The sequence below is a fragment of the Mesoplodon bidens genome, assembly GCF_964165515.1.
Source record: "Mesoplodon bidens genome assembly, chromosome: 1".
Lineage (NCBI taxonomy): Eukaryota > Metazoa > Chordata > Mammalia > Artiodactyla > Ziphiidae > Mesoplodon > Mesoplodon bidens.
This window is the reverse complement of record NC_138176.1, coordinates 208,698,069-208,986,426: the sequence shown is the minus strand read 5'-3', so window position 1 is coordinate 208,986,426 and position 288,358 is coordinate 208,698,069. Positions and strand designations below refer to the sequence as shown.

Genomic DNA, 288,358 nt, shown 5'->3' with positions numbered 1-288,358 from the left:
CTGGGTCTGTGAGCCATGGCCGCTGGGCCTGCGCGTCCGGAGCCTGTGCTCCGCAATGGGAGAGGCCACAACAGTGAGAGGCCCACATACAGAAAAAAAAAAAAAAAAAAAAAAAATATGGGAGCACCAACAAACCAGGAATTCAGTACACCATGATAAATTTTTTGCCCTCAATTTTAAGAAAGTTATAACTCTACAGTTTTTTGAAAGACCCAATACAGCATTTTATCTTATTAGCATGAGAAGAAATATCAGAAGGAATTAATACTCTAGAAAAGCAAGTAGCTCTTGCAAATAAAAACTGTCAAGATTTATTCCTGTATCTGATTATTTTAACAACATATCTTTTTGTATTTACAATGACGTGATTATAAGCGATATATTTTGTAGCCATACATTTTTAAGGTTTGACAACTTAAGATAATGACATATAAACACGCTTACTGAAATCATTTCACCCCAACCCTCAGAAAATTAAAAATAGCATCTGAAGGCATCTTCTTACTCCAGACTTCATATCCTTAACGTGGCATTTCTGTCCATGTTAACCTGGCTGATTGAGGTTTCTATATGTGACTATTTGGGACTGTAAAACAATATGCTTTTTCCTGTCCATTGTGCCTTATGGATATGGTCAATATGACGGTGCCATTGAGGTCCTATTTCCTAGAAAATTTAGTAAGTCATGTTTAAAATTAAAACTTGCTTGAAGTATTCTCAGAATAAAAGGAGCAGCAGAGAGGAAAGAGTAAATCAATTAAAGAAATGTTGAGCCAAGTTGTTACATTATCTTGGTTGAACTAGAAACTTAATCTTTCTGCAATGGATGACCTAATTGTACTAGATTCCCTTTCTAGTGATAGAAAAGTCTTCTCAGTATCCCATAGTGATTAAATGTATTACTGGGAGCTTCTTTCTCATTTTTACTAAGAATCGAAACTATTTTTCAATCTGCTTTATTGAAGCATAACTTACATATAATACAATTTACCCATTTAAGTGTATAATGCAATAAGTTTTGACAAATGTATATAGTAGTAGAACCACCACCAGTTATGTTACAGTATTTCTAGAGACTATCTTTTAAAATATCCAGCACCGTTTATTCTTTCATTTATTTAACAAATGTTTTTGAGCATCTATTTTGCAATAACCCATGCAGTATATGAACACACTGAATGAATAAAACACACAGTGTTATCATGAGCACTTGAGACCAGAGCCTATCACATAAGGCCTGAGAGAACAGGGCCAGAATAGCAATCTAGACAAGAGAATTCCAGAAACCCATCCAAGAGGAAACTGGAAGGAAATTAACATTTATTGAGTGCTTACATTGTGACAGGCACTCTACACCCATGGGTTCTTTTAATAAAATATTTTACTTAAAGAAAGCAAGGCAGTACAGGATGATAGTTAAAAGTCACACCTACAAAGTTGACGATGGGCATTCAAATCTCCCACTCTGTCACTTACTGGTTTTGAAATCTTGGGCAAGGTACTGAACATCTTTGTGCTTCAGTTTATTCATCTGTGAAATGACAAGTAACCATCCCTCCCTGGCTGGGTTAGTACATGCAAGTGAATATACTAAGAACTCAATAAATGTTAATTATTAATTAATCTTTATGATAGCCCCATGTGAAAGTATTCTTAGCCTCGTTTTACAGATGAGAAAACGGAAGTATAAGTTTAAGTACCCTGTCTAGGGTCACACAGCTAGCAAGGGTCAGACTGTAATCTGAAAACTGGTCTGACTCCAAAGCTAATGCTCTTTCCACTACATCTTGGTTGAATTAGAAAATGGCAATGAAAAGGGGGACAGGGAGGGACATGCATCTGTTCGTCTTTCCCTCCTTGAAATCCTTTTGTTCCTTCCCCCTCCTAGTACGTCTGAAATCATGATTCTGAACTGTAGTGATACTGTGGTGCGCCATCCAGATCACCCCCTTAGGACCAAGGCACCTATCCCTTCCCTCCTCCAATTCAGCAGTTAATAAGTTAATCAAAATTTGGTTTATGAGTCACAACTGCATCCCTCTCTGGGAATTACTTTTGGCCAGAGGTGGCTGCCTCTACCCAAGGTCATGTCCCATCCTCAGGGATTGCTTGCACTTAATCACTGGTTAATGTGGTATTTCAAAGTCCCCCAGGGCCCCTGGCTTCAATTTGGGACCATTCTGAAGGACCATTCCACTTGCAGAGCTCCCTGTGGGATCAGCTAGGGCCTCTGTTGCAACTGATTTCTCACTCTAATCATGCTTTCTTCATGATTAGACAGTGGCTACTCCAGAAACACTCCTCATCAAACCTGCTACTTGCAAACCTCTATCTCAGAATCTGTTTCCAGGAAATCCAACCTAGGGCTTAAAACTGGAAGTGTCCTAGGAACAATTCTATAATGGAGCTGTGGAGGGATATCAGAGGTGAAATACGAAAGCCCCTGGCCTACTGGAGCAATGCAATCGTTCACCAGCAGTGAAGGAATCTAGGAGGCCAGTGGAAAGGAAGGCACTGAAGGATGCTGTGATCTCAGGCATTTGAGAAGTATGGGGGAAATAGTGGTTTAATGACCACGGAATTAGATGGCCGTTGCTGGGTGTGATCGATGCATTACAAAAAGACAAGGAAGACAATGGTGATTAATCACCAACTTTAAAAGTGTGAGTAGGAGACCTTCCTTGGCAGCATACGAAGCAGTTCATCTCCTGCAGCTGAAGGACAGAAGAAGCTGAGGTCCAGGCTTTAAACTTAATTAGAAAGAGTGAAATCCAGAAGTTTGCATTCTCAGATCTCACAAGTGAGCTTGATTACAGTGCCCTGATTGGGAAGCTTGAGACTTGGGATAGGAATGTCTCAGCCAGTGACTCAAGACCTTTGAAATTTCAGATTCTGCTGAACGCTTTGGGCCTGTAAAAGCGGCCCACTCCTCTCCTTTGAAGGCTAATGTTCCTCACCTTTCTTAAAGAGGATGCAGAAGTCTCCGTCTTACAAGATACGTATACCTGAGAGGGTGGGAGATAGTTCCTATGAAGGTTCAGGAGTCTGCCTCATCAGTGACATTTTTTAAGGGCGTGCAAGGAAATCCCCTCAAAAATAAATGAAAAACTATTTCATCTTGCATCTGCCACCACTGAGAAAGAAGCACAGTGCTTTGTAGGCTTTTTCGGGTTTTGGAAATAGCTCACCAACTCCCTCAGCCCCCTTGCCCCTTCTTTAGATAATACACATCATGTAATGCCCCATTTAGGACCCTGAAATTAAATAGATAGTATATCTTCACAACACACATGTTTAAAAACATTCAGTAAAATCTGCTAATATAAATGAAAAGAGAATTTATAATAAATTACTACATATTCCAATATGAAAATACTTTGATTCAACAGCATTAAAAGCCATAATTAAGTAATCAGATTCCTAAACCTGTACCTTTCATTACCCATTGTGACAATTACAGTGTAGATCGGTACAGTTGTGTAACTCAAATACTGTGATTGATGTCCTCAACTGTATGATTTTCTAAAATGGTAAGCAACCCGTGGTAAAATTCCAAACATAAAGTATAATTATTTATCGGGTGCTTACATTTCTGGGGATTAAAAAAAACAATGTAGGGTTTCCCTGGTGGCGCAGTGGTTGAGAGTCCGCCTGCCGATGCAGGGGACACGGGTTCGTGCCCCGGTCCGGGAAGATCCCACGTGCTGCGGAGCGGCTGGGCCCGTGAGCCATGGCTGCTGAGCCTGCGCGTCCGGAGCCTGTGCTCCACAATGGGAGAGGCCACGACAGAGAGAGGCCCGCGTACCGCAAAAAAAAAAAAAAAAAAAAACCCAATGTATATTGAAACCATGAACAAAAAAACCCTCTGTTTACATATAAAATGGGGTCAGGTTCTAGACTCAGAACAAGTTTTTACCTGCATCAGTGTCCAGCAGGACATTGAAAAGTACAATAATTCCTTATTGTGTAGAACTGTCCTTTCATTGTAGGACACTAAATGCCAAGAGCACTACCGGTCATTGTGATAACCAAAATCGTCCACCTTGTAGGCATCAGCTCCCTTCTCCTTGAGGAGAACCATGGCTCTACCCTACACCTCAATTCTCTGAATGATTCCTTGGCCACTCCTTACATGCTGACTCCTCAGGGGACCTGTTGAATGCTGGCAACTCCAAATCCACATCTCCAGCCTAGATCTCCCTCAAGCTCGGACTTGTATCATTACCTTTCTGCAAGATATAGGGCCCGGGTATCACACCCATACCTCAAACTCAATATGTCCAAATGGGTTTAACTTTTAGCTAAATGTGCTTCTACTCCTGTGGTCTTAATCTGGGGCACTATCATATCCCCAATCACACAAGCTGGCCCTTGGCTGTCTCCTCCAACTTCTCCCTTCCCTTACTCCTGCCTCAACCGAAGCACTAAGACTATCCAGTTTTACCTCTTCTCCATTCTACAGGCACTGCAGAAGGTCAGGTCCTCATACAACAACAGCACCATCTTGCAACCAGAGTGAAACAGCAGGATTGTGAATGTGATCTCCTCACTCTCCTACTGGAGACTCATCAGGCTGTACTAATGCTTCTGTTGATCTAATGCTTGTGTTGATCAATAATGCCCTGTGTGTGTCTGTTATGGTCTGTACTACATTGTATTATAGTTACGTTTTCTATCTCTGTCCCACTAAGCTATCAGCTCCCTGGGGTTCGGGATTGTGTTCTATTCAATCACTGTATCCCTAGTGCCTAGCACTGTGAGGGACACAGCATAGACAATCAATAAATATTTACTGAATGAAACATAAGCAAGCATGATACTGATGATTAACTTAATGTGAGTAAAGTCAGAAATGCCTTGATTATACGAGACACAGATTTTTATGCTGATTGTAAACACTGCCAATAAAATGATCGACTGTCCTCCTTTGGAATTATTTTAGGACAATATAGGCATTTAAATAAACAATATATTCTTGGCTTTAAATGAACAAAAAAAAAGTTTGGCCCAATAACTTGATGAGCTTATTTTCCCTGTTTGAACAAAGGAGCTGTTAAAAAACCCTCTTCGAATCATAAGAGGAAAGCAGGTATTCTGCTGTCATTTTTCTCATATATTGAAAAATGGTCATTAAACATCAACCATGTGCCAAGCAGTGTGCCGGAAAATGAGAAAGGTTAGAAGGCCGGGGGGATAACAATGGTGACTAAAATGGTCTTTTCCTCGGGGTGTTCAAAGGAGGACAAGGGAAAGCGTCAGGTAAACAAGACTCACCATGTACTGGGGCAAGAGCAATGATGACGTTATGTACAAAGCATTATGAAAGCACTGAGAGGGTCATGAGTAATGTGCTTCCCAGGAGAGGTGCGTGGCAGGCTTCTTAGATAAATCAAGATTTGAACTGGATTTAGTTATGATTATCAGCCAGGGTAGGCAAGGTTAAGCCACGGTAACAAACACCACCAAAATTCCTGTTGATTTAACACAGACACAGACGTTTATACCTCACTCACATTCCACATCCAGTTCTAGGTAGCAGGGAGCTGCTGCTCAACACGGTCACTAGGTGACCAGGGGACAGAGACTTCATTCTCAGCACGTGCCGTCTTGAGAGCTGCAGTAGGGGGTCAAGGTGGCAAGGGATTCAGGACCTCTCATTCTCTTAATTTCTACCAGGAAATGTCTGCCTGACACACAGCACATCTGCTCACAACATACTGGAAAGAGCAAGTCACATGACCATGCCTGAATTAAAATGGGAGAGGGAAAGAGAAATCCTACCAAATGCCTAAAAGCAGGAGAAACTGATGATCTGTGAACAGCCCTAGAAACTGCCAGTAATTAAGGATGAATGAGACTATAAAAGGGCAGAATACTCTAGACAGAAGGAAGAGCAGGCACACTATCACAGAAGTGTGCTGGGTGCTGCATATGGGCAACGGTATTACGTTTGCTGTTGGCTGGGGTATAGTCTACACAGCTAGAAATATTAGAAAAGAGTGCAAAAAGTAGGTTGGGGTCATGCTGTTAAGGGGCCATGTTAGCAGGTTGAGGAGTTTAGACTTTTATCCATCAGTAATGGAGAGTACTTTTCAAAAGGTTTCAATTAATCCAATCACTGTATCCTATGGTCACTGGGAAACATTAAAGAAGTAGTAGAGACTAGTTAGAACTGCTATGCTTAAAAAACAGACCACACAGGAGAGCAAAAAACCTTTGCATCCTCCATAACCTGCATCCATACACTCTGGATGCAGGACCTTGGGCTGAAGAGGTGCGTGACGTAGATCACTGCATTTTGGATAGAGGCTCTGACACTTCCCATTAGGGAATTATAGGCCCTGAAAACAACAGGGTGCTTTGAATGGTTAATTCAACCTGGAACAGAAAAAACACAATTTGCCCTGTGGCTTAAGGGTAACTAAGGTTTTCTTTTAAAATTAAAAGTACTTTACTTTTAAAATTAAAAGTAAAAAGTACTTTTACTTTTAAAATTAAACAGTAAAGTACTTTTACAATTAAAAGCAAAGTACTTTTACTTTTAAAATTAAAAGTAAAGTACTTTTACTTTTAAAATTAAAAGTAAAGTATTTTTACCTTTAAAATTAAAAGTAAAGTATTTTTACTTTTAAAATTAAAAACAAAGTACTTTTACTTTTAAAATTAAAAGTAAAAGTACTTTTACTTTTAAAATTAAAAGCAAAGTACTTTTACTTTTAAAATTAAAAGCAAAGTACTTTTACTTTTAAAATTAAAAGTACTTTTACTTTTAAAACTAAAAGTAAAAAGTACTTTTACTTTTAAAACTAAAAGTAAAAAGTACTTTTACTTTTTAAGTAAAAAGTACTTTTACTTTTAAAATTAAAAGGAAAGTACTTTTACTTTTTAAATTAAAAGTAAATTACTTTTACTTCTAAAATTAAAAATAAATTACTTATGTTAAAGATGCCCTAGGGACTGACTAGTAGGTACCCATCTTTTAAAATCCTGATATTATTAGAGTTCCTCTAGAGGATGTGTTGGGCTGTCCCCTACTGTCCATTTAATGGCCTGTTTATTAGGAACTTTTGTGAGGATTCTATATCAAATTCAAAGCTTTTCCCACTCAATCATACAGAGAGGGTCTAAATAAATAAAAAACACAGGAATAACTAACTTATCTTTCCAACAGACATTGATGAGAGATCTGAGATTCAAACTCCACTATGGCAACTAATACCACATACAGGCTTTTGCTTTTTCCCCCATCTCAAAGCAAGTTTAATACATCAATTGAGACATATATATGGATATTAAAATCCAGTCACTCATGCATTTATTCACTTACTCAAACTCTAGCAAGGGTCTATACTCGATTCCAAGCACGAAATCAAACATGACAAGCATCCTTAATAAATAGATGCTGTAGGGTCCCTAAGAGTTGAGTGAAAGTTTCTTATGGGCACAGAGTGTCAGGGCTAGGAGAAGGGGTCAGCAATTCTTTCTTCTCAAATCTTAGTCCCACTGCACTTGACTGGGCCTTGGGTAGAATGAGGCTATACCCAGAAGCTGAAGCTGCTGTTTACAGAAGGGACAGGACACAAGCAGTGCTACTTCGGTACTCAGGTGTCCAAGTGTGTCAGAGCACAGAAGGAAAGAGCACATTCTGCATTTCTGCACTAACACATGCCATTGGCACGTTGCGAACTCCAGGAAATACAGCACCATGTTTTTAAACTTTTTATTTTATATTGGAGTACAGTTGATTAACAATGTTGTTAGTTTCAGGTGTACAACAAAGTGATTCAGTTACATATATACATGTACCTATTCTTACAGAATGCTATATCTAAAATAGATAACCAGAGCTTCCCTGGTGGTGTAGTGGTTAAGAATCTGCCTGCTAATGCAGGGGACACGGGTTCGAGCCCTGGTCCGGGAAGATCCCATATGCCGCAGCTCAACTAAGCCCGTGCGCCGCAACTGCTGAGCCTACGCTCTAGAGCCTGCGAGCCACAACTACGGAAGCCCGCGCGCCTAGAGCCCGTGCTCCGCAACAAGTGAAGCCACCTCAGTGAGAAGCCTGTGCACCTCAACGAAGAGTAGCCCCCGCTCGCCGCAACTAGAGAAAGCCCGCGCGCAGCAACGAAGACCCAACGCAGCCAAAAATAAAAATAAATAAATAAATTTGTAAAATGGATAACCAACAAGGACTTACTGTATAGCACAGGGAACTCTGCTCAAATATTCTTTAACAACCTAATTGGGAAAAGAATTTTTTTTTTTGATACCTAGAGGTAATGCAAGCGAAGCCTTGGAGCACAATTCCAGGCAGTGCCATTCACACTGAGTATATGGAAATGGTGCTTTCTGAGGTTGTGCAGGGCATAACCTTTATGGTCCTACATAGACCTTCCAGTGGCCTTGTGCAGAAGATCAGAAGGCTGCCACTTAGCAAAGATATTAGCACGGCCATGTTGAGCCTCTCAAGCAGTTTCCAATCAGCAGAAATCAAGAAGGGAGCTGGAGTAGAGGTCATGACATACCTCCTTTTCAACTCAAAAATACGTTCCTTTCAAACTCCCAGTAAGCACTGCATGAGACATTCAGGGAGCTTGAAAGTCCTGTAACTAGCATACAGAACAAGTTATTGCTGTTAGTTTAACAATTTGGGGCCTAGAGGATCTTGGGTTATAATTTATTAAAAACAAATTTCTTGAGCACCTAATGTGCTAGAGTACTGTGCTATATATTCCTCAGAGAACCTTTTCAAGAAACATAATAAAAAACCCATGCATTCACCCTGGAAGTTTTGTCTATAATCACCGATTTCCCTCTACGCAGCATCCTATTCTATGCTTCCCTCATTCGGAACAGCAGCCATGTCTGAGGGGGTCGAGGGGGAGCGCATACGCACACATTCAGGTTTTTCTTACTCTATTCATATTTTCATTTAAACAGAAATAAACCCTAACATCCCCATGGATACTCTTTTTCTCCTGACTAGCACATACACACACATTCAGGATTTTCTTACTCTATTCATATTTTCCTTTAAACGGAAATAAACCCTAACATCCCCATGCTCTTTTTTCCTGACGACATCCAGCATAAGTGATAAAACAGAAAAGATTTTCTCTCTTTCCTTCCAAATTCCAAGTGGTATTAAAAAAGAACAAGTTCCAATAAACATTGGTGGTGTGGCCAGGTTTGGTGGAGGCGTAATCATTGCTTTTGTGTTGCAATTTATTGCCTACCTTTAATTTGATCTATCCACAGAATGTCACTGACAGAAATGTGATGCTGAGAAGGGAGGGACTAATTCAGATACATTTTACCCTCAAAACAACTTTACTGTAGGTATTAAGATTATTTAACACAGGTGTCATCTTCCCTTAAATATTTGTTTTGTCCTTGGACTTTGATTACTTACATGAATATAACTCAACCTATGAAAATGCCTCATAGAATTGATTTGTTCTCCACATATGTAAAATCTCTATTTTACTTTGAAGTCTAGTTTCAGTGCTACAAACCAATACAACATAAAAACAAGAAGAAAAAAAAAATCAGGACACTCTGTCAGCAAAGTCAACTTCCCCCGCCCCCGGCAAGATCCAAATATTCCAGGTTCACAGTACACATAAAACCTTTTATACTGTTGCATTGAAAAGGATATTTCCAGTGATCCACCCATCTATTTTTTTTTTTAAACTTTAAATACCATAATCCCCTGGATCATGCTTCACACTGGAGTTCCCACCCTGGACATGAAACTGTTAAGCTCCAAGTGACAGATTTTTGTTTTAGAACAAGCAGCTCACCACTCAACAAAATAAATTCCTTTCCTCATATAGATTGAAGTTTGAAGACTGCTCCTCCCTCCCCAAGACTCAGTCTCTAGATCAAGCTAATGCTGAAGCAGCAGTTTACCTGGTACTCTGACAAAAGTTACATCAGAGGGCCTTTGTTTAAGGTCCTTTCGGAGGTGATAAATGAGAATGCACTTTAACAGAAATTGATTTAAGCAAACCCTTGGTTCACTGAAAGCTTTTTCTCACAGTATTCTCTCTACTGATGTAAAGTCCAGGTCGACAACTAAGAAAGGACAGGGACACTTCAGAGGCAAAAATGTTTCTGACAATATGATAAAGAGGATATTGAGAATTGAGATTTCCATAAAAATTAAAATAGTTTTGCTTGATCTAATGATCAAATGGGACTATTTCAGAATGAATTCTAAGCCATTGGTAGGCTTTCTGTTTTAGTCATATTAGAATTTGTTCACCTTCATGAACATTACTTAAGTCACATATCTATGTAGAGGTAACCATTCATATATTTATGTGTGAGGTTGTTCGCATTTTTCTTTGTTTGATATAAAGAATATATTTTACTAAGTGTTAGTGCCTGTCACTTAAAAAAAAAAGAAAATCAGTGCTTATTTCACACCTGGAAAAGTGATCTCTTAGTTTTAAATTGTTTCATGGAAAAACAATTACATTTTAAGTAATATTTCAATTATCCTTCCCATGAGGCTTGTGGAAGTAAATTCAAGCTCTAGTTGCTTCCTAACACCTACTGCCAAGCATAGGTTTAATGAGGAACCGAATATGATAATATCGTACCCAAATATTTAAGGTGAAAAACAGCAGCTGTGTTTCTGGCTTCAGCTGTGCTAACAACATAAACTGCTTTACTGTTTATGATAAAGCAGAAGAGTCCATTTTTTTCACACACACACGCTGTATTTTATTTTTACAAGAGATAAATAAACTGACACCAAGCATTGTAAATGGACAACAAAAGCAACAATGATTGCAATTACCAAACACAAAAGAATAGTCAATTTAATATAAAAAATAACCACTCTGGTCAGATCAGTTAAAATAGTCAAATTGTTTAACAGTATCATCCACATTTATATTAGCCAAGGTTCCCAAACCTTTAATTATCAAATGTTTCTTTTACCAGTTAATGAAGAAAAATTTCAACATTAAAAGGACATGCGATGAGTGATAATTGAACAGTAGAAAAAAACTACTGAGAAACTGATGCCTGATGTATAAGAACGGAAAGAGTTACATTACAATGGATGGTAATTATAGCCTGGTTTAGGCAGCATAAAAATCATAATTTAAATGTTTTCTTCTAATAGAAAACATGTGAATAGGCTGCCGTATTCTTAAGTAAACTAGCATAAATATGTTTGTATATTCTTACGAAAAGTAAGTGCTAGTTGTAGCAGGTGAAGGATTCACAGCCAATTTTGCGTTTATCACATCTCCCCTTACAGGAAATGAAAATAAATAAATGAATGAATGAATAAATAAATAAATAAATAAATAAAGCAGAAGCTGCAAATATGGTCAAAGGCAATTGATGTTTATGAGTACATACTTAACTTTCCTGGCTAGCATTTTACAAGCTTGCCTGTATCATGACAAACTGAAATCACATCTACAGACAATTTTGTCCTAGTACAGTGACAGTCTGATCCTTATTTTGGAGGGTGGCTAGAGACAGGGCAAGCAGGGATAAGAAACCCAGCCCAATTTAATAAGATGTGTATATCCGAGTTTGTTAAGGAAGTAAATTTTTATTATTCTCAGATATATAATAGTAAATTTAAACTGAAAGTTAGTGCAATTCTTTGATTAGAATGAGAAGAAAAATTAAATTGGCTTTAATAAGTAGAAAAAGACAAATTTGTAGTTTAGGGGAGGGAAAAAAAAAACTTTCAACAGGGCCACCGAGTATGATGGTGCAGATTGTGGCCTACACAAGGGTGCCCAGCCCAAGAGGCCAGGGGAGTTGAAATCCAGCAGGCACTCCTCTTGCCAAGCCATATACCCCAGTGGGGCCCTGTGTCTGCCCAGAAAAGGGGCAGCTTTTTCTGATGCTTACAAAGGCACCCTTTGGACAAGCATAGGCCCTACTTTAAAGAGAATGCTCAGTTTTGCTAGGGTTCAGGAAAATAGAAACTCACATATACTGCTATAGGAATAAAATTAGTAGAAATTGTCTGGAAGGCAACTCAGAAATATGTATAAGCCTTAACATGTCCCATATCCTTTGATCCTTCAAGTCCCATCTTTAGGAATTTAAGGTTAGTAAGGTTAAGGACATATTTTAAGTTTTTGAAAGTATGTCCATAAAATGTTTTAAACACTCCTCCCTTCAAATGATGGAACCTAATTCCTCTCCTCTTGAAGGTGGACCAGATTTAGTCAAGACTCACTTCTAAGAGAGACAATGTGAGAGAAGGGCTGCTATACGAATCTCAAGGCTACATCGCAAGAAAAACAGCTTCTGTCTGGCTTTCTATCAGATAAATTGCTTTGGGCCAGGAAGTCAGCTGCCATGTTGTAAGAACTCTCAAGCAGCATGTGGAAGGGCCCACATGGGGGAGGAACTGAGGCCTACTGCCAAAACCCAACACTAACTTGCTGGCCCTGAGAGTGAGCCATGAAAGTCAAGCCTTCAGCCTCTGGCAAGACTTCAGATGATTCTTCAATAAGTGGTGTTGGGAAAGCTGCACAGCCACATGCAAAGAATGAAACTGGACCCCAATCTGACAACACACAACAAAAGTCAACTCAGGAATTCCCTGGCAGTCCAGTGGTTAGAACTCAGCACTTTCACTGACATGGCCCTGGTACAATCCCTGGTCGGGAAACTAAGATCCCACAAGCCACATGGTGCAGCCAAAATAAATAAATTAATTAATTAAAAAAACAAAAAACAAAATCAACTCAAAATGGGTTAAAGATCTGAACGTAAGTCCTGAAACCATAAAAATCCTAGAAGAAAAGGTAGGGGGTAAGCTCCTTGACATTAGTCTTGGAAGTGATTTTTTGGATTTGACACCAAAAGCAAAGGGAACAAAAGCAAAAACAAACAAACAGGATTACATCAAACTAAAAAAAGCTTCTGAACAGCAAAGGAAACTATCAACGAAAAGGAAACCTATGAAATGAGAATAAATATTGCAAATCATATCTAACAAAGGGTTAATATCCAGAATATATAAAGAACTCATATAACCCAATAGCAAAGAAACCATTCAATTTAAAAATGGGCAGATAAAGTGACTGGACATTTTTCTAAAAAAGAATACAAATGGCCAACAGGTACATAAAAAGGTATTCAACATCACTAGTCATCAGGGAAAGGCAAATCAAGACCACAATGAGATATTACCTCACACCTGTTAGAATGGCTGTCAACAAAAAGACAGGAGATAACAAGTCTTAGTAAAGATGTGCAGAAGAGGAAACCCTTGTGCACTGTTGGTAGGAATGTAAATTGGTGCAACCACTATGGAAAATAGTGTGGAGGATTCTCAAAAAATTGAGACTAGAACTACCATATGATCTAACAATCCCACTTCCAGGTATATATCAAAAGGACATGAAAACAAGATAGCAAAGAGATATCTGCCCTCCCACGTTCACTGTAGTATTATTCATAATAGCCAAGATATGAAACAACCTAAGCATCTTTCAGTGGATGGATGAATGGATAAAGATGTGGTACATATATACAATGGAGTATTACTCAGCCATAAAAAGGAATCAAATTGGTTCATTTGTAGAGATGTGGATGGACCTAGAGACTGTCATACAGAGTGAAGTAAATTAGAAAGAGAAAAACAAATATCATATATTAACACATGTATGGAATCTGAAAAAATTGGTATAGACGATCTTATTTACAAAGCAGAAATAGAGACACAGATGTAGAGAACAAACGTATGGATACCAAGGGGGAAAGAGAGGGTGGGATGAATTGGGAGATTGGGATTGACATACACACACTATTGATACTATGTATAAAACAGATAACTAATGAGAACCTACTGTAGAGCACAGGGAACTCTACTCAATGTTCTGTGGTGACCTAAATGGGAAGGAAATCCTAAAAAGAGGGGATATATGTATACGTATAGCTGATTCACTTTGCTGTACAGTAGAAACTAACACAACATTGTAAAGCAACTATACTCAAAAAAAAAAAGATGCAGTGTATTTTCAATGGAATATTACTCAATCACGAAAAAGAAGGACATCCTGCCATTTGTGACAACATGGATGGATCTTGAGGACATTATGGTGAGTGAAATAAGTCAGACAGAGAAAGACAAATACCATTCTATCTCACATATGGAATCTAAAAAAGCCAAGCTCACAGAAACAGAGACCAGAAAGGTAGTTACTAGGGGCCTGGGGTGGGGGCACTGGGGTCAGGAGAGGAAGGAGTGATGTTGGTCAAAGAGTACAAACTTCCAGTTATAAGATGCATAAGTTCTGGGGATCTAATGTACAGCACAGTGATTACAGTTAATAATACCGTATTGTGTACTTAAAAAAAAGAAAGCCTTCAGATGACTACAACCTCGGCTGACATCTTGACAACAGCCTATGAGAGACCCTGAACTAGACCACCCAGTATGCCTCTAATTCCCGACTCACAGAAAATATGAGGATAATAAACGTTTGTTGTTTTAAACTATTAAGTGTGGGATAATTTATTAATGCAGAAGTAGATAATACAGATATATACAAAGCTTTGACTACACGGATATATACTGTAATGTTATCTTACAAAAAGTAAGAAAAAACTTAAGTGTTCAACATCAAAAAGTGAATAGATTATATGACTACACATAAAATGAAATAGGTACGTAGCAAAAATTATATTCTAAATAAGATTTACTAAGGGAATATTTTAATATTAAATGAAAAAGCAATTTATAAACCATTAGGCCCAATAGAATTCTATTTTGTAAAAAAATATTTCCATATATTTATGTCTCTAAAAAAGACTAAAATAAAATGTTAGCCACAATTATTTATGAATGGCATCAAATTAAAGTTTTTTCTTTTTTCCCTGCTGGTCTCTATTTTTCAAATTTTCTGCAATAAGCATATGTTACTTTTGTCAAAAACATTTTTAAAACTCGCGGTGGCAGGGCAAGTTAAATGATTAGAACAGTGGCATCCAGATACTCCTGATGTTTAAATTCCCTCTACAGTACTCCTTACGTTCAGTCCCTCTACAGTGAGGTGGAAACTTACTGTTCCACCAGATGGCCCATTCCATCATTAAGCAGCTTTGACTAAGAGAAAGTTATTTTTATATGATCTGAAATTAGTTCTCCTATAACTTTCATTCAAAGTTTGAGAGATTGTACAATAAATACTGTATGATCTCATTTACATGTGGAATCTAAAAAAACTGAATTCATATTTACAGAGAACAGATTGATGATTGCCAGAGAAGGGCGTGGGGATGTGGGGCGGGCAAAATGGGTGAAGGTGGTCGAAAGGTACAAACTTCCAGTTATACGATAGACAAGTCATGGGGATGGAATGTAGAGCCTGGTGACCACGGCTAACAACACTGTACTGTATATTTGAAAGCTGCTAAGAAAATAGGCCTCAAAAGTTCTCATCACACACAAAAAAATCTGTAACTATGTGTAGGGTGATGATGTTAACTAAACTTATTCTGATAATCATTTTGCAATATATACATATATCAAACCATTATGTTGTACCCCTGAAACAAATACCACATTATGTCAATTATATATCAATTTTTAAAAGATAGTTACTTAAAATTACAAAGCTAAAAACTAGAATAAAAACGTTTAATTTCCAAATTATTAGAAAAAACACACTTAAAACAAAGCAAACAACTGAGGAAATCTGAATAAGATCGGCGGTTGCATCAATGACAATATCCTGGTTGTGATATTGTACTAGTGTTTTGCAGAACATTACCATTGAGGGAAACTGGGTAAGGGGTACATGAGATTTCTCTGTATTATTTCCTATAAATACATGTGAATCTACAATTATCTCAATTAAATTTTCAATTAAAAAAAGTTTCTGAGAGAGAACACACCCTCTGTGTGATAATAATTTGTGAAGAATTAAAGGACATTTTTGTCTCTTCTTCTACATATAAACTCTTATCAGTGAAGTAGATCTTATTAACTTTTGGTCACCTCTTCATATTATCAGTAAATCCGGAGCTTTCTGTCAAATACAAATCATAAATTTTTTCCCAGTTTTGTCACAAGCACTATACCCAGCCTCAACTTAATAAAAATAATTGACATCTGTACAGAAAAGATTTTTCAAATATTTTGGACAAGTAAAGGATTTTACTTTAGTCATTTAAAAGGATTTAATATTCAGTAAGATGGGTCCTGGGAATCCATACCTTTAATAACACTATTTTCAGATGATTCTGAACCTCAAATTACACTGAAAAACACTGAGATTTTTGTAAGAGTTATATAGCCTTGCCTCGGAAAAACACTCAAAAACTTTGCACTCAATTTTAGGGGTTTTGTGGACTTGCTCAAACCCATCATTTGTCCTCTAAATTGATGGTACACGGGTCCATTTTAGGGGTCTTACTTTTCAGCATAATTTACCTCAACTGCAGATTTTTTTCATTCCTTCCAACATACTCCAACATACCCCATATTGTGGCACACACAGAAAATGATCATTGTTGTAGTGCTAAGCAGATAAGGCTGAGGGCAGTTTGTTCTAGTTTTTCAGACTCCACCCGGCCACCAAGAGGAGCCAATGTTACCACCTACATGTAACCTGTTTGTGGCACACTTGTATGACCCACTATTTGGTAATCATTGGCAGAAATCAGGTATTTTGAAGTATAAAACCAAAATAACTGTTTAAAAATATACCATGTTAACTTATGCAAGAATAAAAGGTAATGTCTAGATAGGAAGTTAAATTGTTTTTTTTGTTTTTTGGTGGAGGGGGATGCCCAATATATGAAAGAATGGCATGGACTCCTAAATGACCCTTAGATGGGGCATAAAAACCCAAGTGTGAAGCAGTTCTTAGGTATCTTTATTTAGTAAACATTGATCAGTGCCTAATATGCACTAGATATTAAGTGCTTAATAAGCTCCTAAAAGTCAAAGATTTGAGAAAAGGACAAGATGAAGGAGAAAAATTGGCACGTTTATATGATTTGCGTTTGTAAATGGAGTTTGGACTAAAGGAAACAACTGGAGTAACCTCATTAGGCAATTTAGACAGGCGACAGGTATATCATAGACTCAAAATTTTAGGAAATGTTGACCTAAATAATAGAATCAGAGACTTCTGGTTTAAGGTGGTAGATTGGAAAGAACCCTCCACTACCGAATATTTACCAAAGTTAGCCATAATAAATATAAAAAGGTTACCTGACATTAAGTGCTCTCTATACGCCAGAGACTGTTTTTAAAAGTTTACTTGTATTAATTGATTTAATCTTAACAATCTTTTGAGGAAGGTATTTGGCAGACTGGGAAACTAACACCATGGAAGCTACTTTTCTGATTCCAAGTCTCAGGATAAGCAAGTGGCTGAGACTTAAAGCCAGGCAGTATGGCTCCAGGGTTCATGCCATTATGCGCTCTACTAAAGTTGCCTTTTATGGTTAAAAAAAAAAAAAAAAAGTAAAATGCAACAAAAAGAAAAATTCACCAAACCGCCAAATAAGGAAAGAGGTATAATCTATTGCAGTAAGAAACAACTGATTTTGGAATGAAACAAGGATGAAAGACATAGCTTGGCTCAGAGTCCAGCCCTCAGCTTTCCAGAAACTATGATGGTGGGTTCACAAAAATCTGAGAATTCCCATAAAAACTTCCAAATATGGAGAAAAGGAAACTGAGTTGGTTTTATTATCCAATTCCTCTTCTGACTGAGGAACAGTGGAAAAGGAACTAAAGGGGAGAAATGGGTGAAACAGAAAGCAATCCAAAGCCCAAGAGAACACCCCAGTGTGAATGGTATTGAGTCCTAATTAACTGAAGTGAATTCTTGTACAGGATATGTAATAAAATCTCAGAAAAAAAAGCACAAGACCCCACATCATCTGACAGCCTGCATGCTACCCTCCCGTTCCTCACCACTCCTTTAGGGTACAGGGAAAAAAAAAAAGTGTAAGAACATGTAGAATCTCAAGCTGTAGGTAGGAACTGGAAAAAAACAACAAACCCTCAGATACTGTAGAAACAGTTAAGAAATCACTCCCACCTTAGCAGAGCAAATAGAGTGGAGAGTCACTCAGGCATTAACAATGCAAAAAGAAACAGCACAGCAACTTGCAAACATTAAAATGGCAAGAAACAATGAAAACCCACCAGTAAAACGACCATTCAAAAGACTGTGTGTGTGTGTGTGTGTGTGTGTGTGTGTGTGTGTGTGTGGAATCAAGCCAGAAAAAAATAAAAATTCCAAACACAGGAGATAACTCCTAAGTGCCTTGCATTGTTCACCCTAATAAAAATATCAAAACAATAACAATAAAGAGCTTAAAGATGTGATTATACAACAAAGTGAGATGAAAAGAAGCATGGCAGTTGAAATGATACAAAGTTAATAGCTTGAGAAGATAAAGTCAATTCCAAAGTAAGAATAATTGAGAGCTCAGAAGCAAAGAGCCCAGGGAAAGAATAGAGCATATATTCCAAGATAATATAAGAAAATTTCTCTAAAATGAAGGGAAAAACAATATTTGCAGGATACAGACTCAGGAAAGTTTGATACAGAAATCTTAAGCTTCACACACAACAGTTAAGTTATGGAGCTTCAGGTCACAGATCAAAAAATATTTATTTACAAATCTTCTAGTCAGAGAGAAAATTAGTCTAGACTCAATCTAACTTATAGCAAAGTTTAATGCTAGAAAGTCAATGAAGCAATGTTTGCCAAGTTCTAAGGAAAAGAAAAGCATGACCCATAATTATTATAGCCAGCACAAATGTTTAAATATAAATGCAACAGGCAGAATTCTCAGAGATAAAGGAACTTAAGAATACAGCCCTATGAGCCCTTCTGAAAAAAATTACTTGACAATGAAATCCAGCTTCTAAGAACTGAATCAAAATACAGAATATAGAAATAAGAAAGCTGTGACAAGAGCTGATGGCAGCACTAAGTAAATTTAAACAGAGTATTATTAAGAATGGCCATGTGTTCTATAGAACAGAATGGTAACATTATAAACCTGGGCAATATAAAACTAACAAATGACAAAAGTCAGGATGTGAACGAGGGAAAAGGTATTACGAGGGTGTTCATGTTCAAACTTTCATAACCAAGGATCAATTTCTACTATATAAAAGAATTTAAAAAATATCATGACCCTGTCAACTTTTAAAAATTATTTGTAAGTTATTTTTTAGACTTAGCACAGTTTTTTTAGGAAATACTGTCTCCTGAGGTGTGTATGTACACCATATGTGTGCATATGTGTATGTATGTACTTAACAATTCATTCTCTTCCATTCTCTTAGCATTCAAGTAAAATTAAATGCTTTTATATTAAAAGTAGCTTCTACGGTATGATCCCAATTTTATAAAAGAATTTCTACATATCTACATGCATAGAAATATTTTGCAACTGACGTTCACCTAATGTTAATGATGAGTATTTCTGGTGTGGGATTTGGGGTATTTTTTCTTTCATTTTGTACTTTTCTGCATTGTTCAAATTCTTTATAATCAACATGTATTATTTAAAGAAACAGAAGAGTGATGAAAATGAAGGAAGGGAAATAGGAATTAAAGAAAAGAAATATGTAAAGACTGGTTAATCCTGGATGGTAAAAATGTGAAACAACATTCTTTGTGAATTTTCCTTTCTTAAATTTCCAATACAAAGTAAAAAAGGGAAGTAGAACTATAGGTAGGATGGAGGTTCTTTGACGTACACACAAAAATCAAAGGATTACATGTAAATTTTATTCGGTTGGAATTAACTGATTTTAGAATGTCGGGAACTGAAGACCTAATTCAATCCCCATGTTTTATGTTTTGTTGCTAACCACCTCCCACCTCTCCATGGTTCCCAGAAATACCCCTACAGATTTCCGAAACTTTGACCCTAGGCAATTCTTACTTTTAAGGTAGTCGGAATGAAACAAGACAATGTTTTAATTCCTTTGCTGTTGGCTCTGAGTCACCAGACCAATGCAAACTAGCAAGAATATGTTTCTTCTATTATATTAAAATCAAACATAAACAAAACAAAAAACAAAAACAAACACAAGGTTCATCAGCGTTTCTCCTTCCTCAGTCTTGCCTGGGTTGAAAGTCACAAGTGGTGTTTGAGAAGACAATTTTTTCCTCCATTCTCCCTTCCTGGTGATTTGTAAGAAGAACCTCACTGCCCCCTCATGTCAGGGGCGGCTATGCAAATGGTTATTTTAATATCCTTTGGAAAACCCTTGACAAAACTCAGCTGACAGAACAATTACCCTGAAGCTAATGGTTAAAATGGAGAGTCACAGAGTCAGGATATAGATTGAGTGAACCACTTCTGGCTTTCTAACGTTGCTTTGGACTCTTCATGTGTCCTCCGATATCCTACAGCACCTGCTGAGGTTGTAACTTGCTGCTATGCTAATGCGTAAAGGGACTACAAAGACAAACTAACAAGCCACAACAGCCCCGACTAGATTTTTTGTTTGTAAACAAACTGTCAGTAATAAAGTCATGCTTTGATTTAGTTGAACAACTATTTTCAGGTGAAAATACTTAATTTTAGAAAGTACTAAAAATTGATAATCAGGTACAATGTTATTCTCTGATACTATACATTAGACAATTAAAGATACACAATTGGCACTGTCATGACCAGAGGGGTGAACTTGGGCAAAAATACTCAATGTTATTTCCTACTAAATGTGTGTATTTTCTACATACACCTCTCCTCATTTTCCTTTTAGTGGAAGTTAGTTCACAGCCTGAGACTATAAATAATCCTAAATACATGAAGAGAAATTAAACTGTATTTCAAAGATCCATATCTTGAGAATCAATGGAGCTCCTCTGAAGAATGGAACTCATGCAATGAGAGTGAAGTGTGCTAATTTTTCCCTTTGAGCATCATTCTTGCACTCATTCATTCAATAAATATAGTATATTGAACACTAGTGAACCTCTGGTTCCTTCTCTCTCCTCTTTTTTCAGTTACAGCTCCTATATGTTCCTTTGGGGAATAACTTCTTCCCCTTTCCCACTCAATCTACTTGGTTCTGTTGGTGTGATTTCCATTCCTGTCACATGACCCACAATTGGTCTATAGCATTTCCTGTCCCTTTGGCCATAAGGATTGGTTCAAGGATGGCACAGACCTAAAGACAGGCCCATGGGACTCAACTCTGGACTTTTATTGGAAATACTGGCAAAGAAAGAGAACTTTTCCCATTGGGTTGGCTGGATTGAAAAAATGTGAATATGAGGCCACCAGCCGCCATTTTTCTACCTCAATTTCATTCAGTTAGCTGCTGAGGGCCCTTGAACTTGTAAAGTTAGGCCCCTCCTCCAGTCCTAAGGGATCATGATTGGTGTTTTAAGTAGTAGTCAACCTTGGCTGCACTTTAGAATCACTTGGGAAACTGAAACAAATAAACCTGATGCCTGGGTCACACCCAGAACAGTTGCATCAGAATCCCTGGAGGTAAGACTCACACCAGCATTTTTTAAGTCTCCCAAGGTGATTTCAATGTGCAGTGAAATCTGAGACATACTGGCCTATGTCAATCATGGTAATCCCTTTCCTTTCGCTAGTGATTGATCTGCATAGGCATGTGATCCAGTTTTGCCCAATGTGTACAGACTGCAGTTCTAGCCAAAGGGATGTTTGCCACAGCTCACTGCTTCTGAAAAACAAATTTTCTACCCAGGTGAATAGACTGAGCCTCACGAAGCAAAAGCCTTCTAATAGGACCTTCTCTTCCTGCCTTGAACCAGTTGAGTGAGGAACAGTGACAGCCAAATTATTATCATGATAGAAGATGGTAGACTAGAAAAGAAAAAGAACCAGGGTCCTTGGTGATAGAGCCATTTCCTTCTGAAACCCGCAACTGCCTACCTTCATTTTTCCTATTGTGTGAAAAAATCAGATGTCTTTATTGCTCAAGCCACAGCTAGTTGGGTACTCTTATTACTGCTCGTTGAAAGTATTCCTAACAAAATTAACGGATAACTTATTTAAGAAACAGGTTTTATAAGGGAAGTATGTCAGCAACAGTCAAATATGGCTCAGGTCATAGTCTTTTTATATATCAAGTGTTTACAACATGTGTAAGGTGGAAACGAGAAGCAAATTTGGAAGATTTGTAGAATGCAGTGCTAAGAAATATGAAGGCATTTATGCAAGAGGATGGAATCAAAGAGGACTTTTCTGACGCTTGCTTTGCCCTCCAATACCTCTGGCTTTCTGAGTCCCCAACAAAGGATCTGCCTATTTCACCCTTACTTTTAAGATCAATCCAGATTTGAAGCAGATAGTAAGTACTTACACAACCTTAGCCATAATCTGCCTCCCCCTCTGGTGAAGCAAAATATCAACGCTTTCCTTTTTCATCTGCCGCAGGGTCAATGCCCCTAGGTCAAAGCTCTATCCCCACATTTTTCCTATGTGTACCAGTTGTATGCTTCTGACTCTCCACTTTCATTACTCTTTGCCAAATAAAATTACAAAAAATGTTAACCTCTTTGTCTAATATTTTACCTCATTGTTCAACCTCTTATATGTCTACATTTATTTCTACATTTATTTTGAGTTTCCTTGTCTGAGTTTTCCTGCCTCTGCATGCCTTAGTCACGTAACTGGGGTTTTCTCATGCTCCCTCTTTTTGAGTAATCTGAAACCTAATGTAGTATCCCAGCACACTTCTAGTAAAGAAGTCCTATCTTGATCTTATTAATCATCTTCCCTAGGATAAAATTCTGTCCTTATATCCCTGACCAGGGTCTGATTTTTCCTTCTTATGGTTGGTTCTCTCTTACATAAACTTCCAAGGATCCCCTATCTTGGGTTTTCTGTTACTGGGAATTCACTTCTTACAGTATCTCGTTTCTTATTGGGTCTCTATGCATTATACACTGCATCGGTAAGTGTAAACCTCTTGCCAAGAACTGTGAAGGGTCTGATATTTTGCTCTACTTGCAAGCTATCAAGTTAGCCTGCCTCAGTTTTATGGATGCTTGCAGAAGATGTGAGTTTTGAGTTAGAGGCAAAGGAATTTATTAATCAATAGCTATAGCCAGAATATTAGCATTTTCTTACATCAGTTCCTCAAGCTCCAGTTCCCACAGGGCAATGCAACGAGGGCCAGGTAGCACTTGCACCAGTGGTTTGCTTTCCAGGAGAGGAAACTTGAACTTGGAGAACTCAAATCTTTTGTGATGGCCAATAAGCATGCCTGCCCTTTGTTCCACAGAAAGACACTATCTGTTCTCCAAGGTTGTTCCCTACAGAGACGGATATAGTCAAGAAAAGATAGTCCAGAGAAAAAACCATCAGTGATTCTTCTTGTAAGACATGTAGAAATATGAGAGACACAGAGAGAATTGTTTCCCAGTCCTCCGTCATACATCACATATTCAAGTATTTCTCTTTTCTTCTCCCTTAATCAGTATAACCATCATCTGAGACTACTGCAATAGGACTCTAAATAGTCCTCCTGTTTCCACTTTCATTCTCTCACAATCCATTCTACTCACAATATAGTCAGAATGCTATCCTTAAAATGTAATTCAGACTTTGCCTTGAAATCTCTTTTCCAGTGGAAAAGCTTTTTATAATATCCAACTCCATATGGTTGGCACATGTGTTTGGGCCTCCACCTCCTTCTTTGCCTCAACTTCTACCACTTTCTCTCTCCTTCACTATGCTCCAGATCCCTGGCCTTCTCTGTTTTCTGACATGTAAGCTTATTCTCTCTGCCTGAATACTCTTGCCCTAGAGTTTTGCAAACTCTGGTTCTTAATAAGGCCTACCCTGACCCCTATCTAACTTCACTGATTCTGTCTTCAACTGTGGCTGCAGTTAAAGTTATCTACTGAGTGCTTAATTCAGTTATCATTTGTCTCCTTTTATTTGGTTAATTTTAAAATCTGCTAAGACTTAAAAAAAAAAGTTTTCTGTTCAGGTATTTTTAGGTTTGTCTTTTCTTTCCTTAAACATGATTTGTTTTAAAACATAAATTTATACTTAGATTTTAGTGTAAATATGTCTCATATTAACCCTTAAAATTTATATAGGTCTGCTTTTGTTGCCTGTTGTTTCTGCTAGTTCTTGCAGATGGTATCTTACTTCTTTGTGTGCTTGATTATCTTTGGCTCTGAACTACTTTTTTTGCCTTGAAAAATTCTATGTGGGAAATCTTTGAGGCCTGGGATGTAGGTGGGTTTCTCAATAGGGGATTTGCATTTACTTCTGCCAAGTATACAGGGTACTACCAGTTCTGGAACACTTTCAGTTAAATTCAAGGCTTGCACTTTTGGGGGTTTCCCAGAAGATGTGAATTTTATCTATAAAATTCTTTTAGGACAGGCTTGTGATTTCAGCTTCTCAGGGATTGCTTTATTATTTTCCCCCCAACACCCTTTGTCTAGTAACATTCATAGCAATTCTTACAATCCCCTGATGTTGAGGGAATAGAAGAAACAGAGTTTATCATTAGTTCAGTCTTACATCTTTACACATGTATCATAACACTTTGAGGTCCCAGGGCTATTAGGAATTTACTTTTTAGACTGCCTGGCTTTACATTAGAAGGGTTTTGTCTTCTACCCTTTACACTCCACAAGACCTTGATAAATTAAGCTAGGTTCAGCGTAACAGTTCTGCTTAACTTTCTGGTTACTGCCTTTTACGTGGATTTTGGCTTGATGTTTTTTGTTTGTTTGTTTTTACTATTTTTTCCAGCATTTCTCACATATTTTCAGCAAGAAGGTTAGTATAAATACTTTGATGGCCATATTATAGATGTGGAGCTCAGAGGCTACCATTAGTTCCAAAACATTTATGGAATCCCTTCCCCTTCTCTCTATTCCTATGATTCTGCCCTTGTTTAAGTCATTGCTTCTTACCTGAATTGTTGAAAGTCTTTTAAACTGTTTTCTCAGCCTCCAGTCATTCCCATTAATCTCATTTTCTACCCTGCTGACAAATACACTGTAAAACAATGAACTGTCATGTGACTCTTTAAAATATCAATGGCTCCCTGTGTCCTATAGAAACCAAACTCTACTCTTGTCCCAGCTTGACTTGCTTCATGTTCAAACGCTTTCTTCTCCACACACCAAAGTATGACACTCATCCTTAAACGACCATTTACTTCCATACTTCCATGCCTTTGTTCAAACAACCTATTCAACCTTATGTACTGTTCTCTGCTTGGTAAATTTCTTCTCCCTCTACATAAACCAGGTCTCATATCTTCACTTCTAAGGGCAGCCTCTACTCCTACAGGAAGAACTACCCCTTTTCTTCTACTACTCTACCATATTACATATTAATGGTTTGCATGGTCATTTGTCAGAATAGATTGTGAGGCTGAAATAAGTCAGGGAATGAATGCTATTTATTTAAAGATTTCTAGCCTTTAATATAGTGCCTGCTACATAGCCAGTGTTTAACAAATAAATAAATGAAGACAGCTGGTTTGGACTTTCTAGAAGTACAATGTGCACTTTTTTGTTTTAAATTCCCCACCTTCGGCAGTGTAGTCATAGCACTGCAGAGTTAAAAAGCACTTTAAACGTCATTAGTATGATCACTTTTATGACCATAAAAAACTGAGGTCCAAAATAGTTAAGTGCAAAACTACATGGAAATTCAATGGATGTTTGTTGTGAAAATGAATACTATTTATTCACTGTTTACTGTATATCATACACAGTGCCATCATTAAGTATTTTTCTCATTTTCCCCATGACCCTATAAATTAGGAATATTTACTTCATTTTGTGCACAGTGTTAATCAGTTGTACCAACTAAACTTTGATCTGAAATAATGCCACAGGTTCAAATTATTGTACCTTTTCACGCCCCCTGGCACCTTCTCCTTCAGCCAGTTCCTGGCTGCCATGTAGAGGAAAAGGTTTTATTGCTTCCTTAACACCTTCTAGTTACTCTAGGCTCTTGATTTTTCTCCCGCAGGGCTGTTCCTGATTTAGAGGCTAGGGCTCGGAGTCTCTGTGCACTTTCTGCTGCTATCAAAATGATGGCAAATAATGTCCAGAAGCTCTCCCCACACTGAGAGCTGCTTCTTCTTGGAACAATTCCTTTTTATATCTATTTTATATGTATTTTAAATATATTTCCTCCCATACCATGTCAACCAAATCTGAACAATTAACTCATTTAAACAAGCATCATCTGATTCAATCCGGATTCCTTCAGTCATAAGTTTTCTAATTCTGTGGGTTTTATCTCATTATACCAAATTCCCCTAACTATAAGTCTTTTGTCACAAAACAGTTTTCAAGTTTTCTCAGATTCTATATGATTTTTAAAATGGAATCTCATAAGGCTAAATTAGTTGGAGGCATTCAGTAAACTCGTTGATTAGGCACTGGGAGCAATTAACTGCAGGAAGCCTTGGTAATTCAACCCGGATTTTGATAACCACATCCTGGTGTTAGTAAAAATATTGTTTTCCTAAATATGGGTATCATGATCATGCTCCAATCAAGTACTGACTAAGAAATCATGGAATTTTTAATAAATGGAGAAGGAATGAGAACATCTTAATAAACAGAGAAGGACTGAGAACAGAAAAACACCACTAGGCAAACATTGTTTTAAGGCAAGAATCATCAATAGATGTCACCTTTAGTGAGCAAAAGTACAATGAGCAACAGCATATTTGCATCCTATGAAAGTTATCTCCTCATAAGATATTTCTTAAAAACAAAGAAAAAATAATTACTTCATAGTAGAGAAGCCTGGCAGACACCACATTAACCAAAGGTGCAAAGATCACCATTAAGAAGATAAACTGATGTTAAATAAACACTGATATGATGCACCTAGAAGGGCACAACAAAGATACATAGCCTGAAGCTAATCATAGGAAATGCCAGACAAACCCAATTTGGGAGACATTCTACTAAATAATTGACCAGAACTCTTCAATAATGTCAAGGTCATGAAATACAAGGACTGAGGAACTGTCACAGACTGGAGGAGAATAAGGAGACATGATAGTTACCATAATGTAGAATCCTGGATTGGATTCTGTACAGGTAAAACACTTTCCTGAGAAAACTGGTGAAACCCGAATAAGGTCTGCAGTTTAGTTAATAATATTGTATCAATGTCAATTTCCTGGTTTTGATCACTGCACTACAGTTATACAAGATGCTAACATTAGGGGAAGCTGGGTGAAGGGTATACAGGAACTCTCTGTATTATTAGTGCAACTTTTCCCTAAGTCTCAACTATTCCTAAATGAGAAGTAAAAAGAAATCATGCAATTTCAACAAATAAGATCTCTGGGCTATTTCTCCTTTTCAGTGTATCCCAGGATGGAGGAAAAGAAGCTTGGACTGGGCCAGTTTCCTGCACTTCGACTGCCACTAATGGTGCCCTGAGGAGACTCTCCAATCATTCCTACAACCAGATCTGATCCTTCAGTTTTTCCTGAGATCTCTGTGAGCTGTTTAGTATCTTTCCAACAAATGACTTCTTTTTTCTTAAGACTGTCAGGGGTGTTTTTTACTTTGTAAAATCTAAAACTTTACTTAAATAGTTACAAAGCATTATTATACCTAATGAAGTACCTGTCTGTACAAGGTGAATAGATAAAATTGACTCTTGTTTTAGGAGTTTGCAATATGCTTATCACTGATAAATACTTGTATCTTAAGACCGCCTGTCCTCATACTCCCAGCCTCCACTGCTGTCTACTTTCTTCACTCCTGTAGAGCCATACAGAGGTTGGTTGTGTTGTTCATAAATAGACAACCTGTACATATACGAGGTTAGAGCTCACTTCACACTTATGACTCCTTATCCATCCTCCACATAATTTTCTCTTATTTTATTTTGGTTTTAACTCGTACAGCACTTTTATCTTAACTAATACCTTTTTTGTGCTCACGAGCTAACTCTCCCTCAAATTTCTAAGCACATCTTACTGTATCAACTGGCAGTTCACAGTGCAAATTAATACCCACTTTCGCATCTTAGATTTCTGATTTTTTTAAAATATCTTTATTGGAGTATAATTGCTTTACAATGCTGTGTTAGTTTCTGCTGTATAATAAACTGAATCAGTATACATATACATATATCCCCATATCCCCTCCCTCTGCATCTCCCCACCACCCTCCCTATCCCACCCCTCTAGGTGGTCACAAAGCACAGAGCTGATCTCCCTGTGCTATGCAGCTGCTTCCCATTACCTATTTTACATTTGGTAGTATATGTAAGTCCATGCCACTCTCTCACTTCGTCCCAGCTTACCCTTCCCCGCTCCCCGTGTCCTCAAGTCCATTCTCTACATCTGCATCTTTATTCCTGTCCTGTCCCTAGGTACATCAGAACCTTTTTTTTTTTTTTTAGGTTCCATTATATGTGTTAGCATATGGTATTTGTTTTTCTCTTTCTGACTTACTGCACTCTGTATGACAGTGTCTAGGTCCATCCACCTCACTACAAATAACTCAATTTCATTTCTTTTTATGGCTGAGTAATATTCCATTGTATGTATGTGTCACATCTTCTTTATCCATTCATCTGTCAATGGACATTTGACAGCTACTGTAAATAATGCTGCAATGAACATCGTTGTACATGACTTTTTGTATTATGGTTTTCTCAGGCTATATGCCCAGTAGTGGGATTGCTGGGTCAAATGGTAGTTCTATTTTTAGTTTTTAAGGAACTTCCATACTGTTCTCCATAGTGGCTATATCAACGTACATTCGCACCAACAGTGCAAGAGAGTTCCCTTTTCTCCACACCCTCTCCAGCATTTATTGTTTGTAGATTTTTTTTTTTTTTTTTTTTGCAGTACGCTGGCTTCTCACTGCTGTGGCCTCTCCCGTTGCGGAGCACAGGCCCTGGACGCGCAGGCTCAGCGGCCATAGCTCAGGGGCCCAGCCGCTCTGCGACATGTGGGATCCTCTCAGACCGGGGCACAAACCCATGTCCCCTGCATCGGCAGGCAGACTCTCAACCACTGCGCCACCAGGGAAACCCTGTATTTAATTTTTGATAGTTTGATTAATATGTGTCTTGGCTTGTTTCTCCTTGGATTTATCCTGTATGGGACTCTGTGTTTCCTGGACTTGACTATTTCCTTTTCCACGTTAGGGAAGTTTTCAACATAATCTCTTCAAATATTTTCCCAGACCCTTTCTTTTTCTCTTCTTCTGGGACAGCTATAATTCAAATGTTGTGTTTAATGTTGTCCCAGAGGGCTCTGAGACTGTCCTCAATTCTTTACATTCTTTATTCTGCTCTACAGTAGTTATTTCCACTATTTTATCTTCTAGGTCACTTATCTGTTCTTCTTCCTCAGTTATTCTGCTATTGATTCCTTCTAGAGAATTTTTAATTTCATTTATTGTGTTGTTCATCATTGTTTGCTCTTTAGTTCTTCTAGGTCTTGTATTTTCTCCATTCTATTTCCAAGATTTTTGATCATCTTTACTATCATTACTCTGAATTCTTTCTCAGGTACACTGCCTATTTCCTTTTCATTTGTTTGGTCTGGTGGGTTTTTACCTTGCTCCTTCATCTGCTGCATATTACTCTATTCTCATTTTGTTTAACTTACTGTGTTTGGGGTCTCCTTTTCGCAGGCTTCAGGTTCGTAGTTCCCTTTGTTTTTGGTGTGTGGTTGGTTCAGTGGCTTGTGTAGGTGTCCTGGTGGAGGGGATTGGTGCCTGTGTTCCGGTGGATGAGGCTGGATCTTGTCTTTCTGGTGGGCAGGGCTGTGTCCAGTGGTGTGTTTGGGGGTGTCTGTGAACTTAGTATGGTTTTAGGCAGCCTCTCTGCTAATGGGTGGGGTTGTGTTCCTGTCTTGCATAATTGTTTGGCATGCGGCGTCCAGCACTGGAGTTTGCTGGCCGTTGAGTGGAGCTGGGTCTTAGAGTTGAGATGGAGATCTCTGGGAGAGCTCACGCTGACTGATATTACATGGACCCAGGATGTCTCTGGTGGTCGAATGTCCTGAACTCGTCTCTCCCACCTTAGAGACTCAGTCCTGACACCAGGCCAGAGCACTAAGACCCTGTCAGCCACATAGCTCAGAAGAAAAGGGAGAAAGAAATTTAAAAAATGAAAAAAAATTAAAATACAAAAATAAAAGAGAGCAACCAAACCAATAAAGAAATCCAATGATAACAAGCACTAAACACTACACTAAGATAAACGTAACAATAACACATCAGTCGCAGACAGCAAACCCCACGTCTACAGTAGATCCCAAAGTTCACCACCACAGTTTTGAGATGATTCATTGTCTATTCAGGTATCCCACAGATGCAGCGTACATCAAGTTGACTGTGGGGATTTAACCTGCTGCTCCTGAGGCTGCTGGGAGAGATTTCCCTTTCTCTTCTTTGTTCGCACAGCTCCCGGAGTTCAGCTTTAGTTTTGGCCCCACCTCTGCGCGTAGGTCACCATGAGGTATCTGTTCCTGCCCAGACAGGAGGAGGTTAAATCAGCGGCCGATTAGGGGGCTCTTGCTCATTCAGGCTGGGGGAAGGGAGGGGCACGGTAGTTATAACTGGAATAAAGGGCGAGCCTGCGGTGCCAGAGGCCAAAATGAGATCGCAACAGCCTGAGGTGCGCAGTGTGTTCTTCCAGAGAAGTTGTCCCTGGATCACGGGACCCTGGCAGTGGCGGGCTGCACAGGCTCCCAGGAGGGGAGGTGTGGATTGTGACCCTGTGCTTGCACACAGGCTTCTTGGTGGCTGCAGCAGCAGCCTTAGCGTTTCATGCCCGTCTCTGGGGTCCGCGCTGATAGCTGTGGCCTGCGCCTGTCTCTGGAGCTCATTTAGGCGGTGCTCTGAATCCCCTCTCCTCTTGCACTCCAAAACAATCGTCTCTTGCCTCTATAGGCAGGTGCAGACTTTCTTCCGGACTCCCTCCCGGCCAGCCGTGGTGCACTAGCCCCTTCAGGCCATGTTCACCCAGCCAACCCCAGTCCTCTCCCTGCGCTCCGACCAAAAAGCCCGAGCCTCAGCTCCCAGCCCCACCCCCACCCACCCCAGCGGCCAAGCAGACAAGCCTCTTGGGCTGGTGAGTGCTGGTCAGCACCGATCCTCTGTGCGGGAATCTCTCCGCTTTGCCCTCCGCATCCCTGTGGCTGCGCTCTCCTCCGCGGCTCAGAAGCTCCCCCCTCCGCCACCCGCAGTCTCCACCCGCGAAGGGGCTTCTAGCGTGTGGAGACCTTTCCTCCTTCACGGCTCCCTCCCACTAGTGCAGGTCCCGTCCCTATCCTCTTGTCTCTGTTTATTCTTTTTTCTTTTGCCCTACGTGGGGAGTTTCTTTCCTTTTGGGGGGTCTGAGGTCTTCTGTCAGCGTTTGGTAGGTGTTTGGTAGGAGTTATTCCACATGTAGATGTATTTTTGATGTAGTTTTGGTGAGGAAGCTGATCTCCATGCCTTACTCCTCCGCCATCTTGAAAGTCCTCCTCGATTTCTGCTTTTTTTTTTTAAGATGTCACTTTTTGTTGTTGTTGGGGGTAGGAGTTTATTAATTAATTAATTAAGTTTTGCTGTGTTGGGTCTTCGTTTCTGTGCAAGGGCTTTCTCTAGTTGTGGCAAGCGGGGGCCACTCTTCATCCCAGTGCGCGGGCCTCCCACTATTGCGGCCTCTCTTGTTGCGGAGCACAGGCTCCAGATGCGCAGGCTCAGTAGTTGTGGCTCACGGGCCCAGTTGCTTCGTGGCATGTGGGATCTTCCCAGACCAGGGCTCGAACCCGTGTCCCCTGCATTAGCAGGCAGATTCTCAACCACTGCGCCACCAGGGAAGCCCGATTTCTGCTTCTTAAAGTGCATTTGTATGCATTCCTATATTGGACCTTGCGAAGTAGATGTGCCTGTTATTCATCTGGGTTCAGACAAGGAAATTGAGTCCCAGAGATGCTACTCCACCAATTAAAGGAGCAAAAAAAGACTGATAGATCCTGAGCAATGAGCCTGCAGCTTTGAGACCCAGAGGGCTCCAGTAGCACGGGGCGGTGGGGGGCAGTACCGAGAGGGCTGTAGCACCAGAGGGGGGCAGCAGTCCCCAGTGTGTGGTGGCAGACGCGGGGAGCACATCCAGATGCCCCTTCCCGAGTCCTCCCAGATGTACGCTTTGCTGGGAAGGACTCCCAGGAAGCAGAGTACTGGGAGACTCAGTACTTCCAGCAGTGGGGACCTGTGCCTTTCGTTTGCTTTCTTAGTGGAAAAAATCGCCGCTTCGGAGTCCTCCCCGTAATTTCTCTTTCCAACACAGAAAATTCTCGCAACTGTCCTAGTTCGTGTTTTCCAAAATATAAAAATAAAGGAAAAAAGTTTCGTTATTCCAGTGCATTTGCTCTCAAAATATACAGTGATTAGAGAGAGCTATGTCGTTTGGCAGTGACTGCTGGACCACCCTTTGGTTTTGTCAGTTCCATTCCTGAAGGCCATGGGAATTCTTGGAGCTCAGCTTTCTGTTTTCACAGCTTTGCCCCAGCACCTGTTCCAAAATCAATTGGAAGGGCTCGACTGGATCCTGATTCTTAATTTTCAGCTCACAAGCAAGAATGTTTAGGATTTAAGGTATAATACTATGTTTTACAGTGTAAGAACTGAAGCTTTTATGTGTAATTATACCATAAAACACTTCACAATTTAGTGAAAACAGTATATTTAAACCGGTTTTTGTCCTTACTGCAAGAGGAAAAATAAACATATATAATAACCATGTAGGGAGGGAAAAATACATATTTGTATGAGCTTTTATTATTTTGATCTGTTCATTAGATTGTAAACATTTCCCTATGGAATCCTGCAGAGTGCAAATGCCTTATAAATGTTTTTAATCAAACAATGAAAGAACAGTACTCCAATATTTTTAGATGTTTGCCCACCTACATAAACCATGATACTTTCAATATTATAACTGTAGAAATTATTCATTACTTCATCAAGAATAAAAATATTAAAGTTCTAATTCAGTATACACATAAAATAGTGCTCAAAATTGTTATCTGAGTATCAGTCAAGTTCATCTAAAGAGGACTTGTATCAGATGGTCTTGGAAAAGCAAGCTTTTAAAGTACTTTAGGTGATTTGGAGACCAGAAGGGGAAAAAAGAAAATAATTGTGGAGGGTGTCTTCTGTCCTTTGGACTAAAAGAACTAAACCACTACAAATGACTTTAAAATACAAGCTCACTTGTCATCTAGAATTCACTCAACTTAAAAGTGATGTCATGATTATAAGGAATGCCGATTTAGTGGGACACTGGACTTAAGTGGGGACTCTCTTACTGGGTAGGGAGTGACCAGGCAAGTCATGGGGCTGTTTGGCTTAAGTCAAGGACGAGGACAAGGGTTAAGTCAAAGGACAATTACCTGGTGGGGAGTCCCGGCTGAGAGGGAGGCTCAACCAAAGCTTGGAGCATCAACTCAAAACAATGCAGAGAACAAGGATAGGCCTGAAACAACCAGTATGAAGGAGTGCGCACCAGAAACCTACAAGGTTTGCTATGAAATTAAGGACAGGAGAGGGGAGTAAAGAGGTTTGTGAGTGAGAACCTGGGGAGAGTCCCCTGGCGACCTGCAGGGGGTGCAGGGAGCTGGGAGCAGCAGCCCCAGGTCCTCCTGCTGGGAATGACCATGGGGGCAAGTGGAGGCTGGGGCTAGGTGGCCAAGAGCGGGGTGCCAATGCTATGTGGGGTGCTGGTCACAACTAGACTTTAGAGAGTGTGAGCAAGAGACAAAGTGGACGTTCACATTCAGCTTTTCTGTAAAAGAACAGAATGTCATTCTGTCTCAACACTGGGCTCTGAATTGTGCATGAAATGGCCTGTCTGAAATCAACCGTGAGATACAGTCACCTTTGCAGCATTTCCCAAAAGACAGAAGAAATGATAAATTCCATACATGAGAAAGCTCATTAAGAATAAAAATATTTATGTTTGTTCACTTTATACAAAGTCTAAGTAACAGATTAAGAACTCCTTTACAGTATTATCATTCTGTATTTTTCCCATTTAAAGTGTGGACTTTTGAGAACTGCCTCTTTAAAATTTTTACTAAATTGTTAATATAAATATCAGTAGAAATGACAGTGGAACACAAACTGTTAGAAAGTTTTTATAAATCGATCTGTGAAAGCTGAAGTTACATCCTAAACTTCTAACTTCTGTGCTTGTAAATTAAATAGCCATGAAGAGCAAACTAGTCATTTCAAACAACTTAAAATCTCTCTTTAGTCGCTTGCAGGGTTTGCTTCATCAAGTAAACTGTACATTCTAGAATTGCAAAGTAACAACAAAAAGAATATGTTATGCTCTTTTTCAGATGCTGTGTTCTGATTTCAATATTGTAAGATTTTGTTTAAACATAGAGTGTTAGCCTTAAGAAATTTGGAAGTCTCTGACATTGTCCAAACTGAGGCTCAGGATCACAGAGCATCTAAACGAATGGTGGTGTTATGACTAGAACCTGAATTTCCTGACTTTCACCCTGGTGTCATTTCCATTAGAACATACTTAGGCAAGTAAAACAAAGCTGATTCAACTTATGCTGAACTTTAAAAAATTATAATAAAATGTAGTTCCAGATTTTGCTAGTAAAATAAATGTAGTTTCCTTTTCTTTTAATTCTCAATCTTACTAGTTTAAAAAAGAAAGTTTTCAATTTGTAATAGTGATCTAAATATAAACTTTATGGATCAAGGCCATGTTGTACTGTTAAGTTCATATTTTAGACCCTAGAAATAAGAGTATAGTGGAATTAAGTATGTACTAGAAATATGAAGGAGGAATTCTGCCAATGTCATAAAATTCAATACTGTAAGTTTTCAGTTTTTACCAGAAATGTTAAAAAGTAAACAAATAAGAACACATTGAGAAATTATGCAGAAAACATACTAAATGTTTAAGGGGCAATAATACTGCCATCATCCAACAAATATTCTCTTAGGAACATTATATCAAGAGCCAATAGTACCAAGTTCCCACAATTAAAGAAAAAAAATTCTACAGGACAGACTTATGGAATAAAAATGGCTTAGTCATGGGTGAGAAAATAAATGTATTTGATATTCTAAACATTATATCTATCTGCACTATTGTGTACCATAAGCAAAATAATTGTTGCAAGAAGACAAGTGTTGAAGACAGGATGTTTTAATTCAGGATAAAATTAAGAACTAGGAAAAATCTTCAAATTCCTTAACAAAAACCTAAGAATATGATGCACAGTTTGTTTGCTTTAAACAAAGTTGGAAAGGGAACACATGTTGTGTTCTTAATGAGGTAAAGAAAATGAGAACAGGGAACCCTCCTGCACTGTTGGTGGGAATGTAAATTGATAACAGATGCTATGGAGGATAGTATGGAGGTTCCTTAAAAAACTACAAATAGAACTACCATATGACCCAGCAATCCCACTACTGGGCATATACCCTGAGAAAACCATGATTCAAAAAGATACATGTACCACAATGATCACTGCAGCAATATTTACAATAGCCAGGTCATGGAAGCAACCTAATTGTCCATTGACAGATGATTGGATAAAGAAGATGTGGTACATACATACAATGTATGTATATTACAATGTATGGAATATTACTCAGCCATAAAAGGAAATGAAACTGAGTTATTTGTAGTGAGGTGGGTGGACCTAGAGTCTTTCATACAGAGTGAAGTCAGAAAGAGAAAAACAAATACCGTATGCTAACACATATATATGGAATCTAGAAAAATGGTACTGATGAACCTAGTGGTAGAGCAAGAATAAAGATGCAGATGTTGAGAATGGACTTGAGGACACAGTGGGGAAGGGGAGGCTGGGACGTAGTGAGAGTAGCACTGACATACATACACTACCAAATACATAATGGATGGCTGGTGGGAAGCTGCTGCATAGCACGGGGAGATCAGCTTGGCACTTTGTGACCACCTAGAGGCGTGGGAAAGGAAGGGTGGGAGGGAGGCTCAAGAGGGAGGGGATATATGAATATATGTGTGCATATAGCTGATTCACTTTGTTGTACAGCAAAAACACAATATTGTGAAGCAATTATACTCCAATAAAGATGTATGAAAAAAAATGAAGTCATGTTGTGGAGAATGTAAGTGTAATTTGTGAATCAAAAATGATATTAATTTATGTGATACATTTGTGTAATATTAAAGAGAACATTCATTTTATTCAGATATTTCCTGATAATATGAAAGATTACTCTAACAAAATTAGTGAGTTGTTTCTATCAGAGTTTTTGAATTTCAAAGAAAAGAACTCAGTTAAGGAAGCCATAAATATGCTGTCTACAAGAGACCCACTTCAGACCTAGGGACACATACAGACTGAAAGGGAGGGGATGGAAAAAGATATTCCATGCAAATGGAAATCAAAAGAAAGCTGGAGTAGCAATACTCATATCAGATAAAAGAGACTTTAAAACAAAGAATGTTACAAGAGACAAGGAAGGACACTACATAATGATCAAGGGATCAATCCAAGAAGAAGACATAACAATTATAAATATATATGCACCCAACATAGGAGCACCTCAATACAGAAGGCAACTGCTAACAGCTATAAAAGAGGAAATTGGCAGTAACACAATAACAGTGGGGGACTTTAACACCTCACTTACACCAATGGACAGATCATCCAAACAGAAAATTAATAAGGAAACACAAGCTTTAAATAACACAATAGACCAGATAGATTTAATTGATATTTATAGGACATTCCATCCAAAAACAGCAGATTACACTTTCTTCTCAAGTGCACATGGAACATTCTCCAGGACAGATCACATCTTGAGTCACAAATCAAGCCTCAGTAAATTTAAGAAAATTGAAATCATATATCTTTTCTGACCACAATGCTATGAGATTAGAAATCAATTATAGGGGGAAAAAGTATAAAACACAAACACATGGAGGCTAAACAATACGTTACTAAGTAACCAAGAAATCACTGAAGAAATCAAACAGGAAATCAAAAAATACCTAGAGACAAATGACAATGAAAACACGATGATTGGGCTTCCCTGGTGGCGCAGTGGTTGAGAGTCCGCCTGCCAATGCAGGGGACACGGGTTCGTGCCCCGGTCCGGGAAGATCTCACATGCCGCGGAGCGGCTGGGCCCGTGAGCCATGGCCACTGAGCCTGCGCGTCCGGAGCCTGTGCTCCACAACGGAAGAGGCCACAACAGTGAGAAGCCTGTGTACCGCAAAAAAACAAAAACAAAAACAAACAGGATGATCCAAAACCTATGGGGTGTAGCAAAAGCAGTTCTAAAAGAGAAGGTTATAGCAATACAATCCTACCTCAAGAAACAACAAACATCTCAAATAAACAATCCAACCTTACACCTAAAAGAACTAGAGAAAGAATATCAAACAAAGCCCAAAGTTAGAAGGAAAGAAATCATAAAGATCAGAGCAGAAATAAATGAAACTGAAACAACATGTCTTCACAGGTGAATTCTATCAAACATTTAGAGAAAAGCTAACACCCATCCTTCTTAAACTCTTCCAAAAAATTGCAGAGGAAGGAACACTCCCAAACTCACTCTATGAGGCCACCATCACCCTGATATCAAAACCAAACAAAGATACTACAAAAAAAGAAAATTACAGACCAATATCACTGATGAACACAGATGCAAAAACCCTCAACAAAATACTAGCAAACAGAATCCAACAACACATTAAAAGGATCATACACCATGATCAAGTGGGATTTATCCCAGGGATGCAATGATTCTTCAATATACGCAAATCAATGTGATACACCATATTAACAAATTAAGGAATAAAAACCATATGATCATCTCAATAGATGCAGAGAAAGCATTTGACAAAATTCAGCACCCATTTATGATAAAAACTCTCCAGAAAGTGGGCATAGAGGGAACCTACCTCAACATAATAAAGGCCACATACGACAAACCCACAGCAAACATCATTCTCAATGGTGAAAAACTGAAAGCATTTCCTCTAAGGTCAGGAACAAGACAAGGATGTCCACTCTCTCCACTATTATTCAACATACTTTTGCAAGTCCTAGCCATGGCAAACAGAGAAAAAAAATAAAAGGAATACAAATTGGAAAAGAAGTAAAACTGTCACTGTTTGCAGATGACATGATACTATATATAGAGAATCCTAAAGATGCTACCAGAAAACTACTAGAGCTAATCAATGAATTTGGTAAAGTTGCAGGATACAAAATTAATGCACAGAAATCTCTTGCATTCCTATACACTAATGATGAAAAATCTGAAAGAGAAATTAAGGTAACACTCTCATTTATTATTGCAACTAAAAGAATAAAATACCTAGGAATAAACCTACCTAGGGAAACAAAAGACTTGTATTCAGAAAACTATAAGACGGTGATGAAAGAAATTAAAGATGATACAAACAGATGGAGAGATATACCATGTTCCTGGATTGGAAAAATCAATATAATGAAAATGACTACACTAACCAAAGCAATCTACAGATACCAGTGGCATTTTTTTTTTTTTTTTACATAACTAGAACAAAAAATCTTAAAATTTGTGTGGAGACACAAAAGACCCTGAATAGCCAAAGTGGTCTTGAGGGAAAAAAGTGGAGCTGGAGGAATCAGACTCCCTGACTTCAGACTACACTACAAAGCTACCGTAATCAAGACAATATGATACTGGCACAAAAACAGAAATATAGATCAATGGAACAGGATAGAAAGCCAGAGATAAACCCATGTACCTATGGTTAACTAACCTATGACAAAGGAGGCAAGGATATACAATGGCGAAAAGACAGTCTCTTCAATAAGTGGTGCTGGGAAAACTTGGACAGCTACATGTAAAAGAATGAAATTAGAACACTCCCTAACACAATACACAAAAATAAACTCAAAATGGATTAGAGACCTAAATGTAAGACTGGACACTATAAAACTCTTAGAGGAAAACATAGGAAGAACACTGACATAAATCGCAGCAGTATCTTTTTTGATCCGCTTCCTACAGTAATGGAAATAAAAACAAAAATAAACAAATGGGACCTAATGAAACTTAAAAGCTTTTGCATAGCAAAGGAAACCACAAACAAGACGGAAAAACAACCCTCAGAAAATATTTGGGAGAAAATATTTGTAAACGAATCAATGGACAAAGGATTAATCTACAAAATATATAAACAGTTCATGCAGTTCAATATTAAAAGAAAACCTGATCCAAAAATGGGCAGAAGAGCTAGCACTATTTACAATAGTCAGGTTACGGAAGCAACCTAAATGCCCATCGACAGACGAATGGATAAAGAAGATGTGGTACATATATACAATGGAATATTACTCAGCCATAAAAAGGAACGAAATTGGGTCATTTGTTGAGATGTGGATGTATCTAGAGACTGTCATACAGAGTGACGTAAGTCAGAAAGAGAAAAACAAATATTGTATATTAACACATATATGTGGAACATAGAAAAATGGTACAGATGAACTGGTCTGCAAGGCAGAAATAGAGACACAGATGTAGAGAACAAACGTATGGACACCAAGGGGGGAAAGCCACGGGGTGGTGGTGGTGGGATCAACTGAGAGATTGGGATTGACATGTATACACTGATGGGGATAAAATGGATAACTAATAAGAACCTGCTGTATAAATAAAATAAAATTCAAAAAAAAAGTGAGAGAAAACACAATTTACATACTACTGGAAATTAAAATGGAATATTACCACATATGCTGCAAACATAAGGAAACTAAAGGGTATTAAAAACTTTATGCCAATTATCTAAAAATATAGATGAAATGAATGCATTTATGGAATAATGTAACCTACCAACATCTCCTCAGGAAGTAAATTACTTGAAACATCCTATAATGCGAAGAAATCAAAATCAAAAATTGAGTTTCAAAAAAGAAAAAAGAAAACACCTAGGCCCAGATGGCTTCACCAGAAACATCTACCAAACATATAATAAAGAAATCATCCTATCTTACAGAAAGCAGTCCAAGAAAAGAAAAACACTCTAAGTCATCTTAACATTTTTCACTAGTAAAAAAACAGTAAGAAAATGTAATTTTAAAGACATCATATAAAATAATGATAAAATTATTAGGTCCTAAGTATGTATGTATGTATGTGTATATATATATATATATATATATATATAAAACACAAGCTATACAGGAACTATACAGAAATCTATAGAATTTTACTGAAAAACTTTCAAAGGTTCCTAAATAAATGGAGGGGTATACTATGTTCATAGACTGGGTTGTATTGACTTGGGTATTGACCAAACAGTAAAACGAGCATGGGAAGGTAAGTGATGAGTAATCCACTGCAGTGTAGTAGTGGTTGGCCCCCATATACCAGCCCTAGATCCATCAGTGAAAGAAAGAAGCTTAATCCTTGGAGCTTAAGCAGAATGCTTTACCAGTGCCCCTAGGACTCTTTTTGGGGACTGAAAAAGAGGAAGTCTGGAGAGACTCCCATATCCTTAGGTGATTGGTATCTGGGAGCCAGTGTAGGAGAGGATGGGTCCACACGGTGGCTACCAGGACCATATATGGCAAATTTTCTTGATGATTGCAGAGTTCTTGGAGCCCAGTGGTGGTAGGCTGTCCCCAAAGCTTATGCTTTTTTGTGCTGCTAAATAGGTTTAGCAGGTTTAGCCCTGCCCCTTAGTGACAGGGAAAAGTCCTCTTATATCATAAACTAAAATCTACTTATTGATATTCTCAAAATTATGTTCTTCACACTTCATACTTAAAAAATAATCAAAATTTTTTGAAAGTAATCATCTTTTTCTAATAAACAATTTCTCTGTGGATAAATATTAGTCAAGGTTCTCCAGAGAAATATTTAGAACCAATAGGACATATTGGAGAGAGAAAAGGTTTATTTTAAGGAATTGGCCCACACGATTATGGGGGCTGTCAAGTCTCAAATCTGTAGGGCAAGCCAGTAGGCTGGAAATTACAGTCATTTGGTTTCAGTTTTTTCATCTGTAAAATTGCGTTGTTAAAAATAGTACCTATCTCATAGGTTTGTAGGAAATAAAAGGGATAATCCATACAAAGTTCTCTGCACAATGCTAAGTACATAGGAAGTGATTAAAAATCGTTGTTATAATTATTCATGATAAAATTGTGGTTTTGCAATTCTTGAATCAGTTTTGTTCAACCTTGTATTTAGAAGGAATCACTGGGAAGGAAAGGATGAGGAAGCCCTGTGTCCATAGAAATAATTTGAGCTTACACAGATCAAATGAGTAGGAGGTTGGTAGCAACTATTAAAATTAATTTGTGATTTTTCTATGTAGTAAATTTGAAAAACAACCTTATTATAAAACCCATCTCAGGGCTTCCCTGGTGGCGCAGTGGTTGAGAGTCCGCCTGCCGAGGCAGGGGACACGGGTTCGTGCCCCGGTCTGGGAAGATCCCACATGCCGCAGAGCGGCTAGGCCCGTGAGCCATGGCTGCGGAGCCTGCGCATCCGGAGCCTGTGCTCTGCAAGGGGAGAGGCCACAACAGTGAGAGGCCCGCCTACCGCAAAAAAAAAAAAAAAAAAAAAACCATCTCATAACCACAGCTCAACAATATTCATGTTTCATGTGCAATGCAACATATCAGACTTTAATTTTCACTTAGTTCATATATAAATAAATGAATTTATAGAGAACTTTAACATTTATAACCTCCTTTAAAAATATTTAGCCCCTAAATTTATATTTTTATAGTATTATATGTATTTCTTTTCTATTACATACCTACTGTATATAAAAATACACTGTTTCTATTTGTTGATTTATGCTTTGCAAATATTTCCTCCAAGACTGGCTTACCTTCTCATTTTTAAAAAATGGTCTTCGACAAATCTAGGTTTTGTACTTTAATGAAAATGAATTTATCAATATTTTCCTTTGTGTGTATTTATGTGTGGTATTTTAAAACTCTTATGCTACCTACAAGTAAAAAATTTTTGTCTATATTTTATTCTAGCACTTTTTAAAGTCCACTTTTCACATTTAGATCTTTACACACTTGAAATAAATTTCTGTGTTATATATAAAGTATAAATCCAATTTTTCCTGTACATGGCCAACTAATAATAGCAGCATCATTTATTGAAAAGATGATTTTCTCTGGCTGATCTGCAAAGCTGCCTCTGATACGGATCCAATTATCATGTTCATGGATTTGAATCTGGACCTTCTGTTTGTTTCTATTGATCTGTTTGTCTATCCTTGTGTCAATACTATTCCAATTACTGTTTTAAAACATATTGGTTATACAAAAAGATTTATTACAAGGAGGCTTAAAATAATCAGATCCTTTAGGGCATTAACAACAAATTAATTGTAAAAAATCTAACTCACATAATATTTCAGGAATGATCTATTTTGTAAAAGCAATAATCTACATTTACTGTGTGATCATGGGGTTTAACATTCACTTCTCACGGGTGGAAACTCTGGTCATTTAACAATATCTATTGCACTCAATACCTTTAATTGCAATGAATGAATGGATGACTGACAACCTTTGGATGTAGAATTTCTGGCATGTTTTTTAGAAACAACATTATTACTCCATAATTGTACTTTTGATTACTAACTCTAAGGTGTGAGAGCCAAGAACTGTCCTTGTCCAAAGCTCAGAGCTTCAAGGAATGGCCTCAAAAGCATCATTTCTTTTATTCTGGCAATTCACTTCTGCACTGGGGTTCAAGGGATTCTTCTTCATCAATTCCTGAGCATATGTGTATGTGTGTGTTGTGTATGGTTATGTATGTATGAACATGTGCGCTGGAGGGGGGGTGCATTTATCGTTCTCAAATTGTTTTTCTATTCAAGTTTTCAAAACATGCTCATAGACCTCAGCTTTTTGTGCAGAGACCGTGCCAGCTGTCAGCAGAGAACAGAGCCCTCACTGCAGCAGGCAGACCTGTTCTTCAATGAGGAGGAGAAAGGAAATGAAAGGATGTAATAGAACCCTGCCTCAAGGCAAGTGCAGGTGGCTGTTCAGGATCTTTAAAAAATTTTTATGGCAAATTGGCATCTCATTTTGAATTTATAGGAAATTGATTATCCAAAAGTCAGTTGGGAAAGAAGCAGCAGGAAATGAGTCTTATTCTATGGGAATTTAGAGATAGAAGTGAGTAGGGTGTGCACAGTCTAATTTACAAGGCTAGCCCTAAATATGTCATGATGATTTCTAGTAAGAGTCCAGAAGCAATTTCTGTCAAGGCTCACAGAGAGAGGAAAGCAGATTCTGATAAAGACCACAAGCATCCAAGTCTGATGGGATACTTGAACCCATTGAAATTGGAATGATGTACTTTTAAAATATTTCTGAGGGCATACCCAGCCCTTAAATTCTTGTTGGAATTGAAAGCTGTTTTTCAGAATTTGTATTGCTCTCAGTGACTATTTCTGAACTTACTACTGAGTATTTTATAACTTCCGTTTATGAAAACTGTAACATTTCAAGTTAACAAAAATCTTTAAGAAAATAGTGACATACGATGGTAAACCTCTGAAAATCTCCCCAAGTCAAAGACTCATGTGGTATCAGGGGTGCCTGCTCAAGGAAAACAAGTTAACAAGGACTATATCTAACACTTTAAAGTGTTTACAAGGTACGGGCAGTGACCTGTACTATTGTCAATAAACTACATGACTCTGAGGTGAGATAATATCTTTCTTACTTGACAGATGAGGAAACTGAGGCTTAGACAAATTAAGTAACTTTCCTAAGATTGTATTTCTAGTAAGTGGTAGAAGTGAATTGGAATTAGGTCTAGTTTGACTCACACCATTTTTTTCCTAATACCAGTTGAGCTGTATGCACCATACAGCAGCTGAGGTAGGCAGATAATAGTCATCCAAAGATGTCCTCATCCTCAGAACATAGGATCTACATGGCAAAAGGGAAGCTGAAAATGTAATTAAATTAAGGATTTTGAAATGGAGAGAGTAGCCTGGATTATGAAGGTGGGCTTGATGTAATCACAAGGACTCTTATGCATGAGAGAGGGAGGCTGAAGTGTGAGAGTCAGAAGGTGTGTCCTGAAAGCAGAGATCACAATGAGGTGATTGTTGGAAGGGGCTGAGAGCCAAGGAATACAGGCAGCCTCCAGAAGCTGCAAAACACAAGAAATGAATTCCTCCCTAGACCCTCCAGAAGTGTAACACAGCCCTGCCAAACCCTTGCTTTTAGCCTTCTAAGATCCATTCTGGACTTCAACTGTCATACCAATATCAATTATGATGCCTGTGTATTTTTTCCCCCATGGCATCAAGCAATTCTCCAACACCAGCTGGGTATCCTACAATTCAACTCGACTCCAACACTACCTAAAGATAGCATTGGATTCTAGAGGTTAAGCACTCAGTTCTAAAAGACTGCGCCCCTGCCCCTACTTTAGATGTTGAACAAGTCTAGGTTGTCATCTGTGCTTCTGACGGACCAGCTACAGATCAGAGGTTCCAACGATCCCCTCCTTGTGTTCAATTAACGTGCTAGAGTGGCTCACAGAACTAAGAGAAACAGTTTACTTACTAGGTTACAGGTTTATTAAAGAAGGATATACCTCAGGAATAGCCAGATAGAAGAGATGTGTAGCAAAAGTATGGAGGGAAGGGTGTGGAGCTTCCATGCCTTCTCTGGGCACAACACTCTCCCCAAATCTTTACGTGTTCACCAAACCAGAAGCTCCCAGAGCCCTATCCTTTGGGGGTTTTATGGAGATTCCATGACAGAGGCATGATTGATTAAATCATTGGCCATTGGTGATTGAATTCAATCTCCAGCTTGTCTCCCCGCCTCGGAGGTCAGGGTGAAGGGGGGTGGAACTGAAAGTTTCTACCCTCCAATCACGTGGTTGGTTCCCCTGTCAACCAGCCCCTACCCCTTAAGTGCTTTCTAAAAGTCACCTCATTAACATAACAGAAGCCATCCTTACAGCTCTCCTCACTTAGGAAATTAAGGGTTTTAGGAGGTATGTGCCAGGAATGGGGACAAAGAACAAATATATATTTCTTATGATATATCATAATATAACAACTTATGACCTTCAGAAATGTAAGGTAATAAAGTTGTGCTGTTTTAAACCACTAATTTTGTGATAATTTATTATAGCAGAAAAAGGAAACTAATACATTGGCTAAAGAGAATGACTATCTGCTCTTGATTAATTCAGAACCTGAGTCAACGTCTAGAAACACACATACTTAACCAACGTTTGTTGGATTGGTAACATTCAATGTGTAATCTGGTTTGAAACCCAAAATGTGAGATGTAAAAAGACATTAAGATATTATCGGTTGGGCTTCCCTGGTGGCGCAGTGGTTGAGAATCTGCCTGCTAATGCGGGGGACACGGGTTCGAGCCCTGGGCTGGGAGGATCCCACATGCCGCGGAGCAGCTAGGCCCGTGAGCCACAACTGCTGAGCTTGCGCGTCTGGAGCCTGTGCTCCGCAACGAGAGGCCGCGATAGTGAGAGGCCCGCGCACTGCGATGAAGAGTGGCCCCTGCTTGCCACAGCTAGAGAAAGCCCTCGCACAGAAAGAAGACCTAACACAGCAAAAATGAATAAATTAATAAAACTCCTACCCCCAACATCTTAAAAAAAAAAAAAGATATTATGGGTTGTGAGGACCTCGGTTCTAGGGTCCTCCCAAACTTAGGATGATGCTGGGCATCTCTCTGCCAAAGCAGCCAAAGCCTTAGTTTTCAGTGGCTGGTGAGTAGCTCCAGTAACTTCTACTTTATTCTTTTTTTTTTTTTTTTTTTTAGCGGTACACGGGCCTCTCACTGTTGTGGCCTCTCCTGTTGCAGAGCACAGGCTCCAGACGCGCAGGCTCAGTGGCCATGGCTCACGGGCCCAGCTGCTCCATGGCATGTGGGATCTTCCCGGACCGGGGCACGAACCCGTGTCCCCTGCATCGGCAGGCGGACTCTCAACCACTGCGCCACCAGGGAAGCCCTAACTTCTACTTTACTCTTAATGAGGCCGTGAATGGACATAGACTTCCTAAAAGGAACTACAATGACAATGTAACGTCAACAGTTAAAAGTGTTTAATACAGTTTGAACTGCTCAGCCAGAGAGCCTGTTCTAAACTCTCAATGACGGAGTTCACAATTCATGCTCAGGCACCTGCTCCCAAGGGCTGAAGATGCTGGGGAGCCACTGGATATCAGGAAGCAGCATGACCACTTGCCATGGGATATTAATTCATTAAGTATTTGTTGAATATATTATGTGAGTGAACAAGATAGATAAGGTGCCTGTCCACAGAGACCTTATATTCAGATTGGGGAGGCAAATAAAGCATTGCAGAAATAAGTATGTCAATGGAATCATGCTAAATGCTGTGATGGAGAAGGACAGTGATGGGCCAACTCGAGTCTGGAGACCCAGAGTAAGTCAGTTAACCTTTGGGGGAAGATTAGAAAGTGGTTCTGAAAATGGTTTGAAATCATTAACAACTAGATGAGATCTTATCATATAATGTGATTATAAAGTAAAAGCAAAGTTGTAAAATCATTTGAAAACATGACTACATAAACACACAGGATTATTATTTTAGAAGACATGTTTCTGCTTGAAAGAATTCAAAGGTTTCCCTTAGCCCTGGAATATGGTGCACACTCCTCGACATGGCCCACGAAGTCCTCTGGGAGCTGTGCCTTGCTTCCTTTCATAGCCCATCCCGTGTGCCTCTATCACACACCGCTGCCCATACCCTTTCTTTTGGTTGATTCCTGTTCTTCTTCCCAAGTTACCAGCTTAGCCACGGCTGCCCCCAGAAGTCTTCTCTGATGCTGAGTCAGGGTCAGATGCCCTGCCCTGTGTGCTTATGGCTCCTTTTATGTTCCCTCTACCTGCACCTACCACCAGGTGCATCAACTTCTTATTTAATTACTTGTGAGATTGTGATGCCTCTTGAACATGAATTCTTTGAGGGCTGTGTTCATGTCTCATTCACTGTGGATGTACATGTATGCATGGCTTAGGTAAATGGAATGGTGATGGGAAGAAAGGAGAACAATGCTGGGAACCTCTGCATGGATGATAAAGGTATCTGCCCATGGGGCTGAACTTGGTATTAAAGATGAGAAAGGGAAAAGTACACCTAAGCATGTACCTCTAGAGTCATGCTGCCTAGGTCTGAGTCCCAGGCCCTCTACTTGCCACGTGGTCTGCCTAGGACAACCGATGTAAGGCGTCAAAGCTGCAGGGGAAGCTAGGCCACAACTGGAGTTAAAACTCTGCGTACTGCTCCCCAAGGCTTATGCCCTGGTGGTGCAGGGCTGTGTCTGCTTTGAGGAAGTAGTATCTCTGTTACAAAAATGATGCCCACACTCTAAGATGTCTTAGCTGAATCCCTGTTGGGGGGCTATACCGACATAGGACAGGCACCTTTTCATAACTCCACTGCTCAGTGGAGTACCTTTCTACAATTCATCTACCCTTAGATGCTGCCTTTTGATTTGATACAATGGCCAGATACAGGCTAGCTTATCAGGCTGAGAACTTGTGCAAGTTACCAATCTCAGTAAACCTCAGCTTCTTCAGTATCTACAGCTCATGGGGCCCTTCCAAAGCTTATGTTAGATGATCCACATGAGATACTTAGAACATAGAAGTGTTCAAAACTGGTAGCAATTTTAAGTGTTTAAAGCAGGCAGGAACCCACGCCACCATTCTGTGTTTAAAAAAAGCCTTAGGGGGCTTCCCTGGTGGCGCAGTGGTTGAGTCCGCCTGCCGATGCAGGGGATGCAGGTTCGTGCCCCGGTCCGGGAGGATCACACATGCCACGGAGCGGCTGGGCCCGTGAGCCATGGCCGCTGAGCCTGCGCGTCCGGAGCCTGTGCTCCGCAATGGGAGAGGCCACAGCAGTGAGACGCCCGCGTACCGCAAAAAATAGAAGTAAAAAAAGCCTTAGGAAAAGTGCCCTTTCCCAAAAGCCTTGTAGGAGGTGTCAGAAGTTTCAGAGATGCCTTATTTGCCTGTTCTGCTTACATTTCTTGTGCATTATGCCCTTCTAGGCGTACCTGTAAAACTGCAGGATGCCGATTTCCTTACACATAATATAATTCTCACAATGGATATTTAAAATTTATGGCCAAATCTCCCACATGAAGGTGGTCTGGCAGCCATAATTTTTTCCTTCTGTACATAAATGACTATTAACTTGGCGTTTTGCAGACAGGTTTTGATGAACTATGATATTTTGCTTAAAATCATTCCAAGAATAATGTCAGACTTCATAATTGCCTTACCCATGACCACCAGCAAGCAAAATTCACCTCAACAGCACAGCTTATATTAAAAGGAATCAAACTACAACCAGACAGAACTGTGAATTTGAGAACACAGGGCAGACGGCTCCTTTTCTGCAAGGTTTTGGAGTATACTCAGAAGTGGCACAGAGCTCAGACTATAAATATATGTGTCAATTTCTACAAGCAGAGAAATATGCTATGAACATGGCTTCTGTAGGCTCTTTCAGATTAAAAAAAAACTTGGCAGATGGCTTAACATGAAAACAAGGCAATAATCAAAATTCAGTCACAGTGGCATTAAAATATTTCAGTTTGTATTTGGGTGCTGTTTAGAACAAATGTTCCCAAATACCAGACTATGTTAAAATGTTCACTCATTCAGATCAAGATCAGACAAATTTATATACATAACACTTACAAATATGCATTTGTTTTTACATGTATATGTCAGGACTAGGGACTTCCCTGGTGGCACAGTGGTTAAGAATCCGCCTGCCAATGCAGAGGACACAGGTTCGATCCCTGGTCTGGGAAGATCTCACATGCCGCAGAGCAACTAAGCCCGTGTGCCAAAACTGCTGAGCCTGTGCTCTAGAGCCTGCGTGCTACAACTACTGAGCCCATGCGCTGCAACTACTACTGAAGCCCGCGCACCTAGAGCTCGCGCTCCGCGAGAGAAGCCACCGCAATGAAGAGTATCCCCCGCTCGCCGCAGCTGGAGAAAGCCCGCGTGCAGCAACGAAGACCCAACGCAGCCAAAAGTAAATAAATAAATTTATATATGTCAGGGCTAGATTGTCAACAAGCTTTACTTAGGAAAAGTTGTTGGTTATTCTGAGATTGTGTCCTTTCAACTTCTTTGATGTTAAAATGTTCTTTTATGTAATGATTTCCATAAGCAAATGATAGCTGTCAATCTGTGACAAGTATAAAAATCGGCAGCCTCTGACTTTTGGTTTTTTGGAAAAGTGAATGCTACAGAAAATCTAAAGGCGTCAGAGCCAAAGACTGACTGTATTTTCTATTTTCCCGGCCACTGGTTTGCTCTGACATAGACAAGGCCGACTTATTCTCTGTCAAAGAATTGGGGTTGGGGGAAGGGTGCCTAGACCTCCTCCATGTTCTCACAGCCTCAGGGCAAACAGGTTTGCATAGAGAGCCACAGCCCACCATGAAATCCACTGAGAAGAGTTCTAGAGAAACATATGCATTCATATATGGGTTATAAAGAAACATATGCAAAGATCAAGAAAAAATATCTGGCTCCTTATGAAATGTATAGTTCCAATAAGACCTTTGCTCAAAACCTGGTACTTTGCATCATTTTCTATCATTTCGAATAAATGGACTTTCTCACACATATTCAACAGAGAACAGCTCTCATGCCAGGCAACCTTGGGTAAAATCGCTTTTCCTAGACAGACCTTTCTGTCCTCAACTGTAAAACAAGGGTTGGACTCAGTTGCTAACGTACCTCCCAACACTAACAAGTAATTCTCTGCTCCCCAGAATAGCTTGTTTAGTGGGGAGATTTGAATGGAGGTTGGTGATTATTAAGGATTAACAGCAGTTGCATAAAGTGCCATATGCACCAAATTTAAAGATCTACTTTCATGTATCCCTTTGTCCTTTTTCTTGCTTCTTAAAACTCTTCCATCATGTTCCTCTCCCACTGAGGGGAGAGCCCTCCGCAGCACTTCATTAGTCAATCAGAGGCCTGGCACTCGAGTGTTTGCCGGACCAGGCAGAGGACGAAGATGAGTGAATAGCCAGCCTGCAGGACCACAGGAGCAAACTGAGAAAGGAGTGACAGCAACCACTTGGTTCCAGCACCTTCCCACCAGGAAGGCTGAAGCTGCCACAGCTTCATGGCACCAAGACAGAATTCTGACTTTTGGGTATATCGCCTTTAGAGTTTTAACAGCTGCCAACTATGTTAAAAAAATTTTTTTTAACCTAATGGCCATATAGAGATTGCAACTGGCGGGCAGGCTGCTTGTTTCCAATTTCTGACCTAAAGGATAAAAATTCTCATTGTCAAGAGTCTGTCATGTAGCCCTGACTTCTACTGGTGCCCCAAACATTCTCTTCATTATGTCTTGAAATCAGCAAGTGAGTCCAACACTTCTGACTTAACAGCCGAGGGCTTAGAACAATACGAGGTCTGATTCTGTCCTTTGCTACCTTGTGAAAAACACTTAACTATTTTGAACCTCAGTTTCCCTAGCTTTAAAATAAAGTCACTAATTCTTCCCTTCTGGATTGTTAAATGCCCCACCCCCCCGCCCCACTTTCCCTATTTCTTCCAGACTGGAAGTATCTTTGGACACATCTTGGGTCTCTACTTGGGCCTATTCTCCGCGTGCCAATCTCCTAGATTCTGTACAAACGTTGAGGTCTGACCATCTATACCACTCCCCTATGCCGCCCTTGCAGACCAGCTAAATCTGGAGTGACTTATCGGCCTCATCCTCTCCATAAACATTTGTTTTTTGCTATCAAATATTTTCTTTTGGTCTGTCGTTCCTCTGTCTCATTCTGGATTTAAGAGAAGGTGTTGAAAATAATTCCCACTTTCAAATTATAACCTCAGAAAGATTTAAATTATTTGCAAAGAGAACATGCTCAGAAATTGCAGTTTTCAAATTTTGATTAGTCCTAAGCATCATCCTGTACATAAAGCCATTCACTCCCTGTGCAGTGGTACAAAACTTCCACTCTGGATAACTCAGATTTGGAAGAGAGGTATCTTTTTTTTTTTTTTTTTTTGCGGTACACAGGCCTCTCACTGTTGTGGCCTCTCCCACTGCGGAGCACAGGCTCCGGACACACAGGCTCAGTGGCCATGGCTCACAGGCCCAGCCGCTCCGCGGCACGTGGGATCTTCCCGGACCGGGGCACGAACCTGTGTCCCCTGCAGTGGCAGGCGGACTCTCAACCACTGCGCTACCAGGGAAGCCCTGAGAGGTATCTTTTTAACAGGTGTTTTTTGATACCGACGAGAACCAAATTTCAATAGCCACACCTGGGAACCTGTTCTACTCTGCTGGTTAAACACCAATAATAATTAAAATGTATTGTCACAGCTGCTTCCTCTTGTCCCTGAAAACATGGTCCTAGTTCTGAACTGCTAATAAGATTCTGCTCTAATTTTGCTCTGGGCTATGTCCAGACTTGATGGTGAAATGCTCTGGCTACACCAACGTACGGTGGAAGCCCCAGGAGTGTTTTTTGTCAAAGCCTTGCTTTAGTGATAAACCCTGCTCTCTAAGGAGATAAGTAATGCTCTCCTACGGCAATCCATTTCAATATCTGTCCAGCACAGGTTTCTCCGGAGATTTATTTGCACTAAGTTCCCATGATGTCACACAGAGGTGGTGATCTGGAAACAGAATTAGAGAATAGTGTTTGCGGGAATCATTCTGAGGACTGATTGGTCAAGGAGGGTGGTAATGGAGAACGCAACACCAATGAGCCTTTTTTACTTGGGCTAAGCGATCAACTCTCAATGGTTCATAACCTTCTGAAGCTCGTAAAATGAGCCATACAAATTGGCACACACACACACGATGTACCTGGATTCCAGAAGGAACAAATACTGTCCTGAGTATAAAACATTGTTCTATGTGTTTAGAGGGAACCATCTGTAAAGATTTGAAAACTTTATTGCCTGGCCAGAAAGCAGTTTGAAGAACAAGGTAAATGCTGTCCAGCTGGACAGTAACTCGAGGTGACGGAGCCAAGGGCAGGGAGGAGGAGGGTGGCCAAGGAAGCATTTTTCTTGATACTGCTAAACGAGCCACAGCACCAGTTCATAGCCTCCACCACCGACCAAGTCCCACACCAAGACCGAGTTTAAATCCTCATACTCTTAACATGCACACATTCATGATTTGTTTTACCTTTAAGCTGCTGATGATAGTTATGTTTGGGGTGGAGATTACAGTGTGATTTCCCCAAAGCTTTGCAGGTTTCTAGAACAGTGATTAGCAACACTTTGAGATAATCAATGAAAAACAAAATACAAGTCTCCTACTTTTAATTGCAAGTGAATTTCCCCAGCACCTCTTTTGAGGGGTTATGGGAAGAAGGCAGAGGTTATTTCCTTCACCTGTGGATGCAGGTACATCCACTTAACCTCTTGGGCCTTCAGCAACATAACAGCTGGTCATTTCATCTACTTCCCACTCATCCTGGCCCTGAGGAATTCTAGGGGAAGCCCCTCCTCTGTGCCTAAGAGCCTATCTGAGCAGGGAGTTATGGAAGGCTCATGTCATAGTGTGGCAGCCCTGCGAGAACGAGCTTCCTCCAGGCCTAGAAACAGCAAGAAAGAAGGAAAATTGGAGGGTACTAAATTTTCTTATTACGGAAATTAGAGGAAGTCCAGACTTGTGAAATTTCATCAAGATGAGAACTACATAATTTCTCTTACAAGCCAAAAATAGGGTGTTCAGGAAGCCCTGCCCTGTGAGCAAATCACAGGAAAAGTCAAAGGTGGTTAGTGACACTACAGACACACTCAGGCCTTCATTCACTTAGACATTGGAATGTGGCCCTCCAGTTGGCAAAGATCCACCTCACAAGTGGGGATGTGCAGAGAGAGAGAGAGAGAGGAGGAGAGAAACATGCCATCCTAAAGGACTTAACTATTTTCCATTAAAGTAAAAGCCCAAGTCCCCCCTTCTGGAGTCTTCCCAATCCCCTTCTCTCCCTCCCCAGACCCCTCTCTTTCTTTCCCACTCGCTCCAGCCACATTGGCTCCTTGCTGTTCTCTGAATGTGCCAAGATTTTTCCTTTGCCTGGAACAACCTTCTTCCAAATATCCATGTGGCTCCCTCCCTCCCTCCCTGTCTGGTTCACCAACACCTACCCTGCATTTCCCTCACCCTTCTTTATTTTGCTTCATTTACTAGCTGATATTCTATAGATTCAATTGCTACCTTGTTCACTGTGCCTCTCCTGACTGAATGTAAGCTTTTGGAGGGAAGACACTTGTGCCAAATCTCAAGTGACTAAGATGGTGCAATGGTCAGTGCTAGGTGCTCCAACACGTTTGTTCCATAAATGAATGTGTGAAAGGATGGATGAGGCACCAACGTATGTGGACCATATTTTTCAACTCCCATGCAGAAGTATTTTCTGGGATGAGATTTAATATTTTCCTCTTAGAGCTGATATAAACATGACTTTATACAAATGATGGTTTTTCCTACCCATTCCGAGATTGAAAACACATGCAAGAGACCTTGGGTAACAAAATGGCCCAAGGATCAAACAAATTCTTTTAAGAATCCAGGGCCAAGAGGCTTCCTCATGACACTTATTTGCATCTTTTAAATCTGAATATACGGGCCACATAGCACCTTTCTCTTAATTGCCAGGAAAACAATAATGTAATACCACCGTTGTTACCAATACAGGGAAATTGTGCACACATGTAAGGGGCTATTCTAATTAAAGTGATCTGTGCTTTTTGTAAGTTTTATGATTTTCCCTTGCTATTACGCTCTATATTGATAGGTGTACTTGCTCCCTACTATGTCGCATAGCGTTAGAAGTAATGTTATTTTGCTGTTTCCTAGGAGACCATGTTCTTAAAATTGCTTCCAAGTCCCTCTGAGATAGAGGGAAATCAAAAAATCAGGCCAAATATCATTGTACTGGAATAAACCAAGAGGCGAGTCATTTCCCAGGTGGGCAGAGAGAGAAAGACACAGAGACAGAGAAGAGAAACGGGAAATTAAAAGAGGATGACCCTGACGGAACAGTGGAGAAATATCGTACTGTCTTGCCTCCAGGCTAACCTAAAGTATCCTGGAATCTCCATTGCTCCGTTGAAAACAGCATTCACCTTGGCCTCTGGCCAAGAGGGTTTAGTGGGAAAAGTATTAACACCTGCAAGGTGGTCTCACAGCAAGGTCCCTGAGGACAGAGGTTCCAGGATAGCTGGGGAAAAGCTGGAGGAACAGGCCAATTCCAACATGGTGGCGTCTGCTGCTAAGTGACAAGGCACTATATCGTATAACAAACCGCAGCTTTAGAATGGGAGAGGGTGGAGGGATGATTGAAACCCCTATGACCCACAGATGGATGCGAAGCGAGCGAGCAGCGCCGTTCTCGAACATAATCTACACCTGAACAGGCAGGGGTTTGTTTAGGTTTAAGCCACGGCAACAAATTGTAGCTTTGCAGCTCCCAGAGCCGCTGTACCGAGGGACCTTGGTGGGCAAGGCCGGCAATGGCGGCCCGGACTCCCTCCTCTGGGCTCTGTTGTATTATATCTTCAAACGGCATTTAAGTGTTAAACCTTCAGTTCATTTGCACAGCGCAGCTAAGAAAACAGAGCAACTCCCAGACCTCCCTGAGTGGCTGCAGACAACCTTTCCTCTTCCCTCTCCCTCCCAGACCAAGTAGTTTTCAATAGTTTGAAAAGAAAACAACCAATAACCCTGCTTGTTAGTTTCCAGGGTGGGGTGGGTGGGGAAGCATTGAAGACATGGATTATGATTAAAAACAAAACCAAAGGACTATTCTTAAGAAGTCAAAGTCATTGCCGAGAATGTGAATGCATGTGTATCAAGCAGAACAAATCCACCATCCCCAAAGGTGGTCGCAGGCCCACACGGGAAGCAGTTTAGGCCGCCTTTCCGTTAGGCGACTTCCAAACCTTGCTCCTAAAAACCTGAGAAGCCCAGAGTTTCTTTGGTGGTTTTGCAAATCAGAAGTATCTTTTGCTTAAACAAAAAACATCTAGGAAATTAACGCGCCAAATGCTTACCTCTGGGATGTTCTATGTGTTAGCTTCTGAAGATGTTTTGAAAGTTACTAAAACAATCAAAATGTAGACTCCACTGATCTAGTTAATTTTTATAGAGAAGGACGGTCTGGTCAGGATTCGACCCCGGCCATTTCCGAGATCAAAGAAGTAATTCGCAATCAACCGGACCAAACACCCAAATCCATTACTCCCGGCTCCGTGCAGGCTCTGTTATAATTTACTGCCGCACCCCCTCCCCACCTCCCGTGAACTTTATCTTTAAAGGTTAGGGAAATTAACACTCCTAATATGGAATGAGGAGGAAAACCCCTACCACTTGAGATTTAATTTAACTCCTCACTTACCGGCAGCGCTGCATGTTCACTGGGGCATTCAGTGCTCCAGATCAGCCAACGGGCACGTCTGTATGGGATCTGTTGTTATCTGCTCTGCTTTCCACGAGTGCCATAGAAATCCTGGAAAGAAAAAAGGGTGAAAGAAACTTGCAGAATTCCCAGAGTACGTCGTGTTTTCCTAGGTATCTAAATTTTCAGAAATCAAAGCATGAGTCCGATTTTAGACACAAGAGGAAGAGAGAAAGCGTTGGTTTCTCTGAAAGCCGCTCACCATTTTGTTTCAGGACGTCTGGGCGAGAGAATCCCTCCTCCGTGTGTGATCGGTGGACCAGCAGCATCAGGAAGGGCTTGTCAGAAATACAAATTTATTGACCCCCATCCCAGTCCTACCCAATCAGTGTCTCTGAGGGTGGGCCCAGGAACGCCTTTTAACAAGATCCTCAGGTCATTTGCATATTAAAGTGAGAAGCAAGGGTCTAGATCTATAACAGGTGCTTCCCAAAGAGTGGTCTTCAGATCATCAGTATCAGCCTCACCTGGGAACTTGGTAGAAATGCAGATTTTCACCTGCTCCAGGCCTACTAAATTAGAAACTGGGGGTGAGCCTCAAAAAATCTAGTTTTGTCAAGCCCTCCAGAAGATTCTGACACACACCAAAGTTTGAGAACCACTGGTTTAAAACGTGAAGGCAGGCACGACTAAGGGTATTCACGCTAAAAGAAAAAAGATGAGCTAGTATTTCCCAAATTGTATTGTGTAGAATACATAGATGTTTTTAAAATATATTTAAGAAATGCATAGTTAAAACTTATTTTTCTTTTTCATGGTAAGATTACTCAGTTTAAATGTGCACTGTGAATCTCTGAGATAGTTGATGGCAATTCCCAAATTTATTTGGGAACATTTAAGATTTAAGCTATAGCAGTCCATTCAGATATTACATGATATGTCTCATTTTCTGAACAAAGGATTAACAATTTGAACCTGTTTTTTGAGTAATGTCTCTTATTGCCTCCTAGAAAAAAGGCTGAATAGATTATAGCTCTGGTATGTTCACATGTACTGTCTTATTTGTGTCTCGACAACTCGCTAAGATATTGGAGAATTATCCTCCAAGATGGTGAAGGGACACACTAGTAAAAAAAAAAAAAAAAAAAAAAAACACAGACTCAACCAAATTCTGTAGCTTTTCCAAGGTCAGAAGGATCCTCAGGGAGGGAACACCAAAGAAGCTGGTCTGCTGGTTAATTGCCCAGGGTGCCCATGCCTGAGAAGCTCTAAACATCACTGGAAACACTAAACATCTCATGGAGAAAATTGTAATCCATTAGGGTGATTCTTGGGGAGAGAACTTCATGGGGTTTAATTGGACTACTTTAATAAGCAGCACAGAGTCAGGGATTGAGAGTCCTAAGGGAGACTTTGGAGCAACACCAGCTGATCCTGGCCAAGGGCTTCTTTGCTGAGGGGGCTGGGCAAGTATAGGGCAGAGCCAAGTGGACCTGAGCATGTCAGGAAGTTGATCTCTGCTTCCAGGGATCCTCCACCTACCCCTTTCTCTGCAACAAAGTGCTCAGCCTTCCCTTTACATAAATGTTGAATAAAAATATCAAAAAAGCAACACCGTTGATTTGGGAGTGATCCAAATTATTAGCCTGCCTGTGGCAACCCTATAAATAAGTTCAACCTGGGTGTAATCAAGATTCAACTCAGAGAGGCTTATCAAATGCCAGTGCCTGTATTCCTCCTAAACAAAGTTCCCTCTCTTTAAACGCTTGACTCAAATATTTACATACAACTACTGCATTCAGTATAACCGCTCTACTTCGACAACAGCTAAAGTTGGTCTTGAGATAAACTGAACTGTGTTCTTGAACCTATTCCATTGGTTCCCCATCAGATTAGTGGGAGAGTGAAATTTATTAGCGTAGGCGTGAACTTCATTACAATCATTTCAAGAGATTCTACAGTCATTTTTTCCCTTTATTTATTTTTTTTGCGGTACGCGGGCCTCTCACTGTTGTGGCCTCTCCCGTTGCGGAGCACAGGCTCCGGACGCGCAGGCTCAGCGGCCATGGCTCACGGGCCCAGCCGCTCCGCGGCATGTGGGATCTTCCCAGACCGGGGCACGAACCCGTGTCCCCTGCATCGGCAGGTGGACTCTCAACCATGTGCCATCAGGGAAGCCCCCCCGCCTTTTTTATTTTCACAACATTTTGCTACAACCTGGAACTCAAGCAAGCACTGTAACCAAGTCAGGGCTCTCAAAGAAGCTGAGAATAAAGTCAAATCACACAGAATTCTGCATATAATAAATGTAGTCATTAGAAGTCTAAAAGACACTATTTCATCAACGTTATTTTAGTTTGAACCAGTTTAAGAGCCTAAACACTTAAGACTTAAGCCAGAGAAGTCTGTTCACATATTTCATAATATGTCTCATTTTGTGAACAAAGGATTAACAACTTGAATGTAAGAAGCAGGTGTGAGCACTCTTGATAGGTCAAAACCTTAACACCACCAAGACAAGTCTCTAATTTCTGGGCACAGTACATGGCATGCGTGAATTTTGTTTCAATATGTTTTCCATAGTGATAGCTTAGCAAGTCACATGACCATATTCTACCCAGACTTCCATTCCTAGTGGCAGAATTATTTGCTGATGATTGAAAGGTCATGTAAAACAGATGTGAGGGCAGCTGGATTTTCCAGCTGTGCTTCAGTGGACTTAGCAGTGGTGCCTGCTATTACCAAACAGCAGAGAGATTTTATTTCAATTGAGCAAAAAAAGAATCTTAGGCAACCTTGTCAGCATAATTGGATGTATATGCAGTTTCTCACCTTTTCCACCTTCCACTGTTCACTCAAGGCCTGGAACTAACTTCATCACACTGCAAAGGTAACAATGAACTGGGTGTCAACCACCCTGACCTGTTTTCCAACGTGTTATAAATAGGTTATTATGGACCTCTGAGTGTGGAAGTAATGGAAATTGCATTTCCTACACCTTTCTCATTTGTTTGGTATCACATTGGGTATCATCTCCACTTCAAACTAACGTAACTTACTCTCATTATTCCTATGCTTCTTTGAAATGAAGCAACACAAAGACAGCAAATGGTGTGCATTGCAGAGGAGGCTACTGCGTCACAAATACCCTTGAAGAACAGATGGTCCATTTGCAAACCTCCCAAATATTGACATCTGTGTGGCAGGCAACTGTACAAGTCAGATAGATACAGCTTTAAGTTTTACACATTCTATCAAAATTAAGTAATTCCTAAAACTGTCCTTTACTAACTGAATATACGGGAATTCTCCCTTATGAATAAGAGGAACTCTAAGGGAATGTGAATGAAATTCTACATTTTCTCTCTAATCTTTTAAAAAGTCTAAGTCTCAGATTTGCCAGTTAATAACTCTGTTGCTAGAGAATCATTTCTCTTGAGTCTTCATTTTCTCATCTCTAATACATGGGTTAAAAATACTTGACTCTCCACTTATTAGAACCTTACAGCGTATTAGTGTACCCTAGTGTGAGAGATGAGATAATATGCCACACAAGTTACAATGACTATACAACAAATTTAAGTTATTATTATAGATCCACTGGACTTGATCTTTCATGGTTTATTGTGAAGGGGAAATTATTCATCTCTTTGCTTTCTATTACTAATATGAAAATAATCGATGTCTTCTATTTGATAGGGGTTTAGGTTTATACAGAAAAACTTCTATTAACTGAAATTCCAATTAACTAACCACGAACTTTCATTTAAGAATGTTTTACTCATTTTAACCATAGGAAAGCATTAGTACAATAAAATAAACTCATTAAAGAACCTTTGCGTTATATCTTAGGATATATCCAACTCAATCTCTAAAATACTCAGAACTGTTCAATTATATGGTATGTTTAGATGGTAGCTCTTGAAAAAAAAACAATCAGTGCTACATTATGTTTACTTTGCATATTGAAGGTATACTAATTATCAGAGAATTCTGACAATAAAGAGAGAAGTTAGAAGAATTTCTTGTTCTACTTTCCACTTCATCAAGAATAGGCATTGGGCTTCCCTGGTGGCGCAGTGGTTGAGAGTCCGCCTGCCGATGCAGGGAACACGGGTTCGTGCCCCGGTGCGGGAGGATCCCACATGCTGCGGAGCGGCTGGGCCCGTGAGCCATGGCCGCTGAGCCTGCGCGTCCGGAGCCTGTGCTCCGCAACGGGAGAGGCCACAACAGTGAGAGGCCCACGTACCGCAAAAAAAAAAAAAAAAGAATAGGCATTGATGTTCTGGATAACGGAGGTTTCAATTTAGTTGAGAATCTAAAGTTTTATTTGGTACCCAGACATGCCAATTAACAACGAACTGATTTTCAGTTCCAAATTCACCCTTCAGTACCTGCTCCGTGATACTGCACCGGACTCTTCAACCATTTCTCCTTTACAGTGAGCACAGGGTTAGGCTTTGTCAGCTGTCAGCCAAGGAAGCTGAAGGAGCAGTGCAGAAGTCAGGGGCTTCTCTTCCCAGCCCCAGGTACTGCATTTGGCTTTGTCTTGCTCCAGCTGCATGGTTCAATCTCGGTGCAGGTGTGTGGGAACGTCTGGGGGAGCTCTGCCTCAGCTGTGTGTCCAGCGTGCACGGGCCCTCAATGACCTCATGTCCCTGGCCTGGGCCTGGTGACCGCCTTGCCAAAGCCCCCCTCGACGTGGATACTGCCGGTTCCAGGCCTCGTGCCCCCAGCAGTACCCCAATGCCCTTTGCACACCTACCTACCGGTCTTAGCTTACCTGTATTCGGAGGGTTGTTTCCTAGCTCTGGGCAACTGAGGACCAGCTCTGGTCCAGAGAACTTCTGTGTCATTGTGAGCTGCAACCACACTTTCTTCAACAAGGTCTGACCTCCAGCCATGGGAAGGGGGCCTCCTTCTAAAGTTGGTCTTCCTTGGGTCCTCTCTCTCAGCCCAAGGTTACCCTTTAGAGTTCTCTTTACATTTTCATACTTATTTTCCTACCATAGCTTAGTTAATGCTTTGCATTAAACTTCTCCTGTTAAGTTATTGTGTAATATCTGACTCTTGATGGGATTTAGGCTGATCCACCAGGACTAATCAAACACATTTCCCTTGCAAGCTCTAATTCATACTCTGAACATCTATATTATGTTGATATATTGTTAAAGATCATCTACAACTCCCTGATTCAGGCATAAGAAAACTATAATAGATTCACATCGTTGATTTGTATCTTTTCAGGCATTAGTACTGGGTTCACTTCAGTGTCTCTCATCTCGCTTATTAAGTTCATTTTTATTTGAAGTATTTATAATAGTACCAGAAAAATTAGTAAGCAGTAGCATAATAGAGCAGAATAAATGGTAAGTTTCAGTTGATAAAGCCATAATTACTTTAACTTATATTTCAAATTTCATACTTGAAAAGCACCATGGATTCTTCTGCTCTTCATTTCATTCAACTAAGGAGGCTTGGGATTGCCAATGTTCTCAAACAGGGTAGAGAAAACTTCCAGGTTCAGATGATACCAATAGCAGGTTACCTAAGCAAAAACTATTATTTATGCAAAAATTAATATTGGTAGAAGTCACTGGAGTTCAGTTTACTTTCCTACTTGCCAAGGGAACAGTTTGGCATATCAGTGATACACTAGGGGGAAAAAAAAATCAGAAGACACCTCTAAAGACTACTACAGACTACTAAACTACCTTAAACAAACAAACAATATTATTTTTGAGTAAGTGCATAGAATAGCACCAGCTGTGTGTGCTTTACAAGCAAAAGAAAAAAGGGGAAAAGGAAAGAAAAAAATTAAAAAAAACAAGTATATTTGAACTTAGCAAATGTGACAATTTAGAACATGAAGCTGAAAAACTAATTTAGAACCCAATTATTAAACAGAAACTTTGTCCCTTGGAACATGGATGCATTAGAGACCATGTCAGTCAATTCATGGAGCTAGCACAGAAGTCATGTTCCTTGGGAGCGCAAGAGACATGGACAAATTATATTCTCTGTGAATTCTCAATTGTTTTATTTTTTCTCCCTGAGGTCAGTGATCGGTGCTTTTCTCACATGGAAATGTTTTCTTCTTTTACACTAAGCAACGGTTCCAAGCTTTCTTGTATATGAGTAACAGTTACAGATACAGGAAAAAAAATTCCTTCTTGGCAAAGTTTCATTTAATAGGGCTCCTCCAGTGTTTTGCCACTAAACACACCTTACTTTTCCCCAGCTCTGTGTTTAAGGTGTGGAAGCCACACCCTTCCTATTAATCATGGATGCAATCTTGCTACCTACTCAGTCAGCTTCTACATCATGGACTAAAGAGTAAAAGTTCAGTAATATAATACCACAGACAATCCATTCTTCATAACATGAACAGTTGAGAGGATCAGACACTTGTCACCAAATACTATCCATATCTGCTTAGTATGATAAACATACAGGCTACTTTGACTTTCGGAGGGAAAGGGATTCTTTCACAGACTTCTGGACTTGGTGTTTCCTGAGTTAAATGCTCTCATTCATAAATACAGCACAAAACTGTATCCGTCTGAGATTTCTGTTGGGTAGCCACGTGTCTAGCCCCTTTCCTCTTTAAAATTTTAAATACTGCAAAGGAACCACTTTTCCCTGGGTGGCTCCCACACTGGGGATGAAGCCTCCTCTGTGGAATTCTGGCACCTTATTAATTAGCGGTTATGAGTAGGAGCTGCTCGCTCTCAGCAACTCCTATTCTGCCACCAGTCAAGTGTGATTCTGTAATAAATTCCCACGAAGCAAACGATTTCTGGTAATTCTCCCTAATTAACACCAGGCCTGCTAATAATACATCAGGTCCTATGTGTTTCTGATATAACCAAGATCTTGTCTGAGAGGACTCAGAAACGGAAACCGCCAACCTAAATTAAGCTTTTGCTGGCAGAAAAGATTTTATATGTAGTTCTGTAAGAAAACCTTTGATAATCTTACATGGGGGACATTTTGACCAGAAAACATTGAATGACAGGGAGGCTTGTTCTGGTTTGAGCACTGAATGGGGACTTATTGTGAACATACACTGTTGAGTCTTAAGCCTATAAATCTTGTACTGGATTACTGTTTCTTAATGAAGGAATGACAGATCTCTTATTTTGTCGGTGCGTTTTAATGTGCAATGACGTGATTGATAGAAACCAAACAGCAGCTATTAAAATGTCAGATGCAGACTCGATGTTCTTATAAGTTTGGCTTCTGGAGTTTCATATACTGTGAGCAAATACACTTGAATTTGTCTTTTATTCCAATATACAGCCTGCAACAGAAACATTCCTCTCAAATTTACACAGTTGGAAAAAAATCTGAAAGCAATGATCAAACAAGGAATAGGTGAGCCTACCTAGTTACAGAAAAGTTAGCTGATGAGATCAGAATGAGTTAAAAATGAAGTAACGTACCCTGGTCAATGAAAGACATGAAAATGTAGATGACAACTGATGTTGTTTGAATATGATATATGATACAGTATAATGCTTGATAGAACAGGTTACTCCAATAAATTTCAGCAATAAATATTTTTAAAAGAAAGACAATTAGAGCTTACTTATCTATTCACAACCATTTATTGTGCACATGCAGAGCATAAATATGGATTAAAATAGAATAAAAGTGACAGTATTTTCAAACATATTGTTTCTGGGACATTCTGATAGGCAAATACCATAAAATAGGAATTCTCCTAAGAATTATCACATCTCAGCCAATCCTGTGAACATGATTTTTTTCCCATGACTTAATGGAAACCACTTGCCACCCAAAAAGAAAAACCAGGAAAGACTGTCTACATCACTGCAGCCATTTATTTACTGAGTGTGTGCACATTAAGGTATTACTATACTGATTATATTTCTCATGTGGTTTTTAATTAGAAAATGTATCCAAAAGCAAAATAGCACAGACATATACAAATTGAAAAATGTAAAGAAACAGAAGATAGAGATTAACACATAAGGCAAATGACACATTGAAAATCCAAACCCAAAACCTTAAAACATTTGGGGGGTGATGGGGGACAAAATGAAGCCACATTAAATTTGTGTAAAATTATTCAGTGTGTTTTCCCTTCCCTTATGTCTGAAAAGCTTCCTTCAATAGGAATGACTAAACTCCAAATATCACAAAAATGTTAATATAACTCTAGATTCACACTTGAACAGGCAAGAGGAATTATTTTCTATAAAAGTGGTCCTTGAAAATGGTACCATGAATGCCTTTTTTGTTATAGATCATTTTTAAACATAATGCTGAACTAATATTTTGAAGATTAAACTCTTATTTCTACTTGTCTTCATACAGTGACCAAATGATCAGGTTTTAGTTTTAGACTCTAACTGTAATCTGAATCAATAGGAAATACACATGCTACAAGCATATGCAGAGGGCATTATTTTTAGGCTGCTACTTCAGTGAGCAACATTCCGTCCCTGTAAAATGCTGTACTTTTGAACCGATCACTAACATCTGGAAACTGGGGAATTCGAGCAGGGGATGCTTTAGAGTCATGTACTGTGATCTTAATCTGTATTATCCTAAGCACAACATTCCAAAATATACATCTAGAGAGACTAAAAGTAATGCTCTACAATAAAGAGGTAATAATTAAAAAAAATGCTTCTGACATGGAATATTTATAATCAGAAAAATAAATATTCAGGGAGCTCACCAGGAGATTAAAGTGCTCTCTGCCAGTTATTAAAAGATTAATGCTGGTGTATTAAATATGGCATTCCCCACTGCAAAATACAGAGATTCTTCTGGGTTATAATCAATATTTATTTCACAGGATTAACTGTTTTAGGAACAGACAGAAGAAGCCTTTGCCACAGAAGAGAAGGACAAAGCACAAAGACAAAATGTTAAATTAAGAGGCGACGTTATCCTTTTAGGGATAAAAGTTAGAGAAATGCAACATTATACTCCATGAATAATATGCAGAAAGAAAAGTGTAATAAAAACGAAGTGCTTAATGTAAGATAACTTTATGAGAAATCCAGGTCAAATAAAATTCTTTGAAGGAAATACCCAAATGCCATTCCAATGCCACTGACTTATCAAATACTATCTTGGCATATAATCTGTAAAGGCAAAACTAAATAACAACAACAACAACAAATCTCTACCACACCAAAACAAAACCACCAACTTACTTTATGTTGTGTAAAGCAAAGGACTGACACTAAGATAATGTGACAATGCACATAGCCGGCACGTCTTCTACAGGTGGTTTCAGCAGCAATGGGAAATAATGCACAATTCAGTTCCAGCTTTTAGAAAACAAACAACAAGAAACTTCCTGCCTCCCTACAGATGCAGGGTGAGGAGGTAGTTTGGGGCTGCTATTGGTGAACCATTTAGTTTGCTACTTCGTGTCACCCTTCTCATTCTTTTATCCCAGTTAATTATTATCTGCATGTTAAGTCTGCTAGACGATAAATTAGCAGCTTTCAGGACAGATACCTTGAAAAGTTCTTAGGGAGGTTAAACAAATATTATAGCCTACCGCCCCCCCGCCCCCAACAAACATGCACACAATGGAAGTGAAGTCGCAAGTGACTGATGAGACAGGCAGGGCTTGGGGCTCAGTCTCAACTATAAAAGCACCCTTCCCCAAACAAACTTAAATGAGAACTCAATGTGATCACGGGCTTTTGTCCATTTTGGTAACAAAGGAAAAAAAAAAACTATCAAATGCCATAATCTCTTTTCTCAAATATCAATAGGATCCACAATTTTACCACAATTGCTTCTCTGTCTTCCTGTGGTATCTACGTAATTTTTTCCCTAAAATGAAAAAAACAAAGAAAGGCTGGTCTGAATAATTAATCACGTTCCTCTCTATACTATCAAACCTCTGTGAATTCCAAACTTCATGATTACATTTGGAAGTGGTTCATTTATTATTGAGAAAGAACTACCAAAAGAAAAAAAATCTAAATTTTTGTCACATCCCCAAGCCAATCTTTTATTTTTCCAATGTAGAACTAAAGAAAAAAAATTATTCTGCAAAGAGAAATTTCAAACCTTCATCAGTCAGTAGTATAACTCTGAAACTGATCTAATTGATTCATTGTCCAAAAAGGGGGAATTTAAAAACTTTTCTGATCTAATCCTCTGATTTACCATAATTCCCAACCGCATTCTTTTCTATTTATTCTCTTTAAAGACAGAAAACTTTCAGAGTCCAAAGTTATTCAACAAGCTCTTTACCTCAGCATGGGGAAGGGAAAAAAAATAATTTGACTAATATAGGTGGTGAAACATACACAATGAATAGAAATGGTCATATTTTAATAAAAGGCAAAAATTTAAAGTTTATAAGCTATATGGTAGCTTTTTTGGGGTGGAGGGGATCAGAGAAAAATATAACATCTCTTTTGGGCATGACACATTTTGATCAAAATCTCATTGGCCTTTCCTACTGGAATGATCAACTGTAAAGACAAAAAAAAAAAAAAGTATACAGTTTAAAAAACCCTGACACCTACTACTGATAAAATTCTGTTTAAACTCCTATTTATTGTTTTAAAGATAAACACTATTTTTTAAAAAAAACACAATGTTTCACTTATTAAGTGTAAGGCATTTTTACTGCCTTTTATAGATTTACTCACAACTACCTAGTAAGGAAAGAAGGTATAATTATTTCAGCATAGAGGTTGAAGGTTTTTATTCTAAAATTTAATTCTTCACTGATTTATTCTAAGATGAATTTAATAGTCAACCAGGAAACTGGCTTTTATAAAAGTTATTTTATGGGCAGAAAATGCAGGAAAAAAAGTAATAATAAACACCAAACTGTCTCTTTACTTTATGAAGCCAGATATTTCCTCATAGACTTGGTTTTCAAAGCTTGGAATTTATCCCTTCAGGGCCACTATTATTTTTCAAAACTCCATATAAATATTAAATCTAAAAATTAATCGGTGATTTAAATTCTCCTCTTTCTCTTCAAATTTCTTCTTTTCCCCTGGACTGTTGACTTTCAAAAATTCACAGAGTGAGCATGTTTCTTGCAAAGTGGCTTGTCCTTCTTGGAGAAAAAGGTCTGACCTTCCAAACTTTCACAACATACCTGAAAAAGAAGCATTATTTGAGAGAATATCATTATTTTATCAAGTACGCCTAACAAGGGGAAAATGATATTTTTACCCAATGGATAACATGACAAAGCACTTTAGTTGGTTGTGTTAGACCCCCTAACATTTCACGATTACTATTATATTCCATGGAATCTTTCAAAAGCAATGAAGAATGACTTTTTCCTGGAATGCATTCTAATTTATTTAAACTCACTGATCATTATTTTTCTCTATTGGGAATGACTACTTGGCCCTAGTGAAAAAATTAACACATAAATAGGTCACATTAAATATAATTTCTCTTCTCAGATTCTAGCCAATGTTTTAAATCTGCCTCCTGTTGTAGAGAAACAAAGCATTCAGAGAAACAAACGAAAAAACCCAGCACACTTGCTTTGTCACCCATTCCCAAGCCCCTAAATACACAGTCACAGAATACCTGACAGTTCTTTTTAATTCACTTCTTTGCTTCTTTAAATGAAAACCCTAGTCAACATCTGGCTGCTGGAAGTTATGTCGTCGGTTAACTATTCACACTTATGTCTTCTTATTTTTCCTACTGTCTTTGTTAATTTTAATGCTCCTGAGCAGATCTACCAGAGAATAGGGGGCGGCAAATCTGCTAACAGTTGTTGCTTTTTATAGATTTTATGAAGTCTAAGAGATGGATGAGGTAAACAAGACAGGGTTCAATGGTAATGTTTGAGGAAATTATTTGACTTCAATTAACAAGCCTTTTCCCCCTTCCTACAATGGGTATTAAAAACTATTAGAAATATTAAATATAATTTAAAAAAACAAACATCTGAACAGAATACTTCATTAGATATTTACTTCTAAATTTAAAAAATATATATCTTAGGTTCACATTAATCTCTGAATCTATACTCATCATTTAAAATAAAACCAAAAATATTAAAATATCAAATGAAAGAGGTAAATATATTACTACAAGTTGATTATAGTCTCAAAAAGAAAAGAACATTCATAGGCTATTACGAAGGAAGGAAATGGATCAACATACAGTTTAATTCCAGTGTTAAGTCAGTAATAGATTTTTATAACAGTTTACTTCTATTTTAAGAAGTACCTATGTTTTCATAAATTACTAAAAACACTCCAATAAAACATAGTTTAAAAAAAGTAAAAGGCTCTTATTGTTTTAAGAAATATACAGCTTCTCCTTATGAACAAAAATGTATCAAAAATAGGATTTTCTCTAAAGGGGTAAACATCATATTCTGTGCCAAACAATTTCAAAAAGAACCGAAAATTTTAATAAACAATGTTCAAAATCACTGTAAAAATATTTCTAGGTGTGAAGTACTGAAAGGTATAAAAACTGTTATTTCCATTTAGTGCTTAGGCTAGAACCGGCCGTACCGTGCTCCTTCAATTCAGAAACAAGAGTTTACTTACTGAGCATACAAAGCAAGTGTCGTGCCAGGTGTAGGCCAGAGCTTCCAGGAACATGTCACCAGCTTCTATGGGAAACTCACATCCATGGCATATAGTGCCAAAGAGGGCATAATAATCTGTATTGGGGCAGGGGTAGGGGTAGACACAATTGAAACACGACAAAGCTTTAGAATGATAGGTTTTAGAAAAGAGCAACAAAATGGGAATTAAATGAGATGATGAAGACAAAGTTACTAGTAACTGGAAAATTTTCAGATGGCATAAAATTTGGCTTGAGATACACGCATCGTATATTTCAGGTTATCCCTGGTAAACGTTATATACGCAACTTAACATCCTCTATTGTATTTTTCCATATAATACTCCTCAGTTCTGTCCAACTTCTTAAATGCCCAAATATGCACGAAGAACACTGTTCTCTGATAAGTTATCAATAGCCACGACTGTTTCAATAAAATATAAGAGAACTTCCAGTAACTAGTAACAATAAGACTAATGAACATAAATGAAGAAGAAATACCTGATATTAGCAAATTTCATAGCACATCTGATTTGGTAAGGAAGAAAAACAAGTCACAGGAAACCTCCATGAATAAATGCTGTGACTGAGTTTCTGGCTGGACTGTATCACAACAATATTAGCCACCATTTCTTTTGCTGTATTTTCTTTTCCATTTTATGACTTCACGCTGAAAATCCTTAGCCAGAGAACACCTCTTACTTGACACAGATTAGAGTCATAAAATATTAATATCTTCCTTCTGAAGAGAGCAGTTTTGACAAAATGTCTCTGTATTATCACTAAATTAGAACTTACTGGCAATTTTCTTTTCTTTTCTGCAGCTGCTCTTACTATGTGTGTTCACCCATGGTTCACTCTGTGACTTTGGACACTTCCAATCCCACCTGGGCTGGAGGAGAAAGTAGGCTACCACCCGCGGCGCGAGTCACCTTTCCAGCAATCCTCAATACTCCTCAGTGCCAGCTGTTCAACACACACCCACAGAGCCCCACTGTGCACCAGGCGCTGTTCTAGGCACTGGTTGGGGGCACAGGGGAGAAGACAGACGGGGCTGTTCACCTCGTGGGACTTACAGTCTCATTGGGAGCAGGATGTCGTCATTTATTATATTTTAAAAATAAATGATAATAAACAACTTCAGACTGTGATAAAGACCATAAAGGAAAGAAAAGAGTGATGCGATAAAGAATAACTGGGGGAGGTGTATAACACTACACTCTAGACGGGGGTTAGGAAAGGCTTCCCCGAGGAGAAAACAGTTGTGCTGTGACTTGAAAAAAAGGGGGGCAGAAATCACCTCTGAAAAGCTGGGGAAGGACATTCCAGTCAGAAGAAATAGCAAGTACAAAAGCCCTGACGCCGGAAGTATCCAGCAGGTTCAGAAACAACCAAGGGGCCGGGTACGGCTGGAATCCAGTGACAGAAAATCAGGTGGAGGAGGTGAGGTTGGCAAAGCTGGCCCTGGGGAGGAGTATAGTTTTTACTCTAGTGGAAGCCATAAGGGTGTCAAGCACAAGCTGATTCACATTCACACAAGTATTACTGTAGCTATCTGAGGGTAGGGGGGAAGAAGATAAACCATTTTGGCTGGCCATTATAACGCCCAGGCAAAGAGTGAGGGTGAACTGGATTTAGTGGGGACAGTGGAGGTGAGAGAAATGAATGAATTCCATATCCACTGGGGGTAGAACTGTTAGAATTTACTAATTAGATTGGGCAAAGGAGGGTCAAGTCATGTTGACCTGCCTCCAATTAGAAGCTGACTGCTTCTTTAACTTGACTACTATGGACTATTCCCTTTGTCCAGCACCACCCTTTGAACTGCAAGGTAGAACAACAATAAAACCCCATAGTGGTAATGCAGAGGTACTGAGTGGAGGTATAATAAAGGAAAAATATGTTATTTTTTGAAACATGTATGTGGAGTAGTAATATCTAAGTAAGGATAATATTAATAAATAAGTGCTAAGAAAGCTCACTTATAGTCTTTGGGAAGGAAAAGGAAGTGTTCACAGTTTAGGTAATAGGGCAAATGTCATAGACTGTTCTTTAGAGCCTGTTTTTTAAAAAATAATCTTAACCAAGGGAGCAGTCCAAACCACAATTACCCTCCCATTCAGTAAAAGTAACAAAGGATTTCCAACTTGTTGTTAAAGCAGTGGTCTTCAAGAGCATATCACTACTATATTCAAAAGTTGAGTATTTCTCGTTTTTGTTTTTTTTGTGTGTTACGCGGGCCCCTCCCGTTGCGGAGCACAGGCTCCGGACGCGCAGGCTCAGTGGCCATGGCTCACGGGCCCAGCCGCTCTGCTGCATGTGGGATCTTCCTGGACCAGGGCACGAACCCGTGTCCCCTGCATCGGCAGGCGGACTCTCAACCACTGCGCCATCAGGGAAGCCCGAATATTTCTCATTTTTAAAACCACTAAAAGTTCACTAGTGGAGTGTAAGGGGTGGCTTTAAGCTACATGATTTGGTACGATTTATATCCAGAAGCTATTCAGGATTCAAGAAGAATAGTTTTCTAAATTGCTTACATGGTCATTTCTCTTAATGAAGCTGGGAAAATGTTTTGACCAAGTCACATGAAAATCTTACATAGTTTTTTTGCTATATATTTAAAGTAACATTAAGCGCCCCTAGAACATCCAGCAAAACTATTTTGCCCAATATTTTCTTTCAGCTTTGTAGCACTATAAGGGATAATGTTTTGTCTTCATTCAAAACTTAAGAAGCTCCTGGCTTTAGGATCTTACCAGTCTCACAGTAGGGCTCACCATCCTCCAAGTGAAAGACATTATTACGAATAGGTTTTCCACAGGCCACACACACAAAACAGGAAACATGCCAAGTCTGTTTCAAAGCATTGATGACTTCCTGTTATAGAAAGGAAATGGATGTAAAGAAAGGTGATGATTATTCTACTAGCTGTACCAATACAGTCCTTTTATTTTTATTTTATTTTATTTTTTTTTCTTTTTGCAGTATGCGGGCCTCTCACTGTTGTGGCCTCTCCCGTTGCGGAGCACAGGCTCCAGACGCGCAGGCCCAGAGGCCATGGCTCACGGGCCCAGCCGCTCCGCGGCATATGGGATCCTCCCAGACCGGGGCACGAACCCGTATCCCCTGCATCGGCAGGCGGACTCTCAACCACTGCGCCACCAGGGAGGCCCTACAGTCCTTTTAAACTGACCCAAAGTAGACATACATGCTTTGTCTTTGCCTAAGCTTTTCATCTAATGAACTAGAGATATTTAAGGACAGACTCACGAATCATTTAAACTGATGCATCATATAAAATATGCATTTTCACAAATACACATCAATAAACTTACTTAAAGAATGAGTAGTGTTATTTAAACATTATAAATGTGGTGAATCCAAGTAAGCATTTCATAAGTGTTTGCTACCCTACATTCTGCTTTCCCTGAAAGGGTGTCAGGAAACATTAACTTGTAAAGATTTCACAGTATTATCTTGAAAATGTCATGGAGGAATGGCAAAACACTTAAAAACTAAAACAAGCCTATACTGTGTCGCAGGATGGAAGCAACAACTTAATCAGTGTAACCCAATCATGTTTAACACATGGTTAGGATCTTGGAAATCAGCTATGGCTGTACTAAGCACACATTCATATGACTGTCTAAAATTTGAACCATAAAGCATGGATTCTAGTCAACAATAGTCCTATGGTTACATATACCAAATATCAAAGACTTGGGCCAGATTTTAATTAGTAAAAGAAGTTCTAGGGAGTTGGGTTTGCAAGGAATTGTTTCTTTGAATTGACAGAACGAGATGGAGTCATTAAAAATCATTTTTGAAGAATAGTTAACATTATAGGAATTTACTCTTTCCACAACATTTATCACAAAAAGGAGGATGCTATACATAAAGTATGGCTACAATTTTATAAATGAATGACTCATAAGGAGCAAACTGGAAGAAAACACATCCTAAGGTTAACAGGAACTCTCTGGGACTGGTAAATATATAGATCATTTTAATTTTATTCTTTACATGTTTTGTATTTTCTAATTGTTGTAGAGAGAAACATTTTCTTTTCTAATAAAAATATTGTCCAAATAAAAGACAAAAAAAAAGAAAATGATATAGATAAGTTATTGGCCATAGAAAATGCCATATTTCACTACTGAAGGGCTATGGGAAGAAATGGCAGTTATTTATATCCAAAGAGATCACCATGAACATGTACAAGTGGACATTCAACCAAATCATTTCCCAAGGCTTCTGGTATCTATTCAACTCTCTATCCTTGAGACAGATTGCTATCCCTTCTTTAATAGGTTATCAAACAACTAAAACACAATCCAGAAAATCTGTCCCTTTAGTGAAGTTCTGGCCCATGTCTGAAGCAATGAGTTTAAGACTTCCATTTCCTAGAACCTCATTTGGTGCTAAGACTCTTACTTGACTTTATTAATCATTCTAGAACTCATGGAATACATTTATATACTAAAACAGTATTAATGTATTCTACTTATTATTTGTCATTTGAAAAGGTACAGCCTGAATCATTCTCCTCTTTTCCTCTTCACATATTGTACAAATTAATAATATAGGAATATTCCAGTAGTTTATTTATAATTTTAAAGTGTCTTCAAAGTTTTAGACCCATTTAAAGATGTATTCTAAAATTAAGGCTACTCAGTAATTCCTACTAGCTTTTATCTTAATTGGTATGAATTACAGTTTCATTATTGTATTTTCATACTGAGAATATTAGAACTCAGCAATGTAATTTCCAAATTTTGCATGAGTTGTATGAGTTTCATATGAGTCCAGGCACCTTGGCTGCTTCTAAAGTAAAATTTCAGCTCCTGGTCACCCACAGGAAGTGCCTTACCCTTACTTCACAACTGCAAATTGGGTATTCCAGAGTAGGAAATTCATTAATTCATCATTATTTATTATGTATCTGCATCTTAAATTACTCCCTTTTTGTTAAAAAAAAAGGTGTGGCTTGATTATTTTTCTATCACATGTATACTCTCATAAAACTGAGGTTATATTTTTAAACATTATATGCATTCAAGAAAAATATATCATTTATAAGCCTCATGTTTTATATATTTCATGAGATCTGTGCCCTGAGCTTGAACCCTGACAGATGGGGAAGTGCTACTCTTATAAAAGCGATGGAATTTAATTTCAAACAGTGAAGGTGTCAATTCTGAGAACTCAGATGTGTGTGGTCCTGAGTGACCTCTTCATTCCTGAGCAAACAGGGTCCTGTGGAGGTAGCACACCCACAGTAAATTATTTTTTCCCCACAGTGGCTAGACTTTCACTAGACAAGCCAGCACTCAGTAAGACAAAACCAAAGACAACTTAACCCCATGAGTCTGATAGACTTCTACAGAGGTCTATTTAGTTTTGTTTTGCAAAAATAAATAGTGGTGAAAGCAGAGAGGGGATCAAGCAAGAAGAAAATAGAGAGTAAAAATGACAGAAGGGTTTCATACCAAAAAATTGTTCTGCTTGAAAACTCACTGGGAGTGAAAAGGTTTCCTATACTTACTCCGAGGATCTTCCTCTGGCATCGACCACATACAGGGGCAAAGAATCTCTCATAGCAGAGCTCACAATACAGGGCTCCCTGCTCCTCCACGAATCCAATGTAGGCCATCGTATTTTTGCAGTGAGCACAGTTAAATTCTTCTGGGTGCCAAGATTTCCCCAGAGCCACTAGGAATGGTCCCCTGCCAAAAGAAAAGAGATCAAGTTGGCTTAGGAATAAAGGTTTCTAGGTAGCCTGAAGAGGACCTCTTGTACGCAATGTCCAAACAATTAATACTTGCTCAATTCTCCTTCTCAAGGGTGCTGGAAATTTACATAGGAACTCTGCACATCGAAGTGAAAAGGACAGGAGAGAGGAATAAGCACTGAAGGGGTTCCTTCAAGAAAGGCCATCTCTGCCCCCCTGGTTTTCTGTATTCAAGGGATTTGGTAGTTAGGGTTTTTGAGCTGCAATGAGTGAGTGCCTCATGATTACAACTGAGAATGAGAATATTAATTGTGACAGAAAATGAAGTAACCAGGAAAAAAATACATGGGCTAGGCAGAAATGAGAGTTCGAAATTTCCATAAAATAAACAAAAGGAAAAAAATCTCTATTTGGTAATGTCAGCATCTTAAAAACAGTAACAATTATTACTGGAAAAAACATTCTAGTCAATTTCTCTTCCCCATACATGGTTTCTTATACTTATTTCTCAACTTTGTTAAACACACCAAATCCTCCCCCTCCAAAATGACTACAGAAATTATAAACTAGGTATTAGAGATGGTTTGCAGCTACTTAGAAAGGTTTTATTTAATTCAAACATGACTGATTTTTAATGTACATTTGTATCAAGGTAAGAAATGTTTGTAAAGTGATTTTTTTCCATTAAATACTATACAGCCATGAACTGATAAGATGGGTTTGGTTTGCTCGACAGGAATCCATTATGAAGCTTTATCTAGTCATGAAGCCTGCGGAGATTAACCTTTCTAGCCTCTGCAACATACTTTTCAGTAGCTACCTCACACTAATTTTTATTCATAGAGTGGCTTTACCTCCAAGGCACTTTTACACTTATCTAATTTGTCCATGCAACATTCCTGTGAGACAGACCAGGGCAGTTATTATGAACCCAGTTTAACAGATGGAGAAGCTGGGATACAGAATGTTCACAAGGTATGACATATATCATAAAATCACTGATTGAATGAAGGCCAGAAGCTGAATTTCCTGATTTCTATTACACTGCTCTAGTCATGTCTCTGATCACACTACCATCAATTATCATCACTGAGAAACCACAGGGTAACTAATTCTTAGTAAGCATAGGATATCTGACTTTTAGATAGATTATTAGTGGGAAAAGTCACAGTAACGAGCATCACAAAGTCGAAACATTTTTTACTTTGACAATAACAGAAACCTTGGTATTCAGTAACTATTGGGAAATTCTTTGCAAATACACTGTCATTTTCTCAGAACCAGCACCTAATTCTGCCAGAGTCAGGTAAATAGAAAGACCCTTGATGAATGATTAAAATGTGTTCTGTGGGGATAAGCGGGTATTTTTTGCCTACTTTTTGTTAACTTGTTTCTTATTACTAATATGACGCCATTTTGTATAAGCTAGTGCATGCAACTCTCTTAACATTTGAGAAAAGTAGTTTATTATTATTATTTTTTTTAAACTTTAGGGTACCATTTTTGTTACCACTAACAAGGAATGCCTTTGTTAACTAATTCCTGCCAGGAAAAAAAAAGGGCTACAGATCACTTATTCTGTAACCAAATATGTTGCTTTTGGTAGGCTGTCCCTCAACTTGTAACTGGTTTATAAACTACAGTCCTACTCAAGTCTTCATTTCATTTTCTCAGGATATACCTGGCAAGTAGTTTACCTTCAAAGATAAGCCAAAGAGTCACAATGCTCAAAGCCAGACAAAGTTTTAGGAGAGCACTTAGCTTTTCCACCAGGTAGGTATCTCGTTATGTATGCCTGAAAAATCTGCCAGGCTAAATTTACTGTGTAAATTTAGAGTATGGTAGAACTTTAGGGTTTTATGCTATGATTTGCCTGGACATTAAAGCAGATTCTAAACTATTTACTAGGGTGAATTTATCAGGGCACATCTTTAGCCCCGAGGCCAGTATCCTTAATGACTCTTCAGTTTGCAAAAGAAGTCGATTCAACCTCAATTTCCACTTTCTGTTAAAGCATAAGTGTTAGTATGCACTTGGAAGAAAGAGTTTTCCTCTTGAAACATGCCCATCAGTGCTACCAAATATTTAACAAACTTCATCTGAGGAAAAAAAAAGACATTTAAGAACAGCTGATTGCATTTTCTAGACTTTCTAAAATATGTGTTGAGATCAACTCAGAGAACCCTGTTCTGTGACTCGGAGCAGACTGGGCCTGACCCATCCCACAGGGTAATTCCTTTAATGATGGGTGCTAAGTGTGACACCATCAGTTTGCACTGACACTTATGAAAGGAAACAGCCCCACGAAATCCACCCCTGCTCTTCCTGGAAGTTCCTGTTGAGAGTGCTGTTTGTTAGATCACACATGGCCATTTTTTTTTTTTTTTTTTTTGCGGTACGCGGGCCTCTCACTGTTGTGGCCTCTCCCGTTGCGGAGCACAGGCTCTGGACGCTCAGGCTCAGCGGCCATGGCTCACGGGCCCAGCCGCTCCGCGGCCCGTGGGATCCTCCCGGACCAGGGCACGAACCCGCGTCCCCTGCATCAGCAGGCGGACTCTCAACCACTGCGCCACCAGGGAGGCCCCTAATCTCTTCTTAAAAGGACACCAGTCATACTGGATTAGAGCCCATCCTAATGACCTCACTTTACCTCTTAAGGATCCTATCTCCAGATACAGTCACAGTGAGATATTGGGGGTTAGGATTTCAACATATGAATTTTGGGGGGACACAATTCAGTCTATAACAGTAACTTCCTTAAGGGAACGGAGTAAGTATGTCTTTGAGTTCTGTATCACTGTTATTTAAAGGAGGTGGCACATAAAATACTCAATGAGCACTGCTTATAGGATGGCTATATTTCTACGAGAAATAGAAATATAGTCATCCTATAGTCTCATCTATAGTTAGACGAGAAACTGGAAAAGTAAACCTCTCATCCCCTCAGTCATCTCTATGAGTCTAGGAATGCATGTATGGGGTACAAAGTCATTTGGTGGGGAGGAAAGAACCTGTAACTGTTCGGCCTATCTATTACTTTCTCCTTTCTCACTTACCCACTCTAACGTTATGAAGAAGAGTACCTTGCCACACTCCAGTTATGACACGTCTGCTTAAGCTGTTTTTTCCCCTGATTTAATATAGTAGTATATATGATTACATGTATATAGAGTCACAATATTTATATATATTTATATATCTTGGTATGTATTTTCTTTACACAAAGTTCGAATCATATTTTATTTAGAGTTCTACAGTTCTTTTCTAATCTTAATACTATAACTTTTTCCTAAGCAGTGGAAGTTAAAAGCATGACTATAATTTAAAGTTAGATCTGAGCTCAAATGCAGGTTTTACCATTTACTATCTACGTAACTTCAGCAAATCTGTAACTTTTCTGTGCCTCAGTTTTCTCATCTGTGAAATTAGGCAATTATAATAACTGTTTTACAACGTTATAAGAATTTAATGAGAATTCAGTTAAAATTCTTAACACAGTATTTGGCATATGCTACGAATACATTAAACAATTATTATCCAAAAACAGTATCTTAACAGCACTATAATATTACATCATATAGATGCTGAACATTTTGTCCTTTCCAATTTTTCACTACAGTAGATCTGAAATCTTGGTCTATGCCTTGCTCATAAATCTTGGTCTATGTCTTTGGTTGTTTCTTTAAATGGAAGGACTAACACATTAAGCCAAGAAGCCTTTTATTTTCAAGTAAAATCTTAACCAGAAAGGAAAATAAATAAAACCTATTAATAATGGAGTGCTCAGAGATAGAACTGGATGGTGAGACAGGCAAAAAACTCTGTTGGCTTCTTCCTGGGGTAACTGAGATGGCCCTCCTTATGAGAAAAGTTTGAAAATAAGTGAGCAGGAAATAAATCAATAATGTTAAAATTTTCTCTGTCACTGGAATAAACAATGAGTTGTCTGAATGTGATTGTTCTGGTGCTGGACTGTAGGCAAAGACAGGATAATAGCATTGTGGCTGTTTGTTTTTTTTTAAGCATTTCATATCAAAGAAGAAATCAAGCACCATGAATCCCTTACTTCTTTCACCAAAATGCTAAGAAGCTAAATGTGAATGGTCCATTTAACTTCATGTAATACAAGTGGATTTTAATGCCACTAGATGTAACAGTTCAGAAATAAGCTAGTGTTTTCATAAGCCCGTTCTACCAGAGAAACTAAATATGGCTTTGGCTATATTAGTAGCCTGATTTTCTGTTTCCCTATTATATCAGCATTCCAAACAGTCAATCTGTTCATGAGTATGAATTGAAGAGATGGTACTTCTATCATAAATGGATTGGAAATGTTCTAGAGCAATTTAATCAGAGCTTCAGTAGAATTTCCTAAAATGTAACGTTCTATCCATCTGTAAAAGGCAACTAACTAATCTAAGTATTGCCTAAATAATACAATTTAGGCAAAACATCCATAATCTTTTCAAGATTCAAATAAACCAAAGAATTATAAACATAAGCTGAAAATAAAATGATCTATGGAGTTTTAAGCTAAAAATATGTTCAATAAGAGATAATCAGTTCAGTACTAACATTCAGTGAACCAGGTTTCTGAGATTTTCCAAAAACAATGAACTTTTCTAAAAATAAAACATAAAATTTGCCTTTACTTAAAAATATTTTTGAAAATTTGAAACACTTAGAAAATAAATATAAAACAATATAAATTTTAAACAAATAATGTAAATTACACTGTGGAAAACAAAACAACAATATAAACTATAAAATAATCTTAAACTTCTCAGGTTCTGCCAGGTTACAATATTCTATCCTGAAAGTATCAAGCCTACAACTGCAGCTTGTTTTTAAAACAGGTGTCCAAGAGAATGTCACTTGACCTAATGCCTCCTTGCTTTGGTAAGTGATACTGACCCTGAGGCCAAGAACTAGAATTATGCTTTGACTAGCTCTCTGAACTGACCACAATCTATTCAAGCTGCTTTAGCATTTGAGCACCAAGCAAATGTGCTATGTTAATTACTGTTATAGGATCTTGACATGAGCTAATACCTGTTCCTGTTAACTTCCCCAGTAAATGAAGCTCTAATGCTTAACTGATAACAAGTGCTGAGATAATCCAGAGTAGTATAAAATTTAACAGATGAGGGGGCAATAAGTGGTGGCCATTCATGTTTTTAATGTAATATTTATTTTACTTGGCAGAAGACTGTGCATTAAAATTATATCCTAGGCTAGCATTAAAAACTGAAACCATGGCAGTTAGGGGTGGGGAATGTAATTTCTATTTTGATCTTCATATATTCTCCATACTAAGTTTTTCAGATGTGCTGGCAGTGGTGATAGTAGGATATCACAGAATTTTATAATCAGATAACAAGAGTCAGAAAATGATATGGTTTGACATTTTGTTAATCCATCCAGTAATCACTTGCTTATTACAACAGGACACAAACAGCAGCAACTCCTGTCTCCATAAAGGGTGTTTTTCTCCAGACTGTAGTATCCCCACATACCAGTCTACATAACCAAAGTACCATAACTTACAGAAACAATGTTACAAGTCAAAACTTATTTTTATTAATATTAACCTTAAAAACATAACCCTATATAGAGTTAGTAATTAAAAACACTGCTTCATTTATTGAGACAAAGCAGTATCACACTAGATTCTATAATAGTTTAAATATTTCTGTTAAGACCCTATAGTAGTACTTTTAAAAAAATGTCTCTAACCCAATTGATACTATGACCTGAAGGATGAGTGCGTCTAGAGTCATGTATGATCTCTTCAGGTCAAACGTTCACCGAATGCCTTCTGTGTGTCGGATACTGTGCTAGACTCTGGAAACCTCTACTGATTTTCTGCTTCTCCCCATAAACCATTATTACCCCTCCCACTGCAGCTGGCTAATTCTCATACAGCAGGTGCTCACTGTGGAAAATACAAACTAAGGGAAAAATAACAGCTTGCAAAATATCATGATTTCACTTCTGTAAAACAACATCTGTCCTTATGTGTGTGTGTTTTAAAAGTGTGAACTAAAATACTAATAGTGGTTACCTTGGGATGTGGAATTATGTATGAACTCTTATTTTCGCTTTCTGTTTTTCTATATTTTGGAAATGTCACAATGAACACAGACTACCTTTAAAAGGCAAAAGCTATTTTTCAAAAAATCATGTACTCTGTGCTGTGCTCTTGACACATTTATTATTTAATAGTGAATTAAGGAGAAGAATATTTATATTTGGTTCTTAAATAAGATATTGAGACTCCCTGTGCTCCATTTTAAGTAGTAACTAGAAACATTATCCTAAGCAATAATTATGTAAGAGAGGAGGGGAAAATGCAAGTAAGTCTTAAACGTTTTCAGCTTTAGAGGAGCTGTTGTTTCAACTATTACAAAACAGTGTAAAGTAAAAATGAGGAGAGAGCTTGAGCAGTCATTTCAAGTAGTCATCTGTTACTGCCAACAAGACAACTCACAGAGGCAACAGGGTCCTCTGGTGGGATCCCTGCATTAACATTCACACCTAAACCTCATAACATTTTAAAAGTCACTTGTTCAGAAACGCTGAGGTTTATAAGTGCCAGTGTAATACACTCACTTAAGAGCTTACTTTTAGTCTTTTCTGCTTATCGGAATTAAAGAAACAATAAAATACATTGGGATAAAAAATATTTTAAAGAAGCAGATTATGACCTAATCTAAAATGTAAAGCATTTATGAATAGATCTGAAGGTAATTATATCTTTTAGAGCTTAGGTATTCGAAAATCCAATCGTCTTTTCTCAAGGACTCAAAGTTCTTTATTTTACATCATTAGTTATTTTTCATCTAAATGAAACTCCTCACTTTTATAATTTGTGAAATAATGAAGTCCTTTGGGGTCCCTTTGAGTCTTAATATTTTATTATTCTATGAAAAGCCACATTAATCATTATTTTCCCTTAGTTCTGATAGGAATTAATAACTGACTAAATTGGTATTTTTAGTTTTATTATCACACAGCCCAGAATTACTTTTTATTAAAATAGATTCTAACAAATGTATATATATTCATATGTGTCTACTTTAATACTATTATATAGAAATACAGCAAGAATATTTTCACTACTAAATTTCTAATCTTTCAGAATATTAAAAAAAATCCATATTGGTATTAAGTCCTTTCAAGAAAAATTTAAAATCAAATAACCAACCTGATGACCTGGTTGCAGTGGGCACACATCGGAGTTCGTTTCCCTGCGGGAATGTGCTCGGCCCTTTGCACCAAAGTGTCCTCATTACTGGGCTGGGGCTGCCTTTCAGCTGAGTTGGCTGATGCCACTGCTCCTGTGGATGTCCCACTGCTTGCGACTCTTCCGGTAGAAGGTGCTAGGAGTTAAAACAGAAGAATCAGAATGACAACAAGCCAAATATAAACTTTTCCTAATAATCAAATAATAACATTACTTTAAAAAATAATCTATCCACTCACTTCTTTACTCATTTACTCACACTTACGGAGAGGTTACGGACCAAACAGTGGTCTGAGACTACAGAGTTAAAAAAGAAAAATTCAAGGATTACAACCCAGTGAAAGACTTATGACAGATGACTGCAGAGGGTTTTGTAGGAAAAGCAGAATCACCTCTGCTTCCAAGAGGAGATATGGTTAATGTTGAATATTGATGTTGAAATATTTCTAGTCATCCAGACATCTCTGCCAACCATTAATTAGATTTAACTCAAAATATGTCATAGCACATTAGAGATTTCAATGTGTTGAAGATAAAAGCAAAAATGAACTCCCTATATTCTGTCTCTTCCTGTACTGCCTAAGTAGACTGTGAAATCGGTCACCCGGTCATATAAGGCAGATACATAAGCATCATCCTAGGGCCTTCCTCTCCCTCCTTTGAGGTTATAATGGGTCCTGCTGACTTTACATCACAAATGGTTCTTGATTTTGCCCCCTCGTCTCCATTCCTACAATACTGTCCTGGTTCATGTCCTCAAAGTCTCCCACCTGGACTAACCACCAAATGCCTTGTCCTCCTTAAATTCATACTCCCACTGCCACCGCGGACTGAAATCTTATCTGATCACAGCTCTGCATAAACCATTTCAAGGACCTCATTCTTCTCTGACCACTGAGTGTAGTCCAATCTTCTAAGCACCACATACAGGTCCCTCCAGCGGTCTCTGCCTTCTGCACAGCCTCATCTGTCACCATCCTCTGCCTTTCTCTTCATGCTACAGTGAATACAAAACTACCTCATTTCCCCTGTGAATGGGGCTATCTATTCACAGCCTGTCCTCACCTCACTTCTCTACCATTCTTCCTATTCACCTAGTAACCACCACTCATTAAGATGCAGCCCAGTCTGACTGGTGTGAGGTAATACCTCATTGTAGTTTTGATTTGCATTTCTCTACAATAAATGCTGGAGAAGGTTTGCGGAAAAGGGAACCCTCATACACTGTTGGTGGGAATGTAAATTGATACAGCCACTATGGAGAACAGTATGGAGGTTCCTTAAAAAACTAAAAATAGAACTACCATATGACCCAGCAATCCTACTACTGGGCATATACCCTGAGAAAACCATAATTCAAAAAGAGTCATGTACCACAATGTTCATTGCAGCTCTATTTACAACAGCCAGGACATGGAAGCAACCTAAGTGTCCATCAACAGATGAATGGATACAGAAGATGTGCACATATATACAATGTAATATTACTCAGCCATAAAAAGAAACGAAATTGAGTTATTTGTAGTGAGGTGGATGGACCTGGAGTCTGTCATACAGAGTGAAGTAAGTCAGAAAAAGAAAAACAAATACTGTATGCTAACACATATATATGGAATCTAAGAAAAAAAAAAAGGTTATGAAGAACCTAGGGGCAGGACAGGAATAAAGACGCAGACGTAGAGAATGGACTTGAGGACACGGGGAGGGGGTAGGGTAAGCTGGGACGAAGTGAGAGAGTGGCATGGACATATATACACTACCAAATGTAAAACAGATAGCTAGTGGGAAGCAGCTGCATAGCACAGGGAGACCAGCTAAGCGCTTTGTGACCACCTGGAGGGGTGGGAATAGGAAGGGTGGGAGGGAGGGAGTCACAAGAGGGAAGAGACATGGGGATATATGTATATGCATAGCTGATTGACTTTGTTATAAAGCAGCAACTAACACACCATTGTAAAGCAATTATACTCCAATAAAGATGTAAAAAAAAAAAAGACGCAGCCCAGGAGTCAGCTGCTCCACAGCTCCTCCCTGAACTATCTCTCTCCACTTCCCCTTCCACATAATCCAGATTAAAGTCTTTTTCCCATGTTCCCGTAATTTTCCGAACGACTAGATTATTGCCTCTACTACATATATTTGTGTCTTTTCTTCCCCAACTAGAGAGTAAGCTCCCTGAGGGCAGGAACTATGTCTTATTCTTCACCATAGCAACTAATACAGTGTCTGGAATGAATAAATGAATGAATGAATGAGTCAAGCGGAATCAATACATAAATGAACAACAGCAAAAACTGCGAAGGATTAAAATCAACAGGTCTGCTACTCACCCACAGGTAATTAAAGTGTAGTGGAAGAGAAAAGGCATATATTCTAATGGTTGAAAAGGAACAACTTTTAAGAAAAGCATATAAATAATGTAAATTGTGTGTGTATGTATGTGTGTGTGGTTGTGTACGTGTGCATGTGTGCTGACAGGATTCACATTAAAGGCGTGGTTAGAACTGGATAAGGTTAATTAGCATACTTGAAAGGCTATTTCTCCCTCAGGAGAATAAAGCCTGTTTGCAATGATGTGCAACTGCAGATCCAGAAACCCTGCATTTATAAACACCTAGCACATCTCCTCCAGCACTCTGCTTGGCACTTGAGCTGTGAAATGGCACTTTACAGGCCAGGGTGTTCGCCTAGTGCCCATGTTTCAAGTGAGTCAACTGGATTAGGAACACGTTTTCACTCTCTTAGACTCACACTTTCTCTTACAGAAATGCAAAAGAAAGTTACTGTAATGTTTGCTTTGTCTACTCTCTTCCTAATTCCCTCATTGGCTTGCATAGCACAATGCTCCTTCAATTTCTAGATCCAGGCCTGACTGCTCTTGGAGAGATGCAGATATGCATTTTCACTGCCACAAATCTTGTTCTTATCTTTAAATTCAAGACAGGCAACATGGATTTCATCTGCTCACGCACATTAGCAGCTCATCCTCTCTATTCCTGTATGTCTACGTTCTCCCACTTACTCAGGCATGGTCCTCTGGCTCCTCGGTCCCCGTCAGCCCCCAGACCCTAAGAACTGTTCCCTTGGAAATGTTTCCAAGGTCTGTCCCTTAATCCAAACCCATGCTCTAGCATTTGAGTCCTGGTCTTGAATCCCTGAAGTCTGGACAATTACAAGTCTCCTAAGCAGTCTCTCTGTCTTCAGTCTCTTTTTCAGCCTATTCTGCTGGATTATTTTTCCAAATACACTACTCTGATCATATTTTCTTGCTTATAAAGCTTCCCTAACTCTTTCCTGAAAACTCTATGCATTCCTGACAGTCCAGTCCCTGCATTAGCTCACTCCAATCTTCTTTACAACCTTGTTTTTTATGTTCACCCACATCCCCGCCATTATCATCTAACTCGGTGATCTTCATTTACCATTTAACTTGTGCCATCCCTATTTGAAGGCACTATTCTCAAATCCTTACAACAGCCATATGATTTAGGCACGATTAGTACCACATTTTTACTCTAGCTGAGGCAAAGAGAGGTTAAGAAAGCGGCCCAAGGTCACACAGCAAATGAAGGGCTACCCTCAAGCCAGGCAGTCTGGCTCCAGAGTCTGTGCTCTTAAACACCGTGCTATCGTCTACTCACTGTCCCCTGGACATGCCGTGACAGGTCCTGCTTCTGTGAGGCACGATCGATGAAATGTCCCTTTCTCCATGGCTACTCATGGATTTCCCATTCTGTAAGGCTCATGGAATCCCATCTTCTTCCCCAGTATTCCCTGATTATCCCAGTCAGAGTGTTTTCTTGTCCCTCCTAACACCTTTAACACCTCCACCTATGTAATATATTTGCTATTTATCAATATCCTGTAATATTTTTCCTTCCTAAGTCAATGATAAACTCTGTAAAATGACAGCTTCCTTCTATTAACTGCTTTCTACCCATTACCAGAAAACTGCCTTAAAAATAGAAGGCAGGGCTACCCTGGTGGCGCAGTGGTTGAGAGTCCGCCTGCCGATGCAGGGGACACGGGTTCGTGCCCCGGTCTGGGAAGATCCCACATGCCGCGGAGCGGCTGGGCCCGTGAGCCATGGCTGCTGAGCCTGCGCGTCCAGAGCCTGTGCTCCTCAGCGGGAGAGGCCACAACAGTGAGAGGCCCGCATACCGCAAAAAAAAGAAAAGAAAAAAAAGAAGGCAAAAAATTAATATTTAATCAAGTAAATGAAAAAGGAAAGGTTCCGAATCACTTTCATTTTGTCTTTTTAAAGAACACAACTGAGATAGCTATTTTTAAAATATGGATTAGGTTCAGGATTTCAAACAGTGGGAAAGTTACCAATTGAAAAATCTGAAAATCAGACCTCAAAGAGAGTCAAACCCTTTCATCTACCATATGCCTTTATTTCATCACATCTATGCATAAGCCCTAAAGTACTGAGTCACTGAGACATTTTTAGCAATAAAAGAGTGTAGTAATTCTCCATCAGTCATTGTAAAATGGGACAGAATCCATCTGGCCCATGCCTCAAGGAGAAGGTACATGGGAACTAACTTATTTAACAGGAGAAGCCATTCTTAAACATGAAACATGTGACTGTGTCTTAAACACATATAAAGAGGCTCTGAGCTCACTGCTGTTCCTTCCTTGGGAAGAAAAGCCTTGCTGTTTTTTTGTGGTACGTGGGCCTCTCACTGCTGTGGCCTCTCCCGTTGCGGAGCACAGGCTCCGGATGCGCAGGCTCAGCGGCCATGGCTCACGGGCCCAGCCGCTCCAGGGCATGTGGGATCTTCCCAGACCGGGGCACGAACCCGTGTCGCCTGCATCAGCAGGCAGACTCTCAACCACTGTACCACCAGGGAAGCCCAAGCCTTGCTTTTTGTTACTGCCCCATTTTAACCACTTTGGATAAGACAGAAATTCTCACACCTCCGTTTTGTTGCTGTGTTGCTGGTACATTGGCCCTCACACAAAGCGACACAAGCCTTGTTAATTTTTACCAAGCCCTGAACATTTCCAAGGAACAGTTATTTCCCTTATGAATAAGGTGCTGTTTCATTTCTTCAGATTGAATTTCTCACTACTCTAGCACAGGAGTAGGCAACTTTTGAGCTGTCAAGTGCCCACTCCCTGGCCTCTGCTCCCTTGGCTTATTGGGGAGAGGGAGGTGTAAGAAGGTGAAATTTTGGAAAAGGGGAAGCACCACAAAATGAGCCCAGCTTCCTTTATAATTCTGTATAAAACTGCACTACCACACAGACAAAAACAGGCTTCCGTGGGGAGTACAGAGACCAAAATATTTCAAATTTATTGAACCTGCCATAAAAATAAATTTTACGTAGAAAAAAATATACATCTCTTTAGAGACAGCAGTTTAAAGACCTCAATCTACTTATCTGTAATAAAACCAGATTTTTCTTTTAAGTTCTAATAGAGGTATTAAATGGGAGCATTGAATTAGCCCTATTTCATAATCTAGGAACCTAAGTCACAAAAATTGAAGTGACTTATTCAAACTGAATAATGAGTAAGTCAGTAAAGTGTCACAATGAGAACATGAAGGGGAGGTTAGTTCTTGGCTCAGGTTTTCCTTTTTAACCTTAATCTTGAACATCTTCCATTAAATTAGGCTTCTTTCGTGGCTGATCTCTATTCCAATGGGACCATGTTTAAAAGTTAATTTTTGGGGGCTTCCCTGGTGGAGCAGTGGTTGCGAGTCCGCCTGCCGATGCAGGGGACACGGATTCGTGCCCCGGTCCACGAAGATCCCACATGTCACGGAGTGGCTGGGCCCGTGAGCCATGGCCGCTGAGCCTGCGCTCCACAACGGGAGAGGCCACAACAGTGAGAAGCCCGAGTATTGCAAAAAAAAAAAAAAAAAAGTTAATTTTTTTTCTTTTGTATTAAATATATTTCAGCATCATAAAACTCATAGAGAAATTTAAAGCCAGTAGCTACTCTCCAAACTAACAGTGTTAGTGAGATATCTTTTATTAACTTTAGAATGATTATTTATGAGTCTTAAAGGTTTGGAATGACATACATTCATACTTATTCTAAGCTTTTGTTTTTAGCACTATGATAGTGACACCTAAGATTACAAAGATTATCATTAAATAAGTTAATATAAATTAGTGGGAACCCTAGCAGCACACTAGAATACTTTCTCAGTATATAATATGTAAAGTTGTCAAATTAATCAAGTAAAATTTAACCAATGCACAATATGTTGAGTTGCTAGTTTTTAAAATATTTGTCATAGTGATATATCTGAGAATTCTAAGGGGCAATACTTTTTAAAAAAGCAAACAGACAGGGCAGAAAGTCTCGCGAGACACGTGAGTTCTCGCGGGAACTACATTCAAAAAGCCCTGGCGCTTAACCGAGAGCTTGCTGAGTGAATGGACCAGTGTCTCTGCGGTGCGGTGGAGTTAATGTCGAGAATCTGAGCGCGGCGAGCTGCAGCAGCAGGGGAAGGGGTGAGGAGAGAGTAGACAGGAAAAAAATCATGGAGGCAGATATAATAGCAGATCTTCGATGCAAGCTCCAAGAAGTTGAAGAAGAGCGACTAAAAGCTGCACAGTATGGTTTACAACTAGTGGAGAGCCAGAACGAATTGCAGAATCAATTGGATAAATGTCGTAATGAAATGATGACCATGACTGAGAATTATGAACAAGAAAAATATACTCTTCAGAGAGAAGTTGAGCTCAAGAGTCGAATGTTAGAAAGTTTGAGCTCTGAATGTGAAGCTATTCAACAACAACAAAAAATGCACCTGGAGAAATTAGAACAGCTGAGCAGAAGCCATGGGCAGGAAGTGAATGAACTAAAAAAAAAGTTAGAAAAACTGAAAGCCGAATTAGATGAAGCTAGGCTTAGTGAAAAGCAGCTGAAGCACAAAGTGGATCATCAGAAGGAACTCCTTTCTTGTAAATCAGAGGAAATGCGAATAATGTGTGAACGTGTACACGAAAGCATCTCTTCAGAGACGCTGGCTCTTCAAATTGAGCTCACTGAAATGCAAAGTATGAAGACCACCCTCAAAGAAGAAGTGAACGAACTACAGTGCAGACAAGAACAACTAGAACTTGTTAATACGAATTTAATGCGCCAGGTAGACCGGCTTAAAGAAGAAAAAGAAGAGCGAGAGAAAGAAGCAGTTTCTTACTATAATGCCTTAGAGAAAGCTCGTGTAGCAAATCTTCAGGTGCAGCTAGACCAGGCACTCCAGCAAGCCTTGGACCCTAACAGTAAAGGCAACTCTTCGTTTGCAGAGGTGGGAGATCGAAGGGGAGCCATGGAACGTCAGCTTATCAGCATCAAAGTCAAGTATCAGTCACTAAAGAAGCAAAATGCATTGAATAGAGAACAGATGCAAAGAATGAAGTTACGAATCGCCACATTGCTACAAACGAAAGGGTCTCAAGCTGAATATGAACAGCAGGAACGGTTACTTGCCATGCTGGAGCAGAAGAATGGTGAAATTAAACATCTCTTAGGTGAAATTAGGAATCTGGAGAAATTTAAGAGTTTATATGAAAGTATGGAATCTAAGCCTTCAGCCAACTCTGTTGCTCTGGAAGATGACACCTATTACACAGATTTACTTCAAATAAAGCTTGAAAACTTAAACAAAGAAAATGAAAGCACTAAAGGTGAATTGTCCATCCAGCGAATGAAAGCATTATTTGAGAGCCAGCGCGCTCTGGATATTGAGCGAAAACTTTTTTTGAATGAAAGGTGCCTACAGCTTTCCCAAAGTGAAAATATGAAACTGAGAGCTAAACTAGATGAGTTAAAACTGAAGTATGAACCTGAAGAGAAAATTGAAGTGCCTGTACTCAAAAAGAGGTGTGAGGTACTTCCTGTGGATATAACCACCCCTAACGATGTATGTACCACCAGTGCTGTTGAGGAAGAAGTTTATAGCTTACCACCTCAGAAAGAGGAGGTACAGTCCTGTCCTAACAATTTAGAAGATAACTTGCAGTTGGAAAAGACAGTTTCTGTAAGCACATCAGGAGTCATTCTGTCTCCTTACAAAAATCTGTCCGTGGGTATTCAGCCAAGGAAGGAAAAGAAATGTGTGAAGCTTATAGGAGTTCCAGCTGAGTCGGAAGCCTTAAGTGAAAGAAGTGGAAACACCCCTAACTCTCCCAGGTTAGCTGCTGAATCAAGGCTTCAAACAGAAGTTAAAGAAGGGAAAGAAACTGCAAGCAAATTGGAAAAGGCAACCTGTAAGAAATCACACCCTATTGTATACGTGTCCTCCAAATCAACTCCAGAGACCCAGTGCCCTCAGCAGTAAAGACTTAATAAGAGTAAGGTACCACTTGCCCAAAAGATTGCTCTGGAGGTTAGTTAAGATTGTCTTCATCTGAAGTACACCATCTTGTAGGTTATTTCCTTCTACTCATTGTGCTAGGAACTGGCATTTTCATGCTCCTTTGACCAAGCATTCAAAATGTTGTGATTCTAACCAGGAGAGTTCCCTAAGTGATGAACTATGAATCACAGTGAATAAGCCATTAGCTGAAGGAAAGTGTTATTACAAATTTATTGGTTATATTGTATATAGATTTTTAAAGTACCTTCAGAGCCATATATATTTGAAAAGAGAACACATTAACTATTATATTTTCCTATGTACATTTTTATGAATGTAGTTTTTCACTGTGTTGTGAAAATAGAAAACTTGGTTTAAAAATATATATTATATTGTAACTAGATTTTGTCAGTGTGTAAAGCACATGTTCATCTTTGTATTCATATACATGATTTAAATTTTGTCTCAATTACATGAAAAAATAATTTTGAAATTTAAAATAAAACTGCTATAATTAAAAAAAAGCAAACAGACCACTGACTTATTAACCATGAAATTTAATTTACTACAAAGAAATAAGGTCATTTCTTTTGGACTATAGACTATAAATTGGTGATAAAGAATTTTAAAAAATTGAACCACGTAATATTCATTAATTTAGTAGAACACGTACCTCCTGTTATTGGGGAAATTTTTGTGGTATATCACTTGGAAAGATAAAGTGAAAACTCTTTACTCTAGAAAGACCTTAACTGCATTTTTCCCCAAGCAGATGATTCAAGTTTGCATCACTTAGCAAATTAGTTAACAAGTTTTAAGCAATCTTATCCTGAGGTTTAATTTTCTTTTCTAACCATTTTAAGGCCCTAACTACGTGATTTTCAAGTTTATCCAAGTAAATTCTCAGTAATGGGCCACATAAATATATTACTGAGGATTTGTAGAGTATTATGTTATAAAAGACTATGTAACATATAAGGAATTAGAAATTATCTAATTATTTACTATGTGCTTCAAATATAGCTGAGCTCACTAAAAGGCTCTTGTTTATATACATAAAGTTTCCAGAGAGAAAACAAAGATTAAGACCATTAGAATTCCAGGTATTACAATGTGTGAATTCTCTGAAAACAGATGTTTTCCAACTATATTAAGAATAGGTGGGTTAGGGACTGCCCTGGCAGTCCAGTGGTTAAGACTCCGCGCTTCCACTGCAGGGAGCATGGGTTCACTCTCTGGTCAGGGAACTAAGATCCCCGTATGCTGCAAAATAAATAAATAAATAAATAAATAAATAGGTGTTAAGAATAAGGTGGGTTACATGATATTTTTTCAAAAACAGCTGTTGACTCTAAACGAATATTGTTAAAAAAAAAAAGAGCAGTGAAGATTATAATGTGTATGTTGAATATCTGGCCAGGCTGTACCTGAAATAGGCATGAAATTCATCAGTTAACTCTCTGGTTCAAGTCAAATTATTCAACTACCAGTAAAATATTCTTATTACTGGCATATATTAGGTGAAAAAACACTACGTTATGTCAAACCTTACTTGGAAACTTAACATAAGTCAAATGGGGCTGGGGGATGATATCCCCCTAAACAAACAGATGTCGCTAGCGTCTTCCAAGGTAGGTGACTCTTACTAGATGTAGTGCTTTTGAATTGCTGAACATATCATTCAATAGGAGAGCAAGTTGGTGTTGAACGATGAACTGCCCACGACAATATGAGAAATATATAACCTGATGACTTCTTACAACGTCCAGAGTACGTCCCAGTTCGAGCCATCATTATCTCTTGCTTGGATAACTATTGCAGTGACTGCCTAAAGATCCTGCTCTACCTTTCCAACGACATAGAGGCCAGGAAAAACTAAACCAGATCATGCTGCTCCTCTGCTAAAAACCCTCCAACAACTCCCTTCTAACTCAGAACTAAAACCAGAGGTCCTATAGAATCTGACTCCTGTGACCTCTCTGGCCTGATCTGCCACTTTTCCTTTGCTCACGAGCTACAGGGCACACTGTCTTTCTTACTATTTCTCTAAATGGCCAGTATGCTTCTAATTCAGGGCCTTTGTAGTTTCTAGTCCCTCTGCCTGGAAATCTTTTCCCCAGCTGCTTGCATGGCTTGCTCCCTCCCTTCCTGTTCTCTGCTCAGAGGCCATTTTACCAATGTGGCTTTCTCTCATCACCCTACATAAAACAGCAACCCTCTCCCTCCAAACCAGCATTCTCTATACTCCTTAACTGGTTTATCATCCCCATCTAACACATTTTATATTCTTCTTATTGCTTTTGATCTCTCTCTCCACACCTTGAGGCCAGGGACACTGTCTATTTTGTTCATTGCTGTATCTCTAGCACCTAGAACAGTCCCCGGCATATTGCTTAACAAATCTTTGTTTAGAGAATGAATGACTCTGGCACCAAAATTATTGTCTTCCCGCTGAAAGGAACCAGACTCCTTAGAGAAACTGCTGATTCTAGGATTGGGACAAACAATGAACATGGAAAGTCCAGAATATCTTGTCAAATTAGAAAGCAAGAATGCTATCAAAGAACTAGAGTTCTATCAAATGGACTTAAAGAAGATGATGAGACAGCCTGAGCATTAATAATAATAATAACTACAAAGGACTGAAATACTTCAAATAAGTTAACATGAACTCACAGTGATCCTGGAATTTAAAAAAACCACATTGATCATCTTTAGAGGATGCTACGGAAACAATTCATTATTTTAAAAACCTGTAAAATTTAATAAAGAGGAAAAAATCAAGCTTTACAATGTATCACCTGATAACCAATCATGTTTCTACTATATTCGCTCACTCCCCTGCCGTCTCTGAACTATCCTGAAGCAAATTCAAGATTTATCATTTAATCCATAATATTTCAACATCATTTCTGAGAGTACTCTTTTTAAAAATCGACCCATAATACCATTATCACACCTAAAATAAAACAAAAATCTCCTTATCATCATCAAATAAGCAATTTTCCAATTTACTTCTGATTAACCTCTGTATTAGTTTTCTCTCGCTGCTGTAACAAATTACTAAAACCTCATTGACTTAAAAACAGCACAAGTGTATCATTTTCCAGTTCTCCTACACTGATATTACCAGGCCAAAGTCAAGGCGTTGGCAGGGCTGAGTTTCTTCCTGAAAGCTCTAGGGAAAATCCATTTCCTTGCTTTTTTCCAGCTTCTAGAGCTGCCCAAATTCCATGGTTCATCCACCATCTCAAAGCCAGCAGGTTGAGTCCTTCTCACACTACAGCACTCTAACCCTCTCTTTGCTTCCCTCTTCCACTTTTAAAGGCCCTCGTGATTACAATGGGCCCACCAGGATAATATCCCTATTTTAAGGTCAGGTGATAAACAATCGTAATTCCATCTGCATCCCTAATTCCCCTTTGACATGCAATATAACATATTCACAGGTTCTGGATATTAGAACATGGACATCTTTGCAGGGGCATTATTCGGCTTACCACACATACCCAACACAATATTAATCAGGATCCAAATAAGGAAGGTCCATATACTACATTTGGTGTATGTCTCCTAAATCTTTTAGTCTGTAATCCTTTCCATCTCCCCACTCCTTGCAATATACATGTAGAAGAAACTAAGTCTCTAGTTACATGTTTATGTGTGTATTTGAACTTTTTTTATAGTAAAAAGTTAAAGAAAAATTTTATACATATTAAACTGAATTGTTTCATCTTTACAACAACAATATAAGGTAATATTATTACTATTTGATGGGTCAGGAATACAAAGCTCAGAAAGGATAAGTGATTTGCCCAAAGACACGTACAGCAATAAAATGAAGCAAACATTTTTTGAATAACTACTATATACCAAGTAATGCGCTAGGCTTAACTGCTGCAAATAAGACAGATAGGATTTCTGCCCTCATGGAGTTTAAAGAAGGTTACAGACCAGTAATTGGTCAATTATGTTATAGTGGGGTTAGTGCTAGAATGATGGAAAGATAATCAGTTTAATTACAGATATCCATTCAGTCAAGTGTATACTTGCAGCCTATGGTGTGGCAGGTACTATGTCATACGCAGGTACCCAGTAGAGTAGGTGTACATGTTTTGCCCTTTCCCCCATAGAGCTCAAGCCTTTTTTTTTTTTTTTTTTTGAGTTGGAGGTGCTCGTGGTTCATCTAAGTATAGACAGTCTACTGAATATATGAACTCAGGAAAAAGATCTGAGCTAGAAGAATGATTCAAGAGTTATCAGCATATTGATAACAACTGAGGCTGTGGGAATAAATGAAATTGTTCAGGGAAAGAGTGGCATGAAATAGAAAAGCTCCTAAGGTACAAAACAAATGACAGAAATACTTTGGGAACAGAGAGAGAGGTAGGAGAAAAACCAGGAGAGTGCATCATGGAAGCCAAAGAAGCAGAGTAGAGAACATGGGATCCAAAACCAATTCTATCTGACTCCAAAGCCTATGTCCCTAAGCATTCGTTCACCATATATTTATTATGTGCTTACTATGTGCCAAGCTCTTTGCCAGGCACTACCTTGACCCAAGAAAATATGAAGGCAGATCTTCTTGACTGTGATCTAAACGTGGAAGTACTAACTTCTAGACCAGTTTAGAAGGAGGGGATAATGATAATGATGATTATCTTCTGCTATTTTAATTTTCTTAATAAGGCTGCTACAGTAAACTTAGGAATACTGTATGAAAGTATTAGTTTTCTTATTTGCCCTGGTATGCCTAACATCTTAGATTATCACTTTTAAGTCCTTCATGTACCTGTAAAAGATAAGTTTATGGGCTTCCCTGGTGGCGCAGTGGTTGAGAGTCCGCCTGCCGATGCAGGGGACACGGGTTCGTGCCCGGGTCCGGGAAGATCCCACATGCCGTGGAGCAGCTGGGCCTGTGAGCCATGGCCACTGGGCCTGCGCGTCCGGAGCCTGTGCTCCGCAACGGGAGAGGCCACAACAGTGAGAGGCCCGCGTACCGCAAAAAAAAAAAAAAAAAAAAAAGATAAGTTTATTACAGAGATCTAACTTTCTTTTCCTCGACCTGGCTGCCCATCCTTTTCAGCCATTATAATTAATGGCTTCAAAGTTCTTAAAATATAACATATGGCTATAAAGCTAATTCTTTATGTTTTGAGAAACATTTCAGAGAAATTATATAAACTGCTTCAGAAAGGGAAATATAATTATAGATCTAACGCTTTTGCTAAAGACAAAGAGGCCTGAAGCATTAAATGTTGAATCCATTTTTGTTATACAAACTATATGGATGTAAATATTTCAACTACTATATTTGAATTAAGAGAAAGCAACAGAGAAAGTTATAACAGTAAATCTATGGATAACCATAAAATATGTTTTAAGAATCCTGTAATATTTCATTCTCATTAAGTCAGAAATAAGGCTGAAATTAAGAATCTTAACATTCTCCCTCAAAAGAAAAAGGACAGATGTTTACAGCCTGGACCGAGAAGTCATACGTGAGGTTTTATGGTGTGAAAAACAACTGGCTCTACCACAAGGGATATTCCTGTTATAAACACTGAGGCTAATGGTGTCCTCATATATATAACTGGGCTACATCAAAGTGAACTCTGACACTCTTGGGGAGATACAGCATTATAATTCAACATCTCAGAGAATATGTTCACGAAGGTATGGTAGAAATTTTACACATACTAAATTGAGTAGCAGTGATGGCAACACACTTGCATATAATCACGGGCAGCAAGCGCGTTCTTCTCTGTCCTGTCCCCAGCCGCCTCAAATAGATGGTGGCCATGAGAAGCATAGAATCTGTGCGTCTTGTCTGTCAAGCCCCTTATGTTGAAAGCATAAACAACAGTCTACTCTTCATAATCCAGGCATGAAATCATAACCAGTAGAAATAGAAAAGGTTTAATGTTGAGCCAAGATCTAGGATCAGAGGAAAATGCATTCTAGAGAGGTTTGTACAACCTTTGTTAAGTGGAATCAAAAATTTTTTAAATTCAGTGATTAAAAGCAAAATTGGACAGATTAAACTATTATCATTTCCCTAAGCAGTGGAGAATGCTGGTATGTACACCATAAAGAATTGGAACAGGTGCGCCCAAGCCTCAAAGTATCGAATATTTCCGCAACTTCAGGAGGTTTGTTTCTTCCATTAGCAACCAGCCTTTCAACTCTTAAGAACGCAGATTAAACTGGATCTCGGGTGTCTTAATTAAAGTGAGTGTGGGGACTTGGATTAGGTTTTCTCTTCTTTTTCAATTTTTTGCTTCACACGTCATTAAAATTCGGGATACACAGACTTGCCTTTATCACCCTACTAACTAACCTTACATAGAAAACTTTCATTTGGTCAGAGTTACAACTAAAAGAAACACAGTCTGTGCCTTGTAAATAAAGATAACAGATCTTAAAAAAATCTGTTTTTGTCAACATTCTATTAAAAACCAACAAATTATTTATCACTTACAGAGTTTTCTAAATCATCTCAATACCACTGTTCCAATTTCTAATTTTATAATGGGAAGACAAGACCATGCTCTAATCATGGGCACTCAATGTGCTTCATGCTGAGAGAGAGGCATGGGGGAGGGAGGGAGGGAGAGAGAGGGAGGGGAGGGGGGAAATAAAGTAAACGAAACAAAATCAGATAAAATAGTTTAAAAACCCCACAAATCTGAGGAGTGATTCATGACCTCAGGCATGCTAAAGAGGATCGCTGGTAAACTCATACTGACTGTGTAAGCTAAGAATTTATTTAAAATATTAAAGTTGTAGAATTTTACTCATATTTGAATGAGAAAACCATAAGGACATATATTAAAATTATTTATACTCACATTATGTCTAGAGTTCTCACATATTTTATTGCCAAAGTAACATGAAATCCAAATGGGCTTGGCTTTTTACCATTTTCCCACCAAGTTTCACCTATTTATTTAAGTGAGAAAGCAACCTAGTCTTAGAAATAAAGGAGAAAGTGACCTCAGACTTGAGGGCTCATATAAATAGGGTTCTTTTAAGGTAGGCAAAACAACTGAAGCAGAAAGGGAAAGAAAATTTAAGAAGACCTCCCCATGTCAAACAATACCAAACATGTCTCTAAATGATGAATACAAGTTACTGGAAAATGTAAATCCTCGGATACGCCTTACGTTTCTATTACTACTATTAATTCTCTAAGGTATCTTTCTCAATTAAAGTCATTAGATCTCTAAAATAAACAAAATTATATTATCATTATCCAAAGTTATGCTTGAATTTCATATCTTTTAAAAGCAGAGAACATTGCTCAGCTGTTTTATGCTGGAGGGAGCAGTATCTCTAGCATAATGACTGATGTTAAGAGACACTTGGGCTCCTCGTTCTTTTAATTTCTAGTTGTGTGAACTTCGAAATTCCATCATTTGGGGACTTAGTCTCCTCATCTGTAAAACAGCAAAAATAATAACTACCTCAAAGTGTGAGAGGGTTAAATAAGGTACTATAAGTGTTTACTTATAGTTCCTTGAATGTGTAAGAAATGCTTCATAAATGTCAATTATTTTATACTCTGACATAAGATCTTAACATGGTTAAAAGAAATAAAGTATCCACTCATTTAAGAGCTACCTAGTGGGCACATTCAATGTTTTAGATCTAGGAACTCTTCTGGTATGAAAGATACACCCAAGAATAAGATACCTGCCCCTGAAGAATTTATCTTCTTATGGGTGATGTTCACAATCAAAGTGAACACAGTGCTTTAGGATTAGTGCCTGTCAAGAGTTCTCATGACCCCCAATAAAGTGTGCATCTACTATGCAGAATTATCAAGCATAGTTTTACTTATTCCTGTGGTTTAAACCTAGTGTTGGTAATTCTTTTTCTGTAAATGGCTAGAGAGTAAATATATTAGGTTTTGTGGGCCATATGGTTTATGTTGCAACTACTCAACTCTGCCACTGGAGCACCAAAGGAGCCACAGACAACATGTAAATGAATGAGCATGTCTGTGCTCTAATAAAACTTTATTTACAAAGACAGGTGGCGGGCCAGATGTGGCCAATGGCCATAGTTTGCCACTGCCTGGTTTAAATCATATGCATTAATAATAAGAAGTAATAATTCTCTCTTTAAAAATTTTATCAAAGTAGAGTTGATTTACAATGTTGTGTTAATTTCTGCTGTATAGCAAACTGTCTCAGTTATGCATATATATTCTTTTTCATATTATTTTCCATTATGGTTTATTACAAGGTAATGAATATAGTTCCTTGTGCTATACAGTAGGACCTTGCTGTTTATCCATCCTATATGTAATAGTTTGCATCTGCTAATCCCAAACTCCCAGTCCTTTCCTCCCCCCACACCCCCTCCCCCTTGGCAACCACAAGCCTGTTCTCTATGTCTGTGAGACTATTTCTGTTCCATAGGTATGTTCATTTGTGTCATATTTTAGATTCCACATATAAGTGATATCATATGGCATTTGTCTTTCTCTTTTCTGACTTAAGGGAGTAATAATTCTTTATGAAAAGCATATGTGAATAAATCCAGGTATCTTCCCTTACAAAAGATTTAATATTTTAATCTCAGGATGAGATGAAAATGGGGAGAAAGAAGAGCTTTCAACACAGAGCACTTGCATCAGAGCTGGGAAGGTTCCAACATGGGAAAAAATTCCAGTAAGAGGATATTTAAAAGAAAAAAAAAAAAAAAGAGGGCAGTTCATGGCTGCTACTTTTATTTTTTCCTATATCAGAGCCATAATTCTAAACAAAAATATATTTGTTACATAAAGAGATAGAGCATATTTATATGCTTCACACCATGGTTTTGACAATGGACAGCTCCAGTCAGGCCTTTACGGCAAGTGGACTGTTTAGTTTAATGATGTCAAAATGCAGGGGAGCAGATGGCAATAAAACATTATTAGAAGAGATGAAACATACGCAACTGGTAGCAGTTTACTTATTCATATCAAAATTTAAAAATGGAACCAATAAATCTATCCATCTTAGCTAAGCAAATCTAGTTATCTTGATTTATTACTGCAGCCTAAAGCCTACAATGAAATTTGGGATGGTTGTAGAAACAGTAATTTCCTTTCTCACCCCTATCTTCTTTAGACTTCAAATAAAATATAGAATTTATATCCACTTATAACTGAGATGCACATCACTCAGTCTTTGATCTAATCAGATCTCACAGATACATTCGAGTCTTCCTTGAAAAAAACAAAGAATACATCAGATCTCCCCAAAGCTCTGTCCATAGTGAATAAAGACGCTTTTTCTTATTGCTAAAACGTAGCATACACCAGAGGCAGGGTATGATAAAGGTCATATTAACTAGAATCTTAGCTAAATTTTTAAAATGTAGTTGAGATGCAATGAAAATGTTACTTGAAACAGATCTCAGTAATTGCTAGTTACCTAGTTTATCCGCACTATGCAATCCTTTCTAGACTATCCCAAAGAGAGTTAGTTCTCCCTAAATATATTCACTGATTTTATCCTGTAATACAGAAAATTGCACTATTTAGTCAAAATACCTGGGTTCAAATCACTATAGGCCTCTGAACAATTCTTTTGACATTTCTCAGACTCTGCCACCTCATTGGGAAAATGATGTCCATTTAAAATTTTAATGACACTCTCTTACTGTACACTCTGAATAAAAAGATACTTTTAAAAGCTGAAAGTATTACAAAAACATAATTTTTTTTTACTAGTGATCAATGATACCCACCATTTTACTGTTAAAAGAGGATATCTGTTCCCTTCGAGTCTACCAACTACAGCCTTGAGTTCCAAATGGCCAAATGATGAGTACTCCACAAAGACAGGATGCAACAGAAACTAAAACTAACTAAATATTCATTTTGAAAGCAAGTTTGTGCCTTTTTCCCTTTTTCATTTGACCAAAATAAATTTACTATGTTACTAAAAGATCTTCCAATGATCCCAACTTTTCTATTTATAGCTTACTTGCATTGTGCTTCTTCAAAACACAATTCATATTTTAAAAAAGAATCACCAACTTTTACAAGTCTCACTGTCAATTATGAGTTGTTGTCTTCACTACGCATATTAAAATTGCTCCATAAAGAAAAAAGCAATTTACTAATAAAAAGCCTATATACATATTACAGGTATCCCCGGCACTGTTCTAAAATGCTATAAGAACTGCTAATGAAAACAGAAAAAGGAAAAATTTCAGCACAGCTAGATAACACTAACTACTGTGAAAGAAAACATAACAAAGCTTTTTATTTGCAATGGCCCTATGAAATAAGGTCACACTGCTTTCTACAGAAAATGGTGATTAAAGTATTAGCCAAGACTATATAGCTCCATGATTTTCTGAGTAAGAAATTACAAGTTATTTATTAAAAACTTATCATAGGGGCTTCCCTGGTGGCACAGTGGTTGAGAGTCCGCCTGCCGAGGCAGGGGACACGGGTTCGTGCCCCGGTCTGGGAAGATCCCACATGCCGCGGAGCGGCTGGGCCCGTGAGCCATGGCCACTGGGCCTGCGCACCCGGAGCCTGTGCTCCGCAATGGGAGAGACCACAACAGTGAGAGGCCCGCATAACGCAAAAAACAAAACAAAAACAAAACAAAAAAACCCCAACTTATCATAATGTTAACACATTGAAGTATTATTACAAATGCTCTCAAAATCAACATATTTTGAAAGTGGGAAAGAAGGAAAAAGCCTGTAATTAATGAAAAAAAACCCTGAAAGCCTATTTACGGACTTAAAGCTTTCAGAACTACATACAAATAACAACATGAGTATTTAATTTTTTTTTTTTTTTTTTTTTTTTTTTGCAGTACGCAGGCCTCTGTTGTGGCCTCTCTCGTTGTGGAACACAGGCTCCGCCACCAGGGAAGCCCCATCATAATCTTTTAAACACATTAACACTATCATGATCTCTTAATCATGCAAATCTGACTGTGTCACTTTCCAACTTAGGAATCTTGTAATGGCTTCCTTTCAGCATCAATCCACACTCTTTTACTTTCAAAGCCCCTTCTGACCAGCCCCACTAACCCATCCAGCTTTCTTTCCAGCCACTATACCATCCTGGATATACTGAACTATTTGCCCTTCCACCAAGAAGGCAAGTTCTCTGACAGCTTTTCGGTATGTTGTTCTCTCTCCGTCTTGGCCTCTTCCTAAAAATATTCAAGGAACACTGACTTCATACAATTTTACTTTAGGCACAAACATGAACACTGTGTTCTTGCATAAAATACGACTCCACTATAAACAAATACTTACTACACCTCAAGACTGTATCACTGGAACATTATTGGCCTCTTTCTCCCCTTTCCATTGATCCAGACCTCCACGCCTTCTGGATCTTGTTTTCGGATTTAACTCTTTGTATTTACCTTGAGGTTTTTTTTTTTTTTGATTGGTTTCTGTTACTGGCGTTTTGCATCCAAGTTAATTTGTCCATAGTGACAAGGTGGGTGAATATCCCTAATATTTCCTCTGCATTCCACTGCTTGGTTACTTATATGCCATTAAGTTTCCAAATTTTTTGAGAAAAAAATTCTTGTGATACAGCTTCGGATCTATTACTAATTTTTTTTAATTACTGGAAAATACAAATAAGAGTACTAGTTACAGTATTGCTAATGTTCCCAACTTTTAAGGTTTCTGGGTGTTTAATGCTTCAAGGACAGTGGAGTCCCCTTCTCCTTTACCAATGTGTATAGTTCTTAATGGCAGCCATTGGCAGATAGCACGTCCACCTTTGTTCAAGGACTGGTGCGGGACTTTCAAGTCTGATAGGAGGAAAGAACAAAGCCTGGAGAATTCCTCAAATCATGTGAAGATGTCCAAAATAAGACAGACTAACCTATCCACCCACTCACTCACTCACTCAGTCACTCATTGACATTTACTGAGGGCCTATAAAGTGCCAACTATTGGGTAAGTGCCATAAAACAAAGATTAGTAAGACTTGGTCCCTGTCCTTAAGGGGATCTGAAAACAGTGGTAAAATACACATATGTAAACGACCAGAATGAACATGATGAATGTTATAACAAAGCAATCATCAAAATTTTGTAGGAACACAGAGGAAGAATAGGCAACTATTTAGAAGGCTCAAGAAAGGTTCACAAAGGATATGACACCTGGTCTTAAAGAGTGAAGAGAAAATTTCAGGGGTGGAAGGTGGGAAAGCATTTCAAATAAAAGGAGCCTCTTGTACAAAGCTCAGACGTGTGTGCCTGAGGAATGGTATGAACTCATGAGCTTGAGTGTGGCTGGGCTGGAGGGACCATGAGGAACGACATTACAACATGTAGCTGGAGGAGAGGCTGGCACGAGGATGTGAGAGGCCGGTAAGCCCTGTTAAGAAGCCAAACATTTAATATGTGGGCGGCAGAGCGCCCAAAACATTTTCAAGCAGGGAAGTCACATGAGGAGAACTGTTTTATTGGATGCTAACAGTGCAAGTTATTAATACTATCATTAAAAGGAATAAAGGGCTATAAACTTAACCTCTCTTGAGTTCCCTCTATGGACCAAGCACTTCAATATATTTATATAATTTGAGCTTCCCAACAATGCTCTAGTGGACTTCCTGGACACTTATTTTAATAGATCAAGAAATCGAAGGCTCAGAATCCTCCATCTGGGGAACATTCCTGGCTTTCTGAAATTCCTACCCCAGAGGGCAGGGGTACCTATACTTTAGGCCCCTCCAGTCAACAAACTGTGATGAACAATAGGCCTGGAGGAGCTTCAAGATGGCGGAAGAGTAAGACGCGAAGATCACCTTCCTCCCCACAGATACACCAGAAATACATCTACACGTGGAACAACTCCTACAGAACACCTACTGAACACTGGCAGAAGACCTCAGACCTCCCAAAAGGCAAGAAACTCCCCACGTACCTGGGTAGGGCAAAAGAAAAAAGAATAAACAGAGACAAAAGAATAGGGACGGGACCTGCGCCAGTGGGAGGGAGCCGTGAAGGAGGAAAGGTTTCCACTCACTAGAAGCCCCTTCGTGGGCGGAGACTGCGGGTGGCGGAAGGGGGAGCTTCTGAGCCGCGGAGGAGAGCACAGCAACAGGGGTGCGGAGGGCAAAGCGGAGAGATTCCCGCACAGAGGATCGGTGCCGACCGGCACTCACCAGCCCGAGAGGCTTGTCTGCTCGCCCGCCGGGGCGGGCGGGGGCTGGGAGCTGAGGCTTGGGTTTTGGTCAGAGCACAGGGAGAGGACTGGGGTTGGCAGCGTGAACAGAGCCTGCAGGGGGTTAGTGCACCACGGCTAGCCGGGAGGGAGTCCGGGGAAAAAGTCTGGAGCTGCCGAAGAGGTAAGAGACTTTTTCTTGCCTCTTTGTTTCAGGGTGCGCGAGGAGAGGGATTCAGAGCGCTGCTTAAAGGAGCTCCAGAGACGGGTGCGAGCCGCAGCTAAAAGCGCGGACCCCAGAGACGGGCGTGGGACGCTGGGGCTGCTTCTGCCGCCACCAAGAGGCCTGTGTGCGAGCAAAGGTCACTGTCCACACCTCCCCTCCCGGGAGACTGTGCAGCCCGCCACTGCCAGGGTCTAATGACCCAGGGACAACTTCCAGGGGAGAACGCACAGCGCGCCTCAGGCTGGTGCAACATCACTCTGGCCTCTGCTGCCGGAGGCTTGCCCCGCCTCCGTGCCCCTCCCTCCCCCCCCCCGGCCTGAGTGAGCCAGAGCCCGCGAATCAGCTGCTCCTTTAACCCCGTCCTGTCTGAGCAAAGAACAGACACCCTCAGCCGACCTACATGCAGCGGGTCCAAATCCAAAGCTGAACCCCGGGAGCTGTGCGAACAAAGAAGAGAAAGGGAAATCTCTCCCAGCAGCCTCAGAAGCAGCGGATTAAATCTCCACAATCAACATGATGTACCCTGCATCTGTGGAATACCTGAATAGACAAGGAATCATCCCAAATTGAGGAGGTGGACTTTGAGAGCAATGATATGTATATATATTTTCCCCTTTTTCTCTTTCTGTGAGTGTGTATGTGTATGCTTCTGTGTGTGATTTTATCTGTATAGCTTTGCTTTTACCATTTGTCCTATAGTTGTTTTTTTTTGTTTGTTTCTTGTTTTTTTTTTAGCATAGTTTTTAGCATTTGTTATCATTGGTGGATCTGATTTTTGGTTTGGTTGCTCTGTTCTTTCTTTTTTTTAATTACTTCAAAAATTTTTTTTTACTTTTTTTTTTTTTTTTTTGCTGTACGTGGGCCTCTCACTGTTGTGGCCTCTCCTGTTGTGGAGCACAGGCTCCGGACGCGCAGGCCCAGCGGCCATGGCTCATGGGCCCAGCGGCTCCGCGGCATGTGGGATCTTCCCGGACCGGGGCACGAACCCGTGTCCCCTGCATCAGCAGGCGGACCCTCAATCACTGTGCCACCAGGGAAGCCCTTTTTCACTTTTAATAATTATTTTTTATTTTAATAACTTTATTTTATTTACTTTTGTTTTCTTTCCTTTTCTTTCTCCCTTTTATTCTGAGCCATGTGGATGACAGGGTCTTGGTGCTCTGGCTGGGCGTCAGGGCTGTGCCTCTGAGATGGGAGAGCCAAGTTCAGGACATTGGTCCACCAGAGACCTCCTAGCTCCATGTAATATCAAACGGCAAAAATCACCCAGAGATCTCCACCTCAATGCCAAGACCCAGCTCCACTCAACGACCAGCAAGTTACAGTGCTGGATACCCTATGCCAAACAACTAGCAAGACAGGAACAAAACCCCACCCTTTAGCAGAGAGGATGCTTAAAATCATAAGGTCACAGACACTCCAAAACACACCACCAGATGTGTACCTGCCCCCCAGAAAGACAAGATCCATCACATCCACCGGAACATAGGCACCATTCCTCTCCACCAGGAAGCCTACACAACCCACTGAACCAACCTTAGCCACCGGGGGCACACACCAAAAACAACGGGAACTACGAACCTGCAGCCTGCGAAAAGGAGACCCCAAACATGGTAAGTTAAGCAAAATGAGAAGACAGAGAAACACACAACAGATGAAGGAGCAAGGTAAAAAGCCAGCAGATGAAACAAATGAAGAGGAAATAGGCAGTCTACCTGAAAAAGAATTCAGAGTAATGATAGTAGAGATGATCCAAAATCTTGAAAATAGAATGGAGAAAATACGAGAAACGTTTAACAAGGACCTAGAGGAACTAAAGAGCAAACAAACAATGACAAACAACACAATAAATGAAAATTTAAAACTCCAGAAGGAATCAATAGCAGAATAACTGAGGCAGAAGAACGGATAAGTGACCTAGAAGATAAAATAGTGGAAATAACGACTGCAGAGCAGAATAAAGAAAAAAGAATGAAAAGAATTGAGGACAGTCTCAGAGCCCTCTGGGACAACATTAAACACACCAACATTCGAATTACAGGGGTCCCAGAAGAAGAAGAGAAAAAGAAAGGGACTGAGAAAATATTTGAAGAGATTATAGTTGAAAACTTCCCTAATATGGAAAAGGAAATAGGTAGTCAAGTCAAGGAAGCGCAGAGAGTCCCATACAGGATAAATCGAAGGAGAAATATGCCAAGACGCATATTAATCAAACTATCAAAAATTAAATACAAAGAAAAAATATTAAAAGCAGAAAGGGAAAAACAACAAATAACATACAAGGGAATCCCCATAAGGTTAACAACTGATCTTTCAGCAGAAATTCTTCAAGCCAGAAGGGAGTTGCAGGACATATTTAAAGTGATGAAAGGGAAAAACCTACAACCAAGATTACTCTACCCAGCAAGGATTTCATTCAGATTTGAGGGAGAAATTAAAACCTTTACAGACAAGCAAAAGCTAGGAGAATTCAGCACCACCAAACCAGCTTTACACCAAATGCTAAAGGAACTTCTCTAGGTAAGAAACACAAGAGAAGGAAAAGATCTACAATAACAAACCCAAAACAATTAAGAAAATGGTAATAGGAACATACATATCCATAATTACCTTAAATGTAAATGGATTAAATGCTTCAATCAAAAGACACAGACTGGCTGAATGGATACAAAAACAAGACCCATATATATGCTGTCTACAAGAGACCCACTTCAGACCTAGGGACACATACAGACTGAAAGTGAGGGGATGGAAAAAGATATTCCATGCAAATGGAAATCAAAAGAAAGCTGGAGTGGCAATTCTCATATCAGACAAAATAGACTTTAAAACAAAGACTATTACAAGAGACAAAGAAGGATACCACATAATGATCAAGGGATCAATCCAAGAAGAAGATATAACAATTGTAATTATTTATACACCCAACATATGAGTGCCTAAATACACAAGGCAAACGCTAACAGCCATAAAAGCGGAAATCAACAGTAACACAATCATAGTAGGGGACTTTAACACCCCACTTTCACCAGTGGACAATCATCCAAAATGAAAATAAATGGAAACACAAGCTTTAAATGATACATTAAACAAGATGGACTTAATTGATATTTATAGGACATTCCATCCAAAAACAACAGAATACACTTTCTTCTCAAGTGCTCATGGAACATTCTCCAGGATAGATCATATCTTGGGTCACAAATCAAGCCTTGGTAAATTGAAGAAAATTGTAATCGTATCAAGTATCTTTTCCGACCACAACGTTATGAGACTAGATATCAATTACAGGGAAAAAAATCTGTAAAAAATGCAAACATATGGAGGCTAAACAATACACTACTTAATAACCAAGAGATCACTGAGGAAATCAAAAAATACCTAGAAACAAATGACAATGAAAACACAATGACCCAAAACCTATGGGATGCAGCAAAAGCAGTTCTAAGATGGAAGTTTATAGCAATACAACCATACCTTAAGAAACAAGAAACATCTCAAATAAACAACCTAACCTTACACCTAAAGCAATTAGAGACAGAAGAACAAAATAACCCCAAAGTTAGCAGAAGGAAAGAAATCATAAAGATCAGATCAGAAATAAATGAAGAAGAAATGAAGGAAACAATAGCAAAGATCTATAAAACTAAAAGCTGGTTCTTTGAGAAGATAAACCAGAAGATAAACCAAAATGGATAAACCATTAGCCAGACTCATCAAGAAAAAAAGGGAGAAGACTCAATAGAATTAGAAATGAAAAAGGAGAAGTAACAACTGACACTGCAGAAATACAAAGGATCATGAGAGATTACTACAAGCAACTATATGCCAATAAAATATACAAGCTGGAAGAAATGGACAATTTTTAGAAAATCACAACCTCCGAGATGGATCCAGGAAGAAATACAAAATATAAACAGACTAATCACAAGCACTGAAATTGAAACTGTGATTAAAAATAATCCAAAAAACAAAAGCCCAGGACCAGATGGCTTCACAGGCGAATTCTATCAAACATTTAGAGAAGAGCTAACACCTATCCTTCTCAAACTCTTCCAAAATATAGCAGAGGAAGGAACACTCCCAAACTCATTCTACATGGCCACCATCACCCTGATACCAAAACCAGACAAAGATGTCACAAAGAGAACTACAGGCCAATATCGCTGATGAACATAGATGCAAAATCCTCAACAAAATACTAGCAAACAGAATCCAACAGCACATTAAAGTATCATACACCATGATCAACTGGGGTTTATCCCAGGAATGCAAGGATTCTTCAATATACACAAATCAATCAATGTGATACACCATATTAACAAACTGAAGGAGAAAAGCCATATGATCAACTCAATAGATGCAGAAAGAGCTCCTGACAAAATTCAACACCCATTTATGATAAAAACCCTCCAGAAAGTAGGCACAGAGGGAACTTACCTCAACATAATAAAGGCCATATATGACAAACCCACAGCCAACATCGTCCTCAATGGTGAAAAACTGAAACCATTTCCACTAAGATCAGGAACAAGACAAGGTTTCCCACTCTCATCACTATTATTCAACATTGTTTTGGAAGTTTTAGCCACAGCAATCAGAGAAGAAAAAGAAATAAAAGGAATCCAAATCAGAAAAGAAGAAGTGAAGCTGTCACTGTTTGCAGGTGACATGATATTATACATACAGAATCCTAAAGATGCTACTAGAAAACTACTAGAACTAATCAATATGTTTGGTAAAGTAGCAGGATATAAAATTAACGCACAGAAATCTCTTGCATTCCTATACACTAATGATGAAAAATCTGAAAGTGAAATTAGGGAAACACTTCCATTTACCATTGCAACAAAAAGAAGGAAGTACCTAGGAATAAACCTCCCTAAGGAGACAAAAGACCTGTATGCAGAAAATTATAAGACACTGATGAAAGAAATTAAAGATGATACAAACAGAGCTTCCCTGGTGGCACAGTGGTTCAGAGTCTGCCTGCCGATGCAGGGGACATGGGTTCATGCCCCAGTCCAGGAAGATCCCACATGCCGCGGAGCGGCTAGGCCCATGAGCCATGGCTGCTGAGCCTGTGCATCCGGAGTCTGTGCTCCACAACGGGAGAGGCCACAATGGTGAGAGGCCCATGTACCACACACACACACACACAAAATATAAAGATGATACAAACAGATGGAGAGATATACCATGTTCTTAGATTGGAAGAATCAACATTGTGAAAATGACTATACTACCCAAAGCAATCTACAGATTCAGTGCAATCCCTATCAAACTACCACTGGCATTTTTCACAGAACTAGAACAAAAAATTTCACAATTTTTATGGAAACACAAAAGACCCCAAATAGCCAAAGCAAACTTGAGAAAGAAAAATAGAGCTCGAGGAATCAGGCTCCCTGACTTCAGACTATACTACAAAGCTACAGTAATCATGACAGTATGATACTGGCACAAAAACAGAAATACAGATCAATGGAACAGGATAGAAAGCCCAGAGATAAACCCATGCACATATGGTCACCCTATCTTTGATAAAGGAGGCAAGAATATACAATGGAGAAAAGATAGTCTCTTCAATAAGTGGTGCTGGGAAAACTGGACAGCTACATGTAAAAGAATGACATTAGAACACTCCCTAACACCATACACAAAAATAAACTCAAAATGGATTAAAGACCTCAATGTAAGGCCAGACACTATCAAACTCTTAGAGGAAAACATAGGCAGAACACTCTATGAAATAAATCACAGCAAGATCCTTCTTGACCCACTTCCTAGAGAAATGGAAATAAAGACAAAAATAAACACATGGGACCTAATGAAACTTAAAAGCTTTTGCACAGCAAAGGAAACCATAAACAAGACCAAAAGACAACCCTCAGAATGGGAGAAAATATTTGCAAATGAAGCAACTGACAAAGGATTAATCTCCAAAACATACAAGCAACTCATGCAGCTCAATATCAAAAAAACAAACAACCCAATCAAAAAATGGGCAGAAGACCTAAACAGACATTTCTCCAAAGAAGATATACAGATTGCCAACAAACACATGAAAGAATGCTCAACATCATTAATCATTAGAGAAATGCAAATCAAAACTACAATGAGATATCATCTCACACCAGTCAGAATGGCCATCATCAAAAAATGTAGAAACAATAAATCTTGGAGAGGGTGTGGAGAAAAGGGAACCCTCATACACTGTTGGTGGGAATGTAAATTGATACAGCCACTATGGAGAACAGTATGGAAGTTCCTTTAAAAACTAAAAATAGAACTAACATATGACCCAGCAATCCCACTACTGGGCATATACACTGAGAAAACCATAATTCAAAAAGAGTCTTGTACCACAATGTTCACTGCAGCTCTATTTACAATAGCCAGGACATGAAAGCAACCTAAGTGTCCATCAACAGATGAATGGATAAAGAAGACGTGGCACATATGTACAATGGAATATTACTCAGCCATAAAAAGAAATGAAACTGAGTTATTTGTAGTGAAGTCAATGGACCTAGAGTCTGTCATACAGAGTGAAGTAAGTCAGAAAGAGAAAGACAAATACAGTATGCTAACACATATATATGGAATCTAAGAAAAAAAAAAGGTTATGAAGAACCTAGGGGCAGGACAGGAATAAAGACGCAGACGTAGAGAATGGACTTGAAGACATGGGGAGGGGGTAGGGTAAGCTGGGACGAAGTGAGAGAATGGCATGGACATATATACACTACCAAATGTAAAACAGATAGCTAGTGGGAAGCAGCTGCATAGCACAGGGAGATCAGCTTGGTGCTTTGTGACCACCTAGAGGGAAGGGATAGGGAGGGTGGGAGGGAGGGAGACGCAAGAGGGAAGAGATGTGGGGATATATGTATATGTATAGCTGATTCACTTTGTTATAAAGCAGAAACTAACACACCATTGTAAAGCAATTATACTCCAATAAAGATGTTAAAGAAAATAAAAAGTAAAAATAAATAAAAATAAATACAAGGTTAAAAAAAATAAAAATGAAAAAAAAAAACCCAGTAGGCCTGATCTAGCAAAGCACTGCTTATATTCTAATGAATTGGTCATTCTCATTTAGTTTATATAATTAAACTAAAGTTAGAAAACTGATGTGCATCAAACATATAGTCCTTTATAACTTTAAGACTGGATTTGTGAAAAAACATCTGACTATATTTGGTAAGATAGTAATATTTTATATATATACTTGTATCAAATGAATTAAGTTTACCTAAGCTGGTATCTATAACCTAAACAGAATCTAGAAAAAATATTACATAGCAAATTAGGGCACCTTCATAAACACAGGAACGTATTTTTAAACTTATATGATTAAATTTATGAACTTTTAAAGAATATCTAACTACTTATTGTATATAATATGAAGGTTTTGAGCAGTAAAAAACCTATTAGACATACAAATATAGTGAATTAAAATATTAGTATAAAAAAGTACAAATCCTCAATTCTGAAAAATATCAAGAAGAATCTCACCTTTTATGTATTTTTCTAGATCAAGTAAACAAGTAAACATTTGTAAAGGGACTACTGCATCTGAATTATGGAAGTATTACCAAAACACAGGGCAAGTAGGCAGAAGTATTGCTAGCTGACTTAAAAACTCAAGCATAGATTCTCACTTCTTTTGTATCTTGATACTTTCATGTAGACTATGAACTTTTTAACACTTTGCATCTTAAAATATTTCTCTCTTTGTCAGTCACCGGCAAGCTTGTGCATGTGTGGTGGTGTACATTAAAACCATATGCCCAAGAAAAAGAAGAGGATCCAGTCTAAACCATAACACTGTTACATACACACCTAGTTCCTATTTACCAACTGGTATTACGTTACTGTCTTCTTGAAAGACTTCTGGATACACAGGTTATACTACACCACAAGTGAAATGATCTAAGATTTAAAGTCAGAATTTCAATGGAGGTAATAGAAACCCCGACAGGTTCAGAATACACTTGTAGGTCTTAAAATTTCAATTAGCCCCTTCAATGCAGTCTTTTTTTTTTTTTTCGGTTATCATTTCAAAACTAAATTAGTCATCCCAAATAGACAAAAGTATGACTAAAAATATCCAAAATATATGTTAGTACGTGTGTATAGATATATACTTACATACATATATATAATCTAAAGCCACATTTTCATAACATGATACCTACCTTTAATATGTTAAGATACTTCATATAGTAGAATATTCTGATATTTTCTATTCAATTTCATTTTTTAATGAAAATGCTGGCTATGATCCATTAAACTGTTTCATAATCAACTAAACAGGCCACAGACTGCATTTTAGTGATTCTAATCCCATCCTTCCCGCTCAACTGTAGAAATTACTTTAAAATGACATTATTAGTGGGGCTTCCCTGGTGGCGCAGTGGTTGAGAATCTGCCTGCCAATGCAGGGGACACGGGTTCGATCCCTGGATCTGGGAAGATCCCACATGCTGTGGAGCAACTAAGCCTTGCACCACAACTACTGAGCCCACGTGCTGCAACTACTGAAGCCCGCGCGTCTAGAGCCCGCGCTCCGCAACAAGAGAAGCCCCCGCTCGCCGCAACTAGAGAAAGCCCGCACGCGGCAACGAAGACACAACACAGCCAAAAATAAATAAATTAAATAAATAAAATTTAAGAAAGAAATGCCTTAAAAATAAATAAATAAAATAAAATGACATCATTAGTGATAGGCATGTTTGGGTGATGGTAGGAAGGTGGGAGAATAAAAAACCGTTTTTTTTCTCCCACTTTACCCACACTAGAGCACAGTTGTGAATTATCAAGAGAAAGACACCGGAAGTTCTCAATGTGAGAGAAGCACTGCCACCTGCTTAGCACTTCATCTGAGTCCACACTAGTGCAGTGACGTGCCTTTGTAGCTTTTGCACCCTTTGGTCGGAACTGTCCTTTTCATGGGTGAGTTGTGAAGAACATAAGAACCCATCATGTGACAGTTACCACCTTCTTAATCAAAAGAACTTTTCCCATTTGCATTAGGAAGCCCTTGAAACTATTTATCAAAGACTAAGAGTAGATTGTGGGGTGTTGTTTTGTTTTGGGTTTTTTTTGAAATATGGTATACTGTTAGGTAGAGTAGAATAAAAGAAACTGAGTGACTGGGAATTCTGTATTTATTTTACTATTTTTACAAAATAGCATAAAATAAGTAACTTTTACATAACATAAACTAAGTGCCAGTTTGTGGCACCCAGAGCAAGATAAACAGCAGGAGATCTGCAAATATTTTCTGATTTGAGCTAAGCATCATGATGTAATTCAACTAAGACTTCACAATGGCAAAACATTTTCTTTCAACAATAATTAATGCTTTACGTTATATAATGTATAATTTTCTATCCTGTTCTAGTTTTGCTCAAATTAGATTCAGCTATACCTTCTGTAAAAAGATTAATATTTTAAATACTAACCATGTGAATCATAATTATAGTTATTTACCTGCTTTGATTATTAAATTAGACTGAGAGAAAGAAGGATTTGATCGCCCTCTTGTGGTAATTTTGCTGTAGTGTATCCTCCAGGAGTTCCACGTCAACTGGAATTTTTTCTTTTTACTCTAGTAACAGGCAGAGTGGTCTTCTGTCCATAGTTTCTGAATTTCCAAAGGCACTACATATACTTTCTGTCCTTCACAGTACATATACTTTGTAGCCTCCCTTCAGTTTCTACCTCTGAAATTGAGCCTTTTCCTTGCTCTTAAAACATTCTCCTGTTCCCTTCCAATTACCATACCAAAAATTTTTTTTACGAAAGTTGCTTCCAGTATTCTAATCACATACAAAATAATTACAGCAACTCTCCATCGACATAGATGAGCTTTAAGTAAATGGAGATAATTAAAAATGTGTGGGGCTAAGGTGTCAGCATTTTTTCCAAGAGGACAGGTCTTGCTAAGTCAATTAATAGTCCAGAAATTTCAGAGGCTAATGATATTAGTCTAAATAGTTTAAGTTTTCAAAAGTAATAAAATAGCCTTTTCTTTAAAATAGTCTAGATCATATGCAGTAGCCTTTCCTCTTTCTCCCACAGCACAAAGCTTTGAGCTTCTTTGCAAAATTAGTAATGGTAATTCAAGAATATACAAAATGACACTACGAAATAAATTTTAACTATATAAAAATTCATGATTTCTTAAAGATAATTTACAATAAGTGAAGTTAGTGTTAATGTATCTAAAAGCTATAGAAAATACAAAGATGGATTCCTAATTAATTACAAGTTCACTTTTTCCACTCTTGCGAACTGTAAAAAAAAATGTTCTTAAATAATAAATGACCAGGCTTCCCTGGTGGCACAGTGGTTAAGAATCCACCTGCCAATGCAGGGGACACAGGTTTGATCCCTGGTCCGGGAAGATCCCACATGCCGCAGAGCAAGTAAGCCCATGAGCCACAACTACTGAGCCCGCGTGCTGCAACTACTGAAACCTGCACACCTAGAGCCCATGCTCTGCAACAAGAGAAGCCACTGCAATGAGAAGCCCGCACACTGCAACGAAGAGTAGCCCCGCTCGCTGCCTGGGCACAACAACAGAGACCCAATGCAGCCAAAAATAAGCAAAATAAAAAAATTTTTTAAAAATAATAAATGACCTATTTTTAAAGCTATCGTATTTTTCAAAGCAGCCCCTTGTGTATTCAATCAATACTCATCCCAAAACTGATGAGGGAAGACTAGAAATACATAGGGGATTAGGTTAAAAATGTTCCTTCTTTGCAGAGGAACCAGAACTTTCAAAAGCAGGGTAGCATGGCATGTTTTAGTAACTGAAGATACTTTACTAAAACCCAGCACAGATTATAAATTGGGAGCAGCAGGAAATGAGCTTGAAAAGTTAGCAGGGGTCAGAGTGGCAAAGGTCTTAATGATTAGTGAAGGAGGGGGAAACAGTCCAGCACCCGAAGCAGGAGAGTGACCTGAGCAAGTGAGAGCTTTAGAAGATCACTTGCAGGAAGGACAGACTGACAGGGTGAGAAGGAGACGGGGAAATTAGTTAGGAGCTGTTTGTAAAGACCAGGGCCCGAACCAAGCCAATGGCTGTGACCACAAAGAGGAGAAAAGAAATTTGAGAAACGCTAAGATGTGGAATCATTAGGTATTAGTTACTGTGGGAATATGGGGGCTTCCATTCTAGCTTTGGCGCCTGAGTGACTGTGACGTCTCCAGAGACAGGTACGATATTTTCAGACACACTGCACTTGAGGTGCCACCTGGAAACAGTAAGGAGGTCGACAACTTTGAGGGTACGGAGATCAGGAGAGAGAGGACTGTAAATTATCAGTGGCTGGGCAGTAAAAGGAGCCTGGATGAGAGATCATTCAGGGAGAGTGTAAAGAGTGTAAAGAGGTAAGACTGAGGGTGGGATAAGCAACATTTAAGTATAGTCCCATCTTCCTCTTAAGAGAGGTACTTTCGTCCTATAACCATAACCTTCATTCACGTTGGGAGAAGCATTTAGTCTCCTTCCATTTTGCAGATCAGAAAACTGAGGGTCAAGGTTAAGTGACTTTATTTAAAGCTATTTATCTGTAGAAGTGAATGAAAACTCAGGTTTCCAGATGGAGCCCAAGGACAGGAAGCAAAAGACCTTTCTTCAATAATTGTTTGACGGCAGCAAGTGCTTCTGTTGTTATTTTGTATACATGATCAAAACTAAAATGTTGTATTTCCAAGGCTAACCTTCCAACAACATAGTTTGTTAATAAGACCCCAAATTTACAATTGAACCCATGCCTCCTGGGTAATCTAGGAAACCAGGCAACACTCTCAAATCTATAATTATAAATAGTAAGTGGCAACACACACAGAGAATGTTTATGAGACACTTCAGAGAGGAAAATAGCTGTACCTACTTTTCCCAGTCCTTTGTAAATCTTAGATCGTTGAGAATGGGTTTCATCAGTGAATTCTATCACATATCCCAGAAAACATTTTCATAATTATACTTAAATGCAAAAAGCAAGAAATTTCTTGGGCGTAGTACCTGCTTGGTTGGGCCGTTGCCAGCTCGGTGACTTGATGCCACCGGTGGACCCTAGAGGCTTGAAGGCGGCAGCAGCGGTGAGCCCGGCCACCCCTGGTCTGGCCGAGCCTGGGCTTCCGGGCCCCTCAGGCGTGCTCCCAGCTGCAGCTGCTGCGGCGGCCAGCGGCTGAGAGGGCTCCTGGGCGCTGCCGGAGAGAAAAGAAGGAAACGTTTCTGGTGATGCGCTAGCGATCCAACTTAGCAACGATTCGTTCTTTCCTCAATTTATTAAATCTCTAAGGAAAACGAAAGTACATATATACACTACCAAACGTAAAGCAGATAGCTAGTGGGAAGCAGCCGCATAGCACAGGGAGATCAGCTCCGTGCTTTGTGACCACCTAGAGGGGTGGGATAGGGAGGGTGGGCGGGAGGGAGACGCAAGAGGGAGGGGATATGGGGATATAGGTATAAGTATAGCTCATTCACTTCATTATACAGCAGAAACTAACACACCATTGTAAAGCAATTATACTCCAATAAAGATGTTAAAAAAAACCCAACTAATTAATTAACTGATATTTTAAAAAGAAAAACTCTAATACTATGACTGAGGGGCTGTGTTTTTTTAAAACAGAAAAAAAGAAAAAGGGAAGGAAAGGAGTCAGACTGCAGTTCTTTCAATGCTTTGGAAATTCTCTTTAAAAAGTTCTACCATGAGAAATGAGGCACTGAAAAACGTATACAGCCAATCCTTTTAAATAAGAAGCTAATTTCCTCTACCTCAACGTTTCAGAAGGGTCATCTAGATTAAAACAATTAATTATTGGAGACTCCCTGATCATTTCTATGAAATGGCACAGATGCTCTTTTCCTCTTCTCCACATTCTTCTAGTATTTTATGAACCAAGCTTCCCTGACATCTTACCAGTCACTCACACACTCAGTCACTCATTCATGCAATAAATACTTAAGCACCTACTATATTCCAGACATTGTGTTACACAGTGGTAAACAAAAGACAACATCCACCGCCTAACGCAACATCCAGTGTTCTGTGTTCAGGATTACAGGAAAACAAGAAACAAGTCTGCCATTGTCTTCTTTCAATCAGAGCTATTTGCTTAACAGGTGGAACAGGTGGTTCCAGTTTGATTTAGAAGATCATACGGCTTTTATTATCCCAGTCATTTGTTATTTATACTTATATATCATCATTTCAAAAAGAAAATTTTAGGTAGTTCAAATGATAAAATATGCTCTTTGGAATGATGCAATACTGTAAGTTTCTCTCAAGTGAAGTATAATAATAGTAACAACAATGACAACAACAATAATACATATACATCCTACTAACTTTTCAATAGAAATTTAGCTACCGCTTGCTAAAAATTCCATGCACAGAAACTCAATTCCTTCAATACCTGAAACCAACAGCTAGAGGAATAGATCAATAAAGATAGGAGATTATATAAATGACTTTAGTCAAATAAATACCCTTAATTATACTGTTAGGCTGAAATTTCAGTGCAATTTCAAATGCAATCGTGCCCACTATACTACCAAATTACCAAGATTACCTAATTTTCCCAATGCCTCTTGAACCCTGGGTAACACCTAACAGAGCAGGCCTGAGGCTGCCTATTCTTAGGAAGGCCCACTGCAAGGTTGCCCTTTGACCGGCTTTTGGCAGCTTGGCTGGTAAACAGTTCCCTATGGTCATATGAAAGTTTCTCCAGGGCTTCCCTGGTGGCGCAGTGGTTGAGAGTCCGCCTGCCGATGCAGGGGACACGGGTTCGTGCCCCGGTCCGGGAGGATCCCACATGCCGCGGAGTGGCTGGGCCCGTGAGCCATGGCCGCTGGGCCTGTGCGTCCGGAGCCTGTGCTCCACAGCGGGACAGGCCACAACAGTGAGAGGTCCGCGTACCGCAAAAAAAAAAAAAAAAAAAGTTTCTCCAAAAGATAAACAGTGGCTCATTGTGCCTAAACTATATCACCAAGGTGGTTTATGATAAATACTTGCTTTCCTTCTGAGAGTCTGGAGTTTGGGCATGAACAAGGCACAGCGTGCCTACATGACAAGCCCCAGTTAAATATGTCTTAGGCACTTAGTTTCTAAAGAGCCTCTCTGGTAGAGAACACTGCACGTCTTCTCTTAACTCACTGCTCTAGGAATCCACACATCCTGTATGACCTCACTGGGAGAGGACTTGTGGAAACTTGAGCCTCCTTTCTTCTGGACTTGGTCCTGTGCACCTTTCTCCTTGCTGATTCTGCTTTGTATTCTTGCACTGTAATAACTCTCAGCCAGGAGCACTACGATGCACTAAGTTCTGTCAAGTCCTCTAGTGAGTCATCACACCTTGGGGTGGGTTCTGGGCACCTCTGACACTAAATAGATTTGAAAAATTATATTAGAGCTATTTTAACTTTCTTGAAATACTGTTCCCTATTACTGTCCTCTCAAATTCAAGTGTAGTAGAGCCATCACCTTCTTCCAACATTTCTCATCAGTTTAATGAAAAACTCACATCTGCTTGATGTTAAAACATACTATACTATGAAAAAAATAAGCACTTTAATAAATTTTTTTTTTTTTTTTTTTGCAGTAGGCGGGCCTCTCACTGTTGTGGCCTCTCCCGTTGCGGAGCACAGGCTCCGGACGCGCAGGCTCAGCGGCCATGGCTCGTGGGCCCAGCCGCTTTGTGGCATGTGGGATCTTCCCGGACCGGGGCACGAACCCGTGTCCCCTGCATCGGCAGGCGGACTCTCAACCACTGCGCCACCAGGGAAGCCCAGCACTTTAATAATTTTTATCATAAATAAAAAGTGAAAGACGGCTTACTTAATGGTAGTGCTGAACACAATTATCAGTAAAGATGACACACTAAATAATACTAATAGAAACAGGGTTTAAATGTTATAGGAAAAGATTTGTGAGGGACAGATTATTTTACTTCTCTAAGCCTCAGTTACCTAAACTTTAAATGTGGATAATGCTTTGCTCATAAGAATTCCAGGGACTTAATTAAGATGTTTATGTACAAAGTACTTAACCATACTCTAGGACACAGAATATGAGCTTAACATATAAAAAAGATAATTAATGTATTCAAATAATAAAGACTTATTTTCAATATTTTTACACATTACAAACAAATTATTTTTGAAAGTAATAGAGAATTACAGACCATTTTAATTCTAGGGTTAATTACTCATGAGGATTTGAAAAATAACAACTAATAATCCATATAGCCACAATTCTGAAAAGAGAATTTATGACCAAGCAATACTAGAATTTACAGATGAAACACATAATCTGAAAATAATAATAAAACCCAAATCATCATTTAATGTGTAATAACCTGAAATAGTTAAAATTGAATTACAGGAGAGTTGCCAACTTACTTAGAAGAAAGTGACCAGGACGACAGGAAATCAATGCCAAGCCTAGTGAAGTTAGGTTGAGGGAACTGGTTAACTGGCCCATGGTATGAAAGAAACTCAGAAGAAGCATAAGACTAATGCTCAAATATCTGACATGTGGATTCACTCTATATGGCTATGCTCTGTTTGCTGAATGTTGAGTCGAATCTATGGTGAGATAGACTAGGTTCAATAAAAGGAAGTATTTCCTAATATGAAAAATCATCCAAAGGAAATGACACTTCCCACGAGAGGTTTGTTTCCATGAGGCACTTAACAAAAGATGGAGATGCTTTAGACCAGATCTAACCATTTAGAGAGTAGAGGACCAAGTTACACGTCAGTCTGACATTTGAAGCCTTCTAAGATAGAGCTACAATCTATCTGTTCAGTCGTATCTCCTACCACTTTGCTACACAAACTATATTCTTGCCATGGCTCCTTTCTGTCCACAACTCTACATCTTTGCCAGGCTCTACATGGAAGGTGCTCCCCCACTCTCCCTCTGCACCTGCCCAAACCTTACCCATAATTAGCAATAGGAGTAGTAGCACAATAATACCCATCATGCATTGTGTACTATGCTAAGCAATTAACATATTTTATTTAATCACTCAATCTTCTAGAAGTAAAGACACCCCTTGCTTCAATGCATGGCAGATATTAACTGCATGGCATAAAGCTACATGTCAATTTGTAATAGCTACGGTTTTTCTTAATTAATAGTAACTTCTTTATGTATCTTGTCTCCTCTACTACATTATAAACTATTTGAGGTTGGTGCATTTATTGTGACCTTGATATGTTACTTAAACTTGGTAAATTTCCTCAGTTGTAAAATGAGATTAAAATACTACTTTTAGGAACACTCCTACACTGTTGGTAGGAAAGTAAATTGGAGCAGCCACTACGGAGAACAGTATGGAGGCTCCTACAAACAGTTACCATATGATCTAGCAATCCCACTCCTGGGCATGTATCTGGAAAAGATGAAAACTCTAAAGATACGTGCACCCCAATGTTCATAGCAGCACTATTTACAATAGCCAAGACATAGAAGAAACCTATGTGTCCATCGACAGATGAATAGATAAAATATGTGGTGTATACATACATACATACACACACACACACATTGGAATGTTACTCAGCCATAAAAAGAATGAAATACTGTCATTTGCAGCAACATGATACACCTGGAGATTACCATGCTAAGTGAAGTAAGTCAGACAAAGAAATACAAATATATGATATCACTTATATGTGGAATCTAAAAAAAAATGATGCAAATGAACTTATTTTACAAAACAGAAACAGACTCACTGACTTAGAGAATGAACTTATAGTTACGATGGGTGATGTGTGTGGGGGGAGGGATAGACTGGGAGTTTGGGACTGACATATACACACTGTTATATTTAAAAACAGATAACCAACAGGGACCAACTGCATAGCACAGGGAATGGTGCTCAATACTCTGTAATAACCTAAATGGGAAAAGAATTTGAAAAAGAATAGATACATGTATATGTATAACTGAATCACTTTGCTGTACACCTGAAACTACCACATTGTTAATCAACTGTACTCCAATATAAAATAAAAATTTTTTTAAAGAATGAAAAAATGCCATTTGCAGCAACACAAATGGACCTAGAGATTATCATACTAAGTGAAGTAAGTCAGACAGAGAGGGGCAAATATGATATGCTATCACTCATGTGTGGAATCTAAAGAAAAGATGCAAATGAATTTATTTACAAAACAGAAATAGACTACACAGACATAGAAAACAAACATATGGTTAACAAAGGGGAAAAGGGCAGGGGGGATAAATTAGGAGTTTGGGATTAACAGATACACACTACTACATATAAAATAAACAACTAGGACCTACTGTATGGCAGTAGAGATAATACATGTAACGCATGTAAAGTATTGAGCACAGTGCTGAGCAGAGTATATGCTCAAGAAACACTGTATCTTGTAATATCTAGCTAGGGTATCCAGGAATAAATACATTCACCAAATAAACATCCTCCATCTGTACTAATAATTCTGCTTCTAAATGTAGTTTGTAGATAGTTCTGGTCCAGGATTTTGAGACCAGGTACAGTCCTGCTTCCTCAATTTTATAGAACACAATATTTCTTAAAATTCCCATGGACTATAATTCATAAGAAAAAAAAGTTTTCATTTTTTTTATTGTATCCTTTGTACATAGTCTTGTATATATTCTCTCCCAAAAGGCCTAAGATGTTTACATCTTAAACAATACTCTTTAGATACAAAGAGTGTGCAGATTATAAAGAATTTATAAAAATCTAAGTTACAAGCAAGAAAGTTCTTCCATTTACATTTATATTCAGGATTGGTCAGTAAAGTTAATCTCTGGGGAAACAGAGCTCTATCAACTTAAAATATTTAATGTAGTAATGGGAAAATATTAGGTTTTATCTAGACAATCACATATTGGAATATATGATGTATAGGTCTCTAAAAATCCCATGTCTTTTTTTCTAATTTTTAACTGTTAGCTACTATTTAAAGAAAATACATAAACATTAGGTAACGTGTACTAAAGATTAAAAAATTAATAAAGCCACTGGCTATGTAATTTTATATTTGGGGAAAAAATGTTATCAGTAATCACTAACAGCAAAATATTTCAAATTGATGACCAATATATTAATATAATATGTCATGAATACTTAGATTGGTATCTTACTTCTGAAGTAATGACTAATATATATTTTTTCTAAATTTAAATTGTTTAAGGTATACCTAAATTCTAAACAAAATTAAAATGCTTTCTGAAAGATTCTAGTGAGGAAATCAGAGCAAATCCATAAATAATGTTGGCTAATACCACAGAAGCTAACAATCATATATGGTTATTTTCACTAGTCTGCCAAATAAACAAGCACTGAAATAAAATGTTAAATTAATATGACTTCCATCTCAAGAATACCAAAGATTCTGTTTCATATTTAAAAAACTGAAAATGGAGAAAAACATACTGACAGAGCAAAGGTTTCTTCTCAAAACTGAGCTAATGAGGACAAAAGAAAAATGAACAGAAGTTAACTTTCAGTGTCAGCAACCTGACTTATATTGAGTTTACATTCTTTTCCCACATTTGTTTAACTATTACAACAAATCAATTTCAGCTGCAGATCGGGAACAGTTGGAAATTTCAAGTCTATTTTCAAAGTGAAATCTCTGCTTAAAGAATAATCTCGAGGTTTTATTCTAATTACACATTAAAAAATTTTTTTAAAAAGCCAGCTGTACATTGCAGGTTTAATTATCAGTGTTTAAACTACACAGTTGTTAGCTAAAGTTTTACAAAAATTGATATACTTATACATAGATTCTGAAATAGTAGGAAAGGAGTATTTCTGGAAGGTCATAATTATAAACAACTTTTAATTTCAATAGAATTCTCCTGTCAGAACTCTATGAAAGGACCTAGATGTATAGAGCAGTCATGAGTCTCCTTTGCTCCAGAATCCTATTTACAAGAAAATTTTTTGTATTTTCCTAAGCAAAATTCTTTAACTTAGACATTTTGCATCAAAATTCAACATGTTAAATATACTATAATGGAAAGACACAATTTTGGTATTATACTACACTTTATTATAATTTTAAAGACTACTGTTATACAAAAGCAAGCATCAGAGATAAAATACCTCTGACATTAACCCAACTGCTCTTTTGGTACTCCTCTCACTGAAGTGGCAAGGTCTCCTCAGGAAACCCTGCACTCCAGCTTTGCAGAATGCCAACTAGCTTACCTTGCTGAGAACCATTTTCCTTTCCCAAATATCAAAACATATTTAGTTTGTGCCTATTGCTGTTAATAAAAAGTAATGTAAATGACTACTAACACTTCCTCTAGAAGTGGGTGCACGGATAAATATTCAGTTAGTCCATAAGTACAGGCATACCTTTTTTTCAAAAACAAAAAGTTTATTTAAACAATAAGACACCTGACATGAAGGAAAAACTATCTAGGATTCATTTCTTTTAGAGTAAATTTTCCTGCTTACAGATTGCCTTACATGTAACAACTACATACAAAAACGTTATAAAACTGTCCTCAGTTTTACAATGATAAATGAAAACCATTAAAATTCTCCAATCAAACAAGGTATGCCAGGATTTTTATGTTGTTCTTTTTCTGTTAAAACAGGGAGAACAAAATAACTTACTGGAATATAAAGCTAAAAGCTGAATGAGCATGGTACTAATGGAGAAAGGGAGTATTTTCTCATAATCAGCATTTTTCCCCATCCCATCTCCATTTGATGTCAGTCAATGCTTAGAGCATTCCATTAGGTTCTCAAAGGAACCTTTTATTCCAAGGGTAGTTAGTAACCTATCTTTGTACAGACTTAGCCCTGACAATGTAATATTTCTGCTCATTTAACAATCACAATTCCACAAATATAAAATAATTTCGGGTATATTTTTTCTTAGAGCAAAATGTACAGTGACCTCTTGTACATTTTGCTGTTTGTCCCCCTGTTTAAACATCCCCCTTAAAAGTAATCCAGAATTATACAGGGACACCTCATTTTATTGCACTTTACTGTGCTTTGCACACATTGCTTTTTTTTTTTTTTTTTTACAACTTGAAGGTTTGTGGCAACCCTGCATCAAGCAAGTCTATTGGCATCATTTTTCCAAAAGCATTTCCTGCTAACTTAGTGTCTCTGTGCCATATTTTGGTAATCCTCACAATATTTCAAACTTTTTCATTATTATTACATTTGTTATGGTGATCGGTGATCAGTGATCTTTCATGTTACTACTGCAAAAAGATTATGACTCACTGAAGGCTCAGATGATGGTTAGCATTTTTAAGCAATAAAGTGTTTTTAAATTAAGGTATATACATTAACTTTAGACATAATGCTATTGCACACTTAACAGAATACAATATAGTGTGAACATAACTTTTATATAAATGTACTGGGAAACCAAAAAATTTGTGACTCACTTTATTGCATTATTTACCTTATTGCAATGGTTTGGAACCAAACCCATAATATCTCTGAGATATGCTTGTAATTAAGTATATTGAGAATATCCATAACAGTGGGTAGGACACAAACACATGATCCACAGGCAGCCTGTGTCATATCATGATTTTACGAATTATAGTCATAGTTGTACCCTCTGTCATTAATTTTATGTTCTGTCAGAAAAAATATAGTCATTTCATTAAGATTATACCTTTAGTAAACACTTAAGATGTTTTTATTTTTATGTTATACCTAATAATTTTAGCATAATTGTTAAGTTTAGGAGAAAAATTCACTTTTGTGTTTCAGTATTTCCCAGAAATGGAGAAAATTAAGTTGTTTGCCCACATAAAACCTTCATATCTATGAGCTATAAGACAGTAGCCAATCAAAACCAATTATTTTATTATTCTTTTTCATTTTTTCAAAAGGTATAAAGGTATGTTTTATTAAACATTTAACTCTTCTCATATAGCAACATCCATGCAATAAAAAACAGGGTTCTACTCTAAGTTAAATACTTGTACTATTACTCGTAATTTCATACCAAATATCAAATGTGCTAATAAAAGATGTCACAAAGGATTAAAAGGCAAGTTAATAATCATACAAAATAACATGCTTGTGCATTATCACTGCATTGAAATTACGGTTAATTTAAAACTGGACGCAAATCAGCTCTAGGATTTTCTCATCTGGGCTGTTAATATGACACTTCAGTGTTAGAGAAAGCAGCACCTTCCACAGCAAACCACCCCTTGTGACATCCGCTCTCCCAGTACCTGGTTTTCTTAACATGGACAGAGCCAGTTGATTTCCTCGAGGGCTGGAGATACGAAAAAGCTAAAGGCTTGGAAACAAGGCTGATGCAAAGTGCATCCAGGAGTGAGTGATATTTTTCAGGACTGGAGAGCCTGGTGAGCATTCAGAAAGAGTTTTAAGTTGAAAAATCACACTACCAAGTGCAGAAAGTATGTAGTTTTTACAGTTTATGATTTGAAACATTTCCAGAGAAAGAGAGAGATAGGGACAGAGACAGAGAGAACAAAGAAGTGGAAAGAGGATGAAGAGAAAAGTCTATTATGTTATTCTACTCATTAATACAGAATTGATTAAATTTTCACCAAAACTGATCAAGGCAATCTTTTGGAAAGCATTTAAAGCTATGAAGACTACTATAACTTATGTAAAAACAAAACCCCACAACAATAAAAAGGTTTTACTATTTTTATAGGAGAAAGGGATATTAGAATAGTTAGGCTTTAGATCAACCTCAAACATAACCGGTTAGTGGGAGAAGGTAAAACCAACAGAAACTTAAAATACCTATTTATACTTGATTCTGTTTTAGATATAAAGATTAAAAATGATAAAAAGTCATAAGGCACACAAAATGCAACAATCCACACAACTGAGAAATACAGATAAATGGTGGTAATGAAAAGAGATAAAGGGAGAATTTAAAGAAAAATCAGTAATAAACACTGTGGGATATATCCACAACCTAGAAAAAATGTCCCCAATACAATTAAGATCTCATAATAGGGCTGTGACTATTTCAAATGGGTAAGTTTTCTCGGAGGTGAGTTGTAAGGCAGTGAAAAGCGTTGGGTTCACATGAGACGCACATTGTACATGTAGTTCTACCTGGTTTTTGCAGTAAGAGCAGCGGACACAGTAGCGGCTGCACTGCTCAGAACGGCAGCACTATATCTAGCAGGAGAAGACAAGGTAGACAAGTTTCGAGACCCTTCCAAAGAACTTGTCGCCACATTTCTTGTGGAGCTGCTTAAATTGATCAGTAGAGAAAGAAAAACAGAGGAGAAGAACAAAAAGGTAAGTGAGAAGAGGTAGCATAATAAAGATAAGATAGCAGCCATGCTACATTAATATTTAGATTTTATAAAGGTGTGACAAGTGTAAAAGGAGCTTGGGTCCTTTATTTACTGTTGCTAGGATTTCTCTCAGAAATTAAAATCTGATACATAATCCTCCATAAAACTCATGTTCTGAACATACAAACTTTCTTTGAATGTTTTTTTTTTTTATTTTTGCGGTACGCGGGCCTCTCACTGTTGTGGCCTCTCCCGTTGCGGAGCACAGGCTCCGGACGCGCAGGCTCAGCGGTCATGGCTCACAGGCCCAGCCGCTCCGCGGCATGTGGGATCTTCCCGGACCGGGGCACGAACCCGTGTCCCCTGCATCGGCAGGCGGACTCTCAACCACGGTGCCACCAGGGAAGCCCTTTGAATGTTTCTAAGTTCACTGTCTCAAATCCTATTTAAAATGAAATCAGTGTAACAACACACATTTGAAGGCTGATTTGTCAACAACTAAGTAGAAACTAAATCCAAACATGAAGTGTGAATTTCCATAAGCAGAGAAAGAAGGAAGGTTATGTTAATTTTTTTCAAAAAAGTCTCTACATAAAGAGTTTTACCTTAGAGATGATATACACCCAGAGCCTCACATTTTAATGAGACCTATGTTTTCAAGAGAAGCAGGTACAACCAGCTGCCTATTCAAAAGCAGCAATATGTATTAATATGGACAAGAAATAACTTTAAAATACTGAGAGTAAAACTATTTGGGGAGGGCAAGCACCTTTGTAAAATAAACAGTAGTTACAGTGAATATGACTAAAAGATCACCTTCTCTGCTGACACTCTGCATTTCTATTTTCAGTTAGCCCTGTAAAGTTTCAAAAATGCTGGTTTGAAATTTTATCTTCAGAATTCTTATCACTTAAAATAATAATTAGTTTCCTTTGGTCTTTTTGAAAAGGTCGTACACCTAGACAGGACTTAACATTCCATCATTAGGACTGTAATGATTTTCAAGTCTGGTTATCAAATTGGAATTTGAGAATTTCTTTTTTATTAAGTAAAAAGAAAGTCTAAAATGCATAGGGTGAAACCTGTGTCTCCTTCACTTATGAGTGCAACTTCTTAATGAACATCCTCACTACACTACCATCACCTTTTCCAAAATTTGGTGACAATGGCCACCTCCAAAACAAAGTAATTATGTACCAAACTCAACCCAGGCTAATGAGAGCTCAGATGTCTAAAACTGTGAGGGTTGACATAAGTCTCTTCTCCCTGTCAGAAGAATCTGATAATCCATTATTTCTAGTTCCACTGGCTACAATTTTACAAACCATTAGAAGACAAATTTAAAAAACAGTGGCAAGCCATTAAATATATATATATATTATATATATATATATAATATATATATATAATATACACACACACAGAATTGTTTAAGTATAATTTTTTGGTAAGTCTATAATTTAACTGAACTCTATGGCTATGTTTTAACTGTTGTGAATGGCTAGAAGATAAAGAATGGGGGCTGAGAAAGAGAAAAGAAAGATGTTATCAGTGGCAGAGCAGGGGAATATGAGTGTCATGCCAAGTGGAAGAATAAAGTTATCAATGACACAACTTTGAGTTTCTCAATTACTCTGCATCTTTGAGGCAATGGCTACTATTTGAGGGAAGTAATGGTGAATAATAATGAGAAACTGAAGTCTATAAAAAAGTCAGCTAAAAAAATAAATCAGCTAAATTATCCTTCTTCTGTAAAAAGAAAAGGAAACTAATGAATTTCTTTTAGCATAGTGTATCACAAATAATAATATAAAAAGACTCAGTATCAGCAGAGTCCAGCAAAATCTCATAAGAAGAATTAACCAGAATACCTTTAGAATATCTGGGCAACTGGAACACATAATCTCTATCACTCTTTTTTTAGAGGGGAATGCTCTAATTCAGTAAAGCAGACTTACGTCAAACTTAAGGAAGCTGACTTTCCAAATCACAGTGAATAAACAAAAGGCACAGATTTCCTGACTCTAAAACTTAGAATCTAAACAAAAAATTAAAAATATAGGGGCCTTCCCTGGTGGTGCAGTGGTTGGGAGTCTGCCTGCCGATGAGGGGGACACGGGTTCGTGCCCCGGTCCAGGAGGATCCCACATGCCGCAGAGCGGCTGGCATGAGCCATGGCCGCTGGGCCTGCGCGTCCGGAGCCTGTGCTCCACAACGGGAGAGGCCACAACAGTGAGAGGCCCGCGTACTGCAAAAAAAAAAAAAACAACAAAAAACAAAGAATAAAAAAATATAAAAGTGGTATAAAGCAGTGTTCCAAGCCTGCTGCCAAGCTTTGTCTATATATTAGTGATGTCAGTTCTGTAATCTATGATCACTTTTTCCTTTTTAGTTAAACAGTTTTAGTATTTTAATTTCACCACCAGCATTAAAATTTAGACATACCAAGAGGAAAAAACTCTACCTAGAATACGTAGTTACTTTAGAAAGTGTGGCTACTTGGCTACCAATATGTAAAACCTGAGGAGTTGCAGGTGGGTGAGGTCCACTCTTAGGTAGATCTTCCAGAGAACTGTCAAACCTGAGTTTTCAGAAGTAAAATAAAGGCAGAGGAAAATATTAATGAAAAGTATAGACATTTATCATGTATACTACCTTAAGAATACATTGGTTCACTGTACAACGTACAAAAACCTAGTACATTGCTAGATTTTTTTTAACTTCATATCTGCATAAGATTAAAACTAATACCAAACACCCTCACCATCACCAAATATGGGCTGTTTTTTCCCCTAATTTTTTAACATGGCTACTTTCATGTGATGAAAGATCATGCTTACAGGGGAAGAAAGGTGGATGGGAACTTCCATCACTGACTATGTATTTTGCATGCTTCAGGGAAACTCAGGCTCCAAGAAATTAATTAAATTGCCCAATATCATATACCTAGTAAGACTCAGATGGAATTTAAAGCAAGTCTATCTGTACTATTTCCACCACGTTATGCTTTCCAGCATCTACTGGGGCTGAATAGTGCAAAACACAGAAGCAACTAGGAATTCCCCTCAAGTCAGAATGATGTATTTGCAGATCTGATATTATATGGATATTGTTTATCTTGATGTAAAGAAAGTATTTTATCTAGTCACACAACAAATGTTTACATGCAAGTGTGTTGTTTGAATATTATTCACTTTGTTCTTCTGATGTCTCTACCATTTTTTGTTTTGAATGCCAGAATTAAATTTTAGAACTATTACCAGGTAAAGAAAAGATGAAAAATTCAGTGTTAGGTCTGAAAGAAGAAAGCACCAAGTATAACACTTTTGGAAGAAAAAAATAAACAGGAAAAACACAAAATTACCCATTATTTTTTTAAAAGCCTGTGGATAAAAAATAGAATGGGTCAGTCATGTCATTTTCAAATGGAAAATGCAGCATTAAGATAAAGAAATAGAAAAGAAGAGGTTATATTCCCATTTTTTATTTAGCGCTGGTCATACCTTTACCAGAGTGTTGAAAAAAAATGTAGACAACTTAAGAAAAATGTCAAGGTAGAAGTAAAACATCATTTAAGAGGCAGAGTAAAAAAAGTTAAACAAATAAGAAATATAAGTACACAGTCAGCAAACTGTGGCTCTCAGGTCAGTCAGCCTGCTTCCTATCTTTGTACGGCCTGAAAACTAAGAATGGCTTTCATATTTTTAAGTGTTTTTAAAAAAATTTTATTTATTTAATTTATTTTTTATTTTTGGCTGCGTTGGGTCTTTGTTGCTGCGCGTGGGCTTTCTCTAGTTGCGGTGAGCAGGAGATACTCTTTGTTACGCTGCGCGGGCTTCTCACCGCAGTGGCTTCTCTTGTTGCGGAGCACGGGCTCTAGGCACGTGGGCTTCAGTAGTTGTGGCTCGTGGGCTTCAGCAGTTGTGGCACGTGGGCTCTAGAGCGCAGGCTCAGTAGTTGTGGCACACGGGCTTAGTTGCTCCGCGGCACGTGGGATCTCCCCAGACCAGAGATCTAACCCGTGTCCCCTGCATTGGCAGGCAGATTCTTAACCACTGTGCCACCAGGGAAGTCCCTTAAGTGGTTTTAAAAAAATAAAAAGGAGAATATTTCACAACACATAAAAATCTGTATTAAATTGCAATTTCAGCATCCATAAATAAATTTTATAGAACAGAGCCAGGTTTGTTCACTTACATATGTCTTGGCTACTTTCATAAAACATGGAGAGTTGGGTAGTTGCAACAGACCACATGACCCACAAAATTTATTATATTTACTATCTGGCTTTTTTACAGAAAAAGTTTGCTGACTCCTGTCATAGAGAATAATGTTTCCATACAGCTACCAGAGTGAACTTTTAACACACAAATCTGATCCTGTCTGGTTCTTAGATACTTCCAGCACTGCTCTAAGGACAGCTGTGATCCTGGGCTCCCTACTCGCCAGCCTTTCTTATGGAGCTTTCTCTTTGGCTTGCTCCAGTCCAACTGGTCTTCCATCTCTTCTTAAACAGGCCAAACTTCTTCTCACCTCAAGGCCTCTGCGGAGTCTATTCTCACTTTCTATACCCACCTCTCTGCCACACCTTTACTATGCTAATTCTTAAGTATCCTTCTGGCCTCAGTTTAAATATCACCTCCTCTGGGAGGCTTCTCTGATTCCCCACCTTAAGGTTGCCCACGTCATATACTTTCATACTACCCTGTACTTTTTCTTCAAAGAATTTGTTATTATTATAATTATACAATTTGTGTGTTTATTTGTTTGAATCTGGACTCCCTCACTAGAGTAGAAGCTGCCTGAGGTCAGGGACAGTTATGTTTACTGGTATAACAAAGTGCTTACCACACAGTAAACAACAAGTATTTGTTGAATAAATGCATGAAAGAAATTTATTGTTTTCAAATACAGACTCACTCACAATACACACGTATTTCTCAGAACATATTTGTACCTTCTAGAGACTGCTTCCCAATTCAGGTGAAACAGGTATTACTGCTTAAGAATTGATATGAGATCAACCTCAAAGAAGTAACCAGAACTCCAAAAATACCTTTTAAAATGTCCTTTAAAATATAAAGAAGTATCAGTATCTTGGAAAAAAGAAAATACAGTTATAAAGAATATCAATACCTGTATATTAATATATAATGAGGACAGGTAAGAAAAAAGAGTGAATTGGAGAAGTTGAGTTTTCCAACACCTCCACAAACTAGGTTGATTGGAAAAGTGAATGCCACTTGAGAATAAAGTTCATATAATTCATGAGATACCTTTGAAAGCCCGATCTCCAAGTTTCCAAACAAATGCACTTGGGAGGTTTCCCATGTGTTACACACACACTGATTACCTATTCCTTTGCTTAGCCAATACTAGACTTCAGAAAATCTAAAATTACCTCATTTAATATGGAACAGACATCAATATCTATTCTCATTGTCATTCCCTAATATTTATTCTTTTTAGGGTTGGAAGAAGCTCAGATTAATAGCACCTCTGCAGCAGCCAGACTTTCTGCTTTGTCTGTTACTTGAGTTTCCATTTCTCACCAGAGAGAGGTAGGAAGACTTCCCAGATATATCTGGAGAGTTGGGCTTGCAGCCTTTTGGCCTGCTTTTCTTAGGAAAAATGAACAGAAAGCTATTTGTGCATTATCTCTCTCTGCAGTTGTGTCTTTCTTGGCATAATCTCCGCACTGAGTCTTTGTATGCTTTTCCGTGGGGAAATCGGGGACCCATGTTAGCTATCTGCCCAGGCAAAGCAGGCGTGAGGCTGCCCACCTTATTAACTTACCAACCTGACCATCCTGCAGGACCAGCGTGAGGAAGGCTCTTTCTATCCACCAGTCCTGACAACTGTCGAAGAGCAACACCCTTATGCTGTGGACTCTAGCTCCTCCCTTTTTCTCAGGGGCCTCAATTAATCAATCTCTGTTTCTCTCACTTTTTCCAGTTCCCCACTGCAGGCTTTATGGAAAGCATCCCCATTCAAAAATGCTATAGTTTCTCTTAAAACAACAACAAAAGTACCTTCACCTTCTATTTTCCCACTCACCTTAACATTCAAACTCTGTGAAATAACCATTTACTCATGTAGTCTCCATTTCCTCACCTGCCTGCCCCTCTTCCACTGCCTCACTGGGGCTCACTCCCCAACCCCTAGAAAGCCATATCCTTGCTGAGGTCACAAATGACCTCTCTGGGGCTAAGTTCAATTGACCATTTGCATTCCTCATTTTCTTTTTATTGTGGTAAAAAAACACAACATAAAATTTATCATCTTAGCTACAACGAAAAACAATCTGAAAAAGAATAGGTACAATGGAATCACTTCGTTGTACACCTGAAACTTGAACACAACATTGTAAATCAACTATAATTCAATTTTAAAAAACTTACCATCTTCACCATTTTTAAATGTACAGTTCAGTAGTGTTAAGTATAGTCACTGTTGTGAAACAGATCTCCAGAACTTTTTCATCTTGCAAATCTGAAACTCTATACCCATTAAATAACAATCCCCCTGCTCCTTCCCCCAGCTCCTGGTAACCACCATTCTATGAATCTGACCACTGTAGATACCTCACACAGGTGGAAACATACTGTTTCGTCTTTTGGGGTTCATTCCTCATTTCACTTAAGTCTCAGCATAGGACCCAATTGACAACGCCTTCTCTTCTTCCGTCTTCTGTGCTCTGACCCTATCTCTACACTTGCCTATTTCTAGTACTATTTCACTGGCTATTCCTGGTGGCAGGATGTTAAAACGCAGCATCAGTAATAGAATTTCAAAATGTTAATTTGGCTCATCCATATTTTGATGGAATGACATCCAAACTATGTAAGGATAAATTCTTCACAAGGGCTAAGCTTGAGAAGGAACGCAGAAACTTTCCTTTGCAGTACGAAAACTTCAAGTCTCCCACTACAAATTTCAGTGCTTTCTCACTTTCCAAATCAATGTCACAAAATAATCAAAGAAAGGGACTTAATGCATCCCTACACGGCAGGTTTTCAATAAGAGAAATTCAGATATCTTAAAATACGTATTTTATAGCAGGTAAAGGAGGAAAATGACAACAGATTGTTGTTGGTATTTTCACTCTTCCACAAAGCAAACATTCACGGAATAATACTGCTAAGCAGAAAGTGGAATATACCAGGATCGTGGCTGCATTTTGTGCTTTTGGGGTTCACTGGTATAGCAAAGCTATTTATTTTAGCCAAGGAAACTGCTTGCCGTCAGGGAAAATGGGTATCTTCCACTGGCTTCCTGACAATAAATATGGTGAGTGTGTTCACTTGTAACTACGATCTCCCCTTTGGAAAATTAAAAAAACTAAACCTCAGTGGGAAATTTCTGATGCTCTTAATCACAAGCTAAATTTACTAATTCACTCCAACAGCCTTTGTTTCTTTAGCAGCCTAAAAACATTATATGAGGCTGCTAATTCTACAGGTGTTATAAATGGCATCTTGAAGAGAATATAAAAATCAGCAAGTAGGCACCTCCTTGATTTGCACATGGAGGGGACGAGGGGACTAAGTGTCAGAGGTTAAAAGAAGATTATGAAGTAAATAATAATATCACCTCAATAAATAAAGTGAGGTTTATTTTTTGTGAGAGCAAAAGAAAAGGACTGGCTCAGAGAAACTTCTCTTGGAGCTTTCTAATTTACCGATGCAAAGAGGGAAACCTAAAGGGAGATCCTGAAGAAACTGGAACTTATTTGTTATGGGGAAAGAATTTGCTCTTTGTCGTTACATCCCATTTTCTTCAGCGCCTTTCAGACTCCGCCTTAGCTTTCACGCATTTCTCTGCTCTCACCTTCCCGTAATGGATCTTACGTTATTAAATGTCCAGTCTTAATATGATGTGAACTCTTTAGTTATCTATACCATTCCTTGATCTCTTCAGAGAAAATGTAGTATGGGGTCTAAAGATAAGATAGGTAAAGAATGAGCATATATTTATACTATGTCTATAAAAAATACCAATATACTATAAAGGTTTTAAGGTGTAACAACTTAAAAATCACTTGTAACAATCCCCTGATAAAAGTACGAGTCCCTCAGTAACAGCAGCGTCCTTACCACTAACCTTAGCTCCTCTCACTGTGCATCATCAATTTCATCACTGGATCAGTCCTATTAGTGATTTCAGTGATTTCTACTAGGTAGGAATAGCCTCTTCTATGGGGCAAAAATCTGCCATTTTCTAGTAGTAATGTAATCTTAACATTACAAAAAGAATATATGATAAAAGTGTTTTTCCAAATTCAGATTAAAAGGATGTATTATTCAACAGTGTTGAGTCAATCTGTTACCCATTTGAAAATATAAATAAATCTGTCTGAATGCCTAGTGCTCAAAAGCCACCACTGTGAGACGTTGGAGAAGCCACGTGTCTTGAGAAAGCTGCCACAGCACCCCATGCCCAGCGACAATGTCCTTCCAACATTAAAGAACAAAAGCCAAGGGCCACATGCTCTCTGGCTAAATATTCTGGATCACACGTCCTGAGCGCTCCCATTCAATCACTCATTGCATCCACTCATTCGTTCAACAACAGAATATTTGAAGTCCCACTTTACGCCAGGCATGTTGCCCACCTGAAGCTCCTCTCATGAAGCTTACAGTCTAGTCTCCACTTCCCTCTAGCAGACCATGAGGCTCAGTCCCATCATACTTTCCATCCCTGTCTACCTGCCACAACCAGAAGTACAGACCCCTTGAGTCGTCCATCACCTCCTGAACTCTTATTTCTTTACTGTTTTGTGTATCTCCTAATCTGATCCATTTTCCATCCCCCTCAGCCCTCACAAACCCTCTACACCACTCTATACCTTCCTTGTAGGCCCTTCAAACAGAAGTCCCTTTTCTCTCACACTGCATATGTTTATAAACCTGGAGATAGACGTCCTTCTCATTACTGTTTCTGACACCCTCAATCATCTTTGATCCTGCAAAATGCCAAGTCCTTGGAGGCCTGTGTCACCAGACGACACCATTGACTCTGCACCCAGTCACTGTCTGGCCTCGACCTCGCCCACCGTTTGCTTGACCCCCGGCTCACTGTCTTCCTCTTTGCCCCAGTCCAACAATCTTTCCTGATGACTTCAATGTTCTCATGCTGAATCACTGAATGACCAGACTGCTAAATTCTTTGACTTCTTCACTTCAAGGATAATCCCTCTACAGTTAAGTCTTAGGCCTGGAACACCCTAGCCATGCACTCCAACATTCATAACCTTTGCTTTTTCATCAAGTATAACATGTCTAAAATCTGGATTTGAATCCCCTTTTTTCCTAACTCACTCACTCCTCTACCTCTTGATGCCCTTAGCTTTTTTACTGTACTGAAGTGACTCATCAATTTCACTGACTCTTACCAACTGAATTAATTCTTACCAAACTCACTGACTCAGCAATTTTCCATTATCCATCACCAATCTCCCCCACCCATGATTCCTTCACCCCTGTTAGTTCTCCCTCTAAAATATAAACCCGCCCAATTCCCTGCATCTCTGTTAGGAACTTCATGGCCTAAGCCACTACCAACTCTTGCCTGAAATAAGAAAATACACAGAACTAGTCTCCTGCTTTCATGATTTCTCCCTTAAAATCAGGTTTCCATAGTATTCAGAGTGATCTTTTAAAAACATACATCAGATGTTACTTCCATGATTAACATCCTATATCTGGCTTCCTATTTAACTGAGGTAAGAATCTAAACCCCTTACCACGACCTACAAGGCAACAAGTGATCTGCCTCGTGACGACTTCTTCACTCAATTGCCTATCACTCTCCACTGCCATCTATGAGGCCTGAGACTGAGGGAGAATGTTTGTGGAAGAAGACATAGCTGTGGATTCAGGTCAAGGAACTAGCTCATATTACCAGCGAAAAACAAGCACTCATATAACTGCCTCTGACCCAAAGACAGCTAAAGTGTCCCATGATGTTTCAGTTGATTTTCTTGGGATTATCTATATAATTGTCAGAGATTAATGCCAAAGATTAAACACAGTATGCCACATGAGCGTTTACTAGCACAGAACTATGACTTGCCTTATAATTTTAGAGGCCATATACATGACAAACTCATAATGGGTTCATTTTCTTCTAAAACCCCTAGTTTTTCAAGTATTTGTTTTTGTTAACCTTGTCCCAACTCCACCCCTGCATATGTCCCAGAAGAGCAAATGATGTGATCCAAACTGCACATAACCATAAAAATTTCTTTCATTTTTTTAAAAGTAGATTTGGTCCATTTTCCTACATGCCCTATATATATATATATATATATATATATATATATATATATATATATATATATATATATATATATATATACATTTTTTTTTTTTTTTTTGCGGTACGCAGGTCTCTCACTGTTGTGGCCTCTCCCGTTGCAGAGCACAGGCTCCGGACGTGCAGGCTCAGCAGCCATGGCTCACGGGCCCAGCCGCTCCACGGCATGTGGGATCTTCCCGGACCGGGGCACGAACCCATGTCCCCTGCATCGGCAGGCGGACTCTCAACCGCTGTGCCACCAGGGAAGCCCCCCAATATATTTTTGAAGGAGGATCTGGTTATGAAACATGAATGCTATACCTCCCTGATTCATGTCACCCTCCAAATTTAGGCAGCAAGCTGTAGAGGTTCTCATCCAAGGCGCTTGATTCATCTTTAAACAACAGCCTTTGGTTAAACTCCTTCAATCTGTTATGAATCTAAAAACTTGATAATCATTAGCCTCATTTTATTATTAAATTAAATGGGATCTGAAAAGTTTTTCTTTGATAATCTGTTAAAATTAACATTTCCTCCAATCTATCCAAAATGTGTTAGTTGGGTGATTTGTTTCTTGAGAACTTAATTATCTGTCGTGGCAATCCTGCCCTCCTTTTCTCAGTGCTCACTAGCTGGCTTTTAAGAACGCCTTCTAGACTTTTTTTCAGGCTTCTGAAACTTTCAACATGACTGAAATACGTAAAACTGAATAGTGGGAAAAGATAGAAAATTAAGCCTTCCACCATGGGGAAGACTGTCTATTATCATTACCCCTAATTAATCCTATTAAGCTGTAATTTCTTTTGAATTAAAAAAGTAAACTGCAGGAGGTATCTTCAATATTGAGTATTAGTTAAGAAAATAAGTTCCTTTTTTTTCTGGTTTAATTCAATAAAGTAATTTTGTTGTTAAATGTACCTCTCTAAAGGTGAAGAGAAAAGAATTTATTCAAACAGCATCATAAGAGAAGCACTGCTGGCCTGATAAAACTTCTAAAGAACTTAGTGCATATTCTGGACTATGAAAGTCAATTTTTGCTTATTATGAATATTGATTTTTATGAAAAAAACTTCATAAATGCTAGTCTTCCCAGTTTAATTTGGGAAAAGTACCCAAGTAATTCCATAATTAAACAGAGAATTAAACAATTTGTGTGTGAAAATACAGAGTAGATAGGAACTATGTTTCTCGCTTCAATCATTTTATAAGTACTTTTCCCGCAAGAAACTCAAGTGTAGTAATTACTTATGTTCAATAGATGGCGACCTTTACATTATAGTCACCAAACCAGTATTAGCCTAGGACAGTGTAATACAACAGTAGAAAATGAAAGGAGATAAATTACAAATACCATATTTTGCAACAGACAATAATTATTGTTTGGTTATATATCCATTTTTTTGAACCTGTGGTCTTTTTTCTAGGTTGGTGAAATACTTTGCAGGAATGCATATGATAATATAGGCTAAGTGATTCTATCTAGCTGTAAATGTTTTATTTTTACTTTTTAAAATTAGACTATGCTGTGAAAGCCTTGGTATTCTGTGTTTGGGGGCAAATCTGATTGTTAATTCCTACCTCATGAAGATATGTGAGAATATGAGCCTAGGGAATGATTCCTGATTTCTCTGCATAGCTTACAGAGGAGAGCTTTAGGTAATTTACTCAAATGACATGTGTCCTAATAAGGATAGGCAACACAAGTCCAGTATATTTGTGAAACAGCAATAATGAAGACACGGCAGGTCAGTAAACTGTGTTTCTTCATTCATCTATTTTATGTGGATCCTGTGAATATCTGTGAACAAGCTAAAATGTTTAAAACCTTGCTGTAAAAAGAGTGTTTGGAAGCACTTACGTAGGTTCTGCTTTCTAAACTTTCAACGAATGTACAAAGGTGATAAGTTTCTGTTCAAGAAGCAATTTAACATCTGTACCGATGGCCTTCAGCTGCAAATTGCGTAGACATTAGTTAGTGCCAGTGGACAGCCTAGAAGAGGATAGTTTTTTCCCATAACTGCTTCAGTTTTGGGTAATGCAACTTGTGACTGGAGTTTGTACTGTTTTCCAACTAAAGGGAGAGGCAGTCACTCCTCCCTTGAGGAGTATATTTTAAGTCTTTGAAAACTGGGAAAGCACATCATACATTATAATTCTTAATCATAATATGTGAAAAATCAGAACCCACCATTCCTTGAATGAGAGAAAAGAAAGAGTAACGAAAGTATGTTTTGATCATGATACTTTTAGGCATCTTTTTGCTAAACTAAAATGTTGCTTTGTACTTATTTATATAAACCTATACAAGCATAAGTAATTTGAAACTGCCTATTAGATAAATATTGTACTACAGAAAATACAAACTGAGAAAATAGTGAGCTCAGGAAAATCCCACTTTAACTTAAAATAAATTGTATGGTGCTTGGCACAATGATATATTTTAGGTATATATGCTTTTAAAAGACTTATCTTTAAATGAAATTTTCTATGGCATCACATAATTCTCTATACTGGTAGGCCACATATTACTATTAGCTTTCAATATTAATATCTAACTAATAATATAGCAGCTGTTTCTTTTTTTTAAGATTTTTAGAAATTTCGTGTAATGTCTGAAACATTTATATGAACATATTTCCATACAAATAACCCAAAGAAAGTTTAGTATTAGTTGTTTTGTTTGTTTGTTTGTTTGTTTTATACTGCAGGTTCTTATTACTCATCAGGGTTTTTTTTGTTTTTTTTTTTCTTTTGCGGTACGCGGGCCTCTCACTGTTGTGGCCTCTCCCATTGCGGAGCACAGGCTACAGATGCGCAGGCTCAGCAGCCATGGCTCATGAGCCCAGCCGCACCGCGGCGTGTGGGATCTTCCTGGACCAGGGCACGAACCCGTGTCCCCTGCATTGGCAGGCGGACTCTCAACCACTGCGCTACTAGGGAAGCCCTAGTCATCAGTTTATACACATCAGTGTATACATGTCAATACCAATCGCCCAATACAGCACACCACCATCCCCACCCCACCGTGGTTTTCCCCCCTTGGTGTCCATACGTTTGCTCTCTACATCTGTGTCTCAACTTCTGCCCTGCAAGCTGGTTCATCTGCACCATTTTTCTAGGTTCCACATACATGCATTAATATACGATATTTGTTTTTCTCTTTCTGACTTACTTCACTCTGTATGAGTCTCTAGATCCATCCACGTCTCAACAAATGACTCAATTTCGTTCCTTTTTATGGCTGAGTAATATTCCATTGTATATATGTACCACATCTTCTTTAACCATTCACCTGTCGATGGGCATTTAGGTTGCTTCCATGACCTGGCTATTGTAAATAGTGCTGCAATGAACACTGGGGTGCATGTGTCTTTTTGAATTATGGTTTTCTTAGGGTATATGCCCAGTAGTGGGATTACTGGATCATATGGTAATTCTATTTTTAGTTTTTGAAGGAACCTCCATACTGTTCTCCATAGTGGCTGTATCAATTTACATTCCCACCAACAGTGCAAGAGGGTTCCCTTTTCTGCACACCCTCTCCAGCATTTGTTGTTTGTAGATTTTCTGATGATGCCCATTCTAACTGGTGTGAGGTGATACCTCATTGTAGTTTTGATTTGCATTTCTCTAAGAATTAGTGATGCTGAATGGCTTTTAATGTGCTCCTTGGCCATCTGTATGTCTTCTTTGGAGAAATGTCTATTTAGGTCTTCTGCCCACTTTTGCATTGGGTTCTTTGTTTTTTTAATATTGAGCTGCATGAGCTGTTTATATATTTTGGAGATTAATCCTTTGTCCATTGATTCATTTGCAAATATTTTCTCCCATTCTGAGGGTTGTCTTTTCGTCTTGTTTGTTGTTTCCTTTGCTGTGCAAAAGCTTTGAAGTTTCATTAGGTCCCATTTGTTTATTTTTGGTTTTATTTCCATTACTCTAGGAGGTGGATCAAAAAAGATCTTGCTGTGATTTATGTCAAAGAGTGTTCTTTTTACATTTTCCTCGAAGAGTTTTATAGTGTCCGGTCTTACATTTAGGTCTTGAATCCATTTGGAGTTTATTTTTGTATATGGTGTTAGGGAGTGTTCTAATTTCATTCTTTTACATGTAGCTGTCCAGTTTTCCCAGCACCACTTATTGAAGAGACTGCCTTTTCTCCATTGTATATCCCTGCCTCCTTTGTCATAGATTAGTTGACCACAGGTGCGTGGGTTTATCTCTGTGCTTTCTATCTTGTTCCATTGATCTCTGTTTCTGTTTTTGTGCCAATACCATATTGTCTTGATTACTGTAGCTTTATAGTATAGCCTGAAGTCAGGGAGTCTGATTCCTCCAGCTCCGTTTCTTTCCCTCAAGACTGCTTTGGCTATTCGGGGTCTTTTGTGTCTCCATACTAATTTTAAGATGATTTGTTCTAGTTCTGTAAAAAAGGCCATTGGTAGTTTGATAGGGATTGCATTGAATCTGTAGATTGCTTTGGGTAGTATAGTCATTTTCACAATATTGATTCTTCCAATCCAAGAACATGGTACATCTCTCCATCTGTTTGTATCACCTTTAATTTCTTTCATCAGTGTCTTATAGTTTTCTGCATACAGGTCTTTTGTCTCCCTAGGCAGGTTTATTCCTAGGTATTTTATTCTTTTTGTTGCAATAGTAAATGGGAGTGTTTCCTTAATTTCTCTTTCAGATTTTTCATCATTAGTGTATAGGAATGCAAGAGATTTCTGTGGCATTAATTTTTTTTCCTGCAACATTACCAAGTTCATTGATTTGCTCCAGTAGTTTTCTGGTGGCATTTTTAGGATTCTCTATGTATAGTATCATGTCATCGGCAAACAGTGACAGTTTTACTTCTTCTTTTCCAATTTGTATTCCTTTTATTTCTTTTTCTTCTCTGATTGCCATGGCTAGGACTTCCAAAACTATGTTGAATAGTGGTGAGAGTGGACATCCTTGTCTCATTCTTGATCTTAGAGGAAATGCTTTCAGTTTTTCCCCATTGAGAATGATGTTTGCTGGGTTTGTCGTATATGGCCTTTACTATGCCCACTTTCTGGAGAGTTTTTATCATAAATGGGTGTTGAATTTTGTCAAAAGCTTTTTCTGCATCTATTGAGATGATCATATGGTTTTCATTCTTCAATTTGTTATTATGGTGTATCACATTGAATGATTTGTGTATATTGAAGAATCCTTGCATCCCTGGGATAAATCGCACTTGATCATGGTGTATGATCCTTTTAATGTGTTGTTGGATTCTGTTTGCTAGTATTTTGTTGAGGATTTTTGCATCTATATTCGTAAGTGATATTGGTCTGTAATTTTCTTTTTTTGCAGTACCTTTGTCTGGTTTTGGTTTCAGGGTGATGGTGGCCTCATAGAATGAGTTTGGGAGTGTTCCTTTCTCTGCAATTTTCTGGAAGAGATTTTTTTTTTTCTTTTTTTTTTTTTTTGCGGTACACGGGCCTCTCACTGTTGTGGCCTCTCCCATTGCAGAGCACAGGCTCCGGACGCACAGGCTCAGCGGCCATGGCTCACGGGCCCAGCCGCTCCGCAGCATGTGGGATCTTCCCAGACCGGGCCATGAACCCGTGTCCCCTGCATCGGCAGGTGGACTCCCAACCACTGTACCACCAGTGAAGCCCTGGAAGAGTTTGAGAATGATGGGTGTTAGCTCTTCTCTAAATGTTTGATAGAAATCACCTGTGACGCCATCTGGTCCTGGACTTTTCTTTGTTGGAAGATGTTTAATCACAGTTTCAATTTCATTACTTGTGATTTGTCTGTTCATATTTTCTGTTTCTTCCTGGTTCAGTCTTGGAAGGTTATACCTTTCTAAGAATTTGTCCATTTCTTCCAGGTTGTCCATTTTATTGGCATAGAGTTGCCTGTAGTAGTCTCTTAGGATGCTTTGTATTTCTGCGGTGTCTGTTCTAACTTCTCCTTTTTCATTTCTAATTTTATTGATTTGAGTCCTCTCTTTCTTTTTCTTGATGTGTCTGGCTAATGGTTTATCAATTTTGTTTATCTTCTCAAAGAACTAGCTTTTAGTTTTCTTGATCTTTGCTATTGTTTTCTTTGTTTCTATTTCATTTATTTCTGACTTGATCTTTATGATTTCTTTACTTCTGCTAACTTTGGGGTTTTTTTGTTCTTCTTTGTCTAGTTCCTTTAGCTGTAAGGTTAGATTGTTTGAGATTTTTCTTGTTTATTGAGGTAGGCTTGTATAGCAATAAACTTCCCTCTTAGAACTGCTTTTGCTGCATCCCATAGGTTTTGGATTGTCATGTTTTCATTGTCATTTATCTCTAGGTATTTTTTGATTTCCTCTTTGATTTCTTCAGTGATCGCTGGTTATTTAGTAACGTATTGTTTAGCCTCCATGTGTTTGTGTTTTTTACGTTTTTTTCCCTGTAATTCATTTCTAATCTCATGGCGTTGTGGTCAGAAAAGATGCTTGATATGGCTTCAATTTTCTTAAATTTACTGAGGCTTTATTTGTGACCCAAGATGTGATCTATCCTGGATAGATGTTCCGTGCGCACTTGAGAAGAAAGTGTAAACTGCTGTTTTTGGATGGAATGTCCTATAAATATCAATTAAATCTATCTAGTCTATTGTATCATTTAAAGTTTCTGTTTCCTTATTTATTTTCATTCTGGATGATCTGTCCATTGGTGTCAGTGAGGTGTTATATTCCCCCACTATTACTGTGTTACTGTCGACTTCCTCTTTTATAGCTGTTAGCAGTTGCCTTATGTATTGAGGTGCTCCTATGTTGGGTGCATATATATTTATAATTGTTATATCTTCTTCTTGGATTGATCCCTTGATCATTATGTAGTGTCCTTCCTTGTCTCTTGTAACATTCTTTATCTTAAAGTCTATTTTATCTGATACGAGTAGAGCTACTCCAGCTTTCTTTTGATTTCCATTTGCATGGAATATCTTTTTCCATCCCCTCACTTTCAGTCTGTATGTGTCCCTAGGTCTGAAGTGGGTCTCTTGTAGACAGCATATATATGGATCTTGTTTTTGTATCCATTCAGCAAGCCTGTGTCTTTTGGTTGGAGTATTTAATCCATTTACGTTTAAGCTAATTATCAATATGTTCCTATGACCATTTTCTTAATTGTTTTGGGTTTGTTTTTGTAGGTCGTTTTCTTCTCTTGTGTTTCCCACTTAGAGAAGTTCCTTTAGCATTTGTTGTAGAGCTGGTTTGGTGGTGCTGAATTCTCTTAGCCTTTTCTTGTCTGTAAAGCTTTTGATTTCTCCATCGAATCTGAATGAGATCCTTGCCGGGTAGAGTAATCTTGGTTGTAGGTTATTCCCTTTCATCACTTTAAGTATATCATGCCACTCCCTTCTGGCTTGTAGAGTTTCTGCTGAGAACTCAGCTGTTAACCTTATGGGAGTTCCCTTGTATGTTATTTGTCATTTTTCCCTTGCTGCTTTCAATAATTTTTCTTTGTCTTTAACTTTTGCCAATTTGATTACTATGTGTCTTGGCGTGTTTCTCCTTGGGTTTATCCTGTATGGGACTCTCTGTGCTTCCTGGACTTGGGTGGCTATTTCCTTTCCCATGTTAGGGAAGTTTTCGACTATAATCTCTTCAAATACTTTCTCTGGTCCTTTCTCTCTCTCTTCTCCTTCTGGGACCCCTATAATGCGAATGTTGTTGCGTTTAATGTTGTCCCAGAGGTCTCTTAGCCTGTTTTCAATTCTTTTCATTCTTTTTTCTTTATTCTGTTCCACAGTAGTGAATTCCACCATTCTGTCCTCCAGGTCACTTATCCGTTCTTCTGCCTCAGTTATTCTGCTATTGATTCCTTCTAGTGTAGTTTTCATTTCAGTTACTGTGTTGTTCATCTGTTTGTTTGTTCTTTAATTCCTCTAGGTCTTTGTTAAACATTTCTTGCATCTTTTCGATCTATGCCTCCATTCTTTTTCCGAGGTCCTGGATCATCTTCACTATCATTATTCTGAATTCTTTTTCTGGAAGGTTGCCTATCTCCACTTCATTTAGTTGTTTTTCTGGGGTTTTATCTTGTTCCTTCATCTGGTACATAGCCCTCTGCCTTTTCATCTTGTCTACCTTTCTGTGTATGTGGTTTTTGTTCCACAGGCTGCAGGACTGTAGTTCTTCTTGCTTCTGCTCTCTGCTCTCTGGTGGATGACTCACCAGTTAATAAGATTGTAGAATGGGTCTCATCAATGCTGGTAGGAAAATCCATCCAATCAGGTCAGGGGTTCTATGTTCACTTGGATGGGTCAGCAGCTGTGACTTTCAGAGTTTTTCATAGTCTAGCCAACTCCAAATGACTCTACGCCTGAGGGTCTACAAGCTGCAGGAAAAGCTGTTTCTTTTTAATCAATGTTTTAGATTAGACCCTTAACTTTAAATGTTTCCTTAGTAATGATAAAAATTTCTGTTGGTTGTTCCAATCAAAGAACTAAGCATTTCATTTGCCTGTTTCTGAAATTAGTCAGGTATTGTCACCTCACAGGAGTCACTGAGCTATTCATGTTAAAACAGACCAAAAACACAAATGAAGATGGATTAAGGAACAAACGTTCATTTAATTAAAAAAAAAAAAATCTTGCATGACTATTCAACAGATAATACCAAGGGGAAAGCATCAACTTTTGCCAGTTAGATTGTCCAGAGCACAGTTCTCCTTTCTAGCAGCTTAGGTATGATTCTACTTTACCTTCAATATAGATATTAATGCCTTGATATTTTTATGAAATTTTGACCTTATGTTGAATTTTTATTAGATTAAAAGTTACATAGACCGTATTGTAAACAATCTCCCTAAAATTTAACAATTAGGGAATTGGAGAAATATGCAGTTATATACAATTGATACCATCAGTAAGTGCTAATTAGAACCAAATATGGGGGTGGGGGGTGGTGAAGACTACAACAACTTGTGTTAAAAGAACTTATACTCTAGTTAAGTATACAGGACATGGAGACAAATACCTGTCACCAAATTAGAAAAGGACGCACCACAACAGAGGTAACAATGCTACTTTCAACTGGGTCTAAGTCAGTGACTCTACTGCAGAATAACTTTTTCTTAAATGCTTGTCTGCCAAAATGAATATTAATACAGAAAGGTAGCTGGTGTGTATTATGGACTGAATTGTGCCCCTCCCCCAGATGCATGTTGAAGCCCTAACCCTTAATGCAACAGTATTTTTGAGACAGGGCTTATAAGGAGGTAATTAAGGTTAAATGAGGTCATAACGGTTGAGGCCCTAATCCAAAATGACTGGTGTCCTTGAAGGAGGGGAACAGATAGACACCAGAGCTCTTGGAGGAAAGGCCATGTGAGGACACAGTGAGAACGTGGCCATCTGCAAGCCAGACGGGCCTCACCAGAAACCTACCCCTGCGAGCACCTCGGTCTTAGACGTCTAGCTTCTAGGGCTGGGAGAAAATAAATTTCTGTTGTTTATGTCATCAAGTTTGGATATCTTGTTACGGCAGACTCAGCTGATTAATACAGAATATTTGTAATTTAAGAAGTAGTTCACTAGACATGAAGCTTACACTCCTAACACCCACCTTCAAACTGAATTTGTATATTTATATACAGCTGACCCTTGAAGAACACGGGTTTGAACTGCACTGGTCCACTTATATGTGGATTTTTTTCACTAAATGTGTACTATAGTATTACACGATCCATGCTTGGTTGAATCCACATGTGTGGAACCACAGAGAGGGAGGGTCGACTGTAAAGTTACATGTGGATTTTTAACTGTACAGGGGGTTGGTGCCCCTAACCCCCCTGTGTTCAGGGGGCAACTGTATTTACATACATAAATATTTATATTTTTATGGTATATTTACATATCTATTTGTGTATAAACGTCTAGAAAGAAGTAGCATGCCTGTTAGAATGCCTTTTCCTCCCAATTTATATTACACCAAGACTCTGGTATTCAAGGAGCTCGTACTCTAGTTGGGAGATTTAGGACATGCAGACAAGTATCCACAGTACAAATTAGAAACGGAGGTGCCTGAGAGTGGTAAAAACAGCACAACTGCTACTTCAGAAGTGAGGCTCTTTCCGCTGTGGGGGTGGGGCTGGGGGCGGGGTTGGGGCTGGTGTGGGGTTGGGGTAGGTGTTGGGGTGGGGCTGGGGGTGGGGTGGGGTTGGGGCTGGGGGTGGGGCTAGGGGCTGGGGGTGGGGTTGGGGTAGGTGTTGGGGTGGGGCTGGGGGTGGGGTGCTGTGGGAAAGGATGTGCAGGTGACGGGCTCAGGAGGCAGCAGAGGAGCAGTGATGAGGGAGCATCTGCGCTCGGCCCGCATTCTCTGGGGCGCAGCCCTGGCCGTTCGGGCAGATGATGCTCGATCCCGTGGGATTACTCAGAGCACTGCAAGACGGCTGGTCCCCCTGGTCCCCCCGGAGCGCCCTCCTGACCCTGTAAGATCTGTAATATCCCCTTACACATTTCCAAAGGCCGCTCAGCAGCAGCGTCCCCCCAAGGAGAGAAGAACTAGAGGTAAACTTTTAAAGATGTGAAGGAAATGGCAGAGGTGCTCAAATAAAACGTTGTACGTGACCCATTAAATGACTAACACATGTCATTCTAAAAATGGCATATGGCAAATTACTGCTACAAAACTTATCCTGCCACTCACCAGTTACAATATCTTATCACATTTGTTCAGAGTTAATCTTAATTTTCTGTGTTGAAGTTTCTTCTTCCATTCATTCATTCATAAGAGCCCTGATTATATTTGATTTCTTTCTTTTTTCTTTCTTTTTTTTGCCAGTAAACTTGCATTATTGCAAGGATAAAGAACAAAACCCTACAAACACCAAGGTAGGAAACAAAAGTTATTTATAACAGAAATACCTTTACCTACTCATTACTCCCAGGGTGCTTCTAATGGAATCGACAAACATCCTTTACTCAAGGGAAAGAAAAGTGTCTTTCTTTTGACTTCCATATACGTTTCAGGCTATCCTAAACTGATCTTTCACTTTAATGATCTCCCTAAACGGTGTCCCTGATCTGATTTCAAAATGTAGGAGAAGGGATGAGAAGTGTCCCATACAGAGAGAACAATGAGAAGGTGAAGACAAGGCCCACGCTGAAGAGAATGGATGCAACCGAGGTCCAAACCAGGACCTAACAGAGCCAGCAAGTTCCTCCCCAGTTAGCCAGCCTGACAGTGGCCAGGCTTCCTCCCCGCCCTCCCCCCCCGACCCTCAGTTCACTGCATGTGGGCAGCTACTCACGGAGACTGCGGCCTTGGAGGAGCGGGTGGGTGGCTGGAGCTGAGGTGACATGTGAAAACCAAGGCAGGTTTTTATAGAGAAGACTAAATTGTCAAATTCATCACTAAATTATGAAGAGAGCATTGTATGTCACATTTCTACACGTGAAAGTTTTGTTTTTGAGTGACTTCATGTGTGTTTATGGGCATTCTGTTCCCTAGAAATATGTTACCAACATCTACTACATTTCTAGGACTTCCGTGGGTCTCAATGGGAAAAGCATTAAATTGATCATTATGCCCAGGGCTGGTACTAACTAGGTGGGTATACTTTATTTAGCAAGTTGATAACCTCCCCGATTCTTCATTTTCTAATTTTACTTGAAGGTGGTTAGATATGATAATCAGACAACTTCCCATTTAAAATGCTGTGGACAGTACTGGGAACGTATATTCTTTGCCTCTATGTGTTAAGCGTTATGTTTTTGGATCATGCTTCCCTTCACATGCCACATTTTGGCCACACTGTCCTTTTGGTTCTGTGAACTCGCCATGCTCCTTTCCACTTCTGGATTCCCACATTTGTTTCCTCTGCCTTGAGCACTCACCCCAAGCGGTCACATGGTTGACCCCTTTTCCTCCCTCAGGTGATGGCATTAAGGTCATCTCCTCAGAAATCCACACAATCTAAGTAATCCCACCCTACCTAAGCCAAACTTCCTTTATATTAACTTATTTTATTATCTTGATAACACAATTATCTTAGATTATCTTGTTTATATATTGATATGCTATTCTGAGTCCCTAGCACACCCTGGAATTTAAGCATGCAGTAATCATTCATGTGAAAGAATGAATGCAGGCAACAAATGAATATTTACAATTTATAAGATTTTAAATACACATCAGCAACACAACTACTGCAAAATTATTTGTCTTGGGAAATCGATTCATCCTATAGTTCAGAAAAAAAAAAAGGGCCTCCCTGGTGGCGCAGTGGTTGAGAGTCCGCCTGCCGATGCAGGGGACACGGGTTCGTGCCCGGGTCTGGGTGGATCCCACATGCTGCGGAGCAGCTGGGCCCGTGAGCCATGGCCGCTGAGCCTGTGCGTCCGGAGCCTGTGCTCCGCAACGGGAGAGGCCACGACAGTGAGAGGCCTGCGTTCCGCAAAAAAAAAAAAAAAAAAAAAAAAAGAATAAAAGAAGGGACTGCTACTCTCTTTCTTAACACCACAGTTTTTATTCAACAAGCTCTCTAGGACGTTTTTTACCTGAGTCTTCCTAAAGGGCATAATGACGTACAAAAGGAGTAGGTTTCTGTTTCCACAGGTAATTGTTTTTCAAGTAGCAAAAAGACTGACTGTGTGGGAGACATTCTATCTGCTGGCTGGTAAAATATTATACGAGAAAAACTGTTGAAAGTTCTGAAGAGTAACTTTCTAATTTTACATGAAAAACAAGCCTGTGATAAAGAAAGTCTGTATAAGAGAGACAAACAAAAACAAGCTATAAATTAGGTCACTAGACTTACAACAATATTTTTACAAGAAGTTTTTATAATTTTTGGCTAGCTTTTAAGCTTGGACTATAAGATGTCCCAGGAGGTTAAGTGAGCACAGGAATTTATCCTCTGACAGGGTCAAATGGAATGTCCTTTGCGATCCTGGCTGAACATTTACCCTCATGCTCAAATGTGGATCATTCCATTTATCTAAATCTGTGCTTTCAGTAAGACATCAAGTATTTTATCTTTAATTAGGCAAGGTATTAAACTCCTATTTTCAACTGCACCTATGTCAAGTTATAAAGCTCTACATACATGCATACATACGTTCTCTTGTCTTTATTAAGGAAAAATTCTTTTATTTACCTAAAACGCTCTTTCTTTCTCTCAACTCTGAAGTTATTCTAGAAATTTGGTTCTTGGTGTAAAATACCATGTTTACTCTACCCAGACCATTTATTTTCATGAGAATTTGATTCTTCTTTCAAGCATCATCTTTTGAGATCAATGAAGAATTAAAGGGTATAGGAAAAGCTGGTGTAAGTAAATAGATTTTCTTACAGAGGCCAGAGACACAGTGGTAACTGGGATTGATGTCAGAAACATAAAATCATAAGGAGCATCTGAAAAAGTACTGATAAAATTAAAAGAAAAACATCGTAATATATTATATAGTAAAAACGAACATAGATAAATCCTAGAATTATTTTAAAAAATGCATTTGGCATGCCAAATTTTAAATAGTAATCACTAACTAAAATTAATGTTAGTTTCTCAAAATTATCAGGCAGTTTTCCTACTCTACAGTGACATTAAAATCAAGAAAACCTGGAAAAATAAGAACGGAACCTTGAATGCAAGCAAAGATGCTTCAGTAATAATTTTCACACAAAGCCTCATCCTATGTTGTGCCCCAGTCTAACTGATCTTACCTGTTCCTCACATAAGACGTTATGTAAAATAATGAAACAATGCAGGAAAAAAAATATGGATCTTTGTCATATTCCACACTCACATTTTAGCAACCTCACAAAATTAAAAACGTTGTCCAAATTAAATGTCAGGAGAATTATTTATTTTACCCAAGTGATAATGTACGTCTTGGAAGGCTTGTTACTAGCTTCAAGGAAACAGAAAACAACTACAAAGCTAAGTTAAAGGCAACTTTATTACAATAGTTTTCCAAACTTCAAAATGCATTTATTATTGAATTTAATCTAATATATAATACATTATATTACAAGATAGAAAGCACTTCCGGTCAGATATTTAGCTTGCATGTAAAGCCCAAAACAGAGCTTCCTTGGAACAGCAACAATGCATAATAGTTTATATCACTAAGTAAAATATTTCTCTGATGTTGCATAAAGAATCATTCATATTGCAATTTATTTTATGTTCATTTCCCCTGATTTAAAAATAAAGCAAAGCTATCTTTTCTACAACTTACTAGCTAATACCTAGAAGTTGTCTATATCCTAAACACATCCACCAGCTTAGAAATAATTGCTTTGGTAGAAAATAGGATTTTTAAAACTAACGAAACCAAACGAACACTATTATTTCCCCATTGCAAACAGGGGCAGAATTCTCTTCTTTCCTTTTTTGGGAGCCAAATCTGGGCCCCCCTGCTCTTCAGACAGTCATCCTCAATAGTTTCTGCTTTACAAAAATACCCAAATCTGTAATGAACTCTATTCTAACAAAGTCATTTCTCTTTTATCTTGCCTCCTCGTATTTGCTTACTTAGAAGCGTTTACAGCCCACTTTCAACATTACGTAATGATGAACTTTACAATAAAGTAACCTTGGGAAATGCAGTAACATAAAGGAAGTATTTTCCAAATTAGACAAGGACATAATTTGCTCATCCACCTCTGCTTCAACCAACCAACCAGATTCCACTTACGAAAAGAATTCCTTTTCCAAGGTTACTCCTATAATAACAATAAAAACATGTAAATCCACTGAATCAATCTGGCTCCTTACTTCGCTCTCTCGGTTTAACATTTGTGAGCTACCAACTAGCACAAAACACGTGTTCATCCTCCTCGTTTTCACAATGGCAGGAAATGGTTAGAGAAGTATAGAAAAGATTCTATTTTGTCTTTCATAAGGCAAATTTAATTCGGATTTTGCTACGAAGTTGGAGGAAAAGAAAAAGGGAACGAAAAGGCATGTGCTGGCTGCTCTTGGGGCAAGGTTCATAAATCACTGTACGTTAAGAGCGCGTGCTGAAACTTCATGGTGCCAGTCACGTAATTTTGTGTATTTGGGACTAAAGACGTGAAGGGGTGTCTTTTCCCTGCGGAAATAAAAAGAAAAGAAAGAAGAAAAGAGAGTGATAGAAGAGTCACAAGAAAGAGAAAGAAAAGGTTTCTACACTTAGGTCACCATGCAGAAAACGTGCCTTCCAAAAGCTTCATTTCACAGAGCTGTTTTGTTTAACAGCGAAGATTTCAAGGATAGAGCATGTTTAGAAGTACAGAAATTAATCTATAGGGCCCTCTTGGAAACGTCCATTTTTATTCCCCAAACAAAGCGACTGCAAGACAACACATGAACTCACTCACAAACATCTGTCGTGTTAGCAAAGCGCCCCCAGATGTACCCTTCTGCCCACCCACTTCAATACTGAAGAAAACAAGCCGCAGACAAAAACTTCAGACAGCATCAACTAATTTAAAAATCTGTAAGCTGTACGTTTCAGTCCCACAAAAGGCACCAAAGTTAAGCTTAGCTCCTAGGTGCAAAGACAAAATGCCATACCATTCACTTGAAAAGGTGAAAAAACACAAATTGAGACCATTCATAAAAGGAAAGCATTCAATTTACCAAAAGAAAGGACAACTTACTTTGCCTTCTTTGTATTATCAGTTTCAGGTTCTTTCACTGAAATAAAATAAGCAATAACCAATGTCAGTTTGCTTTTTTTTTAACTTTAAAATCACTTAAGCAATAACCTGTATCGATTAATACCAAATGGTCAAGTTACACAGAGCCGCTAAAAAAGTTCCTTATCACGTGCGTTGGCATTGGCTATATGCTATAGTCAGTACTATGACTACTACTACTGCTACACTTTTCAATATAACTCTCCTGGGCTGGTTGCTTATATACAGTACCACTATGCATGGCATAATTTAAAAGCAAACTGTCTCAGGAAAATTACTATTTTCCAATAACTGTCCATCTGTCTAAATGCCACTCTCTGTGGCAGAGAAATATTCATCCATTAGAATCCCTAGGTATTCACTTACTACGTTCAGTTCCAGTGATCTGGGCGAGGATTCGGAAAGAGCGAGACTGAGTCGTTCCAGTCCTTGGACGCCAGTCTTCAGTATCTTCAATCAGTCTCTTCTTACTGGCATCACTGTGAGTAGGTATGTGATAAAACTCTGTATAACGATCCATAATGTGTTTTCGTGGTGGGCTAGGGTTCAAAAGGAAAAAAAAGGATTAAAATATTTATAATTATGTTAAGGACAAAATATCTTCTCCCATATTATTTATAACTTATACATTTATTTAATCCTCAATGTTCCTTTTGTGTATTTTGCTTTTTCAAGTATACTCAGTAACAATTTTTCTTAAAAAAAGAAAGCATCCTTCTAAAATAGAGTAGACTAGGTTATTTTTTAAAATTAGTTTAAAAAAAGGTACTTATATGCTGATATAAAATAATAGTATAGATGGCTATTCAACAGAAAGGTTACCGTTTGGGTAGGATTTTCCTTTTAATTGACAGAAGAAGGCAGCAGAAGAGAGATTTCAACATGAAGAAAAGGAAAAGAAAAGAATAAGAAAAGAAGGAAAATAACAAGAAATTGCAAAGTCCACAGTAATTAAAATCAAACAATTCAAAATTACTGGTATTGTTCATCTTATGGCTAATGAAGCAGATATGGACTACATCCACAACCACTGTTAAATACCCGTATGCTGCTAAAATATGTTGGCTTTCACAAAATTAAATGATCATTTCTTCACTGGGCCCAGGAGCCATGAATGGTTTAGTACAGGCTAAACCAACAATTCCAAACACAATTTTGAAAAGGGTCAGAACTTATTTTCTACAGTATTCTCATTTATGTGTACAGATATCCCTAACCCTAAATAAAGTTGGGTACAGGTTCACCGCTGTAAAGAGCTGTGGTCTATCAGAAACCAATGAAATATTTATCAAAAGACCAAAATATGAATTGTGGCTCTATGACTTTTGACTAGTCAATCTCACTGAGTCTCAGTTTTTTCATTTATAAGAATACCACATATAAAGTAGCACTGTTCTCAGGATTAAATGAAATAATATATGTGAAAGGGATGTGTAAACTACAGAGTTCAAGAACTTTGAGTTTGCTAAGACTATTCATTTTTCTATTAGGAAAGCATAAATACCAATATTACGGAATTTACAATGTACATTATTTTAACACTTTAACCTAAGATCTAGGTAACTTTATAAATACTCCTCCCTTCTCAACCCCGCCCCCCAAATAGGATAAATGCAAACTAAATTATGAGTTTCGTTTCAGAAGAGAAGAAGGAAACTGAGCCTGGACTAGCAGACAACTGGCACAAGATCCAAGCGGAGAAAATACCCTAAGAGTGCCAGATGTGTGTGGCAACACCTGCTAGGTTAACTCACTGCTAAAAAATCACATTGCTATCAGAATGCCACGTGACTGCTGTCATTTTAATAGGGACACCATCAAAAACTGCCTCAGTACACTAGAAGAGTTTTTGCCCAGTGACATGATAGAATTAACGTTAACACTAGCTTTGCAGTCAGACAGGTAGTAGTTCTAAGCATACATCCTCCATTCAGTGTGTATTTTATACAAGTCATTTAACTTTTCCAAGTCTCGATTTTTACCACCTGAGAAATGGGGACTGCATCTACTTTAAAGGGTTGTTTTGAGGAATAAATAAGGTAGGTAAAGTATGTAAAGTGCTTTCCACACTAACTAACACGAAGTAACATAATGTGTTCTTTTATGATTACTAGAAAAATTATTTGCAATGCATGTTCTAAGACTACAAGTCATCATATCTATAAAGAACAGAATCAATAGTATTTATACATAATACTAATAACAGTATTTTAATACTATTTAATGGTATATTTAATAGTATATTTTAATAGTAATTCAAATTATTATTTATGATAAAATTTTAATATTCCAGGAGTGAAATACCTAAAATACCTTTTACTGATATTGAACAAAACCTCCTAACCCTTTTTAAAATAGACATAATTTTCTTTAATTAGAAAATAATAGACATACGCTATTTCATAAATACACTGTCTTTGGCAGATTCCTAAACAGACAACACTTTATCTTATGCAATTACTTGAAAAACTTTATATTTAAGCTACTAAACTTATAGTTTTAAATTTATCTATAGTCAGTAAGTGTTTACTCTTAAATGGTGCCAATTTCAGCTATAAGACTATTTTATCCTCTATAAAAGGTTTGGACTATAAAAATACAAAAAAATAGTGTTAAGCTAAGACACCAAGATTAATAAAATGTCACCACTTAAGAATATTTTTTAGCCACAACACACTTGTGAAAAGTATAGTACGTCTTAGACTCTTTTGTGACATTCACCACAGCTTAAGGTCTGTGTCAAGTGATAGAAAGTTTCTAAACACTTACTGGCTTTGAAACTCTCATGACTATGATTAAAGAAGGGAATAATCTCAATAATTTGATTTTTTGAAATGTATTTGGGATAGAATATAAATTCAACTATCAAGAGCAAACAATTTATTTCAAGATACAGACATTCAAAATTAGCAAATTTATTCAAAAGTTTAAAAAATATTAAACAAGGGAGGCCCCAACCATATCTCTAACTCCAGTACATACTGTCTGTAATAATAATCTATCTTTCTGAAGGTTTAGCTTACTAAGTTTTTCCACTGCAGAAGTGTGGGTTTTATAATTCACACGAAGCTCTCTAGCATGGAAAACAAGTTTCCTAGGCTCCTAATATATTTGAAAATTCTAAGCAATGAGTAGGGACTAACAAAATTTGGTGATGGTGTTAGGTTGAAAGCCAGAGGAAAAGTTGCAGAGAGACAATGATGAAAATTAGAAAAGAAACCACTGATGAGGTACTTACACAGTGCCAGGGTTACTGAAGGAGGGGTAACACACACACAGAAAGATGTGATAGAGTAGAGAAGACAGTGATGTTCCCAGGATGATGGGCAACGAAGATGAGGCCAAAAAAAAAAAAGAAGAAGAAAAAATGAAATAACAGAATTCAAAACAGTGAAGACGTTACACCAAACACCATGCTTCAAAATAATCACGTAAGTGCAGACAAACAAAAATGAACAAGTGTTAGTCAAAATTCTGTTACACTGTTATTATTTAGAGAACAGTTTTAACTGTGTTTGTTTCCAAAAAACACTGAAAAATATTTTATATGTTAATGCTAGTTGAAGTCTCAAGTTACTAATACCAAGAAAGATTCACTATTTAAACGTTTTTTTCTAGGTTTTTATAAAATTTATTTTAGAGTGAATCCAAATTCCTACCATGGTTCCTAACAAAAGGCAGAGATTAAAATATTAATAAGATGTAAGATATAGAAACAGATCATTTTAGAATCACTTTTAAAATCAGAGCAGACTAAGAGAAAATCTTTCAGTCTCACATAATATAAGAAGCGTTCATTACTAATAGTAAGTGTAACCTTCTCACATAAATTATCCTGAGCCATACATTATAAAGGAATAATACGCTATCTGAAAATGTTCTCTTATTTTTTAAAATGAAGTGATTATGATGAAAAATATATGAAGCAGTGGGTCATAAATAATAGCCTATTACTCAATTTTCATACTCTCCCCTGTCCATCATTACCATCGCCCTCATTCAGAAGCAAATTCCAGGAAGTTTAGAGCTCACTTGTAGGAACTCCAGAGTTCTGTGTTATCAGCAACCTAATTATTGCCCAGAAAGGCATGTTTGATATGATAAAAGAACTAGGTTAATAACACCTAAAGAGGAAAGACATAATTCATTCATATAGCCTATTAAGCATAAAATCATTAAAAACAAATATATTCACATTCTATTATGTATAGAGATGATGAAAGTATAAAACGCTATATAGCTTCTCTACACATTGTTGAATCAATCCTACCGTAATGATGTTTAGTCAGAGTAACTAATTACTCATTATAAACGCAGTGAGAAAAACTGCCTACCAGTTTGAATACTAAGACTGCACATTGTAGCTAAGCAGTATTTCCACATGTCAAAGTCAGTTTCATTAACTCAATAAAGGGCTGAGTTTTGCTGAGTGGGGGTGAGACGCAGGATTAAGTTAATCTCAGTAATTTATGGGTATTTATTCTTCTCTAAACCATAATGCAAAGCATTTTCTCCTCTGCCTTGCTATTTTAAATAGTAGGGAAAGAGTTTTTCAAAATAACCTCCTCTGAATAACCTCAGAATAAAATCTTAGATATATATTTAAACATTTTAAAATTGAGGGGAAAAGTTTTATGTCAAAATGAAGTTGGGGGGAAATATTCTATGATGTGGTAAGGGGTAGCCAGCAGAGGGTTGATTGGTTAAAACCTAAAGATGTCAATTTTAATACTTTGAACAGATATTTTCATGAATTTTAGAAAATGTGCCCAAGTGGAATAGCCCATCATACACCACAGTGGCATTTGTGCCAACGTGACAAGTCAGATGACATGGATTTTCACCCTAGCTACACTACCCACTTCCTCTGTGCCTGGACAAGCTGCAATCCCCAAGAAGCCTCCTTTTCCTCAATGGTGAAATGGATTACAATTTCTTCATCTTTCAGAATTCTTGTAAGGGTGTATGTTTTTGTATTTGAAAGCACTCTGAAAACTATACAAATACAGATTTGTTGTTAGAATAGATCCTCCAGCGACTCAACATAAAAAAAGTATTATCAAACCCAACCGTAGTTGATGCACATTATTCACTCATGTAGCCTCAATTCACTCTATTTATCCTCAAGTCTATAACCATGAAAAACAAATACTAATTCAAAGTATAAGAAATAAGCCCAGGGCACAAACAGGTGACAGAACCAAAAATTTGGCAAGACACACCAAAATTTGGCTTCAAAAAACCCTAGGCTTGAATCTTAACTCTATCACTTGAGAATTCAATCACATACTGCGTTTAAAAACATCTAGCACAATGCTTAGTAATAATGAAAAAACTCATGAATCTTAATGTGCATTTTAAAAAATGTATATTTAACCTAAATGCTTAAATTTATTTTTCCAAGTCCCATTTTTTTCCCCTTTATAAGTCAAATTGTTACACTGGAATCTAGTAACTAGTGAAAATCTTTGTGTATAGAATTTTTAAATAGACAGTAAATCAGGGCTTGGGGATGTTTCTCTAGTGCACTGTGCAATATTCTTATGTGTCTATAACATGAAACTCTTCAATTAGTGAGATCATAGCCATACTGGAATAAAGTTGCTCTAATAATTCAATAGTTAATCCCTCAAGTGTGTCTAAGATAGATATTCCATATTTCCAATTCTACTCTAGAGTATGATGATAAGGAAATTTCAGCACATGCTCAGAATAATCATAACACAAAATTAATTTAAGTTCTTACCTAATGTGATTTTTATCTATTTTTAAAGCTAGTAATCACCAGTTTATCATCAATACCAACAGACACAAAAGCAAGGTTTTGAAGTTATACCACAGTAATTTTCAATGCCTATGCCAACTACCTGTGACACTTAACAAGCTGGTATTTAACTCTCTTAACTAATTGCAAAGGTGTACAGACTTTTTATCATCCAGGGACACACAGCTGCATATATAGAGTTCTCAACCTTTCAGTAACACTGGCTGAAAAATCGAAATGGTTCTTAAAGATTTTACCTGGGAAATATTGGGTTTTGATATGAATTTGGAAAACAACTCAGTTTTATATGTACTATTCACTAGTGGTACATATGTTTATGCTTTACATTCTATCTTTATCTTTGTCTTCTAATAGTCTTGACCGATACAAATTACCCCGAACATTACCTCTTTTAAACCATTACACAGCAAATCCCACATATATTTTATGATAAAAGTTAAACACTACTATTTACTACCATAAAGGAATTCACCACAACACAGCAAAGCAAAACCAAACTTATTGAAAAGGCTAAATGTGGTTATTCTAAATTACAGCTGTTTTGCAAAATTTAGCCTAATTTTGCAAAAATCGGGCATTCATGCTGTTTACTCATATATAAGTCACCATATTTTCTCTCCAGTAATGTGGATACTAACTCTGTCACTTTTGTTTTCTGTAAAGAGAAAAGCATTTAAAAATATTACTATCATATCATGTTTTGTATCTTCCAAGGCCAGGTTCTTCAAAATCCCACACAAGAACTGTTAGAAGAAACTGCAGTCCAATGAAATTAAAATTAATTAAGGATGCATGAAAGACTTACCTCTTGAAAGCAGTGGCACATTATAATGCAAGGGCATATGGAAAGGGAAAAGGTAAATCAGTTAAACTACTTGATGTAAAATAGACTACTTTCCAGTTTGGAATATAAAGCTCCATTTTGCTCTAAGTAGAGTAAGGAGAATAATAAAAAAACAGTAAGTCAAAACTAAAAATTCATATACGTACAAGACGGACTAAAAATTTCTTAGAAGTACCTTGTTCATTATTATTTATAAGAAGGAATAGGAATGTTAACGTAGTATTATTAAGAAATATTACAAAGATAGCAACACAATCGTTAGATTGCATACCATTAGGATGAATAACTATTTCTCAGTGATGATGCATAATTCATAAGCACTTATTTGTGTCTTATGTTTATTAATCCTAGATAATTTTGGGTGGGATGCCTATAAATCACTTAAAAACTAATAGTCCTCCTGCTTTGAAGAAAAAGATAACTTATACATTTAACTTCACATCCTCCTAAACTCCTAAATTTTTAGTTACTGGCATGTATTAGTTTTAAAATAAAAAGTAATTCATAAAAAGTAACAACTCTCTCTTAAAAAAAAAAGTAACAACTCTCAACTGTGAAAGAGTTCTGCTGAAGATCTTTTGTAACACTATAAAAATGTGGAAAATTCAATAATCACATAATTAGTAAAGACGCTGACAGTGATTTCAGGAAAATAGTTTGACACCGGATGCAGGAAATAAATACATTCGTCAATATCTCAAAACACCTGCTCTTCAAAATGACACATCACTGACTAGTAAATAGTAAAATGTGTGATTTATTTTCAATTTTTCTGCTCTAAATGTAGTAAGAGAAAGAGCACTGCAAATCTGTCTCAGAACTTCATAGATACTTTGTTTTCGAGACTAATCAAGTTTCCATCATGCTAACATATCTGGACAACATCTGAAATTAAGCTATTTTTAAATGCAATCAATTTACGAATGCAAAGCAGTAACTTGCTTGTTAATGATGCAAAATATGTAATAATCCCTTCTGTCCTGAATCTTGTGCAGTGCTGAACACCAGACATGTGCTCAATAACCACATGTCGACTGATTAAGAAGCCACTGTAGAGACCCTGTAACCATACCTCTGCCTGCAGCTTCAGTTGGAAAATAATAAGCTTTAAATCATTTCAAGTTTGATCACCAAAGCTGTACTCATAAAACACAATTTCAGCTTGGTATTTTCACATGTTTTCAATGTAGTACCTTTCTGTAACCTCAATTTGCTTTTGTCTGTACAAGTTTCCATTAAGAAGGCTTTCTTATAAAATTTCAAGAAATGTTAGCAAGGAGAAAAGATTTTAACTCAAATACTTCCTTCAAAGGACTTTTTTCTACCGAACCTGGAATTTAACAAACATAATAAACTTCTGCTTTTAGTTTTCTGTGGGGCTAGCATTTGACAGGCAGCATCTGTTTTTTCAAGGTACTACTTTGATTACTCTAAAATCTATTGTCTTAAAAAAGACATTCCCAAAAAAATATAGCCAAACGCACCTCAACACTACATACTACTTCTCTTCCTCACATGAAAGAAGAGATAACTTAGGACACTAGTTTTCCTCAATTTATACATCGAAACTTTCAAAAGCCATCCACCACCACAAAACCGCATGCAGGGCCCAGTAGCTGTCCTTCCAGACCTGCCCCTTTCTCTCAGCAACAGCCTGGAACCCTGCCACCTTCTTTTTCAAAGCCCCCAAGTTGCCATGGCAGCAGTGCTATGAAAGCACAGCCCCTTCATTACATGAATTAACATTCAGAAGGGATTAGCTCAGAAAGGACCTATCTACACAATTATTTTAATTATATTTTCCTGGGAACCGGCATTGGTAAAAACAATCACGCATGCAGATTATTTCCTTTTGTTTTCCTTTTTAAAGACACTTTTGTCACAATAAATCTCATCAAAATGATTTTACAAAAATGACTTTGGCTTAAAGTATGGTCACTGGATTCCAAAAAGAACAAAATAACCGTCTATAAATGGAGGCTGCTGAAAATAGATTTCAACCAATTTTTTAAAAATCTGTACCATAAAGAGGGGAAAATTATAAGGAATGGATTTTCAAAAAATTCTGCTAACATTATATATTTAGTGTCCACTGCTTTAAATTTTAGAAATATTTTTACAGTGAAATATCCTCTAATTTGCTTCTGATATTTTTTAAGCATCCTTTAATGTTACTGTCCTCTCATTACTGTTTGATTTTAAAGACTAAATTCCAGCATAAGTTTATCTGAAAAGAATGTTGCTTAGCTAGCTGACCTAAGCTAATGCATCATACATAGACATGAGTCAAAACTAAATTTGTTTTCTGTCTTAAAACTACTTCCTAGAAAAAAAGCTTCTTACAGACTTCTCATTTCCTCTCTTTAGCATGAGATACGTAAGCTGACACAACTGCAACCACTCTGTTTCAACTTTTGGTGGCTCATAAAAGGATGGAAAAATTGAGGAAGAAAGATTCAAGGTTTGCCTTGCATTATAAGGGCCAGCTGCTCCACGTTGTGCCAGGACTTGGAGAAAAAGAGTTACAGAGTCTGTTACATGGTTCATAACAGGTCAAAATGCATAATTAGGTCTGGATTAACCTATAATCGCCTTGCAGAAAGTGTTGTATTGTATGTAACATAACGTTACATGTTAATGAAGCAAATGAAACTTCATCTCCCTTCCTTCAAAGAACAGCTGATTTCTGGGGAGGATGGAGATTAAGTTTTGCTTGGAAATTGCCTGAAAGAAGAGTTTTGATAAGAGCAGAAAGCACCCTCGGCCACCTACCCATTTTGCTGTTTACTGTCACCCTGGGATCCTCTTCTCTGTCCCTCCGCTAGCTCCTGGGCAGTCTCGGCACACATGCTGGTGACTGTGGGCTGCCGTGGGACATTAACTGCAGGTTTACCAGTGCTCAGTGCAGATGACCGCTGGTCAGCACTAAGACTGGCATTAGCATGCGGTCCAGATGCAGCGAATGGGGGAGGAGTGACAGCGGCCCCGGGTGCAGGGGAAGCATGTGATGAAGTGGTCGCATGGGCTGGGGTGAAGGCGGACGATGGTGATGGGATGGATGTGACTTTTGGTGAAGACACAGAACCAAAGGGTCGTGGTGCCTTATTGTAGGCCATGTTGGTTGTGGAAGTGACTTTGGACACAGCAGGAGATGGAATGGGCACAGGTTTAACTACTTCTTTAGGTTCTCCCTATGTAAAATAAAAATAAACATACACAAAAACAGGCCAAAGACATGCAAAATAGATCCACTGAAAAGAACACACAGCTAGTTTGTAAAAAGACAAACACAATCATGTTAGCAGGCCAAACTTTACACGTTTTCAGATAAAAACAATGAGTTGATATAACACAGTATGCATGCCAACTGGTTCCAACATGCATAACGCGGATGCACATACTGAGTAGATACATTTTTTTTAATAAAAATGAAAGGAGTTCAAAATATTTAGGAAATAGATTAGAAAAGTTATCAAAAAGCCTAAAGGCCAAAATAAGTACCAATTCAGACATATTCCAAAGGAAAATTTTCTAAATACCCCACAGTAAACAAAACATCACTAACCAAAATATTTATTTTAAAATATCCAGAGTCTCAATTATAATTCCATCTTTCAAACCCATTTAATTACTCTCCAGAGTACAATTATTTGATTCATGCAGAAGCAGCAGCACATTTCTAACTCTTCAATTAAAAACAAAACAAAACAAAACAACCAAAGGAATGTTCAATTTCCTCTGAGTCAGAAATGTGCACATTCTAATTATTTTGAATCAAGAAATTGCTCCTTAAAAAAAAACTCAACAAAAAAAGCAAACAAATCAACAAAACAAAATCAATCCTTTCCCTTTCCTGTAATCCACCTGTTGTTTCTCTCTCTGGAATGTTGTGAGATATCACTAAAGATGGAATAAATGTCTTCCCTTTTCTAAAATAAATATTTAATATTTAGTAGTTACATGAGGGGAAAAAAAAATCTTAGATGTTTCTTCACTGCCATCAGTCAAAGAAAAAAAACAACTAAGAAAGCTCAATTCCTAAAATTAACAGAATTTGTGTTTGCAAACCCCTATCCCAGAGTAAGTATGAAGTTAAAAACAAAAAACAAAAAACAACAGCTTAAGCTTCTATGACATTCAAGAATAAGTCCCTACCATCCCCAAAGAAAAACAATCAAAATTCCTTAAAAAGCATACAATGGTGGCTCTATTATGTTTAATTTGAAGGAAAAAAAATAATCTAAATTAATGTTACAGAAATAATAAAGCTAACTGAGGGGGATAAAGTAGCTTCATGCCTCTGGGAATCAATATAAATAAATTCAATGGACAAGCACAAATAAAATTAAGGAGAAAACCCCCAAAAGCACAAAACCAGATTATATGAATAATGGCTTGGGCAATTTCAGGATATATATGAGAAAAAAAGGGTACTTGCCAATAACCTAAACCAAGAATACTCTGAAAATGTAATTTAAAAACTCATTAATATTACTAATAAAATGTTACTAAAGACTTATTGTGATATTCATCTTTTTAGATTATGTGAATAGAGATAGGCAAATTAAAAGTGAAGGTAAGAAATCTGGATATGAGTTATTGATAATATACGACATTGGAAATAATGTTTAAATGATGAGGAATAATTTCAGATGATAATTCTGTATGTGTTGATTTCCACTTTCCCTCGTCATCTTTAAAGAAAAAGAACTGTGCAGAGAACTGCATCGAAACTATAAATTGTCAGTATGACTGGAGACAGGAACGCAAGTTACAGCGGTTCAAGAGGGACAGTCAAATAATGTCCTAGTGATGCTAGATTAGAAACACACCTTTTGAACAGGAACTGGCTCAGGCTTAGGTGTAGCAGATGCTCTGAGGAAAAAAAAAAGAAAAAGAAAAAAAACATGAATTTTTGCAAACTTCTTACTAATGGAATTTTTACTATTATATACCTCAATATACTAAATCATCAGAATTTACAGTTTCATAATTCATGGTTTGACTATTCACAATCTAATTAGTTCATGCAGCTCAAATGCTGTAAGATCCAATACCTCATATACTAGGTATTCATTACTGTATGAATACCCACTCTACCCACTCAAATGAGGAAAGACAAACACCAATCCTGTTTGCTAATGCATCCATGTTTAACCTTTAAATTAAGGCTATTCTCTACCAAAAAGGGTAAGGTAAAATAAACATGACTTTCTGATCCCTGCATGGTTCCTGAAACAAATAATCTGCATCTCTATCTCCAATAGTATCTGCCTTTTCTCCTACCATCCATGAATATGCCCAGAGGACATTGGATCTTTTTATGAAGATACTGAATAAATTCTGGTTGAACTGGGTCACTGAATGCATATTAATTTTGTATTTATATTCTTAAGTGCACATTAATGTATCTGTTCTGCTAAAACCAAACTAAGTTCTTCCACTAGGCTATAATTTCAGTGAATGCAATGACCACGCCCCACTTGTGTCTATATCAGCACTGCGCCTGGCATGTAATAGGTCATCAGTAATGAGTGCAGAAAGGAGAGAACAGGGAAGAACGACAAAAATCCACGCACAGAACTATTCTCATATTCGAATTTATTATTCTTAATCTATGCTTTTTTGTATTATTACTGTCCCTTTGGTTATCATGGACTAATAATAATGATAATTGATTTGGAGTGAGTATGTCATATAATCATGGCAAATAACCAAAGTAGCAACTATCATTATCCCCATTCTTCACATGAGGAACTCCAAAATTAAAGTAAATTACTTCTAGGATAGTGCTAAGGCCAACGGTCCTTATATATGACAGTACACTGGCTGCAGTCAGGGACAGTAACTAAATGATCGGAGAGCTTCTAATGATTTAAAGGCTATTTTCCCAGAATTAAGGTACATGTTATGTTTAATAATGTCAGAAGCAATTTGACTCCTCTTACAACACATAAGCCTGAGGATAAGACAGCAAGTGCAGAATTCAAGAAATGTAACCATAGTAGGTAAATACTAAGTGATAATTTTAAGATGCAAACCATGAGATCATTTTACTTACAGAGAAGCTAACATAGGATATTTGGTCTCCATGATCATAACCTAGTAATGAACTCTGATCAACATTTTTAGCAGCAACTGAATTTTCCAATAACAACTAATTTGGTTAGCCAGGGCAGGCACAGACTGAATAATCGGCTAACCTAATGAGAGACCACAATGGATGCTAACATTTGGTTAGTGTCGTGTAGAATTACCCTCTGCAGTTGTACAACTTTCCACGTGTGGTCTCAATCAGACAATTTCTCTTTCAGCTTACAGGGTTATTATAACAAGCAAAGGAAACAAGTTCAAGTACAGAACAGTGGAATCTTCCTTTCATTGAAATTTCACAGTAAGATGCAATCACAAAGGATCTACTCATTAAAACCACCCAAGACATGATTGGAAGTTTGCCATGGGACTTCCCTAGTGGCACAGTAGTTAAGAATCCGCCTGCCAATGCAGGGGACATGGATTCGAGCCCTGGTCTGGGAAGACCCCACATGCCACAGAGCAGCTAAGCCCGTGCACCACAACTACTGAGCCTGTGCTCTAGAGCCCGGGAGCCACAACTACTGAGCCCACGTGCCACAACTACTGAAGCCCGTGCGCCTAGAGCCCGTGCTCCACAACAAGAGAAGCCACCGCAATGAGAAGCCTGTGCACCGCAACAAAGAGTAACTCCCGCTCACCACAACGAGAGAAAAGCCCACACAGCAACAAAGACCCAATGCAGCCAAAAAACAAAAAAACAAAAAAAAACATGAAAGCTTGCCATAATAGAGAAGACAATATTCTTTTTCATTTTTCATCTGGACACTTAAAGGTACATGGAGCTCTTCTAGCAACACAAAAACAATTTATACAAAAGACGGATGTTTAACAGTCATTAGGTTTCCAAACAGAAGAAAACGCATATATCCTATGTCTATGAAAACAAACCCCTTAGTTTTTTCTAGGTGTTAGTTCTTATTTAAACAGTGTTAGCAACAACAACAAAAGCCCCAGAATGATTAGTTTTCATTAACTTTAGAGTCCAACCTCTTAGTTTGTTGAGAATGCATAGAATAATGAGTCTTAACGTATTTTATGGATTGAAAGTTCTACAAAAATACTTCTTAAAATATGGAATTCATAAAAAAATTTTAAACTGGATCTTGAATATCTGCCCTGCTTGCCTTCTGATAAAGTCCCATAAGTACAATGACATGAAATAAGGAAAGCAGTCAAAGAGGGACAACCTGTCCTCAAAATTCCAGGATTGAATCCACTACATGTTAGAAACACAAGCATCATTTTGTAGGTGGAAAAAAGAAAAAAAAGACTGGCTTATAAGTAAATGAAAGAGTGAACACTAGATGCAATAAAAATTAGTTCTGGTTTAACTATTTAAATAACTACCAAATGAGTCCTAGAATCATTAAAACTTAGAAGGTTCCTTAGAGTTACTCTATCACATGCCAATCAGATACATGTCTGACCTCTGTTTGAATATATATAGGAGCTCACAGTTTAAGACATGTAATTTTTTTTTTTTTTTTTTTTTTTTTGCGGTACGCGGGCCTCTCACTGTTGTGGCCTCTCCCGTTGTGGGGCACAGGCTCCGGACGTGCAGGCTCAGAGGCCATGGCTCACGGGCCCAGCCGCTCCGCAGCATGTGGGATCTTCCCGGACCGGGGCACGAACCCGTGTCTCCTGCATCGGCAGGCAGACTCTCAACCACTGTGCCACCAGGGAAGCCCTGACATGTAATTTTTGAATCCTGTTTAAAATGGCCTTCATTGTAATGTGTTATTTTGCTTTTTTAGAATAAACAGAAGAAGTCAACTGGTCCACATTAAAAATATTTGGAAAAGCATTTTTAACACGTAAAATACGTATACAAATCTATAACATACATTATTTACATTTTAAAAGATGAGTAGGGTACATAAATCTCATATTTAAGTGTGATTACATATTCTTACAACACTAAAACTATTGTGGCTTGGGAAATTTAGAATACATGACAATTGAAATCTGAAAAATAAACAGCAATCACACCAGCTTTTTAAAAATCAAACTTTACTAATTATCACAAAACAACAAAATAAAAAGATACAACACCTTTTATTTTCAAAGTGTCAAGATTTTTAAAAAATATTAATGCATAATGTTTGTGAGAATACTCTGTTGCTGGAAGAATTATATATTATTACAGCTCTTCTGGAAAATAATTTGGCATTTATTTATAAAAGGCTTGAAGAAAGCTCACACCCTTTGACTTATTAAATCAATTTCTGGGAGTCTGTCGTAAGGAAATAACCTAAAAGAGGAAAAAGACTTTATGTAAAAATATACTCATTCCCTACAGTATAACTTATAATAGTGAAAAATAGGAAACAACCAATTAAATATACAATGAGGAAATGGTTAACTGTAATATAACCAAATGATGAAACATTATGCAATGATTAAAAATCATTCTGAGGAAGAATTCTGAATTGCATGATAACATACTTATTTTATGATATTAAGTGAAAAAAGGGAAATATAAAATAGCATATACAGCATGATCAATGCATGGGAAAAAGTGGTTGGAAACACACCAACATTTTAGTAGAAGCTCTCTATGAATATTTGTTTTCTTCTCTTTCGTGTGTTTTCCATATTTTATGCACTGTACACGTGCTACTTTTTTTTTTAATTTATTTATTTTTGGCTGCATTGAGTCTTTGTTGCTGCGCGTGGGCTTTCTCTAGTTGTGGCGAGTGGGGGCTACTCTTCGTTGTGGTGCGCAGGTGTCTCATTGCGGTGGCTTTTCTTGTGGAGCACGGGCTCTAGGCACGCAGGCTTCAGTAGTTGTGGCACGTGGACTCAGTAGTTGTGGCTCGTGGACGTGCTACTTTTTATAATAAGTAGGACTATTTCTCAAAGCATGCTTCACAGAAAACTACTTTCTAAAACACAACCCCACCCCACCCCCCAAAACAAAGGTTCTGTTATCAAAGATATCTAGAAAACCTGAAGTTAAAGTTACGTAAGCATCGTAGCCACGGGACTACTCAAAGCCTTTAAATGCCCAGGAAGAAAATACTGTGGATCGTGGTCCACACCCATTTGGAGTTTAGAATACTCATTTATGGAGCTCGTTTTCAGAATACGAGGAAAATCTCATTTCCTTCACCAAACTGAAATATGTATTTCCTATATTTCCTGAGGAGAAAATCCTAATATATGAATAAGGAAAGCTAGTTCTTAAAATTAAAATATTTATAGTTGCCTTTCTTTTTTTTAGAACAATATTAGATTGAGCGTCTGCTCCTTTACTTTAGAAATGTGATTGATTACTTAAAAGCAAATAATTTTATAAAGACTTTAAAATAAAGTTTTAAAACCTGATGTATAATTATTAAAAATTATTCCTACATTTTTCTGTTCAAATCCTGGGAAATACACAATGGGATAACAGATTCCTCTTTCAACCACAGAGAACGACACAAGTAACTTTTGTGCAGTGTGGTGTGTTTCAAACCAGAAGAGATCCTGGCAATGGCTTGGTGCCACGGGTCCAACAGTCTGCTTATTGTTCTCTCTTCCCTTAGTGCGAAGCCCCTGTATGGGAGTAAGCCACGATGACGGGAGGCTAGTGCCCTGGCCCGGTACTATCCTCAGCTCATGGAATTCAAAGAACAAAGCCGTCAGTGTGGCTAGAGCAATCTATTTTGAAAGCTGATTGACTTTTGTGAGAGCAGTATCCAAAATAAAAATCCCTGATGCATTACAACCAGTTTCAGAACTTCTGGCTGAACAGTTGAAAGGAGTTCTAAATTACAATGTTGTATTCAAAACTGGAATTGTGGTGCCCTGGTTAGAATAATGCATAGGAAAAATAATACCATAAATAAGCGACAGATCTATTAAAGATTAGATTCAAAGGAATCATGAAAAACTGCATTGTTCCAACACAACGAATTTTCTAATACTGCTGTATAAAGTAATACGTTTTTAGCTAATAAAAGTTGCCAATGAATGTTCACATTAGTGTTTAAGAATGAGGAATTATGCAACAGAACTGGACTGATAAAGATTACTCACATTACTCATTATGTCTTGGTGAAGCCTTCAACCATATCTAATACACTTAACTCATAAACAATCATACAGAAAAGAGGAGGATTTTTAGTTCATCTTCCATGAGATGAGCTCTATCTAAGTTTCCCACAGCATGGCCATCTTTGGACTCACTGACCTCAGGACCCATAAACACTAGGGCACATCATTAATCACTTTAATTGCAAAGTTGTCAATTTGCAATAACAAAGCAACTCCAGAGGGGAAAAAAGTGAGTGCTCAAGTGTGTAGAGGGATGTCTCTTTAAACCATTTCCCTATATTTAATTGTACTTCTAGTCAGCCAGCTTTCCTAAAAACTCAAGCCTTAAACATTTAAATCATTTATGGCAATGCATCAGTGGTTTTTTCCAAATGATTTGAGAACACGTAAAGATTATTTTTTCTACAAGTACTTAATATCAGCATGTTATAACACCTTTTAGCTTATAGAAGATTATATTCACCACATACACATGCATTCATACACAGTCTCGTTTTCTTTCTCTCTCTTTGCATTTTCTCTATTTTACTATGGGTACTAAGTAAAGTATATTTTTTCCTCTAGAGAGTAAGAAATAACCCAAAGCTGGACAGACTTTGAAGAGTGGGAGAAAGAAGGTAAAAAGAGAGAAGCAAAGGAACTGCTGGAGCCCATCTGAGTACCCAGGACCCCCTCTGCTGGGGCTTGGCTTGAAATTGGGTGTAGCTTGGAGAAATCCAGAACAGGCAGTTACCACTTGATAATTACCTCCCTAGGTAAGGGAAAGGGCTTTTGTTGTAAAGAGCCTTTTCAGGTGGTTACAGGAGTTGATGGGGCTTGAGAAGCATTAGGCTAAACTTAAGATGATAACATATTTCCCATTATTTGAACAATGAGAGGATCAGTGTCAGCATTCAGCTACCATTTATTGGGGTCGGTCATACTAGGAGCTCAATACTGAATTAAAGGCCTTATATACAATTCTTAAGTTTCAGAAATAAAGTCTAGAAATGTTAAATAACTTGGACCACTAAAAAGTTTAATGCCAATTTCTACATTATCCTCCCTCTAATATATCCATCTCACTTAGCAGAAGCCAACAAATTAACAAATATTTCTTCATCTCATGATATGCTACTTTATTTTCTATGGTTGAAGTACTGTTCCAAATTTGGGAACATGGTGGTAAAAACAAGCCAAAGAAGGTCCTTGCCCAGAGTCTACATTTTAATGGAGGCAGCAGATAGTAAGTCAATAAGTAAGGTAGTTTTATAAAGTAATAAATCCAAAATTTCCCATTATTCTACTTGATTCTAGATAGAAGAAATGTTTTTTTACCCTACGTTTATTTCCAAAAGAACATTTTTATCGGGGAAGAAAGTTTCATTTGTCTGTCGTGCCTCATGTCCACACTCCCAATAGCCTCAGCCTCATTTAAGGAAAAAAAAATGCATTTTTCTAACTAGTATTTATAAAATAATTTCTATAAAAATGTTGAAGAGATTATATAATATTTTAGATTGTTCAAGGTTACATAAAAGGAATTTCAAAGTTCAGGATAATTCATACTTATTATAAGTAAAATTCTTTTAGAGTGAAAATACCATTTCAATAAAGGGTTTTATACAAGGAGGCTATTTTTGTATACCCCATTGTTAAGAAATGGCAAACTTTACTGCAAAGGGCCAGACAGTCAATCTTTTAGACTTTGTGGGTCACGGGATATAGATTCAACTACTCAGCTCTGCCATTATAGCTAGGAAGACAATCCAGACAAAATATGAGTGAGCATGACTGTGTTCCAATAAAGCTTTATTTATAAATACAGGAAGGGGGACAGATTTGTCCTGTAGGTCATAGTTCACCAACCCCTCGTTTAGATTATTTTATGGTTTTGACTGTAACAAACATTCTAGGAAATAGCTTACCTGACCATGGCTCTTTTGGAGTCTAAACCTCATAACCATTCTGCATAATGGAAAACCTCAGATTACAATTTGTTCAGACACTGACTGCCATAAGAAGCGAGAGTTGAGCTTCCATTACTCCTTCTGTGGTTGCAGGACACTACCCTTCAATCCCTCTTAACTCCGCTACCTCTACCTTTCATACTACTTGCCGTTAAATGATCCATCTAAACTTCCAAACCACCCATTCAAATAAAATTCACACCACAGGGCACTGATACTGAAGCTTGGTAAAGGGACAGGTGTAATATTATTGGATTAAGGATGACTTTTTTTTTTTTTTTGGCGGTACGCGGGCCTCTCACTGCTGTGGCCTCTCCCGTTGCGGAGCACAGGCTCCAGACGCGCAGGCTCAGTGGCCATAGCTCACGGGCCCAGCCACGGGGCACGCAGGATCCTCCCGGACCGGGGCACGAACCCGCGTCCCCTGCATCGGCAGGCGGACTCTCAACCACTGCGCCACCAGGGAAGCCCTTCTAAGCACTATTTTTAACTCTGCACCTCAGTTCCTTTGCTAATACATGATAAAGGCTACTAAAACCCTCTCCCACCTTCTGCTTCTACATATTATAAACCCAACTATTAGTAATGTAATTTTTTTTAATTCTAAAAGAACAACTAAAAAGGATGCGCCATACTTTCTGTAAGAGAAGCTGAGAAGTATAATTTCCCTCTTTCCCACTAAAACCCTATTCTTTATTTCATATCAGACATAGACTATAATACTTTTAGGATTAATATAGACAAGCAATCTATAACAGAGTTGCATTCTCTCAAAACCTACTACGTTTATACCTTCCTTAGGGCACGATGATAATTCTATTTAATATATCTTCTCTTCCAACTCATCTGGTAGAGAAAAAAAAGTTATCAACATAGTACTATCGACATAATACTTCATTATTAATAAGAAACTAATAGATGTGCAAAGCAAATAATCTGCCTGTGAAAAATTAGGAGTTCCATTTATACATCTACATTTTTCTGGTTCTTTCGTGACATTATTAAAATGCCCTTGAACAACAAATGTGGTTAAAATTCACATTAAGAGAGTAGGCATCAATAAAAAACCATATGCATAATTTGCTTTTCCCAGATATCTAGCAATGCATGGTAAGAGTCAGATACTGAAGAGTAGGATAAAAGATAAGTAGGTACGACTTACACCCCGATATTTGTCTACTTATTTTTTCCTTCCTTTTAGGAAAAGCTTAGAGCCTTAAAGAGACAGAGAGATCCTCCTACCTTTCATATTCAGGGCTTCTCTTATCAAGGTCTTCCTTGATAGAGGAATACTTTGAGAAACAGGAGAAATAGCTAATGAAGGTTGCAAGTCTAGGTTACCAACAAAATAAAATAGCTACCCTACAGTTTCTTTGCTAGTATGAGGACAGTAATTCTTCCCCTGTAGAACTGTTTTGAGGATGGAATGAAGTCATGTATGTAACACACCTAACGGTGACTGGCACAAAGTAAGCAGTAACAGATGCTACTTTTCTACCCCTTATGTAGAAGATACGACCCTGGAGTTCTGGAAATTATTCTCTGTTTCTGATTATATACTGTTATAACCAAACCAAATTATCTACCAGGATAGGTTTCAAGAGAAAACAACAGAAACAACAACAAACTAGAAATTATTGAGAAAATATCACTTACTGAGTACGTACCAAATGGCAATAATTTCATTTGGCCCATTCCGTAAATTATCTCATTTATTCTTCCTGAGCACGTAGTACTGTGCTCATTTTAATTACAGGAAGGAGAAGCTCAAATAGGTTAAATAATTTGACCACAACTTAGAATTTGAAAATGGCAGAGGCAAGATTTGAACCCAAGTCCTCCAGATGCTTTAAATGCAACTCTAACACTCTGCCTTCTAGAAATAATATCAAAGTGAAAGTCATAAAAGTAACTTTGGTAAAGAACTTCAGAGATCTAGAAATGCTTTCAAACAATGAATGACTATTAATTTTCTATTAACTAATAACTATTCATTTTTCAATCATGTTACTTATAGAATGTCATTTTTGGTTTAATTCATGTAAAAACTGAAGTTACTCATGGTAATACATACATATATGTGTACATATGTAGTTAACATATAGATATGTATAGAGAGAGGATATATGTGGACATCTATCTACCTATCTGATTCTCGGATCTATAGAAAGTACACATTTTACAGCATGAACAATATACACATAAGTAAGAGTTTAAGTACTTCAGGAAATTCCCAGTTAAAGGGTTTATAAACATGCAAAAACAATGAAACAAGCGCCTTAAGTCCAGTCTTCCTTATTGTTCCACAGAAGAGGAATATTTTTCCCCATAGTAATAGGAATTCTTTAATAACTTCATTTTCCAGCAGGACGGGGCTGGAGGTTCCTTAATGAACATCACCTATGGTGCTAAACTAGGTGTTCTGGTCAAAATAGCAGCCAGCTTCTTAAGTTAGCAGCCATGCAGATCCCAAGATACCACATCATGAGATCTTCTTGTGGGTATGTGTCGAGAACCTCATGTTTATATCTCGTCTTCCTGACGATCTTGAGAAAATAAAGGACCACTGTAGTCCCCATTACAGCTATTGATGGTGATATGTTACCCATAACCCAGAATGAGTAAGACTGCCGGTCTGATGTGTGCCCTGTGATACAGGGGTGTATACCGCACATGTAAGATTACAGAAATAACGATGATGCTTCCTTTTCAATTTGGTTTAGCTACATACATTCATATATACCTAGTCACTGAATAATACATTTTAATAGGGTTCAATTCTTTTTGAATCAGCCTATACTTTTATAAACAAACACACACCCTTATGTTATGGTCAGACTCTAACTCCTGTTAACCCTCCAGATCTATTATAATTAGTATGGGCTTCTCTATTACCATAAATTATTTTAACCAGGCACTTCTCATTCCTGACCAGTATGTGTTACACCTAATGCCACTTCAAGTTCAAGGGCAATACTTGTGCTATATATTTTCCTTAAATTAATTAATTTTGTTGATTTATTAATTAATTCCACAAATATTTATTGAGCCCCTAACGGAGCAGGCTCTGCTGTAGGAGGTTCATCAACAGTAATGAATGATAAACAAAACCCCTACTTTGAAGGTGCTTACATTCTACTTGGAAGAGGCAGATTAAAACCAAACAAGCAAAGAATGTCACATGGTAATGAGTGTAATGGAGTATAATAAAGCAAGACAGGGGCAGGGATACATTATTTTATATGAAGGAGTCAGAGAAGGCCTCTATAATATGAAATCTGAGCAGAGACCTGAAGAAGAGAATTCCAGGCAGACCAAATAGCAAGTGTGAAGTCTCAGAGGCAGGAATGTGCCAATGGGCTAGAATGGGAGTAAAAGCAAAAACAGCAGTGACAGACGAAGCCAGAAAGCTAACTGGGAGCCAGGACACATAAGCTACTCCACGCCACTATATGGTCTTTGCCTTTCACTCCTCTAAGTGAGACGGAGACATATTTCTAAATACAGTACTTCATCTTGTAAGAAAGTTAAACCCAAACCTCAAATTAAAGAACAGTACATCTAAATACAGTGTTGACCAATAAATTAGCCTATAAATATGTTTGAACTGTATAAGCCTACTTACTAACAAAAGGAAAGGAAGAGAGAGGGACCAAAACTTGCCCCAAATCTTAAATATATCAAGACAAATAGAATACAAATGGAAAATAGCAAATTATCTAATTTGTCCTTCAAACATCCAAAGTGTAAGAAAATGCTCTTTGAGGCTCATTTTTATATGCTCTGTGCTATGCTAATATTGAAGGCACAATTTTGGCACTAACTTTTTCCAGATACATCTTTTTCTATTCTAGTCTAGGCTAAGCACATTCAATTGCAAAATTTTTTGGTAAAGTGGGTATTTCTAGGTACTTCAATAAAATTCAAGGGGACAGGCATTCCAACATTTAGCACAGCCTTATTAGGAAAACAAAGGCAGTCTGCTGTCTTGTGGAAAGCACAGAAATGAAAACTTTTCATTCTTTGTAGTCTAAACTTAGGTTTTTCCATTTATTTATTTAACTCTTAAAAAATAACTTGGGGGTGGGTTAAGGTTTTTCAAAAATCTGGAGTACTCAGAGTCTAGGAATTTAAAAATTAGTGATCAAATGTGGCTATTTTAGCCATAGATAAGCCAGGACTATCCTTGTTTAATAACTTTAAGATGAGCTGTAAAGTTCACACTTATCAGTTCAGAAGTAGAATCATCCTCATCACTGAATCTTATTAAATTAACTCAAAGTATTCTATATAATAATATCTAAATCTGAAAAAAGAAAATTTGAAGCCAGTAAGTGTTCATATATTTGTTCATTTAAGAAAATTATTATATTATTTGTGATTAACTTCACATTTATACTATCACACAGAAAGGGTGAAACATTCAATTGTTTTTTTTATTTAAGAAACTTTATTTCTGTTTATAGAGACAAAAATTTGTTTATAAAATGACAGTATTACTTATATTTCTGACTGATAATTCAATGGATTTTGTTGTAAAATTTAAGCTATATTAGAATTCCAAAGCTTTCCAATGTTAACAAAATATTATTTTTTTAAACAAAGAGACAATATAAAACATTATATTCTCTAATACCTCTGTCATTACAGGAAGAAAATCTGAAACTAGCAAATTAGAAACACATTCTGGGGCTTCCCTGGTGGCGCAGTGGTTGAGGGTCCGCCTGCCAATGCAGGGGGCGCGGGTTTGTGCCCTGGTCCGGGAGGATCCCACGTGCCGCGGAGCGGCTGGGCCCGTGAGCCGTGGCCGCTGGGCCTGCGCGTCCGGAGCCTGTGCTCCGCGACGGGAGAGGCCACAGCAGCGAGAGGCCCGCGTACCGCAAAAAAAAAAAAAAAAAAAAGATGAAGAAAAAAAAAAAGAAACACATTCTGCCTATTTTACCAAAAAGCATGCTTGCTATTGTGAGAGAATTAATCCCCTCCACCACAGTGTGAATCTAATATATTAGAAAATGACCCTAGAATAGTACTTCTCAACAATACACAACTCAAAACATGTGTGGCTCATCATGCACGTTCAACAACACCCAAACTGTTCTACATCTCTTAATGGGACAAAGCCACTGATCCAAAGCTTGAAAATTGTGGCCATGTCAAATTGCTACAAAATTTCTAAATGCTTACTCTTAATTTCAGTACTTATCTCATTGTAGACCAGGGACAAACAGTTCAAACTGGCACCAGACTTCAGGGGCTGCAAACTGAGTAGCACTGAAGTAGACTACTGTTTTCAAAGTTTTCATCACAATACACAGTCAGAGATATATTTTATATCATGACCTACATGGTACAAATCTGAACCAATAAAAACATATTTTCATGTGCAATCCATTATTATGTTTTATTCTAGTCCATTTTATCTACAAAACAAAAAAAGGAGGTTAGGGCAGATGCTGGCCCTGACTCCATAAACTGAATGCATAATAAGCCTCAGTTTGATAAAGAGTAATCCTGATGGGGGGAAGGGGGTGGGCAGAGAACTCAGAAGGGTTTGGAAGCTTGATAGGTCATATCATAAACATGATGGCTGCCTAACAGTGGTCACACAAAAATTCTCACTGAACTGAAACAGCCCATTCACGAAATAATATTAAGCTGTTTTAATTCGTGAAAAGTACTGCATTCAATAATATCCTTAAAGGCACAAAATAAACAAATGTAGCAACAACAATAATTAACACAAAGTTCTGGCTAGGACATGTCTTAAAGCTCCATCTCACCAAATTTGCTTCTGACAGAATTATAATTACTGAGAAGAACAGAAGTGCTGACCATAGGGGACTACAAGTATTGTTCCAACAACGACATCCTCCAGCAAGTACTTAAAAACTGAAGTGGGGGCCTCCCTGGTGGCACAGTGGTTGAGAGTCCGCCTGCCGATGCAGGAGATACGGGTTCGTGCCCCGGTCCGGGAGGATCCCATATGCCGCGGAGCGGCTGGGCCCGTGAGCCATGGCCGCTGAGCCTGTGCATCCAGAGCCTGTGCTCTGCAACGGGAGAGGCCACAACAGTGAGAGGCCCGCGTACTGCAAAAAATTAAAAAAAAAAACAAAAACTGAAGTGGATAATGAACATTTTCCCTATTTGAAAATGTGTGAAAATGTAGAGAAGCCCAACACTAATACTTAACTCTTAAGACAAATAATCTGAAATGTATTTGATTCTTTAGTGGAAGAAAAACACAACCTCTAATGTGATGTTTCCCTTAAGCTGGTGCTAAGCATCCCCTAAAACATCTCTAGAGAACAGAAATAGGAGATTTTATCCTATTTACTTCCTCTTTTCAAAAATTCACAGAAGGACCTGAGACCTCACAAAAGGTTAGAACCAGTTCAGAGACAAACACACAATGTGCTCTATACTGTGATCTGTAAAAAACTCTTTACAATAAATGAAAATGCATTTATGTAACTCTGAACCGAAGTTCCTGATTCCTTTCAAGATAACAATGCTTCTTTTCTTTCATAACTATTCTGATATTTAACTCTTTCGGCTGCTTTTCTAAAATGTTCTTGCTGAACACCGACCATGAGAGGTGTCTAACTGGAATGGGCTGTCCAGTGGTGATGTTCACACAGGACCTATAATACTGTTGCAGGGATTCTTTCATAGAAGACAAGACCAATTGGCCACAAGGTCCCTTCAAGCTCAGGGGAACACAAACACCTCTATAACACAGCTTGTATCATACAGTGTTCTTGCTCTTTCTGAAAATCTGTCAATATTACCTAATTCTTTTATTTCCCTTAGGTATATATGATAAGGTGTGAGACTCAGGACAGACTGGCAAATAACCCCGACACTAATACTGGCCTCAAAGACGAGCAAACCATAGGTAAATTTTAAAAATTCTTTGCCTGGGGACCTCCCTGATGGTCCAGTGGTTAAGAATCCACCTTCCAATGCAGGGGACACAGGTTCGATCCCTGGTCGGGGAACTAAGATCCCACAGGCCACAGGGCAACTAAGCCCGCATGCCACGACTAGAGAGCCCACATGCCACAGCAAGGAGCCCACATGCCACAACAAAGAGCTCGCATGCCGCAACGAAGATCCCATGTGCCGCAACAAAGATCCCACGTGCCACAACTAAGACCTGATGCAGCCAAAAATAAAATAAATAAATATTTTAAAAAATATAGAAATTCTTAGCCTGGTCACTTTGATGAGCAATGTAGTCCCTAGAATGTCCAGTATCTCAGAGTTGAGAAGCAGATTTCTCTGAGTCAAATCCTAGTGTAAGCAGGTAGTGTAGGGAGTCCCCAGAGAAAGAGAACCAGACATGGTTTTTGACATAAGAGAAGCCATTTTGTGATCTAAGCCTGGCCACAGTGTTTGCCTTTGAAGGGTCTCAGTAATTAGTGATCTTAAGGAAATTGAGGGAATGCAGGAACAAAGGGAAAGCAGTCAAGAAACACTAGTTCAGTGATAAAGCCGAGTCCTAGTTCCTCCTCAGGGGATATACCTAACCATGTGATCCATATCTTTGAGCTCTGCAGGCACTAAGGCCCCCACCCAGGTGGAGGATGCCAAAACCGCAGACTGGTCAGAACCTACGGAATGATGATGTTGACCTTTTCCGACCCTTGTGACTTCAATCCACTAAAGCTTGCACTCTGTGAACCGCTTCCCCAATTCTATGTTGAATTCTTCTCCGTTCAAACCCCTTCATGAATATGTCTGTATCCTTAGCTTAAAAGGTCCCCAATTTTGCTGTTTGGGAAGACACTGCTGTGGGAAAGGTCCCCAGTGTTCTCCTTACTGGCTGCAAGTAATAAATCCTCCCGATCTTTGGCTTGGTTGTGTCTTTTGGCTCGACACCCACCACGAGGCAAACCCGGTTTTCAAGTAACGCTAGTTCCTCCGTTCACTAGTTGTTCGACCTAGAACAAAAGTTACTTAGGCGTTCACTCTTAGTTTCTTCACATGTAAGATAAGAATAATAACAATATTAATCCATCACTAATCCATCTTCTAGGGCCACTGTGAAAACAAAAGGAAAAATGTAAGGTGCTCAGAATAGTGCTTGCCCCATAAATATACACTATTATAGTGTCAGCCATGGTATTTATCACTCTCCATGACATGAAAGCTGAACATAAATGGCAATTATAATCTTTCAGGCTCTAGGCTTTTGTAAGAGAAGAGTCTAACATTAAACACAATATAGTTTTGTGAAAGCCACTTCACAGGTCCCATTTCAGAAAACGTCAGTTCTTGGCCACCATAATCATGGGAAAGTAATTGGGGGAGTTTTGGCAGCAATGGGAAATGGCAGAGATAACTCAGTTACAAATCATCCATAAGATACAGAATCACCCCTGAATTCCCAGAACTGGTTTTCTAAACAGTACTTTCACCTAACAACAATGCAGGACTTGGTGCTGGCTACATTTGTTTCTGAGAAGTTAGATGGAGGAGAAAGGTGAGGTCAATGACTCTCCTTTTCTGAATTCCCCTCAGGCACTTCCCTGAATCCAAGGTACAAGGACAACACCTAGGCTCACCCAAGCAGGCAGTTATGTGCACCTGCCCACAGAAGTCATGTATGGGGGACAGTGTGGGCCTTGGATGCCTCTGAAACCATCACAGTGATTAGCAAGGGAGTTTGCATAGATAAGAAACTATCACAGACTGGCCAGAGAACAAGCTCTGTTTCCAATCTCCACAAAGAAATCCAGCATATTAAATTTTCTCCAAAAGTGCTTCCAAGTACTGAAGTTCCATGAACAAAAAAAATTCTGATGACACAAACACCAAAGCCAAAAATATGTATGCTATGTTTCCTTCATTTTCATTTGCATCAATGGTTACAACCCAAAGGCTCAGTCATACATGGCAAAAAAATACATAAAAATTACAGATCAGAGTTAGCAGCTGTGTTCACAGGCCACACCCAAGGCTGTGGATAAGCTGCAGACCTCAATTAATGCTGGGATCCATATTTAAGGAAATTAAACTTGCATTATAACCTTGGTTCCCATTTTGACATGCACAACATCTAAGGGTTTGGCTCCTTTCACACATAGCCTTGCTTTTAGCTGTCTGTCACATAAAATTGCAATTTAGCACCTCACTGATCTCCTGTTTTCTAGGGAAACCTACCCCAAAGCAAACACTGGCATATGCTTATGCTTTGGTGCTCCTATGAAAACGAAACGTGGCACGACTCACTGTGCTCTGGTTGAATTATGTGTCTTACGTTAGTTCTGAAAAAAGAGACTAGCAGTTAAATGTGCTGGAATAGTGATGTGTATGGCTGTAAGAAACCAGTTATTTAGTAGGAACGTTTGTTGAGGTACAGCAGACTTGTAAAAATAGCACTAGACAGAAGGTCCAGTTGAGATCATTACAATTTTTCATTTCAGAATAACCAATAATATTTGCTGTATCTTAGATATTTGTATAGCCTATGTTTGATAAAGTTGGATATTCAGAAAACTAGGCCAGTTTCTGAAACTTGACAAAATTCTCAGAAAAGGCTTGAGAAATCAAAGACTCACACAGATCTTAACTGGTCATCTAGACTGACTTTCCTTAATATCAACATCAAAATCATAATGAAATCTTTATTTTTTCAGGCTGCCTGATAGACAAACAATAATAACTTAGTCAATGTCAAATTATCACAATTTCCTACTAGTCGAATCAAAATTTCTCATTCTGTAATATAAATTTATTTTCTTTACTTCACCAAAAATACGGAGCATGGATATCTATATACAGACTCAATATCATTGTTATATATGAAATGCTTTAGACAAAAAAAAAAAATTCATCATAACTACTTGGATAGGAAATCCAACGCATGTTGTTATTAAAAAACACTCATCAAGATCAATATCCACTTATATAAATTAATTCTCATTAAATTTTTTACTATCCAAAAAAAGGCCATGGCAGGTCATTTTATAGAAAAATATAATAGAGAACTGATTTACTTATGATCTCACCTAGAATAAAAGTAAAGTAGCAAATCAAACCTGAAAGTCCAAATTTTTATTTCCATGCTAGGTTAGGAACATAATCCTTCGTTATGCTTAAATGTGTTTCAAGGTCCAATATATAAAACAAAATTTAAAAGTACAGCTTCTCTAGTTAAACTGAAAGTATAAGCAGAAAATTCAGAATGCACCCCACTGGCCTCCTGGTACCACCACTGTGGCACAGTGTGATACAGATGAATCCCATTATACAGAGACAGGAAAAGTCAAGTTCAGAAAGAATAGGCTGACTACTATTTCATTGCCTTTTACATTATACTTGAAATCTTAGTCTTTTCTTTGCTTCAGTTGTCTCATTTGAGAAGTGGGTATAATATTTCCTACTCATCTACCTCACCATTACAAGACAAGGGCATAATATCAAGAAAATTAAAAGCATGAATTTTATTTGGAGCCAAGCAAGACTTACTGTTGATATCTTCACAACAGTAAGTTAGTCCAAGTTAATTAACTTCTCCAGATTTGTTTCCTCATCTGTAAAAAAGGGTACTACTTCTCTCACTGGGTTATTCTGAGGATTAAATGATGTAATATATGTAAATTATCTAGCACTATACCTTAACTTGTAGTGAACAAAACAATAGCCTAGAATATGTATGGCATTTCCATATATTTATAAAATAAATCTACTTAACATTAAAATCATCATATGGTACTTTCATGGGCAAATTCAGTATAAGCAGTATGTCTCACTACACTGGCACTTGACCAGTGGCTGAAATGAAAGATTCAAATGAAAAAGTTTATATACGAAAGATAAAAGTTAAAAGCAGAAGGATTCTTCACATTAGTATTCAATTCTACTAGGCCACGATTCTATAATATCTCCTAAGGAGAAATAACTTTTGACAAATTTACATACATTGGAGAATATATATATATATATATATACATATATATATATATATATATATATATATATATTACAGAGGCATTTTAGTATGTATTATGACAATTTTTTTTAAACGACGAAATCTGCTTGCAGATTTGATAATGCTAGTCCCTTCCTTAAAACTGTTTGTGTTCTCTGAATCACTATGCTGTACACCCAAAACTAATATAATACTGTAAATCAACTATTCAATTTTTCTTTCATTTTTTGGCTGCTCCATGCAGCTTGCAGGATCTTAGTTCCCTGACCAGGGATCAAATCTCGGGCCGCAGCAGTGAAAGTGCTGAATCCTAACCACTAGACTGCCAGGGAATTCCCTATACTTTAATTTTTTAAAAAGCTATTTGTGTTCTTATACCACATGCATTTGTCAAAATTATAATTAATTATGTTACTATATGTTGATTATCTCCTTTATTAGCTAGTGTAGCAGACCCATGATAGCAGGGCCCATATCTCTCTTGTTCACCTCTATATTCCTGAAAAAAATGCACTATCTGTGTATGTGTATGTATATAGTCAGACTAGAAGAGCATATCCCAAAATACGTTTGTCTTCTCTGGAGGGCATATGAATTTATTTTCTGTATCTTCCAAATATTCTTCAAGAAAGGTGTAACTATTTTACAAATAGGAAGAAGCCACAAAATATTTTTTTAAAGAGAAAAGTGCTTGAAATAGAAAATAATAGAGAACAAGGAACACAACAGCATTAATTTGAAAGCCACTTCAACTCAAATGATTTTGTAATCTCTTGATGGAAGATGGCCTCTAAAAGGGATTACGGGATTATGGCATGTCCCTTTAATTACATAAAGGGACAGAGAAAAGCAATTAAGCAGCTTTAAGTAATAAAACAATGAACACTGTATAAAGACAATAGAAAGATGAGAGAGAAGTCCAATAACAAAAGGGAAGATGCACGTCTCATTCCTAGCAGACATTATCTGTACAGACAACACAGTAGAACAATATAAATAAATATATGAAGAATGTGAAAGAAGAGTTTTTTCATAAAATGTATTTTTGGAAAATATTCTCCCATTTCCCACAAGCTTACTTAATCCAGTCATCCTCCAATACCAATCTATATATACTCTCTGAAATGCTAAATATCTATATATATATATGTATATGCACATATATATGGAAATGAAGGCCTGCAATCACTGGCCCAGCACACTAAGCTAATCCACAGAGTGAGGGGGCCATGGCTCATACACTCCTTTAGGGCCCACGATACCTGGAATTGGTCTCTGTGGGACACTGTCAACCCTCTTGCTGAATTCTGATACACTGAATTTTCCCAAACTTTGGCTCAGCACTGAATACTTTATACTGTGCTAAGAATGAAAAGATTGAATATAGATTTTTAAAAAAATTTACTATTAAATAATCCTCCCAAAATGATGATCGTGACAAAACTGGAAGAGAAACAGAACTAGAAGCAAGGTAAAATTCTCACCTACCTAAAGAGGAAGTCAGTGAATAATAACTAAAACTGATGATTCAAGAGTTAGCAGATGATTATTATTTAGAAATACAAAGGTAAATACCAGGAGAAATAATTGGTTGCCTCTGATAGAAGAGACCAGGTAAGTGGAGGTGCAAAAAAGGGACTGCTGAGGAGCTTTTTTTGTAAATAAAGCTTTTAATTTCTTATACTATTTGCATAAACATTTTGATAAAAATAAAGCTAACTTTTTTTTTTTTTTTTTTGCGGTACACGGACCTCTCACTGTTGTGGTCTCTCCCTCCACGTAGCACAGGCTCCGGACGCGCAGGCTCAGCGGCCACGGCTCACGGGCCCAGCCGCTTCGTGGCATGCGGAATCCTCCCAGACCGGGGCACGAACCTGGGATCCTCTTTGACTGGGGCACGAACCTGTGTCCCCTGCATCAGCAGGCGGACTCCCAACCACTGCGCCACCAGGGAAGCCCAAAGCTAACTTTTAAGAAGTACATTTGGTGATTCAAAATATAAAATAAAGTAGAAACATTAGGGATATATATAAAGAGAGAATTTCTGCCTAATAATTTCAAATATCATATAAGAAAATTAGATTTACTAAAAATCAAAGCAAAACAAAGGAGACCCATATCTACCAACACACAACTTCATTACATTTCTAGCCACTCCTCTTCTGCTCCGGAAGCACTAATCAAACCAAACCACCTAAAGTTACCCAACCCTGCCTTGCCGTTTCCAGGCTCTATGGCCATGTCACAGATGGGCCTGATGTTCCTCTGATGGGCCTTTTTTTCTAACTGCCACTATATGAAACTAGATCAGTCCTTTTTTAGCCAATTTCAAATACCACTATTTTATGAAGCAAAATCTGAGGAACAAAATCTTTTCCTTCTCTGTGTTCTTTCTTATATTTTTTTGCTTAGGGAAAGCTTCTTATTCTGACTTACATAATACTAGTATACATTAAAATGAGATTTTTACCTACAGTAAACTTTGTTAATAAAGAGATTTTTATACCTTATTTTCATTCACTTAGTCAACAAATGCTCTACTGAAGTCATAGAACGCATAATCGGAAGTTAATTTTAATACTGTCTCTTTATGTAACTCCTATTTAGAAGACACTGGGTTGGCCAAAAAGTTCGTTCGGGTTTTCCATAAGATGCTACAGAAAACCCAAACAAAATTTTTGGCCAACCCAGTATTTACAGTTAGCATTTAGTCTGTTCTCATTTTTATTTTAAAACAGACCCTAAATCTCAGATATAATCCACTTCATAATATGAGTTTAAAAACATCTTTTGAACAATAATTTCATTTTCTCCCTATTTTTTTCCAACCACAAGAATGTTGCCCACATTTCTTTAAACAAATCTCTCAGCCACTCAACCTGACAACTTGAGGATATTTTTAAATTATACTAGAGTATATGTTACACTGTCAAGAAACAGTTGCCACTAAATGGAATATATGACTTATAAAGGAGACTGAGCTCCTCATATCTGAAAATAGTTAACTGCGATGATACATAAAAAAGAATCATCAAAGTATGCATTTTCCAACAGCAGTAAAACACACATCTATGTCCACGTCATCTCAGCTAGAGAAGCACACTCTTGTTAGCCAATAGGTAGCTTCTGAGAATTGATTAAGCAAGCTTTAAAATCATTAGGCAGAGCCAAAACTCCTACCATATTTAAGTGAACTTTACTATACAATATCTTTGCCTATTTATCATATAAGAAATAATCAGTTCATAAAGAGTCAAAAAGTCAATCAGCCCTTCTTCAGAGAATGAATATCATTTCCTAAAGCAAAAAGAAAGGAAGCTTCTTCCACTCCTCCATCTCCTCTTAGAGAACAATTTATATTCAGCTGCACCAGAAGACTTTTCCTTCTAAGCTGACCTCAGTTGTTTTCATTTTTTCCTTTATGGGTCATATACTGGCCATAGAGGCTGGTTAGGTAAACCACTATGTTACCTGGATTTAATTCCTCATGTGTATGCATATTTTAGCATCTCTTGCACATTAAGACTCTGTTATAGGTTTGTAGGAGATATCACAGAGCAGAATAAGAAATGAATCCTTCCTTCAAGGATCTTAGCATTTACTGGGGGAGATGAAATAAACAAGCAGTAAGGGCCAGTAAATACATAGGCTGTGGAGTGAGAGAGACTTCACTCTAGAATCAGTCTCTGGGATGGAACCCAGTAATCTGCCTCGAGTTTTTTAAGTTCAATAAAGTTTCAGGGCCTTGATTTTGGAGGATCTAAGGGATGCCCCTTGATTTACTGCACACTCATAAATTCACTAGGATCCTGTTTTTGTACAAGCAGTTTACGGGGCCCTGTATAAACAGTAAATCTAGTCTTCACTCAGATTACCAATTTTTCTCTCCTAAGCATTTGGCAGAATGGTTGGCATGAAAGAGGTACACAATAAATTTACCAAATAAATGCTAATTAGTAAATGAAATAGCTTTACTAGGAAAGAAACCTGTGGATTTAACTAAACTAGAGACAGATCAGCCAGAAAACTCTGAGATGAGAATGATCTTTTCCAGCAGAAGCATTAAAATGATTCTGCAGCCTCATAGCGATGATTCCACACTGCCCTTGGCTTTATATTGTGATATACTGTAGGACAATCCTCTCACTTTATTCTTCAAAATTTTCTAAACTCTTCTTGAGTGTTTGCTCTTCCATTTGAATTTTTTTTTTTTTTTTTTTTTTTTTTTTTTTTTTTGCTGTATGCGGGCCTCTCACTGCCGTGGCCTCTCCCGTTGCGGAGCACAGGCTCCGGACGCGCAGGCCCAACGGCCATGGCTCACAGGCCCAACCGCTCCGCGGCATGTGGGATCCTCCCAGACCGGGGCACGAACCCGCGTCCCCCGCATCGGCAGGCGGACTCTCAACCACTGCGCCACCAGGGAAGCCCCATTTGAATTTTTAAATAGGCAATGTTTAAAGTTCAAGCTTCTATTCTTTTTTTTTTTTTTGGCATTTCTCCTTCTCTTGGTTCTTTCTATATCTATTTAATTTTATTCTGATAAGGACCCTGACTTCATAGTTCAGGTAGAGTGTAATTTCATAAAAGGTTACACACTATTTTCATGGACTTCTTTCTAGTAATGCTTGTGCAAATAAAATGCTGAAATATTATAATGGGTAATTTTTAATGAGAGAATAATAAAAAAATCATTAATTACAAATATCAGAACTATTATTCCCTTTTGCCCCTCAAGCAGGGAGAACTGCTGTCGGACATGGCTGAATTTCAAAATTAGAGTTTTAGAATTCCAAACTTTGAGGGTTCCAAAATTAGACGTGTATGGAGCTGCAAGTCATCAATGCTTAAGTAAATCTCTAGTGTCTCTGATGGATATTTTGAAGTGGGCCAACTAAGCTAAAATGCCACTGAAGATAATACACCAAAGTTATTCTGAGAAGTGATAAGCTCCAGCCAAAGCCACATTGTTTCCTTCATCCTTCAGTGTGTGACAACAGATAGAGCTTAAAATAATTTTACAAGGACGGCAGTACAAGTTAAACGCTTGCTAACAAGTCTTTTATTGTAAATTCCTCCTCTTCTGTGATTCATTTAGTCTTTACATATTAGAAAGTGATTGAAAGATTTCTACTAAATAGATAATGCATAAAGCTTTCTGAAATGTCTTAGTTTTGAATCCAAAAAGTGAGAATAAAATGTATTTCATACAGAAATATAATTCATATGCAATCATAGATTAGGACAAAAATGGTACTTAAGACTACAGAGATGTCTTAAATCAAGCCTTATAAATAAGCAAACTAAGAAAATGTGTTCAGATGATAATTCTATTGAATCATTATATAATTATATAATATTATTATAAAATCAATATGTGTATATATATTATTGTAAAATCATTATGTGTATATTTGTGTGTATATGCTGTATATTGTACCACTGACTTCAGCAAGGAAGCATATAAATAGAAGCTTTATATTCTGCAAACCATTTGAAAGATATGAGGTACTGGTATCACTGTCATTTTCCTGAAGATTTATGTTCCTGAAGATATACTGAAGAATTTTAGAATCATGGTATTTCAGACTTCAAGCCTTCTGATCATGCTACAATTTACCCATCTCCATTTTCCTAACAGTTGTAAAGAACATGGCCCAGGGATGTTTAATAAATGGTTAAGAATAAATGAGTAAAGTAGCTGGCAAAACACCCCTTCTTCAATAATAAAGAAGCCACCTCTGACGACCAGGGCAAGTAAACATGGCTTAGAAAAGTGACTGCTTTGTTCAGTGTGCCGTAAGAGAGGGTGCTCCAATAGGTTCTAACTTTTCTACAATGCTGACTTCAGAGAAGAGAACCAGAAAATAGAAGAGTGAGTCAAAGTACAATCTAAATTTAGTAGCACAATAGCACTTTGGCCGCCACAGGGCACTTATGCAGGGTGTGGTGTGTGTGTGGGGTGTGAAGGTGGGTAGAGACAGGCGACAGGAGGGGGCTAAGCTGACAGTCATTTAGATTTCAGCAGTCCCTGAGAGCACCAGAATGTCACACTAAAGATGCATCTGTTAACCTAAGGGTAGGATATCACAGAGGGAGAGCCATGCTGGGTTCAAAGCACGGTGCTGCCCTGCCGTTTACTAAAGGGATGGTCTCAGGCAAGTTACCTAATCCTTCTATGCTTTACTTGGCTCGTATATAAATTACTGAATAAGAATATCATTTACTTCACAGAAAAGATGCTGTGAGTGTTATATGAGTTCATATATATAAATCAGAACAACGATTTAGCTATTATTAATTACGTGACAGGTGCTCCAGTACCTGGCTCTTGTCCTGATCTTCACCACCTCCCTACGCACCCAGGAGCAAGGTGTACCTCAGACAGTGAATGCTATTAGAAAAGTTCATTCAAGAACTGATCTATCATACAGATAAAATACCAAACTCTCAGACTATTACGAAAGGTGAATGTGCCGAATACCCAGAACTCAGTTCCAACTAGAAAATTTTTTTTAAAAAGAAAAAAAAAAAACCCTCAAGATGCCTGTGACATGGTTATATGCTAAAAGCAGAAGAGGATGCATCTTCTGAAGCCTGAGGAAAATTTGCAAGCACTGGAATAAATAAAGGTCAGCTTAAATTCTTATGCTCATCAAGGATGGCCTCTCACACTCCATGACACTGCAAGTGACACAGAAGAGTAGGGGGACAAGAAGGTGCCTGCTTTCTACTCTGCTAGCAATTTTTTTAATCAAAACCTTTTTCATTACAGCATGCCGCTACCTACAACTGCATCTTTGGCACCTTACAATAAATGCTGCTTATAAAAAAGATTCTGAACTCCTAGAAATGTTTAATCATGCACTTTCTAATACAGAAATCAAGTAAATGTTACCCAGATAAACTTCAGCTCTGTCTGACAATGAAGTTCATATTCTTTCCACTGTACCATGTAGTCTCCTTCAGCTAAAGAGAATAACTCATTTATCCAGGAGATTCAGACAGTAATAATTTGCTATAGCCAAGACATTTTCTCATGTTTTAACTAAATTTTCCCAGCTCCAAATTATCATATATATAGTTTCAAAACATTTTTGCTAGAGGCAGTAGTTACTTTCAAGAATAACAACTTCAATATTTTGGACTATTCAGATGCCAAATCTCTAAGTAACGTCAGTCATTCTTATGGTTTAATCAATGAGGCATAAAAGATTTCTAGATCTTGCTGAAAAAGTTGACCATAGAAGCAAAGAGCATGAATCCTTGCTTCTAGTACAGTCTCCAATTAGGACTCCTGATTTCGAGTACAGTTTCCAATACAGAGAATATTTTTTATGCATTCTCTTCTTCTAAAAGAAAAATTTTAAACTAAAGAAATATAAATATGTTAAGGTATCAGTTCCAACTGTCAGAGCTCATGTCTATCAAGGGCCTTTTCTGAGAACGCATACAAACAGGTAACCTAACAAGAGAATGAGAATGCATATGGAGGGAGGGAGGGGAGGGGAGGGGAGGGAAGGAATTAAGGAGCATAGAAGTCATTTAGCAACTAACTATATGCTCTGTATAAAATCTCCTCACTGTACGTAAGAATATGAAGCTTCAGGAATGATACTGGCCCAAACAGAATACAAAAGCACGCAAATGAAGGAAAATTAACTCTGCATACAGTGTCCTAAACTTCAGGACAGAGAGCAAATATGCATAAAATGGATGTTTTCTGCAAATAATCATTTGTGGAAATCAAGAATGTAGGAAACTAAGAAGAGCAGGCAAATAAAGCAAAACATGAATTAGAAGACAAAGTGACCGTCACTACGTACTTAGTACCTTAGATGACTTTTTTCAGCTCCCAGAAATATTGCCAAGGCAATGCAACATTCAGGATTGGGTAAAATATTTGTTAGTCATCAGGTACTCATTTATATAAGGAAGACACTGAGACAGAATAGGAAGTCTGGCCCGCCGCAGGACATCAAATCACCGCTGGCAAGGTAACTGCATAGCAAAAGTGGTGAGCTGAGAAAGACCAATTTATCTGTGAACTATACTAGGCTTAGAGGGAAGTGGGTGTGCCTCGAAGAAGATTAGATGAATTCCTAACGTGTTTTTAAAGCAGAATAATGTGAGTGACTCACAGGGAGTAAACAGGCACTTTATATCTGATGTCTTTTAGTTCACCCCTTTATTTCCTCTCTTATCTTCCCTTAGAAGACTGTCACAAAAACAGCCCAATTCCTTATCTCTTCCCAAGTTGAGAATTCGGCTTATATGAACTGTTTCTACTTAATCTGCTAAAACAAAGGTATCATCCCTCAGATTTCCCATTTTAGCCTTCTAAAGGGGCAAGGCAGAGTGTAAGCATCAGTCCATCTCACTCCTATCTTCCTGCGAGTAAATGAAATTAGGTTCAATGTAAGTTTCTCCCTTCTAGTTGCAAAGCCGTCTTCATTAAAATGTCATGACAAACGGATTTCAAAAGAAAAAGCTCAGGGTTTAGAATGAACGTTGGATAGCAATTCAGGAGAGCGGTAAGCCCGGGCTCTCCTGGATTAAGTAACCTTGGGTTCAAATCCTGAATCAGCCACTGATGAGTAACTTTGTGCAAGTTACTCACAATTCCATTTCTTCATCTTAAAACACACACACACACACAAAAAGTACTCTTGTACACAAAGGAAAAAAAAAAATATGAAGAACAAAGGGTGCAGCAGACAGCAAAAAGACCAGGGCAAGATTAGAATCTGACAAAGATCAGACGTCTTAAAGAACTGGCACCCTAAGTGACCAGAAGGCAGATATATCAACTGTGATAATGATGAGAGATGTGATGATAAGGATGGGAATGGGCTTTTCGGTAATAAACAGAGTGGACAAATGAAAGATTACTGAATAGCACTGTACTTCCCAGGAGTGAGAAGGGGTGTCAAAACACTGATCTGTAACCCAACAAACACTAATCTGTATCCCAATAATAGCCCTTAGTGACTCTGGTAGAGAAAATCTCTACTGTGTTTGCAGAAGTATAGTCACCTACAAAACGTACTAGTGAACCACAAAGAAGGCCCAGCAACCAAGCTGAGGAAGCTTGCAAGGGACTTTTAATTTCACTTTGGGGCAGTAGACGGTGATAAAATAAATCAGTCAGACCTCCTATCTCGTGCAATCTACATAATTACAGTCAGTTCAGTACACATTGTTCGACACTTTAAGAAGGCAAAGTGTGTTAGGAAGAATAATGGCCCAAATGGACATCCCAAACATGTCCTTATCCTAATCTCCAGACCTGTAAACAATGTTAAATTACACAGCAATGGGGAAGTAAGGTAACCTTAAAGTGGAATTAAAGCTGCTAATCAGATGACCTCAAAATAAGGAGATTATCCTGGATTATTCAGGGGGCCCAATGTAATGACAAGTGTCCTTAAATATGGAAGAGGAAGGCCGAAGAGTCAGTGTCAGAATGATGTGAGGTGAGAGACTCTGTAGTCTTTGTCGCCTGGGAAGATGGAAAGAATGGGAGCCAAAGAAAGCAGGCCGTCCCTAGAAGGTGGAGAAAGCAAGAGAACATCCTTGCCCCTAGAGCCTCTAGAACCCTGGCAACCCTGCCAACACCATAATTTTAGCTCAGTGAGACCCATTTTGGACTTCTGACCTCCAGAATTGTAAGATAATGAATTTGTGGGCTTTTTTCAGCCACTAGGTCTGTGGTAATTTGTTACAGCCTCGATAGGAAACTAATACACAAAGAAATCATTTTTGAAAGACTTCTATGAAAATGTTACAGTAAACATTTTAAAGAATTGAGGCGTTTAATGTCAATTTATCTAGAAAATTCAGTTATTCAGAATTAGCTATGCCCTGAGGTTTTGGGGGTAACTGAAGTTTTACCACTAACTTTTTTTTTTTTTTTTTTTTTTTTTTTTTGCTGTACGCGGGCCTCTCACTGCTGTGGCCTCTCCCGTTGCGGAGCACAGGCTCCGGACACACAGGCTCCGCGGCCATGGCTCGCGGGCCCAGCCGCTGCGCGGCATGTGGGATCTTCCGGGATAGGGGCACGAACCCGTGTCCCCTGCATCGGCAGGCGGACTCTCAACCACTGCGCCACCAGGGAAGCCCTACCACTAACTTTTGATAAATGCTGTTTCCTTAAGCCTAAAATCACTAACAGTAACTGTAAAACTAGATGGTACGATGCTAATTGAGATAACTACAACATACCCAGAATGCAATTTCTAATACTTTAAATCCATTACATATTTAGATTTGAAAAAGGAATAGCCTGTTGCCAAAAGGAATGTTAGGGTTGAATATATTAAGTAAAAAGTATAAGTAATGTATGTGTGTGTGTGTGTGTGTGTATAAAATATCCTAAAATATTCAAGTTTAAAAATTTGACATCCCTGATGCTTTCATATCTCTTACCATAGATTAAATTTAGCTTTATATTTTAAAAGTTACTTCAAATTATAGATGGGATGTTAAATAAGCAAGAACACCTACAAATGTTTCAAAACATCTTCTATTAATAACAGAAATTTTTATTTATGTTTAATATCAGATTAAATATTAAACCCATTAATGTATTTCCTAAAGAGTAAAGGTACAGAAAACAACACATCTGGAACCTTTTCAGAGCAAACTCCAAAAGATTTCCAAATACAGGCAGACCTCGTCTTGCTTTATTGCACTTTGTTTTTTACAAATGGAAGGTTTGTCGCAACCCTGCATCCAGTGACTCTTGGTGCCTTTTTCCAACAGCATTTGCTCCCTTCGAGTCTCTGCATCACATTTTGGTAATTTCTCACAATATTTCAAACTTTTTCGCTATTATTATATTTGTCATGGCGATCTGTGATCAATGATCTTTTACTACTATGGCTTGCTGGAAGCTCAGAGGATGGTTAGCATATTTTAGCAATAAAGTATTTTTTAATTAAGGTATGTACATTGTTGGACATGATGCTATTACACACGTAACAGACTATGGCATAGTGTAAACATAAGTTTTATATGCACTGAGAAACCAAAAATTCCATGTGACTCACTTTATTGCAATATTCACTTTATTGTAGTCTGGAACTGAACCCACAGTATCGCCAAGGTATGCCTGTAGCTTTTGTTTGATACCAATTTAAGGAAAAAGTAAATGCAGAGAGGAAAACTGCTACTTACATATACTTCTCTAAGTGGAGTTTATGTTCTTTTTCTACATTGTTACATCCACTTAGAAATGTGGGTGTGTACACATGGGTGTCTATGTATGTGTGAAGGAGGGGGTGAGGATGTTTAAATGGGGTGTGGTAGGAACAAACCATTTTCTACTCCAGGAAAAGATTAATAGCAGGAGCAGTATGAGTAATGCAATATCATTTGGGTCAGAATATTTTAAAAAATCTATCACTTGGGCTTCCCTGGTGGCGCAATGGTTAATAATCCGCCTGCCAATGTAGAGGACATGGGTTCAAGCCCTGGTCAGGGAAGATCCCACATGCTGCAGAACAACTAACCCCGTGCGCCACAACTACTGAGCCTGCACTCTAGAGCCTGCAAGCTACAACTACTGAGCCCGCGTGCCACAACTACTGATGCCCACGTGCCTAGAGCCCGCGCTCTGCAGCAAGAGAAGCCACTGCAGTGAGAAGCCTGCACACAGCAACGAAGAGTAGCCCCAGCTCACCGCAACTAGAGAAAGCCCGCGTGCAGCAACAAAGACCCAATGCAGCCAAAAATAAATAAATAAATAAATAAATAAATAAATTAAAAAAAAATCCATCACTCCATTCAACTCTGTGATAATATACTCTGCCTGAAGCAAGCATCATAAATGCTAATGGTCAAAAACTTTACAGCTATTATTGTACTATCTGCACAAAAGTAGAAAAAAAATATTTACAAATACTACTCAGTTGGGCCTACCACTTCACAGCATTTCACATTATCTAAACAACAGTTCTATTCAAGACAGATTATGTTAAGACTACAGTCTAAAAGTTTTTATAAAATACCAAAAAATAAGACATATTTCAAAAAATACTGTTTTCTAAAATATCTATTTTTGAAAATTTCTCAGTTGTCAGGAAATTAATAGGATAAGAGAAGACAATATTGAAAAAAAATCAGTCCTTTCACCAGAAAAATAGATGAAAAATATAGCCAAGCACCATGACCTTATTATCAAATAGGCTTATACAACAAGAATAACAAGAATAAGTAAATGAAAAACAAACAATAATAAGTAAGAACGACTAGACTGGGGCAGTTTGTTTTATCCGGCATCCAGTATTCTCAGTAAACATCTACTTTAAAAGGGCAGGGCTTCCCTGGTGGCGCAGTGGTTGAGAGTCCGCCTGCCGATGCAGGGGACACGGGTTCGTGCCCCGGTATGGGAAGATCCCACATGCCGCGGAGCGGCTGGGCCCGTGAGCCATGGCCACTGGGCCTGCGCATCCGGAGCCTGTGCCCCGCAATGGGAGAGGCCACAACAGTGAGAGGCCCATGAACCACACACACACACACACACACACACAGGGCAATAAAATGAAAGATGGTCATGTTTTCCATCTAGGAAATATTATTTAGAATTGGAACATAGGGCTCTTTAAAGGAAACAGTGACCTCCAACCTTAACAAGAATGTCTCCTTAGGAAGAAGCTAGTGCTCACAAAATGCTGAGAGTACAATAATCCAATATTGTGACCTGAGCAACATTCTTTCTTGTAATTTTTACCTTTTTGATATGTGTGTCAGGCACTGGGTAAGAGAAATGATCTTTAAAAAAAATAAACCATAAAACCAAAGTGTGCTGAGGGAGATACCACAAATAGGCAAAGCAAATATTATCTAGGCTTTAAAAAATACCATATATGTACATGGATAATGAACAACACTCATGTATTAAACTTTTAATTTAAAGAAGCAAGCTCCGGGAATTCCCTGGTGGTCCAGTGGTTAGGAATCCACGCTTTCACTGCCGGGGGCCCGGGTTCGATCCCTGGTCAGAGAACTAAGATCCTGCAAGCCGCGTGGGGCAGCCAAAAAAAAAAGAAGAAGCAAGCTCCATCATTTGTGATACAGAGAACTGTTTAAAAAGTATAGCTTTGGGCTTCCCTGGTGGCGCAGTGGTTGAGAGTCCGCCTGCCAATGCAGGGGACACGGGTTCGTGCCCCGGTCCAGGAAGATCCCACATGCCGCGGAGCGGCTGGGCCCGTGAGCCATGGCCGCTGAGCCTGTGCGTCCGGAGCCTGTGCTCTGCAATGGGAGAGGCCACAACAGTGACAGGCCCGCGTACCGCAAAAAAAAAAAAAAAAAAAAAAAAAAAAAAAAGTATAGCTTTTATTAGTAAAGAGTGCTAAATAAGCCTTAGAAATTCATAGACATTGGAATTATAGTTTTTAAAAATTAATATGCTTTATTTAGGCAAACTAATTTTTTAAACTGAAGTACAGTTGATTTAGCAAACTACTTATTAAATGCTCAGGTTTAATTTTTCAACTAATCTATCTACTCTACAAAATAGGGATTCCTAATTTATGGGTAAATAAACTGAGGTTTTAAGAGCCAAAGTAACTTGCTCATAGTCCTAGAGCTTTTAAGTGATGAAGTCAGGATTAGAACTCTGATGTTTCTGATTGGTCCCACTGAACCAGAAAAACCAGTCTATATTGCCTCTTCTCTGCTGGAGTTACCCATGGCACAGTAACTCCAGTCTTTATCAAGAGAATTCATCAATGAATCTTACGCATATACATCCCAAAACAGATACTATGCAACAAGCAGAAAAAACTTACCAGGCATGAATTCATTCCTAATTAAATAAAAGACTAGCTATCATACAGGTAATACTTCAAAACAGATCATCTAAAAACAGAGCAGAGGGCTTCCCTGGTGGCGCAGTGGTTGAGAGTCCGCCTGCCGATGCAGGGGACACGGGTTCGTGCCCCGGTCCGGGAAGATCCCACATGCCGCGGAGCGGCTGGGTCCGTGAGCCATGGCCACTGAGCCTGCGCGTCCGGAGCCTGTGCTCCACAACGGGAGAGGCCACAACAGTGGGAGGCCTGCGTACCGCAAAAAAAAAAAAAAAAAAGAAAGAAATACAAACAAAAGATGAACTATACAAATGACCATGGCTTTCCCAGAAGTTTGTATCATTCTGATGGCCCCTCTCACACTGACTTGAATTACAGGTTCTGCACTTATCTGACCTGTCATACACCTCGTTAAGGCAGGGACTGTGTGTGTCTTTCTCTTCTTTTTTCTTTTCTGTAACTGCACAGTAATTAATGGAGCCTCACAACAACTAAAAACCTGACAAATATTTGTTAAAAGAATGAGGAAATAAGCATTACTAATGGGAGAGAAGAGAGAAAAACTAAACAGAAGGAACAGAATCGAGTTCTAAATGAGAGAAAGAAGCAATAAGCAAGGATGCAGGAAGACGGGAATCAGCATAGCTGCTCATCAGAAAGTGACCCAAGCAGTTTTGGAACTTTCTGTCCTCACCAGCAGCAGAACTCTCACCACCTCTGTTCAGCCCGGGCCTTCACTAGCTCCCACCTGCACCTGTGAACGGTCTCCTGACTGGCACCCTCCTCTCCAGGGCCTACACATCCTGCACGCAGCCCGAACGCTTGGGCTCCTAACCCCGCTGCTGAGTGCAGGCACAGTTTGCCTTATCTTTGATAGAAGAATAACAGCATCCAAGCCTTGCAGGGTGCTCGAAAGGATGAAATGAGTTACACGTAAAGCATTTAAAAGTATGCCTGACATACAGTACCTACTCAATAAATATTAGCTATTATTTTCACACCTGTTATTGCCAGGTAACTCTTCCACAGTTTCCCACTGACGAAGAACCTAAATTCAAAATGTGACTTATGGCAGCTGAGCACCTTTTAGAATAACCCGAACCCTCTGAGCCCTCTCACCACGTCCTACTCCTCCTGTTCTCTCAAAAGCTACGTTTCAGCCACAGTGGACTACTGGCAAGTTCTCAGAGCAGGTGTGCCACCCTCTCTACCTAGAATGCCTTCTCTCTTCCTACTGCTGACCCCCTGGCAAGCCCCGATTCTATGTTCAAGCTTCGACTCATGCCTTAGCTCATGGAATATCTTCTCTGCCTCCTTCTGACTCCTTCCTCTACGTCCCAGATGCTACTTGTACACACCTGCATTCTGACCATCACTCACCTGTATTATAAAAATGTCTGCTTCTTCCCATTAGGGGCTTCTTGAACTAAGAGATGCATTTATTTCTCTACTTAGTCCCTGGTTCTAGCATAGTCACTGCCCATATATTTAACTATAGTTAAACATATGCTTTCAGAAGAAAGGGAGGGAGGAAAAGAGGGTGCTTTCTCTCCCATACCTCATGGCCTCAGTGGCCCCAAGATTCCCCAACATTTCTCCATTCTCATAAATTCTCTTTAGCCAACACATTCAGTCAGCAGCCTAAAGTTTTCTACACTACAAAGTTCCTTTCACTACACTACAAAGTTTTCTACACTACAAAGGAATTGGGGGTATGAATTTGGTATTATATATAGATACACATGCATAAGTACAAGTTACAGAAAACTCAGTTCATCTTGTCACTCATTCACATCTTGCTGAAGTTTGTACAGTCCTTTTAACCTCCAGGACAGCTCATCTCATTTGATTCCTGGGAAAACAGAGTTCTTTTTGTACTAACTTATAACTTGCCCTGTATTTTAATCATGGAATCACCCCGAACTAGGATCTCTCTTCGGTGGGGTCCCGGCAAACTTTCTCACTGCCCTTGGTCTAAACAATTCTTCCTTTTCAGAATCTGAAACTTCAGGTGCTTGAACAAAGCTACTCTGTTCCTTCCTGCCATCACCACTCATCCCACGTGTGTGTGTGTGTGTGTGTGTGTGTGTGTGTTACGGTGGGGGAGGGGTGGTGTGGTGAAGGTGGCTGTATTGTAGTGTCTCTAAGGTCTCGATATCCACTGAAACAACATAAACATTTTACTTGTTTCTGTAACTCAATTACATAAGGTTTATTCAAGCACCAGACATGTATAATTTGGGGAGGACATTTTGACACCTTAGAGTCAAGAGGAGGGATTTTAAGACTCCAAAGAAAGAAAGAAATGCAGGAAGATAAGCAACTTAAAGAAAGTAGGAGAAAAGATTAGAGAAAAGAGGAAACATGTTGGTTTGTTTAACAGTTACGGTATTTCCTATAAACCAATTTACCACTAAATCCAGTGTTATTTCCCACTCTCGGCTTAAGATATCGATGAGAGACCTAAGAGAACATTAGACCACAAAACACATGAGAAAACAGCAGAGCCAGGTGAAAGGTGCTGGGGTGCAGAGGTTCAGCTCACAGGCTGACCTCAGCTCCTCTGCTGTACAACTCCAACGCAGTGTCACGACTGTTACAGAGTGGTCACCGTAGATATTTTTTACACAGATCAAAAAGAAATTTTGAAGTACAAAAAGAGACAAATTGTGTAGGTAGACTAACAGCTCCACAGGTTGACAGCTGGAGTTGCTTCAAACTCTAAAATACTATGAATCTACAAAGTCTGTTCCCTATACTTGAACTTAGCCATGTATTTTTTTTTTTTTTTTTTTGCGGTATGCGGGCCTCTCACTGTTGTGGCCTCTCCCGTTGCGGAGCACAGGCTCCGGACGCGCAGGCTCAGCACCCATGGCTCACAGGCCCAGCCGCTCCGCGGCATGTGGGATCTTCCCGGACCGGGGCACGCACCCGTGTCCCCTGCATCGGCAGGAGGACTCCCAACCACTGCGCCAGCAGGGAAGCCCTAGCCATGCATTTTAATTCAACTGAAAAGCTGTTCCACAAATGAAGGTATTATTAAAGCTGCTTTAATTTACCCAGAAAATGTATACATTGGAGCTGCTAAAGGAATGAATGAGGTAATATTACTGCTAGAATATTTTGTGAGCTTCTAAAAAAGCAAATTTTTCAGAGTATTGACTCCTTGCTAGTATTTTCCATGGAATTTGAAATTTACTGGAATATCAAACAAAGTTAATGGCAAAAATGCTTATTTTGTGGTGTATTTGGAAAAGCAAAATGAACTTTTAGACAACATGTATTACGATGACTGTACAATAAAAATATTTTTAAAATCCCTTTGTTTAAAGACAGTGTAACATTGTAGAAAAATCATTATATTAGGAGGGAAACAGATCTGAGCTTGACTTCTGGCTTACATACAAGTTGTGTGACTTTGAAGTATTTACTTAACTTTCCCGTAAAGTACAGTGATAATATCAATATCTGCCAAAATAACAGCTGTGAAGATTAAATGACTAAAGTATATAAAGTTCCTAGCTTAGTAACTTGTTGGAGTAAAAATTTTAAATTCCAGTTTCTTTTTAATATGCTTTACTTGCTAAATTCCTACTGTGTACTAAGAAACATGACTGAGATAGCATTCCTAGGAACTTTTTTTTTTAAGTGTTTGGTATTTTATTTTTAAATTCTAGAGTGCTTTATAATTTTCAAAAGTTTCACACACGTGACTTCATATAATCCCATAATAACCCTTTTTTAAATCCCCTACCCTATATTGCCCCTCCCCTCTCCCTCACCCCACTGGCAACCACAAGTTTGTGTTCTGTATCTGAGTCTACTTCTTTTTTGTTTTTTTTTCACTACTTCATTGTACCTCTTTGGATTCCACATATAAGTGATATCATACAGTATTTGTTTTTCTCTGTCTGACTTATTCCACTTAGCATAATGCCCTCCAAGTCCATCCGTGTTGCTGCAAATGGCAAGATTTCATTCCTTTTTATGACTGAGTAGTATTCCATTGTGTATATATACCACATCTTCTTTATCCAGTTATCAGTCGATGAACACTTAGGTTGCTCCCATACCTTGGCAACTGTAAATAATGCTGCTATGAACACTGGCATCCCTAGCAACTTTAACACTTTTTCCATCAGCTATCTCAGAAGAAAAACTATTATCTAAAGTCCTTGGGAACATGAATATTGCTAGAACCCATATAAGCTTCTTTAAAGGGAAAATAAAAATGAACACTTTTCTGCATAATACTAAAATAATTCAACTGTAAATATTATATAGCAATAAAAATTGCACGTAAAAATCAAAAACATCACGGCAAAGTTTCAATAGAGGAACAATCCACTTTGATCCCTTGGAGATAACTCTTTGCCTTACTAAAGTGAACAGGTTCTCATTAGAAAATGAAATCTACGTGAACGTTACAGAATCTATGAAATCTAGAAAAGAGATGTTGTTCTGTATTTCAGTGTGTCAAAGAGATCAAAATCCTAGTTTGAAAGAGGCAGTTAACTAGCTTAGCTTTCAAATACAAAAATACTTTTCTTAGTTTTAAGAATAATTTAGTGACCAGACATATCCTCAGGATAACAAAAACATTCTGGACTAATAAATAATCCACTATTTCAAAACACAGTCTATATAACAAAATTCCAATAAAACAAAAGAATCTGGAAAGCCCCTCGTACTCATTGTAACAGGATGAATTACACAGGAAAACAGTACCATAAACTTCAGCCACAACAGTCAAGATAAAGGCAGACTGGATTGTAAGGGAGGTCACTGAACTCAAGATTATCATCTATGGATTTTTACTGTAATGCAGAAATGAACTCCTGCTGTATTATACAAGAAATTAAAATTCATACATACAAAAAACAGATGCATGAAAGACTATATTTCATATGCTTTAAATTTCAGAGCAAGTGTTAACAGGGATCATAGCTGATAAAAGAAATTATTAGGACATAGTAACATTTAGAAATCTATTTATAAAGCTGGTTTACTAGGAAAATACAGCCTTTGAAATACATGAAAGAAAAAGTAAGCTACAAAGTTCAACAGTATAAATACTCTGCCGCTTGTGTTCTGCACAGCCCTTCACTCTTGTTTACTTTCCAACTGGTATAAAGCCTAAGCTATTTCAGCCTTTGAGACCCTAATAGCAACAACAGCCGCTGGAAACAGTTGGGAGTGACCTGAATTTCAATCCTTTCAAAAGCTCTCAATGCGATGGACAACAATGTTTATTTTGAATTCCAAGGAGACTGCTGCCATTCAAAACACAAGAATGACCAGTCTGTCACTCTACCTCACTAATAACTCCTCGTAAATTATTTCTAAATTTGTTATGCAAAAGTAGAAAAATTACTGTATTTTTACAAGTAGCAGTCTCTACTACTCGAAGCAATAACTATTTACTGAGTATCTTCTATGTCCAAGCCATGGTGATAGGCACTGGAGTGTGTAAAAATAGAATATTATTTCTTCCCTTCAAAAGGTGGGCGTGATATTCTTTCCACTTAGGGTGCATGTTACATCTTTCTCAGCTATTCCTTTTTATACAAGGAAATAACTGTATGTTTCTCCTCTTAAACTCTGAAATTAGCTTTTTTTCTTAAAATGATAATGAAGGTAAATTTGGTAGAATCCGATGTTGTGGAACCATGGGTCTTTTTAATCTGCTATAAACCCGATGTGACCAGGAGAATCTTCTCCTGTTACGCTGCTCCTTCAACGGTCCTGCAGTCTGTGTCTTTCTGTCTTTGTTTCCCTCCCCATCCTCATGCGGTCTCTCCTCAGTCTCACCTTCCCTGCGGATGTCTCTGCTCCCGTCTCTCTACTTCCAGATGGCTTAAATGTTTTTGGCCAGTGGTTCCCGATCTGTGAACCACACTTGAAGCAACTGGAGGTAACGGGCACACAGCTCTAAGTTTCCACAAATGATTCATGAATTCATCTATGTACTAAACACTAAAGTCTGCTTAAATCATGTATTATATATTTGGATTTTTAAATAAATGTAGATTCTTATACATAAACGTAAAAAATCTTCCTCTTCATTTAAAACTGCAATACAATATTTACAAAATCTGCAGTTACTTTAAAAATAATTGTTATCCTAACATGGTGGGGGGAAGGTTGCCCACGAATATTTGACATTGAAAAAAAAAGGTCCTTATTTAAGGTCAGAAACCACTGCTCCACCCTGTGAGCTCCTTGAGGGCAGGTGTGAGGACATCCCTTTCCCTCCCCAGTGACCAGCACAGCAAATGTTCAATTAGATGGACCTTAAACCTTTCTGTTTAAGATATACGCATTAGGGCTAGGAACTGTGTCTCTCCCCACCAACCCACCCTGAGGCCATGCTAATTTATTCTATTCTATTCATAGTGTGCTTGGAGATCTATGCAAATTGTAGTGAACAGGGGGCTAGAGATGGGCATGGGAGGTTCAGCAAGGAATGAGCCTTTCTGATCTGGTAACACGGTGGATGGTGGGCCCTTCACCAAGATAAGCGCAGCAGGAGATGCAAATTGGTGACACGCAGTGTGGAGCTCAGTTTTTTTTTTTTTTTTTTGCGGTACACGGGCCTCTCACTGTTGTGGCCTCTCCCGTTGCGGAGCACAGGCTCCGGACGCGCAGGCTCAGCAGCTGTGGCTCACGGGCCCAGCCACTCCGCGGCATGTGGGATCTTCCCGGAGCGGGGCACGAACCCGTGTCCCCTGCATCGGCAGGCGGACTCTCAACCACTGCGCCACCAGGGAAGCCCTGGAGCTCAGTTTTGACCATGTTGAGCTTGAGGAATCTGTGAGACGTCCAGGCGTCAGTTTCAGTGACATGACAGCGGCAGAAGCCAGGCTCCCGTGAGAAGAGGAAAACAAGGGGAAGATGAAAGGAGAACGGAGCCTGGGTCCTGCAGGCTGAGCACCTCGGCTGTCTTCGGTTCTTCCCTCTTCCCTCATATCCACACCATTACTGTGGCTTTCAGAACTCCTGTTCACAAGTTCTCATTTCTCCCGTTTCTCCTCTGCTTTCCACTCCAAGCCCGCAAATAGCCACGTTACTGTAATACTTGCCTGACCAGTCTCCCTGCCTCTCGCCTCTCCACCTTCTTCCAAGCTATCTCACTAAATATTATCCAGGAAATGTCACTTTTCTGATCAAAACTTTGAATATCTCAGTGTCTAAGACTCTGCAAAGCACTATTTGCATCTAACTTTTATTCTTATCTCCATGTCCAACTGGTCCACACACTCCTCCCCACAGATGCCTGGGGACTGGCCACCTCCACCTGAGATGGCCTTCTCATCAAAGCCTAGCCCCAGATGCAGCACCTCCAGGAAGCCTTTCCGTTTCAATGAGATCTTGCCCTCTTTGAATCTCTGTAGCACTTTCTGTGTCTTCTTATCTCAATGAATGTCCTAATAAATAGATATAAGTTCCTTAAAGGCAGAAATCATAAATCACTCTCTTTATATCTACCCCTTATGGCTTCTGGTCATAAGGTAAATCTAGAGAAGTCCGATGTTCAAAAATTTGGAACATTATGAGATTTTCCAACTAATTAAGTAATGATAGTGTTGATGAAAAGTTACAAGAGAAAATTATTTCTAAAAGTATCATAAAGCAGTCCAAAAGTTAGCAATTTAACTAATGTAAATTACTTTAAAGGGAATACACATGAATTTGGATGGGAGCGTGACAGAAAAAACACTTGTTTTGTTTGTCTTTCTGGCTTAACTCACAGTAAAGGAGAATTACATCTGCATTTTTCCTCTAAGGAGAACAAGAGGAATTAGCAGAAAAAAGAAGACTAGGTATGTACTGGTTTCTCTCCGCTGCCATAAATTACTGGTTGAGAGTTTTTTAACCAAAGCAGTAGTTACCTGGCACTCAGCATAATGTATGTATCCCCTCATGCTTTTAAAAAGCTTTAATTACAACTGTAGGATCAAAACCCACTCACTTGACTAAACAATCCTTTCTTCTAACACTTGCATAATCATCTTTCTGACTTTCCAAGATAACTACCTACCCGACTGCCCTCTCATTTTCTCCCTATTTCCCTCCAGTCACACCCATTTTGTTGCTAAGAAACAAAATAAATATAACCTCCTGGAAGTAACTTTACAAAGGATACTGTATTAATACTTACTTATACTGGAGAAATAGGAAGAAAGAAGAGAAAACGTATCTCTGTTATATCCTAGGTTCTTTACATTTGTTACTTAATCTTTACAAGAGCCTTAGAAGGCAGTTATTACTATGCCCATTTACAAATGGTTAACTGAAACTCACTTATGTAACTTGCCTAAGCTAGGCAAGTGGTAGAATCAAGGTTTGCACCAAGTTTGCCTAATTTCAAAGTCAGTTTTATTACCATTCCCCTTCTTTATATCTCTATTTCATGGCTTCGTTTAAAAATTATGCACAGATGAAATATTCTACAAATTAAAATTTTACAAATTTCCTAGGATTTTTTTCCCAAAGGATTATAACTGAAGTAGTTTTTCCTTCAGAAAAGTAAATAAAACTTTTATGTTAAAAAATAAAAGTTAGGGGCTTCCCTGGTGGCGCAGTGGCTGAGAGTCCGCCTGCCGACGCAGGGGACACGGGTTCATGCCCCGGTCCAGGAAGATCCCACATGCCGCAGAGCGGCTGGGCCCGTGAGCCATGGCTGCTGAGCCTGTGCGTCCGGAGCCTGTGCTCCGCAACGGGAGAGGCCACAACAGTGAGAGGCCCGCGTACCGAACAACAACAACAAAAATAATAAAATAAAATAAAATAAAATAAAAGGGACTTCCCTGATGGCACAGTGGTTAAGAAACCACCTGCCAATGCAGGGGACATGGGTTCAAGCCCTAGTCAGGGAAGGTCCCACATGCAGCAGAGCAACTAAACCCGTGTACCACAACTACTGAGCCTGTGCTCTAGAGTCCGCAAGCCGCAACTACTCAGACCGCGTGCCACAACTACTGAAGCCCGCATTCCTAGAGCCCGTGCTCCGCAACAAGAGAAGCCACCGCAATGAGAAGCCTGCGCTCTGCAACGGAGAGTAGCCCTGGGGGCTTCCCTGGTGGTGCAGTGGTGGAGAGTCTGCCTGCCGATGCAGGGGACACGGGTTCGTGCCCCGGTATGGGAAGATCCCACATGCCGCGGTGCGGCTGGGCCCGTGAGCCATGGCCGCTGAGCCTGTGCGTCCGGAGCCTGTGCTCCGCAACGGGAGAGACCACAACAGTGAGAGGCCTGCGTACCGCAAAAAAAAAAGAGTAGCCCTGGCTCACAGCAACCAGAGAAAGCCTGCGCACAGCAACGAAGACCTAACACAGCCAAAAATTAAATACATAAATTAAAAATAAAATAAAATAAAATAACTGCGCAGTTTCAAGAGGCAAAGTGGAAGAATTGCAAAATACACCCCGATGAACCCATATGCAAATTGCTACAGACTATCAAAAAAGATGTGCTAATTTGAGCCTTCAAGTTCATTTTCAGCAATCTTTATCCCTACCGAATTGAAGAAAAAGAGACAGAAGAGAAATACTTCTCTTCCATGTCTGTTGATGGATTTGTTGATTGACAGTTTTGGTATCTTTTCCAGTCAGTGTCATATTGAGCAAAAAGTCTTAAAAACGTATTTTTTAAAATTCCTAAATCCTTAGTTACTCATGGGATGCATACACAGAAGCCTGCTGAAGAACAAAGTCTTCAAACTTTAATACAGTAATAATTTAGCAAATATAGTCAACAGGCTTATAAACTTGGGAGGGAAAAATAAAAGATGATATTCTGATTTAGGACAGGCAACCATATATACAAGTCAGTATCCAAGTGAATGCTCCTATCTAGTGACCCATGAACCTATTTAGCCTGCTTCTTCTCTTTTACTTTTATTCTAACCTATGGGGTCTACGAAGCACATAGAAAATAATTTAGGCATAATATGTATTACAGAATGCCAACAGGTGAGTGTGAAAACAGAGACACTGTTGCTTACAAGTGAAAGAGTCAAAGAGTTACCCCCACTGAATTACTCTCCTGTCTTGTCAAATTTTATTAGGAGACTATAGTCACAGTCCTAGCTATAAGAAAGTGGGGGAGGGAAATAGTCTTTGAACTGACCTGGCTTTGTTATGCAAGTCACATAAACCCTCAAAACCATAAATTAATCATCTGAAAAATGGGTGTTAACTCCTTTCTCAATGGACTGATAGAAGGATTAAATGTATATGTGAAAAGACTTGCACAAAAGAGATGTCAATGCCTGCTTGTCCTCATCCCCTTTCCTAAGCAGCACTTCTAATTTTAATGATGAGGGAGAGGGAGGATTAATCAGACAGTCCTTCTGGAAAAGTCATCGCCCAAACAAAGAATTAAGAAATGAAACTAGAACCAACACAAACGATCAAACAAACAAACACACAGTAAAACCTAAATTGCAGAAAACACATTCAAAAAGTATGTGAAATACCAAGGGGAAGAAAGGAACCTGAGGTGGGATAATGTGCAACTCCAATTAAATGAAAAGGTAATCGAACTAAATGTCTTTTAATTCACATGAATTGAAACATCCCAGATAGAGAACTGAAAACTTGGATTTTAAAAAAGTGTTTTTTAATATCTTGCATCTATGCTAATAGAGAAAGAAAGAGCAGAGGTGAACTCATTAAAGTTAACAGTAACAGGATGTTAAGCAATCCATTAAAATGAAACAAAAGATGGCTAATAGCTTCAGTCTGGTACCACAGCTACTTCTTTTTTTTTTTGTAACTCAATGTGCCTATTAAATTATTCCAGTCTGTCATTCATTAGCAGTAGTTACCGGACCTCTGACAATTTTTCTGCTGTTTGAAGGATGAGGAAGAAGGGGGAGGCAGAGAGTACATCAATATTTTTCAAAACTCAATCCTTCTAGATCTTTCACTTCCAATCATAACAAGTTATACACTAAATGAAATTTAAGGAACCAAAGTAAATAAGTAAATAAACCCACAGAACGTCACTACTGGTAATGTAAAAAACAAGGAAGATTAGAAAAGTTATATATATTCTCTGTGATTCTGAAAGGATTAATGTTAAAGTATAAAATAAGGACAAGTATATACAGTATTTTTTTATGATTAAGTTCTGTTTGAATATCCAGCTGACCTACCTTTCACCTTAAAGTCGGCAGGGTAGTACAAGTCACTTTGCTAACCTGGCATAGTTTAAGATAACTCCAGTGAAGAAAGTCCAATTTCCTGATTCTCTCAGCCAAAACAAGCAAACTGAAGTTAGTCTGATCTAATAGCAAACTTTAGGGAACTTATCCATTTACAGCTAAAAAACCAGAACAAGAACCAGAATTTAAGGGAACTTAGAAATCACTCATGACCTCATTTTACAGTCAAGAAAATTAAGGCCCAGAAGTTTAGCAACTTACCCCAATTCATACAGTAAGTCAGTAGCAAGTTTATCTATGTTATGCAAAGAATTAATGAAATAAAATGAAATAGTTAAAAATCTTATTCATGGACTCCAACTCTAATATAGTTCATAGAGTTATTTGACATCAAAACTTCAGAAAGTAGTCTTCTTCTATTATTAGCTGAAATAATGTAATTTTTTAAATGATCCACTTTGACGTGGATCAAAAGCATAGGCAAAAAGCACTTGATATTTAAAAACAAGCACACTACTATTTGCCTGTTCTCCCAAGAGGAAAAATAATTTCAAATAGAATTTTTCATTGTCCAGTTGTAGCACTCTTAGAATCAGTGCCAGTTTCAGGGGGAAAAAATATTTTCCAATCTTTTCCAACGATAAAAGAAGTCAAAATGAAATCTTCCACACCTCTATATTCATTAGATACTAGAATATAGTGAGTCAAGTCTTATTTTTGTAGGATATCAATGAGAGAGCATATGTTTGCTTTATTACATACCCCCAAATGAGACAAGATTGAAAAAAAAGTTCCAAAATAACCTTACTCAAGCAAGTATCTTTATCTTACCTTTTCTTATCTAAACCTTATTTTAGGATTTTGAGGTTGGGCTTAAAGAAGAGGTCAATTAAATATATATATATATAATGAACAGATATATAACAATAATACTTAATACAAAAGAATTCACAAAACAAAATTGCTGGTAACTTTCACTTCAAAAACAAAGAGGGGGGACTTCCCTGGTGGCGCAGTGGTTAAGAATCTGCCTGCCAATGCAGGCGAAACGAGTTCAATCCCTGGTCCGGGAAGATCTCACATGCCACGGAGCAATGAAGCCCATGTGCCACAACTACTAGCCTGCGCTCTAGAGCCCACAAGCCACAACTACTGAGCCCATGTGCCACAACTACCGAAGCCTGCATGCCTAGAGCCCGTACTCTACAACAAGAGAAGCTACTGCAATGAGAAGCCCGTGCACTGCAACAAAGAGTAGCCCCCGCTCACCACAACTAGAGAAAGCCCACGTGCAGCAACAAAAACCCAACGCAGCCAAAAATAAATTAAAAAAAAAAAAAAAAAAAAAAGATGGGTTTTCTCTGTCATAGTCTCCTGCTGGGGGTTCTTGGGTGGAGATCAGCAGAAGTGGTAATCGTCCAGTATTTCTACCGCACTAGAAGAAAAAGGCAGTCCCGTGGCTATCAAGACTGGGCAGAGGCTTGGTCTGCTCTTCCTTCTAGCCCCTTTCCAATAATGAAACCACCTCTCTCCCAAATCCTGCTGTAGAGCTGGCCAAGCAGCTATAACTCTTCAAGGCTTTCTCACAACTTTCTATAGGCCCAGGAAAATTTAAAGTCGATTACAAATGTTGCAGTGACGCATGGGTCCTACAAGTACTGTCCCATCTCCACTCACTTCCTGCTATCTCTCTGACCTCACTTCTGACCTTGCTGCCTTCACCCCCTCTGCTCCGGGCCCACTGGCCTCCTGACAGGACCACTGCACCAGTTCTTCCCTCTGCCTGGGACACTCGTGACCCAGATATCCAATAACCTTCTCACTGAGGCTCTCCCGAACACTCTATTTTATTTTATTATTATTATTATTATTATTTTTGCGGTATGCGGGCCTCTCACTGCTGTGGCCTCTCCCGTTGCGGAGCACGGGCTCCGGACGTGCAGGCTCAGCAGCCATGGCTCACGGGACCAGCCGCTCCGCGGCATGTGGGATCCTTCCAGACCGGGGCACGAATCCACGTCCCCTGCATCAGCAGGCGGACTCTCAACCACTGCGCCACCAGGGAAGCCCCCGACCACTCTACTTTAAATTGCAATTTCCTACCCCTGCATTCCCTATGTCCCTTACATGCTTTATTTTTCCCCAAGGCACTTACCACCTCCATGTGATATACATTTTTACTTATTTGTTTGTTTATTTATTTATTTATGGCTGTGCTGCGCGGCTTGTGGGATCTTAGTTCCCTGACCAGGGATCCAACATGGGCCCCAGCAGTGAAAGCACCGAGTCCTAACCACTGCACAGACAGGGAATTCCCATTACTTAACTTGTTTATTGTCTGCCTCTGCTCACTAAAAGGTCAGCACCAAGGAGGCAGGGATTTTGTTTGTTTTTGCTCACTGCTGAATGCCCCCAGCATCTACAATAGTGCCTGGCACATAGCAATAGCTCAAAAAGTATCTGTGGAATAAATAAATGATGCCAAGTTTGAGAAATAATGCTGGTGCCCATCAAATATTTATTAGACACTAAAAGCACAAAACTATACAAGATGTCAAATACAAATAGTGCAAAAAACAAGGTCTTTGCTTTCAAGGAGTCTAGTTGGTGAAACACAGAGTAATTAGTTAATTACATAGGCAGTATTAGGTATGACTATTAACCAATTAGGTTTATTTGTATATGATTCATGGAATCTGCCTTGTCATTCCTGGTTATACCTAGTGTACAATTAAACGCTGAGTCGAATGGTATAAACTTGTCATAAGAGTTTAGAGGGGAAAAAAATGAATAAGTTGCAATAGTAAGAAAAGACCATGGGTAGATGATGAGGTTTGATATGGGATTTGTGGAGGTGGAGGCATGTATTGGCAGTGAAGAGGTGGGTGGGCATTCCAGGTGGAGCAAATTTCATGAGAGGACAAAAAAAAAAAGGCATGTGAGGGACAGTAAGAAACCTACCTTAAATGGAAAGATGGTATTCACTGACGAATAGTGATGATCTGGGGAGGACAATCTTTCTTTTTTTTTTTTTAAAACTTTTGGCTGCACCAGGTGGCATATATCCCTGACTAGGGATCGAACTCTCGGCCCCTGAAGTGGCAGCACGGAGTCTTAACCATTGGACTGCCAGGGAAGTCCTAGGGGGAGGACAATCTGAGTGTGCCTGGGTCACAGAGAGCCTAATCCTCTGAGCAAAGGACTCCAGTCTGGAAGGAATCTCACAGCACGTGCTATTGGTGCCCAGCCTGGGTCCTCTGGAACCCTTCGACTGGTTTGGTACATCCAGTCCCAAAAGTACTCCCTGCATTGCTAATGGTTCATACCAGCAACTTTCTGTGGAAGTAACAGAAGCTACCTCCTAGACCTCTTCTGCGCTCCTGCACACACACACATTTCCAGGACAGCTGGTGGTCAATGGCTAACGAATGAAGGGGAGAGGGGACAAAAGCCCAGTTCCCTTGCCTCGAGGCAAGACAGACTCTATGGTACAATTTTGTTCCAAAGTTCCCTCCTGGGTCAAGCTGAGGCTAGACATCCAATGAAACCAAACCCTTCCTCATCTCAGTTTCTTCTTCTTCCCAATCCTGCTTGACCTACTCCCTTTTAAGTAACATGTGAAAGAACTCTCTAGATACATCATTTGCACATGAATACCATCTCAGGTTCTGTTTCTAGGGAAACTGGACTAAGACAAGTCTGTAAAGGAAAATACTAGATATTCATGAAGAAAACAGTTACACAGAGAAAATACTGTTGTGGGTCACTCAGTTTGGAAGAAGAATGCTCAGCAGTTTGGCTGGTGGCAGATGGAATAAAGAGGGTAAGGTGACTGGAGGCCAATTAAGGATGCTGTTGTTCAAACTCAGAAATAAGTGGAAGAAAAAATATTTGCTCTGATATAAGAAAGAGAGAACTTAAGAAAATGGCTTTGGTATAGGGAAGAATTGATGATAACTCTTGAAAGTTTTATTTTTTCCATAAAAAACAAAAAGTCTTTCTTCAGTAGTACTGTCAATGTTATACCGTGAATTCTCTTAAACGCAAACCTCTTTTAGGCTGACATTACCTGACACAAGAAGTGTTCAAAAACTTAAGGAGAATAACAATGGATAACAACAGGACTCTAAAATTCTCTCTCATAGTTTGAGTCTCTGAATATCCATATTCAGAAATACGAAGATAAGATTAAGTAGTATCTCCAAATGTTTATAACAAGTTGTTTGTTAGATTTTGTATTCAAGTAGCTTAAAAGAATCTGTATTAGAGTCAGTAGCAGATTACTTAAATTGCAAATCCATCCAAACAGGGTAACATCTGGTTTTCATCTACTCTTACGGAACCAGAAGTGCTGTCAATAGAAAATAAGATACTGAGTCCTAGGTTGTAAAATAGGGAGCACAATGTGAAAACAAGTTGGCAACTATGAAAGAAATGATACACAGCCCAGAAAGAAAGATTATACCCTATATAAACTTTCACTTTAGAATTTGAGAAACAGCCCGACATCATCTGTATTTGTGTTGCTTTGTTGATATCTCACACAAGTTAAGCTTCTTGACTTCTTGGTTCCCTTTCAAAATTCATACTTAGCAAAAATGCCTATCAGTAAAAATGACTATTTTCACTTAATTAGTAACAATTTTTGTGTTACATGTCTAAATATATAGAACAGAAAGGATACTATCGAAACAGGACTTTTTAGCAAGGTTACTTTTCCTCATTGATTACTTTTCTATGCATTAAAATGTATAGCTAATAGCTTTCAAATTTTAAATACACATGACCTTTGATTCAACAGTTCCACTGAAAGCAATTTCACACACAGACACACACATACTCCCCCAAAAGAGAAGTGGTCAGAAAGTCATGCTACAACAAAGTAAATCTATAAGTCTAAGTTTTTCTAAATTTTTCCTATTCAGTTTTAAGACCAAATTGATACTCTTCCAGACAAGTACATATAATTTGCCCTGTATATATCCTTTAAATACTCCCAGGAGAGATTCCAAGAAAAAAAAGGTTTCTTAGCTAAAAGTGTTAGGAAGGTATGGCATGTTGTTCCCCACTTAAAGATTTATAATAAAGACAACAATTTATGGAAGCCTATGAGATGTTTTTGGGGAAAATGGCATTTTCCAAATTTTATAGACCAGAGAACACTTATGTAATTATCAAAAGCAAGACTTGCTTAAAACCCTCCATGACCACCTGGTAAATGATAGCTACTTCCTTATAAACCTAAAGGTTCAGAACCATCATTCAATCACCCTCCCTCTATCTCCTCTCTCTCCTCCCTTCCCCTCAACCCAAGACACTGCAGTGGTTCTAACTTCATATTTCATAATAATCATAGAAAACTTATTCATTCATATATAATTCTTGGTCCTTACTTCCAGATATTCTGATTCCTATCACTATTTTTAACAAGTAATCAGGTGATCTCAATACAGTTCAAATGTTGGGATGCTGAAAAGATCTGATATAGTACAATCAATGAGATGATTATTTTAAAATTGAAGCCAAACTGAGTTCAGAAAATTTGGACTTCAAATGAGTATAGTAAAATTCTGCTTTTCTACTCAGGGAAAGAAAGGGAAAAAGACATACTAAGAAAAGTCAAATCATATCTTAAAAGAATACCCCTAATATACTGCCCAGAATATTAAGGCCAAGAGTTTTACCCCGTAACAAGAATTCTTAGGCTGCACTCCACTGAGAAATTTCAGGAATTCTTAAACTCTCTGAAAGTGCACACACAATCTTTATGCGTATGTGAATACATGCCTTATAATCCAAAGCTTTCACCAATTCTCATATTGCTTAATTACCCAATTTAAAAGCCATTCTATTTTTTACTTATCTACCTGAAACAATGGCAACAGAAACTGTTTCTTAGTTAACACCATGAATCAGACACACGAAAACACATTCCTCAGTGTTGTCTTCTCTCTCAGAGCCAAACAAAAAGCAATTTACCTTTGCAGAGTCATATTCAAAGAGCCTGTACAACCCTTAATCTTGTTCTGGGCTTCAAGATGAGTCATGCCATGTGCACTTATTCCATCAATGCTGAGAACCACATCACCTATTCTTACTTTTGCCTGGGATGCTTTGCCGCCATCTTTTAGCTGTAAAAAATATATTTCATTAGAATTGGCACTCTTTAAAAATAAACACAGATGAAAATTATACTTTTGTTATATCAAAAGAGAAGTATATTAATATACTATTAGACAAAGTAATACAAATTATCTTGCTTAACAGGTAAAGTTAAAATTCAAATGACTTTCATACTTATTTTCTTAAATTCTTATTTGCTTTCTAAAAAACTGAACTAATTGTCTGAGAAAAGGTCCCTGATAAGTTCTCCATTTCTTTACTGTATAACAGTAGTGTGTGATTGTTACAAATAAGGAAGAGAAGTAGGCAAGGCAACTACATTTTAGCAGAAAAAAAAAGAAAAGTAATATGAATAGGGTATTTAATACTCTTTTAGAAATAATTTTTAAAACTCTTTAAACAGCTGTATTTTTGTTTGAGCACAAAGAGTAATACAGATGGAGGATCTACTGAACTATCCTTCCTGTTGAGTCCAATTCATATCCAGCATTTGAGGGACTGAATTCTTTAAGATCACAGGCCCAAACATCTTTTATGCTGGCTGTGCTTCCTGCTCCAGGAATTTAGAATGAGGGGACGAAAACCAGTTGTGTCTGAGACTGTCAGACTCTTCTGTGTACCACGATCTTTAATCCCCAATCTTTTTTCCCTTTTTACAAAATTTTCTACATGTTTACATTTAGCTTGATCTCCTTCAAACTTCATGTGTATCTATTTCATTGCTCCAAAAGGAGCAAACAAATATAAAATGACAGTAAAATGAAAGACGATAAAATTTTAATAGATACTTAGAAACACGGAACAAGTACAAATCAAAAGGAACCATTCTAATTAAAATGACAAGCTTAGAATTCAGTAAGTACAAGCAGATCACACTGAATACTGGGCTGTTGGAAGACAGGTGAGACTAGGCCCAAAAAAGAAAGAAAGAAAATAACCACTATTACTCTAATACTTAAAAGTGTAGATTTTATTCAGGGATGATGAAAAACATCTGGAAAAGGATAGTGGTAATGACTGCACAACACTGAAAATGTACTTGATGCAATTAATGAATTGTGCAATTAAAAATGGTTAAAATGTCTAACTTTTGTAAGTATATTTTACCACAGTTTTTTTAAAACTAACAAAAACTAAATATTTTAGAGAACATTTTACTAAAATTACTTTTTGATTAAAAGAAAAACATCCCTCGGCAAACTGAACAAGGGCCGAGTGCTAGAATTCATAATCTGGAAGCAAAGCAATAAATACAAGTGGATATTGTATGCTCAGATAGGTTATGAGTACCATCAGTTGTCAAATTCTTTCCTTAAAAATAATGATCAAGGCAGATCAATCCTAGTGTACAAGAACAACTCTTTGGATCTAAAATCAAGAAAACAGTATTGACTGCTAGATCCATCCAGGCAGTGCCCATGTCCGTGCTTCTCCCCAACTACCCTAAAGCTAGAAGTGTGCCTGACACTATAGGCCTTCATAATATATACTGAATGAATGGATGCCACATATTTATTATTTAACACTGGCAAAATCTATGGTTTGTTTTAAAGTTCAAAGTTAGGAAGAACTAAAATCTTAAATAATTTGAAATTTATCTCATTTAACATATAACTATCAAATGATGGACACAGTCCTTGAAATTAGTAAGAAAAAATATCTATTTGAGCAAGAATATGTAAAATCTAACAGACACAAAGTGTAAAATAAAACATTTCAAACCTTTCAAATGAAATCTTCTCTATTATATACATAGTACATAGAGTTGACCCTTGAGCAACGTGAGTTTGAACTGCGTGGGTCCACTTACATGCAGATTTTTTTCAACAGTGAATGCTATAGTACTACATGATATGCGTGTTTGTATAAGGAGGAACCAAACTCCGTATATATAACCTCCGTATATATACGGAGGACAGACTATAAATTACAGACGGATTTTCAGCTTCGCAGAGGGCCAGTGCCTCTAATCTCCAAGTGTTCAAGGGTCAAGTGTAGTGATTCCGTTTTCATCTTTGTACTAATGTGAACAAACAAAACAACTCCTCTCAGCTGCCCAGATATTTAAAGGTAAGAAAAATTAATGAAATGTTGACAATAAAGAAATAAATTTCCAGAGTAATAAAACAGATTAAAATTCAATGCATATCAAACTTATCAACATAGCTATATTACACACAAGTGTATACATACATATAGACACACTTTTTATTATACATTATATGACTGACGAAGTAATACCGAAATTCAATGAAAATTAAATAAAGTTAATTTGAATTCCAGGATCACAGGATCGAGAAGAAAAAAATTAAGATAGAACTTTATTAAGTATATTTTAAAATACTGTATAGACAGATATATTTATTAAAATATGAAAGTAATGTATGCATGTGGTGGGAGTAAGAAAAGTCTTTAAAAATAATAATACCTACATTAAATATTATGGTTTTACTGTATTAAATAACAGGTGTGGGGACTTCCCTGGTGGTGCAGTGGTTAAGAATCCACCTGCCAGTGCAGGGGACAAGGGTTTGAGCCCTGGTCTGGGAAGATCCCACATGCCACGGAGCAACCAAGCCTGTGCACCACAACTACTGAGCCTGCGCTCTAGAGCCCACGAGCCACAACTACTGAGCCCACGTGCCACAACTACTGAAGCCCATGCACCACAACTACTGACCCTGTGCTCTAGAGCCCACGAGCCACAACCACTGAGCCCATGTGCCACAACTACCGAAGCCCACACGCCTAGAGCCTGTGCTCTGCAACAAGAGAAGCCACCAAAATGAGAAGTCCACGCACTGCAATGAAGAGTTGCACCCACTCGTCGCAACTAGAGAAAGCCCACGTGCAGCAACAAAGACCCAAAACAGCCAAAAAAATAAAAAATAATTAATGAATAAAATAAATAATAGGTGTGGACTGTCTTAATAATTAGTATTTCTTTTTTTATTAATATAAATATTAAAGAAATAATTTAATAACAAATACTAACTGTTCGTCTCTCCTGCACAGAACTAAATTGTTCAAACTGTGAAGGACATTTACAAAGAAAACAACTCCTAAAGCTAGCAATGCCACCCACTTTCCATGGGACTTACTTGTAGGGTTTTATAAAGATTATGTGAGATAACAGCTTAATAAATGTTAGCTAATTATTATTCTCCTGATCTCAGATTACTAATCCAAGAAATGTGGAGGTTGTACTGGATGATGTCAAAGGCCTTCTAAGGTCCCTTCCAGTCTTAAAAGTTTTATCTATCTGTGAACTGTCTATACAAAGGTATAACGCTAGTCCTAAAATAAGAGTCATATCTGAATGGTAGGGCAAAGGGACATCTATTCCCTACTAAAATAAATGAATGGTAATTTGAATCCTGATAATAAGACAAAAAATAAACATAATTTACCCTAGATTTTGTTTTAGCCAAGAAAGGCATCCAAAAAAATTTTTTTTTCTTTTTAACCAGAAATAGAACACAGCTAAATTACCTACCTCACCATTCTTCACATAAGGTAGCCTTAAAATAGAAACACTGAAACCTATGGGCATTTGCTCAAAATGTATCCAACAAAAGCAATTTAAATACTCCAGTCCAGTAATATAAAGGTAATGAACAACTAAGAAAATAATCTAATATTACTCAGCCATAAAAAGAAACAAAATTGAGTTATCTGTAGTGAGGTGGATGGACCTAGAGTCTGTCATACAGAGTGAAGTAAGTCAGAAAGAGAAAAACAAATACTGTATGCTAATACATATATATGGAATATTAAAAAAAAAAAAAAGGTTCTGAAGAACCTAGGGGCAGGACAGGAATGAAGACCCAGACGTAGAGAATGGACCTGAGGACACAGGGAGGGGGAAGGGTAAGCTGGGACGAAGTGAGAGAGTGGCATGGACATATATACACTACCAAACGTAAAATAGATAGCTAGTGGGGAGCAGCCACATAGCACAGGGAGATCAGCTCGGTGCTTTGTGACCACCTAGAGGGGTAGGATAGGGAGGGTGGGAGGGAGACGCAAGAGGAAGGGGATATGGGAATAAATGTATATGTATAACTGATTCACTTTGTTATAAAGCAGAAACTAACACACCATTGTAAAGCAATTATACTCCAATAAAGATGTTTAAAAAAAAAGGGAAAATAATCTAATCTAATCAAATGTCACACACTAGATAAAACTTTTCTTACTCCTTTGTTACAGCTGCCTACTGGATTCTGAGAGCCTATGATCTCAAGATGTTCAAATCCAACTTCTCAGAATTACCTGTCTTTTGAGGCTTGCTTTTACTCTGCCACCCTTATTTTCAAAACATGGAGCATAGAAATCATATAGCCCTTGTGAATTCTGCCGTTTCCTTGAGTACCACATCTAGGGAAATTACTAAATTTTGTTGATTCTTCCTTTCCTCTCCCATGCTAGTCCACACCCTGATCATCTGTCACCTTGATCTTGCCTGCTGCCTACAGTAAGGGTTTTCTAAAGACCCCCTTACCGCCAAACTCTGCATGTTCCTTGCCCTTTCCTCCGTCTTACTGTATTTCCATAATGGTGACCCTACTACCACTTCACACTGAAGAGTTCCATCATGTCCACTATTTATAAAATGAGGGTGAAACACTTCAAATATTTTCTGCTTCCTACAGTGTAGAATAAACCTGAAGCCTGAAATAGAAGCAATCTACAATGAGTCATCAAGCTCTTTCCAACTTCAAAACAAGCGCCATAAGGTCAGGGATCATATTTTATACTATGTTCTCAAGAGCCTTGAAGATTGTAGGTACTAGAAAAACAGATGATTAAACCACAGTAAATAAGAAATCAATAAATCTATCCATCAGTTTAATATGTGAAATTCTGGTAGAAATATACTTAATTCACCAAAGAGAGAAAAATAGATTCTAATCTGAAAATGAGAATCTTCAGTTAAACATTAGGCTGAGCTAACCTAAGAAAGGTCAAAAATCAAACTGTATTTTCAATAGAACAAAGTAAATCCATTTTGGATAGTTAGTTAATATATTTTTCCTAGGATTTCCAAAGAGGTGTCACAACTCCCCTTGGTACTTTATCTAACAAGTATTAGGAAGAGCTTAATTGTATTTAATCTCAACCCTTTCTCAATCAGTTACCAGAAATGTAAACAAATGCTCATCGCCATCTGTACAATCTTTCATGTTATTTAAACTGTCAAACAAACTCCTTTTTGTCTACAGTTTTTTTGAGCTTACTAATATTAATCATCTTGGGTTTTTGACATGAACATCTTTTCTAAATCTCTAACCATCTTTATTATTCAATACTCAGGCTTTCTACTCACTATTTAAACTAAAGAGCAGAAAGAGCCTAAAGGAACGCCAGCGGGAAAGGCCCAATGCACAGAAACAAGTGTAAAGCTTGTTAAAGGTGGCATCTCATTGAAAACTCCTATGAGTTTTCAGTTATCCCCAGAACTACTTCCTCAAGGCATCCACTCAATAGAAAGATACATTTTTTGCCTTAATTGGGTAGGATGTATCACTCTTAGGAATTGTGAGCAGCTAAGAAAAGACTACAAGGTCACTCATTATTTGCATAGTTCATTTTTTCCTTTGTTTTTTCAAGCCTAAATAGTCTGCATTTGTTTGAAGCGGTAATAACCTTCTGTCATCAGTAAATCTTGTACATACTATATGACAGCCATAAATGTGTATGTATCTCATAAATGCACAATGTGTAGGAAGGAAGCAGTCATGGGAGGCTCCTGAGTCAGCTTCATTATAAATCAAACTAATCACAAGCAAATGCTTCTCCTTTGATCTTTAAATACATTTTTCAGTACTGTTGTCCAGTTTTCCATAAACTTAACTGTAGCTGTATGCTTCTTTAAAAACACTGCTTTGTGGTCTCACTTAAGTTGCAAGCAGACATGGCTGCAGATGTCAGAACTACCTCTGAACTTCTGTTTACTGATGCAGAAACCAGGACAACCGCATGCTCTTGAAGAGAATGGTCTCTTTACTGAGCCTCCCCATTGACTTCGATAAGAAAGGATCTGATAATAACCACCTGTTATCAGACTACGCCATCAATTCACATAGGCTGGACATCTACCTCAAGCACCTAAGGGCAGAGAAGACAACTTTTGAAACTGACCAGTCAGACCTGATTTTTCCCTTCCCTCCTTAAAGGAAGACCAAACACCCCTCTTCTCTTCCCTCTGCTTCTCTAAGCCTCAACTTTCTCTTCACTTACCAAAAGAGCTCGATACGCCACCGAATCAGAACCCCGGCTCCCCGTGTCCCCTTTCCCTGCTTACCACTATTCGAGTCTGAATTTTCCAAACCCCATTCCCACAGGATGGTGGCCTCAAGATCACCACTTCCCAGGACAGTCTGGCCACTGTACCAAAAGGCCAAAGGATAAGAATCAATAAGGTGATATTGGTGAAGAAATCTTGGACTGGGGGTCAGGGAAGGGCAGGAAGGAAAGAAAACAAAAGAACACATGACAAGGGAGGGCACTGGGAAGAAGGCAGAAGAGGGAACCAAGGCCATGAGCGAAGAAAGGGTCATGAGATGACCCTGGTTTGGGGTCCAGGCCTTCTCTCTGGGTGTGTTGTACATCACCGTGCACGTGCCCAAAAGAATGTAAATATTTAACAGAACATCAAGATAGTAACTAATTACAGAAGCAAGAAGATCTTACACTTTGATTGAATAACTAAAATAACCTAACTAACTATGATGTAGAGCCAATTAACTCACAGTAGTATTTATGTATGTCATCAAACATGTCATTATCTTTATTGGACTCAAGTAAAATTTATAACTAAACTTCTCCCAAATGCTTATTAGCCTCTATACAAATGTGCGGTTCCAACAGTGTTTCTTCTTAAAACTATTTAACAAAAGGGGAAAGTAGTACTATGTCTTTATAAAACTGCATTGAAAGTAAAATACTATCTCAAGATAGCATACCGCTTGGACGAGGATCTCAAAGACACACTGAAGAGAAAATATGTCTTATCCATAAAGAAGTAAACTACTTGGGATTCATAAGGAGTTACAGCTATCCCTGTTAAACTAACCCTTCCCCATAGCTATTACCTCTTAAGAGGCATATCACAGAAGCAAACCAATCATTGAACTCATAGCAAAAACCAAACAAAATCAAAGAAAGCAGTACAGAGCTTTCATTTTTAAAAGTCAGAACCCAGTATGGCAGATACCATTTTAAGTAAGTCCAACTGCTTAAGCTTTCTCTCTAAAATGAACATTTAACACAGCTGCTATACTGTCTGCAGCCTTTTCATAAAAAGGCAAAATGTTTAGTCATAGCAGTGACTCCAACACTATCTTAGAATTCCCTAATGAAATGTATCCTTCCAAATCATAGGGAATTCTCAATATGCACATAGAAACCTCTATCTGTCTTCCCTTGGAAATAAGCCAGCAGTTCCAAACCTCAGAAAACAGGTGCCAGCAATAGAAATGATTTTTTGAAAATATATGTGCCCAAGAACATTACAGAGATCATTTTATAATATAGATAACATTGTATTAGTCAGATGTTTACTGAGAACAATTTATGATGGTTCAAAAGAGCTGGTATTAATCCGATTAATAAGATCAAGACTGGTATTAATCCTATTATATGCTACAGGTAACAAATAGAAGACAGGTACCTATATAGTAAGCCACTGCCAACATCCAGTTTTCAGCCTTCTGCATATTTTCAACAAATATGGAATGCTTGGGAATGTGTGACCCTAACACCATGGGTATGACAGGAATGCCATCAGGCTTAGTAAATGTAAAAAAGGAACACATAAATATGACAGCTACAGAAAGAAACACTAACAGAAATTTCCCATGTCCCAAAACCATGGGAACTAAACCATGGGAAAAGAAAAGCTATTGTTTTTCTAACGATGCCATTACCAAAATTCAGAGAAATACATATACTAAAAAAATTATATCCATCTGACCAACAGGATCTTCATGAGGCAGAGGAAGGCACAGAGAAAAATCTCATTTTAAAAAACACCTAATTAATGGGCAATCTTTAATTTTGCTTTAAGATGTATTTTCTAGTAGTACCTACTGTAGAATAAAAAATCTGAATCCAGTCATGAGCCTATGGTTGAAAGTATCTAGGTGTTTATCTCCCACATACTTCCCAGAATGCTGTGAATATGATTTTTTTACATTACCACCCCCCAAAGACACCTAAGACTAAATGAGCATTATTCCAAAAGAGAGAACTCACAGAACTTGTTTTCCTGCCAAATGATGAATATTACTCAATTACCAAGAAATATCACAAATAAAGAAATATGGTCAGAGTTTTCAGCCACCAAAGTGAGCCGAAGAACACTGAGAAGTACTAATGGTTTTTCCAAACGTATCCCTCAAGGCTTTTTTCAAATCCCAATTTATTTACTACCACTCCAGTGTTTATTAATCTGCCCTGCGTTACTACACTCAACACTTAAAGGCGTTCTGTCTCGCACTGTTTATAGTTATATAGTGCTGGCACCTCCACCGGCCTATAAATGCAACTCAACTACATACAAAATGTCAATCTCTGGCCTGGATGTCTAATGTGAATGTGCCCCTTTAAAACTGGAGGCTACTGTGAATTCATTTGAACACCTTTTTGTGTGAAATAAACTGACTTGGCTTTCTATAGGTCAGAATAGGGAGATAAAACAAGCAATCACTGATGTCTCTCAGTGAGTACGTTTATAAAATCCTGACTCGTGGGCACTGGTTACTTTAACTATAGGCCTTATTTTTTTAGCTTATGAGTCAAACAGTAATCAATTTTACCCAAAAGTCTGAGAATACACCTTATATGGTAGCAACGAAGAGAATACCTCAAAGTATGTGTCATTATGCCTTACAAAACCAAACGGAAGTGAGGGTGATTACTCCTCTTATGTAGCCACTGAGCTAACCTAGTTCAAAACATATGTTGCTCTGCTAATATGTTTGCTCTAGTAGTCTAAACGTATTTCCTTGATGAGTCCTACTTAACTGAAACAACATCTGTATTCTTCTCTACCAGTGACCTAATAAAATAGAAACACGCCTTCTTAAACTGCAATTCATTATTAAGATGCCACATAACATTTTCTTTCAGTTAATCCATATGTGTTTAAGCCCAGAGATTTAATGTGCTCTGTAGTTCATGTGTGAATAAAATTCTACCAGAAATGTGAAAAGTATGGCGGTTTGCTTAAAAAAAAAAAAAAAAAAAGAGCACATCCACAAACATCTCAAAATCAAACAAATTTGTTACTTACAGAGAAACTAGTGTTTCTATATAGTCCATTCTATAATAATAAGGAAAATGGTAAGAAATGTCAGAGAGCTATACAGGTTCAAAATGAATTAGTCAACTCTAGTTTACCTGAGAACAGATTAACACTGAAATTCACAATTTCAACACTCCCTCCTCTTAAGGTTCTTTTCAATGATGAGATGAATCCCCCTCAAAATTATATACAAATTGTGTGCAAGTATACATGTATTTTCCACTGAGTTGGTCCACAGCCTTCCCCAAATTCTCAAAGGCATCTATGACCAAAAGAAATGTTGTGACCTAATGATTTAGTGAAATCTTAGAACACTGTTTCTCAAAGTGTGGTTCCCAAGCCACCAGTGCCAGCATACTTCAATGATAGGGGAAACAAATCACAAGCCCTTCAAAACCCACACACTAAAGATGTCTCAAAACAAAAACAAAAATCTGTTAGCATCAAGAAAATTTAAGAACTCAGAACAGAATTAATATTTATTCAAAGTGGTGCAAAATCATGACTTCACATGCTAACGGCAGATAAGTATAGCTTAAAAAAACGGGGACTCGTTTTTAAACTTTTAAAATCTTCATAGCATAGGGCTTCCCTGGTGGCGCAATGGTTGACAGTCCACCTGCCGATGCAGGGGACACGGGTTCGTGCCCTGGTCCGGGAAAGTCCCACGTGCCGCAGAGAAGCTGGGCCCGTGAGCCATGGCCGCTGAGCCTGCGCATCCAGAGCCTGTGCTCCGCAACGGGAGAGGCCACAACAGTGAGAGGCCCGCGTACCGCAAAAAAAAAAAAAATCTTCATAGCATAAATCACTAACATCTAATAAGGGTCTCTATTCCAATGAGGCACTACATTCAATACTGAATTCTGAGAACAGGCATGGCCCTTTCCCTCATCTACCGTTTTCTACTATTTAACTTTTCCCACCTGTATTGCAGCTCTTCAGAAGGCAGTGCTCCTCAAACTATCTGTGGTGGAAGATACCATCTGTGGGGAAAGATTTCCCCCCATTTGCCTTTACCAATTCTTCTGTAATCTACAATAAATTACTGAAAAAACAAAATTTAAAGAAGCCACTCAAATTATAAGACCAAATTCTTTATCATCAACTTCAATAGACATAAAATTACTCTGTCAAATGACAAAAGTTTCTAGATACTTACTCTTCACTTCTATCCTTATTTCATCTCAAACTGCAACTGACAGTTTGCTGATCTGAAGACCAGCAAGGATGCTCCTTCTAGGCAAGGACTACATCTTTTATTTCTCTTTAGGTTCATTGTACAAAGACTTAAACATAATACACAATAAACATTTGATGAATCACCACACTGGAAATTAAAGGTATTTAGTAATAGGCTGTTATTTAATAATTTAACCCATTTCCTTTTTTTTTTTTTTGCTCTTATGTTAAACAAAGTGATGAATAATACTGTACATTTATTTTGGCACACTTATCTGACGTTTTCTTTAGGAATTTTTTCGAAAAAGGTATGCACATTTAAATTTTTGATCCACGACACTAGATTGTCAGCAAGAATATTTGCAGCCATTTACAATCCTGCAAACTGTGTATGAGAATGTCCGTTATCCACACCTTTGCAATCCTTAGTTGTTTTTTTTTGCAGTACGCGGGCCTCTCACTGTTGTGGCCTCTCCCATTGTGGAGCATAGGCTCTGGACGCGCAGGCCCAGCGGCCATGACTCACGGGCCCAGCTGCTCCGCGGCATGTGGGATCCTCCCGGACCAGGGCACGAACCCGCATCCCCTGCATCGGCAGGCGGACTCTCAACCACTGCGCCACCAGGGAAGCCCCTTAGTTTTATAAAAGAAACCTGAGGGTAATTCTAGCTCTACCACTAACAAATCCTGTGACCTTGGGCAAGTCATTTACCCCTCTGGCCTCATTCTGCTCAGCTGCACAGGAGAGTTGGATCGAATGTTCTAGGGTCCCTTTCAACTCTAAACCATAATAAATATTTACACAGACTTTACAACCTCTCATTAGTCTCAAGTCATTACAATCAGTATCCGTTACTCAGGCACTAAAATGAATTTTGTATTATTCTCCAATTACTTCATACATATTACTCTTATTTCTTCATTACAAAACACTAAAATGGCAAACATGGGTGCTTTTCAAAAACCTGAAACTGTGTCAACATTAGAAACTCAAAAGGTTGGATTGTGGAGCTAATTAGGAGAGAAGAGAATCTAGCTTATCTGCTTTTTCAGATCCCAAATGAGTTTTTCTTTTAGAATGAATTAGCCTAAATGACAAGACTCTTCTTTCCACGGGTAGCAGCTGAGCCCTCTGGCATTTAATGCTGAGTTATGCCTTCATTCATGCTGAGTGAGCACGTATGGACCAGATGCTAATGACTATAAGAATAAATTATTAGGCTAATGGGGAAACCAAATACTCATTTATTCCATCATTTAACAAATACTTGCCAGGTGTCTATTATGTGCCAGGCTATTCTAGACACGGTGATACAACAAACAAAATGAATCCATGCCCTCATGGAACTTTACTTCAATCAACTGGAAAGAGAAAGTCAACATATAAACATGCAGATAACTAATTAAATGTCAGGCATATAATAAAGGGCATAGTAAGTGACAATAAGTAACTTCAGAAGAATCTAAGTCCACAAGTTGCTTCCACATCAACTCATGTGGGTGTTCTTCATGTTTTCATCGCTTAGAACAGACTGCTTACGTTTATAACTATTACTCCTGGATACCATAATGTTCCAAGAAATCCATGCTTGTCAACTCCTGGCTCCTTTCAGTGCTGTTTCTACCATGCCCTTTCTCTCATCCCTTAAAGAAGATGGGTAAGTCTTCACTCCATTCCCATCTCTGGAAGTGTGATCTCAGTTTCCTTTGTACATCTGTAGCCTTTAAGAACTAAGACTCATCAAAACTTGGACCCAAGGATTTAACACTTGCTGTACATGGAATTATTTTATTTATCCTGCTTGGGATTTGTTGAGGGGTAATAAGAAAACAAACAAACAAAAAAAACCCCCCTGGGAATCCTTTCCTTCCAGCTCTCTTTCTTTAGGTCAGAACTACTACCAATACCCCTTTATGGGTCTCCTGTGCCTTTTCCTGCCATCCCAGGTTTATTTTTCTAGCCTAGGAATCCAGCCTGCACAGTTGGCTTTTATTGAGATGGCACCAACTGTTGGTAGATCACGTCTAGCACTCGGGTCTCTAGTCACAAAACACTGATTTACCCTAGACGCTTTACTCCCCCCATAGAAAGCAAACACGTGACCACAAACAGCAGCTAGATGTGAAAAGGAAATGTTCTTACGTCAGTGCCACTATTTTTTTTTTCCTTTTTTAAACTAAAAGAGACTGGAGCAACACTGAAGAATTCTTGTTTCAGTGTGACTGGTGTACCATATGTGTCTGAGCTCTGGGCAACATGGGACTTGGCAGGGGGCAGGGTGCTGACAGCCGTCAGGGAAAGTCTATTAAGCAATGTCACTGTTCCCAGTTGTGCAAAGCCTGCACAGAGGTGGGAGTGAGGGAGCAGAAGGAGCCAAGATTTTGGTTCCCTGGTAGAATACGCCTGAAGCATATCGTCTGCTGTTTCATCTTCACCCTGTTTTCCACTTACTACATCAGCACTTCGATGAATCAAACCACCTCTTCCCTTCAGAGTAAGAGCCCAGGGTCACTTACCTATAAGGATAGGACTAAAGCCATTATTGTTAAAGAAAGCAAGAATTTACTGGCAGAGGTTACAGGTAAATCTAGTCTCAGAGCTTTTCTTGTATAAATCAAAAATATCAGTACTACCAACTGTTGATCACTCCTGAATGATGAAAGACCAATGTCTTACTTAAAAGTCTTTGAGTTAAGGTGTTGAGGTGGCCAAAAAGTTCCTTCAGTTTTAAAAGTAAAAATAAAAGACACATTTTTCATTTTCACCAAGAACTTTATTGAACAATGTATTGACCCTTTTGTTCCATTACCTTCTGTCATTTTTCAGGCAACCTCATAATTCCATCTTCCCAAAACTGTTTAGCTTTTTGAGCAAAGAACTGTTCCAGGTGCCTTTTACAGTCTTCCAGGGAGTTGAAATTTTTTCCATTGAGAGAATTTTGTAAAGACTGAAATAAATGGAAATATGAAGGTGCAATGTCTGGTGAAAATGGCAGATGAATCAGAACTTCCCAGCCAAGCTGTAACAGTTTCTGCCTGGTCATCAAAGAAACATGTGGTCTTGCGTTATCCTGATGGAAGATTATGCATTTTCTGTTGACTAATTCCAGACGCTTTGCGTCTAGTGCTGCTTTCAGTTGGTCTAATTGGGAGCAGCACTTGTTGGAATTAATCGTTTCGTTTTCCAGAAAAAGCTCACAACAGAGGACTCCCTTCCAATCCCACCACAATCACAATATCCCCTTCTTTGGACGAAGACCGGCCTTTGGTGTGGTTGGTGGTGGTTCATTTCGCTTGCCCCACGATCTCTTCCATTCCATTTTACTGTACAGTTTCCACTTTTCATCACCCAACACAATTTGTTTTAAAAAACAGGACGTTTTCATTACGTTTAAGTAGAGAATCGCATGGAGAAATATGGTCAAGAAGGCCTTTTCCTCTTAACTTACGTGGAAAACAAACATCAAAGTGATTCATATAACCAAGCTGTTGCAAATGATTTTCAACACTTGATTTGGATAATTTGAGTATGTCAGCTATCTCTCACATGGTGTAACACTGTTGTCAATTAATGTCTCGATTTGATCGCTATCAACTTCAACTGGTCTACCCGACCATGGAGATCCTCCAGCGAGAAATCTCCAGCATGAAACTTCACAAACCACTTTTGACACGTTCAATCAGTCACAGCACCTTCTCCATAAGCTGCACAAATCTTTTTTTGCGTTTCAGTTGCATTTTAACCTTTCTTGAAATAATAAAGCATAATATGCCAAAAATGTTGCTTTTTTTCTTCCATCTTCAATATTGAAATGGCTACATAAAAATTCACCGGTTTTGGGGCTTCCCTGGTGGCGCAGTGGTTGAGAGTCCGCCTGCCGATGCAGGGGACACGGGTTCGTGCCCCGGTCCGGGAAGATCCCACGTGCCGCGGAGCGGCTGGGCCCGTGAGCCATGGCTGCTGAGCCTGTGCGTCCGGAGCCTGTGCTCCGCAAGGGGAGAGGCCACAACAGTGAGAGGCCCACGTAACAAAAATAAAAAAAAATAAAAATTCACCGGTTTTGATAAGTTGTTTTTAAAAATGCATGCTGAGCACTTGAGAAAAATGTGTATTCTGTTGTTTTTGGATGGAATGTCCTATAAATATCAATTAAGTCCGTATTGTTTAATGTATCACTTAAAGCTTGTATTTCCTTATTTATTTTCATTTTGGATGTTCTGTCCATTGGTGAAAGTGGGGTGTTAAAAGTCCCCTACTATGATTGTGTTACTGTCGATTTCCCCTTTTATGGCTGTTACTATTTGCCTTATGTATTGAGGTGCTCCTATGTTGGGTGCATAAATATTTACAATTGTTGTATCTTCTTCTTGGATCGATCCCTTGATCCCTTATGTAGTGTCCTTCTTTGTCTCTTATAATAGCCTTTATTTTAAAGTCTATTTTGTCTGATATAAGAATTGCTACTTCTCCAGGAAAGATCATACCTTGGGTCACAAATCAAGCCTTGGTAAATTTAAGAAAACTGAAATCGTATCAAGTATCTTTTCCGACCACAATGCTATGAGACTAGATATAAATTACAGGAAAAGATCTGTAAAAAATACAAACACATGGAGGCTAAACAATATACTACTTAATAACGAAGTGATCACTGAAGAAATCAAAGAGGAAATCAAAAAATACCTAGAAACAAATGACAATGGAGACACGGCAACCCAAAACCTATGGGATGCAGCAAAAGTAGTTCTAAGAGGGAAGTTTATAGCGATACAATCCTATCTTAAGAAACAGGAAACATCTCAAATAAACAACCTAACCTTGCACCTAAAGCAACTAGAGAAAGAAGAACAAAAAAAAACCCAAAGTTAGGAGAAGGAAAGAAATCATAAAGATCAGATCAGAAATAAATGAAAAAGAAATGAAGGAAACAACAGCAAAGAACAATAAAACCAAAAGCTGGTCCTTTGAGAAGATAAACAAAATTGATAAACCATTAGCCAGACTCATGAAGAAAAAAAGGGAGAAGACTCAAATCAATAGAATTAGAAATGAAAAAGGAGAAGTAACAACTGACTCTGGAGAAATACAAAGAATCATGAGAGATTACTACAAGCAACTCTATGCCAATAAAATGGACAACCTGGAAGAAATGGACAAATTATTAGAAATGCACAACCTGCCAAGACTGAACCAGGAAGAAACAGAAAATATGAACAGACCAATCACAAGCACTGAAACTGAAACTGTGATTAAAAATCTTCCAACAAACAAAGCCCAGGACCAGATGGCTTCACAGGTGAATTCTATCAAACATTTAGAGAAGAGCTAACACCTATCCTTCTCAAACTCTTCCAAAATATAGCAGAGGGAGGCACACTCCCAAACTCATTCTATGAAGCCACCATGACCCTGATACCAAAACCAGACAAACATGTCACAAAGAAAGAAAACCACAGGCCAATATTACTGATGAACACAGATGCAAAAAACCTCAACACAATACTAGCAAACAGAATCCAACAGCACATTAAAAGGATCATATACCATGATCAAGTGGGGTTTATTCCAGGAATTCAAGGATTCTTCAATATATGCAAATCAATCAACGTGATACACCATATTAACAAAGTGAAGGAAAAAAAAATCTCAACAGATGCAGAGAAAGCTTTCGACAAAATTCAACACCCATTTATGATAAAAACCCTGCAGAAAGTAGGCATAGAGGGAACTTTCCTCAACATAATAAAGGCCATATATGAAAAACCCACAACCAACATTGTCCTCAAGGGTGAAAAACTGAAACCATTTCCACTCAGATCAGGAACAAGACAAGGTTGCCCACTCTCACCACTCTTATTCAACATAGTTTTGGAAGTTTTAGCCACAGCAATCAGAGAAGAAAAAGAAATAAAAGGAATCCAAATTGGAAAAGAAGAAGTAAAGCTGTCACTGTTTGCAGATGAGATGATACTATACATAGAGAATCCTAAAGATGCTACCAGAAAACTACTAGAGCTAACCAATGAATTTGGTAAAGTAGCAGGATACAAAATTAATACACAGAAATCTCTGGCATTCTTATACACTAATGATGAAAAATCTGAAAGTGAAATTAAGAAAACACTCCCATTTACCACTGCAACAAAAAGAATAAAATATCTAGGAATAAACCTACCTAAGGAGACAAAAGACCTGTATGCAGAAAATTATAAGATGCTGATGAAAGAAATTAAAGATGATACAAATAGATGGAGAGATATACCATGTTCTTAGATTAGAAGAATCAACATTGTGAAAATGACTATACTACCCAAAGCAATCTACAGATTCAATGCAATCCCTATCAAACTACCACTGGCATTTTTCACAGAACTAAAACAAAAAATTTCACAATTTGTATGGAAACACAGAAGACCCCGAATAGCCAAAGCAATCTTGAGAACGAAAAATGGAGCTGGAGGAATCAGGCTCCCTGACTTCAGACTATACTACAAAGCTACAGTAATCAAGACAGTATGGCACTGGCACAAAAACAGAAATATAGATCAATGGAATGGGATAGAAAGCCCAGAGATAAACCCACACACATATGGTCACCTTATCTTTGATAAAGGAGGCAAGAATATACAGTGGAGAAAAGACAGCCTCTTCGATAAGTGGTGCTGGGAAAACTGGACAGGTACATGTAAAAGTATGAAATTAGAACATTCCCTAACACCATACACAAAAATAAACTCAAAATGGATTAAAGATCTAAGTGTAAGGCCAGACACTATCATATTCTTAGAGGAAAACATAGGCAGAACACTCTATGACATAAATCACAGCAAGATCCTTTTTGACCCATCTCCTAGAGAAATGGAAATAAAAAGAAAAATAAACAAATGGGACCTAATGAAACTTCAAAGCTTTTGCACAGCAAAGGAAACCATAAATAAGACCAAAAGACAACCCTCAGAATGGGAGAAAATATTTGCGAATGAAGCAACTGACAAAGGATTAATCTCTAAAATTTACAAGCAACTCATGCAGCTCAATAACAAAAAACAAACAACCCAATCAAAAAATGGGCAGAAGACCTAAATAGACATTTCTCCAAAGAAGATATACAGACTGCCAACAAACACATGAAAGAATGCTCAACATCAGTAATCATTAGAGAAATGCAAATCAAAACTACAATGAGATATCACCTCACGTCAGAATGGCCATCATCAAAAAATCTAGAAACAATAAATGATGGAGAGGGTGTGGAGAAAAGGGAACACTTTTGTACTGTTGGTAGGAATGTAAATTGATACAGCCACTATGGAGAACAGTATGGAGGTTCCTTAAAAAACTACAAATAGAACTACCATACAACCCAGCAATCCCACTACCGGGCATATACCCTGAGAAAACCATAATTCAGAAAGAGTTATGTCCCCAAATGTTCATTGCTGCTCTATTTACAATAGCCAGGACATGGAAACAACCTAAGTGTCCATTGACAGACGGATGGATAAAGAAGATGTGGTACATATAAACAATGGAATATTACTCAGCCATAAAAAAGAAATGAAACTGAGTTATTTGTAGTGAGGTGGATGGACCTAGAGTCTGTCATACAGAGTGAAGTAAGTCAGAAAGAGAAAAACAAATACAGTATGCTAACACATATATATGGAATCTAAGAAAAAAAAAAGGTCATGAAGTTCCTAGGGGTAAGATGGGAATAAAGACACAGACCTACTAGAGAATGGACTTGAGGATATGGGGAGGGGGAAGGGTAAGCTGTGACAAAGTGAGAGAGTGGCATGGACATATATACACTACCAAACGTAAAAGCGATAGCTAGTGGGAAGAAGCCGCATAGCACCGGGAGATCAGCTTGGTGCTTTGTGACCACCTAGAGGGGTGGGATAGGGAGGGTGGGAGGGAGGGAGATGCAAGAGGGAAGAGATATGGGAACATATGTATATGTATAACTGATTCACTTTGTTATACAGCAGAAACTAACACACCATTGTAAAGCAATTATACTCCAATAAAGATGTTAAAAAATGCATGCTGATTTGACAGCTGTCACAGTACAATCTAACAAAATTGTTTTGAATAAAGTTAAAGGCAACTAAGCACTACTGGAGCCATCTTTCAGAAAAAACAAACGAACTTTTTTGGCCAACCCCAGTAGTTGACATAAATTCCATCCTTTCAGTGAATGGTTATTGAGTACCTGATTATACCAGTGCATAAGGTACCTTGTATGCATGTATGTGTGTATGTGTGTGTGTGCGAGAGAGAGAGAGAGTATGTGGGGGAGAGGGGCAGGAAAGGGGAGGTAACAGAGTTATATTTTTAATTGTTAGAAGTATGTGAAATTAACCTAATATTTATAAGACTATCATTTATTGAGTACTCATCACATGACAGGCACTATGCTAGATACTTGTTGACTTCCTCTTTTTCCAAAACCTTCCATTTCCATATGCAAAATGACAAAGATCAGATAACAAATGAAAAATACCACATTTGCTCTTCCATCTCATGGGTTAACATCTTGCCTTAAAATTTCTTCGATATATGCAAACATCTATTCAAAAAGTTAAACATTAAGAATACAGGGCTTCCCTGGTGGCGCAGTGGTTGAGAGTCCGCCTGCCGATGCAGGGGACACGGGTTCGTGCCCCGGTCCGGGAGGATCCCACATGCCGCGGAGTGGCTGGGCCCGTGAGCCATGGCCGCTGAGCCTGCGCGTCGGGAGCCTGTGCTCCGCAACGGGAGAGGCCGCAACGGTGAGAGGCCCGTGTACCGCAAAAAAAAAAAAAAAAGAATACATTTCCAAGAAAATCTGTCTGGCAAACCCCTGGTTAGGTTAGGTATTATTCTCTGCTAACAATTATTGTAAGCCATTTCCCCAACTTCCAAGTAAGATGGAAAGTAGCACACCATATTACAATATTATTTGAGTTAGAAAACTCTTACTCTGACATAAAAGCCTGTAAGTAGTCTGTAAGTTATCCAGCAACACTGTTCAACGTTAGACATAAACTAGAGACCGATGTGCTCACATGTAATGTCTAATAGCTCAGAAACACTCAGGTAAGAAACATATTCCTTGCAACAGATTCTTTAATCACAGGCACACTTCATGGACTAAAAACTGTTCTGGCACAAAACCAATGGAATAGAAACATAAATTTTTACTGAGAATTCTCCGAAGAGTTACAGCAAGTTTCGAGGGTAAAGATTTTTTCAGTAAGTATTGTGGGGTTTTGTTGTTGTTGTTGTTATATTTCATTTTGTCTTGGAAGCAACAAGGGAGGGAGAGACAGTAAGCCTTTTGCCCTACCAAAGTGATTTGCAAACCAAAAACTTTTCTCCTTAAAGCAATGTGAAACACACAACAACCTCAAAAACTGGCAGACATGACCCAGCCCCAGTTGAAATGGATGTTTCAGTATATTTATTTTCTTCACTCAAAATCTAAAACTATATTTAGGTATTTAAGTAAATGAATGAAATCTTTCTTGATTTTCACTTGATAATTGCTCCATAATCATAAAAAAAATCAGAAACAAGTTTTTGGAATAATTTGAGAAGGATAGGTATTATTAGCAAGGATGTAGAGAAAAGGGAACCCTCCTGCACCGCTGGTTTGGAATGTAAAGTGGTGCAGCCACTATGGAAAACAGTATGAAGGTTTCTCAAAACATTAAAAATATAACTATAATACAATCCAGTAATTCCACTTTTGAGGATTTATCCAAAGAAAATGGGAACACTAATTTGAAAAGATATATGCACCCCCATGTTCACAGCTGAAAAGTGAAAAGACAGAGTGTATATGATAGTGGACTAGAATGACTGTGTTTTACAAAGCAGTGATTCCCATACTCAGCTGATCAAAATCTCTCAGGGCACTTTTTAAAAGTATAGGTGATGCGGACTCATTACAAGAGATTCTCATCTAGAAAGTCTGAGTGAGAACCCAGGAATCTAATAATCCTCTAGGCAGGAACGAGGGTCCATGGTTACAGGTTCCAGAAAGCAAGATTTCAATTCTCAGCTAAGGGCTTGAAAACATTCAGAACATTCCAGAAATGAAATGGTTTCCTTGCAAAGTAATGAGATTCCTATTCCTGGGTATGTCTAAGCAGAAGGCAGACAGCCACATGACATGGGTACTGCACAGGAGATATATGAATCTGAAAATGAAAAACAGAGTAAGTACACAATAAATTATTGGTGAGTAAACGGCCAGATGCAAGAAACCATTACGTAATTTTAGTCACACATTGTAAATGGTCTTCTCCATGAGAGTGATATAGTCATGAAGTTCTGATCCTCATTACACATAAGTCATCTCAATCAGATGGCAGAAATTTTTTGTTTTACCATAGCAAGTGCTAGAAAATGAAAACCAAGTTTCAATCTAGCTAGCGTTCAGAGAAACTGAATTTATATTATTAAAATAAATAATAAGCATAGCTTCAAAATAATTTCAAAAAGAAGTACAGTAACTTTCTGTTAAACTGTGATGACACTGGTAAATGGAAGAAACGAGAAAGGAGGTTTCCTAGGTCAGAAAGAATTGATTATTCAGGGTACTATAAATTATCTCTACACTGAATATTTAAATTGTCCCATAAAGATGTAACAGTAATCACTCCAAACAGGAATAAAAAGATGCTGTGTGAGCTAAACGCAGTCTATTTCCCTATCATTCGGTATAGAATAAATATAAACTCTCATATTAAGTAACTAGATGTTAGACAGTCAAAATCACAACCTGCAGTTTAGGAGCTCACAGAAACAAGCAAAAGAGTAAAACCATAAAAGGGGTAGAACTCTGAGTGGTCTGGAGTTAGATGTTCTACTGACACTTCTTGAGTGTTTGATAGATATGAAGCAAGTCTCAGAGAGCGAAGCTGGTACAGGTAGGAAGATGTTTGGGCCTTTTAAAACAGGACTATTATCAGATTTTGAGTGGTTTAATTGGTAAGAAAAGAATTTCTTCTGTGGCCAAGTGACAGATACAAACACCTAGGAGGAGAAACTTGGCAGATCTCTAAAATAAATTCACATCTGACCTGGACAATATTACTGCTATTTCTGTCCCAATGTGAACTTGCACCATCAAAAACATCTTCCTTCTACATGATGAAAGCCTACTATAAAACAATATTATTTTGGGAGAGATCAGTGAAAAATACCCATCTTAATTAAAAATTCTACCGGCTAAAGAAAGGTTGAGGAATCCTCTTGTAGTAATAATTTAAATACTGAATTAATATTCAAGAAAGTTATTTTTAAAAGGAAGTACACCCACACTGAATGCATCTGTCCTGAGCTTGTTCAGCTATTTAAGAAAAGAAGTGGCGGGGGAAGGGAGATAGTTTGGACTATATAATCTAAGGTGTCTTGCCACTAACAATATAACTTTCTATGCCTGTTTGTGACCATTGGTTCCATGGAGAGATGGGAAATAACTGAATAGTTTCAGAAATACCCAACATCTGATACATCTGATACCTCCGATCTTGAAAACAAAAAGACAGCCACTATCACAAACTTCTGTTTGTTGATTTAAAAATCAACAACAAAACTTTCAGAATGGTAAAGTAGGAAGAAAGAAATCGGACTACGTGCCCATCCTGCAAAATACTTGGTTGGTACTTACACCAGTGACAACACCCACACAGATATCTATTTCACCATGCTGCCTGGTACAGGCTTGATGCTGATAATACAGAAGAGGAGGAGGAAAGGGGAAGAAACGTTGCAGAGTTAGATGGTATTCACTAATTTAACCTCAGAAAGACACGATAAAGCACTAGCATCCCTAATCTATAAGTGAGGAAACTAAGACAGAGAATTACTAGTCTAAGGTCACGGAGCTAGGAAGTCACGGTGCTGAGGCTGGAACACAGGCAGTGTGATTTCAAGGTCCATCCTGTGACCCCAGCTGGGCTGCTCTCCCACCCGGCACATCATCTGTCACTCTCCCTCCTGAGATAACACACTGCACCCTCCAGCCAAATGTACACATTTTACTCTTCACAGTTTATTCCCTTAAATCCCATCTATCTGTCCCGTCAACTTGGATAAACTAGGCTGGATAAAGCAGGAGGGAAACCTCTCTCCCTTAAAGTTTAGCTCTAAACCGTTACCCTGATTAACTCTCAGGTATCCAAAAATAGGTATCCATACATCACACAAATTAAAAAAAATTCCTCAGTCAAAATTTCTAACCATGCAGACCAAAAAAGAAGGGAAACTGAGGAAGCTGAAGATGAGAAGGCAGGAGGGAAAAGGAGGGGAAAGAGGGGAGAGAAAGTAAAGGAAGAGACGGAAAGTGGCAGAAAAGACAGGACCCCCTCCACCCAATCTCCTTTCTTCATTTTAAAATCAGTTCTCTTACGGAGCTAATCTTACTCCAAAATCCAACTCATAGGCTCACCTCGGGGGAGACAAGGTAGCCTGCCCAGTTTCTGCCTTCCAAGATGGGGCAGTACCATATTTCCTCCCAACATTTTAATTTTGGTAGGAGGATCTTCCCCAAGATGCCCCTGATGAATGATGACAGAAGCCTCTCTCTGAGGAGGCTGGTGAGGTAGGAGTATGATTGATCAATGAAATATAATTGATCAATGAAATAATATAGAGCACATCTCCTCAAAGCATCTGTGAAGAGCCAGTTTTTTTTAAAATCTCCAATCTGTTTCAGACCAATACCTTAATAAAAATACAACAAAAAATTATCTGAAAAATTAATTTAAAAAGTTTATAAAATAAAAGTCCCATATTTCTACTATTAGATTCAACAGACATAAAATCCCTGGGTCACCCGGGGGAAAGGGGTGGAGGGATAAGTTGGGAGATTGGGATTGACATATACACACTACTATATGCAAAATAGATAATAAGGACCTACTGTATAGCACAGGGAATGCTACTCAATACTCTGTAATGGCCCATATGGAAAACAATCTAAAAAAGAGTGGATATATGTATACGTATAATTGATTCACTTTGCTATACACCTGAAACTAATACATTTTAAATCAACTATACTCCAATAAAAATTTTTTTAAATACGATAAAATAAAATTACTGGGTCAAAATGCTATAAAAATTTCTAAATACTCTCAATTTCTGAACTTACGTTATCACAAACTGACAACTCTCTGGACAACACTTCGAATAACACTGTATTGGAACATCAAAGACCAATTTCTGTGCCTTAAATATCATGATATTTTAAAAGAGTTAAAAAATTTTTTTTTAGAAATTTAGAAAAATATTTTTTTCTAAGTGTCAACAGGAATTACCAGAAGAGATTAGACAAGGTGATTATGGGCAACTTTACAATATTTCTTCATTATACTCTATAATTTTAAAATTAGTAGAAGTAAATAAAATTTTAAAAAACAAATATCATTTTAGTTGCTATAACTTGTTTTATGATACATAAAAGCCTGAATACCCAAAACATGATTTCTGCCTTTTTATCGTTTTAGACTTTTTGTGTGTTCCTCCTCTCTTTACTCAGACTTCAATTCCCCCAGTGTAAAAAGAAAAATGCAAGTGTAACTTATGTAAAATTTCCTGAGGCAGGGGGCTTCCCTGGTGGCGAGGTGGTTGAGAGTCCGCCTGCCGATGCAGGGGACACGGGTTCGTGCCCCGGTCCGGGAAGATCCCACATGCCGTGGAGCAGCTCGGCCCCTGAGCCATGGCCGCTGAGCCTGCACGTCCGGAGCCTGTGCTCCGCAACGGGAGAGGCCACAACAGTGAGAGGCCTGTGTACCGCAAAAAAAAAAAAAAAAAAAAAACTGAAAGGATACTCAAAAAATTACTAATCGCAGTTACCGATCTGGAGGATAGGCACACAGGAGACAGAGATAAGGGGTTACAGAGGAAAGAGGTTACTCATTTGGAACTGGGAGGAGCAGACAGGTAACAGATTATTTACTATATATGTTTGTTACATGGTTTCTTATCTGAACCTTACAAATGTATTACATATTCAATAAATATATAAATAAATGAATGAACGTTTAAGTGTACTCTCAAGAAAGGAGAAGAGAAGACATAAATAATTACTTTTTCTCTCCATTTTATGTTTCATCTCCTGTAACTGAATACAGACCTGTGGTCAAAGCAGTAAATAATAATAAAATATAATCTAGTCGAATATATATTAGATAAAAATAATAATAATGTATTACATGCCTCTTGACCATAAGAAATGTCTTCTATAGAGAGAAGCTTCACTTTTTCTAGAAACGTCTATTAACACAAAATATACTTTGATGAACAGGTGGTGTAATCAATCTTATCTTGAATAATGAATAGAATGTCTTCATGAAAGAATAGAATAGAATTTCTTTTACCTACTAAGTAGACCAGAGTGCCCAACCCAAAGAATTCCATGAAATCATTTGCAGTAAAAACCTATGGGCAGGGACTTCCCTGGTGGTCCAGTGGTTAAGACTTCACCTTCCAATGCAGGAGGTGTGGGTTCGATCCCTGTTCAGGGAACTAAGATCCCACATGGCTCCTGGCCAAAAAACCAAAACATAAAACAGAAGCAATATTGTAACAAATTCAATAAAGACTTTAAAAATGGTCCACATCAAAAAAAAAAAAAAAAAAAAAAAAAAAAAACAGGGCTTCCCTGGTGGCGCAGTGGTTGAGAGTCCGCCTGCCAATGCAGGGGACACGGGTTTGTGCCCCGGTCCAGGAAGATCCCACATGCCGCGGAGCGGCTGGGTCCGTGAGCCATGGCCGCTGAGCCTGGGCATCCGGAGCCTGTGCTCCGCAACGGGAGAGGCCACAACAGTGAGAGGCCTGTGTACTGCAAAAAACAAACAAACAAACAAACAAAACAACAACAACAACAACAAAAAACCTATGGGCAAAGTTTCTTCTCTTGAAATTTATACCATTCACAGCTTTTACAGCTATTGTTTTCGCTGACAGGCTAAATGAGAGTAAAATATTAGACAGTTATAATCATAAGGTCACATAATTAAGTGCAGAGAGCTTTGATCAAAAATATAATTACTCTGTGAAAAGTCACACAATAAGGAGTGAAGAACCTATTTCCAAAGCAGCTATAAGAGGGGGGAAAAACCCTCAAAACTTTATATATTATTCAGAGATCTTCCCTCCTGCTTCAGTTTCCCCTTCCTCATTTTACAATGGCTACATGCACGTACTCATTCATTCTGTACGCATCCATTATACACCAAGGAGGCAATGGGAAATAGGCAATATAGTGGTGAACAAGAAAAATGCAGGTTCTGCCTTGGTGAAGTTGGTATAGAAAGTAGACACTAATTAAATAATTAGCATAATTACAGCACTTAAATATAATTCTTGTAAGTGTACTACCTTTTTTTAATGCAAGGTATTATGAGAGCAAATAATACAGCTATCTCAACGAGTCTAGGGGTCAACCAGGTTACTCAGGAAGTCCAGGGGTTAGCCAGGCAGAAAGAGTTTCAAAAAGAAGATCAGTATGTGTGAAGATCCTGAGTTGGAAATACACCACTACAATAGTAAAATATATGTCAATGAAATATTAAAAACACAAAAGTGTAATTTATGTCATAGAGTGTTCTGCTTATGTTTTCCTCTAAGAGTTTTATAGTGTCTGGCCTTACATTTAGGTCTTTAATCCAATTTGAGTTTATTTTTGTGTGTGGTGTTAGAGAGTGTTCTAATTTCATCCTTTTACATGTAGCTGTCCACTTTTCCCAGCACCACTTTTCTCCATCATATATTCTTGCCTCCTTTATCAAAGATAAGGTGACCATATGTGTGTGGGTTTATCTCTGGGCTTTCTATCCTGTTCCATTGATCTATATTTCTGTTTTTGCACCAGTACCATACTGTCTTGATTACTGTAGCTTTGTAGTATAGTCTGAAGTCAGGGAGCCTGATTCCTCCAGCTCCGCTTTTATTTCTCAAGACTGCTTTGGCTATTCGGGGTCTTTTGTGTTTCCTGCTTTTCATTTTTATTTATTTTTTCATTGTTTCCTCACACCCAATTAATCATTCAGCCATTTTTGATTTTTTAATGTAATACTTTTTGAAGTAAAGCACACACAGAGAAAAGGGCACTAAACATTAGTATGTAACTATATAGATGATGTTTTACAAAGTAATGATGTGAGGGTAATTAAAACCTAGATGGGGAAACAGAACATGAAGCAACCTCAGAACCTGCTTTTTAAAGCACACATATTTGATTTCCCAGTGCTTAGCACTGACCTCAAAGGCCAGGTCACTCCTCATTTGGATTACTGGCTGAACATCTAGGTTTAGCTAAGCAGTTCTCCAAGGATTCTCCAATAACAGATATAACAATGAATGTAGTTTTTCCTCTCAGACTATCTAGCAAGTTAAAACTCTGTTACAGCTTGTAGCTCTACACTCAGTCTGGCAGCTTTGAAGAGAAAAGTATTGGTGGCAAACAGTGATCTGAAATCTATGATTTGAAACTGGATAATGGCACACTAGATACACACTCTCTTATGTTACAATAACATATATAGTTAACATGAAAGAGATGCCCACTTTATTAAATGAAGCTGTTTCACGATCTCTACATAACTCTTTGTGACGCTACATAGACAAGTTACACTACAAATAAGATTGAAGCCTGAACTCCAGAATAATCCACCAAGATGCTTTTCCCAGTTTACCTCTCTAATAGGAATGCCAAAATCCTCATTAACAAATGAGCACAGTCAATTTACTTTTCCAAAATGAATTCTGATCATATAATTGGTAACCATATTTCTATCATGATCATACCATGTTTTATATAGTTCACTGGGTATAAACTCTTCCTTTACTTTTTTACCTCTATTAGGATACTGGTATTAAGTGTCTGAATTATTATTTTCACTTCTTTAAATAAGAAGTAGTCATTACTAGCAGGATAAAAAATTATCTTCTCAACTTTAAAATACTAAGCAGAAAGATTTTATTGACAGTAAATATTTTATTGTTAAGACATGCCCTCATAATGCTCAGCAGTATCACTAGGAACACAAAAACATCACAGAAAAGTGTTAATTCAATTAAATCCACTGACAATACCTTCCTTAGAAGGAAATAATACATATGACAAAGAATCATACATAAAGCAGTCTTCCAAAAAAAGAAACCTACACAAGAGGATAGTCTTAAGCAATTCTTAAATCGCAGCTCACTAATTTGGTATGAGTTTGAAAGTGTCCCACCTGCTTGGCATAAATCTTCTGAAATCACAAAGACTCAAATGTTAATGCCTTTTTAGTTACTACCATCAATGAAAATTTACAGAGGAACTATATACTACAGTGAGATATAATTATAGATAAATCTGGTTTTTCTGGAACTACCTGAATTTGTAGGCTGTTATCTATTTATGCTCTAGTTTTCAGGATTAAGTCAACTGGAAACTGAAATTGGCAGTGAGTGGTCAGTTAATTTGGTTTCTCCTTTATTAGGTCAAATGTGCATCCAGCAAGCCATCAGCCCAGCCATGTTCTTGGGCACCAGGGTGCTTGCTGGCCAAAGCAACCCCTGACTAACTCAACTTGCTGCATGAGTGCTGTTCAAGTTGCAGAAATACCTCCCCAGACTTTCCTTGGGAAACAGCTTGTACTGATCTTCACAAAAATGTCCTCTTACATATTCATCAATTCAGTAAGACTTCTACAAGAATTCTAACAGAATAGTCCTTTCTGTTTTTATATACAAAGCAACTAATATATTTATTTACTAATTTCAATTTAACATTCAAAAGATTCTAATTTTTTTTTTTTTTTTTTTTTTTTTTTTGCGGTAGGCGGGCCTCTCACTGTTGTGGCCCCTCCCCTTGCAGAGCACAGGCTCCGGACGCGCAGGCTCAGCAGCCATGGCTCACGGGCCTAGCCGCTCTGCGGCATGTGGGATCTTCCCAGACCGGGGCACGAACCCGTGTCCCCTGCATCGGCAGGCGGACTCTCAACCACTGCGCCACCAGGGAAGCCCTAAAAGATTCTAATTTTTAAAAATTTCCTAGACAGTTGGTTCTATGAAATTTATGTCTTCATTGCTTGATGGACAAATCTGTAAGCCTAGAGGCGATGGACAAATAACTACAATACTAAACCTTTTTTTTTTTTTAATAACTAAGCTCCATTTTAATTTTGGCATGCTACCTAACAGAAGATGTTGTCAAGGTCAACTTAGAACACAACCTTAATTGAACCATATTTACAGTTTACTGCAACTTAATGGAAAATCTTTTAAAAAATCTGAAGCTAAAGTTTAACAAAACATTTTATTCTGTAATTCTAAACAGTAAAACCAGACCAGGCTCATACAGTTGTATCATCTGAGATTACAAAATCCTGAAACAAACAAAAAATTATTTTTACATATATGTTGATGATATCTAGATTCCCAAACCTAACTATGATCTCTCACTTAATTATAGAAGTTAGGGGTACAATCACACCAATAAACTTTTCAAGTTGAAATTAGCATTAATATGAAAGATACACTGTAGAATATAAATAATATAGACCAGAAACCTGATTTGATCTATGCGTAGTTTAACTAGTCAGTATTGATGCCAGGCACAGGGGTAGGTTCTGAAATTCAAAGATGCATATATGAAATGTACTGCATGCTTAGAATAAATTTACACTCTGGGGTTGAAACTGAGAAAGATTTCATTGAGGAGGGCCACGTTGGCTTCAACCTTAAAAGATGTGTGGGAATTTCCAGATATACAGAGCTCAAAAGCACCAAGAAATGTAGCTATAAAAATCTTAACAATATGTAAGAAACATGTATCAGAAGGAGAAAAAAAGCTGCAGTGCCCCCAGAGACATGAAAGTTAGTCAAGAAATAGTATGGTGTTATCAAGATCTAGTATGTAGAATGAGAAGGCACATTACGATATCCTATGGTCAATGCATGCTTCTAAAGGTTTTTCTGACCCTCTCAAATGCTCCCACTGTTGGAGTATAATCTTTCTTGAGGGCAATTTAGCAATAATTATCAAAAACCTTAAGAATTCATAAACTTTGGGCCCTAGTAATTAGACCTCTAAGTACTTACTTTGTCAAATAAGAGTGCAGGGTAACAGCTTTTATAATAGTAAATAACCATCTTTATGATACAAAGTTTTTAAAATTATAATATATTAATGAAATTAAATATTATTCATTGATTAAAAGGATCATGGAATTTGATCTCTTTCAATGTCAATAACTGAATGATCTATATACTTAAATTTCAGTCCATAGAATACTAGGTGAAAAAGTAGGAGAACATATATCACTAAAGAAAATACACAGATGGCAAAAAAGCAAACGAAAGATGCTTAATCCAGTTATAAAATGAATAGGTTCTGGGGATCTAATATACATCATGGTGATTATAGTTAACAATGCTGTAGTATATACTTGAAAGTTGCTAGGACACTAGAACTTAAACGTTCTCACCACACACAAAAAAATTACAATTATGTGAGGTGATGGATGTGTTAAATAACTTTATTGTGGTGATCATTTCACAATACATATATTATATACTTTAATATATGTTGCACACCTTAAACCTACATGTTACATGTCAATTACATCTCACTAAAGCTGGAAAAAATTTTAATTAAAAAAAAAGACAAGGGCTTCCCTGGTGGCGCAGTGGTTGAGAGTCCGCCTGCCAATGCAGGGGACACGGGTTCGTGCCCCGGTCTGGGAGGATCCCACATGCCGCAGAGCGGCTGGGCCCGTGAGCCATGGCTGCTGGGCCTGCGCGTCCGGAGCCTGTGCTCTGCAAGGGGAGGGGCCACAACAGTGAGAGGCCCGCCTACCGCAAAAAAAAAAAAAAAAAAGACAAGACACTCAACATCATCAGTCATTAAGGAAATAAATTAAAACCAAAAGATGGTTTTCCACAACTGTACATCCACATACAAAAGAATGAAATTGGACCTCTTCCTCACACCATACACAAAAATTAACTCAAAATAGATCATCTACTTAAATGTAATAGCTAAAACTATGAAACTCTTGGAAGAAAATATTGGAGTACATCTTCAAGACTCTGGGTTTGGCAAAGCCTTCTTAGATGTGACACTTAAGGCACAACAAAAGAAAAAATAGATAAATTGGACTTCATCAAAATTAAAAATGTTTGTGCTTCAAAGGATAAGTGAAAAGACAACCTACAGAACAGGAGAAAATATCTGCAAATCATATATTTGATAAGGAACTTGCCTCTGGAATACATGTTTTTAAAAAACCCTCTTACTACTCAATAATAAAAAGATAAATATCCTACTTTTAAAATGGCCAAAGAATCTGAATACATGTTTCTCCATAAAAGATATGCAAATGTCCATAAAGTATAAAAAAAGTATCACTACCCATCAGGGAAATGCAAACCAAAACAACAATGACACCAGTTCATACTAAGATGACTACAGACAATAACAAGTGTTGACAAGAATGTGGAGAAGTGGAATCCTCATAACTCTGCTGTTAGGAAGTAAAATTGTGCAGCCTCTTTGGGAAACAGTCTCACAGTTCCTAAAATGGTTAAACATAGAGTTACCATATGACCCAGTAATTCCACTCATAGGTATATACCCAAAGCAATGAAAACATATGTCCACACAACAACGCGTACATGAATGTTCACAGCACCAGTATTCACAATAGCCAAAAATCAGAAACAACCTAAATATCCATCAACTGATGAATGGGTAAATAACATGTGATATAGCCATACAATAGACTATTATTCCAAAAATAAAAAGGAATGGAGTACTAATATCTGCTACAACATGGATGAACCTCAAAAACACTATGGTAAGTTCAAGAAGTCGAACACCAAAGACCACATATTGTATGATTCCATTCATATGAAATATTCAGAATAGGTAAATGTAAGAGACAGAAAGCAGATTGGTAGTTGCCAGGGGCTGAGGGGAAGAGAAAACGGAGAGTAACTGCTTAATGGGGATGGGATTTCCTCTTGGAGTGATGAAATGTTTTGAAACTAGATAAAGGTGGTAGTTACACAACACTGTGAATGTACTAAACTGCAACTGAATTGCTCACCTTAACATGGTTACTTTTGTTAAGTGAATTTCACTTCAATTAAAAAAAAAACTTGAACAGTGCATCACATGTTGAAGACTCCAGTAATTTATCTTGATTTTAAAAAAAGATACTATATACCTATTAGAATGGCTAAAATTAATACTGATCATACCAAGTGTTGATGAGGATGCACAGAAACTGAACTCTCATACACTGCTAATGGAAACGTAAAATGGTACAACCACTTAGGAAAACTGTTTGGCAATTTCTTAAAAAGTTAGGCAAATACCTTCCATATAATTTAGCCATTTCACTCCTAGGTACTTAACCAAGAAAAATGACAGCACACGTCCTTACAAAGACTTGTACGTGAATGTTCACTGCAGCTTTCTTCATAAATTAATAGTCAAAAATGGGAAATAACCTGAATACCCATCAACAGGTAAATAAACAAACAATGCTATATCTACACAAAGGAATACTGCTCAGTAATATAAGGTAATGAACTACTGTTAGCTACAGCATGCATGAATCCCAAAATAATTGTTGAGTGAAAAAACTCACACCAAAAAAAAAAAAAAGAGTGCATACAATATAGTTCTATTTATATAAAATTCTAGAAAATACAAACTAATCTACAGTAACATAGTGACAGAAAGCATATCAGTGGTTGCTTGGGATAAGGGGACGGCGGGGAGGTGGGAGAGTGGAAGGAAGGGACTACAAGAGCTCCCAGGAACTTTCTGGGGGTGATTAATATGTTCATTCTCTTGATTGTGGTGAGTACTTTTAGGGGTGTATAGATTATGTCCAAAGTTATCAAATTATACACTTTAAATATGAGCACTATATTGCATGCCAACTAAACATCAATAAAGCTAAAAATTTAGGCTACAAAACATATATAGTGATTCCATTTCTGCATTTTAAAAATAAATATTTATATGAACAGTTTTCTTGGTAGTATATATTTCCTACTAGGATTATAAGGTATTTTTTATTTTTTATTTCCATCACGGAAACTCAAAGAGGTATTTGGGGACTTCCCTGGTGGTGCAGTGGTTAAGGACTGTGTGCTCCCAATGCAGGGGCCCCGGGTTCAATCCCTGGTCAGGGAACTAGATCCCACATGCATGCCACAACTAAGAGTTTGCATGCCACAACTAAGGAGCCCGCCTGCTGCAACTAAGAAGCCCACATGCCAAAACTAAGGAGCCGGTGAGCTGCAACTAAGGAGCCAGCAAGCTGCAACTAAGGAGCCCACGAGCCGCAACTAAGGAGATGGCCGGCTGCAACTAAGACCCAGTGCGACCAAATATAAACAAACAAACAAATAAATAAATAAATAAAAATTTAAAAAAAGATGTACTTGAATATTGTCTGTAATTCAACCAAAAAAAAAAAAACCTAAACTTCTACTAGGTAAGAAAGCTAAGTTCAACATAAAAATCAGTTAATTCCAACACACTGTGCTATAAAAATCTGGAGTGCCTTTTAATCTACCAAATACATATAGGAGATTCTGCTTCATACATTTAATTTGGTCCTATTATCTCTTAACCATTGGGAAATGGGGGGAGAAAAGCACCTCTTAAAACTAAATAGCTCCTCTGGAATTAGTTTAGGATCTTAAAGCTGAAAAAAGTATACCAATATTGATAATTATGTAATTATTTTTAGAGCAGCATACTTTAAAAGTAGGTGAAAGATCTCCATCTTACTATAAAAATGATATTCCTTCCCTTATCTGATTCTGGCATAAGAAATCTCTAACTTAAATGAGATAGAGATGATGAAATGGATATTCATCCTACCAATGCTATGAAAAAATAAAGCTCAGTTTATACGTGTCAGTTGTAAAGATTATGAGCCTTGGTTGTCACTGAAAACTTGCAAAGGCATAAAGGAATAGCGATATAATATGCAAGTGATGTATTCCACAAGTTAGCTAAACACTGAAGATACATTCTGAAGAGATTATTCAATATCCAATTTGTTCTCAGTTCAAAAAGAAAAGGAAATTGTCCCAGGATTTAAGTATGAACTAGCAACAGTAAAAGGTTCATTATTTAATATGATCATATTAACTCGAAAATATCAAAATCAATGTCAGAGCTAAGAAGTTATGAAAGGAAATGATTTAATCAAACACCTGAATAGCTCAAGAGCTTGAAAGTGGGTTAAGTTTCTCTCTCAAATGCAAATGCTAGAGGCCAATTAAATCAATGCCAGAATCCATTTCTGGCTTTTATTCTGAATAAGGTGATGATCACTGCATTTTCTACAATGAGCAAGTGACCACACCCCTAAATCAAAATACTAAGGATCTCTGTTAGTGAACACAAACAAGGGTCACACTAGCGTGTAAAAAATTTCCCCTGGGAATAAATAGTGCTGCTTTGTGACTGAGATAGAGAATAAAGAGCTTCTGACAGATAAAGCTGTATAAAAAACAACAGCACACGGCCATTTAATATTTTAGTACAAAATTTATATTCACATATAATACAAAAAGAACCAAACAAAGAACTGAAAGGTATATTAAGAGTCCACTCTTGGGGCTTCCCTGGTGGCGCAGTGGTTGAGAATCCGCCTGCCGATGCAGGGGATACGGGTTCGTGCCCCGGTCCGGGAAGATGCCACATGCCGCGGAGAGGCTGGGCCCGTGAACCATGGCCGCTGAGCCTGCGCGTCCGAAGCCTGTGCTCCGCAATGGGAGAGGCCACAACAGTGAGAGGCCCGCGTATCGCAAAAAAAAAAAAAAAAAAAAAAAGAATCCACTCTTACCTTCTTCTGGGTAGAACCCAAATTAATTTACTAAATTACTTAACACTGCAACACTGGCTATTCAGTAAAATGCTAGTCTAAAAGAATCATTTACCTTTTTGCATCACCACTTTTTGAATCATTTCTCAGTTTTTCATATCTGGATCATATGATAAGCAGACCAGCCACATTTTTTTTCAATCCTAAATTGGCTTCTGCTGCCATTAACCATTTGCACAATTATCAGAAACACTGACTTATTTTAATAGCAGCCTACATAAAATAGGATTATAAATATCAAACTAAAGAGAAATTCTAGAAGGACAATACATGCAATATACAAAGGAAATTAACTTTGACCATTTACTCCTTTGGGTCATCTCACTAATTTTTTATTCACTGTTATATGGAAGAACATGTTCAGGAATTTTAAGTACTATAGATAAATAATATATAGCATATGGGATTGTAATTCTGGCTACTTTATTTATAAATCTTTAAATAAACATTTTTAGAGGTATAATGTATTAGTTACATATTTTTAATTTTGAGAAAAACTGAATGGAAAGCATATTTGCAGATGTCAAAGTTTCAAAGATTTTTTTTAAAAATCTAAAATCATTCGAGTCTTATTTTACATAGAATCGAATATACAGAAAAATATTCATAAACAGAGTTTATAATATTTTACAGTCCTTGTTGACAAAAATGTTTAGGTTGTTTTCAGATTATTTTTAATTTTAATTGGAAATTTGCATATAACTCACCAAAACACTCATTAATAAGATTACTTACCCTTTATATTTAACTTTTTCTGTTATTAACAGCCACATAAAGATATGTATTGGGCAAAAATAAATAAATAAGCAAACATTCATTAAAAAAATCTGGATATAAAGATAATTACTTCAAAAACATTGATGCATAAATTATGTACATCAATAATAAATACCTATATGTACTGGCCTAGAAACATATCCATGATACATATTAAAGAACAAAAGGAAGGGCTTCCCTGGTGGCACAGTGGTTAAGAATCCGCCTGCCAATGCAGGGGACATGGGTTCATGCCCTGGTCCGGGAAGATCCCACGTGCCGCGGAGCAACTAAGCCCGTGCGCCACAACTACTGAGCCTGCGCTCTAGAGCCTGTGACCCACAGCTACTGAATCCTGGGCACCTAGAGTTCGTGCTCCGCAACAAGAGAAGCCACCGCAATGAGAAGCCCATGCACTGCAACAAAGAGTAACCCCTGCTCACAGCAACTAGAGAAAGCCCGCGCGCAGCAACAAAGACCCAGAGCAGCCAAAGATAAATAAATTTATATATAAAAAAAGAACAAAAGGAAAGTTGCAGAACAACATGTATTAGTGGGGGAGAGTGGTGCACATTGGAACAGAGAAATGAAGAGTAAAAAGCCAGAAAGAAGACATCTGGTTAAGAAAGGAGGCTGGAAAAGTCTGAGGAAATTTTACTTTATACTTTGTATACTTTATATATTTGAATATTTTAAAAGTTCATTAAACTTTGATTTTTAGATAAAGATACTTGTTTAAAAGATATTACCAGATAGTAGGCAATATTCTTGACATTCTACACCTAATTAGTAAGGTTCATATTATGACCAAAACCATAAAAGCAACAAATTTTAACTGCCTGATAATCAAACTGTAGAATGACTTCACCATTTATGTGATATTTATCATTCACATACAAGTGTGTGTCTAAAGTATATATAATTTACATGCATATGCATTCATAGGAACTGCATCTCACGCAACCTAAGACGATCAAACATTCCCAATCGGCCTGTCAAACTCTAGAACCAGGGATACAGTGTCCCAGACTGAAGTGTGCCTGGTTCACAGCTGCTAGGATAATTACTTGTCTCGACCATCCATTCTATTCCCCCATGACTAAAAAGAGCCCACATACTATCTGAGACGGAAGAACTACTTGCATTTCATCAACAGAAGAAAACACATGTTTATGACCATTCCAAAAGGGGCATCTTCTGAACTGCCTCACTCTCAGTGGGTGGTGTGCAAAGTAATTCTTCCTGCAAAACTACTTTCCATAAAAGGAGATGAGCTGTATTCTGTGTTGACCTCACTTCCTTAGTACTCTTACTCCACCTTAACTCATGGAGAAATAACTGCCCCTGAGGCAAATCCTTTATGCCATTCGCTTTAGTAAAGGGCAAAGCATTTTACGATGATGGAAACAGCTCAATAAAGAAGGAGGTGGTAAGGGGAAATGCAAAACACGTGCTCACCAGGAGGCCTCAAAAACACCTACTAGCTAAACTGAACTTGCCACGGCTGAAGAACTGACTCAAAAAGTACAAACACTGTAAAACGTGTTAAGTGTTTCATTTTACAGACGTACAGATTCAGGTTCAGAGAAAGGCTTTGCTTGCTTATATATTTTACCTGGAAATGAAATTTTTGTGCCCAAAAAATAAGAAGAGTTTTTTTTTATGGCTACTTATAATACACATTTAATGGCAAAGATATGATTTAGAAGTGACACTGCATTTTTTCAAAGGTATAAGTAAGTTTTTTTTAAGGATGGCACCGATTTTTAAAAATTATATCTCCCTTTCTAAAGGACTTTGGGCCAGAGTGACTAAAAAGTTAACACCTATGAAAGAAAACAAAGATCGCCTCAATAAAATGAAGGTAATAGGAATTTCTGGAAAACCTGAATGAATATGAATCTTGCAAGTCAAATAAGCACCATTAAAGAAAAACAGTTCCCTGGCTATTTGTAGACAAAAATTGTTTCAATTCAAGAGTAGTATCAATTACTCCAAGATATACTTTCCTCAAACATTAAACACTCATGTAAAATCGATGGAAAAGTTGACTTCACACACAAAGCCACCATTCCGGAAGCTGGAAGCCATCGACAACAAATGCCTGCAGTGAAGGATGCACTCACCGGTGGAACAGGTTAATTCAGCATCTTAATACAAACACGCAACTTGAAGGTCTTGTGGAAGAGGCTGGGGGAACCTAGAAAGGCTCGAAAACAATACTTCTCAAGTATTTGTGTCCTTGAATCACTTGCACTGCTTGTTAATAACACGGATTCCCACTTTCTACTCCTACAGATTCTAATTCAGTGAGTCTTGAGTGAGGCACAGAAATGTGTATTGTTATTAAGAGCTGCAGGTAATTCTGATACGGGTGGGCCAATGAACACGGTTCCAGAGACTCCCCTACACCCTCTTTTGTTTCTTAAGAAACACACACAGCCATCTGCAAGTACTCAAAGGAAAGTCTGAATACTCCCACCGCACCTCGGAATAACTCCTGTGGAGTACCAGCAGGCTAAATTCAGCAAGGAGAAACCCAGCAACTTTTTGGATACGTGCATGTGCCATCGTCTAAGGGGCTGTATCTTTTTTTTTTGCGGTATGTGGGCCTCTCACTGTTGTGGCCTCTCCCGTTGTGGAGCACAGGCTCCGGACACGCAGGCTCAACGGCCATGGCTCACGGGCCCAGCCGCTCCGCGGCATGTGGGATCTTCCCGGACCGGGGCACAAACCCGTGTCCCCTGAATCGGCAGGCGGACTCTCAACCACTGCGCCACCAGGGAAGCCCCTAAGGGGCTGCATCTTTTAAGGAATGGCCAGGCTGCAAGAGATCAGAAAGCTGCAAACAACTTACAGAATCCAAACTGTAAGAACTTATCTGGATTCAATGTTTTCTTCAATTTCCTGTTCAGGAGGAGAATGGTCTTGAATCACATGATTCCTGATGAAATATTAATTTCAAATTACATTGAAATATATGCTTTTTTCTCAAAATCCCTCCATCCCAGCTAGTCAAGTTCAACACTAGTTGAAGTTCACTGACAAAATTTGTATCTGGCGTGTACTAATAGCTTTTAGTAACAAAGGCTCTGGCGTGAAGATAAAACAAAATGTTTCTTACGAAGCAAAGTTAGGATTATACTCGGCTGCACATACCAGAAAATTTTTCTACAGCAGTTTTAATAAAAAAGAAATTGTTATTTTCTTCACGTAAAGAGAGGTGTAAAGGTAGGAGTCCAAGGCAGTTCCACGATGACATCCTTGTCCCAGGCTCCTCAGTCTTTCTCCTCAGCCACCCATATACATAGATTTCATCTACTTTTTAATTGTCACAAATGGTAACAAGAAAGCCCAAGCACCATGTCCACTTTCCTGACAAGGAGAAGAAGACAATCAATAGGGAATGGGGGGCACCTCACTCAGGCAAACAGAAACATACCCTAGCAAACATCCACTTAGACTGCACTGCAATGAGTCTACAAAGGCAAATTTCTTACCTGGGCACACTGCCACCCCAAAAAGGACTTATAGTAAGGAAAAGCGTTGATGAAAAGTACTAAATAAGCAAATTGCAGTGTCTGTCACCAAAAAGTTTCTTATGAGAAAAGTCATGTTAGCATTTCCCTCTGGAGAGCTTACCATGAGGTCTAACATACCAAGCTATCCTACTCACAAAAGGTCTTTCTTTTATCTCCTACAGCCTTAATGCTGTAAGTATAGCGTTTTTATCTGGAAGCTACATGTAAACCTTACCCTAATTTATCAAAAGCAAAAGGATCCTTACTGAATAGTATCCTTTATTATTTGGTAATATTTCCAAATACAAAAAAATGTAAAGACTATTTTAAGGAAAGAAATTCTAGTGCTAAGGTAGATACTTACATGTAGTAACCTACAGATCTACTCTGAGTGGTTGGAGCATAAGAAATACAACTAATATCATGGTGGCAGAACTTAGATGTGTAGGATTCATCTGAGAGGTGAATCTAAGGGATCTTGAGAAGCACAATGACTACCTAGTTCTGCCTTCCTGACCTTGAGGAAAACCTTTGAGACCTCCCATAATCCTTAGCCCAGATTTTTAATCCATTCACCTTTTACCACACAGATGTCACATGATTTATGTTCTTTAAGAGAATAGCCACTGGTGGTGATAAATATTCCTTAAGCATAAGAGGTATGCACTAGTTCACCTCACTTTAACCACGTAATTTCCCAACTGCATATCTATTACATTGGTCATGCAATGTGTGAAACAAATGCTTTTATTTGTAGAATATTTTATTATATCACTTGATGACATAGTTCTAGCACAATAATAATATATAACCAAAAGAAGACATATTGCAGTTGTAATCCTAGAGTGCTATCATAACTAAACAGATAAGCCTAAGAGAAATAAACTTGGAAACTAGCAGAGGTGGACGAACAAGAGAGAAATAGAGTTTGGCCAGATTCAAAGAGATAAAGGTAGAGATTTGTACTTTCTTCTGTCCTTCTGTCAAGTAACAGATGCCCATTAAGGCACGTATTCACCTTGTGATTCTGTTCTCAAAACATTAGCTTCTCTTTCCCCTTTCACTCCTTTCTTTCACAGCACCCCACCTTTTTTTTTTTTTTTCTTGCGGTACACAGGCTTCTCACTGTTGTGGCCTCACCCATTGCGGAGCACAGGCTCCGGATGCGCAGGCTCAGCGGCCATGGCTCACGGGCCTAGCCACTCTGCAGCATGTGGGATCCTCCCGGACCGGGGCACGAACCCGTGTCCCCCGCATCGGCAGGTGGACTCTCAACCACTGAGCCACCAGGGAAGCCCCCCACCCCACCTTTTAACAGCGGAGGCACTTCTGGTGGAGGGAAGACCCCATCTGACTAATGACATGCGGTTTCCACAAAGCTACTCATGACAACTTACCATCCAACAGCCCCACGTGGGCACAACCTTCTCATGTCTAGATAAATAACAAATATACGAGTCTTGTTCTGTACAGAATATCACACAATTATAACTAATCTCTCCCCAAAACTTACACGGCACTCTTTCATCTTCTAATAAAGCTCTTTCATGCTCTGCTGAAATTCACTTCTTTTTTTTAAGTCTGTGTCCCCCATGTGACTGTGATCTCTCCAAGGAAATGAAATACATCTTATGCATTTTTGTATCCCCAGAGCCTATCAAAATTCACCAAATGAATGAAATGTAAATACACTGAATTTCCCAATTACAGAAAAAGGGGGCTTCCCTGGTGGCGCAGTGGTTGAGAGTCCGCCTGCTGATGCAGGGGACACGGGTTCATGCCCCGGTCCGGGAAGATCCCACATGCCACGGAGTGGCTGGGCCCATGAGTCATGGCCGCTGAGCCTGTGCGTCCGGAGCCTGTGCTCCGCAACGGGAGAGGCCACAACAGTGAGAGGCCCGCGTACCGCAAAAAAACACCCCCCCCCCCAAAAAAAAAACAATTAAAGAAAAAGGAACTCCATGGAGAACAAATTGTGTTAGAAAACATGTACAGATGCTTTCCAGTTATTGTTTTATTAGTTAGACCTCTGTGAAAACTTTTTAAAAGGCAATGAATCCTTACTTCCAAGTACTTATTAAAGATTATATTACTAAGATGGAAAAAATGACATTAATATGAACTCAGAACTTATTCTACAAATTTTTAAAAAATTATATTCCTTTCATTTACAAATTTTTCAACTTCATTCCCAAGAAAGTTCTGTAGCAAATTATCCAAATTTATAATGAGAATGTTGCTTAGTGATTTGAAATAAATTATCTGAGTTTATACTACATAACTAATGAAGAGCATGAGAAGCCAGAACATCTGATTTCAGATCCAGTACCTTTTCCTTACAGCGTTAAGACACACGTTCTGACTGCCAGAGCAACACCAAGCTCTACCCACCACCAGTCCCTCCCATAAGGAAGCTTGCAAAAGCCTCTTAGACAGCCTCATCCACCAGAGGGCAGACAGCAGAAAAAAGAAGAACTACAATCCTGCAGCCTGTGGAACAAAAACCACATTTACAGAAGAGAGACAAAATGAAAAGGCAGATGAATATGTACAAGATGAAGAAACAAGATAAAATCCCAGAAAAACAACTAAATGAAGTGGAGATAGGCAACCTTCCAGAAAAAGAATTCAGAATGATAGTGAAGATGATCCAAGACCTCAGAAAAAGAATGGAGGCAAAGATCAAGAAGAGGCAAGAAATGTTTACCAAAGACCTAGAATAATTAAAGAACAAACACCTAGAAGCACTAAAGAACAAACAAACAGAAATGAACAATACAATAACTGAAATGAAAAAAACACTAGAAGAAATCAATAGCAGAATAACTGAGGCAGAAGAACAGATAAGTAACCTGGAAGACAGAATGGTAGAATTCACTGACGCAGAGCAGAATAAAGAAAATGAATGAAAAGAAATGAAGACAGCCTAAGAGACCTCAGGGACAACACTGAACACACCACCATTCGCATTATAGGGGTCCCAAAAGGAGAAGAGAGAGAGAAAGGACCCAAGAAAATATTTGAAGAGATTATAGTCGAAAACTTCTCTAACATGGTAAAGGAAATAGCCACTCAAGTCTGGGAAGTGCAGAGTCCCAGGCAGGATAAACCCCAAGAGAAACACACCGAGACACACAGTAATCAAACTGACAAAAATTAAAAACAAAGAAAAATTATTAAAAGCAACAAGGGAAAAATGAAAAATAACATACAAGGGAACCACCGTAAGGTTAACAGTTGATTTCTTAACAGAAACTCTACAAGTCAAAAGGGAGTGGCATGATATATTTAAAGTGATGAAAGGGAATAACCTACAATCAAGATTATTCCACCTGGCAAGGATCTCATTCAGATTTGACAGAGATATCAAAAGCTTTACAGACAAGCAAAAGCTAAGAGAATTCAGCATCACAAAACCAGCTCTACAACAACAAATGCTAAAGGAACTTCTCTAAGTGGGAAACACAAAAGAAGAAAAGGACCTACAAAAACAAACCCAAAACAATTAAGAAAATGGTCATAGGAACATACATATCAATAATTACCTTAAAAGTGAATGGAATAAATGCTCCAAGCAAAAGACACAGGCTTGCTGAATGGATACAAAAACAACACCCATATATATATGCTGTTTACAAGAGACCCACTTCAGACCTAGGGACACATACAGACTGAAAGTGAGGGGATAGAAAAAGATATTTCATGCAAATGGAAATCAAAAGAAAGCTGGTGTAGCAATTCTCTATCAGGCAAAATAGACTTTAAAGACTATTATAAGAGACAAAGAAGGACACTACATAATGATCAAGGCATCAATCCAAGAAGAAGATATAACAATTGTAAATATTTATGCACCCAACATAGGAGCACCTCAATACATACGGCAAATGCTAACAGCCATAAAAGGGGAAATCAACAGTAACACAAGAATAGTAGGGGACTTTAACACCCCACTTTCACCAATGGACAGATCATCCAAAATGAAAATAAATAAGGAAACACAAGCTTTAAATGACACATTAAATAAGATGGACTTAATTGATATTTATAGGACATTCCATCTGAAAAGAGCAGATTACACTTTCTCCTCAAGTGCACAAGGAACATTCTCCAGGATAGATCACATCTTGGATCACGATTCAAGCCTCAGTAAATTTAAGAAAATCAAAATCATATCAAGCATATTTTCCGACCACAATGCTCTGAGATTAGAAATCAATTACAGGGAAAAATAAGGTAAAAAACACTAACTCATGGAGGCTAACAATACGTTAATAAATAACCAAGAGATCACTGAAGAAATCAAAGAGGAAATAAAAAAATACCTAGAGAAAAATGACAATGAAAACACGACGATCCAAAACCTATGGGACGCAGCAAAAGCTGTTCTAAGAGGGAAGTTCATAGCAATAAAATCCTACCTCAAGAAACAAGAAAAATCTCAAATAAACAATCTAACCTTACACCTAAAGGAACTAGAGAAAGAAGGACAAACAAAACCCAAAGTTAGTGAAAGGAAAGAAATCATAAAGGTCAGAGCAGAAATAAATGAAATAGAAACAAAGAAAACAATAGCAAAGATCAAGAAAACTAAAAGCTGGTTCTTTGAGAAGATAAACAAAATTGATAAACCTTTAGCCAGACTCATCAAGAAAAAGAGAGAGAGGACTCAACTCAATAAAATCAGAAATGAAAAAGGAGAAGTTACAGTGGACACAGCAGAAATACAAAGCATCATAAGAGACTATTACAAGCAACTGTATGCCAATAAAATGGACAACCTGGAAGAAATGGACAAATTCTTAGAAATGCACAACATGCCGAGACTGAACCAGGAAGAAATAGAAAATAGGAACAGACCAATCACAAGCACTGAAATTGAACCTGTGATTAAAAATCTTCCAACAAACAAAAGCCCAGGACCAGATAGCTTCACAGGTGAATTCTATCAAACATTTAGAGAAGAGCTAACACCTTTCCTTCTAAAACTCTTCCAAAAAATTGCAGGGTAAGGAACACTCCCAAACTCATTCTATGAGACCACCATCACCCTGATACCAAAACCAAACAAAGATATTACAAGAAAAGAAAATTACAGACCAATATCACTGATGAATATAGATGTAAAAATCCTCAACAAACTACTAGCAAACAGAATCCAACAACTCTTTAAAAGGATCATACACCAAGATCAAGTGGGGTTTATCCCATGGATGCAAGGATTCTTCAATATACACAAATCAATCAATGTGATACACCATATTAACAAATTGAAGAATAAAAACCATATGATCATCTCAATAGATGCAGGAAAATCTGCTGACAAAATTCGACACCCATTTATGATAAAAACTTTCCAGAAAGTGGGCATAGAGGGAACCTGCCTCAACATAACAAAGGTCATATACGACAAACCCACAGCAAACATCATTCTCAATGGTGAAAAACTGAAGGCATTACCTCTAAGAGCAGGAACAAGACTAGGATGTCCACTCTCACCACTATTATTCAACATAGTTTGGAAGTCCTAGCCACGGCAATCAGAGAAGAAAAAGAAATAAAAGGAATACAAATTGGAAATGAGGAAGTAAAACTCTCACTGTTTGCAGATGAGATGATACTATACATAGAGAATCCTAAAGATGCCACCAGAAAACCAGTACAGCTAATCAATGAATTTGGTAAAGTTGCAGGATACAAAATTAATGCACAGAAATCTCTTACATTCCTATACACTAAGAATGAAAGATCAGAAAGAGAAATTAAGGAAACAATCCCATTCACCACTGCAACAAAAAGAATAAAATACCTAGGAATAAACCTACCTAAGGAGGTAAAAGACCTGTACTCAGGAAACTATAAGACACTGATAAAAGAAATTCAAGATGTTATAAACAGATGGAGAGATATACCATGTTCTTTGATTAGAAGAATCAATATTGTGAAAATGACTGTACTACACAAAGCAATCTACAGATTCAATATAATCCCTCTCAAGTTACCAGTGGCATTTTTTTACAGAACAAAAGTAAAAAAAACACTTCTAGCCAGACAGCCAGACTGAAATTCACTGTCACCTGGTACGGCCATCATTCCTCAGTAAGTAGGATTGGCTCCAGGACCCCCTGTGGATACCAGAATTCAGGGATGCTTGAGTCCCTTATATAAAATGGCATAGTATTTGCATATAACCTATGTACATCCTCCATATACTTTAAATCATCTCTAGAATACTTATAATAGTCATCTCTATAATAATCATCTACTTATAATATCTAATGTAAATGCTATGTAAATAGTTGTAAACACAATGTAAATGCCATGTAAATAGCTGCCAGCATAGCAAATTCAAATTTAGCTTTTTGGAACTTCCTGGAATTTTCCAAATATTTTTGATTCGGTTGAATCCACAGATGCAGAATCTGCAGATATGGAACCCCCAGATATATGAGCTGACTGTACACTAAATACTACACTAAACCATATTCTACTGGTCACAGTAAGCTTCTTTAACTTCTTATGTGCCTGACTTGCTATCAAAAGTGAAATATACACAAAAATTAGTAGGCAGAAATCAAATATTTTAAATGTATACTTACCATAAAAAATGATCATTTGATTAATAACTTTTCATTGATTTTAAGGAGGTTCATAGAAGACTACACTAAAATAAAATTTTACAAATCCATGAAACCACAGGCCAAATTTTCTTATATTTTTTGTTTCGTTACATTGCATCTATTCCAGGCTATCTTTTAAAACCACTTTAATATGAAAAACTAGAAGTCACGGTTCTTTTTCTCCAAATTTAAACTTAATAAAAGAAAACTATATACATGGAGAAGTCAAAAAGGCAAATTCCAAAAAAAAGAAGTGTCTCTCAAATAACGCATGCTACTTTTAATGCTTTAAGAATAGTTAAACACAAAAAGAAAGTAAATGGTCAGTAAGGTTACAGAGTGCATCTCCAAGCTAGACTACATGCCAAAATTCACTAACTCGTATTAACTTAAATTGCCTTTTACTGGATCGAGAACCTTTAAAACTATTCCCTAGATTCCAAGATACAGCAAGTAGGGCTGGCTCTACTTAAAGCAGCTCTAGTCAACGGCCACCCAAGATATGCCAAAGGCAATACGGCCAGAAAAGCTTGGATAACTGCCAACAGTTATTCTATCCAGGTCTCTGAAACTCGAAACCTCCTTTCTACCACCCTCCCCTCATCCTACCTCCATCCAACAAATACCTAATAATATGCACAAATTTTTGAAGAGATAGGAAACTGGCAAAAGGATATGTGTTGATGCCTGGACTGAATACCTAAAATCATTTGATATCTACCTCTCACTAAATTTTAGCAACCATTATACCCATAATAACAGCAAAAATAGTTTATATTAATATTTATATTGCATGCACTCTTTGCCAGGTATGCCAAGTACTTAAAAAATAAGAACTCAATCTTCACAGTAATCTTACAATATAAGTACACTACTAATTAATCTCATTTTACAAATGAGAAAGGAGAGACCCAGAGGAGCTTTGTAATTTGGTCAAGGTCACACAGTAAGAAAGTGTAAGTACTGGGATTTGAACAAACAATGACTGGCTCCAGAGTCCATATTCTTACACACTATGATATCCTGCCTCTCTATCCCTATACTTGTTATATCTCTTCTAAACTATCAACATAAAAACTCAAAATATTTAAGTATGGAGAAACACAGTAAAACAAGATACAACCAAAAACAGAGATGATAAAAGTCTTTATATATTGATGATGGAAGAAGATCCAAGATGAACTGTTACATGAAGAATGTTGGTAAAGTGCCTGTTTTTAAAGATACTCATGAAAATGTCCACAGTTTTCTGAGTAGCTGGATTTCAGGTTTGGTGAGGTGTTTTGTTTTGGTTTCAGCTTTTTTTGTCATTGTTTCCTATGCATTTTCAACTAGAATGTGTATGTGTGTGTGTGTGTGTGTATATATAAAATTTTTATAATCGAAAGTAAACAAAAGTTTTTTCCTCTTGAAAATTAGATTGTAATAAATTACTACTTACAAAAAAGATGACAATGACAGAACAACCTTTAATTAAAATATAACAATTCTTCACAACAACTCTACAGACTATATTTTTAGGCAGAAAGAAGTGGGAAAAGGTTTGAGTTACCTAAAAAACAAAGTGACAGGGCTTCCCTGGTGGCGCAGTGGTTGGGAGTCCGCCTGCTGATGCAGGGGACACGGGTTCGTGCCCCGGTCCGGGAGGATCCCGCGTGCCGCGGAGTGGCTGGGCCCGTGAGCCATGGCCACTGGGCCTGCGCGTCCGGAGCCTGTGCTCCGCAGCGGGAGAGGCCACAGCGGTGAGAGGCCCGCGTACCACAAACAAACAAACAAACAAAAAAACAAAAACAAAGTGACACTCTTATCCACCTACACTAAAATGTTCAAAATATCAGAATTACAAATAACATCCAATCAGAAATAACAAGTGCTACAAAACTATAGAGGAAACAAGGGGAATGATTCTAGACCATCAGAACTGAAATATGACACTGGCTTCCTCACGCATGTGTAAGCTTTGTATGCATGTTGCACCAATATATGAAGAATCAAGCTTCAGAGTGTTAATCAGTTAACACTAAATTGTCAAGTGCATTCATACGTCATATTCATGAGATATGTAGGCATATTTACAACATTTTTTAGTTTAGATATGATGCAATTTTAAGAGTTACTATTTAATAGTTTACAAGACCTGGGAGTATATATATTTATATATTATATAAATATATATATATATAACATTTGTGATACATACATGTGTTTGAAGAGAAAACAGAACTGAATTGCCTTAGAGTTACTGAACTGGGAGGTGGTTTGCCAATTCTGACAAACTTTCCACTGTCTTTAAATATAGAGGCTATTCCCTGGTAAAACTGTTCAATTTCATTAAGAAATCATGTTACCATAACTATACCAATCCCTGAAGTTAAATTTTAGTTCCCACAATTTCAAGTAAAAGTTAGTAATTTGCTGTCTACTCATTCCTGTCTAAATGCTATTACTATTTGTTTGGCACTTCAAGAAAAAAAAAAATCTTTCTTTTAGAATGTATATTTGTAACACTTATAAGAAATAGCAAAGGCTTATAAGCTGGTCATTTTCTATTGATCAAATAAAAGTCGTATCAATTCGCGTAGTCCTGTAGTGGTAAGTGTATTTAAACTGTTGTGCAACAGATCTCCAGAACTTTTTCATGTTGTAAAACTGAAACTCTATACCCATTAAACAACTCCCCATCTCCCTCTTCCCCTAGCCCCTTTAACCACCATTCTACTTTTCTGCTATTGTTTTTAATTTTATTTTCCTCTTTAAAGAAAAACTATGACTTTATTGGGGTTAAAATAAAATTAACATCAATGCAAATAATAATCACCATTTCTGGCGAAGGCCAAATTTGACCATGAAACTCAAGTCTATTGCATTTGCCAAAATGTGAATTATCAAAACCAGACAAGCACAAGACCTAATTATTTAAACAGCTTGCTAAATCAACTTCCAAATGTTGCTTAGGAAAACACTTGCTTCACAAAGTCACTGAAAAATCAGTCTTAAATTGTTACCAACTCTAGAAAAACAAATTACCTTGATTACATTCGGAGCTTTACCGTTAGTTTAGAAAGTAGCTCTCCATTAGAATAAATCTGTCCTTTACACAGCAATCTCCTTTCATGAGAAAATTTCTGTTTATAACACTTCTTGTCCCTGCTTCAGACAAATTCAAAGGGCGGGGCTTCACTGACGGAAAAGGTAATACAACTGATTACGAAATTTTTCACTGGGATAACAGATAATTGTCCAGCAATAGTAAAACTTAAAGCTTAAAAAAAGATGAAGGCTAACGGTGATAATAAAATAAACACTTCGGGAAAACTGCCCTTCCCCAAGAAAATATTTAGCTATTTTTATTTTAAATTTCAACAGAACACAGACTTGTGACTGTAACAGAAGTGAAGACAACTGGACAATGATTACCAGCCCACCTGAGAAGCTAGCTAACTTCAAAAGGTCATTCCTGCCAGGTGTAAATGAAATGCTTTAATGATCATCCATTGTAATGAGACCAAAGCTTCCCAGGAAATGTTTCTGGAAGTAAAACTTAAAAGGCAATTTCAAATATTATTTGACAAATCCCTAAATAGACTGAATCATTTTACATACTAATATGCCTTTAATAATCTGCCTGTTACTTTAGTAATTACCCAACAGATTCCAAAATTTCTCGACCTCCATTATAAAACTGAAAAATAAGGGTAAAACCAAAATCCTGGAGAAAAGACAAAAATAATTTTTTGTTTCACCTTATCTTTCCAACTCAATATTCTTGGAAGGGTGACGGCAATGAAATTAGTGAGCAGTCACCACTCCACAAAAGTTACTGTCACTGAACTATAAATTAAATCTGACACCACTTCTCACTTCTAGTTACTCTTCCTACATATAAACAACAGTACTAAGGATACAAATACCAATATTTACAACCTTTTAAGCCTCAAATACATTAACAATTAGTATCAATCCTGAATAAAATAACACTGCAGTCAGCAGACTTCTCAGACTTCAGAGAAATATCTTCTGTGTACCACAGTACTGTTTTCCAAAAACAAACCAAAAAAATCCCCCCAAAAACCCAAACCTATCACTTTGTTGACAAGGTCTTATTTTAAACTAATGGCAAAATGCCTCTGTCCTATCAACTAACCTGCTGTAGATTTTAATACAATTAATCTTAGGAAATAACTACCTTCAACGTTCTGAAATCATCTTCTACCACTCTCCCCCTTAGTCTACTCCAGCCACTCAAGTCTTGCTGTTCCTGAAACATGCAAAGCAAATGTTCATCTCATGGTCTTTACCCTTTGCCCAAAATACTCTCCCCCTCCGCCCCACTTCATCCAAGTCTCTGTTCAATGTCACCTTATCTATGAGGCCTTATTTGCTCACCTTCTATAAATCAGTAACTCACATTCAACTACCACTCCCTTTCCCCATATTCCTTTGCTTTGCCCCAAACTATTTATCACCAACTATTTTTATTTATTTATTGTCACTTCTTCACTTCTCTAAAGTGTAAGTCTGGGAAGGCAGACTTTGTTTTATTCACACCACTGTATCCCCAGGGCCTAGGACAGTGCCTGGCATATAACAACATTCAATAAATATCTGTGGAGTAAGTATAAATAAGTCAACGAAGGAACAGCAATGATTTATTTATACTGATTTGTATGGCTAAAGTTCAGAGTAGTTAAATTTTATATTTCATAAAATTCATAAGGCTTGCAAATAGTATGACCACATACAGATCTGCTAACTTTGTCTATAGGTGGCTACACTGCCTACAGATGGTCAAGCACCCATCCCAGGTCCAGTTGGCTATGGCCAGAATAGCAGGAGGGCAAGGTAAGGATCACAGAGACCAATACACAACGGCTGATGCACCAAAACTCCCGGAAAGAGATGGTACAAATGGCAGACACATTGCTAAGTTTGCCTAGTCTACATTCCACTTATGTATTCTCTCCTATAATCAAATCTATCCTTCACTGGAGGAGAAAATTGTTCCCTAGAGCGACTGTCTCTCACCAGCAATACAGCTTACCATGCCTCTTTAGAAGAATTAAAAAAACAAAAAACTATAGTGAATGGCAATCACTAAGGGAAGAATGTCGAATTGGAGGTTATTACAGGTGCAAACCCTCCTTTCAGATCTTTTTGAGAGTTTATGCCAGATCATGACAGATGGAAGAAGGAAATGGGCTATTCATTCAACAAATATTTATTATGTACCTTCTATAAAAGATGTTACATGAAATAATTCAAACTGCAGTGTGTGTATGTTGTGTATGTGTGTGCGTGTGCATGTGTATGTCTGTGTGTGTACTGAGAAGGATGCTTCTAAAGAATCTTCTATAAAAACCTATGAAAAAGAGGGCCTCCCTGGTGGCGCAGTGGTTGAGAGTCCGCCTGCCGATGCAGGGGATACGGGTTCGTGCCCCGGTCTGGGAGGATCCCATATGCCGCGGAGCGGCTGGGCCCGTGAGCCATGGCCGCTGGGCCTGCGCATCCGGAGCCTGTGCTCCGCAACGGGAGAGGCCACAACAGTGAGAGGCCCGCATACCGCAAAAAGAAAAAAAAAAAAAAAAACAAAAAACCTATGAAAAAGAAAACCAGAATTAGTTTGGAAGATGACATTATCTACGAAGTGAGGAATCTAGAAATATATAGTGTCAAAACTGCTTCAACTAGATACTACTAGTAAATCGTTATTACTATGAGATAACCTCTGTTCTTATTAGGTAAACTTCACTGAGTTCTTACTATGTGCCAGGCACTTTACAGGTGTTTATTTATTCAATGCAACAAAACTATGATGTAAATATTATTTTTCCCCCATTTGACAGTTAAGGACCTGGGGTGCAGCCGAGTAATTTGTCCAGATACATATATAGCTGGTAAATTACAGAGCCAGGATTCACACGCAGACATTGTGCTCCAGAGCTTGCACTGGTAACAACTACACTAAACAGCATGTAGAATATTGTCCATTAAAAATATAATCTTAGGGGCTTCCCTGGTGGCGCCGTGGTTGAGAGTCCGCCTGCCAATGCAGGGGACGCGGGTTCGTGCCCCGGTCTGGGAGGATCCCGCGTGCCGCGGAGCGGCTGGGCCCGTGGGCCGTGGCCTCTGGGCCTGCGCGTCCGGAGCCTGTGCTCCGCAACGGGAGAGGCCGCGGCGGTGAGGGGCCCGTGTACCGCAAAAAAAAAAAAAAATATATATATATATATAATCTTAAAATGGTATATTGGGAGAAAAAAATAAACCTCCAAGGACTGCGGTAAAAAAAAAATTAATAAAAAATACAATACTACTATATTAGCTTTGGTAATAAAACACAGTCATGGACGTGTGACCATTCATCATGATATAATCACAACTGCCTGCAGTGTTTTTCTTAAGGCTGGAAATTAATTACTATTAGATTACTTTAAATCTTAAGATAAAGTTAAGAAAACTTTATCTAGAGTGACAGTTCTTTTACTCTAGTATTATTATTTTGTCATACTTAATGTAACACAGATATTCCTAAGTTGGCTGTAAAGTGTTATTTTGCAAATATACCCCAAAATTCAAAGGAAACTCATTCATTCCCTGAATTTATAAAAAGTTGACCTTAAATATGAAGTATGAAGTTACATCATTGCTAAAGCATTATGATTTATTATTACAGACCTAGAGCTACATGATAGTGACAACATTTTTATCCATTAACAATGTATTTAAGGCATGAAAATCTGAATTTACTGAAGTGTCAACTGTCAGCCTTCTCTTATGAGATGTTAATCCCGCTCAAGTGACCTCTCTGAAAGGTTCAGAAATGAAAAACATTAAATCTCATAAACTCCCTCCACTTGAAATAATAAAGGGGCCACAAAACATAACTTTTGGCATGGGGCACATTAACCAACCAACAGGCTAAAACATTCTTTTTAAAAATAGACACTATTAAAATCTTTTCCAGCTCAACATGTCTGACCTAGAATAAACACCCTAACACTCACTTTATCTTTGAGGCAGACTCTAGCAAAAGTGTTACCAGCATAATTTGTATACAACTCCTGAAGGTGTATGCAACATTTCTTTATTAAAGTAGAAAAGGTCATAACATCGCAAGGAACTAAAAACAGAAGCCATCTGGGAAACAAGCCACTTCTTACAGTGATAATAAAACTTAAAAGAACATGAAAAGAGAAAAACTGTCATCAGTGTGCAAATAACAATGAGAAAATAATAATGTATGTGTTACAACTTCTAAATAACTTTTCCAAACAAACATATTAAAATGAGTATCTTACTTCCAAGTAGCCACCTTGGAAGGTTATATGGTTATTCCTTTGCTCAAAATATTTTTGGAATTCTTCCCCTGAAATTTCTATCAAAACCAATTTAAAAACACAGCAGCTTGCAGATATGCTAAAATCACAGTAATGGTAGCCCACTCTTCCTAGCTCAGCTCTCATCCAGAGGCATCAGCATCCTTCTCAAACCCCCAGTTGTCCCACCATCACCCCCAACGTCATCTCCTCACTCCCTTAAGCCTCCTTATCTCTTATTCTGACACTTGGCTTCCCTCCCGTCCCCCGTCTCATTCCACTTGCCTCCTCGCTCACTGCACTCCTGCCACTCCTTTTCTCGTCCTTGAACATGCCAAGCTCTTTCTTGTCTCCAGGCCTTTTGATGCCTGCAGTGCTGTTCTCCTTCCTCCTCCCATGACTGGCTTCTTATTCTTAAGTCAATGTTGCTTCCTCAGTCAGAAGGGCCTGTCTTGACGGCCCAACTTAAGGTAAAACCCTTCCCCCATACACCCTTCCCCCGATTATTCCCTAGCACATCAGCTTATTAAATTACATTGCTTATTTATCTATACACTTGTGAGTTAACAGCCCCTCTTACTAGAATATAAGGTTCATAACAATAATGACTCTGTTTTGTGTACTTTCAGTGCCTAGACCAGGACTGAGCACACAGTAGGTGCTCGATAATGATACTGAATAAATGGCTCCATGCCCAGATGTAGGAATAGTAAATTCTGTCCACTGCTGCTATTTCTATCTCCTCTATGGATTCTATAGACACCAGTCGAGAAGTTCCCTACCATCCTAACTAGGCTGTTATGACCAAAGCGCATATTACTGTGGTCTTTGCCCAAGTCTCATTACATATATGTCCTCTCTTACTTCCAAGCTCCTTCTTATATTGCATATCACGTTCCAGGTACCTTTTTGTCAGAAAACAGAGAACCACCCTCTCTATCCAAGCCTAATACACAGTAAGAGACTAACGAATATATGTTAACTAACACCTTCTCTTAGGGCTCTGGCACGAGTCATTCAGGAGAAAGGCAGCATCAGAAGACAACACCAAGAGGACGTACGCTGCTGTACCAAGAATTTACCCATCTCTCCTAAAAGATAATAAATAATAATAATAAAATCTCCAAGGACTAAGCTTGAACACACCTCACTTACGTGTTTCTTGAATTCCTTCCCAAGAAGTCCCTTTATCTTTTATGCAAACAACACACACAGACACAAACACCTGCCCCTCTCAGGCTCTCCTAACTTCCATATATGTCCAGACAAGCCTGAGTTTGCATGTCTACAAAGCACAGGCCACTTTTAATTTCCTTTCACTTTTTAAACAAAAGACACACATATTGTAAAAATTTCAAACAGTCTAATAGTATACAGAGAAAACAGTAAAAATTCTATCAAGCCCAGTGCCCAGGGCAGTTCTAAACCCTGCTCTGTCTGGTCACAAAAATCAGTTTCCTTACTTAGTAACTATACTTCTGCATTGGTCTTAAGGTATGAAGTGTTAGGTTCAGTTCTGGGAGTCACACATAAAGAGTCATTTAAAAACTGAACTACTTTTAAAGGCAAATGCTCAGGGGTGTGAAGAGAGGAAATCGTCAAGAAAGAAACACTTGAAGAAATGGCTTCCAACAGAAGATCCACAAGACTTAAAAGGAAATACAACTCGATCACCTACTGGAAAGGCTGTAATGTGTGCAAGGGCTATCCTTTGTTGTGCATGACACTAAAGGACAGAAAGAGAACCACTGGGTCAAATACAGAGAAAACAAACTTGGGCTGACACACAGGACGACCCCGTACCTAGCGAGGCAGAAGGCTATTAGACTAAGTAACATAGGGGGCGTTTCCTAGAAACCAACCCTGACTAGGATTAAAAACAAAGAAAACCAAAATGTCTCATCAGTTAATTATAACTAGTAATCATTTTCATTAACAAAACAATTCTAGAAGAAACGACTATAACTGCAACCCAGCTTCCCATTTGTCCCCATCATCATTATGATCATCAGTCAACAGTTATTGAACATGTACGGGGAATTTTAATATGATCTTGAGTAAATAAGACCCAGAGTTGTAGCGTCTTTTTTCCTGGTGAGAGAGGTTCATGATTTAACAAAGCATATGACCTGTTTGTATGTAGTTAAAACTGTACCACCGTGAAACATAATATGAAGACCAAAAATTTGGCCTTAAAAAGACTATATGCAGTTCCTTTTAACATAAATTTTACCACTTTAGCTTAACAATGAGGTATGAAACAAAACCAACTATACTTGTTATATACTTGGTTAAATACTGGTTAAATTTACTAAAGACTCCTCCAGAAGTCTTTGGTAAATTTAACATTCATTATTAAATTTTATAGTATTAAAATATTATAAGTAATGTGCCAACTTCAAAGTGTTCTAAAGATACTTTCAGCATCATAAATAGAACTGAAGCCTGATATCATATATTATTAAAACTGACATTTATTTCCAAAAAGGATTTGACCTATGTTGACTGAACCCTGAAAAAAGTGAAAAGACCAGTAGTTGCGAGAAAAGCAGATCTGTCACATTATTTAGTCGGTGGCAGTTCCACTGCAATTTAGCCTTAATCTTTTTGATGAAGTGATCTAAATAACAAAAGATCCATAATAAAAATATTAAAAAAAAATAAAAGCTACATAATGTTCCCAAACATTAGTGTACAAAATGGGATTCGATGGTACATGAGAAACATCCATAAGGCATGTGAGAATCCCTAAACATCCTGAATTCAAAGTCTAGGCCTAGAAGGTACATTTTAAAAATCTCACTTATGACGTTAATGATTAGTTTAGAAACTAGTCATAGTTTTAAAAATAATCTCAGTTACTCCCATTTACACAAGTCTTTGATTCTCTCTTTAAGAAACACATATAAACTGGGTTGTCAGTAGTAAAAACTGTCACCTATTCCCAGAAAACAGAGTATACTGGTTAAAAGCATTACAGTATTACTACTCAGTTTGTCTGGTATCAGATCCTAAGCCTAAGCAATTACTAGCTGTGTAACTTTGAGCATCTTATTTAACTGCTCTCTCTGTTTCTTCATCTGCAAATCAGAGGTTTTAAATCATACTTCCTCAGAGGGTCACTATGAGGATTAAATAATCGAACATGTGCAAAATATCTACAGCAGGGCCTAGGCAGTAACAAGGGCTCAATAAATGTCAGTGTATTTTCATTATTATTATTTAATATAGGAAAGAAAGGAGACCCAGGTGAGTTGGAGTCGTCAAACATTTCAAAGAGCACCTAGTATATGAATGTGCCCTGATGGATGGGTGGGTAGGGCTAAAGGTACTGTGCATGAAGAACAGACAGACCAAGGACTTCAGGGTTCAAAACAGGCATCTTGGACTGTGAACTCAGTTCTGTCAAGTGGGTCTGACGGGATTAATATATTAAATGCAGGATTTTAGAACTCCTGCCTCAGCAAGGTGCCACCCTGAAGATGAGGAAACAGCCTACGGGGGAACAAGCCATTGATGAAGTTTGGAAACACCTCTGTCTGCTAAGCTATCAAAGTGTCACTCTGAGAATTAGATATGAACTAGAATCTTCCAGAATGAATAAAGGTACATATAAACAGAAATGCCTAGTATAAAAAGATCAAAAGAACCATTCGTAGAATATTTGGAAGTCAGTAGCATGGAAATACTTCAAGAGAATGTCCAAAGTCATGAAAATTACATGTATAACAATGCTTGTATTGATTTACAAACTTCTTTCTCTAGAACATCCCTAAGGGTTGCTAGTTAAGGAACAAAGCATTTGCTTTCTAAAGGATATTTGTCCTCCAGTATCTTTTCTCAAGAAGAAAACCCTTTCAGAACATATGTACAATCTCCTCTGGCTAGCATTATACAACGTTACTAAATTTTTAAGTTTTACCATCTCTAAAAGTTAATATCTCAGAAATCATTTGAGAAATACTGGTCTCATACTGTAACTGGATTCTCAATGGAACCAAATCACAACACTCAAGCCCCTATGGAATCAATGGTAAATGGGATTCGGTTGTTAATGTCATTAAAAAAAAAAAAAAACACTTCCTCTTTTGGTAAATCAAAATTTACCCAAGATAATTATAATGAAGAACAGTGGTCATTGTTAAATCACTTTTTGAATCCTAGGAAAAAGTGTTTAACAAGTCACAAAATTCAGATAACAAATGGTGCAACTTATTATCTAGTTCCAAACACTTCTCATCACATCAAAAATTTTACAGCATAGTAAAGGGAAATTCCTCCTTCCCTCAACTTTAAGCACATAAAATACAAACATCCCTGGCATTCTGACTCTTCTTGTCACCAAGGTTACCAACACTTACACTCTCTGTTGCTTACACCCAGGTAAAATGAAGAAATACATCGTGCCACACGTTAGTATGCCTTCACAATGCCTGACTCACTCTGCTATGAAACACTGGAAACCGTTGTGACTTGTTATGCTCCACTGGCTAATAACAGTTGATATGAAAACAGTGAGGCTAATAACAGCTGATATGAAAACAGTGAGGTTCCTAAGGGTGAATTTTACTATGGCCAAGGACCAGGCCAAATACCTCATTATGGTCAGTCTCTTTGTCACATCCATAAGGGGAGCTAGAGAAGAGTAGGATTTAAAATTCCACAATATATCAGGCTGCTGGAGAAACTCCAAAGGCAACAACCTGAAATCTATTAAAGGTGATTTGCTTAGTTTTTCAGAAAGTCTATGACAGGGCACTATGCCAAAAACTATTCCATAAAAAACAAAAAAAAATCTTTCACCATGTAATTGGAAGTAATATGTTAACAAAGAGAGGAAATCCGTTTGGAAATAGGAAACAAATGATAGAGGATAATTATTAACCAAAGCTCTAAATGAAAAAATTCAAATAAATAGCATCCCCCCAGAAGTTAAAAAATCATTTAAAGAAGGTCAGCACATCTTTATTTTGTATATTCTCATGCAAAATGGAAAAATAAAGAGCCACTTAAAAACATACAGAAGCCTCTGTAGAATACCTGTGATTAAGCCCTGTAAAAAAGGAGAAAGATGGAAATAGGCCCATCTGACTGGAAAAGATGAAAGTCTGTCCAAACGTGTGCTAGCACAGGTATGAGGAAACTGGCTTTCTCACTGTGGGTAGGAGTGTCCCTATAGAAATATTTGGCAGTATCAATCAAAATTACAATTGCATACAACTCTGTGACTCAGCAATTCTATTTCTAGGAATCTATCTCACAAGTATGCTCAGATATATGCCATATACAGATAGATATAGTTACTGATGCAAAAATTACACTACAATGTTACTAAAAGAAATAGATTAGAAACAACCTAACAACCTAATTGTCCATCAATAAGAACTGGTTAAATAAATTATGATAAATCCAAATACAATGCAGCTGTACGAAAAGAATGAGGATATATTTACTGACTTGGGGTTAAGTGAAAAAAGCAAAATGCCAAAAAAAAAAAAAAAGCAGACTTTTAAGGATACTATTTGTGTTGGAAAGGGGGATGATGAGGATATATATGTATTTTCACACATCTGTACAGATTATCCCTGAGAGTATACACAGGAAACTGCTAACACTGGTTGCTTCCAGGCAGAGGAAATGAATGACGGGACAACAGGAGGTTCTTTCCTCTAAAGGCTATTGAGTCATTTGGCTTTCAACGCATATGAATATCTTACCTAAAGAAAAGCATAAATTAACCAAACTTTAGAAGGGGGAAAAGGGTGAAGGGTGAAGATTTCTTGAGTACCAAATCTGACCCAGTAAATAACTGTTCCCATTGTGACCTTTTAAAAACTGCCTCTTTCTTTTTCTCTTTCAATCTAACTTGTTCTTTCCCTCCCATCAATCCCCAGTTCATTTTACTCTCCTCCATTTAGGCTGGACAGGGACACTTGCTGCAACCGCTTAGCCCTGCCAGGTGGACTAAATGCCAATGAGGTTGATGAACTTTGTTCCAGTAATTATCACACAAAATGGGTAACAAACTCAGCTGTGAAAGAAATCTGAGTATTTACAGAAGGACAGATAACTCCACTTATGCAACAAGAAAGAAATGATAATAAGGTGACAGGAGATGAGGAAGTGAAGATTTGAGAGATTCCATTTTAATACTATAAAAAATTCTTCCAAGCCTGACTTTAAACATTCATTCAATACTGTCTGCTCTGTCCATACCTAAATATTTTATTACCTTTAAAAAAAAAAGAGTATCTATGCTATAAAAGTGATTTTCCCACTCTGTAATTAAAAACAAACCTGAATTCCCAGCAGGGCTATACAGTGGCTCTGCACCCAGAATACCTAAATTAGGGGTCACCATGGTCACTGCTCATTACTTTCTTAAACTAATGTTTTCTTTTCATTCCCAATATTATGTCACTTATTTGCAAATCCATACATATATTAACATTTCACGTGAGGATCTTGTTTTGTCAAGTTTTATATCGTATACTCAATATTTCTACATTTCAAAAATTCAAAGAAAGGCCTAGAGTCTCACCTCCTAAAGCTGAAACATAATTGTCTCTTATAAGACGCCAAAGAGGGGCTTCCCTGGTGGTGCAGTGGTTAAGAAGCCGCCTGCCAACGCAGGGGACACGGGTTAGAGCCCTGGTCCGGGAAGATCCCACATTCCGCGGAGCAACTAAGCCCGTGCGCCACAACTACTGAGCCTGCGCTCTAGAGCCTGCGAGCCATAACTACTGAGCCTGAGTGCCACAACTACTGAGCCTGCACACCTAGAGCCCATACTCTGCAACAAGAGAAGACAACGCAATGAGAAGCCCGTGCACCGCAAGAAAGAGAAGCCCCCGCTCGCCGCAACTAGAGAAAAGCCACGCCCAGCAACAAAAACCCAGCGCAGCCAAAAATAAAATTAATTAATTAAAAAAATAATAACAAGATGCCAAAGAAACAACCCCTTTTTATCTGGAGCAATGTTTGCTCCTAGATTAACTAACTCATATCGGATTTCTCCTCCATGCAGTTGTAACTGGGGGAAAAAGCCATGACCAGTGTTGCAGTGCATGAGAACCTGGGTAAGAACTACTGCAAACAGGATATTTCAGACAAAGACTAACTGTATATTCAGTTTAACTATATATTCACACTGCAGCCTAACCAACAACCATTATAAAGACAAGCTCTTTGCATTGGAAGTTCTCAAAAATGACTGAAAACAAGGCTACAGGCTTTGGTTATTCTGAGTTTAAGTAAGCAAATATTAGACCTAACTCATGAGTAGGTGAATAGCTTGTATGAAAATCTCCCTTACTTAGGTCTAAAGTGCTATTCTTACTTCACCCAATCTCTACAATATTGTTTCTTCCATCAGATACAAAAATCCTGCATACCAGTAAAATTCCTTTTAATCAATAACTTTCCAAAATGCCCAATATTCATTAAAAACTAAAAAAAAAAAAGCCTTTTTTCCTCAAACTATTAACTTACAATAAAACATACTGATAAAGATTTTCATTTCTTTACAAATAACAAACCAGAAAAACACCTTCAGAATTATCTTGAGATTCTTGACCCTCGCGACCACAAATGACAGAAAACTGCCACGTGGGAAAAGACAGGTCTCTGAGCCCCCCACAAAAGGTGATTAATATTTTAAAAGCAGAGGGTAAACATACATGTGAAATGTACATTATTCAGTTAAACAAGCTAAATTATCAACTTTCTCACTTGGCATAATAACAGGGTAGTTGGAAGGGAATGTAAAAGAAAATACTCAACAGCTTAAAATTAACAATGGGCCCATTTATTCAAGGGAGGATGGTTCTCCCATTTCAGCTTGAGGACGGGAAGTCTCTTTCTGCCCGCCTCTAGGAGGGAAACTCTGCAGCTGGCCTGCCTGGAGAATCACTCGGCTATATTCACAGCTTCACTCAGACTCAAGCAATGGCAAGAAAAGTCTTCGTCTTCACTTTGAACTGAAAACCAACACAGAGAAATACTGACTTTGAGGTGTTCAGATTTCATTCTTCAAGGACCAGTTCAATTAATTTCTCCTGTAGGAAGCCAACCCTCTACCCCTAAACAGATATGAAAGGTCTGTGCCCACTGAAACTGAGAAACACTTATCTGTATCTCTGTCATTCCATCAGATATTGTCTTGTGACAGGTCTTATGACATTGTCTAGTACTGTATTTATTTTTCTCCCCAACCTTTGTACTCCCCAATGCTTTGTCTCTTCTTCAATGGCTTCTAGGAAGTATCCTTTTAATTACTGAATGAATGAATTCACAGCAAAGTGTTTTCACGGCTGTTTCTCTGTTCTATGTAATACTCCTAAACAGGACTCCATACTCCAGGAAATGGTACATTTCTTCTGCTTTTCAAATCCAACTAAAATCTTGTCTGACCTGGTAACAAATGATCCTCCCCTAACTGTTGAGAATCAAAATCTCTATTATTTGGGTATTAAAATGTCTGACCTCATTTTATCTGCTAAAGAAACACCATAGGGCTTCCCTGGTGGCGCAGTGGTTGAGAGTCCGCCTGCCGATGCAGGGGACACGGGTTCGTGCCCCTATCCCGGAAGATCCCACATGCCGCGCAGCGGCTGGGCCCGCGGGCCATGGCCGTGGAGCCTGTGTGTCCGGAGCCTGTGCTCCGCAACGGGAGAGGCCACAGCAGTGAGAGGCCCACGTACAGCAAAAAAAAAAAAAAAAAAAAAAAAAAAAAAAAAAAAAAAAAAAAGAAACACCATAGATGTGTTTATAGAGAATGGGAGATCACCTTCAGGAAATCCAAATATTGACAGCTAAGGGAAAAATTCTAATATAATACATCAGAAAATAACACAAGCAGAGTATTTCAGTTTTAGGATGCTGTACTTAACATGTTATTCACAAATACCCTATCTTTCTTGTAATTCCATCATGAGGGTCAGCAACTTGCCAAAATATGGCCTTGAACTGTGCAACAAGTCTCCTATTTCTTCTTATAAAATATATTGGCAAAGACCAACAAACCCACACTGCTACAATAAAACCCATCCTCACATACCATGGCTTCAAGGCAATTCCATAAATACAGGGTCATAAAAAGACAGCCTGCAAACTCCAGTAGCCAACACACCACTTTAAGGATAGGAAATTGAAGACAATGACATAGGATCAGGCAATTACAGCAACTTGAGGATCTTTTCAAAAAGTTTGCAACAATCACCAATCTTATCTTAGAAACCCACCTACTAAAAAAGTATGCAAAACTCATACAAAAGAGACGGGGAACAAAATCTGAGAGTAATGTTAAAATTTTACAGTTTGTATGCTTTATGAAGCAAGTCATAATCTATATATTCCTATGCTGGTAACGAAATCTCAAGAAAACAGAATGTTCAAGTCCCAGCCAATGGCTTATTTATCTCGAATACATTTGATATCACAGAGTTCCAATATTATAAGGGAACGTAAAGAGCCCTTTGGCGTTCAACATAATAATACATGACCAGAGGAAATACTGTATACTTATTGAACTATATATAGATGCAGGTTCCTAGCGAAGCACAAACCTGTACGTTTATTTTTCTTTATCAATTCCAACAGACTGTAAGTAAAAAAATATATAACTGCTATGTTCCCTAAAATTATGGGGATTTGATGTTTCAAGTCTCTAAATTTTTTCTTTTTAATTTCACATTATTGTAAAAGATAACAACTGAGAGAATACCATGCCAGACCTTGTTAAGAATTCCACATACATTATTAAAATAAGAGAATCACTAAATTACATGTTTTAAGGCATGCTTTCAGGTTTTAATTGCTTCTTGATACTACTAATTAAATAATCTGGTGACCACTGAAATATATCCCAATAATTTTACATAATTAAGGCAGAATAAATATAACCAGAGAACTAATTAAGATGAGGTATAACATTAAAAATCTTACTACCACAATATAGATTAGTTATTAGGCACCCATCTTTATTAGGCAATGTTTCTGGGCCTGTTTAAACTGAACCACACAAGGGGTTAAAAATAACTACAATGAAAGGCCAACAGCCTAGCTGCACAGTTGCACCAACATTCCCTCTTCTCCGCCGCCCCTCCTCGCCAATCCGGAATGAATTGCATGCCCCACTGCACAAGGCCCAAAAAGGTCTCAGGAGATGGCAGAGACTTTTGTAAGAGAACAGAAATAACTCAGCAGCTTTGTTACCGTAGTCTCTTTTAATCAGTGTGTTCAAAATCCTTTAATTAACACTCTGTCTACACAAGGAAAGCATTTCTTCTGTGCCAGGAGAGGGCACATATGTATGTACACAGTGTTCTGTTGTATCAGCATCACAACATGGAACTCAGATTGTCTGCCAGGAAACTGAAGCACAGAAAACTTTGTTAAAGGTATGGTACCACAACATTTACATACTCCATTTGCACTTCTACAATCAAACAACAAAGTGTGTTTCAGGAGGTGTTAATTTGTTTCTGCACTTTTTTTTCAGCAAAAAATGGAAGCATTTAAACCATCATTTTCTTGAGTCCATTATCATAAACCAGGATATTCAAAATTAATGTAAGATAATGTAAACAGAATGTGAAAACAGACACTATTCAAATATTCTTCCTTTCTTCATGATAGCTCTTCAGTGGGAGGCAAAAAGATACTGCCCCCCTCAAACAGGAATAAATCACAAGCCACATTTTCACACAGATGCTTTACATTTAAAATTTCATCCAACCAGGCAAAGTCTTAAAACTTTCAGTCTGGATTACATACATGTGTTTCCTTGTAAAATCTGAGTAACTGGAATCAAGATGGAATTTGATAAAGATAACTGTTTTAAAAATCCATAGCCAAGAAACAAGGAAAACTTCATTAGTAAACTGGGATTTGAAGTATTTTAATAGAGATACGTAATTGTTACAAACGTACTTTTAATCTTTCAAAATCGAGTTGGATATACATACTGTAAGAAGCAGTGTGTGTGTGTGTGTGTGTGTGTGTGTGTGTATAATTAAATAATAAGTACATATATAATTAAACCAAAAGATAACTCTCTAAATATCTAACTAGAGAAGCAATCTACCTAAATTTATGATAAAGCTTATTGGGGAGGAAGCAGAGCATTAACTGCTTGAAAGCCAGTTCTTCCACACCAGCCATGGGAGCTCACAGCGCAGTTCTTTACAATGAGAATAAAACCACTACTTCACAGGTTGGTGTGAGAATTAACTGAGATGAAGTAAAGAACTGGCAAAACCCCAGAAGTTTGCTGGTAATGCTGTTGGGGGAATAGATTTTTTAATGTATTACACAAAAGTGCAAACTGGCATAACCTATCAAAATTATACATATATAATTATGTATATATGATATCCACTGAAGCATTACTTGTAATAGCAATACTGGCAACAGTATAAATGCCCTTTAGTAGGGGATTGCTTAAATAAATTTTACTTCCCTGCAAAAGAATTCTGTACATCTGTTATTAAAAAAAAAAAAAGAAAAGAAAAAAACTCTAGTAACAGGGAAAGCTCTCTAAGGTAAATTGTTGAGAAAAAAGCAATGTGTGGAACAGTGTGTATTAAGATGCTACCATGTAACTAAAAGGGGAGTAGATATTCATATTTATTTGAATATACAAAAAACCCTCTGAAATGTTATATAAGTAGTTAATAGCAATAACTACCTACTGGAGATGAAAGTGAAACAATGTCTGATACCCAGTCAAACCTCAATAAATGAAAGCTATAATTACTCCCTTCATCAGTGTCATTATCATCATGAAAACATATCATTAAAATATATACACAGAATACATTCAAACTAAATCCATAATGAGGTAAACAGCCAAATCTTAAGCATTCAAAGGCTGACTATCTAGTTGGCCATCCAAGCCCTTCATTTTCTCTTCATAGGTAAGTAGCTTTTGGCCATTTTACTGTAGGCTAACCCCTCACCAGAGAGCGAGCTGAGGAAATAACACCAAAAACAGTCATTTTATTCAATACTGATCAACAGTTTCTAATAAACAGCTTTTGGAGCTGAAAGGGACCGTGAAAATCCCACAGTGCAAACTTCTATTACATATGAAGAAACTAAGGTCCAGAGAACTCCCCAAATTAGTGACAGTTCAAAGATTTGGAGTCTGTCCCCCCAGTTAAATGCTTTCAATTTTATTATTAAGATGGGGGGAAATAAGCTTAATTGAAATCAATTATCCTTGCTAAATTCCCTCCCCAGCCCATCCTTTACTATACATAACTAAGTTTGCCGAGATCATATTCCATAAGCAATTCTATTAAGTAGAGTGCAAGTCATCCAGAGAATTCAACAACTCGGCCGTGATGTTTCTAGGACTATGCATTGAATGAACATCCGCAATAAAATCTGTAAAGTTTGCTTACGCTAGAGATTGTCAGAGGCATGTTGAAATCCTTGCCACCTTGTAGCCGGAAACCCCAAGGAGCTGGGCCAACCAAGGACACACTGTAGTTGCTCATGGTTCTAATGGCTCAGAGTCCAATGCCCAAAAATGAAAGAAACTGTGAAAGAAAATTAGATGGTTAACAAAAATGTTTGTTTTAAAACCTATTTCATATTTCAACTAAATGATCTTCAGTATTTTGTTTTGGGGGGAAGAGGGGATATGCAAAATAAGTCATATTAAGTTCTCATTTCAGTCAAAGAAAAGGAATCTATGAGCTAATACATAATCTCTAAACTCATGCCAATTTCCATAGTCTAAAAATTCCGTATCAGAGCATATTTCTAGACATTTGATCAGTTTTACAACTTGCTACACTACAATTTGTGGCTTCCTGCATACAAACTTTAATTCAAAGCACTTTACAACACTACATCTTATACAGAAAAAGAACAAAACTTTATTTCAGGTTTAATTCAAAATGATTTTCCCTGTCCTTCTGCCTGCAGTTAGCAAGAGTCCTTCAATTTCACTTACTTAAATTCTAAGTTATCCTAACATATGAAAGGAACTACAAATCGGTAGACTCTCATTCATGCTTCCCAAACTCTAAATTCTTTAAAACGAGAAGTTGTTTTTTAATGCATAAAACTTTTCTCTCCAATTATAAACTACAACTTGTATTTCCTCTTCTGGGGACATGTTATTTTCCACGCAAAGAAATTATTTCCATTTCCTTCGGACAGGCAATGATGGGCAATACTCTAGCACAATGATATTTCAATCAGAACCTGCTTTTTGTTTTATATACAGACCTCATCAGGCAAAGTGGAGTGAGCATTTACCACACAGTGTATAAGTCTGACGAAACATGGTAGGAATAAAAGGTGAATCTTAATGCATGAAAGAATTAGAGCTTTAGAAAAGAACCAGCGCTTCAGTGCTTTCTTTCTTCTGTATTTTGCTGGAAGTGTGCTCATAATGACTCTCATGGTAGTACTTTTATATAACAAAAAAAAACTAAAGAAAAAAAAGCGTGACTCGGAGTTTGGTGTTGGTTGTTATGGTGGTTATGTGTGAGTGGGAGAAACTGGGAGGAATGGAGGTCTTCTAAAATGTAATACTAAGACACCTATTATCTCCCTCTTTAAAAATATTAATATAACAGATGTGTAATAATTTTAAAACCACATTTTAAAAAAAAGCTGTTTCAGACACACTTCCTTGGAAAATCTGTGCTATTCAGCCAAATCATCACCTATTATCTGTCTTAAAATATTATGCCATTTTTTTAACCCATTGAAAATTTCTTTTCCATCACACCAAATTAATAGTGGCAGATGTAGATATGCGAATCACTGGGTATATTAAAAGCAAGCAGATTCCATCTTCTCATATGGGGAAAATGAGGCAAAATTTTCAAATAAGTCCAGTTCTTAAAGAAAAATCAGTGAAAATCTGCACTGCATCTGCCCAGAAATAAAATGGGCTTTTCCACTGGCATAGTCGTTCACTGAACTACTAGCCAATAATACATTACGTCAATACTGATGCAGCAAACACTAAAAAGATGAAAAGGCCAAACCAGAGGTCAAGCTATTTGATATATGTGAAAAACAAATAGTAAGGAGGTAATAAGGAGCCACACAGTCTAATTGCCTTCTCACTGTAATAAAAGAGAAGAGTTTCAGAGAACTTGTAGAGAAAGACTGGATAATGGCACACAATATAAATCAAAAGTGTGTAAAGCCAACAGATATTTCACAGGCAGCCTACCCCCCCACCTTCTTTTTTAATCTTTAACTTTTTGTCAAGAGAAGAATTTGAAAGTTAGGTTCCACTTCCTCTGATCCCAATGTTCCCTACAAGAAAATGTGTTTAATTCATATATCAACCTATATACCTGCAGCTTCCCTTTACTTGCGAGTTCCCGTCCTGATTTCTCCCATTTGTTATGAAAATCTCTAGCACTGGCAAGGTCACAGCCACACTACAGAACCAGCGTTAGTTCATTTCTAGTGTCGTTCCCCTTCCAGTACTCTCCCTTTGCTAGCTTCACGTGCCTTAAAATATTCTGAAACCGAAGCAACTGTTAATACTATCGGCCTTTTCCAGGTCTGGTAATATTAGTGCCCAGGCAGGAAATATTGAGCAGCCTTTCTGCTTTCAAGCACGTAGAAAATGTTGGCACTTCTGTACCGTGCTGGATTGTCTTTTAGAGGAAAGTCCAAACAATGTCTTCGCTCTAGTACTTAGGCAGGAAGCCTGGCATTTCCCACACTCCTATCCCAGCTTCTTCGGTGGGTGGGAGAAGGGAAAGAACTCGTGATGAATTTCTCCGAGAAGGGTCTGAAATTAAAGCTGTATCTTGAGATTCTCTTCTTCCCCACATTGAGCGACTGTGGAGGTAGAGTGGAAGAACTAAAGCCTCGGGCACCGGGTGAAAGTAGCCGACGAGACAGTTTTCCAGCAGAGAGGTTCACGCCTAGCCCTGTTTGCCAAATAAGGTTCCCAAGCCGGCTGCTCCCGAGGCAGGAGGCTTCCAACGTCCCCGTGGTCAGGAAGGCAGACTTGGGAGAGGATCTGGCGATCACACCCGGGACCTACCCTGCCCTGCGCAGCCACGATTTTTCTTTCCAAGGACTGCCCTGTCCATACGCCCTTCCTTTTTCCACTTACTGTCAAACAAACGGGACCACAGTCTTTAAAAAAAAAAAAAGTCCCACCAAGTACGCGAGCACTAATAAATCTGGCGTTCATGACAGATTTGTTTTTTAAACAAGCTTTATTTCTGGACGCACGGAAGTTGTCCCCTAACAGGTTACACAATCCTAAATATTCGGGGGGAAATAAATGCTTCTCAGTAGCGTGAGAGCAAATAAAAAATCAGCACGCCGTTCCCGTTTAGACCCGCTTCCTCCCCACACCCCCAGGAGACTCGCGCAGGACGCGAGTATCTCCGGACGCCTAGTTGCGTGCCCGGCGACGCCGCCGCTCTCGTCCCAGCCCGCCCGGGCTCCAGTGCCCGTCCTCTGGCCTGGGGCCCGCTCCCGCGCCGCCCTTTCCCGGGCGCTCCTCTTCCCACGCCGCTCTCCCACCTCCGCTGATCGGCGTCCGGCAAACACCTGAGCAGCCAGCCGGCGCGAGGCGTGCCCCCTCCTCTCCACTAGCTGGGCTTCCCTCCACGCGCTCTGCGTACGGCGACCCCTTCTTTCCCTCCTCCCTACCGGGGATCCGAGACGCGCATCGCCGGCGGGCGGCCACTCACCTCGGGTCCGGCGCGGCGATGCCTCAGCCTCAGACGAGCGCTGACAAGTGACTCGCGGTGTGTACGCCTTCCCCACGGCCCCCGGGAACTTCCGCCTCCTGGCTCCTCAGCCCACAGGCCCCGCCCCCGAGCCAAGGCACGCCCCCCTCCGCCCCCGGGCCGAGCAGGGCTGCGAGGCGCTGGAAGAAGGGTGCTGCGGAGCCTAGCGAGCGGGTTTGCTGCGGCGACCTGAAGCCGCTGCGGTAAAACAATTGCACTACAGACTTTCGGTGGCAGTAGTCTTAGGGGGTTTTGAGCAGTACCTGGCAAAAGTCCGCTCCCCCTGCCTGTTTTATAGTGGATACATTTCTGTCTAAAGAAACTTTGAATTGGCGAGCAGTTGCTTTGGCTAAAATAGGAGAGGGCTTTGGATAAATCCCTATCTATGCAAGTTCAGCAGCCACTGCCTGGTTTTTTGGGTGAGCTGTATGTGCCCTGAAAAGTGAAGACTTTTAAAGTTTACTTGTCAGGAAAGTGAAAATCAGTAACTTTAATATCTAGAAGTTAAATCCTCTTATCAAACCAGAGGACCGTGATAAACAGCAGCGACCAAAAGTGGTTCAACCATTATAGCCTCAGCTTATTTTTCTAAATCCAGGTCAATAGTTCACTTTGCAGTTTCTGTAAAGTTGCTTGATTTAGCCCAAGGAATTTATTCATGAGCAAATTTGAATAATGTTCAGTGAACATACAGAAAGTAACTTGTAGGCTTCTTTTAAACAGTGAATTGGCTTATAAAATGTGAAAAGGACAATTCTTAACCAAAGAACATGTAAAGCAAGGCTCATGGGGTCCGTGAGTCCCCTAGAAGTGCAAACAAAATTCTAGAGAAGACCCAAAACTATGCTCTGTCCAAACCGGTAACCACTAGTCACGTGTGGCTATCGAGCATTTGAAATGTGTCTACTGCGGCTGAGGCACTGAATTTTTTGTTTTATGTAAGTTTAATTTAAATTTAAAAACTGAAGTAGGATAACATGCTTCCATTAAACACAAACTATTGTTTGGGAAGGACTAGATTTCACTTTACCACTGAAAATGTAGTGCCCAAATTGAGCTATAATTGAAGTAGATTTTGAAGACATATTATGAAAAATATAATGTAAAATGTAATAATTTTATATTGATTACATGTTGAAATGATAAAATTTTTATATTTGGTTAAACATATAATCAAAATTAATTTTGCCTGTTTTTTAACGTGGGTAAGGAGACATTATATTTTATTTTATTTTATGTGCAGTAAACATTGCTGTCTTTTTTTTTGAAATTTTGAATTTTATTTTATTGAGTTTTTTATACAGCAGGCTCTTATTAGTTATCCATTTTATACATATTAGTGTATATATCTCAATCCCAATCTCCCAATTCATCACACGACCAACCCCCGACACCCACCACTTTCCCCCCTTGGTGTCCGTACATTTGTTCTCTGCATCTGTGTCTCAATTTCTGCCATGCAGACCGGTTCATCTATACCATTTTTCTAGCTTCCACATATATGCGTTAATATACGATATTTGCTTTTCTCTTTCTGACTTACGTCACTCTGTATCACAGTCGCTAGGTCCATCCACGTCTCTACAAATGACCCAATTACGTTCCTTTTTATGGCTGAGTAATATTCCATTGTATACATGTACCACAACTTCTTTATCCATTAGCCTGTCGATGGGCATTTAGATTGCTTCCATGACCTGGCTATTGTAAATAGTGCTGCAATGAACATTGGGGTGTATGTGTCTTTTTGAATTATGGTTTTCTCTGGGTATATGCCCAGTAGTGGGATTGCTGGATCATATGGTAATTCTATTTTTAGTTTTTTAAGGAACCTCCATACTGTTGTCCATAGTGGCTGTATCAATGTACATTCCCACCAACAGTGCAAGAGGGTTCCCTTTTCTCCACAACCTCTCCAACATTTGTTGTTTGTAGATTTTCTGATGATGCCCATTCTAACTGGTGTGAGGTGATACCTCATTGTAGTTTTGATTTGCATTTCTCTAAGAATTAGTGATGTTGAACAGCTTTTCATGTGCTTCTTGACCATCTGTATGTCTTCTTTGGAGAAATGTCTATTTAGGTCTTCTGCCCATTTTTGCATTGGGTTCTTTGTTTTTTAAATATTGAGCTGCATGAGCTCTTTATATATTTTGGAGATTAATCCTTTGTCCGTTGATTCATTTGCAAATATTTTCTCCCATTCTGAGGGTTGTCTTTTTGTCTTGTTTATTGTTTCCTTTGCTGTGCAAAAGCTTTGAAGTTTCATTAGGTCCCATTTGTTTATTTTTGGTTTTATTTCCATTACTCTAGGAGGTGGATCAAAAAAGATCTTGCTGTGATTTATGTCAAAGAGTGTTCTTCCTATGTTTTCCTCTAAGAGTTTTATAGTGTCCGGTCTTACATTTAGGTCTCGAATCCATTTTGAGTTTATTTTTGTGTATGGTGTTAGGGAGTGTTCTAATTTCATTCTTTTACATGTAGCTGTCCAGTTTTCCCAGCACCACTTATTGAAGAGACTGTCTTTTCTCCATTGTATATCCCTGCCTCCTTTGTCTTAGATTAGTTGACCATAGGTGCATGGGTTTATCTCTGTGCTTTCTATCTTTTTCCATTGATCTATGTTTCTGTTTTTGTGCCAGTACCATATTGTATTGATTACTATAGCTTTGTAGTATAGTCTGAAGTCAGGGAGTCTGATTCCTCCAGCTCCGTTTTTTTCCCTCAAGACTGCTTTGGCTATTCGGGGTCTTTTGTATCTCCATACAAATTATAAGAATTTTTGTTCTAGTTCTGTAAAAAATGTCATTGGTAATTTAATAGGAATTGCATTGAATCTGTAGATTGCTTAGGGTAGTATAGTCATTTTCACAATATTGATTCTTCCAATCCAAGAACATGTTACATCTCTCCATCTGTTGGTATTAACTTTAATTTCTTCCATCAGTGTCTTATAGTTTTCTGCATACAGGTCTTTTGTCTCCCTAGGTAGGTTTATTCCTAGGTATTTTATTCTTTTTTGTTGCAGTGGTACATGAGAGTGTTTCCTTAATTTCTCTTTCAGATTTTTCATCATTAGTGTATAGGAATGCAAGAGATTTCTGTGGCATTAATTTTTTTTCCTGCAACATTACCAAGTTCATTGATTTGCTCCAGTAGTTTTCTGGTGGCAATTTAGGATTCTCTATGTATAGTAACTTGTCACCTGCAAACAGTGACAGTTTTACTTCTTCTTTTCCAATTTGTATTCCTTTTATTTCTTTTTCTTCTCTGATTGCCATGGCTAGGACTTCCAAGACTATGTTGAATAATAGTGGTGAGAGTGGACATCACTGACTTGTTCCTGATCTTAGAGGAAATGCTTTCAGGTTTTCACCATTGAGAATGATGTTTGCTGTGGGTTTGTCGTATATGGCCTTTATTAAGTTGAGGTACGTTCCCTCTATGCCCACTTTCTGGAGAGTTTTTATCATAAATAGGTGTTGAATTTTCTCAACAGCTTTTTCTGCATCTATTGAGATGATCATATGGTTTTTCTTCTTCAATTTGTTAATATGGTGTATCACATTGTTGATTTGCATATATTGAAGGATCCTTGGGATAAATCCTACTTGATCATGGTGTATGATCCTTTTAATATGTTGTTGGATTCTGTTTGCTAGTATTTTGTTGAGGATTTTTGCATCTATATTCAGCTGTGATATTGGTCTGTAATTTTCTCTTTTTTGTAGTATTTTTTTCTGTTTTTGGTATCAGGGTGATGGTGGCCTCCTAGAATGAGTTTGGGAGTGTTCCTTCCTCTGCAATTTTTTGGAAGAGTTTGAGAAGGATGGGTGTTAGCTCTTCTCTAAATGTTTGATAGAATTCACCTGTGAAGCCACCTGGTCCTGGACTTTTGTTTGTTGGAAGGTTTTTAATCACAGTTTCAATTTCATTACTTCTGATTGGTCTGTTCATGTTTTCTATTTCTTCCTTGTTCAGTCTTGGAAGGTTGTACCTTTCTAAGAATTTATCCATTTCTTCTAGGTTATCCGGTTTATTGCCATAGAGTTGCTTGTAGCAGTCTCTTAGGATGCTTTGTATTTCTGAGGTGTCTGTTGTAACTTCTCCTTTTTCATTTCTAACTTTATTGATTTGAGTCCTCTCCCTCTTTTTCTTGATGAGTCTGGCTAAAGGTTTATCAATTTTGTTTATCTCCTCAAAGAAGCAGCTTTTAGTTTTATTGATCTTTGCTATTGTTTTCTTTGTTTCTATTTCATTTATTTCTGCTCTGAACTTTATGATTTATTTTCTTCTACTAACTTTGGGTTTTGTTTGTTCTTCTTTCTCTAGTTCCTTTAGGTGTACAGTTAGATTGTTTATTTGAGATGTTTGTTGTTTCTTGAGGTAGGATTGTATTGCTATAAACTTCCTTCTTAGAACTGCTTTTGCTGCATCCCATAGGTTTTGGATCGTCGTGTTTTCATTGTCATTTTTCTCTAGGTATTTTTTGATTTCCTCTTTGATTTCTTCAGTGATGTCCTGGTTATTTAGTAACATATTGTTTAGCCCCCACATCTTTGTGTTTTTTACGTTTTTTTCCCTGTAATTGATTTCTAATCTCATAGCATTGTGGTCACAAAAGATGCTTGATATGATTTCAGTTTTCTTAGATTTACTGAGGCTTGGTTTGTGACCCAAGATGTGATCTATCCTGGAGAATGTTCCGTACGCACTTGAGAAGAAATTGTAATCTTCTGTTTTTGGATGGAATGTCCTATAAATATCAATTACATCTATCTGGTTTATTGTGTCATTTAAAGCTTGTGTTTCCTTATTAACTTTCTGTTTGGACGGTCTGTCCATTTGTGTCATTGAGGTGTTAAAGGCCCCCAGTGTTATTGTGCTACTGTCAATTTCCTCTTTTATAGCTGTTAGCAGTTGCCTTATGTGTTGAAGTGCTCGTATGTTGGGTGCATATATATTTATAATTGTTATATTTTCTTCTTGGATTGATCCCTTGATCATTATGTAGTGTCCTTCCTTGTCTCTTGTAACATTCCTTATTTTAAATTCTATTTTATCTGATATGAGTACTGCTACTCCAGCTTTCTTTCGATTTCCATTTGCATGGAATACCTTTTTCCATCCCCTCACTCTCAGTCTGTATGTGACCCTAGGTCTGAAGTGGGTCTCTTGTAGACAGCATATATATGGGTCTTGTTTTTGTATCCATTCAGTGTCTTTTGGTTGGAGCATTTAATCCATTCATGTTTAAGGTAATTATTGATATGTATGTTCCTATTACCATTTTCTTAATTGTTTTGGGTTTCTTTTTGTAGGTCCTTTTCTTCTCCTGTGTTTCCCACTTAGAGACGTTTCTTTAGCATTTGTTGTAGAACTGGTTTGGTGGTGCTGAATTCTCTTAGCTTTTGCTTGTGTGTAAAGCTTTTGATTTCTCCATCGAATCTGAATGAGATCCTTGCCAGGTAGAGTAATCTTGGTTGTAGGTTATTCCCTTTCATCACTTTAAATATGTCATGCCACTCCCTTCTGGCTTGTAGAGTTTCTGCTGAGAAATCAGCTGTTAACCTTATGGGAGTTCCCTTATATATTATTTGTCATTTTTCCCTTGCTGCTTTCAGTAATTTTTCTTTGTCTTTAATTTTTGCCAATTTGATTACTCTGTGTCTTGGCATATTTCTCCTTGGGTTTATCCTGTATGGGACTCTCTGTGCTTCCTGGACTTGGGTGGCTATTTCTGTTCCCATGTTTGGGAAGTTTTCAACTATAATCTCTTCAAATATTTTCTCTGGTCCTTTCTCTCTCTCTTCTCCTTCTGGGACCCCTATAATGTGAATATTGTTGTATTTAATGTTGTCCCAGAGGTCTCTTAGGCTGTCTTCATTTCTTTTCATTCTTTTTTCTTTATTTTGTTGTGCAGCAATGAATTTCACCATTCTGTCTTCCAGGTCACTTATCCATTCTTCTGCCTCAGTTATTCTGCTATTGATTACTTCTAGTCTAGTTTTCATTTCAGTTATTGTACTGTTCATGTCTGTTTGTTTGTTCTTTAATTCTTCTAGGTCTTTGTTAAACATTTCTTGCATCTTCTCAATCTTTGCCTCCATTCTTTTCCCGAGGCCCTGGATCATCTTCACTATCATTATTCTGAATTCTTTTTCTGGAAGGTTGCCTATCTCCACTTCATTTAGTTGTTTTTCTGGAGTTTTATCATGTTCCTTCATCTAGTACATAGCCCTCTGCCTTTTCATCTTGTCTATCTTTCTGTGAATGTGGTTTTTGTTCCACAGGCTGCAGGATTGTAGTTCTTCTTGCTTCTGCTGTCTGTCCTCTGGTGCATCAGGCTATCTAAGAGGCTTGTGCAAGTTTCCTGATGGGAGGGACTGGTGGTGGGTAGAGCGGACTGTTGTTCTGTTGGGCAGAGCTCAGTAAAACTTTAATCCACTTGACTGCTGACGGGTGGGGCTGGGTTCCCTCCCTGTTGCTTGTTTAACCTGAGGCAACCCAACACTGGAGCCTACCCCAGGCTCTTTGGTGTGGCTAATAGTGGACTCTGGGAGGGCTCACGCCAAGGAGTACTTCCCGGAACTTCTGCTGCCAGTGTCCTTGTCCCTAAGTGAGCCACAGCTGCCCCCCACCTCTGCAGGAGACCCTCCAACACTAGCAGGTAGGTCTGGTTCAGTCTCCTATGGGGTCACTGCTCCTTCCTCTGGGTCCCGATGTGCACACTACTTTGTGTGTACCCTCCAGGAGTGGAGTCTCTGTTTCCCCCAGTCCTGTTGAAGTCCTGCAATCAAATCCTGCTAGCCTTCAAAGTCTGATTCTCTAGGAATTCCTCCTCCCATTGCCGGACCCCCAGGTTGGGAAGCCTGACGTGGGGCTCAGAACCTTCACTCCAGTGGGTGGACTTCTGTGGTATAAGTGTTCTCCAGTTTGTGAGTCACCCACCCAGCAGTTAAGGGATTTGATTTTACTGTGATTGCACCCTTCCTACCGTCTCAGTGTGGCTTCTGCTTTGTCTTTGGATGTGGGGTATCTTTTTTGGTGAGTTCCAGTGTCTTCCTGTTGATGACTGTTGAGCAGTTAGTTGTGATTCCGGTGCTCTTGCAAGAGGGGGAGCACGTCCTTCTACTCTGCCATCTTGAACCAAATCTGAGACATTTTAAATTATCTATGTTGACTGGCATTATTATATTTTCACTGGATGGCTATAGTTCACAGTTTTCTTCACATTCTCCAAAAGATTATGTTGGAGGGAAGGGTTTCCTAGTGTGAGCTGGTTTATAGAGTGCTTTAATATATGTCATCATGTTTGATATCTCACAAAAATAAATTAATAATTAAATAAATAATAATACCTGCCATTTATAATACCTTCCATGTGCTAGACAGTGTAGTAATCCTTACAATAACTTTATAAGACAAGTGTCATCCCATTTACAGTCAAGAAAATTGAAGTTGCAAAAGATTGCAGCTTGTAACAATTCCACAGGGCAATGACTGGAATTACCCTGTAACAGTTCCATCTCTGCTTCTCCTCATCTGTTTGATGCTAATACAGTTAGAGCCTGAATGAATCCAGGTTGACAAGACATCAAGAACTGCAGGCAGTGTATAGAGGTATCCCTAGAGGGTAAGCATCTTTAGGTAATGAAGAGTTGAGAGTGTTATTTACCTATGCAAATTAGTGTTATCCTACAGGCGATAGCCTCCTCTGGATTCTCCTCCTCCTCTGACCACAGTTTAAAGCGGAGGGTGTAAGGGAAATGAACCAAACTCAAGAATGATGCATAGGTTGATATTTATTTAAGTGCCCTCCAAAGAACCAACTGTATCAAAATGGCACAGACAGCTTGTTAAAACTGCAATTTCCTGGGCTCCAGACCCAGGATCCTTGCAGATGGGCCCCAAGAGTCTGCCTTTTTAACAAACAACCCCTCCAGGTAATCATTCAACTATAATGCTTAAAAACCACTTCCCTAGAAATATCCCTATATCCCCAATTTACTGTGTCCTGTGCTTCAGAGAAAACCGTGCATCCCAGATAGCAGCAACTTATCTCAGTTTCCTCATCTTAAAAGAAATAACTGGAAATTACCTTTTGAGGTTATCATGAGGAGTAGAGATAATATATATATAAAGCATGCTTGGTACTAAGTAGGCGTTAAATAAATGGTAGCCTCAAATGTAAAATAGCTAGTGGGAAGCAGCCGCATAGCACAGGGAGATCAGCTCGGTGCTTTGTGTCCACCTAGAGGGGTGGGATAGGGAGGGTGGGAGGGAGACACAAGAGGGAGGAGGTATGGGGATATATGTATATGTATAGCTGATTCAC

The 288,358-nt window shown here is 38.2% G+C and overlaps 2 protein-coding genes across 4 annotated transcripts; one reads left to right on the top strand and one right to left on the bottom strand.

Moving 5' to 3' along the window:
* Positions 1-63,013: 63,013 nt before the first annotated feature.
* PDLIM5 (PDZ and LIM domain 5) lies at positions 63,014-280,052 on the bottom strand. 3 transcript variants are annotated; one of them, XM_081228028.1, is made up of 13 exons: positions 279,982-280,052; positions 276,694-276,831; positions 211,537-211,688; positions 162,393-162,435; positions 160,333-160,751; positions 151,298-151,470; positions 150,893-150,929; positions 114,720-114,904; positions 80,928-81,102; positions 73,535-73,715; positions 70,746-70,866; positions 67,968-68,083; positions 63,014-66,541 (listed from the first exon to the last, which is right to left on the bottom strand). In XM_081228028.1, the coding sequence occupies exons 2-13, from the start codon at positions 276,787-276,789 to the stop codon at positions 66,452-66,454; spliced, it is 1,788 nt and encodes a 595-aa protein (XP_081084154.1). In that variant the 5' UTR covers positions 276,790-276,831; positions 279,982-280,052; the 3' UTR covers positions 63,014-66,451. The 3 variants fall into 3 exon arrangements, with proteins under 3 accessions (XP_081084154.1, XP_081084155.1, XP_081084156.1); XM_081228029.1 differs by lacking the exon at positions 276,694-276,831; XM_081228030.1 differs by lacking the exons at positions 63,014-66,541; positions 67,968-68,083; positions 70,746-70,866; ... (1 more) ...; positions 80,928-81,102; positions 114,720-114,904 and adding an exon at positions 149,981-150,342.
* LOC308613904 (protein Spindly-like) lies at positions 87,320-89,377 on the top strand. Its single transcript, XM_081228017.1, has one exon. It carries the CDS (start codon positions 87,469-87,471, stop codon positions 89,269-89,271), a length of 1,803 nt encoding a protein of 600 aa, XP_081084143.1. The 5' UTR covers positions 87,320-87,468; the 3' UTR covers positions 89,272-89,377.
* Positions 280,053-288,358: the final 8,306 nt, after the last annotated feature.

Excerpts from the sequence above, each read along its gene's own strand:
- LOC308613904 (XM_081228017.1), top strand. The coding sequence starts at position 87,469 with ATGGAGGCAGATATAATAGCAGATCTTCGATGCAAGCTCCAAGAAGTT.
- PDLIM5 (XM_081228028.1), bottom strand. The coding sequence starts at position 276,789 with ATGAGCAACTACAGTGTGTCCTTGGTTGGCCCAGCTCCTTGGGGTTTC. Across the intron at positions 151,471-160,332 it reads GACAGTAAACAGCAAAATGG|CCCACCACGAAAACACATTA; the intron begins GTAGGTGGCCGA and ends TTTGAACCCTAG. Across the intron at positions 68,084-70,745 it reads TGAGCCCTACTGTGAGACTG|ATTATTATGCCCTCTTTGGC; the intron begins GTAAGATCCTAA and ends GCCCCAATACAG.